Source organism: Paroedura picta, chromosome 14 (assembly GCF_049243985.1).
Source record: "Paroedura picta isolate Pp20150507F chromosome 14, Ppicta_v3.0, whole genome shotgun sequence".
NCBI classification, from domain to species: Eukaryota; Metazoa; Chordata; class Lepidosauria; order Squamata; family Gekkonidae; genus Paroedura; species Paroedura picta.
Genome location: NC_135382.1, coordinates 15242773 through 15506233, shown reverse-complemented (window position 1 = coordinate 15506233; position 263461 = coordinate 15242773). Strand labels below are relative to the sequence as shown.

Here is a 263461-nt window from a genome sequence, read left to right as displayed (position 1 = left end):
ATACCAAGTTGGAAGTCAGTATCAGCATGCCCAGACATGGGTGTGTGCGCTTAACTGTGTATCCATGTTATCTCCTTCAATAGGATGTCTCTCTTTGTCCTAACCTGGGATATGTTCTCTGACCCCTCCTCTCTTGTACACTTTGTCCTCACTCATTTCACATGGCCTTCCATGGGGACACATGTCTCTGCAGGTCTCTTCTATAGATACATATACTGGGCCCAGTGTACCTGAAGGACCGCCTCTCTGCCTACACCCTTCCAAGAGCTCTACGCTGCAGCACGTCCAACCGGCTAATGATCCCTGGCTTCAAGGAAGTCCACTTGACCTCATCCAGGGCCAGAACCTTTTCTGTCCTGGTCCTCACCTGGTAGAACAAGCTCTCAGAAGATTATGGCCCTGATGGAGATAAAACAGTTTCACGGGCCTGCAAAAGGAAGCTCTTCCACTAGGCATTTGGTTGAGGTTGACCAAAACTAACAAACAGCTACTGAGCCCTGATCCTCCCTCCATGAACCCATGTGACTGATCATACCAACCATGGGCCTGTTAGATTGTTATATACTGAAGGTTTTCTCTTGTTATTGTTACTATTCATTCATTATGATCAGTGAGTTCGATGTATTGTTCTATTATGTTCTATGTGAACTGCCCTGAGCTTTACATGAGGGGGATGGATGGATGGATGAATGAAGTTCTCCCACATACCTGATGCTGGACAAGCTGGCAATTTGTGATAGGGCAAGTACTCTATAGATTAGACTTCTTTCATTTTCCTTTTTTTTTTCTTTTTTACTGTAACCTGAATGTTAACTGGATCTACCTGAATAAATGTAAGTTTACATTTTAGCGATATACTTCTTGGGAGATTTATTTATTGTACTCCGTACCATGCTTCTATGATTGGGCAAAACTATACTTGTGTTAACCAAAATGTCCCAATAGTTTCTCTCTGCCTCGACTCCTCAGCTCCCCATAATTTCCTTATAAGTATGTATAATCATATTCCAATAAGCGTCTGAAGAGGTAAAATTACTCATAGAAGCTAATATATTAGAATAAAAGTTGTTGGTCTTTAGGAAGCCACTGGGTTTCTGTTTTGTAGAGCATAGTGCCATTTGAAGTCATTTAGAGGCCCCCAAAGAGTTGCATTCCTTAACTTTATAAAAAAACCTAGAGTTGACTGTTCACCTTTTTGCACTCCATGAAATACTGTTTGCCACTGCAGAAAGAAGCTATGTGAATAGAATAATGTATGCACAGAATTCATACAATGTTCAGAGTATCCTTGTGTTTACTTTGCTTGTAAATATGTTTCCTGACATCCACACAGTTGCATGCAGTTGATATTGTTTTGAATATCAATTATAAGATCCTGAACACTTTCTGCGGATAATTTTCTCATGTAATGAAATTCAATTAAATAAATAAATGATATTAATTCAAAATGCCAGTATACGTAGAAACTTTTAGGTAGTAATGCGGTGCTTCCTTCAACTATGAACACTTGAAATAGCAAGTTTTTCATTCCAGGTTAGCTGCAGAGTGGTTTGGAAGTACAATATGTTCTTTCATATTTCACATCCTTCCCCTTGACATTTAGAAACATTACTTATCTGATGGGATGTTACATTTTATCAAATCCACCAGTTTTATTTAGTAATAAAATCTAACTTCATCTTTGCTAACTTTCTTGGTATAGACGGGAATGTCCTGATGGATTGTGTACGTGCTTCGTCCATCACTTGCATTTGCATGCATTAATAATTCTCATTCCAAAGCATGTAATTGTACCACAAATCAAGAACTCTGAACTGCTTTGAGGAACAGTTTCAGTCAGTGATTAAATTGCACATATTCTATTCAGGGAAATTATGTACAAAGGAACTCTTTTTTACTTAAAAAAATAAGTATATGCTAAAATCTGGGAGAAAATTATATCCAAACGTAACACAAATATCAAGGCAGCATACGATACTATTAACACAGGTAAAAACCAATAGAATAAAACCCCAGGTGCCCCCTTCCTCTAGAGGTCTGTGGTTCAGACCCCTTTAAAAGCCTTGGCAAATGAAAGGGTTTCACAGCACCTCTTTCCAATTTGTAAAGATGGTGACACTCCCACTTCAGGCAACCTATTTGAAAAAGTTGGAGCTATAGTGGGAAAGGCATGTGCTATAGTAGATGCCAGGTGGAGTACCTTAAATGGGGAAACAGCCAGTAGGGAGCACCTCAAGTACCATATTTGGTGCAGGGGAACATCTTAGAGGCGATCGTTCTTTACATGCATGAATCTTGGGCCACAATGCACCTTGAGTTAGATTTGTGAACCAACTGGCAGCTAATGTAGCTATTTTAAGACAGGCAAAATATGTTCCTATCAGTTAGTCCTTGTCAATAAGTGGGCTTCTAGATTCTGAAACAGCTGCAGTTTCTGGGTTGTCTTAAAGGGCAAGCCAATAGTGTAGTGGTTAGGAGTGCAGACTTCTAATCTGGTGAGCCGCGTTTGATTCTGTGCTCCCCCACATGCAGCCAGCTGAGTGACCTTGGGCTAACCATAGCATTGATAAAGCTGTTCTGACTGAGCAGTAATATCAGGGCTCTCTCAGCCTCACCCACCTCACAGGGTGTCTGTTGTGGGGAGTGGAAAGGGAAGGATATTGTAAGCCGCTTTGAGACTCCTTCGGGTAGAGAAAAGTGGCATATAAGAACCAACTCTTTAAAAAATAATATGGGCATACCAGCATAGCCCAGAAGGGGGCAGTGGAGAGCAGTACTTTTACATAACAAATACAATAGATGGTTAAAATAGTACTTTAAATTAATAAGAATAGCAGACATTCCAGATTCCTGGAAGTCTTGATTGCATACTGGTGCATGAAACTAAGTATGAATTTGTTTGGATTTTTTTTGGGGGGGGAATAGGCTGAATATTACGTACTAACAGATCCTGTCCATTTGCTCTCTGTCTTTAGTCTAACGGGACCGAAAACATTCCATTGTTGAGATTGTGCCATATCTCTGCACAAAAGCTTCAGTGTCCTTGAGAGGCCTATACTTTGGTATTTGCTGACTGTCCTGTCGACAAGGACGGTTTCAAAATGAAAGCACGTCATGCCAATGCATTTGTAAATTTTGAATATATGAAAGGATAATCAGGCTGACTCAGACAGCTGAGCTGTGGTGTGTCTCATTTGCATCCCCTCTTTCCCTGAGGCCTTGTCTACAAGAAATATGCACACACTGCTCTGTCAAAGAAACAGGAAACATACATGAGAACAATGCCATCCCTGGTGGACTGTTGAATGCAGTGAATTTTTCATATCCTGCATGTACTTGGAGCATTAACTTTCCAATAGCCCCACTCATCAAGCAGTTGCCCTTCATGTTCATCCCCTCTTTGCATCTCAGTAAGAGTATTTTCCACAGTGCTCAACAAACTGAGCACCTGATCCTGATCTTGCAAGCTTTACTAGTTCCTTACTTCCAGTTATCCCAGCCTTTCTCAACGTTTTTACCATTGAGAAGCCCCTGAATTGAGATCCTTTCAAATCAAAGATGTTTCTCTGGGGCCGGAGAAGTGAAGGGCTTTTGGTGCAGTCCTTGGGAATGTAGAGTGACCAATCAGGGATGGGTGTTTAGACCACACGGTGGTTTACCTACATGGGTCAGAGGTAATGTTACGTTGATGTAATAGTGGTCAGCTCAATGCAAGTGTCAAACCAGCGCAGCATCAGCCACAGGGAAAAGTGAGACTTGTCCCCTACTGTGAAATGAAGGCATGTAGCACCAAATTGTGGCTTAAACAAGGTTTATTAATACCTGATCTGGTTATTATTAAGCATTTAGCTTTCATGCAGGTTGCATTAAAGGGAAAATCTGTGGGCAGCTGGCATTTCTTGGCACCAGCACCCTGGCTCCACACACAGCCTAGACTGAAAATGGTGCCTGGAAATGCCACATCTCATTTCCTCCCCCGACGTGCTATAAAGCAAATAAAAGGTTTGGCTAATACGCCAAGGGACTTCCCGGCATGCACAGCACCACTGCTCTTTGGCATCCTTCTTATTTATTTTTTTAAAGAAAAGTATAACACTAAATATTTTTATTACAAATGTTACAAAACCATATTAAGCTAAAATGCATTTAGAGAACTACCATCATGCCAACAATCAAGGATTTCCAAGTCCAAACTCTACCCCAATCCAAGAATTCCTGCTTGTACAGTTTCCACTGGAAAATTCTTAATCCAAAAGTCAACAAAAAGGCTCCAGAGATGAGCAAAAGTCTCAGTGTGCATGGTCTTTTCCCAATAATCTGGTTTCTGCATCGATATTTTGTCCATGATCTTTATTATAAAGGAAGCTGAAATTAAGGAGGGATAACTGGCATAAGCCTTCTTCAGCCCACTTTGAAATGGAATGTTGTGCATCAGGGCATATGTCGCTGTAAAGCACTTCCCAATATTACTATTCTCCCCCCTTTGTTTTAGTTTTACACCTTCCCTGTGGGGTAGGTTAGGCTGAGACAAGAGCAACACAACGACCTCCCCAAACACTTTCAGGGCAGGGTGGGGCTTCTGCCCTGGGTTTTGCAGGTCATAACGCTTTAATCTGGAGAACTGAGTTTGATTCTCCACTCCTCCACATGCAGCCAGCTGGATGACCTTGGGCTAGTCACAGTTCTTCTAGGGCTCTTTCTGCCCCACCTATTTCACAGAGTGGCTGTTCTGGGGAAAGGAAGGGAAAGGTGTTTGTAAGCCAGTTTGGAACTCCTTTTGGTAGTGAAAGCAGGGTATAAAAATCAGCTCTTCTGTCTTCTATATAAGGGAGGGACTCTACCCAAGTTCAGGTTAACAAACAACCTTGTAAATAGTTTGTTTTTCTGTTGAACCTGCGGTACTCTTGAGCCATCCAGATGCTTTCGCTAATGTTTTGAACATTTGGATGAAGGACGCTATGGGGCATTTGCACAGGTCCCCTTTTAGCGAGGACAATTCAACATGCCATGACTTTTAAAACCTGCTCCAGTTATTCTTTCCATGGAGGAAGCCCCTTGATTTTATCAAGGCATGTTAAAATGTCAAAAAGAAATTCCAACAGGTCAGGGTGCCTCAGCAAGAAAGTGTAGCCGTGGACTATCAGGGGAAAATGCACCATACAATACAATTTCTCAGCTATGACTGTGTGAAAGGGTCATTGGTTTTTGTTGCAGGCAGGTTATTATTGTTGCAAAACTTTAAAGCAATACTTAAGGTGCTTGGGAAGCATGAGAGAGGGCTCTCTGAGCTCCTGGTCAACGTGATTCTGGATTCAGGGTGGAAGAAGCTCATTTGGAGATGCTTTTAAAGTTTCACGGTGTCATAAAACTGAATGTATAATAATAAAATGCTAATATGATCATGCAAGCAAGAAAAAAAAACATGCTGACTTTTGTCGTTTTGCAAAGATCTTTGATGAGTTTTATTTTCTTCACAGAGGGATGGTTAGGCTAACTTGCATCACGGCATGAAGAAGCAAGCATTCCCTCAAAATGATGCTGGCTTGGGAGAATTTACCCTTGCAATGCCCCTTGTAGGTGCCCATGTCTTATTTAAAGTGGGCATTTAAACTGGGCTGTTGTGTTGCTTGCCCATCAGAGATACATGGCCAGGGCTGGCGTCATATGGTGTGCTCATGTCACACTTGTAACAGCATGGCAAGCATAGCAACTCAGTTTCAAAGGAAACACTGGGGGGCGGGGTGTGCACGTCCACACCTATCTGATGTCCAGGTCATGAGGAGTACAAAACTGCCCTCATGCTTTCATCTGTTCTGATAACCTTTAGAGCAGGGGTAGTCAAACTGCGGCCCTCCAGATGTCCATGGACTACAATTCCCAGGAGCCCCTGCCAGCGTTCGCTGGCAGGGGCTTCTGGGAATTGTAGTCCATGGACATCTGGAGGGCCGCAGTTTGACTACCCCTGCTTTAGAGGGCCAATGGGTGCTGGTTAAGAGTGCTGGACTAGTAACTGGGAGTCCCACATTCAAATCCTCCCTCATGGCACTGATGCCCACTGGGGGACTTTGGATCAGCCACACACGCTCAATCGAACCTACCTCGCAGAGTGGTTGTAAGAATAAAATGGAAGAGACGAGAGTGATATAAGCTGGGTGTGCTCCCTGTTGGGGAGAAAGACAGCGGTACCAATTAATAATAAAATTAAATAATGCAATATGAAAAACTTTAGCCTGGAGGACTGACCTCCTGGTTCTGAGTGTCTGTGCCAACATGTGGGTGTGGGATTCTTAAAACTACTTCAAGGGATCAATATTTTAGGGCCATTTGAATTTTTTAAAAATAATAATGGGATTGCTGGGATGCTGCCTGTGGTGACTCTGATGATAACAGCACCCTCCCTTGAAAATTCTCAGCCATGTGCAGAAAGAAATAAGCCGACTCCACAGTTGTGAATGTGCATGGGAAGGGATTACATTTAAAAAGAGCACATCCAAATGGGATCAGAACAATGCCAGTAGCATAAGGCTCTTGCCCCCCCCCCAAAAAAAAGCTGATTTCCATCACAGCAGCCATACTGGGGTGGATACTTATTTCTTATACCCAGCTGGGCCATGTATTGTATTTTCTAAATAAGTTAAATTACACTTTATTTCATTGCATATGCAAATCTTGTGATTAAAATAAATATGTTGTTGTTGTTATTGACATATTTACCTTTTTACCAGTATAACAACTATGAAAGTATGGGGGAAGGGGGACAATTTTTTGCTCTTGCCCTGGGTGCAAAATTAGCTCCTTACAGCTCTAAGGTGGAGGAGTAGCAGGAGTAGGAAAGGAGTAGAAGAGGACTAAGAGGTGATATTACAGCCATGAGCATGGAGTAGAGTTGTTTTGTGTTGCCCCAGAGGGTCATACCAGAACCAATGGGATGAAATTAATTCACAAGAATTTTCAGCTAAACATCCGGAAGAAGTTCCTGACAATTAGAGTGGTTCCTCAGTGGAACAGGCTTCCTCAGGTGGTGGTGGGTTCCCCTTCCTTGGAAGTTTTTAAGCACAGGCTAGATATTCATCTGACAGAAATGCTGATTCTGTGAACTTCCTTCAGGCCAGATTGGCCAGGGATTCTGGTTTTTTTTGCGGGGGTGGGGGCATCATCTGGGCATAGAATTTTGGTCACTTGAGGTAGGCAGGTAGTTACGAGCATCTTGCATTCTGCAGAGGGATGACCCTGGAGTCCCTTCCAACTTTATGATTCTATAATGCTTTGTAGCCCTCCTTGAGAGCATACTCTACTTTTCACTACCTGAAGGAGTCTCAAACGAGCTTACAATCACCTTCCCTTCTTCTCCCCACACCCTATGAGATAGATGTAAGTTATTTTACAAGCCTTCTGCAGCAAGTCTTTGCCAAAACTATCAGATATGCAGGGACACAGAAAGTGCTTAATGCACTAATTCTTCTATAATCCGTTCTCAAAAGTAAAGTGGCAGCATGCAATCTCTCGAGGAAAGGGTTAGGTTTTGTATTGTTTTTCTAAAAGAAAGCCGAAACAAGAAGGTTGACATGATAAATCTTGAAGACACCGTGTCTTTCATTTCTCAGTTACTTGAATCCACAATTATCTTGGGTTGGAAACAGGCATTCAATTGAACTCAAAGCTATTGTGTTACTTAAAAAAAAAGTCCTTGTGATTCAAGTCAGGAAACATTATGATTTTATCCCATCCTTTATTATTATTTTTTTGAAAATCCCGGATCATGCTGTCCTCATTTCTATAAATGCTTGAGATAATAATCCGTACTTCAGAGGGGAACAGAGCGAGCAGCAGTGAAGTTGTTACTATTTGTGAAACTAAATAAGAGACTTTGAAGTGAAGTCTCTGGGGCATTTCCCACGGCTTAAAAATAGCACAATGGTTGCCGATTGAAAACGCTACTAATTTGCCATAACGCACGACGTCGTCAACAATCTGCAACAATCCTGAAACCGATCAGCAATAAGCGCTTCGTTGTGGCGCTTTCAGGGGAATCCAGAAAACTGGATTCACCCTCCGGATAGCGATACACTCCTGCAACCAATCTGCAACAGTAGCGCTAAAGACCTGTGCGTTACCATTGTAGCTGGTTCTTCAAAGTCCCTCCCCCTGGATCTCTCCTCCAAACTTCCGGCGAAGCGATCGCCATTTTTTTTTCTCGGAGCGAGCGGGGATAAACGCACCAGCGAGCCTCTTTCTGTTTAGAGGCTTCCCTGGCTTCAGTCCTTCACCTTTAGTCACTAAGCACAAACCACATAAAAGCCCGTTTGCAGAAATAAAGTCCCTTTATTTTTTACACATAAATTCAGCCGAAAATCGAGCCCGTGAGAAGGGGGGGGGGAATTTTTTTTTATCACTCGAGCCAGCGTGCCAACGATCATACAATCAAACGATAGATCACATTAGGCAGCTGGATGGGTCTCTCCAGTGCAAGGAATCTACGTAGATTCGTTGCTATGGGTCTGTTTTTTTTTTTAAAAAAGCTTTCTTAAAGGGAAAGGGGCTGTTTGGGAGCATGCTAACGGCTGCCCATTGGCTGCTTGACGGCCAGGGGCGGGACAAGCTTGGCAATAGCGCTTCCTTTCTAGCGATTTCTGCCGAGACCGGAAGCCTGTGGGAAACGCTAAAAAACGCAACTGATTCCACTACAAAGCCAGGTGTGCAAAACGACGAATTCCACTATTTTAAATGGCGATTTTTCATTCCGCAAACAATTTGCAACAAAGATCGCCGTGGGAAATGGCCCTCTTTCTTGACAGCTGCTCTCTTTCTTTCTCACCAGGCCAGGGGTGGCCAAACTGTGGCTCTCCAGGTGTCCGTGGACTATATGCTCATGGTAATTGTAGTCCATGGACACCTGGAGAGCCAGTTTGGCCACCCCTGCGCTAGGCTGCTCTCAGCCCTGGAGGTTTCCTGACTTTCTTCCTCCTGCTGCTTACAACTCCTTCATTAACGTTGCCTATGTGGAAGAATAATTGTCTGCATGCAATTACAAATCAAGGGGTTCCCCCCTCTCTCCAGCGCTTGTACTGAATGACAGGAAACCAAAGGAAGAGTCCATCTCTTGGTGAAGAAGAGCATGTCAAATACATTCATGCCAAGAGCAGCATTGATGGCCCTTCTGAAGCATCTAATTCAGCGCTCCACAGATCACTGCCATTGCTGCAGCTAAAGTTGATAGGCCACAACAATCATCTGCATCACCTCGGAAAGGGACAATGCCAAGATTGGACTTCTCTAGAAGTATGTAGAGCCTCTTGTGGAGCAGAGTGGTAAGGCAGCCGTCTGAAAGCTTTGCCCATGAGGCTGGGAGTTCAATCCCAGCAGCCAGCTCAAGGTTGACTCAGCCTTCCATCCTTCCGAGGCTGGTAAAATGAGTACCCAGCTTGCTGGGGGGTAAACGGTAATGACTGGGGAAGGCACTGGCAAACCACCCCGTATTGAGTCTGCCATGAAAACGCTAGAGGGCGTCACCCCAAGGGTCAGACATGACTCGGTGATTGCACAGGGGATACCTTTAGAACAGGGGTAGTCAAACTGCGGCCCTCCAGATGTCCACGGACTACAATTCCCAGGAGCCCCCTGCCAGCGAATGCTGGCAGGGGGCTCCTGGGAATTGTAGTCCATGGACATCTGGAGGGCCGCAGTTTGACTACCCCTGCTTTAGAAGTATGTCAAATCCAACAGTCTGCTTTGGAAAATTCACACACTGAGTCAGTGTGGCGTACAGACTGGGATTCTAGTTCAAATCCTCACTTGCTTAAATTGGTCATTCTCTCTTACCTAAATTGCAGGGTTGTGAGGGTAAAATGGAACAATAAAAAGAAGAAGGAGAGCTGGGGGGTTGTACACTGCTTTTTCTCCCCAAAGTAGCATCAAAAGGGCTTACAATCACCTCTCCTTCCTCTTCCCACAACTGACACCCATGTGAGGTAGGGGAGGCTGAGAGAGCTCTCAGGGAACTGTGACTGGTCCAAAGTCACCCAGCAGGCCTCATATGTCTTAAAGTGGCTTGCTATCACCTTCCGTTCCTCTCTCCAGAACAGACATCCTGTGAGGTGGGTGGGGCTGAGAGAGCTCTGAAAGATCTGGGACTGGCTCAAGGTCACCCAGCTAGAGGAGGAGTGAGGAATCAAACCCGGTTCTCCAGATCAGAGATGGCCACTGCTAACCACTACACCAAGCTGGCTCTCAAAAACAATGTTTAAAGCCCCTATAAGTCCTCATTAGGGAGAACAGCAGATATCAGAACAAATAAATACTGTGTAAATCCCTTTGAATTCCAGCTTGTTTTGTGTTTTGCCTGCTGTAGAAAAATAACAAACTCCTTCATTCATGTCAAAATCTCTGTTGCCTGTTGTGGCGCTCTTTTGATGCAGGGCTTGTGGTTTCTGAAGATATCTTGCAATTTGATTCATTTAACCAAAGCAAAAATACTAAATCATTTGGCCAGAGAATGGGAAGAATGCCAGGTATGCAGCTTTTTTTGAGTGATGGAAGGGCACATAAACATGACTGATGCATTCTACGGCGGTGATCTGATTTGTTTCTATTGCGCAGCATAATTCTGTGATACCATGCATTAATATTCATGCTCAACAAAGTGTAGGAAATTGACAGCTCTTGGAAAAAAATATTACAATATTAGCTATTGTCAGTGAAGCGTGTGTGATGTTTATAGACTGGCTTGGGTTTTTTTTTTACTCTGAGCACTTGCATGGGAAGATGTGCTAAAATAATCTCTTGAGAGTAATTTGCATGGAGCCCCTGTAGCATAAGGTCAAGTACATGTGCTAATCACATCAGTACACAAAACACCTTCTTGTAAGAGCCCAGTTGTCATATGTGGAGGAATCTTTGCTTTTCGTGGCAGTTAGATTCAGGAATTTAACATCCACCGGTGAAAATGGTGTGGAGAGTTTTCTCAGTGGTCTGGTAGGGAAGGAACCAATATTTGTCCTTTTGGTTTTGAATCAGCTTGCCTATCTCCTTGTATTCTGATGGAGCCAATTAGCAGTGTGCTAGCCTTAATTCTAACCTTTCCCAAAGACTGTACAGGAGATGGCTGGGATCAAGGTTATTTGCCATCTCTTTTTGCACACACTCAGGTTTGCTTGAATCAACCCCTTGGTGTTACAGGGTTTTTTCTCTTGTTTATGCATTATACTTCAGCCTCAAAAGTGTATTTTCATACTGTGATAAAACAGAAGTCCAGCAATATTGTGGCAATACGAGCTTTCATGAGAGAGTGTTGACTTCTGCGGATACAGTAGGAAGAAAAGAACTCTTTCCCCTCATTTTTGCAGAGAATTACAGAATGCAATAAAGGAGGAAGGAGTCAAGCAGTTAGAGGCCTAGTATAATAAATCAGGTGAGATTCTCTGTGTGGGGAATTGAGTCTCTTGTGTGGTTCAATGGATGATGGGACAGGTTAGACATTTTGGGCAGCTCACCTGAATCCATTGAGGCCTTTCCCACTGGTGGTGCTGTATATGTTTTCAGCATACTGTCTTGGGTGTAAACTGTACGGAGCTTTTATTCCAGCCCCAGATCGATTCAGTCCCTGCCCTCTACACAGAATGCGATTTCCGTTTGGATTTGGGGCGATTTTAATTTTCCTTTTGCAGCAAGAAAGATTGATCCGGAGTGACCCTACCTTTAGTGTGCAATATCTTGGAGTGCTGAAAATCCTGAATAAAGAAAGCTCCGTGGTAGAGAACCTCTGATAGGCTACACCTGGTCATGTGACACACTTGCCTTAAAGGAGAAGCCCCTAACTTCTCTCAACTTCTGTCGGTCCTGTATTTTTCCTCCCTCCTCTGCCTTTTTCGATCCTCTCCCCCTCCCCTCCAAGAAAAGAAAGAAGGAGCCCCCCCCCCACCTTCTGAGCCTCCCTAACCACGTGCAGAAGACTTTCCTGTTTCAATGGGGAGGAGCGGGGAGAGGAAGACCCGAGTTCAAAGCGATCTGAATTCAACAGGATTGACAATGGAATAAAGAAAGTAAGTGCAGACTCCGCCTTGGTTATTGTGGGGAAACTGTTTTCACCATCTATCTTTTTTCTATTGCCAATTATTTTAGTTGTTTTATTTTCTTTCAATTGGAATAAATGCCTTTGGTGCCTACTGAAAGCAAATGGATCTTCCATTATAGACCAGATTTATTTTTTTTATATTCCTTATCCTGCAAATTCTTATGAATGCATAGCTCTAGTTAATAAGTACGTAGGTGTGTCCTGGTGCTGTGACAAAGCAAAGCATTACAATAAGGAGACAATAACAAAGACTCTGAATGCAGTATTTTGCTGAAGACGAGATAACATTGAAACATAAGCAGACTGATTGGTGTGAATGTTTTACGGATCTATTTACAACAGCTTTTAGAGAGGGCAGTAAACAATAAAGGGAATAGCAGTAGATTTTCTCTGAAATTTACAGTGTCATCCAGAGAAGAGTTGTTGGTGAAAAGGGCTGTTGAATCACAGTTGGTTTATGGTGGCCCCTAGTAGGGATTTCAAGGGCCAAGACATTCAGAGGTGGTTTGCCCCTGCCTGCCTCTGTGTCATGACCCTGGTGTTCCTTGGAGATCTCCCATCCAAATGTTTGCCAGGACTGGCCCTGCTTAGCTTCTGAAATCCAAAGAGATCCAGCTAGCTTGGGCTATGCAGGTCAGGGCAAAGAAGAGCTATTCCTATCCTATTCCATTCAAGTCCCAAATTATGAATTAAAGTAGACACACTCCCATTGAACAAATACCTCCCTCAGTTCATTCACACTGGTGTGGTTCAGTCTACCAACAAAATGCAACCAGTCATAGTAGGGTAGGTTTTCCAAGGCAAGAGACATGTGGAGAGGGTCTGCCATTACCTGCCTGCACGTCACAACCCTGGCATTCCTTGGAGGTCTCCCATCTAAATACTAGCTTGGGCTGACCCTGCTTAGCAGGGGGTAGACTTTTCAATTGGGGGAGGGGGCTGGGGCCAGGCCAGAGGCTCAGTGGCATCATAGGGAGGAGCCAGTGACATCACAGGGAGGGGCCTATGGAGGTAGTGCCATGGGGAATCTAGGGAGGGAAAACAAACAGATTTCTGAGTACTAGTAGCTATCATCTCACTCATATCCCGTGAGTGCAAGCATATTTTGGGGCAATTCAGAACAGTGCCCATGGTCATGACTCCAAATGAAGCATCCAGTTATGCCACTTAGGATTTGGTGTACCTTGCTTCCTTAGCACACTGTTCTAAAAGTCCACCTTAACACAGACATTTAGAACAAATTATTAAAATCAGTTTATGGGAAACGATTGCATTCCTGTGCATAGTTAAGATCTGCTTTCTGGGTTCGACTTATAAAACACATTTGGCTTCAGCACATTGTCTTCAGAGAGCTGAAATATAACTTTCACTGTTAATTAACAACACAAATTATTTATTTACATTTTTTTTAATTGCAATGCAATCAGATATTCTCCCAATCCCCTACTAGATCTTCTCGTGTTCCCAGAAGCATCCTTCCTGCCATATCCCACCTATCTGTCCCAGTTCCCCTATACAGACTGTCCTCTCTAAGTACAACTCACTTGTCATTATGTTACCATTTTTTAAAAACCCTGTACTTAAATTATACTGAATGTATTGGGTCTAATTGATGTTCTTCGAACTAATTAGCTATAACATTAAGATCAATTTCCTGAGAGATCTATTTACTGAGGAACCACTCTAACTGTCAAGAACTTCTTCCAGATGTTAAGCCAAAAATTCGTTTGAATTAATTTCACCCCATTGGTTCTGGTCTGACCCTCTGGAGCAACTGAAAGTAACTCTGCTTCATCCACTATGCGACAGCCCTTCAAGTACATGAAGATGGCTAGCATATCATCTCTGAGTCATCTTATCTCCAGGCCAAACAGACCAAGCTCTCTCAACCTTTCCTCATATGTCTTGGTCTCCAAACCCCTCACCAGTTTCATTGCCCTCCTCTGAACTTGCTCCACTTTGTCTACATCCTTCTTCAATTGTGTGGCCCAAAACTGAACACAGTACTCTAAGTAAGGTCTAACCAGAGCAGAGTAAAGTGGTACCATCACCTTGCATGATCTGGACACTATACTTCTTTTGATACAGGCCAAAATCCCATTGGCTTTTTTAGCCACTGAGTCACATTGCTGACTCATGTTCAGTGTATGGTCTACTAAGCCCCCTAGATTCTTTTCACACATACTACTGCCAAGACAAGTCTCCCCCGTCCTATAATGATGCATTTAATTTTTTCCTACCTAAATGCAGAACTTTACATTTTTCATTATTGAAATTCATTTTCCTTTTAGTCCAGTTTCCCACGCTGTATCCTGAGTCTGTCTTGCTACCCCTCCCAGTTTAGTATCATCTGCAAATTTAATAAGCACCCATTGTATTCTTTCATCCAAATCATTTATGAATATGTTGAACAACACAGGGCCCAGGACACATTCCTGAGGCACTGCACTTGTCACTCCTCTCCAAGATGATGATGAACCATTAACAAGCACCCTTTGGGGTGTGATCTGACAAACAGTTATCGATCCACCTAACAGTAATAGCATACATACTGCATTTTACCAACTCGTCAACAAGAGTATAATGTAGAACCTTATCAGAAGCTGTACTGAAATCCAGATAAACTATATCTACAGCATCCCCCTGATCCAGCAAGGTAGTAAGTTCCTTTAAAAAGAGATATAAGGTTAGTCTGATATGACTTGTATTCACAGCCATCTGCTCTAGCTGTTCAAGGACTGACTGCTAATTTGGTCTAAAATTTTGCCAGCTCAAGCTGATGGGTCAGTAGTTACTTGGGTTCTCTTTTTTCCCGTTCTTGAAACTTATTCTGACAAGTTTAGCTAATTCTGGTAGTAGTAGATTCAGTGAAGATTAGATTTAGTTGCCCTGGCCTCTCATCATGAGCATCACCAAGTACCTCTGAGCAAGTCAGTGTAGATGCTTGCGCTTCACAAGTTTGGATGAAATCTTCGTAAAGATTCTTGACGGGCCAAAAATGGGTGCATAGGTTTGTAAGCATCTTTCTGTTTTCCTGGACTTTTGTCCAGCAAAGCACGTAACACAAAACAAAAGGACAGTGACATACATGTCCTTACAGGTCAATAATCTCCATGCAGGGAAACCCATGATATGTGAAGCAATCCTATTAAGAAGCTAATTCTTTGCCTTGCGCCCTATTAGCACTGAGCAGATTCGGCAGTTGTTGTTTCCAGTAGCGGCCACTAGATGGCCACATTGAAGCCACCACCCCCCACCCCCCCTGCACCATTGACTTATAAATGGCTGCTATCTAAGCTGTGCTTTTATGGCCACCTGTTCATTTCAACTAATTAGGACAGCCTCAGATAACCTGAAGTGCATAATGAACCAAAATGGAATTTATCACGCTCTCTTTATGGCTTGAAGCACACTCTGTGTCTTTCTACAGTACGGTGACAAAGATGAGGTGTCACTCAGGAGTGTATCTCCCTTTTTTCCTGGACTAAGAAACAAATTGCATGGGAAAAGAGACAAAAAGTGCTGATCTTAACTGAGCGTTAATTCAAAACCCAAAGAGCCAAACGGTGGATGCCGGAACATAGTTACTTGGGCGGGGGGATTCTTGCAGAAAAAAACATTGACTTACAGGGAAAATTAAAAGTTTCCCTGAGGGAAGCTTGCTTCTGAGGAGCAAAGGATAAGAACATGATCCAGCTATTTTATTCTGTAAAAAATATCGATCTATACATTTTCTTGGCTTTGGTCTGATGAATCAAAAGCTGTAGTTGGTGACTGCAGAGACCATGTCTAGTTTTCTATGATTCATGGTGTCTAAAAATGCTCTCTGTTCACATGTTTACTACTGTAGATGCCAAGAACTAAAGCAAGCACCGTCTGTGGGTCCTACTGCAAAGCAGTGGCCCCCAAAAGTGCACTCCTGGGCAGCATTACATCCTTCTGTTAACTTCGATGTATATTGTTGTTGTTAGTTGCGAAGTTGTGTCCGACCCACCACGACCCCATGGACATTGATCCTCCAGGCCTTCCTGTCTTCTACCATTCCCCGGAGTCCATTTAAGCTCGCACCGACTGCTTCAGTGACTCCATCCAGCCACCCCATTCTCTGTCGTCCCCTTCTTCTTTTGCCCTCAATCGCTCCCAGCATTAGGCTCTTCTCCAGGGAGTCCTTCCTTCTCGATGCATATAGAAGAGTCTAATGATTTAGCCTTGATTTTTCTGAACTCTAGTGCTGGACAAGGCTTCTGTGGATTCCATGGACTGCAAAAGTCACAAACAAGGAAAGACTAGAGTACATAAAGCCAAATGCATCACTGGAAGGTAAAATCACGAAACTCCGGCTCACTTACATTGGCCGCATCCTGTGATCCAACTCAGTGGAGAGAGCAATGATGCCAGGACTGGCCAGTGGTCAAAGGAAACCAGACCAATGAGGAACATGATGGTCAGTGACCTCACCACCCACTTTGACAGGCAGGCCCAAGGACAGGGGGAGGGAACAGGATGCAGTTTAAAGAGGAAGTCAAAGAAACCATGGCCTATTATGCACGGCTGCTGAAACAGCGGCATGGAGAACGCGGAGGAGGAAGAAGTAAAGCAAACCGCTTATGCATGGGACAGAACGCAATGGCGGCAAAACCCAGAGTATCTGATTATGCATGCGGCTACTCTGGAGCCGCTTCTGGTTGCGCCCTGGTCCTGGGAAGCTCCACTTCCGCATCTCGCTAAAGTGGCTTTTTCGGCGGCATACGTTGACTCTGCGCCCGGTTGCCACCTGCAGCGTGCATAATTGGTGATTTTAGCCGCCGCCATTCCACCCCGAATGCGGATCTTCCACTCCATGCATAATGGGCCCATGAAAGACCTCATGCTTCAGAGGAGGAAGGGGGAACCACGGAAGTGACTGCTTGCACAGCTTGTGGCTGAAACTGTTAAGGCAAGAGGGGAAATGCCACGGACCCTTGGTTGGGAATCCCTGGTCTAGAGAAATAACACAATTATAGCCAAAGAGTGTGGGGGTGTTCTAAGGTTTCTGATTCTGAACTGGAGAGATCACATGCCCATAGTGCCCACATGAGAAACAAATGTTTTAATAGCACAAATAACTACAAATTCAGGCTCAGAAAACCTTTCTTGGCATACACAGACACAATCCAAGGAAACAAAATAGATTAAACAATATTATGTTCCCACTCTTACAAACATAAGTTATTTATTTGGAAGATGGTTCCAAGGGCATCAGGTACCCTGGCAAGTTTAATGGGATCCTTTTCTGAAAGCTTTAATTTGATGGTGAGGGATTTAGAATTGGCTTTACAATTTAAATCCCTCAAATATGACTGGACTGAACCTCTTTGGGAGAGAAGACTGGACATTCCAAGACAATATGTGGTAGTGTGTCTGGGACTTTACAGCCATGTAGACAGAGTCTTTTATTGGGGGGGGGGAAGGTGATGGAATCTTCCCCAGGACACACTTGAGTGAATAACTACACTAAACACATTTTTACTAATGAGGTTACCATAATTTATTTGGTAACCTCATTAGTAAAAATGTGTTTAGTGTAGTTATTCTTGCTATTATAACATTTGTTTCTCCATAACTACTCAGGTGATCAAACCAGAAATAGACTGTTAGCAATAGGAAACTGATTTCAGAAAAAGGCAGAAAGCCATCTTGGGGTTCCACAGTCACATGACTGACTGAAATTGGTTTGCCCCCTTTTCTTCAGGGTTCTGCACCTGCCCTGATGTGTGTACATGTGACGGGAATATTGGATTACTCTTGGTGCCAGTGTGGTGTTGTGGTTAAGAGCAGTGGCCTCTAATCGGGAACCAGTTTTGACTCCCTGCTCCTCATCCTCCACATGCAGCCAGCTGGGTAACCTTGGGCCAGCTGCTGTTCTCACAGAGTAGTTCTCTTAGAGCTTTTCCAGCCTCACTAGATATCTGTTATGAGGAGAGGAAGGGCAGCAACTGTAAGCTTCCTTGAGACTCCTTCAAATAATGAAAATCAGGATACAAATAAAACAGCTCTTCTTCTTGTTTCAGGTACATTAGAATACGAATAATCTCCCGCATAAGAACAATGAAGCTGCTCCCTGTGTGATAGCCATGAGTAAAGTCAACAGAGGGCATAGACAGCCATTCAGGAGATGGGTCTTTTGTTGCAGGAGTCCACATGTTCAGCCAATGTACCCTTCTGCTGTGCATTTCTAACTTCTTTTGTTGCTCCCGAGAATACGGCTGGACGTTCATGTGGTTGCATGGCCTATGTGGTGATCTTAATGCTGCTGATGCACTCTGTGAAACAATTCCAGAGCAGCATATGGCTAAGTAGATTAAGAACTTGTTATGCAGGTGGTCCTTAGATGGACGTGAGTGAACAATGGATCGGAAGCAGCATGCACTCATGGAGGTGACATTCTGGGAAGTTTGGCTGGTTTATTCAGAAGGCTTTTGTTCTCAGGGACAGGCCCGCCATCTGAGCAGAATGAAGAATGGAAGGAACAGAATTATTTCTGTGTGTGTGTGTGTGTGTGTGTTTGGGGGGGGGGGGTTGGTCCCTTTTCAGTATTTCACATCAGAATTGTTTTTAAAGAATACCATGTGGTTCTTAGTTCTCATACTACTCACAGTCTGTGTTGATAAACCTGCTGGTCAAAATGACAGATTACCTGGCTTATTGTTCTTGTTTCAAATGACATTCTTCCTAGGATCCTACCAATCATATAGACCCAATGAATACAAACATCATGCAAACACTACACAAATGCCATTGCAATGAAAAGAGATTTTTATTTTGAGGCTCTGTTAGTCGGTGGTAAGTAACTCTGATAGCTCTTGGAACGATGTCTTTATCACTAACAATTGTATTATGTCTATGAAGTTTTTCAAGTTGTAACAGCAAGATGTTCTGTGTTAGGTTACAGATCCTTTAGGAAACTGAATTGTTAGGTGCTTTCATGTTGAAGCAGGGTTAGTTCTCTTTTAATTGCAATGGTGTTTGCAGGATGTTTGCATTCTGTGGGTGTTTTTTGATTGATAGAATCTGAAGAATGACATTCAAAACAAGAACAATAACCCAGGTGACTTGTCATTGATCTAAGAATGTGGGGATAAAGACATGGCAACTGAGTCTGCTTTTGCCTCTGAGCTTCACTCAAAATAATTGCTTGAATTACACCATTCACCTACACTGCCTATTTGTCCTTTGGTTTGTATTTTTGTATATTTCTGTGTATCCTCTGATTGTTGGATACACCTGCTGGGACTTGCATGGGCAGGACCTTGGACAGCAGCTTGAGTCTTCCCTTCATGCAACATACCCTTCTCCTGTCCATGATTGGGATGGCAAGACAGAAGTGACATTGCTAACTAACGTGAGAGTCAAATATTAGCAGTGAAGTCCTCCTGAATGTTGTATGCTGGAGGACCACTAATGGCTATTTTTTCTTTATGGAATTGTGGAGAAAGGCACAATAATATGGCATGAAAGGAGAGGTCAAGTAAGCTTTGAACTGGGGAAAGAGCATTCTTGGCATACAACTGGACTACCCAAAGGGTATTCCAGATTGGAGAGGCTGTGCATTGCGACTTTTCCTTCTGTTGCAGATCTCAGGAAGAATTGATTTTCCATTAAAAGTATCGAGCCGCTGTTCACTTGTAATTTAATGTACTGTTTTTACACTCTGGTCTTACCTTAATGGGGCTCCCCCTCTGTTCCACAACACGGTCGGAAAAGATGCCAATGGTTTGTAAGAAACAGTCGTATGCAGTGTTTATAGATGTTCATTTCACTGTCATTGTTATGGGCTCCCACTAGGGTAGACCACCTTGCAAAGGAGGGTGTCTGCAGATTCCGGACTCTTGTTCGTAGTGAGGGGTTTCCCGCTGTGTAGAGGGGCCAGCTACATGGAGGGTCTTTGTACTTTGGGGGAACCAGAACTCATTAATATTTTGCTCCACTCCCACTGCTTTTGGAGACTTGCTCACCTTTACAATGTAAACCCTTCACAACTCTGTAGGCATAAAGTGCTGGTAAGCTAAGATGGTAAAAGCTTGGTGTAGTGGTTAGGAGTGCTGACTGCTAACCTGATGAACCGGGTTTCATTCCCTGCTCCCCCACATGCAGCCAGCTGGGTGACCTTGGGCTTGCCACAGCACTGATAAAGCTGTTCTGACCAAGGAGTAATATCAAGGCTCTCTCAGCCTCATCCACCTCACAGGGTGTCTGTTGTGGAGAGAGGAAAGGGAAGGCGACTATAAGCCGCTTTGAGATTCCTTTGGGTAGAGAAAAGCGGCAAATAAGAACCAACTCTTCTTCTTCAATAATATCAGGGCTCTCTCGGCATTATTCAGTAATATTGACCACTGAGGAAGACCCAGTAGGGTCGAAACGTGTTTGGTCTATTCGTGTGCAGTTAGATCTGTATAGTTTTTGAATATATTTTTTACTTTTTTAAACCTAATATTGGTGCACTTTAATAAAAAAAAATTGTTTAAATGTTATATTTAAATAGGACCAAGCCCTATGAAGATAGGTTGAGGGACTTGGGAATGTTCAGCCTGGAGAAAAGGAGGTTGAGAGGGGACATGATAGCCCTCTTTAAGTATTTGAAAGGTTGTCACTTGGAGGAGGGCAGGATGCTGTTTCCGTTGGCTGCAGAGGAAAGGATGCACAGTAATGGGCTTAAACTACAAGTATAACAATATAGGCTAGATATCAGGAAAAAATTTTTCACACAGTAGTTCAGCAGTGGAATAGGCTGCCTAAGGAGGTAGTGAGCTCCCCCTCACTGGCAGTCTTCAAGCAAAGGTTGGATACACACTTTTCTTGGATGCTTTAGGATGCTTTGGGCTGATCCTGCATTGAGCAGGGGGTTGGACTAGATAGCCTGTAGGGCCCCTTCCAACTCTATGATTCTGTGATTGTTTTATAGCTCAATTTTTGCGTTCCTGAATTTGTGAAGGTTTAGTTTTCGTTCCCTTTTTGGCTTAGTATTCCTTCGTATAAACAGTCAGTGCAAGACTGTGCTTTAAACTGGTTGAGTCATAATCCCACCTTGCAAGAGAATCCTGCCCAACGCAGCTGTGCATGAAAGGCAGGGAACAGCTCACCAAGAATTCAGAGAACCAGACGACAGTTTTGTGGAGTCTTTGGCAGAAGCAGCGGTATTTAAACCGTTTCAGAGTGCAGCAGCAGGCTTCCAGGCTCTTCCCTGGCGCTCACATCTTGTAAATGGAACTTTGGCCTTGTGGTTTTTAATTCCAAAATGGCAAAGCAAGCCATACTTGGGGTTTTTTTGTTTGTTTGTTTTTTTGCATGCTCTGTCGCGAAGCAGCCAAAAGAGAGGATCTATCACTTTCTTTGCTGCTATTTCCCCAAAATAGCAGTCCAGGAAAGAAAAACAAGTGTTTCTATAAGGGGAGGAAAGATTTTCTTCACAAGCAATACACGCGTACTTGCTCGGTCCCCCCGCCTTCCCTATGCAGCAGGCAAGAGTATTTTGGGTTGTTATTATAGATTCGTTCAAAAAGCAGATGGTCAGGCTATGCTGAAAATGATAGAACACAAATGTAAAATGCCGGCGTGACATAGAACCTTGAATATTTCCAACCTGTTTATACAGATATGGTTCCTTTGCTCCTTTTCTGCTCTGGGTGGCCAACACTGACTTGTATGGACCAAGGGTCTGCTTCTGTGTAAGGCAGCTTCATGTGGTCCTGTGTCTTGTTTGGCTCTGATGACTTCAGTTCTGTCCCTGGCATCTGCAGATAACAGGGTTCCTAGAAACAGCTGACCTGCCACGGTGGGCATAGGCCTGTGCTCTCTTCCTGTAAGGCTCTTCTTATGGTCTACAGCTCAGCTGTTAATTCAAACCAGCAGCCTCCCACCACAGCCACAGCGCAAGTTGGAGCCATAATGCACCTATCCCCAAGGGATTGCCCCTTGGCAATCCATGGAGAAGTACCAACTAGCCCTTTTGCTATGTCTTAGGAGCACAATGAAGAAAGGGTGACTATAAAGCCTCTTTACTGTATTTTCTTAAGCAAAGATGAAAGTTGAGAGTGCCAGTTGGAGTTCAGGATTGGAAGCACTTTGGCTGGGCCTATATGAAGACAAGGAAGGCATGAAGTCACTGTAACCCTGACACCAGAACAAAGTTTGACCCCAGAGACACCTTTAAGGCCAACAAAGTTTTTATTCAAGGTATAAGCTGTTATGTGCATGTACACTTTGTTACAGACAGTGAAACAGAATGTACTCAACCATTACCTCTTCGTAGAGGGGATGTCTTCATTGCCAGGAAGGTCTCGTTAGAGTCAAGATGCAAAAGAAACTGGGTGATGATAGCTGAGAATGGATCAAGATCTGTGAATGGCCATTAATAAGCTCACAAGCCAACATGGCCGTATACTCTGTCTTGCCATGATTTAGAATATTTCCTTGCTGTTCAAACTCCAGGTCCTGCAGGGAGCCTTGGACTTCATCCTTCAGTCCTGCCCATGAATTGCAGTAACACCCCAGTTTGCATTTGGAGCTTCTTACTGTTGCTTCTCTGGGATTCCTGTCCTTGACAACCATCTAGAAGACCCAGGGCCGGGGAACCTCATGGGCTGCTATGGAAACCTCTTTTCCACAAGCTAATTATGTCCTTTGTAAATGTTGCGCAAAAAACACTAAAATAGATGAAATTCCATTTTGACAGGGCTAATTCTTTCCGCACAGTTGACAGGGCTGCAATTGAAATTTACAAAGCCTCATTTCCCACTTTCAAAATGTTCCACTGAAATGACATGACTCTTTTAAACTAGCTGGACCCGGCCAGAGTCCTGGATTTATATTTTTGTTGGCTAATAAATTCTGAGGGAGGGAAAGCAGCGTGGGATGGGCTAACCTCATCAGGAAGATAAGCGGGGTTGGTAGGACTCTGTACTTGGATGGGAGACCACCAAGGCAAACTGCAGGGGAAGGTGACAGAAAACTGCCTCAGTTCATCTCTTGCCCTGTGAAAACCCTCCGCTGGGATTGCTAGAAGTCAGCTGTGACTTGATGGCATTTTACACACAATGCCTCGTGGGCTTTTGAAAGTCCACACTCTCTGTGAAGTCAAGATGTCCAAGAGATTGCTGCAATTGAGTGTTCCAGACCATAAGAGTGACTAATCCACAAGAAGGTCAAAGACCAAGCGGGGTCAGACATGGGAGCCAGAGGTCATGTACACTGCTGATCATCGGGAGGCAGATAAACGTAGCGTTTCATGAATAATATATATTCGAAACCTGTTACAATCACACTTAAACAGTCCCATGAAAAGGAGATGAAGCAAGCAGCAAAAGCAAGATAAGTGCTCACATGGGGTCCAGTTTACAAAATGAAAGATGTTAAAAAATAGAATGAAGACTAAAAATGTATTGTGGCTCGACTGAGGCTGATTCCACTTGAGCTGATGCAGGAATATTGCTCTCTATTCTTGGAATCAAATAGAAATGGTTAAGGAAGGAGTTACCATCATCCACATGACTCTGGGAGTTGAGAAGGGGAGGTGTTCTGTACATGTTCAGAAGTACTCCCCCAGAGTGTGAGTAGGCACCAGCATTGTCAGCTCTGGGTGGGGAAATACCTAGCTGCAATTCTGCCCCCGCAGTGGGACTGGGCAGGACAAGATAGATTATGGACCCTCTAGGATTGCAGCTCTCCCACTCTTGCTTCTAGTTCAGGGGTAGTCAAACTGCAGCCCTCCAGATGTCCATGGACTACAATTCCCAGGAGCCCCTGCCAGCATTCGCTGGCAAGGGCTCCTGGGAATTGTAGTCCATGGACATCTGGAGGGCCGCAGTTTGACTACCCCTGTTCTAGCTGATCGTGATGCGGGTTCTGAAGCTAACATGGTAAGACGATGCCGCATCATTCATTTGGAAGTTGCCATCCATGTAACCATTGCTCAAATACCTGGAGTGGATGAGTAATTAGCTCGTGGGATTCTCTGTCGCAGAAAGTTAATAAGTTAGTAAGTTGGCAGTTAGTAAGTTTCATGTTAACATTTGTTCTAAGTTACTTTTATATTACAGACAGACTACACTGAGATTGAATACACTTAATTTATTAATACCACTTTGTGGAGGTATGGACATTTTTGTACATTTCCAATTATTATTTGTTACATTATGTTATACTAATAAGGATAGTTTGTGATTTAGGACTCATTATTGCCACTGACGAAATAATTGAAAACGAATAAAATCATCTAGACACCATTTTGGCTGAGTCCAGGTGGAAATTATAATAAAGAGAAACCAGAGACTCTTATATTTCGAATATTATTTGATTAAGCCATTGGACAGATTCTTTTTTTCCCTCTTGTTGTGTTATTGGGATCGTCCACTTTCTTCTTGCAACAGAAAGTGGTAGCAGCTACTATCATAGATGGCTTCAAGAGGAGATTGGATCGACATATGGAGCACAGGTCCTTCGGTGGTTATTAGCCCCAAGATTTAGATAGAACACTATATGCTCTGTATTCTTGGTGCTTGAAGGGCAACAGTGGGGGGGGGCATCTGGCTCTCTGGCCCTGTTCTTGGACCTCCTGATGGCACCTGGGTTTTGGCCACTGTGTAACAGTGTTGGACTGGATGGGTCATTGGCCTGATACAACATGGCTTCTCTTAAGTCTGGGGCAGTGATGCTATCTTCTTGATAGTGGGAGGATATCTGGAGTTCTGGCTTGCTAGTGGATCTCCTGTTGGCACCTGGGGGATTTTTTTGGCCATTGTATGACACAGTGTTGGACTGGATGGACCATTGGCCTGATCCAACGTGTCTTATCTCTTGTTCTTAATGCACAGCACAGTGCCCAAGAACAACAAGAGATAAGTAATTCTGCACTAGAAAGGGCTTTGCTTCAGATGGCACCCAAAACTTCCATTGGTTGGCTTGTAACTCCTTTCAGGTGGGTTAGTGGTGGGTTAATTATTTCAGTTTTGTGCTTTGCACTTTTATTCCCATGTACTCATTTTTATTATTTGGAAGGAAAGAGACTAGAAAGAGTCAAGGAGCGCTCCAAGATCTGTCTCCATTTGTTGCCTTAACAATGACTCAGTGTCAAATTAGCACTGCAAATATACTTGACACAACCCAGTGGAACAGTTTTGGAATTACTCAGATGCGCTGTTTCCACCTAGGAGATTGCTTTGAAGGTATGCTTCCACAGTGAGGCCTCAGTGGTAGCTACAGGGGCTCTCTGGTATGCTGCATGTGATTCAGAAGCCTCATCATGATATCGTTACCAACAGATGGGTAAGTCAGATGTGAGCAAGATTCAACAAAACCAATAATCCAAAGAATCAGATGAGAGTCCAAGATGAAGCAAAAGATTAAAATGCATTTTGTGCAAAATAGGACAATCAACAGCAAAAGGGCTGAAATACAGACCTCCCTCCCAGCAAGGCTGGCATGGGTCTTTTATAACTTTCCAAATTTGATGTTTTATAGTTCACATATTTATGTTGGCCCACGCATTATTGTTAAGTTGGCCAGGGTCTCAGGGCAATTGTTTTGACCTATTCTGATAGGTTGGGTAACACCTCACAGAAGAGGTATTTTTACAGGGTGCTTGAATTCTATGTTTGAGCAATCTCTTTGAGAATGGCCCTCCTCCACGTATGCACATTCCTAGATCTACAACACTTACAGCCTTAAAGATAACTGTAGACCTCTTGAAGACAGCAATACATCCTCCCTATTCTGTGGGCATTTCCGCACCCGTTAAAAGCACTGAAATGCCTACCTTATGTAATTGTTATATTCCGGCCCCTCCATATGATGTCACCAACATCCAGCATCTGGGCACTAACCAGCTGGCTACATCCTCCATTTTAAAGCGCTAGATGGAGAATCGCATAAGGGCACCTCCCATGCCTGGACTGGGTGCAATTAACACCTGTACCTGTTGCCAGGAATTTGGGAGTGACCGTTGATGCCTCTCTTTCTATGGAGGCTCAGGTCATGAAAGTAGCCCAAATGGCATTTTTCCATGTCTGCCAAGTGTGGCTACTAGTGCCCTACCTGTCCTTAGAACACTTGGCTACAGTGATCCATGCAATGGTCACTTCCAGACTAGACTTTTGTAACTTGCTCTATGCGGGCCTTTCCTTGACCATGATCCAGAAATTGCAGCTGTTACAAAATATGGCTACAAGGGTCCTAACATCCTGGAGGGCCCATATTCAGCCAGTGCTGTGACAACTGCACTGGTTACCAGTTTTCTTCTGGATCAAGTTTAAAGTTCTGGTTTTAACCTTTAAGGCTACACATGGCCAGGGTTCTCCTTATCTGTGGGACTACTTGTCTGTTTATGCCCCCCACATGGCTCTTTGCTCTGTGGGTATGAATCTACTGGTTGTCTCAGGCCCCTGGGACATATACCTGGCCTCAACCAGGGGCAAGGCTTTTTTGGCCCTGGCTCCAACCTTGTGGGATGATCTCCCAGAAGAGCTAAGGACCCTGTTGGAGTTGTCAGCTTTCCACAGGGCCTGTAAGACAGAGCTCTTCCAGGCGTATGGTTGAGGCCAGGTCAGAGTCTTGGTATTACCATCAGAGGATCTCCTAATGTTTGTTAAACCCTTGCTCCTAGTGAGAGAGAGCTTTTGACCCGTGTGCTGAAGGGTGGCAATTGTTTTTTTAATCGCCATCTTGTTAATGTTTTAGGGGTATTTTAGGGGTTTTATTGTGTTTTTATTGACTTATTATGAACCACCACGAGACAATTGAGAGTGGCAGTATACAAATCTAAGAATAAACAAACAAACACATAAATAAAGTGGATTCCCCCACCTATTTAGTGTGAGCTACTGGAGAGCAACTAGCAGGCAACTAGCAGAGGAAAGGTATGGAGACTTAAACATGCTAAAGGCACCTGCCTCGTCCCACCCTTGCACCTGCCTCCCTCTCCCTTGTTCCCGGGGACGGGAATGTCTTTTTAAAAGTGGCTAATTTACTGGAGCAATAAATAGGCAGAGAAGCGTGCAGTCGATGCCAGAAATAAAAGAATTTTTTTCAGAGTTGTAACACAAAGAATGCCTCTCGAAAGTTTTCTCCCCCCCCCCCAAAAAAAATCAGGTCCTTTTGCTGAATGGTGCCTAGGTTTGTGCGGTTATGAAACACATAGTCAGTTAACTCAGCTGAAAAGGAAGGAGTTCATTCCAGGTTGTAGAACATGGGGGTTCTGCAGAAAAACGTGGCTTCGAAGAAAAGGCGATTATTATGCAAGTTATGCTAAAAGTCAGACAGATCACAAATAAACAAGGTTTCCAAGTCGGCTTAGAATTAGTGACTCCTGTGCCACCGTGGTCTGTCTCTGTCCTTTTGCCCCCATGCTGGAGCTGCCCATGACAGTCAAGATAACATGACGGATGACTTAAGGCTAATGCCATTTTAAGAGTGCATAGCTTGAGTTTATAAAGTAACTTCAATTTGATTGATTTCAGCCACTGTGTAAAAGGTCACTGTAGTCAAGTGGGTAAGGGGACATGATGTCTGGGCCGATCTAGCAAAATGTATCAGAATTTAGCTGAATAAATTAAATGATATTGGAAGATAAGGGAACTATTTCTGTGAAGTTTTACAGAGTTTTTGCTAAGACCATAGACAACCGTAAGTATGCCACATAAGAACAAAACATATTCATCCTTAACTTTAATCAAAATGTTCTTATACAGATAAGACAATATGCAGTAATCAAAAGATATCTGCGCATGTCTAAAAAGTTGTTTGTCACATTGTGTAAAAGCTTATTGCTAACGGAATTACTAATGGAATTCATTGCTGCCGATTTCCACATTGCTGCCGATTTCCAATAAAGTTCTGTCTTCTGGAAACTCCTTGTTGTATCCTTCCTTGGGCACGCCAGGCAAACAGGCCCATTTGAGTGACACCTGCATTTCAGCACCACCTCCCACCAGAATGGAGAGGAAGGAAGAAGAAAGATGAAACCAGAGTGAAGACAAGAGGCTGCTCTTGAATGATATACTGATTTTGAATGTTCAGGACTTTGCAAGTAGACTGCATTTCTTGCCCGTGACTTCTCCTGGAAAAGAATGATAGAATCCTAGAGATGGAAGGGTCCGTACAGACCATCTGGTCAAACTCAACTGCTCAATGCAGGATCAACCTAAAGCATCCAGGATAAGGATCAGTTCAGCTGCTGCTTGATGACTGTCAATGAGGGGGAGCTCACCACTTTCTTAGGCAGTCTATTCCACTTCTAAATCACTCTGATTGTGAATTCTCACCACCCCCACCCCTCTGCCAATATCTGGCTGGTACCGTTTTACACATAGTTTAAACCCATAACTGCAGGTCCTGTCCTCTGCCCCCTGTTGAGGCCAGTCACAATTCTTTGGGGCCAGGGACTACCAGACAGTTAGCTGGAGTTGACCATAATGTTCTCCAGGAGACATATTTAAACAGTAATTCTTAAACAGGCAGACCCTTAGGTATGCAGGTCTCAGAAAATGAATCCCCTTAAAAGTTAACACTAAGCCCTTGAATCAAACCTGGAATTTGACTGGGAGCCAAAGCAGCTGCTGCAGGACTGGTCTTATATGTATTTAGCATAGTTGGAATAGGAGCTTCTTGGAATTTTCCAGAAACTCTCCCCCAGTGTCCTGATTGGCTCTTTGGTGGCTTTCTGCTTCTTTGAACACACTTCCTTTCTGCTTGCCTCCTCAACGTCCTGAATGAACAACAGGACAGTTAGTTAGGATGCTCTCCTCTCTTCTTTTTATACATAGCTGTTTCTGTTTGCTGGAATTGCAATCAGCCAGTAGTTTGGTGAAATCACCTTTGGAGGGCTGCTCTTAAGCTGTTTAAGTGGCTAATCCACACCCATGTGCTTAGTAGTGGTGCCAGGTGGTCAGAGCTGGGATTGCAGCCACAAGTAGTGGGAAAATCCAACATGTGCCTGGGAGATCTCTTTGCTTAAGCTGGGCTCCTGCCCACTTTCTGTTTCTCCAGGAAGAACAGATCACTGTGTGCTTTGCAGAAGCAAGCAAGCAAGCAGCCATTAGGCTTAACTCTCTGCTTTTGCTGATATGTGGAATATAGTCTGCCTGCAGCCTAGCCCCAAGAGCCTTACAATATGCCGCTTTTGTAACTACTCTTTAAACGTTTATACTCTGTTTCATTAAGGAGACTGAAACAGATGAATATGATATATATTCTGTATAATATATCCTCTCCCTCACATTATTCAACATCTTTATGCGCCCTCTGGCCCAACTGGTATGGAGTTTTGGGCTGGGCACCAGTACGCTGATGACACCCAGCACTATCTCCTCATGGACGGCCGCCCGGACTCCCCCCCAGAACCATTCGCCAGATGTTTGGAAGCAGTGACTGAATGGTTTGAGCAGATTCGCCTGAAACTCAACCCCTCCAAGACGGAGGTCCTGTGGCTGGGAGGCAGAGGGCAGGACCAGGCAGCGCGCTTACCCACCCTGGCAGGAGCGCAACTTACCATCGCGCCCCAGGCCAGGAATCTGGGGGTGCCCATCGATGCCTCCCTGACTATGGAGGCTCAGGTCAAGAGAGTAGCGTGTCAGGCGTTCTTCTATCTTCGCCAGGCTCAACTACTAGCGCCCTACCTGTCCCCTGACCACTTGGCTACAGTGATCCATGCGACAGTCACCTCCAGAATAGATTTCTGTAACTCGCTCTGTGCTGGCCTGCCCTTGTTTCTGATCCGGAAACTCCAGCTAGTGCAAAACGCAGCTGCTTGGGTCCTCACTGGTACACCTTGGAGGGCCCATATCCAGCCTGTGCTGAGGCAGCTGCATTGGTTGCCAATTGCTGCCTGGATCCAGCTCAAGGTTCTGGTTTTGACCTTTAAGGCTATACGCGGGTTGGGACCCACATACCTGAGGGACTGCCTACCGCCCTATATCCCCCGCAGGGCTTTACGCTGACCGGGGGAGAATCTCCTGATCATTCCTGGCCCTGACCAGGGCCAGGGCCTTTTTGGTCCTGGCCTCTACCTGGTGGAATGAGCTCCCGGATGAGCTGATCTAAATAATAATAATAATAATAATAATAATAATAATAATAATTTTCCTAGTAAACATTCAGTCTTTTAAACCTCAAAAGCGCTGTGAATCTGGATATGTGCCTCATCCACAAATGTAACTAATAGCTGCATACTATCAAAACACTGTGACTGTACAGCTCCGTTCTTCTGGAGGGACACAGGACCAAGTCTAGCCCCAAAGTCCCAACAGTCATCTTAATAAAACTATTTTATTCTGCTTAGCTGCCTGGTGCTGTGCACCTCTAGGCAAATTTAAGCCTGCCAACAGATTGCCCTGGACTCTGGGCTTTCATTGGGAGCACTGGTGAGAGACCCACTTCAGCCTCCATGACAGGAAGACACAGGGAAGCTTCAGGAGTGAAGTGACCTCTTGTTGCTTATTTATCAGCTTTGTAATCTGCTTTCGTACCAAGAAGGCCACTGAGTTGTTGACAACATTTAAAAAATGCAGCATGGGTTGCTTCTTCCCCCTTGCGCTGTCTCAGATGGCCTGAAGGCTTTGCCTTTGGCTCTCATGTGCCACAGTTCACTCTCCTGCTCTCCACAGCTTCTGAAAGGTACCACTGGAGAGGTCCTGAAAGAGGCAGCGGAAGCGATTCCCGACTCCCAGCAGCTGTGTTCATCTATGCAGGCCTTTTGTGAGCAGGGCTTGTGTGCCCAAGCATCAAGAGATGCTCTTCATTATCCTGTTTGCATAGCACTTGATGAAAGAGCAATTTGCAAAAGGGTATTTAGTCACAAAGAAGGCAGCAATCAATAACCAGCACTTAAAAAAAGAGAACTAGGCTGTATATAGGTGCACATTTAACCTTTAGCCCATCCCAGATGTCCTTTCAAAAATAAGAACCCAACAAGTCTATAACCACACACAGGTTGGTTTCAACGGCTGTAAGGAATAATGAAACTTGCTAATGAACTCAGCTTCCCCCCCCCCCATTGACTGGACACAATCCAAGTTCTGCTATGATGCCTTGTGTTACAGTTGGGTTAAGAGGTGTTGGCCCCATGACATCCAGGCTCTAGCAGAAGTTCAGATGAATTTGCCATTTGATTTGGCCCTTCTTTTATGTATAACTTGTTTTGAGATTGTTGGGACTTTTTAACTTGGCTTAGTCCTGAGTCTCTCCAGAGAAACAGAGCTGTAGAGTAACATAGCATTTTAAAGTATGCAGTTATTAGTTCCCTTTGTGGATGAGGCACAAATCCAGACTCACAGTGCTTCGATTTTTAAAGGAGAGTAATCTTTACTGGAAATGTTATTTACAAATATATATCATATCCACCTGAAGCAGAGTTCAAAAGCTTAAAGAATAGTTACAAAAACAACACATTGCAAGCCTCAATGCCTAGGCTGCTTGCAGGACTACATTCCACACATCAACAGATGGAAAGAGCTGAGCCTAAAGGTGGTTGTTCCTTGTTTCAGCAAAGCCATATAGAGCTTCTATTTCTGAAGAAGCAGGAAGTGGGCAGGAGCCCAACTTAAACAAAGGAATCCCCAGGACAAGTTCTTGGGTTTTTTTCCAGTGCAGACTCACCAGTAACCAGTTGATGCCACTAGTGAGCACATAGGTACAATTTAACTGCTTTAACAGCTTAACAACGGCCCTTCAAGTCTGACTTCATCAAATTAATTGCTGACTGCAATTCCAACAGCGGTCCAAGGAGTCCTCAACATTGCTCTTGGCGTCAAATCCTACAGACCTTGATTAAGGATATATTAATTTAGTAGGGAGAATTTTCCACCAAATGTGGAGCTATTTTTACCTGTTCAGGCCCTCCACTCTAGCTTCTCAAATATTTAGGGAGAATTGATGTCTGATGCTGTTAGTTGATAACTGATTGACTGTTTGTATTCTGTTGGGCTTCTTTGTATTTGTTAGCCACCTTGCATGTTCTTTCTGATCAGAACAGTGGCATATTAATGATTAATTAATTAATTAGTCAAAATATCAATTTTACCCACAAAGCCAGTACCAAGGAAAAGCAGTCATCATGTTCTCTTGCCTTTATCCACAAATGGCCAGCAAAATCAAGTCATAGTTGGCAGCATTTCAATTTGCAAAGAGGAATGAAACACCAGACTGCTTAAAAGAATAAAATAGTTTTATTATGAAGAGAAATAATTTTGTATAGAAAAAGAGAGGAGTGAGAATCTTACAGTCTGACTAATATTCTGTCTATTTTGTTCTGGAGGCAAGCAGAGAGGAAAGGAGCCAATCTCCATCGAGCCAATCAGGACACAGGAGGAGATTATTTGTTAAATTCTAGAAAGTTCCTGATCTAAATATGCTAACTATATCTCTCCTCCAATGCCACCTGTAGGATATTCATCATATCCTCTTGAATCATATGCACCACAATTCTTCCATATTCCACAGCCAGGTTACCATCTGAAAATGAAAATGCATAGAGTCAAATGGGTCTTACAAGTGAATCCATTCTGTAGCACAGGAGCCATTGCAAAAAAGGCCCTGTTCTTATCAGAAATAGTTTTACTGTGTACAGAGTTGGGAATCATGTGTAACAGGTATCATCTCTTGAGTTGCCTTCATAAATGTCCTTGAGAACATCACACTAAAGGCTGCATAGGAGTGCAAAAACACATTAGCCAGAAGGCGATGGAACGCTGCATTTTTAAAATATCACCTTTTCCATGTTTCTTTGGTGGCTTTACTCCTTAACGTTACTCATAAACAGGGATCACTTAAAATAAATAAGATCAGAGCAGCAGAGAGCTGTTTCCTTGCTTACTTGGCATGTTTTTTGCCCTGATTATTATGATCTATTTGCCCTACATCTAATCAGCAAGCCAAAGGTTTCCCAGCATTTAGCTTATCTGCTCCTTTTCCAGTTATTGCTTTAACAAGCAGATGGATTTTGCTTAATACATAAAAGGAGTTAAACCACAAAGACACTTAAAGGAATAGAATGTCAAGTCTTTAACTAATGGGATTAGGTAGCAAAGGGCCCCTTTAAAGATGGCTTGGCTAGAGTGATCCAGCTTCTAGAAAGATCTTATAATAACAATAATAATAAAACCAGAAGTTTAGAACTCTGTCTAATAGCCCTTTTTAGAATAACGCATAAAACAATAAAATGTGTCCACCATAAAGAGCTTCATTTTACAGAATTTGTCTAATATAACTTTGCGAGCTTTGCTAAGCCAGCTGTGAGAGATGCATTTCTGGCGCGGGTCCAGTCCTTTTTATAGATAGGTTGATTTAGATACAGATACAGTTATACATTTTTAAAAGCTGCCTGCTTACTCTATATTTAATTAGAACGTGCAGGAGTTTTCGCCAGCATGACTGAACGGCTTTTATAATCACCACATCTCTAATGAGTTGCAATGGGGGAAATATAGCCAGCTAGATCTTTCTACTCATTATTTGAAAGTGCTTGGAAGAGCAGAGGCAAAGGGAGCCAACTTCTTTTTGCTGTGTCTTGCCCTGTCTACCTCCTTATTTACAGTCCCTGACTCATGGATTTTGTCTAGGGATGCCAGCCTCCCAGAATTGCACCTCCTCTCCACACTACAGAGGTCAGCTCCTCTGGAGAAAATGGATGGTTTGGAGGCCGGATTTCTGTGGCACTGTACCCACTGAGGTCCCTGTTGTCCCCAGGCTCTATCCTCTAATCTCCCGGAGTTTCCCGACCTCCAGGAGTTTCCCTATTCTGCACACAATAGATGATGCACTTTCACTGCACTTTAGAAGCAGATTTTCCTGTTCCGCACAGGAAAATCCAGCTGCCAAAGCACATTGAAAGTGCATTATCCTATGTGTGCGGAATGGGCCCCAGATCCGGCAATCCGACCTCCTGTCCCTCACTGGTGGCCATGGAAGATCTGGCAACCTTAATTTTGTCCATGCAGGTCCAGTGATCACCAGCATAGTTTTTGTGTTAAAGACACTGCATTGTTTTGTCAATGAAAGTGTCCTTCCTTTCCTGTCTCCCCAATCCTGGGATACATTTCAGGCATTATGATCTTGGAAAAGTGAAATCTGGATCCAGTCCAGTGCAATCCTAAACAGGTTTACTCAGAATCCTATTTGGGCCTATTCAGTGAGGCTTAGAGCGAGGGAAGTCTACTTAGGATTGCATGGTGAGTTACACTTAAATTACTTATGACTCACTTAATAGGATTTGAGTTCCTCCATAAGAATTAAGGTCAGTCAGCTTCCTGGAGACCATTAGTCTTCAACTAGCAGATAAGAATTTAAGATCAAACATGCTGGATCAGACCAGTGGTACAGCTTGCTTCACATGGAGGCCATCCAGGTACCCTGGAGGGCCAGCAGACAGGGCATAGAGGCCAAGACCTTCCCCTGATGTTGCCTCAGAGTTTCAGAGACTTACTGCTTCTGAATATGAAGGGGCCTTTTGTGTACCCTGGCCATTGACGGACCTCTTTTGTAAAACTAAAGAGTAAGCAGCCAGTCTGTGAATAGAGACAGTATAATACAACTGATGTTTTTGATGAAAGCTCAAAGGCTGAAGTAGCTTCAGTTCTTTATTTCCAGTTCTCCAAATTATGATTAATGGAGGCCTGGTTCAGATTGGGAGATAATGCTTAGGCCTCCTACCTGTGGCATCTTCCTGACCTGAAATGGCCCTGGGGGAGGTGCTATTTGTTCCAGGGGTTGCCAACCCCCAGGTGGTGGCAGGACCTCTCCTGGAATTATAACAGAATTATAACTGGAGAAAATAGCTCCATTGGAGGGTGGACTCTGTGACATTATACCCCAATGAAGCCTTGCCCCTCCCTAAACGCCACCCTTCTCAGGCTCCATCCTCCAAATATCCAGGTATTTCCCAAACCAGACCCGGCAACTCATTTTCCCCCTCTGGAGGGGTCCTCCATAGACAGGCAACTGGAATTCAGGATACTCCAGGGCAGGAGGGGCTGTAGGACTTGGGGGCATTACCAGGCCTACAGAATTCCTTTTTGCTTAGGCTTCTGGAGCAAATCCGGCAGTTGGATACTTTCCTTTGGCCTGCTTAATGCTTGCCTACCATTTTTTTCTTCTTTTTTTGCGTTACAAAAAAACAAAAACCCTCCTTGCTCAGAAATATTGTCCTTGAGCGAGTGGATGGTCAGACAGATGAACATGTGCTTTTGTGCTGCCCCATTTATGATGCCATCAGATGCAACTTTATCCAGCCAATTCTGAACACCGAGCCTCTTGTGGCGCAGAGTGGTAAGGCAGCAGAAATGCTGTCTGAAGCTGTCTGCCCATGAGGTTGGAAGTTCAATCTCAGCAGCCGGCTCAAGGTTGACTCAGCCTTCCATCCTTCCGAGGTCGGTAAAATGAGTACCCAGCTTGCTGGGGGGTAAATGGTAATGATTGGGGAAGGCACTGGCACATCACCCCGTATTGAGTCTGCCATGAAAACGCTGGAGGGCGTCACCCCAAGGGTCAGACATGACTCGGTGTTTGCACGGGGGATACCTTTACCCAAGAACTTTCCCTAAGACAGTGGTTCTCAACCTTGGGGTCCCGACCCCAAGTGGGGTCGCCTGGCCCCTTCCATGGGGTTGCCCAGATTGGTGGCTGCTGCCGCCGCTGGTGGCAAGCGGTGGCAGGCAGGCTGTGGGGGTGGGGGGGGTGGCGGCCGCAAGCAGCAGAGCCATGGCAATGGCTGCCTCCACACTGCCTAAATTGTTCTGCGCCTGCATGCTCTGCCCCCATGTGCCTGTGTGCGCGTTCGCACTCATGTCCACCCTTGTGTGCCTGTACACTCCACCCCCGCCACAGTTGGGGTTGCAGCGGTAAGAAGGTTGAGAACCGCTGTCCTAAGGAGAAAATCAAGATGCTGCTTCAAGATGAAAACAGGCAAATAATTCTGCACAGCTGAATTCTGCCATGAAATTGCATACTATGTAAGTGAATCAGAAAGTTTCTGTTTGATCTAAAGTTAAAATGTATAAAGAGCCAATAGTCATTGGTATTTTAAAGTATGTTTGAAATATTGATTTTAACACCTTAAATTTCCTGTGATGTCAGACCTGTGATGTCAGATGCAACTTAAGATCGCGCCCCAAGCCAGGAATTTGGGGGTGACCATTGATGCCTTCTTAACACTCAAGGCTCAGGTCAAACAGGTAGCCAGCCAGGCTTTTTCCCATCTGCGCCAAGCTCTTCTAGTAGTGCCCTACCTGTCCTCCGAACACCTGGCCACAGTGATCCATGTGACGGTCACTTCCAAAATAGATTTCTGTAACTTGCTCTATGTCCTTGTGCTTGATAGAAGCTTCAATTGGTACAGAATGCAGCTGCTAGGCTGCTCATAGGTACACCTTAGAGGACCCATATCCAGCCTGTGCTGAGGCAGCTGCACTGGTTGTCGGTTATTTTCCGGATCCGATTCAAGGTTTTGGTTCTGATCTTTAAGGCCTTATGCGGTCTGGGCCCAGCGTACCTGAGGGACGGCCTGTCACCCTATGCCCCCCACAGGGCTTTATGCTCTGCAGCTATGAATTTATTGTTCATTCCTGGCCCCAGAGAAGCACTCCTGGCCCCGACCAGGGCCAGGGCCTTTTCGGTCCTGGCCTCATCCTAGTGAAATTAGTTCCCGGAGGAGCTGCGGGCCTTGCGGGAGCTTTGAGTGTTCTGCAGGGCCTGTAAAACGGAACTGTTCCACCAGGTCGTCGGATGATCTGGCCCCCCTTATAGCAGCAGTAGGGAAGTGCAATCAGTACCCTCTGTCTCCCATCCCCCTCTAGAACGGGTTATCTTGGGGATAGTATAGATAAGGCTGGAGTTTTTTTGCCGCATCTGTTATACTGTTGTATTGTGTTTAGTCTATTGTATATTCTTGTTTTTATGTATTTTATTGTCTGGTTTTATTGGGGTTTTATATGCTGTAACTCATCTCGAGTCTCCGGGGAGAGGCGAGTAACAAATCTATTTTAATAATAATAATAATAATAATAATAATAATAATAATAATAATAATAATAATAATAATAATAATAATAATAATAATAATAATATTTTTTCTCTCTTTTTGAATTGCTTCAGTTTTTAATTACAGGTGTTTGAATTTTGGTCTGAATGACTGTAAAATAAAGATTGATTGATTCCCCACTGCTTCACATGCAGCCACCTTGGGGAGTCACAGTTCTTCCAGAGTTCTAGAATTCTCTCAGCCTCTCCTGCCTCACAAGGGACCTGATGTGGGGAGAGGAAGGGAAGGCAATTAGAAGCAGCTCTGAGACACATGAGGCCTGTTGGGTGACCCTGAGCCCGTTACAGTTCTCTCAGAGCTCTCTCAACCCTACCTTCCTCAGAAGGTGACTTCCTCAGAAGGTGCTTTGGAAGGGAGAGCAAGTGAAGGCGACTGTAAGCTGTTTTGAACCACATGAGGCCTGTTGGATGACCTTGGGCCAGTCACAGTTCTCTCAGGACTCTCTCAGCCCCATCTGCCTCACTGGGTGTCTGTTGCCCCGGAGAGGAAGGGAAGGAGATTGTAAATTCCTTCAATCAGTAATTGTTGTAACTGATTGTTTGTTAAATTTCCTTATGCTGGTCTATGACTATAATAAAGATCTGACTGGCAGGATTACTTTTCCTTAGGACTGGGTTACGCCAGCTTTTAAATTGCAGCTCATTAAAGGTAACTATGGAGGAAATACTTGTGATCCATCAGATACACAGCTCTTCTGTTTTCCCTGTAGAGACATCTCAATGGTATTAATTTTGATTCAATAATCCTTGGACATGGACTTTTGCCTTTGCAGAGACTACATGATCAAGGCCTAGCAAATATGCGCAAATATTTAAATGGGGGGAAAGACCTCTAGGATGGAAGAATTCAAATTTGCATTTAGGAGAGGTTGCATTTTATATGACTGATCTTATATATGTAATGGAAGGGAATGGTATTTTTCTGTCAACAGGAGCCAAATCGTGCCCTGGAATTTTCTGTGTGCTCTAACCCTGTGCTTCTCTGTTGTCAGAGCATAGTTTGTGAAAGCTGAAAAGTTGTATCAGCTCTGGTCTAAAATGTGGGTAGAGCCTGAGAAGGGCAGGGTTAGGGGAGGGACCATAGAGTCCACCTTCCAAAGCAGCCATTTTGTCCAGGTTGAACTGATATCTGGAGATCACTGGTAATAGCAGGAGATATCCAGCCACCACCTGGAGGTTAGTGATTCTAGGGTATAGTCAGAAGCCGATTTACGTTTGATCTGGAAAGTAGAGATGATTCAGGGCCTATTCTGCACACAATAGATAATGCACTTTCAGTGCACTTTAGAAGTAGATTTTCCTGTTCAGCTGCCAAAGTGCATTATCCTGTATGTGCAGAATGGGCCCTGTGCAATACCTGTTAATTTGGATTTCAACATTCCCCTGAGGAGCTCAGGAACTCATATAGAGTTCCACTAGCTTATCATGACAGCAGTCCAATGAGGTAGTTTACACTAAGAGAAAGAAACAGGCATAAGGTCACTCAGTTTAATGACAAGTGGAGATTTGAACTTGGAGTTTCAGAGGGTCAAAGCTCTTTGTAGCTTTATTTGGTATAACTATATTATTCTCTAGGGCGTACAATGGGGGTTAGGAACGATAAAGGGTGCGGGTGAGTTTGAAGTACTGAAATGGGAAACTCCTGAGTTACACCAACCTGCAAACTGCCCCATCTAACCTAGAAATTACCTCCTAGTATCAGGTAGGTGGATTGTGTCTAGTAAGAGTAAAGGACTTTACACCATTTCAGCATTTGGAGAAGGGTTTGTTCATGTCACAGGTTTATTTTAACACTACCAAAGATCTTGGCCTGGATCTATCCCCAGGAGTTTCCCAACATGGATTTGGCAAACCTGCCCCCCATCCTCCACGGGTGGGCGGGGGGACCCTGCTTAGCTTCTAAGATCAGATCAGATCAGACTAGCCAGGGCCATCCTGGTTAGGGTATGTTTAGTTTGGCCTATACAAAAGGTTTTGCAATTCCTACCACGCTGCCACGGACACACAAACCACGTGTTGGGGTTTTCCCTGTTCAGTTTCAGAAAACATTGAGGAAGGAGAGGCTGCAAGCCCCAGGTGGCCCCAGTAAGATTCACAGCTGAGCAGGGACCTGAACTCAGAACTCCAGTGCATGACATGTGTAGGCTGTTTCTCTTCAGCAGGCTTTCTTTCCCCTCTTAATGGCCTTGGAACAGTTTTCTGAATGGTTGGGAGTTAATTAATTTTTATAGTTTTTTTTTTAATTGTTAAACATTAAAAAAAAAAATGAAATTGGTATACCGCCAACTCTCAGACCAGCTGGCTCATGGCGGTTTGCAACAGAATAAAAACAAAAACACAGGACAGCAAGATTACCATCTTGCCGATAAATACATACAAAATCCACAGTTTAAAATCTGGCAGAGATGGCAGGCATAAAAATTCCTACAAGACCCAAATTCCTTGCTCATCCATTTATCAGGTGATACAGCCATATGTGGTCATGTTGACTCCCACCTCATGGCTAATGATGGTCCTGGAGGGGTGGGAAGAGGAGGGGTCCTGGTGGGCGTGTACACAGCCATGCTTCCCAACCACGTTCTTCATGATCCCGCCACTTCTGGGGTTTCTCGAAGCCTGAAGAATGTTCCAGGGGTTTCTCAGTGGTAAAAAAGTTGAGAAAAGCTGCTCTAGAGTTTTCTTGATAACTTTTAGAAGTTTCTTTCCAGCCCTGGAAACCAAGCATTTCAGGTAAAAAGCTAACACAACTTCTCTCCAAAATGTAATCCCTTTGTGATAAAAGTGCTGAAAACCAGCATTCAGAGAAGGTCTTTGTAACCAGGATTATAAAATCTTCCTATTTGGCCTTTTTTAATATTTCCACAAATGATTCTTTTTTATTTGATTGGCAGGTCCTATCACATAGCTGTTATGAATGAGGCAGTGGCAGGACAGAAAAATGGACGTTCTGCCCAAAGCAAGCAGTTCTGGACTTTGCCACAACACACTTGGGGAATCAATTAGCAAAGAATCAACTGTTTTAAGAAGCAAAAATGAAACTAAAGCAAAACACATTTATAATTGATCCACAAGCTCTTGTTATACTTAAAAGGCCGCTGTGTTTGGTAAAATCTGCCCAGTGAACTGTGGAGCAGACTTTACACACAACTGAATTAAGGCAACTGATTTAATAACATTGTTGTAATTTAATACTATTTGATCTTCACATAAAGACTAATTCTTTGAAATCTCGTAAGCATAATTAAATAACACTGCAAAAAATGAATGCTTATTTTTCCAGAATGCAAAACGGTGGAAATAGAATTGATTTATTTAAAACATTCATAGTTCATGTTCTCTCCTTAGACTCAAGGTGGGTAACAACACAGGGACAATTGGCAAGTTGACAAAAATATAAATTAGTTAAGGAGATAATTCATAAGATAAAACCAAATATTGCAAGGTAAACATTAAAACACTGTGCAGATTTTTAAGTCATTCAAATAAAAAACACAGCAATATCTGCCTGTCCATCAAATATCCTCTGAAATTAAATGGTTTTACATGCCTTCCAAAATGTAACCCACTCTGGAAGGCCATTGGAGTATACTGGACATACCACTGAGAAAGCCCATCATGACTGTCATAAGAACAGCCAACACAAGGAAAAGGCTATCTAAAGAGCATAACTGGTGCTGGAATAAGCTTCATGACCATGGCTGAGCCATGGCGCAGAAGGTCCTCAAGTCTTTCTCAACTCATCAAGTGGTCATAACTAGCTACTCTGCTTCAACATGCACACATCTCTTAAGTTATATGAAGAAGAGTTGGTTTTTATACTCCGCTTTTCAGTACCCAAAGGAATCTCAAAACGGTTTACAACTGCCTTCCCTTCCTCTCTCCACAACAGACACCCTGTGAGGTAGGTGAGGCTCTGTGAGAACTGCTCTGTGAGAACAGCTCTAATAGGACTATAACTAGCTCAAGGTCACCCACCTGGCTGCATTTGGAGGAGCGGGGAATCAAATTTGGCTCTCCAGATTAGAAGCCTTCTGTACCACTACACCAAGCCGGCTCTCCTGTTGGATTTGGGGTGAAGAAGAAAAGATATGGCAAATTTCATAAAGTTGACACTTAAAGTTGACACAGGTGACAAACACACCTGAACAACATTTGCCATGATTATTTTCTATCCATTTTAAATCTCATAATATCATTTTACTATTTATGGTAGCTGGATTTGTGGCATAGAGGAACAAACATTCACTGACCATATTAGCTGAAATATGAGTAGCCCTTCCCTTCTTTGAACTTGCCTAAGGTGACCTACACTTTGCTTGTGACAATTTCTGCTAATCTGAACAGAACAAACCAAGGTGAAGGGAGCAACTGTGATTTCTATAATCTTAAAACCTGTTTTCAGTTAGATTCCCTGCTCCTCTACATGCAGCCAGCTGGGTGACCTTGGGCTAGTCACAGTCCTGTTACAAGCTGTTCTGGGCATCACAGGTCAGGGCAAAGCATCTATCTATCTATCTATCTATCTATCTATCTATCTATCTATCTATCTATCTGTTTCTCCTCAGTGGGCACCCAACGTAGTTTACGACATTCTTCTGTTTTATCCTCACAACAACCCTGTGAGGTAGGTCAGACTGAGAGTGTGTGACAGGCCCAAGGTCACCTATTCAGCTTCCCTAACATAGTGGGGATTTGAATCTGGATCCTCCAGATCATAGTCTGATACTCTAACCCAGCCTTTCTCAACTTTTTTACTGTTGAGAAACCCCTGAAACATTCTTCAGGCTTCAAAACCCCAGAAGTAGCATGACCATGCAGAATAAGGTTGGGAAGCATAGCTGTGTACATGCCCACTCAGGACCCCTCCCTTCCCACCCCCACCAGCCCCATAATTGGCCATTTGGCGGGGGGAGGCGGGTTTGACGTGACCACATATGGCCACATCATTGAATAAATGTTTTAAAAATTAAAAATATATATTAAACATTCAGGAAACCCTTCCAGGGGCGTCAAGGAACCGTGATGAGAAAACTTGCTCTAACCACTGCACCACACTGTGGCTCTTATTAGTTATTACTGTACCACTCCTCAACACCCCCAGGTCAAAGCTCAGCTTTGTTGACGCTCATTGCTCCCTCCTTTGTTCTGGCCATAATGAAGCCTGCTGTTTCCGGAATTTTGCCTGTCCATTTTCACTGAGGATTTGACTGGAAAAGGAGGTCACTTATCAGCGGGCGACCTTTCCCCCCCAAAAGGGGGAGATCCTCCTGACACAGAAAACAATCTGGGCTCCCTCCCCGCCCCCCCTCCATACAATTACCCAAAGTGATATAAATATCATATGACAATCTGGCATTGTGAAACAAGATGTAATTTTCATTAGCTTTCTTCCTGAAGGTTTGTTAGGCTCCCCATTCAAACCATTTCATTTTGTGTGGAACAAAGATGGAACGGAGGGAAAGAAAGCAAAGAGTGACTTTTAAGTGACCTGTACGACAATGCTAACAATAATATTCATCCGACAGAACTATACAAAGGTAACAAAAGGGTTTGCGGAGTGAGTGCATGACAAAGACTCTTTTACGACCAGACAATAGTGGTGTCCTATAAGGGAGGAAAGGAGAACAGGATGGTCCAGAGGCCTTGTAAAAATAGCCAACATTTATTTCATGCTCAGCTTCTTGGTGAAGGCAAGTCTATCCCAGCAGTTCTCTCTTGCTATACTTCCCTGCCTTGAATCATTTTCTAAATCTCCTGGTACTTTAGCCTTAGATGAAAGTAGGAAAGTGACCTAGAATCTTCACTACATGACTTCTCTCCTGCTGTCTGGAGGGGGGGGGGACCCCACTGCATTTATATCACCTTCATCCTCCACTTGAGAACTAGTGCTGCATGGAGTCTGAATAGAAGGATATTGCAGCTTAAAACCTTCTTTCTCCCATACACTTACTAAAGGACAGTTCAGTGGGACTAGTGCAATTTTCTACAAAGCTCAATGAACACCGAGTCAAACATCCCTAAAGGACAGAGAGGGACCTAATATCTGTTAAGCTCTAAATGGAACATTTAAATGGGGGGAAAGCAGACTTCAAGTACTCTTCTCGGCCACAACGTTTTGAATTGAAATCATCAATTCAGATCAACATCCCATGTGTTCTGTATTCGGAGTCAGATATATGCCAAGATATTTAACTAGGTTCTGGGGAGGGGTGGTGGTAGTATTGTTTTGATGTCTAATTCTGTTGTGATTTGATAAATACATATTTAATAAATCTCGTATTTCCATGAATGTGTTCTCCCATTAATTTTATCCTCCGCCACTGTAGGAACTTTGCTACTACACAACTTACCCTGAGTTGCAAATCATTTATGGATTAAATAGCACGTGCCCCAATAATGATTCTTGTGGGAACTCATAGAATCATAGAGTTTGAAGGGGCCATACAGGCCATCTGGTCCATCCCTTGCTCAATGCAAGATCGTGTTCGACTCACTTCAGGGTTGTTGTGAAGATACAACAGAACAAAGGAGAATGCAGTTGTTGGCTTAAAATGTTTTTTTCCCCAATTTATTTGAATATTTTATTTATTTATTTACATTCCCAGATCCTAGTCTGGCACTTGAGCCACTATAACATGCTAGCTTTGTGTTTTTGTTGTTTTTCTGGGAGGGTTTGTTGTTTTGAAATGTGATTTTATTATGCAAGCCTTAACTTGTTATATCTCTTGGTGGCCCCTGTGAGAGCAGAAAGACGGGATGCAATTTTTGTTAAATAAAAATAATCATAAAATGTTGCCTAGGTGTCCCCAACCCCCACCCCTTGCACTTGTTGGCTGGCACCTGCAGTCAGCTCCTCCCCATTCTGTTCATGCTCTGGCATCATGTTTCCCTTTTAAAAACATTTACATTTGTTCCTGCAAAGAGGGAAGCTGTCACGGTGCCAACAGGAACTGTCTCTCCGTGCCAATGTCATTGAGGGCAAGCACAGCTCACGCCAAGCAAGGGACTCCTGCTCTCATCTGCGCTGCCTCCATTTGTGCCCAGTGATGCCAGCCCATTGGCGCTAACAACATCACTCTTTGCAGAAACAGAAGAGACTCACATATTGAAAAGTGGGGCGATAGAATGTCACCCACCACCACTACTTGATCCAGCTTTCCCCCACATGGCTTTGACATTTCAAACAACCAAACAGGACGTCCCACTGATGGAGCACTCACCCCTGGTCTGTTTTTGGTTCTTGGATATAAAATAAAATGTGCCTCCCATTTTGATTTTAAAAACAAGTGTGCATTGCAAAATTTCTCCATGGGATTTTCTGCAAGTGATCTGGGATTTGAATTGCTTTGTCTTTTATATACATGTTTTGCTATTATGCCAATAAGGGTATTTGACTTGACTTGACCTGACTTGAAAAACAAGTGTGATGGCTAATACATGTTTCAGCAACACTGCATTAGACTATGATTCAGCCTTTCTCAAATTTTTACCATTGAGAAACCCCTGGGACATTCTCCAGGCTTTGAGAAACACCAGAAGTGGTGCAATCATGCAGAATATGGCTAGGAAGCAGAGCTGTGTCCATACCCACCTAGGGCCCCTCCCCTTCCCACCCCCTCCAGACCCATCATTGCTATTTTGAGTGTTTGTGTGTGCGTGTGTGTGTGTGTGGGGGGGGGAGACTGATATGTCCATATATGGTTTTATTACCTGATAAATGTTTAACAAATTTTTAAAATATATTAAAAATAATTAACTCACATCCTTCCAGGAAACCCTTCCAGGGCTGTCAAGAAACCTCAGAGTTTCATAAAACCCTGGTTGAGAAAGCCTGGATTGCATGCTATGGTAACAGAGTCAAGTTTGAGTCCAGTGGCACCTTTAAGAGCCACAAATTCTGGGTGTAAGAAGTAAACTTTATTGGTCTTAAAGTCACTGCTGGACTCAAACTTCACACAGGGGAAGACTGAGAGATCTAACATACCAGGTAGACATCATTACTTTGCAAAGGGACTGTATCTGGCATGTTAGATCTCTCTGTCCTCCCCTGTGTGTGTTAGAGAGACGGAACAAATTGTGAGTCCAATAGCACCTTTTAAGACCAGCAAAATTTTACTCAAGGTATGAATTTTCATATGCACACGAGAGAGAGAGAGAGAGAGAGAGAGAGAGAGCTTCCTTTTTTTCACTGATAGTTACAGTTCACAGAATTGTTGCTTGTTTTTCAGGAATGGGCAATAAAACTTCAATCACTTGCTCCACAGCCACTTTTGACAGGAGAGATATACATTGTTTATTCTGTTAGTGCCACACTTCTTACCATTGTGGCTTCTTTTATTAAATGTAACTGATAGTGCTGCTGCTGCTGAGACTTGCCAATGCATTAAAAATAAATGCAACTCCCCCCCCCCCGCAATGCACATAGAGAAGCCCTCTGGCTGTCCGAAGTCTTTTTAGCTTCAGGCACTGTGAGCAAAAACCCTTGAGCACCATTCCATTAAAAACATTAAAAACTGAGGACTAAACATACAATTTAGAAAACACTCTGGGCTCTGTTTAGTGGCCCTTCTTTTCCTTCAGTGGGCAGCATTGCTTTGACCAGGGGTAGTCAAACTGCGGCCCTCCAGATGTCCATGGACTACAATTCCCATGAGCCCCTGCCAGCGTTCGCGGGCAGGGGCTCACGGGAATTGTAGTCCATGGACATCTGGAGGGCCGTAGTTTGACAACCCCTGGCTTTGACTATCATCTTGTCCTTAGATGTACCTGCAGAGTTCTCTTCTTCTTCCCAGGGACGGATTTTAACGGCAGCTTACAAGTTAATCAGTGGCCTGAAGTTCTGTGGTCTTGATGCATTTAGCAAAGGGTCTGCTGGAGGAGGAAAAAAAAGAGTTGGAGACAAGATAAAAAGACTGGTTGGTAGATTGGGGAAGCTCCAGAGCACAATGAGAGCATATTGTAGTACAGTAGAAGGCAGGCTTTGATTTCGCAAAAGCAGTGCTGCAACTGGAACTTTGTGTCAGCTGCAATCACCCTCCAGTTCCACTGACGTTCTCAACTCTGAACACATGCATTTCAAACTTGACAGTGTAGCCTGTAAGCCAGCAGAGGCTCTGGCATTTGAATTCTTTTTGAGCACAACTGGTGGATTGTGGAGAACCACTAAAAAAAAAGAAAGAAGAACCCTCTCAGCATGTTTGATAGAAAAGAACAGGGGACTTTGAAAAAAAGAAAAGTTGGCGGTTTGCCTGTATGTTGGGCTGCAGGAGAACCTAGCAGAGATGCTACTGTCATCAAGAGGTGAACCTGGCACACGTGAATATGGTCTAGGGGTTAAATACCATAATGTATCTGAGGAGGGGATGTTGCTCAATGGTTGAGTATCTGCTTGGCATACAAAAGATCCCAGGTTCTATCTCAAGTAGCTCCAGTTAAAAAGACCTGGATATAGGTCAGGGGTAGCCAAACTGGCTCTCCAGATATCCATGGACTACAATTCCCATGAGCCTCCTAGTTTAGCCATCCCTGCTATAGGCGATGTGAGACTTTGGAGAGCAACTGTCAGTTTGACCTTGATACTGACCTTGATGGATGGATCGATGCCCTGATTTAGTCTAAGAACCGAAAATACAAAATGGGGCACACAGCGTATTGTACAAAAGATGAAAAACCACTGTGCAATGACAACACAACTAAATTAAAATTTACACAGTGTGGAAAAAGTTTATTCAGTGCTTAAAAGCATAAACATAACACAGCAATTCTACAAAAATTTTATGTGACTGTAGGAATGCCACTGGAGAGTTCAAATCTAAACAAGGAAATGGTAAAGCTTGCACTTCACTTGCGACTGCTTCCTCAATGGAACCCAACTGATAATGTTTTACCACAGAAGAGGCCAGAGGTTTCTAGATAACTTTTCTGTCCTTATGATTATCTTCATGGTTTCATTGCAAAGTAACAACTCCTAAATAATGTAAAGGACTTCAGCATGCTCTGTTATGCTCTTCCCACTGAGCTGATATAAAAAATGTTTTAAGATTTTGTTTGTTAGCCACTGTGAGAATAAAACCCAACTTGCCAGATTAGAAGTCCGCGCTCCTAACCACTACACCAAGCTGGCTCTCTAATGTTAAGAGCAGCACCTTCTAATCTGGCGAGCTGGGTTTGATTGGCTGCTCCTCCACATGCAGCCAGCTGGGTGGCCTTGGGCCAGTCACAGTCATGATCATGCTGTTCTCACAGAGTAGTAACATCAGGGCTCCCAGCCCCACCTACCTCACAGGATGCCTGTTGTGGGAAGTGGCGGGGAAGCCATTTTGATAATCCTTCTCGTAGAGAAAAGTAGAGTATAAAAACCAACTCTTCTTCTAACTTTAAAACCATTCTGTAACAACATACAAGTTGCCAACATACATATCCTGAATCTGATCCCGCGCTCCCCCACATGCAGCCAGCTGGGTGACCTTGGGCTAGTCACAGCAGCACTGATAAAGCTGTTCTGTCTGAGCAGTAATACCAGGGTGCTCTCAGCTTCTCTTATCTCACAGCGTGTCTGTTGTGGGGAGAGTAAAGGGAAGGTAACTGTAAGCCACTTTGAGACTTCTTTGGGTAGAGAAAAGCAGCACCGAAGAATCAAGTTTCCTTTTTCTTTTTCTACACCAACCTGGAACCTTGGAATTTATTAAGGAACCTTGGAATTTGACCCTAGAGGCCAAGCAAATGTCAGTAACAAGTGCTTGTGTACAGCATGATCATTGCTGTGGTTGTCTATAAATAAAGCCCTTGAACGTTTCCAACCTCTGAGAGAGACTGGGCTGGTTCATACTTTTGGCTTACACTGACATTCTTAGCTCAAGAAGAAGTGGATCCACTGATGGAGGGTTCACGGTTAATCTATTTCAATATGGAAAATGGCGGAAGTGTGTGCCATAGGCTACACAATGAAGTCACCAAACCCTGTGTTTTCTCTTAATTTACAAAGGCACGTACCTGTATTATCAGGTCATCATGCTATACATTTCCCCACTTTCAGCTTCACATCATTAGCTAGCAGTAATGGAGGGGAGTAGTGCCAGGAAATAGCATCAAGAGGCAGCTAAGTGTTCCTGTATTGGATGGGGGTGCACTGTCCTTTAAGATGCAGGTTGCTAGCTTGATATCATGTAGATCCTGGCCACTCAGGGGGCATCAATGGCCAAAAGTGCTTTTGACCAGTTTAATCCTCTTCACCACCTGTACCCTATCCTGGATTGTAAGAATCTAATCACGAAAGTCCATGGCATACGGATCTAACCATACCCTAAAACAAGGGTGGCCAAACTGTAGCTCTCCAGATGTCCATGGATGACAGTTACCATGACCCCCTGCCTACAGTGCTGACAAACAGTGCTGGCAGAGGCTCATGGTAAGTGTAACCTGTGAACATCTGGGGAGTCACAGTTTGGCCACCCCTGCCCTAGTGATATCTAGAGCTACATCAGCATGTGGGATTCACTGCCACAGGAAGCAGGGGTGGTTACAAGCATAGACAGCTTCAAGAGGGGATTGGATGTACTTCTGGACAGGACTGGATATACTCCTCCTTGAAATCTGAATTTTGTAATGTTGGGGTTTTAAAATGGGGGTTTAATTGGTTTTATCTGGGAGCGGAGGGCTAAAAAGCAAACAAACAAACAAATAAACAAAATGATGCTATGTCAATCATCTGTAAAAGCCCCGCCTCTCCTTGGCCCATTATGCACGGCCGCCGAAACGGTGATTTCGGGTCACATGGAAAGCACGGAGGGGGAAGACATGATGCACACCGGTTATGCACGGGGTGGGGCGTGACGGCAGCAAAACCCAGGGTAACCGATTATGCACGCGACGATCCCGGCGCCACTTCTGGTTGCGCCCCGGTCACCCGGAAGCTGCGCTTCCTTCTGCGTTTCGCTAACGCGGCTTTTTCGGCGACATGCACCGAAGCTGCGGCCGGTTGCAGCCGGCACCGTGCGTTATCGGTGATTTTAGTCGCCGCCATTCCACCACTAAAACCCCTGTGCATAATGGGTCCTTCAGAGGCCTCATGCAAATTCAAGGGATTGTGTCAGCCAATTGGAGCCTGTGGAGCCCCACTGGGCAGGAGGGGGTTAATCAGCCTCAGCTTAAGAAGGGGGGAAAACCCCCTCTGACTTTGGGACAGGAGTTTGGTGGCTCTGGAAAAGAGTGTCTGCTTCACCAGGGTTCGGGAAGAAAGCTTCTTTCAATGGTGCCAATAAGCATCTTGTTAAGGGCCCATCATTCCCAATTGGCAGGTGCAGGCTCTGTGCTAAGGTGCTCTGTGAGAGGAAAGAGCAACCTCGAACCTGCTGAGGTGCCCCGTCCAGAGAAAGGTGTATCAAATCTCCCCTCAGAGTTTATTTTCTACTACACTAGAAAAGCTTTACTCGATATATTTAACTTCTTCACACATCATACTTACCTTATTAAATACTTCACTTTCTGCTAAGGAAACCTTTGTTGTCTCCAGTGTCTTGCCTCTGAAGTAAAAAAAGAAAAGAAAAGAAGAGAAGTGTGTGTGTGGGGTGTGTGTAAGTGTGTGTCTATTTACCTCACATATAAGTACAGCATTGGTCTAAGGTTTCCAAATAAGCAGCCGTTTGGGAGCACACAGCTCACCATGCTGCCAATCTTTAAGTTTGTTATCCCTCTCTTTATTTTATTGTGGGAGGTTGGTTAAAGAGGCCAGAGTGTGGACTGGCTATTCTTAGAATCATGGAGTTGGAAGGGACCTCCAGGGTCATCTAGCCCAACCCCCTGCACCATGCAGGACACTCACAACTACCTGCCTACGCACAGTGACCCCAGTTTCATGCTCAGATGATGCCCTGCCAAGAAAGTCAGAATTCCTGGCCAGTCCAGCCTGGAGGAAATTTGCCTCCCAACCTCAAAGTGTCGATCGGCATTTCCCTGGGCATGCAAGAAAGGGCGACAAGAGCCAAGCAATGACACAACCCAGTCAATTGCCTCAAAGCCTTCTGCTCCATCTCACCCCATAGCTACAACAATGTTATTGTGGCATTTGGGAGTATTGAGAAACTCTTTAAGGAAAAATTTCTCTCAGAAGTGAAAAGGAGGGAAATTCTGAGGTAAGAAGGCCGGACAGCATGGCTGCAAAGAAGACTAAAGGCGGAAAGGAATCTGAGGGGGAAGCAGTTCTAATCTGTTTCTCAGGATATACCTACAGAAAATATAAAGAGCTGGAAATTTTGAGAAAGAAAGAAAGAAGTGAACAAAAATGAACTAGAGTGGGCTACAATCCAACAAGAGCCAGTTAAAATACAAGAAGCTGGCTAGAATACAGCAAGAGCAATAGCTGACAGAAATGAAAATATAGGTTCAGGGAGACAGTGAGATTCAGACACAGAAATTAATAATTAGAACAAATAAAGTTATATTCTGAGCTAAGGGTGAAGTACACTGTGACAATCCCAGAATAGTTATGAGCAGAATCCCTAAATATCATAAAGGCAGTGAGATAGGAGCATTTAAAATTATTTTTGAGAAAACGTGTGAGGACTTGGAAGTTGATGATGGAGATCACATTAAGTACCTCAAATCTCAAATTTCTGGAGGACTTGAGGAGGTATATTACTAGATGAGAAAACATAAAGCAAATAATGGTGATCTCTTCAGAGACAGGGTTAGACAGAAACTGGGTTTATCATCAGACCTTAGCAGCAAAGAAAAAGAAAATGGATGAAACATACTCTCAATTTGCCCGTTAACTATATAGAGTTTTGCACAGGGAGAGTAAAGCAAGTGGGGCTGACACAATAAAAAAACTAACTACTCTTATTCTGGAGCAGTTTTACAAGGCAGTACCACGATAATCAAGAGGGTTTATAAAACAAAGCAGACCTGAGAGTGTTGCTCAAGCTGCTAGCAATAGGACATAGTTGTTGTTGTTAGGTGCGAAGTCGTGTCCGACCCATCGCGACCCCATGGACAATGACCCTCCAGGCCTTCCTGTCCTCTACCATTCCCCGGAGTCCATTTAAGTTTGCACCGTCTGCTTCAGTGACTCCATCCAGCCACCTCATTCTCTGTCGTCCCCTTCTTCTTTTGCCCTCGATCGCTCCCAGCATTAGGCTCTTCTCCAGGGAGTCCTTCCTTCTCATGAGGTGGCCAAAGTATTTGAGTTTCATCTTCAGGATCTGGCCTTCTAAAGAGCAGTCAGGGTTGATCTCCTCTACTATAGGACATAGAGGAGGGTGTTTTTATCCAAGACATATAAGAAAAAGAATTGGGCTCCACAGAAAACAATGTTCCTCAAAACTCCAACCTTGCAGAGAAGGCACTTCTGTCCTGAGGGGTGTCAAAGAAATCTGTCTCTACTGCAGGAAAACAGGGTTACCCTAAATTAAAATCTACCTCAGTCTCTATTACAACTGAAGGTTGTTAAGAAACTGGAATCTGAAAAGCAGCAGGAGACACAGTCAACACCAGCTCCTAAGGAAAACTGCCTTACTATTTCATCTATATGGATAGAGGGAATATTTAGAAATCATTAAGGTCAATGACCAAACGTCCTATATGTGGCCTGACACAGGCTCAGAGGCTTCACCAATTCACCCTGACTTGGTTAGACTTGAACAAATGGTGGAAATAATCAAATTAAAAGCCGTTGGTGGTCCCTTTTTTTCAGACTTCTCAAGTCCTAATGCCGTATAGGATGGGATGGCTCATGGAAGTTTTCAGTTGTCTCTGATATTCCTGTTAATATCAGTTGTCTCTGATATTCCTGTTAATTTGATGGAGACAACCTGGCTGAAAAAGTGAAGTACAGACCAGTAATCACTCACACGCAGGCCTAGAAGCCAGTAGCCGAGGAGGAGAGAGCTAGCTCTATAGCTGGAGAACCACATGCGACTATTACTACTCAGAACTGAGAGTCTAGGCCAGGGGTAGTCAAACTGCGGCCCTCCAGATGTCCATGGACTACAATTCCCAGGAGCCCCTCCCAGCGAATGCCTAGGCTGGTCTAGGCTGCAAAAGACGATATGTTACAAACTGCAGACTATACAGAGACACAGAGAACTAATAATTCTTTGAAACCTTTGATGAAGCAGCAGAGAAATATCAGCTCATAATCACCTGTACAGATTACCTATGAGAAGACATTTTTCTTCTATGTGGGTCCTATGAAGTATGGACTCCAACTGCTGGAATTAGCACATGATAGTCCTTGTGGAAGACATCTGGGTATAGGAAGAATCAGACAGTGTTTGGCCTAGAACTTCTCCTGGCTTGGATTTGCCATAATTTTGCCAGAGTGGCCATAAGTGTTGAACTGTGGGAAGACCCGGAAACAAAAGTAAAGCACAACGTTGCCCATTGGCAATTCTGTCAACACGTTTAAAGTGGGAATAGCTTTAATGGGTCCTATACCCAGAACCACTTGGAGAAGACATTTTAATATATTTTGATTGTACTGGATTTCACTGTTAAATTTCCTGAGGCAATGCCTTTAAATAATATTAAAGCCAAGGCAGAAGCTTTAATGGATTTTTTTTTTTTGGTCACCTGGGCTTACCAAAAGAGCTAGTCCCTGCCTTAGGCACTTCTTTCATGGCAGAAGTGATGCGACAAGTTTAGAAGTTGTAGCCTCAAACATCTGAAGACTACACCATAACATGCTGAGACCAATGGCCTTACTGAACTTTTTAATGGCGCACATACAGAAATGATTCAAGGCTGTGTAACAGATTACCCCAATGACTGGGACAACAAATTATAGCAGCTACTGCTTGCTTTTCATGAGATCCCAGGAGAAAGTCTCTTGGAATTACTCTTCAGATGCCAGTTATGAGGCCCACTAGACCTTGTGTCAAATGTGTCATCGGAACTAGAAGATGTCATGAGCTGTGTGACTGAGCCACACACTACTTTGAGAAGTGGTTTAGCTAGAGCGGGAGAAGATCAGCAATATGCCCAAGGAAAGCGGAAGACCTGGTAAGACTCCGAAACTTGAGCTCAAACCTAGGCAGGGTTCTAGTGCTGAGGTTCTAGTGACAAGGTTCTAGTGCTGAGACCCACAAAACAAAATAAATAACAAGCAGTTTGTTTGGGAAGGCCCTTTCAAAGTGGTGGCCAAAGTAACTGATGTTAATGACCTACTTGAACTGTTTCCTGAAATTAACAAACATAAACTATTGCATGTAAGTGCAAACTTAAATGGCCTCTGGAGAATGGTAGAGGACAGGAAGGCCCAGAGGATCATGCTAATCCAAGGGATTGACAGCCAATCAGAGTTTGTTGAACCCCACTGTATGCAGGAGATGAGCCAGCCTCAGCTTAAGGCAGGGACTCTCAATGTGGGGTCTGTGGATTCTCAGCCTTTCCCCTCCTACCTTAATGGACTTGGCCTTGAGCTGCTTCCATTTCTCCCCTCCTGCCTCCCAAGTGTGAGGGAGCTGTCTTGTGGTTTCTGTGCTCGGGAGGGGGCAGAGCTTGCACATCTACCCCTGCTTCAAATTGCCTCCCGTCTCTCCCCCCTCAGTCCTCCTTGAACATGTTGGTGTACACCAAGAGCCAGCTAGGCATAGTGGTTAGGAGTGCGGACTTCTAATCTGGAGAACCAGGTTTGATTCCCTGCTCCCCCACATGCAGCCAGCTGGTTGACCTTGGGCTCACCACAGCGCTGATAAAGCTGTTCTGACCGAGCAGTAATCATGGATCATGGATCACGATGTCTAAACCCAACTCCTGGACTCGGCTTCTTCCTGTTTGGAAGATTGTGAGGGGGTGAGGTGTGGCCGGCTCAGCCATGAGTACGTAATAGAAACATCGATTCCTCTAATAGTCAGAAATGAAATAAGGAATTCCACAGGCTGTGTATATATATATATATATATATATATATATATATATATATATATATATATATATATATATATATATATATATATATATAATAATATATATATAATATATATATATATATATATATATATATATATATATATATATATATATATATATATATATATATATATATATATATATTCTCAAATAAATCCAAATGGTTGTTTATTTCTGTAATCATAAACTTCTTAAGCAAATAAGAAATGATTCATATATTGGGCAACCAGAACAGGGTCCCGGGTATTGTATTCACCCGTTTTCCTGAAAACTTTTTCAATGATTGCTCCTTTGTCCTTAATTTGAAGATTAACATCTTTTTCAGCAATATAGGCAGAGAGTATCATACAGGCATCTGCTCTATTGTGACGAGGTTGTTCTGGTTGCCCAAGATATCAATCATTTATTATTTGCTTAAGAAGTTTATGATTACAGAAATAAACATTTGGATTTATTTGAGAAAATATATATATATACACAGCCTGCGGAATTCCTTATTTCGGTTCTGCTCAGCCAAGGCTGCCATGGGCACTGCCAGAGAGTGGACCTTAGGTTGCCAACTCTGGCTTGGGCAATTCCTGGAGATTTGGGGACAGTTGCAGAGCGAGCGAAAGAGTGAGCTGGGCAAAGATGCCATGCTCTAGAGCTGCCATTTCGTCCAAGAGAACTGTTCTCTGTGGTCTGCGGAGCAGTCGATCTGGAGGCTGGCAATGCCAGGCGGAGCCCTTCTTCCCCATCCGGCCCACCAGACTGGCGACTGGTCCCATCACCATACATCTGAATAGGCCTGCTCTGGTTTTGGGGCCGGCGCTTTCGCCCTTGCTGCCCCGGCACTTCTCAAGTTCTCCGGCTGCGCGCCCTTGTTCTCCCCGGTTCGCCGCTGCCTCCGAGCGCGCATGCTCCCGAGGAGGAACCTTTCCCTCCCCCCCTCCCGCCCTTGCTGCATCCGGGCAACTCCGAATTAGCATTGACAGCCGTGGCACAACTTTTCCCGAGGCAAAGTGAAATCAAGGCGCGCACTCGGAGAAAATATAGTCCCTCCCGTTTTTAAGTCTCTTTGGTCCCCGCCGGAGGGGCGACCGGGCTCCCCGAGGCGATTAATCGGGTCCTGGGAGGGGCAGGGGGCCGCCTAGGGGCCCGTGGGGGCGGTGGGCTGGGGGTCGGCGGGGGGGAGCCTTCCCCCCCTAGTTTGGCGGAAAGTGAGTGATTTGTCTGTGTCCCTAGCAAAGAGGCAAAGAACTTGCTTTGCAGCCTGAGTAGTTGTTTCTTTCGATTGTTGTTATCGCTTCTTTTATTTATTTTTTTTGGGGAAAAAAAAGAAAATCTTTTCTCGTGGATGTTCCGTTTCGTTTTGCAAGGGTTGTTGTTCTGGAGGTGGTGGTGGTTGCCAAGGGCGGGGAGAAGCCCCTAAACTTCCCCGGGATTCGCAAGTGGGAGCAAAGTGTCTGGCAAGTTGAAAGGATGGAGCTGCACAGCTTGCAGGAGGCGTTAAAAGTGGAAATCCAAAGTCATCAGGTAAAGCAGAGGCAGCGCCACAGAGAAACCCTCGGGCAGCAGCAGCAGCAGGAGCCGAAAGAATCCGGCCCGACATGCTGGCCGAGTGGCTTCGGGTTCTTGTCGCAGGGTCTATCGATCGGGGGGGGGGGGAGGGGAGAGGGCTGGGGGGGGGCTCGCCGGGGAGAGGCGCAGGGGGGTGGCGGGGTGCCTCCCCGGCCTCCCCGAGGCTCTGGCTAACAGCGGGCATCACTTTGCCAAAGTAGTTTTCGAGCTTGTTTGGCTGAGTTTTGGTGTGGCTGTCTCTGTTCTCGAGATCCGGAGTTAACATTGCGGTTGGTGCCGGGTGTGTGTGTGTGTGTGTGTGTGTGAGTGAGTGAGTGTGTTGGAGAGATTAGGACGAGACCTGAATATTTATGAGCTTTGCTTGAAACTGACTCGCTGTGTTTACTTGCCTCTTTGTTCCATACCCCTCCCTCCCCCTTCCACACACACACACACACACACACTCACACACATACAGACATACACGCACATTTTTAAAAATCCATTACACGTGAAACACTTTCTAATTCCCTCCTTCTCTGGGAGATTTAAAAAAAATTAGAAACTAGTTGCACAGATGAAGCAAGATCTACAGGTAAATGCAGATTTTTTTTAAAAAATTCCTCTTTTGCAGCATTTTAGTACAGTTTCATTGGGACAGCAGGATAAGAAACTTTATCACTAGGAGATCGCGATTCGAAGGCTGAGCTGAGCTTTGTTGCTGAAAGGGGGTTGTGAGATACTATATTCCCCCCCTCTCTTCTTCTGCATGCTTTTCCCTGGGTTTTTGCCTCTGAGCAATTCCTAGACCGCAAGTTTACTCTGAACTGCCTTTAGTTTACGCCGGGTCTTTAATCTGCGTTTTATTACCATTTTTACAGAACGGTGATCTTAAGAAACAAATCCATGAGAGGCAATCGAGAATAGCAGCTCTTAATGACAAACAAGTAAGAACGAATCGATTCAGTTTTGTGTCTGTGGATTGGGTTTTTTCTTTCTTTCTCTTTTGCAATGCACTTTCTAAACATCCGAGAAGAGTCTGCCTTAGCTGAAAAATAGCAACGTAAGTGAATAAAACACTCATGTTTACAGAAGGTACCCCAAAGGGAGGAAAGCTATTAAATGATGAAAGATTCAGCGCTGTCTTGCCTTGCTCAGAAGGGTGTTTATAATAACAATCAGAAACCCCCCTCCCACAAAAAGAGATAGTAGTTTGAAGATTTTTTTTTTTAATGAGGCGTCCATTTTGAGTTGGTCGACATGTTTTAGGAATACGGGAAATTCTTTGGTTTGGCACTAGTTTGTTTTCACTGCCTTACAACATGGGAGAGCAAAGAGTTGGGGTTGAGGGGACTAGAGACACTTTGCAAGCCAGGATTTCTGCTTTCGGTTGGAAAACTGATTGTGTTTGCATATGTAGATAGATATATAGATATATATATATATAAACCCCCCTCTCCCAACAAACACAGCTGGCATCTTCTCTTTCTTTGGGCTTGCCTGAGGTGCTGGGTTTGGAGTCCAGTTCATTCATGCACACAAACACACACACACACACATACACATACACACCCTGCATGCAAATCTGAGAGGAGCCCCCCTTCCCCCACCAAGAAAACAACTTTCTCTTTGGTGTGATCTGCGCGAGGGGGTCTCTGAGGTTGCCGTGAGTGACCCTGGTCCCCCCAGCCCCCTCCCTTCCCCCTCCTTCCCCCTCTCCCGGCGGAAAGAAAGTTGTCTTGCATTGTGGAGTCTTCCTAAGCTGCCGCGATCAGCTGACGGGACCAGGTTGCTTCGCTTTCAGCACCACGAACAGATGCCACCGAACGCTCAGCAGCTCCGCGTGCATCTCGGGAGCTTTAAAGCGGGGGTGCAGGCGGGCGGGGGTGCGGGCGCGAGCGAGAGACGGGGCCGCGCACACGCGCGTGCACACACACACACACACACACACACAGACACGCCAGCACGCACCAGCCCCTTCCTTTCTCTCCCCATCCCCTTCCAAGCCCTCCGAGTGCACGGATCGCGCAGCTGCTCAGAGAGCGAATCTGCGATCAGCCGGGTCGCTCCTCCCCCCTCCCCCAACATAAAAGCGAACTTTCCCCACGGCTCCCCCCTCCCCCCGCACCTTCCCGCATCTCCCTCCCTCCCCCCCCCGCCTTCCAGAAGCCCCTTCGGCGGACAGAGCGAGCCCTCGAGTCGCCCCTGCCTCTCTCCTCGCGCTTCCTTCGGAATGCCGCCGCTGCCGCCGCCGCCGCTGCTCTTTCAGCACCCAAACTTGGGACAGCGCCCCGGAGCCCGCGGCCCGCCCCCGCGGCCACAAAGCCGCCCCTCGGCGCCGAGTCTTCGCGCTACGCCGCCTTTCGGAGCGGGGGGAGGGGAGGATTAAGGGAGGGGGGGCGGGATGGATAGCTCCCCCCACCCCCACCCCCACCCCCACCCCCACCCCCACCCCCACCCCCACGCCCAGCTCCCTCGACGTAGTTGTGCTTAAAGTTGCCAAGTCAGCCGTGCAGAGATTGCTCGCCCTGCCCGCGAGGACCGGGCTTTTCTGCCTCGCTCTTTAAATGTCCGCAAGCATTTCCACCGCCCGTTTCTCCACGGCTCCTTCCCAGCCCGCTTGAGCGTAGCCCACAATCGGCCGGCGGTCTCCCTTTGGCCATGGACGCTTCCATTTTGTGAGGAAGGGGGGGGGTATGCCGCTTTCTTCCCAACATGGAGAAAAGTCCGCAGAGTTTGGCGGTGGGGGGATGGGGCCCCGCTCCCGTCGAGCATTACCATTTTGATTGCTTTGATGCCGCCTTTGGAGGGGCGAGGGGACAGCGCGCCCTATTCAGCAGAGCACAAAGATGTGGAAGGAAAGCGCTGCATGGAATCCAATCGCGGAGTTTCTTTCCTTGGGGGGGGGCGGGAAAGGAGGCAGGAGGACACGGTAGCCTCGAGTGCTTCGCCCTTTTTCATGCCGTGCCTTCTCCTGATTCTGCTGGTACGCCGAGCAGAGAATTTATTTAAAGCACCGTAGCAGCCTCACCCTGCCAGCAACGCAATTTTCACGTTTTCTTGTCCTCGACAGGGAAACAGTTTTCCTGCATTCCAAAAGGTATATTGATTGGATCGTCCACCACCCCCCCCAGCCCGGTATGATAGCCGCGACTTGAAGGATGCTTAAATGTTTATCATGCTAGTAAATGAGAAGCTGTTTATTATGCGGAGCTGGAATTTAGAGCGGCCAAAGAGAAATAGGAGTCTGGATCTTGCCGCGCAGCTGCTGAATGCACAATGTCCTTCCCAGTCTTAACCAACATTTCTGCAGACTAAATGACAGGGAATGCTTGCATGTGATTCGCTTGCATGAACTGAAAACAATTACTTACAGATCATGTACTGAAACAAACAAACAAACAAACTAGTCCTTGGACCCAAGTGTGACTTTTATTCAGTATTCAGCTTTGATCTCTGTCATGTGTGGTGTGCAGCCACAGGGTGGATACACAAAAGTGAAACGAGTGTTAAGGTCTCTGCTTAAATCACATCACATCATGAAGTTATATTTTGGAACAATTATTCTTTTCAAGCAGAGGGTCCAAATTAACCTTTTCTTGTCCCGCACGGCATGGAAGAGTGTTGTGGAGTATAAGATAAATGGTGGACTTGTTGAATTAATTAATTAATTAATTATAAACAAACAATTCATCCTTGCCCTGTCAGCAAAACTAATATCTGTTGGGAAACACTTGAATGCATCCTCAGGAAGGCAGAATGACAAACCATGGGTTAAAGTTCCCTTCCACACTTTTAGAGACTTTGTTAATTTTTTAAGATCATGCTAATTTGCAACCCATTAACACATATCTTTGACTGGGGTGTGAAAATCTTGTAGCAACCAACTCCAAAGCTGAGAGGACCACTGTTTAATCATATGCACATATATATTTAATTGAAAAAAAGACAAGAAAATATGTCTTAACTAAATACACCTGGGGATAATCGACTCAAAATTAAGCACACTTAACCACATTGAAAGCCACTGGTTTTAAGATCATTTGACCCTTGGCTAGATTGTAAGAGATGACTTTCTTCATTATATTAATTATTATTTTTTATTTTGACTATGAATCTTTACACAAAATAAAAAATGAAGGTTTTTCAAGGCAAAGTTGTAAATTGTATTAATTTAAAACCTCAGGCCACGATTACGTAACCACATGAATGTTTGCAACTGTATAGGACAGTAATCAAATGTATCCTCTTATCTGTGGACTAAACTACTTTCTGCAGTAGTTTTAGGGTTTCATTATGAAGTATGTGTTTTTAAATGCATCTTGAATCAATACTTCCTTTTGTTACAAAAGGCTAAGTCATTTTAGAAATATGAGTGTACTTGCATGTTTTTCCCTTGTAGAGCTTTGAGGAATAATACTTACCTCTTCTGTAACAAGATGTGATGTGTGAAGATCCTATTCATTGGTCCAGTGGTTTTACACCTTGCATCCCCGTCACCTGCAGAGCAACTGTAACATTTTTATCTATGCTGACAAGCGACAAGCATGGATATGTAAATAAAAGGCCTTCTTTCCAGAATAGCTCTTCAAAAAAAACCAGCTGACGTGCTCTGCTGCATTTTCATTTGTGCTTTCGAGGTGTCCCTTAACACTTTTCACTGCTTTCTGAAACTTCCTGCTTAACAATTGCAGGTAAAATCTAAGTATTGGCTGCTAACCATATTTTGAAAACCAACAGAAAGCTTCCTGTGTGCTTTCAGTGCTGATGAATTTGGGATTCAGACAAGCCTGTCCTGAAGCAGAGCAATAAAAATATGTCTTCCTGAAAGACATGGTGTGTATGTCATTCAGTTCTGCATTGCTTCATTTCCTTGCCATAATTTACTATCTACATAGCAATCTATGTTATTCTCTGACAGACTGTTCCAAGATGGTGTCATGGCTGGGTTTGTCTTTTGGGGGTAGCATATCTGGAATGAAATTGTTGACTTGTGCCTGAAGTAGGTTCTTAGGAGACAGTAGATTTCATTGAATAAAGCTGCTCTTCTTGCACAGATGATATACATGGGCAAATTATAAACTATGCTATCCCTTTTCTTTTATGGGGCTGTTATCGTTGGGCTGCTCAAGCCAAAACTGGCAATGCCTTGCAGAGTCAATTTTCTTATACGTTTTGAAGGAGAAACCAAAAGGATTAATAACTCATAATTAAGCTTGATATGATTTCAATGACATTTGAGGGAAGGATCATGATATAGGTCTTTACTTACTTCTTTAAGTAAAGGAATAGTCCATGTATGGAGACAGGTATTTGAGATGATGGCTACCTAATTTTCAAAGGGGGTATAACCAAGGCATTTGGCTATTAAAGCTGCTATAAATCCCCTTGATTTTGGTGGGAACTGAATGCCTGTATTTCAAGACAATATTGGGACATATAAGCCCAATTTTAAATATTAAAAACTATGAGAATAAATGGGGACACTTCTTGTGTTGTTAAATCCTAGGTAGCACAAGAAAACTGTGAAGTTCCTACCACAAATTGTAGTCCTGCCGTGGTCCCACTAGGAGAACTTCAGCACACCAGTGCCTTCCAGCCTCTCTCAGCAATAGTGCTGATCAACCTTACAAGACTGTTGTGTGAAATATTTGGGTAGTGCATCTCATGCCCTTTAACATACTAAGCGAATGGTCAGCATTATTATTAACAAATCTTCTAAGAATGTTTTGCCACTGTTGACATTCTTTCAGTTTTTAAATGTATACTTGACAAATATGTTAATAATGCCAATTTTGGCTGTGACTACAAAGGAGGTATTCAGCACTGGAGTTGTACTATGTGCTTGCCTTTGGTGCAGTCCTTTTGCTAAAGGCAGAGGCTCCGGTGACATTTGGGGGGCCTCTGTGGATTGTGCAACCAAAGAATTAGAGGAGAATGTTTTAGGCCTTAGCAGAAAAGGAATTATTGGTGTGCAGTTAGTATTCTTCAGTTCTTCTGACCTTTGCTTGGTGCCTTATGGGTTGCATTGCTTTCTAGCTCAGTTGAGTGTTCACACCTTGGAGAATTGCTCCTGAGTGCAATTTTGTATCAGTAGCCTTAGCATTTTCTTTGTTTCAGTTTGGGCATGAAAGGTTCAGGATCTCATCAGAGCCAGCTGGTTTTGTAAAATGAAAATGCTAAATGAAGCTAAAAGTAGTCTATTACACTTAGGAGACTGACTAATGATAACAAAATTGCCCTTCTACAAAGTATTGCAGTACATCAACCTCCAGCCATCCATGGCACTGAAAGATATTGTGTGGCCAGGTTTTGTCCCTAGAAATATAAACAGTGGGAGAAAGATTGCTTAAAAAAATATCTGTAAATGTAATGTCTCAATTGGAAGTGCTAGAGGCTGAAAAGTGAATGTAACATTGTTGTAACTGTTTTAATGAGTTCACTTTGATATTTTAGCCACTTAAAACACCTGCTGTCAGAACAGTACAATTGATTTCAATTAACTTTGAATTTCTTCAATAAGATGACTCTTATAATAACTCTAGTAATCCCATGATGCCTCATTAGAGGAGCTGACTATGATGATTATCTCTGTGATTTAGTAATGTTTTCTTTGCAGGGTCTTTGTCTGCTCAGAAAAAAGAAATACTTGTAACAGTGCCATTTTGAATTGGCTCTTCTTTCATGCTCAAGATATTGAAAGCCAGCATGGTGTAGTGGTTAAAGAGCAACTGACTCTAATCTGTAGCCAGCTGGGTGACCTTGGGCCAGTCACAATTCTCTGAGAGCTGTTTTCCAAGAACAGTTCTCCCAGAGCTCTCTCACCCCCACCTACCTCGCAGGGTGTCTGTTATGGGGAGAAGAAGGGAAAGGTGTTTGTAAGCCACTTTGGGATTCCTTCGGGTAATGAAAAGCGAGGTATAAAAAACGATTTTCTTTCTTATTACCTGTTGTGAAGGCACCCAATCTAGGCAGCGGAGATCAGAAACAGATTCTTAAACAAACTAATGCTCTGATAGTATGGGCACTAATGAAACTTGTGTCATGGGTACTGGATCATTTGCATTTTATAATAATTATTTTCCATAAGAATGTAAGATGTCTACTGATGGATCACATGCAGTGACTAACCAGTTGCCCGAAAAGGAATAGGCCTTCTTAACACTGGTTTTCAGAGGCTGACACAGAAGTTCCCTTTAGTCACCATGGCTAGGAGCCACTGCCAGACCTGTTTTCCTTGAGTCTATAAAATCCGACTTTCAAAGCCATGCCATTACGACATTCATTGGCAGCGAATGCCACATTTGAATTGCTCACTGAGCAAAAAAAGGACTTGCTTTTCTCTGTCCTGAATTGATTGCTCATCAACCTCATTGGGTGTACCAAACTTCTATCATTATGGGAAAGGGAGAAAAAAAAGTTCCCCGTTATCTTGTTTTCCCACCCTGTACATAATTTACATAATCTGTCCGTTTTACATAATCTGTACATAATCTGACAATTCCAGGCCTTTCCTGGCTACTTTGTTTTATCCAGAGTTAATTTCAATATTCTTTGGATAGAAGTCTTGCTTAAGTGGTCAGATTTTGAACATGACATCCACAAATAATTTCAAGGTTGCTGTTTTTTTAAAGGCTTATCCCCTTTGGATATCATATTGGTCCATCATTATTTCAGGCCTGTCATAATGTTCTGTGGAAGAGACAAGCCTTTATTTCAAGATGCTACATTTCTGCTGGAGAGGAAAACTTCTGAATTCTTCATTTTCCTCTGGCAGCTCTAGCCAAAAGTACTGTGACCTTACTATTGCAAGAGGCCTTTGGAGGAAGGCACCAGGGTAGAGTCTATATAGACCAGGGGTAGTCAAACTGCGGCCCTCCAGATGTCCATGGACTACAATTCCCAGGAGTCCCTGCCAGCGAAAAGCTGGCAGGGACTCCTGGGAATTGTAGTCCATGGACATCTGGAGGGCCGCAGTTTGACTACCCCTGATATAGACTCTATATAGATTTTAAAAATAAAATATTTATCTGTGAAATAGCCAAAGGTATTCAGTTATAGCCAGAATGCCAAAGAGCTTAATTTCAATAAGTGATTTAACTACGTACGTGCTTAACTGTCTCCAACTTAAGTTAATGGGACTTTGTTTAACTTCAGCTAGGTTGTGTTCATGTTTATTAGTTCTACCATCCCCACAGGTAAATGAGAATCTGTCTCTCCTTTGCCTTCAGATTTACCCCATGCAAGGTCAGTGTAGCTCTGGTTGGATGAGAAGATGGTGATATGCCCAAAGCCTCAAAATGGAACCACAGCTCCTTCTCCTTGGTCCAGCCCTTTCCCTGTTGGACTTCAAGTCCAACATCACTACTCCATAAAAGTTCTGCCCCCTATTTTGCCCTCTCTTCCATGGTAAATCTGTAGAGTTTTGCAAGTATTTATTTCTGTTTCCTTTGTGACTGTGGTAGTCAGGGATGGCTACCGTTGTTTTCTTAGATCAGGTAATCAGCACAGCACTATATCATGGTAAATACTTCTGAGGGTAGTTCAGGACTGCAAAACTTGTGAACCACTTATGCAACATCTGACTGGCCCCTGTTAAAATGATACCAGTTCCAGGTTGAGAAATTCCTGGAGATTTAGGGGTAGAATCTGCGGAGGTCGGGGTTCAGGGACGGGAGAATCTTCAGTGGAATTTAATGCCATAGAATCCACCCTCCCAAGCAGCCATTTTCTCCAGGGGAGGAGATCTATGTGGCATCAGTTGTAATTTTGGGAGATATCCAGGCCTTATCTGGAGATTGTCAGCCCTAACCGAGAGAGATTTGTTCTCATCCAGCAGGACTGTTATGTTCATGGAGCTGAACATATACCACCAGCCATGCGTTGTGACTTGCCAGATGTCAAATTCCTGCTTTGCAGTCCCATGCAATCAACAAGAGCAAAACTTTTCTCAGTACTATCACATGACTGGTAGCATTTTGTCTGGATACATTTACGTAGGCCTGAAAGAAGGAAACCTTATCCAATTGGATTTCAAAGGGGGAAAGGTATATGAAGGCACATTAGTGCCCAAATTGGTGCTAAAGGACCACTTTTAAATATGACTATGAGCTTTACTCAAGGCTAACCAATGTTACTAACTCTGAATGATAGAAAACTGTATTTGTGCTAGAAATTAACAGCATCTTCTTATGGCCATAGCAAAATATTTTTAAATCCTATTTATTACAGAGGAGAGTTAACATGTGTTGCGCTGTGCCCACATTTGTATAGTGACGACTAATAATTTCTGTAACCCTAGGAAATGGAGCTATTACATGAAATAAAGGCATGCGGAAACAGGCTGCAATCTAAGGCACAACAGGACTGAACTGAATAGAATTTACTTCCAAGTCACCATACACAGGATCAAGCTGTGCAGGCTCAGAAAAATATTAGGAATATATTGCCAATTTAAGTTATGGACAAAAAAAGGATGAGAACAGAATCAGCCTGAAGGGCTTTATTTTAAATCAAAGGAGGTAGTTATTTTAACCTGATTGCATGTAGTCTGCTCATACTTTGCTACAACACTGTACTATTTCCACTACATGTTGAAGATGTAAAGAGTACTTTTTGCTTAAAGTAGTACCAATTTACGGCTGGTTCCAATATAAACCCTTCTTCCTTAAGCATGATCTTCTTTCTTGAATCGCTGACTGATTACGCAGCAGCAGTTTCCAGAGGGTTACATGAAATTGCTGATGCGGCTTACTTTCTAACGACAATCCCTGTCTGCCAATACTAAGCAGCTATTGAAATCTTGTATATATGGTGCTTTCACGCAGCCCCTTATGGGTGATATAACATAGGCGACCCTGTATAAAATAATGTAAGTTAACTCCTGAAAGGGAAATCAGCAGCCCAAGGTCAAGACTGGAAAGAATTCCTTGGCATGAAGTAAAATAGAACAGAAGCTCTGCGTAAGGGCTGCTGTCAGGTGGGGGAGATCTTGTCCCTGTTCAGGAGTCATCTGCTGGGTTGATTTGAGTGTTGGAGAAATGGCGTGTGTTTCCCCCCCCCCTCTCCCAGGAGTACACATTTGCTCCAAGGAGACTGAACACAGTGATTGTGGAAAGAGCCTGTTTGCTGTGAAATCTGCCTGATTGCTTATGTCTAATCAAGGAGCGCATAATTGGTCTTGAAACAGAAACTTTGAATCCAAAGGCTATGATTTTCTTCCCAGAGCTGCTTATAGCTACATAACAGCTTTTTACCCTTTGTGGGAAATCCAGTCCCTCTTGCAATGCAGGTTATCATCCAGCTAAGAGTGATTTGCTGCTTCTGTCAAAATAACCTTAATGGACCCTAAAGTAGGTGGGAAATCAAAAGTGGGTTTAAAAAAAAACCAAAATAAGTACATTTCATCTTGAGTTACAGGAATCAAAGGAGAATATTGTTAGACATTCCATGCATCTTTATCTGCATTTGTGGTAATTTCCAGTTCCTGAAGCAATTTGAATAATCAGAGATTGCTTAAAGAGTTATTGGTGAATGGAAGTTTTTCTTCATCAAAAAAAAAAGAGAAAGAAACAAGAAGGGATATCTGACCTAGGAATGGGACAGATTCAAGACTATCTCTGTGCTCGTTTTCTTGTAGAGCAATCCTGTGCTGAGTTATGCCTGTCTAAGACCAGTGAAGCCAATAGGTTTAAACTAGTATAACTCTGCATAGGTTACTTTCCACTGTTAGTAGCATTCAGGCAGAAAGACAAACAAGTCAGAAAATGTAATTCAAAATGTGTGTGCATTGTGCTGTCAGTTACAGCAACTCTTCTTCAAGCTGTTACGTTCAAGGCTTTATGTAAAATAAAAACTCTGACCCTAGCAATCAGTATTCTGTTCTGAGAAAGCCGTCTTGTGCAATTTCTGTTTAAAAGATGCAAAACTATTTCCTTTCCTTTTTCATAATTTATTTTGCGCTGTTGCTACTTTACTTAATAAAAAGCCTGCAAAAAAAAAATCCGTAATGCCCAGCAACCCATCCACAAGGTCTTCCTCTCTAGATTTTGTAATCCAACCCCTCTAAGTCATCCTCAGCTTCTTTCAGCATCCCATGTTCCTGTAGCATATTCAGTTCATATCAGGCCATGAGGTATGGATGTTGTTTTTTCTTTGGTTTATTTAAAAGTCCCGTTTCTTTTTGTATTTGGGCGGTTTCCCAAGTCTGTGGAGATGCCTGCCTTGTATGTGGGGGTAGTTTGAGGCTTTGTGATTAGGAAGGGGGATGCCCAGTGTACCTTTCAACATAGTGATGATTCTGGCTTTGCTAATCATGGTACTGAACAAGTACTTTTGGGAACTGAAAACCCTCCCCAACCATCTTGCTGGCTTCTGAAAATCATGTAGGCACAGCACACTTACTCTCAAGGATAACTTCGTAGCCATAAGAGCTAGAAACTCGATGAAACGCAAGCCAGCAAGCAGAGACTTGGCATTTGAATTCAGTTACATACTACATATCTGCCTTTTCAGTGGACTCACTAAACACACAAATCCCTATTTATACATTTCATGGACAATTAAGGCTCCTTTTACAAACAGGGAAATGTGTATAAACAGTTCTCTTTCTCCCCCCGCAAAGTATATGCCACTGAAATACATCCTGTCCCTCTTACCTTCCAGTATCTCAGATACTTTGTTGGAAGCCAGCTAAAAGGTTCTGTGATGACATGTCTTTAGTTAAAAGAAAATGTGCTGATGCAGATTTTGTAACATTAATCGTTAAGAGGAAAGAAGTCCTGTGGCGTAATGATTTATATGCAGAAGTCCAACCAAAGCAACAAAAAAAGTGCTAAGAAAATGTATAAATAATCTTGACCCTTATTTTAATTCCGAAATATTAATTTCCTCTCGCTCTAGGCCCCGGCAGTTGACAGATACAAACCTTGTCAAAAGAGTATCCTATTTATTTATTTGTATCCTAAGATTTATTTGTTTGCCCTAAATGTTAAGCCACAGTGCCATGAAAGGAAGATGCTGTTAACAGAAATCAAAAGTAAAAGAAGAATTCCAAAAAGGTACATTTCTTCTTATTTAAAAAAAATGGAACCCAGCCACACATCCCAAGGATTTACTGACATGGGTTTTTAAAGAAATGTTTTTTTTGCTGACTGGGCTTAAATGGAGTACAATCCTCATATCTATGATCTAATTATAATCACGAGGGACAGGGCAAAATAAGCAGTCTTTAAAGGGAAAAAGAGTCTGGCAGCTTTGTTTAAAGTGTCCTTTAATGAACTTCTTTAGTCGCTTGTATCTTAGCAACACATTTTATTGCATACCAGTGCGGGAGAAGCAGTTTGCAGATGGACTGGCATGCAGTAATTTATTCTCTCCCCCTCCCCTTCTTTCTTCTCTGTGGTGGTGACTCAACTGGAATATCCAGACTAGCTTCCCAACACTGATAGCTCAATCGAAATCCCTGATTGGTTCATTTGTATGTGCTCTGTCTTGTTAGTTGGGGGAAATAGTATTTACTATCTTAAGGGCTTTGCTGGCTCTGCTAGGCGGAGCAGAGGCGAGGCTGAGGTTCAGAATGGAAGCAAGCCTGCTTGCATTCATTCCACTTTTGAATACCCCTCCCCCTTCTCCTCCTCCATCCCCACAGTCATGGGGCATGTCCCTTTCTGGGGTCCTTGATTATTTATTATCTATTCTGAGCGGGTTTATATTTTAATCCCTTTCTTCTGTGCTAAAATTGATTTGAATACAACATCTGGGACATTTATAATCCCTTTCTCCATTTCGAAGTGCTCTCTGATTTAAAATGTATAAAAGTATCTCCTAGTTGAAGATTCTGCTTTGCGTGCATGTAAAGCTGACACTCTTCAGCTTCTTCGGAAACGCAGTTGATTTGCCTTTATTTATGGTTCACGTGTCTCCTTCCTGCCTTCAAACCATTAACTGTGTGATTTTTAGTGGGACTAATCAAGTAGGCAAAGTGTTACTCAGCATGACTAAGGGCAGCGAAATCTTGTCTCTTGAAATGAGCTTTTGTTCAGAAATGAAAAGAGGCAAAATTCATTTGATTACATCAGGCTAACGCAGAACATGAACACTAGGTCATATTTCCAGGCCTGACGCAAGTATAGCAATGATCAGATGATAACCCTAAAAAATTAAACATTAAACATTAATTTTATTGCAAACTGCCATGAGCCAGCTGGGTCTCGGAGTGCTGGTTAATAAATACAATTATAAATAAATAACTAAAACAAGAGCACAAAAATGAGGCCAACAAGGGCATATAGGATAGTGATCAAAAACATCTGGAGAAGCTTTCATTGGGGTCTTTAGGGACAGGACACAAGACTGATATGTGTTAAAACTATTAAGTGGATTCCTTGTTTTTGTTTGAGGGACAGGAAGCCATGGATGCTCTTTCCTTAGTATTTGCTTATGGGAAAATGCCTTTTAAACTACATGATGGCAGTTCTGTGCTGGGAACTCATTATTTTATGAATTATTTTAATTCCAGTTGTTTTATGTTCTTTTCTCATGGGCTTGGGAAAGAGACCAGTCAGGACATTCATGGCAGTATTGACAACACTGGAGTAACAAACACATCTTGACCATTTATGCACTGGAGGTTTCATGCCAGGCTGCAGGCTGGAGTTTTAGTCATGGCGGGTTGCCCCACCTCTTCCTGCACCCACAGGGGGGAGCATTTGGCCTGGTGCGCCTCATCCACCCCCAATTTGTACTCCTGCATGAGAGCTGGGGCAGTGAAGTTCCCAGTGCGTAAACGGTCCCTGACAGTAATACAGAAGGCATGAAATGCTGTTCTGTCACAAAAGAGTGATCCCTTGTTTTATTTCCCACTCGTTGTTCCCTTGGATCTTTATTCCCCCCCCCCCCCCAATAGTTAGTAGGATGCTTCTTGGAGCTCAATGTGATTAAGTTACCATGTGAGTCACTTAATTTATCTTCTTCAATTCATTCTACTGTTTATTAACTTACAATTGGATTCCCAAAATAATTTCAGATGTGGAATGTATTGATATTTTGCCCAGGAGCCAGGATATGCGGTGACAACCTGAATTGGAGCCCCCTCCACTTAAATTACAACCTGAACTGTTGTAAAGAAAACTCATTGGAAAATTCTCAGTATGGCTAATCAAACTGCTGACTTTAAGTGAGTGAGCCATCGAACAGCAGTGTCCCAAAATGAAATGCTGTAGTAGGCCCAAATTTAGGATAGGCATGCTATTCTCTAAGGCAGGGGTAGTCAAACTGCGGTCCTCCAGATGTCCATGGACTACAATTCCCATGAGCCCCCTGCCAGCGAATGCAGTTTGACTACCCCTGCTCTAAGGGGTTTGAAGATCTCTCAGGATTATGACTGATCTATAGACTACAGAAGCTTTTCTCCCTTGTAAGTGTTGGCAGAATGTGAATGTGCAGACACAGCAAAGCACTAGGCTGCTTAAAGAATAAAATAATTTTATTTATGAAGAGTAAGAACTATGTATAGAAAGAGAGAGATAAAGACCTAACTATCTAACGTGGTAGTCAAACTGTAGCCCTCCAGATGTCCATGGACTACAGTTCCCATGAGCCTCTGCCAGCGAATGAGTCCCGAATGAGCATTTGCTGGCAGGGGCTCATGGAAATGGTAGTCCATGGATATCTGGAGGGCCGCAGTTTGACTACCCCTGTCAGCTGTTGTCTATAGTCAGTCTTCTGATTAACAACTGCTGTTATCAAGGCAAGCGGGGTAGAAAGAGTACTTAAAAAAGCAGGAAGCATTCAAAACGTCAGTCAGAACACTGAAGGAAATCATTTGAAAATAATTAGGAAACTCCTATCCTATCTACACTAAATACATATAATCTCCAATGCCCACTGCAGGATACCCTTGATATTCTGCTCAGATATGCATGATGCAGATCTTGCATATTCCAACGGTAAGTTCCTGTTGCTTGGTGGGGTAGAGGTGGAGTTCTGTTCTGCATATGTTTTGCTCCCTCTTATGGTCGATTCAAAGAGCCTCTTGTGGTGCAAAGTGGTAAGGCAGCAGACATGCAGTCTGAAAGCTCTGCCCATGAGGCTGGGAGTTCAATCCCAGCAGCCAGCTCAAGGTTGACTCAGCCTTCCATCCTTCTGAGGTCAGTAAAATGAGTACCCAGCTTGCTGCTGGGGGATAAAACAGTAATGACTGGGGAAGACACTGGCAAACCACCCCGTATTGAGTCTGCCATGAAAACGCTAGAGGGCGTCACCCCAAGGGTCAGACATGACCCGGTGCTTGAACAGGGGATACCTTTACCTTTACCTTTTTATGGTCGATTCAATATTATATCCATTTATGACTGACATATCTCATTGCGGATTTAAACTACAGGTTTTTATGTCAGACATAAACCAGTGTAATATCAAATAGACTACTAGAAGGAGCAAAACACGTGTAAAACAGATAGGAATTAATGAGCAAGGAAAATGAGAATGTAGAAAAGCCCCAGTTCTATGGCAGCTTTGAAGACTTTATGGTATACTATAGAGTTTGCCCTCAGAAGTGAAAGTATATCATATAGTGGGGAAAACACAAGTCTTGTTTTGTGCTATATCTCTACTAAGCCCCCTCTCATCTCCAAAGCCCACTCTGCCCAGCCCCCTCAAAATCTCTATTGTACTGTTTTGGTTCTGATGTTAATTGAGAAAGGTAGGATACACAAATAATTTTTTCTAGTTCATTGGATGGACCAGATTAACAATTCTTAAAAATCAGTCTACCTTGTGCGATATAAGATTTTCTGTGAGATTCATATCTGGATTATACAGAGATATCTGTAAAACCCAGTACTTTGTGGGTATCATTTAAGGAGGGCAAATATGTGGCTTTTAAAAGTAAACATAATTAATGTTCTCAACATACCTAATACGATTACAATTTTGTCATGAATATTGCCAACAGACAGCTTTTAAACCCTGCTTTGATTCATGCTCTTCTCACTTTGTGAGAAATGGGGAAATCTGTGTAGACCCCCTCCGAAAAACTCAGGTTTATAATTCTGAGCGGATGGAGGTATAGAAAGGGCACAATTTCCGGACGCACAAATATTTCTAGGCATGGATGTAACTGTTGGGAGTTGCAGTAAAAAAAATATGGACAGTGTCAGGCTGCTAGAAGAGTCTTGAAGAAAGTTCCACTCCCGGATAAAACAAGGACTCATTTATAAACAATGAGAGCGGGAATAATGGGAAGCTAAGTGCAGCCTGCATGAATAATATAAGCAAGGCTGGTAAAAAGCTTACAATTCTAGTATGTCAAACTAAGTGTAAGAATGGAGCATTTCATTTAAAAGAAGAGACCCTCAGATTCATTAATGTCCTGGTCCCTCATATATGTACAAACAAATACCTATGTACATACTGAGACTTCGATGAATTCTCAATGTCATAAACAACTACCACACAATGGTGTTAAGGAGCGCATTTGAAATAAATGTGAAATTCCTCCAGAATCACTGGCTAAGGTTTATCTAAACTCAAGTAAACAGGAAGTACAAGAAGGCTTATTTGCCAATGTCAGAAATCAATGGAGCACTCATATTCCTGCATAAAAACACTATCGAGAGCCAGCTTCGTGTAGTGGTTAGGTGTGTGAACTTCTGATCTTGCGAGCCGGGTTCAGTTCTGCACTCCTTGGGCTCACCACGGCACTGATAAAACTGTTCTGACCGAGCAGTGATATCAAGGCTCTCTCAGCCTCACCTCCCTCACAGAGTGTCTGTTGTGGGGAGAGGAAGGGGAAGGCGACTGTAAGCTACTTTGAGCCTCCTTTGGGTAGAGAAAAGAGGCATATAAGAACTCTTCTTCTTCTTCAGTAATATCAGGGCTCTCTCAGCCTCACCTCCCTCACAGGGTGTCTGTTGTGGGGAGAGGAAAGTCTGCCCTGCAGCACAGCAAAGCACTGTGAAGCCAACCGGGGCATTCCTTGCCCCCTCTCGGCCACCATAAACCAGGGAGGAGCATGACCTGAGTCTTCCCTATCCACACGGGCCTGCTGTGGGACAGGCTCCATTGGCCCCGCAGCAGCTAAGAGAATGTGGATTTTCCTGAATTCCCGTAGCCCAGGGCAACTGAGGGCCTGATCTGGGGCAGGCCCATAAGGGAGCCTGCCCAGTGGTTGCATCTTGTGGAGCGAGGATTTGCCCGATTCCATATGACTGCCCTCTTGGCCTTTTCCACCTGTGCAAATGTGGGAATGGCAGATGGGTGGCTCATGACCAGTAGAAACTTTGGACGGCTACAGATGTCCACAGATGTCCAGCCAGAGTGAGACTGCTCAGTATCGTTTCAGCAAGGCATTTGACAAGGTCCTCCATCACTTCCCATTCCTTTAACAAAGGCTTAATACTAGAAGAAGAAGAAGAGTATAGGCTGCTTTTCTCTACCAGGTGTCTCAAAGCGCCTTCCCTTTCCTCTCCCCACAACAGATACCCTGTGAGAACGAGCCCTGATATTACTGCTCGGTCAGAACAGCTTTATCAGTGTTGTGGTGATCCCAAGATCACCCAGCTGGCTGCAAGTGGAGGAGCAGGGAATCAAACCTGGCTGGCCAGATTAGAAATCGGCACTCCTAACCACTACACCAAGCTGCCTCTCTACTATTAGGTGAATTTTTTTACCTCCATGCCTTGAAAAGCTCCATCTGACTTTTACTTCTCCATCTGACTATTACTTCACGTTAAGATTGTTTTGAAGGACAGGACATTTCTCCTGGCCTGTTGGCAACCACAGTGAAAGCATTACAGTCTGCAGGTCTGTTTATTTGTCTCCAGTCTTTTAAAAGTATTTTCTGGATTAGTGACTATGCTACGTGTTCCTATGGTATAATCTCATAATGTGTAGACGCAGGATATACGTGATGTGGAGAGAGGTGTGCACATGTTATGAGAACACTCCAGATACTTGCATTATGCCTTTATTGTTCTTTATAAAAGCAGACTGTGCACAAAGCATATTGAACAATTACTCAAGTTTCTACCCACCTTTCCAGTAATGACCTTGAAGCACCCTACAAGGTTTGAAATCCAACACAAAATGCATGGCTCTCAATTTAAACCATTTAGAATTATTCCAAATATCATAGAAATTATGAAGCCACAGTAAAACACATCTCCCCCCAACATGAAATGGCCACTGACCATCAATACCTCTACATCAGACTAGCAGCATCTCCTTAGCGTGTCAGGAAAAGGTCTTTCATACAACTTACTAACTCATTTTAACTGGAGATGCTGAACTAAACTTGGAACCTTCTACATGCTAAGCAGATATTGTACTGTTACCTTGAGAATGCAGTAAGACACTTGAAATCCCCATAGGGTGAAAAGTGGGGAATAAAAATTTAGGTCAATAACTAAAACGAGTACCTAGACATACAGGTACCATTGGCGCAGATAGCAGTTCTTTGGGGCCATTTCATATTAGGAAAGTTGTGAGTGTAGAGGGAGGCCCTCCCCTTATGCCGTGGTTCATATCTGAATCCTCTGCGTACCCTACAAAAATTACTGGGCACTGTAGTCACAGACCAACCAGGGCATGTCTGATTTGGCCCTTAAACCAAGGATCCAGCAAATCCAGCATCCTGGTGGTTGACCACCACTTTTGAAAAGTCTACAACAGGGGTAGTTAAACTGCGGCCCTCCAGATGTCCATGGACCACAAATCCCAGAAGCCCCTGCCAGCATTCGCTGGCAGGGGCTTCTGGGAATTGTAGTCCATGGACATCTGGAGGGCCACAGTTTGACTACCCCTGGTCTCCAAATGGGCATAAAGCAGTAGTCTTCCCACACTCCTTGCCCCTACAGCAACTTGTTTGCAGAGGTGTACTATATTGTATTAGCTTTCACAGCCAACGGCTATTGATGGGGTCCTTCTTCTTGCCAACTAAACCAGTGCATTCAATCAAAAATCACTTCCCATCACTGAGCATGGTCAGACAGAATAATTGGAATATGAAAGAGTTGTAACACATTTTATGGTACCCGAAGTGTGAAAAAGGGAGGCAAACCCTGTGGATAATAGTTTGTACATCATTGGTCCTTACCACTATTAGGGAACCCAAAATGCTGTTCTTTCTTCTCTGCACTACTTCAGGATTGCTACCCACACACAGTCTTGATGACTGTCTTGACTATTTGTGCAGTGCCATTCTAAACAACGTGCAGTCCTAGGCATTACTTTCATGGATTTTGAGTGGTCTAACTCTTCTTTAAGGTTGTCCTGTTCGACCCCTATTGAAATCAGTAAAATTGCAAAAATAAGCTCTGAACTAGAAGTTAAGAAGGTGACTCTTCAGTTTTTCTGGGCATCTTTCGAAACAAGACAGACTTTAAATTTCACAAGCATGACAGATGCCTTTGTAAATTTTTCACGATGGAGGGCACATATGGACTGCTCCAAGCGAAGACCGAGAAAAATTACTTTTGCCTGTTGAGAGCCAGCATGAGAGAAGGAAAATTCCAATTCTTAAAATACAAACTTTGTCTTGTGTTAATTGTCCTGCGGCTCTGTGAGTTTAGGTTGCAGAGTTTTGGATCATGGTTGAACAGCGGAGCTTTGATTTTTTGTTTTGTTTTCTTTGTAATGAGAGACAAATTCGCTGGCACATGCTATTCCTGAAATGGGCAGCTTGTCTGACACAGGGGCCAACTTGGAAGCAAAAGCTGCAGCTAATTTGCATGTTTTATGCTCACGTAACATTCACAAATGTGCTGCACACCAGGCTACGGCTGATGGACATGTGTTTTATCTGTGATGCCTCCTGGATGTGGCATCTTTGCTTCAGTGCTTGTATAGCATTGTGAAAGAACTGGTCCCAAAACATAAAGTCTCCGTTGCTACAGCAGAAATTCTGAAACATTGACGTTGAGTATATTGGGCTGCTGCGAATAAACTTTGTGCAGCAAGAAATAATTCAATAATTGAAAGCTCCCACAAGCCCACCTATGGGGTGTGTGTGTGTGTGTGTGTGTGTGTGACTGCTATATTCTACACCAGCCCATCATATTGAGCAGGCCTCCTTCTAAGGCAGATAATTCTGCATTGGTAATGCTGAAAAAGGGTAGTTGTGTTAATTTGTTGTAGCAAAATTAAACAGTAGTCTAGTTGCATAAATCTTTCTTGAGCTTTGACTCACAAAATGTTATGCTAGGATACATTTTGTTAAGTCTTTAAGGTGCCACTGGACTCTGGTTGGCTCATCCTATCATTCCCAGAGCAAAAGATGGCTATCGGCTGCATCTGTGTATGTTTTGCATTTATCTCCTTCCATTCAGGAATCGTGACTCACACAGAAGCACAGGTCATACGTTCCATTATGGATTTAGCATTCTTTTTCTCTTACATGCTAAGGCAAACCTCCAGTTTTAATGCATTCAAAGTGTGCCACAGAGGCCAAAAGAAAACACTTGCCAGAACCTGCAAAGTAAATTGGGGTATCTGTGATACCAGACTCAACATGAAAGGAGTCAGCCCCTTACAACCAGCTTCTGTGCACTGTTGATCAATTTTGCAGCCCAGTGGTTCGATCCCACTAAACAATGACAAGGCCAACAGAGAAACGGTAGGAGGAGCAGCTTTGCTTCCACTCCTGCCACCTTTGAACAAATAAAGCTGATCTGAAAGCACATTATGCAGAAAACAGTTCTTTTGAGTTCTGTAGGACTTTCTCAAAAGTAAGACCTCCCCACTATGACCTCTTTACTTGGCTCCTGGGTCCCAGTTACTAAAAAGTAAGTAGGCATAGACCAGGGTAGTCAACCTGTGGTCCTTCAGATGTCAATGGACTACAATTCCCATGAGCCCCTGCCAGCATTTTCAGGCAAGGGTTCATGGGAATTGTAGTCCATGAACATCTGGAGGACCACAGGTTGACTACCCCTGCCTTAAAGGACCAGGAAAGATTTTTTCAGGATGCGATCTGGCAACCGTAACTGGAACTTTCAAAGTAATCAATATTTGTCAGCAATATGCCAAATGCTGCTTTAGTTGCTGTGGGGCAACCTATAATCTAACCTGACCCGGATGGCTGAGGATAGCCTGATCTCATCAGATCTAAGAAGCTAAACTGGATTGACCCTGGCTAACATGTGGATGGGAGACCACTCAAGGAACTCTTGAGTCACAACTAGAGTTGTGCAAGGGGAGAAAAATCATCCCCCTCCCTCCCCCCAGAACTGGGTATATTGGACCTGAAAAATGTCAGCATTTCCTGATATTCCTGAATCTCAATACCAGTATTGTATCTGGATTTGGGAATATTTGAGAATTTGAATTTGCAGCCAAAAACAAGGTCATCAGAGTGAATCCTGGATACCTGCTAGTACTTAAAGTCTGAGATAGTGGGAAGATCTGCAGCAGTTTTGCCTTGCTATTGGAAGCCTTAATGGGAATCCAAGCCACCCCCCCCCCCGACAGGCCCACTCTGCAAGGTTGCGAGTGTAATATTAATTATGAAAATTATTTGCTGGTCTACCCAACTGGGTCGTTGTTCTGTTGATGATATTGCATTGTTAATATACAGTTATATTTCACTGTTAATATATAATTACAAAATGTACACTGTACTATTATAGAATTCACATTCCCTGTAAACCGCTCTGAGCTGCAAGGGAGAGCGATATATAAATGCAACAAACAAACAAATAAAGGCAAATCTGTTCTGGAATATAGACAGTGGTCTGGAGGGCTGGTTTGAGGTAAAAGCACCCAACTTGCAGTGTAGCTGCTGAGCCTCTCCTCAAAAGAACCTCCTAGTTACAAAAAGATTGAACCAGCATGCAAAAAAGGTGCCCCCATCCTCCATTGTTTCCAATGGGGGGGGGGGAATAGCAAGGGAATACAAGCCCAGCAGAATGTCCCAAAGAATCTCTGTAGTAGAAAGTGAAGCATGTGCTTGTGGGGAACAGTTTTGCAAGGCCAAAACCCAACAAGACTGAGGTCAAATTTGAGAATCTCTGAAGTAGAAACTTAAGGGGGCATTTCTGCAAGGACAGCAGAACCCAGGGCCAGCCCATTTGTACCCAGCAGCAGAATCAGTGCCATTGTGGCAAATGTCAGCTCAACAGAACTGATGTCCAGAACAGAATCACAATCTGAGTGAGTGGAAGGACAGCAGAAGCAGTGAGGAGGTGCCCAGCAGCACAACCCAGTGCCAGCCTAGTAATGCCCAGCAGCAGAATCCAGAGCCAGAGTGGCAAACAGCAACTCAACAGGACTGATGTCAAGCACAGAATCACAATCCAAGCGAGGGGGAGGAGGGTCACAAGGACAGCAAAACCAGTGCAAAAGTACCAGCAGCACATCCCACTGCCAATGTGGCAGCAGTGCAAATCCAAGAGAACTAATCAGTATCACACCAGAGAATCCCAGAGGGTTTTTTGGGGGGAGGGGCAGAAGCAAGGGCAGTAGTACACACAAAAGGGCAAGGTGGGCAGGCACTTTTGCTAGCTCACCTGAACCAAGGTAAACCCAATGTATAGAAGCCCAGTAAAATTTTGTTTTCTTCCAAGACCAAACTCAAATCTTATATACCATTTCCCCAAGTAAGACCTCAGAAAGTAAGAGGGAGGGAGTTGGGTCCACCCTGGTCCTCCTCTCTCATGCCCACCATCACTGCCTCAGTGGAGGAGGGTTAACCCAGGTGCTGCAGCTGTCCCTCATCACAGCCTCTCCCTTTCCCACCTCCCAGCCCTGCAAAGTAGAATGTTTCACCGCAAATTAGCATCATTATTTATGATGCTTCTGTGGGTTCTGTTTGTTTGTGTTTGGCACACAGGTCTCACTATTCTACTTTATCCCTTTCATCTCCACCAAGATGAAGAACAGTTATTGTGCTGTTTCAATATGTGTAGCCAGCTTGATGTTGTGGTTAAGAGTGGCAGCTTCTAATCTGGCAGGCCGGGTTTGATTCCCCACTTCTCCACATGCAGCCAGCCAGCTGACCTTGAACTCACCACAGCCCTGATAGTGCTGTTCTGACCAAGCAGTAATATCAGGGCTCTCTCAGCCCCACCTACCTCACAGGGTGTCTGTTGTGGGGAGAAGAAAGAGAAGGCGATTGTAAGGTGCTTTGATAGTGAAAAATAGGGTATAAATACAAACTTTTCTTCTTCATTCTACAATGTAGTTTTGGTTGGGGGTAGCTGGTGACTCGGTGAGAGAACTTGTGAGCACATCACTCTGTGCTGCACACCTTCCAAGGTTCTGTAGAGGTATTTTGGTACAGGTGGATTCAGAATGCAAGTGGGGCGATTGGTGGGGCATTTCTGTGCTAATTGCTGGTTAATGGCCCTGGCATGCATTGGTACATCAGTCTGAACTCCTTCTAAGTAATACTTGTGGGGAAGGTATTATGCATCTACCTACCTAACCTGCAATCTGAACCTATACTGAAAGTTGACTGTGGTTTAATAAACTATCCTTGTTACAGAATAGCAAACCTTTAAAAAAGTTTAAGGCTCTTTATTAAACTTCTCCTGGCTAGATTCTATTGGACTAAGCCTGATTTCCTTATGGAAATACAGGAGCTCCCTCTTGAAAACTGAAAAACTATAGGACAATCTAAAGGGAAATTTATTTAAAAGAGCCTGATTTCACTGAAATGCAGAGCATTGTATGCTGCTTAAGTATCTAGGCTTGATTAACTATCTAGGCTATTATGCCACTGTTTTTAATACACATGCAGCCTTGCCTCTTTCAATATTCTCCAGCTCTTTGCTGGAATTTAATTAAAAGTGTTTAAAAGTTAAACAATTCCTAAAACAAGCCCTTATTACAAAAAGCCTATTTAGCAGCACCCAAGGATTGTACTAAATAGCCCTTGAAACTAAAAGAAAACTTTTGGAATAATGACAGAACAATGAACCTCAACTCCCCTCTCCCCCAAGAAATACAGATGGGGGAATATTTGGGGGAAAGGCAGGAAAAAGCCGAGGCACCTAATTTTACCACAAAATCTGGGCAAACGTATTGACTCGCATATAAGCCGAGGGTGAGAAATGCTTCATCATCACAGGCTCTCCCATCGAGCATTGCCATTCCTTTTGCCATAGAAGACAAAAGGAAAAAAAGATCACAGCCTCTCAGTCAAACTGTTGATGTCCTGCAAGCTACCAGAGCAAGCTCAGCCTGCAGTACACATTTGCAAAAGGCAATGCAACAATTGGCTGGCTGGACCAGGCTTTTATTTCAATTACCATATATACCCGCGTATAAGCCGAGGAGGGCTTTTTTGGTGTGAAACGAGGTGCTGAAAAACTAGGCTTATATGCGAGTATGTAGGGTAAGTTAGAAGTGAAAGCAAGACGAATACCAGAGAACAACCCATTACCCTCTTGCATAAGATGGCCTTTCAGATATTTGAAGATCACCTGTCCTCAGTTTTCTCTGGACTAACTGTACCCAGTTCCTTCAACTTTCCTTTGTAAGCTTGAGTTCAAAACTCAGGACCCCCCCCCCCCCGGCAGACTTTCTTTGTTGCTCTCCCCTGAACCAATTTCAGTTTGCCTACACATTTTTTTCAAGTTTTGTGGCCAGAACTGAAACAGGAATCCAGATGACATCTGACCAAAGTGGAGAGGAGAAGAACTATTACTTTTGAATTGTACATTATGCTTAATGTAGCGTTGTAGGCAATTTTATGAGATACCCTGCTGAAATCAAGATATAACATGTAACATACCCATGTTCCATGATAATATCAGTTGGGAAGATGTACTCTTATTTATTTACATCATTAATAGTCCACATTTCTCAATGGGATTCAAGATGGATATAAGTGAATACAATCCAGAGTTGAAATCCAATAGCCAATGCAATAAGATTTGATGGTGTAGATCAGGGGTAGTCAAACTGTGGCCCTCCAGATGTCCATGGACTACAATTCCCAGGAGCCCTTGCCAGCATTCGCTGGTGAATGCTGGCAAGGGTTCCTGGGAATTGTAGTCCATGGACATCTGGAGGGCTGCAGTTTGATTACTCCCCCAGTTCCTCCTGTAACACATAAATGGGATCTTTGGCACTTCCTTTTGTATTCATCTTTGGCCTTAATTCCCACAAGACTCCATTTGAAATCGTCTCGATCAGGCTTGCTGGGTTTCTTCCTTATCAGTCCTCAAGAGTTGCATCCCTTCTCTTGTCAGTAGTCCTCCATTAAGGAGTCTTGGGGCAAGTCTACTTGAGTCCATTGCCCTTCATCTTCCATTCTAGCCTCACAGTCAGTTTTGATATGCTTGTAGTTTTGCCTGGCAGTGTCATTCATTCCCACATGGATCAACAGGAACATACGTGGGCTGGATGAATTTGGCCAGCTTGGCTGTATTATCCTCCATCTGTGCACTGGAGGCAACACAGTTCACAGGCTAACAGGTTTGTACTGCACACATCTCCCTCCAGACCTCTCAGTGGGGAGTTGCCAACCACTGCAAGCCTTGACTTTCTGTTTTTTGGTGCTGTTTTTGGTGCTTTGAGAAGTCCAGCCAGCCAAGCACTTTCCTTGAGAAGGTGAGAGTTGTCTTTCCTGTGTGGTGTAGCATCTATAGCTGCTGTAGCATTACAATACCCAAAGAGACACACGTTGAAAAGCTCCTGAAAATAGATTTCTTAGTTCAAGTGGATCAGAATGCCTTCTGATGCGCCTGTTCCTGGCCATTGTTCCCTTCCATGTGATTTCTTCCCTCACACGGAACTTCCCTCTTTATCCCTGTTCAGCAGCCCCTGCTGTTATCCTGACTGCAGTGCACCTGTCATGTCCTCATCTTCTCTAAACTGTGGAAATTTTGCTGCTGTGCTTATCTCACCTCCTCTTCCAACAGAGCTACCAGTTAATATTTGCTGCAGCGTTATTTATTTATCGTATGGCAAGAGTTACACGCAGGAAGCATATAATAATGCAACCAAGTTAACACAGCCGATGCATCAGAGACCGATTGGGCAATTCTTCTAAATACTAATTCTTCAATTTTCAGTCTATTCAGTCGCCTCTTCATGGTGCACCCTGGATAACGCTAAAGATAAAATAAATAACCAAGTGGATACAACACTGTTCTGGCTCCCAGACATTCATAGGATCTCTCTTGGCTACACTGTGCACCCAGAAACAATTTGCTGCAGTTAAAAATCTGTGACGCCTTTAGACAAGTCATTAAACGCAGCAGACAGACTTGTTCATATGTGAACTTCTGATTTTAATGATGGCGTACTGCACACCTTTATCTTTCTGTTGTTGCTTTTGAAAGTACTCTTCGATTTGCATCAGAGCCAGTGACAATTTCCTTGTTTCTAACTGCTGTGTGTGTTCTTTTACAACTGTAGTGAAATTGTTTTAGAAAAGTCCCAGGTTTTCCCACATATGGGTTAAGTTTTGTTCATGAATGATTAACAATGCACACTGGGCAACAGTTTGGGCTCTGGCATTTATGTTCCTTTTTTCACTGCCAGGAAGCACCAGAAGATGGCATGGTTTATACAGATGCATGCTTGATTGAGAGAGAAAGCCATAAAGAGCTTTTGTAGATACTGTTAATAATGCTGAAGTGGTGTTTAAACAGCTCACAATAGGGAATAAAAGCGACACACAATATTTTAGGTCTTATCTCTCCATTATACTGCCAAAGCACAGCAAAAGAGTCCTTTCTGTCCCCTCCCTCCCTTGAATTTGGATGTCATGACATTTAAAAAAAAAATCAAAGTCCATCTTGAATGTAAAAGCGAAGCTGATGGAAAGGGTAAAGCAAGGTAATGAGAAGAGATGGCACTTCTTAAGCATTTTGAAAGAAGAACTCGGGTGTTACTTTAGACATTTTGACACATATCTTAAAAGACACAGATTTCTCTCTCTTTTTCTCTTTCTCTCTCACTCATTCCCACACACCTCCAAGAAAACAAGTTTTTGAAAATGATGTGAAATATTTAATTAAAAATATTTTTGAAGTGAAAAATATTGTCTCAATGGCCTTTGAGCCACAAGAGAACATTTTGGCACATACTTTTCAGGCCAGAGGTTTATTGAGCTTCCCCCCCCCCCTGTATGTTTTAGGGCTGAAGGAAAGCATGTTATGTTTTCATCCTGGAATGGCATATATCTGTATTATTTATATATCTATTCGTGACATATGACTCCCATCTGTGGATACCTAAATCTGCAGGTTGGGGCCACACTAATGCTAAACAAATTTTTTCCTGCAAATTTGAAAGACTCCCCAGGTTTGCAGGAATATCTGAAATGTTTTTATAAAATGCATTGTGGGATGTGTGTGATGATTCCCCTCCAAAGAGGAGGGTTGCCTTACAGATTAGGGGAGAGAAACCTTGGGGGTCCAAGAGCTGTGTGGGGCTTCCTTGTCAGAGGGGAGAAACCTCCATGTAAATGGCAGCTAGGAACTGTGCAAGGCTTGGTGCCATTGGCAGAAGGGATGTCTTGTGAACCTGGTAGCCAGGAGCCACATGGGGCTGGCCAGATTGAGGGTGAAGAGAAGCCTTAGCAGGCTCAGTGGCCTGGAGCAGGGCAGGTTTCCATATTCCACACTCTGTTCCCTACATTATGGGTCTTCAGCTGATAGATCAGGATGTACAAGTAGACATCCAGGTTAAACTGAAGATGGATTTCAAGTGGCACAGCTTCCTCACACCTGCATAACCAGCAGAACCTGTACAGCCAAAACAGCATGACCAAGTGACATGCACAATCCCCCAACAACACACGAATATTACAAGATGGCCATACCGCGATGCGTGGTCCACAATGGGCTCACAGAGGTCCGCTCTTAGCTGGTATAGGGTTCAGATATAAGCAATTCACCCTTTGTATTGTTAACAATTCCTTGGCTACTTCTCGGATAATCTCCGGATCCCTTCAGTTGGCGTTGCCTTTGCTTTGCCTCACTATATACTACTGGGGAAACATACATCATTTTTTTTTAAATGGGTAGTTTTGTGACTCCTGTGGAAAGCACCAGCATTAAAGGGGTCATGGCACTTCGCCCACAATACCACATAAGGTAAGTATGTCATTACAAATGTTTACATATGCTTCTGGGTATTCCTGTCCAATTCCACTCAACCATGAAAGGTTTCAGACCTTGAACCTGTCACGCTAATTCAGCATATTCTACCACACAGGATTGTTGTAAGGGTAAAGTGGAGGAAAAGAGACTCACTCTCAGTTCCTTAGAATAAGGACAGAGTTAAAATGTGGTAGCCAGATGATAGATACATATATGATCTCTGATAGAATGTAGATAAAGTCTGGCTGTCTTTGTTGTTTCTACTGGATTTATGAGCAGCCTTTGATATTGTGCCTTTTTGTTGAGATGTCTGGAGACAAAAATAGGGATTAAGAGAAGTGCTTTGGATTGGTTTATGTAATTCCTTATGGGCAGGACTCGGAGGGTTGCTGTTGGAAACCAGTTCTCATCCATACTAGATTTTGTTTCCCTCCTGTCTGCCTTGTGCTATGAAATCTCTGCATAAAGACATGATGGCTTTGGAACAGACTGTCATCAATATGCTGATGATACCTGGATCTATATTTCTTTATCCAAATCACCTAGTAATAGGGATGTCCGGGGACCCCCTGGAATTGTAGTTTACCACCAGGCAGCAGAGATCAGTTCCCCTGGAGAAAATGGCTGCTTTGGAGGGTGGATTCCATAGCATTATAATCTATCGAGGTCACTCCCTGCCCCAAATCCCGCCTATTTTTGGCTCTACCTCCAAAGTCTCCAGGTATTTCCCAACCCAGAAATGGCAGCCTTTCTTGGTAATAAGTTAGGGGTCAAGAACTGGTACCTTATAGCTGTAGATAAATGGCTGATGAACAAGTTGGAGATGAATTCTGCTAATTTTGATTTTATGTTGATCGAGAAGGCTATGTGGTTACTGTTTACACCAGCCTTTCCTGCAGGACTAGTATTATATAGAGCTGCCCTAAATGGCTTCCCTCCTGGGGGCTTGAATTAAATCCTAGCCCCTGGTTTGAAACAGTTAAAGAAGCTGGCACCCAAAGGCTGTCTTGGCCAATGATCAACTGGGCAGCTACCCCAAGACTGGTCTAGGACTTGGTCAGCCAGCTTCCAGCAGTGGTGTTAGTTCCTATCTACCTCACACAGAGTGAGGGATGCCTTTTTCTTGGCCCCAGGGGCAGGGGGCATCCTGGACTTTTGCCCAGCCCCCAGAATTACCAAGACCCTGCTGCTTTTGCACAACATTGTTAGCCCACCTCCCTCCTTTCATCCCTCAAAAAGATTAGAATATAATTTGTAGTTTTCTGAATTCTTGTGTACGCTACGTATTAGTGGAATTAGTATTGCTCCTTTAGTGAAATGAAACAAAAACTAAAACAATACATTTTAAGTAAAACATGGTACATCGATATAGTAGTGTGTGCTCCCCCGCCCACACCAAGAGGAATATTTTGTTAAATTTTCATAAGCAGGGTCAACTATGCTGTTTTGATAACCTATGAAATTTTACAGTCATCTTCTACAGATCAAAAAACACTCCAGTAATCAATGGTCCAGTATTCTCCAATGAATAAATGGCTCTTGTTTTTGCTTGAACATGTTAAATTGTTGCCCTCGGTGATAATTTCAGATGAACACCGCTTTTTATTAGCAGACTCTGATTTTCGTGTGACAAAAATTACGTGCTTCAAAATGGCAGATTGTCATTAGAGAGAATGACAGGATTTCATTAGTTTCTATTAAAATTAAAACGAAAGCCACTTAAAAGTATTGGAACTGTCCTGCATAGAGCATATTACAGTAGTCCAGTCTTGAGGTGACTGTTGAGTGAATGACTGTGGTAAGGTCCTCCTGAGACAGGTAGGGAGCCAGTTGGCAAGCCTGGTGTAGATGGTAAAACACGGCCTTTGTCAATGCAGAGCAAAGAATCTAACCATACACCCAAATTCCTGACTGAGTAGACTCACCTTTCTCAACTTTTTTACCATTGAGAAACCCCTGAAACAGTCTTCAGCCTTCAAGAAACCCCAGAAAGAGATACAATCATGCAGAATATGGTTGGGAAGCATAGTTGTGTACATGCTCACCTATGTACATGCCCACCTTGCCTTCCCACCCCCTCCAGCCCTATCATTGGTCATGGGGAGGGCAGGTTGACATTACCATATATGGTCATATCACCCAATAAATGTTTAATACATTAAAATATATTAAAATTAATTAACTCCCACCCTTTTGAGAAACCCTTCCAGGGCCATCAAGAAACTCCAGGATTTCATGAAACTCTGGTTGAGAAAGCCTGTAGTAGACTGTAGAAGGACAGTCTCCATCAAGGGTCAGTAGAAGTGGCCACCCCACTGGTCTCGGCTTCCCCAATCACATAATCTCTGTTTTAGATGGATTTAGCTTCCACCAAATCTCATCTAGCCATTTAAACACTGCATCCAGGCAGGAGCTCAAGACCAGAATTCTGGCTATAGGTCACTCCTTGAATAAGAAATAGAGCTGGGTGTCATCTGCATATTGATGGTACCCCACTCCAAACCTTCTGACAATCGCTACCAATGGCTGCATACAGATGTTAAATAACATTAGGGAATTGACCCCTGTGGAACTTTACAGGTTAGAGCCCATGGTGACAGCCACTCTCCACCCATGTTTACCCTCTGGGTCTGACTCTGGAGAAATGAGGAGAACCAGCTCAAAGCCATACCCTAAGCAGATGTTATTATATGGACAGAGTTTCTTAGCTGGTGGGGTTGTAGACATTTTGCCAGTACAAGAAGAGGCAGGGCAAAGAGAAATGGAAGAAGAGAACAGGGAGGGGGAGGAACTGAGAAGTTCAGAGGAGAGCTCAGTAGGAAGACCCCAAGATAAGGAGTCACACAGGATGGGGCAAGGAAACGACCATGCATAAATTGAGGCTCAGCCTCCTAGATGGATTGTATGAACTCTAATAAACCAGTGGTGTCTGAAGTTTTACTGGCTCAGAGAGGTTCTCTGTGAGCATGGAGCAGGGTACAAAAGATTACCATTCCTTAACCCCACTACCATATTCATAGATTTATTTGACTCTCCTGATGATGAACAGAACTGAATGTCATCTGCATATTGATGATACTTTACTCCAGACCTCTTGATGACCTATGCAAATAGCTTTATATTTACTCCTCTAATGGCTCAGAGGATAACATGAAACCTCATGAGATTCCACCGCACAGATGCCATGGAACCCAGCAGTAGCCCCTTAGTACTTAGTATCCCCTTCTGGTGCTGATCATTTAGATCAGGGGTAGTCAAACTGCTCCATGGACATCTGGAGGGCCGCAGTTTGACTACCCCTGATTTAGATAGTACTACAACTAGCAGAACTGGTACCATCTCAGGCAGCTGGTCCAGAAGGATACCACAGACAAAAATATCAAAAGCCACCAAGAAGTCCAGGAAAATCACCAAGGTTGCTTCTCTCAACCTGTGAACAGCATCTATGAGGGCGACCAATGTAGTTAAAATGGATCCAGTTGATTCATCCAAGAAAATGTGGAATTGCTCAAACACCCACCCCCCAAAAGGATCAAAATAAGGAAAATGCACGCAAGCCTCTGTAGGGTAAAAGGTGTTGTAAAATTAATGATTAATATTTATTAAAATTAAATACCCAAGGCTTAAAATACAGCCTCATTCTAATCTAAGTGTACATTCATACTAATACCAGCACTGACCAGATGCGTTTCAGCATCGCTGCATTTATCAATGGTCAGGCATCATTAAATAAAGCAGCATACATAAAACACAGGAACAGATACGTTAGATATACAGTTGGCTCCTTTACATCTAGTGATATATGTTAACTGTGAAGGACACTAAGGACCTTAATCGATTCTATGGATCAGAAGGCCAGATAAAATTCTTATGTTTCTCTTATGTTTCTAAAGCAGGCCCTGGTCCAAATGGGCACTTCCAGTGTCCAGTGAATGTCCTATAGGAGCCAGCCTTTCTCCAAAGTATGCTGAGAAGCCCCTGAAACATTCTTCAGGCTTTGAGAACCCCCAGAAGCTGCGTGATCATGAAGAATATGGTTGGGAAGCAGAGCTGTGGACACGCCCACCTGGGGCAACTCCCCTTTCTTCCCTCCCTAGGCCCATCATTGGCTATTCTGAGAAAGGTGGGGGAGTCGACATGACCATATATGGTCATATCACCCAATAAATCTTTAAGAAAAATTTTTAAGTAGATTAAAATTAATAAACTGCCACCCATTCAGGAAACCCAGAGACATCAAGAAACCACGGAGTTTCTTGAAACCCTGGCTGAGATAGGCCGATCAGGAGAAAATGGCTGCTTTGGAGGGTGGACTCTATGGAATTATGTCAGAGGCCTCTCTCCACCCCACCCCAAATCCTGCCCTCTTTAGGCTCCACCCTCAAAATGTCCAAACATTTCCAAACCCAGAGCTGGAAACCATACCACCAAACCAAACTATTTGTTTTATTTATAAATTCAATTTTTATAGGCCACCCATCTTGCAATGGGCTTGCAATGGTGTTGTGTTCCATAGCCTTACATTGAGACAGATAACTACACAGGATATCTCTGATGCTAATTAAGGCTTTTATATTCATGCCTCTCAATACGAACCTTGGAAAGGTAGCATATCAGGGGGAGAAGTTGTAGCCTCGTGTTTTCCACCATGGGCCGATTATATAGGCGCAGGAAATGTTTGAGATGGACATTTAATCTGTGGTCTGAAGTGGAAGAAGTGCCCCATGTGATATTTCGAAGTGTATAGCTAAAGTACTGGTATGGAGTCTGGAATCCTGGAACACCTGAACATGAGAAGGGCATTGTTATTTCGGATCAAAAGTCCATCTCGACAAGAGTCCCAGCAGTGTTTCCAATAGCAACCAGCATCTGATAAGCTTGTAAGCTGGCCATGAAGACCTTGATCCTGCTGTCTTCAGAAAGATACTTCTGAGGATGGAAGTTCCAGTCAGTCATCAAAGCAAATACTCTATTGCTTTTACTAACCCTTTAAAAACCATTTGTGACAATGGCCACAATCATATCTTGTGCCAACTAAGTCCGTAAGTTGATTAAGCAAGCATCATGAGGGCAAGCACTTTCTTTTGTCTGACTTGGCCCAGACCAAATGTCAATCAATGTCACTGGGCAGCCCAGCATCCTAGGTTTATAAGGGAGGATGAAAGAAATTATTCCCGCACAGTCTCACCACACCACTCATAATGTTAGGAATTTGTGCAGTTGTATGCTCTACTTCTTCAATTAATACATTTGAGTGCTGGAGGACATTTTTTTTTACATCTTCTCTCATTCTGTGAAATAAACAGGAAAAGCCTGTGGCATTTCTCCAACATCATACTGAAAAATGAGAACAAAGCATTTTTGTTTTTTTTTAAAGAAAGCATCTTGAAAAGTTTTCTGGAAAGCAGTGTAATAAGGTGAGACTGTTGATTTGATTAGCAAATCTAAATATATTAGCAGCAAGACAGAACCTTTATTAAAATTATTAGGTAATTAGCTGCTCTGATTAGCATTTGGCAGATGGTTTATCTGAGGCCCACTATTAAAATAAGAAGGCACTTTACCTTTTACACCAGGGTAAACAGCTATGGGCTGTACGTGTTTTGCTACGTTTTGCTGTTTGATTGCTCACAAGATGTAAAAATAAGAATTGTTTCTTATATGCCACTTTTCTCTACCCGAAGGAGTCTCAAAGCGGCTTACATTCGCCTTCCCTTTCCTCTCCCCACAACAGACACTCTGTGAGGTGGGTGAGGCTGAGAGAGTCCTGATATTACTGAAGCAAAAGAAGAGTTGGTTCTTATATGCCACTTTTCTCTACCCGAAGTAGTGTCAAAGTAGCTTACATTCGCCTTCCCCTTCCTTTTCCCATAACAGACAACCTGTGAGGGAGGTGAGGCTGAGAGAGCCCTGTGATTACTGCTCAGTTAGAACAGATTTATCAGTGCTGTAGCGAACCCAAGGTAATCCAGATGGCTGCATGTGGGGGAGTGCAGAATCAAACCCAGCTTGTCAGATTAGAAGTCCACACTCCTAACCACTACAGCAAGCAATGAACAACTACTCAACAGTGACCAAGGGGCAGAGCCCCCCAGTCCTTACCTGCCAGCATTGCTGAGAGGCAGGGGGAGCCTGGGGCAATGTGACCAAGAGCAGGCAAGTGTGATACTGGTTTTGTAGTGTGATACTGGTAAACGTTCAACTGGCCTTGATGTGACCAGTGAAGCTGTTGTCCAGTGTCTGGATCCAGGAGATCACAGCACAGCACCCTTCCATAGGTTCAAACTATCTTATCAGTGACAGATTCAGGTTTTTTTCCTACTTGACCCGAGCTCACCACAGCAACTGAGTTCTTCTGTAGCAAGAAGGAGCTCAATGGCCACCCCATCTAGTGGATAAATAGAGAGTGTTAGGTCACATGAAATGCTGTTTCCTGCCTAGCCACAGAGTTGACCATATTGGAGGGCATGATATTAATTTTTTTTATACCAGCATAGTCCCCTAGAAATCAAGAGGACTACTCTAGAGCCAGTCTACTGGAACCTTGCAGCCTTAGTATCTTTCTGATGTAACACCTAGACATACATAGCCCATGATGCCGCCATCATCATCATCATCATCATCATTAGATTTATTACCTGTCACACCCAAGTAGGCTCGTGGTGGGTTACAGATGCCCAGTTAAAACCCCCATTAAAACCCTATTAAAATGGACAAAAATACAAATACAGTAGACCAACAACCCAACAACATGGCGGAAACCCCCCCTCTACCCCTAATCCCTACCCCTACCTCTATAGGGAGGAGGTGGGAGAGGCGCAGTAATCAAGTTGCAGCTTAACATCGGGAGGGGCATTGATGTTCCCCCACTGCCCCAGCCTCAACTGTATACCTGGTGGAAGAGCTCCATTTTGCAGTCCCTGCGGGGATGGAAGGGCCCACAGGGCCCACAGCTCACCCGGGAGCTCATTCCACCAGGTCGGGGCCAGGACTGAAAAGGCCCTGGCCCTAGTTGAGGCCAAGCATGCTTTTTTGGGGCCGGGAACGACCAATAATTTCTCACCCGCAGAGCGTGTGCAAAGGCAAATTCCCACTGGCTTACTCCGCAATGATAAACACAACCGAGTGAGAAATTGATGTACTTCATGAATAAAATGATTTTTGTCTGTTGAGGTTTGGTTTATGAACAATAATCTTATTATCAGTCATTCAGAATAAACAGAATTAATCTAGACCTGTCTGCTGTCTGAAATGTCTGGGGAAAGATATGGCAGAGATATTTGGAACATTTTTGAAATGTATGGTTTATGATTTGACTTTCACATTTTGCTCATTTGTTCGCAGATGTTCCGAACTATTCAAAATATAGTGCACAGTAACAAGGAGCCTGGACTATTAAATGCATTCATTTGGAAGTGTGTGTGTGTATAAAGTGTGTGTACTGTCAAGTTACAGCTGATTTATGGTGACCCTGTAGGTTTCGTAAAACCCTGATGGCCCTATAGGGCTTTCCTAAATGGGTGGGATTTAATTAATTTTTAAATTTCTTAAATATTTATTGGATGATACCATCATATATAATTTGCCTCCCCTCTTAAAATATCCAATGATGGGATGGGAAAGAGAGCAGCACCCTCATATACCATCATATATAATTTGCCTCCCCTCTTAAAATATCCAATGATGGGGTGGGAAAGAGAGCAGCACCAGGTGGGTGTACACAGCTCTGCTTCCCAACTGTATTCAGCACAATCACACTACTTCTGGGACTTCTCGAAGCCTGAAGAATGTTTCAGGGGTTTCTCAATGGTAAAAAAGTTGAGAAAGGCTGCTGTAGGGTATTCAAGGCATGAGATGAGCAGAGATAGTTTGCCATTTATTTATTTATGATTGGATTTCTTGACAACAGCCTCCCCACAAGCAGGCTTGGGTAGCTTACAACAATACTCTATCATTTAAAAATCAGTTCTCAGTACAATATAATAAAATGCAGTAATGTGTTAAAAATGTCTGAGTTCTAAAATGTTCCCTCCTTCGACCATTTCATTCATTCTTTCTGGTGGTTTTCTACTCTTTTGTGGTAGTGGGCGGTGGCGGGGGGTGGGGGTGGTGTCTGCCTATAATGGGAGGGGGTGAGAGTGCCTTCCTCTGCATAGCTGTTTGTCAGGGTTCGAGGGGTCCGCTCCTCTTCTTTGCTCCGCCACGGTGTCGGCAGACGGGAAGGCAGGTCGGAATAGCACTTGAGGCAGATAGTCGACGTCTCAGAATGGAGTCCACCGGGAAACCCAGGCTGAAACTCCCGGGTTCGTGATAGTTTCTTGCACTATCTCGAACCCCACCTCCTCACTGACGCCGACCTCTCCCATTAAGTAGCTTTCCTCCCTCGCATCCCCCGCCCACCGAACCCTTAAAGGAGAAGCTCCGGCGTCTTGCATCCGTCGTTTCAATCTTGGGCGGCTCCTTGCCCGGCCAAGACCGCTTCTCGCTCCTCCCCGGTCCTCCAGGCGCAAACACTGCTCCTCGTTGAGGACTCCCCCCGCCGAGGACTCCCCCAGACCCGACTCTGCAGGGTTGGATAAAGGTCCAGGTGATATGCCTCTCGTTGGTGAGTCCCCGGGTAGGAGCGGCGAAGTCGGAGAAACCCCGACACTGTTGGAATATGCAAGATCTGTAATGTGCATGATTCAACAGCATATGAAGAATATCTTACAGGAGGTCTCTGAGGTGACATATAGTTAGCATATTTAGCTTAGGAACTTCCTGGTATTTTCAAATAATCTCCTCCTAGGTTCTGATTAGCTCAATTGAGATGAGGCATGGGAGATCTGCTTTGCTGGATCCAGTGGTCCACTAGGCACAAGCCTTATGTCTCTAGGTCCCCAAAGCTTGAATAGCCTCAGGGTCAAGGATCCAGTCTTGGGGTATCCCTGCAATGGCCACCTGATTTTTATATGCAGAAGATGGGCTGGTGATTTCCACTCATTTCCTCTTTCCACAGTGGACTTCTCCCCCATCACAGGAACCCACTGAGTCAATTGGAAGAGAGGGTTCTGAGGGCTTCACCAGGAAAAGGAAATTGGAAAAGTCCTGCTTTATTAAGTTAGATGGTTGGATATATGCAAGTGGGACTTGCTTACAAATGAACATGCATAGGTCTGAGCTACATGCCCTAAGGCTTCATGGGAAAGGGTGGATTTACATTTTAAAGAGCAGGTAGGTCTAGGGCAGGGCTCTCCAGATTTCCATGGACTGCAATTACCATGAGCCCTTGCCAACTGGCCATGCTGGCAATGGCTCATGGTAACTGTAGTCCATGGATATCTAGAGAGCCACAATTTGGCCACCCCTGGTCTAGGGGGTCCAAGATTCATGGCAGGGGAGGCCACAAAGGTTTTATTGATGGCTTCAGTGGCTATACTGAGGATATTTCTGACATAGATTTGTGGGTTATAGACACCATGGTATGTTTTCATGATTTTTAAAGAGAAGTGTAAATTTAGACCTGTTTTCTTTAAAGGAACATGAGAAGTTACACTGGACATCTGGACACTGATGGGATCAATTGTAGGAATGGATCAGCCATTTGAGTATGGGTTCAAGGCATCACATGTTCTGGCTTTACGTGCACTAGAGATGTCAGGCTCCAGCTGGGACATGGGAATACCCTGGAATTACAGCTCATCTCCAGACTACAGAGATCAGTTCCCCTGGAGAAAATGGCAGCTTTGAAGGGTGACTTATAGGGCATTATAGCTCACTGAGGTCCCTATCCTCCCCAGGCTCCCTCCCTAAATATTCAGGAGTTCTTCAACCTGAATCTGGCAACCCTATTTCTCTATCCCCTGCCAGTGGCCAGGAGGGACTTGGAAACCCTATTACAGTGTAGGACTGAGGAGCCCCAAGACTGAATCCAAACATCTATCCCCACTCTCACAATAAGCACTGAATTAATTGACAAACCAGTTGCCTTCTTAAAATAACAGGCAGCATCTACCACTCAAGGTAGCTGGCCCACTCAGTTCAACATTAAGGGCACCTCAGCTTCAGTTGTTTTCCATAGGAGCAGTTCTTTTCTTGTTCAATTCCTTGGCTGTTATTATTTCAAGAGTAAAGGGCCATTAAGCCTTACAAATCTGGATTAATTCCTTTGTTGCTTCCTGCTCACTTGTTTATTAGCGGAGAATAGTGGAGTGGTTTGAGAAGGCACTTGCTTTAAAAAGATCAATTACTTCTGATACTGAGGGACCTCACCTTTTAACATAAACATCCCCTAATTAAAATACAGGATAATGAAGGAGAAAAGAAATACGGGATGTGATTCTAAATTGACTATTTTATTCATGACCATTTCTGCTACTTGACCCTCTCCCCAACATCAAACATAGGAATATAACATTCACTAATACTTAAGACACATTTATTTATTTATTTGTTTGGGTATTTTTACTTTACTTTTCTCCCATTGGGAACCCTAAACAACTTACAAAACTATAATTTAAATAAACAAAAGAAGGAAGTGCACAATAAATTACATCCTGGCCTGGGCTGAATCTGCATGGAGCTTTTATTCCAATCCCAGGTTGATTCAATCCCTGCCATCTACACTGAATACAATTTCCATTTTGATTTTGGGAGATTTAAATTTTTCCTCTCCAACAAGCAGGATTGATCTGGAGTAACCCTACCTTTCCCCCGTGATATCCCGGAGTGGATATAACCCTTGATATTTGAAAAATCAGCATGAGTAAAGGTGTAGCCCTCTGCTTGTCCCAAAGTAACTAGCTGCCTTGAGCCTTCAACGTTGTAGAAAAGCCCTTCCTTCCTAGGTTGCAAAGATTCCATTAAAGGGGAAGCCTTAACTTCTCTCAGCAGAGACTCCAGAAGCCTTAACTTCTATTGGCAGAGATTTTCCTCTTGTATTTATTCACCCTCCTCTGCTGTCTCCAATCCTCTCCCCACCCCCCACTTTCAAGAAAAGAAATAAAGAGGGTCCTGCTGCGCTTGGTCCCCCCCCCACTGTTCTGAGCTTCTCTAATCATGTGCAGAACACTTTTATGTTTCAATGGGGAGGGAGGGATAGAGGATGACCCGAGTTCAAATTGATCTGAATTCAGCAGGATCTACACTGGAATTAACAAAGTAAGTGCAGAATCAGTCCTGGTTGTAGATCCACTGGACTTCTGCACCGATAAGATCAATTGTAAGTGTGGAATCAGTCATTTGAGCATGGATGCAGGGCATCACAGATTCTATTTTTATCTGCCCCAACACAGGGGTGCCAGCCTTCTGGTGGTACCTGGGAATCCCCCAGAATTACAGCTCATCTCCAGACCACAGAGATTAGTTCCCCTGGACAAAACAACAGCTTTGGATGGTCTCTCTCTCTCTCTCTCTCTCTCTCTCTCTCTCTCTCTCTCTCTCTCTCTCTCTCTCTCTCTTTTCTCTACCTACCTACCTACCTATTAAACTTATAGAATGCCTTCCTAACCTCCATACCCCCCAATCCTTAAAACAAGTAAAAAATCTCACAATTATTACAAGTATCAGATGGCTGAAAGAACCCTCCTAATTCCTCACAGTCATCTACCAGGGGGTTCACATGTAGGCACAGCTGGGGGGGGGGGGTTGATCTTAAGAACCAGGCCTCAACCAAAGACCTGGCAGAAGTGTTACATTTTACAAGCCCTGTGGAACTTTGACAGCTCTGTTAGGTTCCTCAGCTCTCCAAGGAACTCATTCTACCAGATTGGGGCCATGACCGAAAAGGCCCTGGCTTGGGTTGAGGTGAGGCATATCTCTCTGGGGCTAGGGATCACCAAGAGTGAAGGCCCCTTTGGGGGGCATGAGCAGACAAGCAGTCTCTCAGATAAGCTCTTACTCTTCAGCTGCTGCAAAAAGGTTCATTCCTCTGGAATGCAAGTGACAGAGAAATTTTAAAGATTTCCCTCTCCCCCCCCCACCTTAGTATTTGTAAATAAATAATTTGGCAATTGTTATTTCATGGCCATTTCACATATTATGCACACTGTCGGGACTTCCAGAAATGTCTCCCCCATTTCAGCTGGTCTTCCTTCTCCATCCTGGCCTTGCAGCCTACCTGTGAGAGAGTCATGGCCACTCTGGGATGCCAGTGAACGATCTGAGAACTAGTGGACTACAGACTTTGCAATCAAGCAAAAAGGACTGTCGAGATTGTTTAGAGCAGGGGTAGTCAAACTGCGGCCCTCCAGATGTCCATGGACTACAATTCCCAGGAGCCCCTGCCAGCGAATTCCCAATCCTGTCCATGGACATCTAGAGGGCCGCAGTTTGACTACCCCTGGTTTAGAGGCATGAAAACGAGCTGAGCACACATTCCCTGCGTGTGCCTTCTGCGCCACACCTTCTTAGGATGTATTTCTGTCCTGAGTCATCTTAGAAAGTAGCACAGGAGGAAATACCTCAGGGGCTAGGCCTCCAGTTGGCCAAATGAGTATTAGGCACCATAAAAAGGAGCTGCTTTCATCCTGCACGCTCAAGCAATATGCCAATCTTTCTCCATGTCAGCATTATGCAAATCCCAGCCTTGATGTTAATGCCAGTTTGGTTTTTATAGCTCGGTGACAGCAACAGTCTGCAATATTAAACACAAATATATGTATGCAGTTACAGTCGTGATTACTGTACGTTCAGCTAGTCATAATATTTGCCCGTGGAGTGATAAGGCACTCTGAATGATAATAGCGCAGTAGCAGGAGCTTGTTAAAGAGGCCATTATTTGCGTCGTGCACTCTGAGTTGTACACTGTCTTCTGCCGTGCTCTCTCACTCTTACTCAGCTCGGTTTGGGTGGAAGGAGCATTTGCGCCGGCAAAATAAAGTCCACCTGACAAGTATAGAAGCATCTATGTTTTGCAGCCTCATCGGGTTGCTTGTTGTGTAGCCTTCTTATTAGACTTGATCCTGTTTAAGAACGAAAGCGTGTTGCACTGTTCCATGCCTGTCAGAAGAACCAAAGTATGGCCCCTTTGCAGGAGGCAAGGAGCCGGATTCTTACACTAGCAGCTGTGGTGTTCCAGCCACAGAGACTTGGCTTCTGTTCAGCCCTGAAGTAATAGCTGAAGGAGAACGGGACAGTGAAATGATTACTTCCCACTCAGGCATCGTTGGAATTTACTAGCCAATAAGTCCGGTCTGGGAAATAATGATATTTTTGCTATTACACATCCTGCTTATTTTCCAGCTTTTCATTGCAAATCGAGCACACAATTGCTGTCATTTTCAGAATTTCAAATCTCGGGAAGGAGAAAGTGCACAGACAGGTAATTCTGTGGCGATCGAAGTGCTGTTAATTTAACTGCCTGTCTGACTCACACAAGCATGTTTTTTACTTAGAACTCTTCTTCTTCTTCTTCTTCTTCTTCTTCTTCTTCTTCTTCTTCTTCTTCTTCTTCTTCTTCTTCTTCTTCTTCTTCTTCTTCTTCTCCTTCTCCTCCTCCTCCTCCTCCTCCTCTCAAGAAACTGACCTCCTGGCCAGTATAGTAAAACCATATTTTTTTTTTAAAAAAATGTACATATATCAATATTGAAATAAATTATACATATCAATTTTAGGATTATTAAACAGTATATAATATCATGCAAAAGGATAAATGAACAAGCAAGAAATTCGTCCCCATCGTCTCCTTATCTGAATCCTGACATAATTCTCCCTGTTACCTCATCACCTTAACAATAATGAATGCTTAACAAAAGGTTTGCACTATATTTACTACTATATTGCTAAGTTCTTAAAACTTATTCCATTGTACATCATATTGCCTCTGCATATCCACATTTTCAGCGAATCCTAGAATTCTTCATTGAGTCCTAGATAAGATGGACGTTTCCAGGGAATACTTACCTGTTTGGACCAGTTCCTAGAATGATGTGATGTGACCTGGAGGTTTTCCCAGAAGTAACATTGCACTGATGACCCCACCCCACCCCATATGCTTGCAAGCTCAATATCCTACCATTAATCCATACCCATTTTAAAAACTATATATTTTTTCAAGCTGGGGAGTAAGAGCTAGGGCAGGGGTAGTCAACCTGTGGTCCACCAGATGTTCATGGACTACAATTACCATGAGCCCCTGCATTTGCTGGCAGGGGCTCATGGGAATTGTAGTCCGTGGACATCTGGAGGACCACAGGTTGACTACCCCTGAGCTAGGGGATCCTGTGTCACTCTGGAGCAATTGACAACCCTAATCACTCTGTTGCTGCAACACTGAGGATAACTTATTAGGGATATATATATCTAAAACAAGAGCCTCTTGTGATGCAGAGTGGTAAGGCAGCCGTCTGAAAGCTTTGCCCATGAGGCTGGGAGTTTGATCCCAGCAGCCGGCTCAAGGTTGACTCAGCCCTCCATCCTTCCGAGGTCGGTAAAATGAGGACCCAGCTTGCTGGGGGGTAAACGGTGATGACTGGGGAAGGCACTGGCAAACCACCCCGTATTGAGTCTGACAAGAAAACGCTGGAGGGCGTCACCCCAAGGGTCAGACATGACCCAGTGCTTGCACAGGGGATACCTTTACCTTTACCTTTATATCTAAAACATTTGTTGTCCACATTTTCTCACCAAAAGGATTTCTCACTGAAGTAGATTAAAACAATGACATGACTTAACAAGGTCATGCACCATGGATCAGTGGCTAGGCCTGCTGATTTCAATTGGGATTTATAGTGTGAAACCAAGATTTTTTTGACAAATGTAAGTTATATCTTGAAACTTAGTCATGCTAAGTTGTGAATGCTAAATCATGAGCTGTCGGGAACCCGCTTGCTAACTGAAAAACAGGGTGCCCCTTTGAAGAAAACGTCACGCCAGGCCTGGTGAACGGTACAACAGGAACAAGCTTTATTTCAGCAACGTGGAGTCCGCTGGTATGGAGTAAGAGCTTCCACCGAACTCCAGGTGGAAGCTCCCTTTTATACAAAACCCACCTCCTTTGGCTGTATTGCCCCACCCAGTACTTGCGGAGGGAACATGCTGATACAATCATGACTCATGCACATATGCGAGGTTTTCCGGGGTTCCTGATGGCCCATTTTCCTGGAACAAAGGGCCATCTCCGGGCCCTTGTCAAAAAGTGGAGGGGGACATTGAGGTTCTTTAGCGGCCATTGCCACCTCAACGATCGGGTGGGGCGCCCAGCTGCCGGCTTGCCTATGATCACCATGCCCTACCTCCGTGATCGCGGCCGCCTCTGATGGCGGGGTTCGGTCCCGTTCCCAAGCCACCAAGGACCGAACCACGACATTCTGCCCCCCCAAAGGTCCATTCTCCAACCCCCCGGGGCGGCCAGGATACCGCTTGTGGAAACGTTCAGTGAGTCGGGGCGCAAGGACGTCCGCTGCCCAGACCCATTCCTGGTCCCCCAAAGCGAAGTCCTTCCATTCCACGAGGTACTGCAACTTCCCCCTGTGGAGTCTAGAGTCCAGGATATCCGCCACCTCGTGGTGCTCCCCCCCCGGCAGGACCTCGGGCGCTGGCGGGGAAAACACGGGGTGCCAAACATCACCGTCTGGAGTTTTTTTTAGAAGGCTCACGTGAAAAACGGGATGGATGTGCCGGAGGTTCTTGGGGAGCTTGAGCTTGACTGAAACTTCGTTGATCGGGGCCAAGACCTCGAAAGGCCCCAAAAACCGAGGGCCTAGCTTCTTGCTGGGCAAATTCAACCGTAGGTTCCGGGTGGAAAGGTAAACTCGATCCCCCGGTCGGATCTCCTCAGCTGGTCGTCTCTTCCGGTCGGCGTCCTCTTTCTGCGCTGCCTTGACTTTGTGGAGCTGCTCCTGCAGCGACTTCCAGCAGCTCCCGGCACGCTTCCCCCACTCGCGAAGGTCGGCCGATTCCCGGGCGGGGACCTCTCCAAGCTCCGGGAAGTGTCTCAGGTCTGTCCCGTAGACGACGGCAAAAGGCGACATCTCCGTGCTGCTGTGGTCTGCGTTGTTGTACGCGAACTCGGCCAGGGGGAGCAGGGGCACCCAGGTGTCTTGATGATAGGAACCGAAACACCGCAAGTACTGCTCCAGTACTTGATTAATCCGCTCGGTCTGGCCGTCCGTCTGGGGGTGGTAAGCGGAGCTCAGCCCTTGCTCGATGTCTAACAGGCGCAGGAAAGCTTGCCAAAACCGGGACACGAATTGTGAGCCCCGATCGGAAATCACCTTGTCCGGCAGCCCGTGCAGTCGGAACACGTGATCCAGGAACATCCGAGCCAACTGTGAAGCACTGGGGACACTGGCGCAAGGAATGAAATGGGCCTGTTTGGAAAATAGATCTACCACCACCCAGATCACCGTTTTCCCCTTGCTGGGAGGCAAGTCTGTTATAAAGTCCATGGAGATCACTGACCACGGCCGGGTCGGGACCTCGAGCGGGTGCAGCAGACCTTTCGGCTTGCCAACCCCCGGCTTGCAGGTCAGGCAGACAGGACAACCACTGACGTAAGCTTTTGTGTCCCGCCGCAGACTGGGCCACCAAAACCGCCGCCGGGCCAACTTCCAGGATTTTACGAAACCGAAGTGCCCGGCGGTCTTAGCATCGTGGCAGAGGCTGAGGGCTTCCCGTCGTAGCCCTTCCGGGACGTAGACAGCCTCCCCCCTCCGCCAGAGACCGGAGTCCAAAATCAAAGAGTCCCGGAGCTCAGCCAGCTCCTCGTCTGTCCCATAGGCTGCCACTAGGCGTTCTCGGAGCGGGGCGGTCGCCGGGTCGGGCTCCCATTCCTCCCTGGCCCGCCGCCTAGTGACGACCCCCCGTCCCAGGTGCTCCTCACCAAACACGGACCTGGTGCAGGGAGCGTACCCCTCCCCATAATGCGGCAGACGGGAGAGGGCGTCCGCGAGGAAATTCTCTTTGCCGGGGATGTGACCAAGCTTGAAATTGTACCGCGAAAAGAACTCCGCCCACCTCATCTGCTTGGCGTTCAGGGATCGCGGTTGCCGGAGCGCCTCCAGATTCTTGTGATCTGTCCAGACCTCGAACGGCTCCTCTGTTTCCTCCAGCCAATGCCGCCATTCGGTGAGGGCGAACTTAATCGCAAACGCCTCCTTCTCCCAGGTAGACCAGTTCCGCTCCGTTTCGGCGAATTTTCGTGAGAGGTAGGCCGCCGGCCTCAGCTGTCCCGCCTTGTCTCGCTGCAGGAGAACCGCCCCGGCTGCTGCGTCGCTGGCGTCGACTTGTACCACCATCGGCTGGGTTGGGTCGACGTGCAGTAGCGTGGGCTCAGACGCGAAAGCTTGCTTGAGGGCCAGGAACGCTGCCTCCGATTTCTCATTCCAGCCGAGCGCTGCGCTGGGCCGCGTGGCGCGAGGACCTCTCCCCTTGGTACCTAGCAAGTCCGTGAGGGGAGCCACTACGGAGGAGTATCTGGGGATGAAGCCTCTAAAAAAGTTAGCAAACCCCAGGAAGCTTTGTAGCTGTTTCCGGGTGCGGGGCCTTTCCCAGGCCAGCACCGCCTGCACCTTCTCGGGGTCCATAGCTATGCCCTGGGCTGAGATGCGGTAGCCCAAATAGTCCAGGGAGGGACGGTGGAATTCGCACTTAGCCAGCTTCACGTATAGGTGGTTTGCCAGCAGGCGCTTTAACACCTCCCTCACCAGGGTCACGTGCTCTTGGGGATCTTGGCTGTAGATCAGGACGTCATCCAAATAAACCACCACCCCCTGAAACAGAAGGTCCTGCAACACCTCATTAATTAGACTCATGAAAACCCCAGGTGCCCCGCTTAAGCCGAACGGCATCACTTTAAATTCGAATTGTCCCAATTGACAGTTAAACGCTGTTTTCCACTCATCCCCCTCCCGGACGCGTACCCGGTAGTACGCCTCCCTTAGGTCCAGTTTAGTGAACAGAGTCCCTTTGCCCAGCCGGGCCAGCAAATCCGGGATCAGCGGGAGGGGGTAAGCGTTCCCCGCTGCGATGGCGTTGAGGCCCCGGTAGTCCTGGCACAGCCGTCGGGACCCATCCTTTTTCCGGACGAACAAGACTGGAGCTCCCATGGGACTGGAGGCGGGCCGGATGAAACCTCGGGCCAGATTTTTATCCAAAAACTCCCGGAGGTCCTTGAGCTCACCCTCACTCATCTTGTAGATGCGCCCTTTGGGTAGTACCGCCCCCTCTGGGATGTTGATAGCGCAGTCCGTGCGGCGGTGTGGGGGTAGCTCGTCCGCTTCCCGCTCGCTGAAGACGGCTGCGAGGTCTCGGTACTCTGGCGGGACCTCGGGCTCTGGTTTCTCCTGCTGCGCCGCCGCCGCTCCCCTGGGACGCGCCGCCGTCCTCTTGTGGCTGGAATTCTCGTGGGGGACCCGATGCCGTGCACCCACCGTCAAGTCGAACTTCAGGGTCCCCGCCCGCCAGTCCACCACGGGGTTGTGTTCCTTCAGCCAATCCAGGCCCAACACCGCCCGATATCCCGCTACGGGGACCTGGATCAGCCACCGCAGCTCTTGGTGGTCCCCTATGTGGATGGCGATAGGACCCACCTCCTCCCCGAAAGGTCCCCCCTGAATCGGGCTGCCGTCCATCTGGACGAAAACCAGGGGAACCTTCCGAATGCGCTTCGGTAGCCCCAAAGCCCGGGCTATCTGGGGGTGGACCATGCTGTGGTCGCATCCAGAGTCCAAAAGAGCCTCCCCCACCCAACTTAGTCCGTTCTCCGGGTTCCGGAGCTCTAAAATTACCACGTTCGGAGGTCGCGCCTCATGCTGCAGGGGTTTTCCCTCGCACCGCGGGACCTGCTGCCCGGCGCCGTCTACAGCAGGTCCTGGCCGTTTCCCGTCGCCTGGGCGCTTCCCGGTTCGTTGCGGAGGTCCTCCGCCCGGCGTGCCTGCTGGGGGCGTGTCGCACCTCCCCCCTGGGAGAGCCCGCGGTCCTCCCCCCCTTGCCGTTGGCACGCTGCTGCGAAATGTCCTGACCCCCCGCATTTCAGGCACAGACCTTCCCGGCGTCTCCTTTCCCGCTCGGGGTTCGGGGGTCGTTTGGGGCGAGAGTTGTCGGGGCCCGGTCTCGGCGCCTCGGCTGACCCGCCTTTGGCCTCCCGGGGGGGTGCGGCGGCCCAACCCAGGCTGGCTTCCAGCTTGGCGACCACAAAACACCACCCCTCCAGTGTAGACAGATCTTCTTCCGTCCCCTTGATCACGGCCCATTCCCTGAGCTTCGGGTTAAGGCCCTCCCGGAAGTACTCGATTTGGGTCTCCTCGTTCCAGGAGAACACCTTGCCTGCTTCCCTCCGGAAAATGTCTATATAGTCCATAACCCCCCTAGTACCCTGTCGAAGTCCCTTGATCCGACTCTTTGCCTTGTCCTCAGCCTGGGGGTCCTGGAATCGTCGGCGGAGCGCGACCACGAAGTCCTGCAGGTCCCGAGTTGCCGGGTCGCCGCGCTCGGCCAACCCTAGGTACCACTGACCCGCCTTGCCCTGGAGACACGATGCCACCCCCCAGACCAAGTCCTCGGAGTCCTCATACCGGTCTCCATACCTCCGGGCATGCGTCAGCGCGTGGAGGAGGAACTGCGGGAGGTCGTCCGGCGTCCCGTCGAAACGCGCCTTAAGCTCTGGGGGGGAACGTTTTGGAGAGTAGTCCGACCCCCTCCGGATCCGGGATTCTCGGCGTCCGCCGTCTCGTCCTGCTCCGCTCCACCGGCTACCAACTTGCCCAACGACGCCGTGCCGCTCCCTGCCTTGCACGTCGCTCCTGCGTTGGTCCGGCTCTCGCCGCCCCGTCGGCTCACCCGCTCCCCCGAGATCCTCTGCTATCTCGCCTCTCCGCTGGCCGTCTCACCTACTCGGGACTGAAAACTGCTCCGGGTCGGGGTCCGGGGCCCGCTCACCAGTACCGGGCTCGTCCTCGTCGCTGGAGACGTCCTCACTCGACACGATCCCCTCCGCCGTTGTATTACCAGTCCCCCCGGGCCCGGCCCGAGCTTGCTCACGGGCTTCAGCTGCCTGCAAGCGCCTGGCCAAGTCCGCCATGGCCCGCCGCAGGTCCTCTAGGGATTCCTCAGGTCCTACCGGGCGAAGCGCCTGCCTCAGCTGGGTGTCCCAGGTTGGGGCCAACCCCCCAGACCTCGGCGCGCTCCCCGCCGTGCTTGGGAAACCCATGGCCCGGCGCCTTCCCTTGGCCGCCGCTGCCGAGGGTCTCGGGGTCCCGGACAGCTGCTCCTGGCCCCCCGATTTTCGGAGGAAATCTCCCGGGGACATTAAACTCATGTTCCCGGGGTTCGTGGGGGTCGAGACCGCCCCGTTGCTTGAAAACGCCATCTCTGGATCCGTCCCGATAAGCGCTCGGATGCGATGCCGACCCTGGAGTTCGGTGGAAGCTCTTACGATGTCGGGAACCCGCTTGCTAACTGAAAAACAGGGTGCCCCTTTGAAGAAAACGTCACGCCAGGCCTGGTGAACGGTACAACAGGAACAAGCTTTATTTCAGCAACGTGGAGTCCGCTGGTATGGAGTAAGAGCTTCCACCGAACTCCAGGTGGAAGCTCCCTTTTATACAAAACCCACCTCCTTTGGCTGTATTGCCCCACCCAGTACTTGCGGAGGGAACATGCTGATACAATCATGACTCATGCACATATGCGAGGTTTTCCGGGGTTCCTGATGGCCCATTTTCCTGGAACAAAGGGCCATCTCCGGGCCCTTGTCAAAAAGTGGAGGGGGACATTGAGGTTCTTTAGCGGCCATTGCCACCTCAACGATCGGGTGGGGCGCCCAGCTGCCGGCTTGCCTATGATCACCATGCCCTACCTCCGTGATCGCGGCCGCCTCTGATGGCGGGGTTCGGTCCCGTTCCCAAGCCACCAAGGACCGAACCACGACATGAGCCTAAGTTATTCTCTAACTGGATGAGACAAATTATGTGCTTTAGTGTGGGAATTTCCATCCAAAAACACCAGCAATAAGAATAACAGAAGCATTGTAGTTACTTTTTATTGCCGAATTGATCATATTATTAAATTAATTTTTTAAAGAACAGCAGCAGCGACTCTGGAGCTTTGTTGAACATTCTTATCTCTGTTTTTAAGGCAGGAAAGAAACCAGTTGTGGGAATGAATTTCCCCCCTGGATGATTAATATCCTTCAAGTGCCTCCTTTAATACCTTTTAGTTGGAAATATTCTGTGTACCCAAGCATTTAGTGCGATTTGATTGCTGCATTTTACTATTTTATAACGCTTTTATCTGCTGCTGTCTGGGTAGAAATTTTATTGGAATTGTTTTATGGCAATGTTGTTTTAACTTATTGAGAGTCGCCATAGGTGTTTCCTGCTGATAATTTCAGAGGGGGAGCCAATCTAGTCTGCAGGAACAGAATTATTCTGGGATCAATGTTGTTAGTCTTACAGAGTCAGCTTTATTTAGTGCTTCCAAGTTTGTTCTTTCTGAATTCATAAAAAGACACGCTCTATCTTTGGACAGACTTACAACTTTATTTGAATGAATTACTTTCGGAGCTTGCTTACTCTGTTCTGGTGTGATGTTTCTGTATAAAGCTTTGATATAGCTGTGATAAGCACAATAACTATACACTCCACCAACACTGCGTCATGATGCCTCACTTATGGAATACCCTTCTAGTGGGGTCAATGTTGCTTTCTTCTAGATGTCAGGCCAAAATGCTTCTGTTCATCCATGATTTGAATTGAGGGGGTTGATCTTTTAACATTATTTTAGTCTGGAGGTTTCTATTCTAGGCTGTGAGTGGTCTGCTTCTATGGACTACGTTTCTATGTTGAGCTGGGTTTTGTAATGTGGGATTTTAATTCATACCTTTTAATGTTTTGTTTTCATCATTTTTATTTTGTAAGCTGTCTTGGGCAGATTCCTAGAGAAGTGGCATTACAATCATGCTTGCTTCAGCCATCTTATATAAGAGGATACTCAAATAATGTAGCTTGGCACCCTAAGCTGTTTCGGCCTAAAGATCACATACTAGGGCTGTCAACCTCCAAGTTGTGGCTGGGGAGCTCCTGGGATTACAACATCTCCAGGCAACAGAGATCCTGGGATATAAATGGAAGGTGGACCCTTTATACCAGGGGTAGTCAACCTGTGGTCCTCCAGATGTCCATGGACTACAATTCCCATGAGCCCCTGCCAGAAAATGCATGTTGTGTAGCCTGCTTTATACCACTGAAGTCCCTTGTGGTTGACCACATCGAAAGCAGCTGACAGATCTAATAACATGACCAACCCGCCTCGATCCAGTTGGCACCAGAGATCATCCATCAGAGCAACCAGCACAGTTTCCACCCCATGGCCATGATGGAAGCCTGAATGGTATGGATCCAGGGCTGAAGTTTCCTTCAAGAATGCAAGTAGCTGGTCCACCACGGCCCACTCAACCACCTTGCCCAGAAATGCAAGATGCAAAACCGGGCAGTAACTGGTGGGGTCCCGCATATCCAGAGATGGTTTCTTCAGCAGAGGGTGGATCACCACTTCCTTAAGACGCTGAGGGAACTCCCTCAAAGAGAGGGAGACATTAACAGTACCCCTCAGCGGATCACCTATCTGCCGATCGCTCAACTTGAGCAACCATGATGGACAGGGTCCAAGGAGACAAGTGGTCACCCTCACTGACCTCAACAAGTTGTCCACTTTGGATATAGAGAGCCACCTGAAGTCATCAAACCTAACCCCCCACGATGGCCATGGAGCTTCCAGTTCACTTTCTATATCAACCATGGCAGTAAGGTTGCAGTGGAGCGACAAAACTTTATCTGCAAAATAGCCCGCTAAAGCCTCACAGCCTCAAGGGCGGTCAGAGTCCAAACAACCCTAAATAATTGGGCTGGGCAGGAGCTAGCAGATGCGATTTCTGCAACTTTGCAGCTTTCACTGCCATCTCAAACGCCCTCATAAGCGTGCGATGAGATGTTCTTGCCACTTTGTCATGAATCTTCTGCTATATTCGCATAGAGTTTAATATGGCCAAAACAACTTCCTGACATATCTAATGTTTACAGATGATAGTGCCATATTTGCTGATACAGGTGCTGAGGCTATTAATATCCTCTATGACATTTTCTGCATCACCCAATCTTACGCCTTAAAAATAAATGTGGACAAAACCAAAGTCATAACCATAGATGTATCCCCGACAAATGTATACCTCAATGGCGCCCAAATTGAGCACATAAGAGAATTCAAATACTTAAGCTCAAGAAAAGAAAGTGTCATCTACCACTGAAGCCCACAATAGGACTGGCCAAGTAACATCAGCATTTGCTACACTCAAATGGTGCCTCTGGAAGAAGACAAACATCTCTCTCAAGACCAAAGAAAACATGGCTTAAACAGATTGGGGAAGACCTTAGATACCAGTGATTGACTATCCCCATGGCCAAAACTACTGCCACCAATCACCAAGGGTGGAAACATATTATAAACAAGGCAAAATATCCAGCGGCACCTACCGCAGAGTATTGGTTGAGAGGAAAACCTGCTCCACCAGTTGCCTACTGAAGGATAAAAAGAAGAAAGAAGCATAGTTTGCTTTGCTGCAAAGCCAGATATACTTCAATTGTCATCAAGAACTCCAGTGATTAAGACAAATTCTATGGCTGGGCACAAATTACACCACCACCCCCAGTCGGAAATGTAATCTTTTCTCTACTGCCATTCAAGCATGCTTGTAGTGTTGACAGAATTCATTCAACATATACTCAGAAACCACCTTGTATATTAGAATTTCACGCATCATATAATTCTGATGGGAAGATAAACTCATGACCTGCATGCATTGTGGTCTGAGTCTCCCCCCTACCCCTCCCGTTGATATTGTAACCCTTCCTTTATTGTCATATATGCACCATGATTGTTTTGTCTGCCTTCTTTCTACATTGGCTAAACCTTGGGCTTCTCTCCCATTGTGTTAACTTAACAATTTTTGTTAAGTCCAAACACAAGCTTTGCACTTCTTTGTGTTGACTTGGAGGTTCCCGCCACGTTCTCCTGTAAATGCCGGTGATATCACTCACCTCTGATGACATAATTTGGTTTGCTCTTTTCTTTGCCTCTCTGGCTCCTCAGGGTAAAGAAGTAGGCGTGGCAATCTGTCAAAGCACCAGAGATGCCACAGAACAAGCTGGCAGGCAACCCCTCTTGATGGCTTAGTGCACTTGCTGCCCAGACTCCAGTTCACCACCTTGCTGGTCTTCAAGTTGGCCATGCTCCACAAGGGTCTTCCAGATCTATCCACCCCTGAGGCAGAGCTCCTAAGCAAAGGGAAGGCGACTGTAAGCCACTTTGAGACTCCTTCAGGTAGCGAAAAGCGGCATTAAAAAAAAGAAAAGAATCAACTCCTACCCAAATGGGGAAACCCTTCCTGGGCCCCTGAGAACACCCCCATGTTTCTCTGTTGAGAACATCTGATATATTAGCTCAGGATATTTTCCCTTACACATAGCTCTTGTTAAAGAAAATATTGGTTATCTCTGCTTTTGGGCAACATTCATTTCGCTCGCAGGAAGAGAGAATCATAGCAGTTATCTATCAGCGTATAACCAGTGCCAAAAAATGATGTTTTTCATTTGCCCTTCTCATCAATAGTAAACAAGAGAGGTAATGATTTTCAGAAAATTACAACATCCATAATAAAGGAATCACATTCAAAAAATGTGGTGAGAAATCCATAAATGTTCAGTGCTCCAAAACCATGTTGAACACGAAATTTTATATTACTACATCTGGTGTATCAAATAATGATCTTCGATTCGGATATTTTTCAAAGGGTATTGGAACTCATGGCTTGATCACCTGTGATACTGGCTCATCCATCCAGGTATAGAGAAACAGGAAAACAAAGACACATATCTTAGATTAAAGTAAGTCTTTATTTAATTCTAGGAGGATAACTGTAATTGGTAAACTCTTTACCTCTTTCTTAGTGTGGGCAACCTGAGATCCTATCCACTAGGTTTGCCAGCATTTGGGCCAGGCCCCCCGGACTCTAAACTTAGACTGATAAAATAGCTGCTCTTCATTTATACTTGCCAGCACCCTGAACTACATTGAGAGACCATTCCCAAATAGGCGTCAGCACGGGCACTCCATTATCAATAGTGATTAGGTGCGTGGACTTCTAATCTGGCAAGGCGGGTTTGATTCCTCACCTCTCCTCCACATGCAGCCAGCTGGGTGACCTTGGGCTCGCCACAGCAGTGATGGAGCTGTTCTAGCCTAGCAGTAATATCAGGGCTCTCTCAGCCTCACCTCCCTCACAGGAGTCTGTTGTGGGGAGAAGGAAGGGAAGGCGAATGTCAGCAGCTTTGAGACTCCTTCTATTAGAGAAAAACAGGGTGTAAAAACCAACTCTTCTGCTTCTTCAGTTGTCATTTAATTACCTGACATCCAGCCCATATTAATCCTGCAAGAAGAGAAAGCTAGCTCACTTCAGTCTTCCCATCTGCTGACAATAACACTATGCAGGGAAGTACACCTTTCAGCTTGATAAAGGGGGACAAATAGACTTCGTTTTCCTAATACAGATGCAAAAGGGTGGATTTTAAGTGAGGAACCCTAATTCTCCTGTCCTCCACAACTGCCCTCTGCAAGTAATTGTGGAGTGGACCTTTAATCTAGCATTGTCAGCAATGTAATGCCCCTCTTGATAGTTTCCTAAGCAACATTTAGGACCATAAAATAGTGACACCAAAACAAAACTCCCCAGTTAGCTCCAGGTTCCTTTGGGACTAGTGGCTAAGTGCCAACTCCATAATAAGGCCAAGTGATTTTTTCTTAGGTATGCAATGAGGACTTAATAGATACAGGGTACTCTCTAAATGCCAGCTGTTAAAAGGTGGACATTTTCTGCACAGCTTCTGATCCGATTCAACGGGGCCCTAGGGTAGGGTTTTTAGGTTACCCACCCGTGGTCCCTCCCCTTCCCAACCCCCACCAGGCCTATCATAGGCCAATTCAGGAGGGGGGCAGGTCAATGAGACCATATATGATCATATCACCCGATAAATGTTTAACAAATTTTAAAAAGATTTGTTAATTTTAAAAATTAGCTCCCACCCATTTGGGAAACCCTTCCAGGGCCATCAAGAATCCCCAGGGTTTGACGAATGCCTGCCATAACGTATCTTGCCTCCTATTTAATCCCACTGTATTTCAAGGCTCTTCTGTCTCTGTATAAAACCTCCTGAAATGCACTTCCACCTCCTAAAAGCCCTGCTAACACTACTGCTTTAACAAGAGTTCTTTCAGTTACCTAGTAACATACTTGATTGAATTTGCCCAACAAAGTCCCTGGGATTTCAGGAACAAAATGGATCCTTGTATCTTTTACAATTACTGAATGCCTTCAACATCTCAAATCTTCTGAGAGATCAACCCTCGAATGCACACCCAGAGCTTCTATTCCCCCAACTCCCTTATTGTTCTTCCTGAAAGAATCTTGCTTCTCAATTACATTAAATATTACATGGCTTGTTTCACGGGAAAAGACCACCCATATACCAACCCTCCCTTTGTCCTCAACCAACTAAAAAGGTGCTTGCTCCTACCAAAATAGCTCCCCCATACTGGAAGCAAATGCTTCTCCATGACCCATTATGCACGGGGGGAATAACGCACATTCAGGGTGGAATGGTGGCGACTAAAATCACCAATAACGCATGGTGCCGGCTGCAACCGGCCGCAGCTTCGGTGCATGCCGCCAAAAAAGCCGCATTAGCGAAACGCGGAAGAAAGCGCAGCTTCCGGGTGACCGGGGCGCAACCAGAAGCAGCGCCGGGATCGCCGCGTGCATAATCGGTTACTCTGGGTTTTGCCGCCGTTGCACCCCGTCCCATGCATAACTGGTGTGCTTCGCGTCTTCCCCCTCCACGTTTTCCATGTGACCCAAAATCGCCGTTTTGGCGGCCGTGCATAATGGGCCCATGACAGGCATCTTCTGTGCTTCGAGATTCAATGTAGGAGCCATCTCTTCGAAACTCAGTTCCTGAAAAAACAAGATAGGGAACCTACAATCCCATAATCCAGGCCTGTTGCATGACTAGTGATAAGCAGAATGTTCAGTTCAAGACATTGCAAAAGAAATAACCCCATGGAATTAATTACTTGCCCCATCACCATGTTATTACACTCAAACAGAACTGTGGAATCATGCAATCACTTGACCCACTGCTAACATTAAAAAGAATTGCAAGATGTTTAGGTCTCTGATCACACTGGACTGTGCCAATGGCCTTATGCCATTTCTGCATATACTCATTCCCATTCAGGTATATGGCAAAACTAGCACCCCTGTGGGTTCCGGGACTGCCTGTTGCCCCTGCAGGGCTCTTTGTTCTGTGGTTTCCAAATTACTGGTAATTCCTAGCCCCAGAGAAGCCTGCCTGGCCTCAACCAGGGCCAGAGCCTTTTTGGTCCTGGCCCCACCTGGTGGAATGAGCTCCCGGAAGAGCTGTGGGCCTTGCAGGAGCTTTTGGCATTCTGCAGGGCCTGTATGATGAAGCTCTTCTGCCAAGTCTATGGGTGAGGCCAGTGCAGGGCATAAATCAGATGGGCCCCCCACGGAAGACACGCACCACCACTCTGCACCATCATTGGTGGTGTCTAGCCAACACATCACCGATGCCTTCCAGTGGGCATACTATTATTGGATGGGGTTATTTTATCACCATGTTGATGTTATGTTGTCTATTTTAATGGGTTTTTATTAGGATTTTATGTATTGGGATCTAGTTATAACCCGCCACAAGCTAGCTTGTCGGGAGTGGCGGGCAATACATTTAATAACAAACAAACAAACAAACAAATAAATAAATGTCTGACTGGGCCTGGAAACTTGCCTCACCAACCTCTTAAATCATCCCAAACAGACCCTGCAAAAAATCCTCAACAGGTTTTCCTAAACAAACCTTCGTAGACCTTGACACTCCAACTCTGTGATTGTGAATGTGTGTCTAATCGCTCCATAGGACCCACTTTTTGGAACTATGAATTGACTGTTCTTAACTTGTTTTAGTAGATTATAACCTTGAACCAATATCTGTTAATATTCACTTAATCACATGCTTACCCATTTGAACCTCTCTTACCCTCTAATATGTGTCTGCTAATTCTGTTGATTTACGATAGGATTCACACTTAAGCTTTCTATATTAGTTGCTCTCTTTCCCCCTTACATTGTGAATGTATACTTGAAAGACGCAAGGTTCAATTCACACTGAGCCTTGACTCCTCCTCTACGGGGGTTCCTGTTACAATTTTCCCTTTGCTCACCTGTCTGAAGATGCGAGCTGTCACTCTCAAAAGCTCACATTGAAAGAAATGCCACTGGTCTTTATGGTGCTGCTGGGCTTCAGTTTTTAAAATTAAGGTGGCATGCCAAGACTTGCAACTGCCTCAGTGTTATTTTCTTAGCCTCACTTGCAATTTGAATGAGTTCATTTAATTTTGCCGTTTTGTCCTCAGGAAGACTACATAGTTCACTTTCTGTATCTGTCAAAACACACAAATAAACTAGCGCATTTTCTCGTGCCATAGGCACTCCCAAATCACCAGCCAGCTGCTGAAAGCCTGCTATTAATGTAACACATCCAGTAGTCCCTGTTCCCCCCTCCCATGAATCAAAAATCATCTAAATAATGTGTGACATTATCCGACCCTGAAGGCCCATTCAAGCAGTGAGCTAAAACTCTAGAAAGCTGAGGGGGCAACGGCACATGCCACAGGTAATATCTTATCCATATAATCATTAACATTATATACACACAAAATACTATACCTAACAACTCAGAACCTACAGGATGAATGAGCAGCGATCTAAAAAATGATTTTATATAATGCTTGCCCATTACGGACTGTGATCAACGACACCTTATCACTAACACAGTTACTGACAAAAAGGCACGATTCACTGTACATAAATAATTGGGAATACCAACAGTCCATGACTGCTTCTTAATACGTGAAAAATTATGCATGCTCCTGAACTTTTCTGGTATCATTTTAGTCACCACTGTCCAACAATAAACAGTGAGGAGATGGGAATGGTGCTTAAATGTATTGTTACCTCCCAGTCCTCTAAACTTTCCTCTCACTACATCCTCCATTCCCTTTCCTCAGGTCAAATTTCTGGTCAGCCCAAATATCTCATGACTGCTATCGTAATATGTATCCAAAACACCTCAAGATACAGCGCCTTATGGCAGACACGTGGTTGGCATGAAGAGTTTAGGTCAGATGTGGATCTGTATTTCTAATTGGGAACTCAGTTCTTGGGTGTTCAGGGGCCTAATTTGGTTTGGGAGTGGAGCACCCTGGGAAAAGGAGGAGCTCTGGTCTCCCTCTACCCCCTTTTGTGCCATTTACCAGACTTGAAACAGCTCCAGGGACCTGCCTGTTGCCCTTTTGAGGAAACTTCTAGGTAGCCATCGGTACATGGAAAGAGAATAAACTGGCCTCAGCAAGGGCCAGGCCTTTTGTGGAGAACAGGAGAACTGGGCTTTAGAAAACACTACCTCAAATATACCCAATATACTAAAATATACTCAAAATCCCACATGTAGAACCTTCCAAGCTACATTTCCTCTTTTTTATTTTTATTTTGTATGCTTCATATGCAGTGATTCTTGAAGATATTGCAAAGGAAACAGGACTGGAATGTTGAAAGTTGTTTCCTTCCTTCAAACAACCAGGGACATTTTGCTGAGGTTTGACCACAGTTCGGTTCTTCTTAATGGGTCTTTCTTTGGATCCAATAAGCTACTTCAGTCTTTTCTCTTTCTCCTAGTCATTTTCCCCATCTCTCCCCCCCCTCCCCACCTTCATTGTTTCTGTTTTGCTCTAGTTGGGAGCTTCACACTCCATGGTGGGTTTTTCATTATGTGGATGAACAAAGACCTTCTTTGACCTGGATTTGGATGCCTCTCTGATGGCCCACTTCACTGATGCCAGCTGAGCATTGTGCTTTTAATTGATGAAATAATAATGAGGAACCAGGCCTGAACTTGCTCCAACAACCACTTGAAGCAGAAGCAGTGGTAAATCACGCTGTGCTGTCTCCAAGTGTTAGCTGGCCTCCCCACATTGCTTGGAGGCGGGGGTGTCCCAGGCTTTTCCTGATCTCTGGGTTCCTAAAACATGCAGGCACAAAGATTGTTTGTGTTTCTCTTTCAAAACTCTCTGGTCCTCATGTTGTTTTACTTTTGCAAAAAGGGATGTAAGAAAAGCCTTTCACATTTTTTTTTAAAGGAAAGCCCTTCTAATGTTTAATGGAAGAATGTCTTTATTCCCAATTGCATTAATCTGATTAAATGCAGATGAACGGTGCAGAGGGAAGGCCCTAGTCAAACTGCCTAACAGAGGCAATATATCTGCTCCGTAACGATTCTTGCTGCTCGTTCAGCTCTGTTTCAGCCTTTTACAGGGGCTGTGCAGCAGCTCCTCGGTTTAGCATATTTCGTTTTTTAGACCGGATGTTCCCACCCTTCTCTTTTATTTTCCTCTGAAGAAAAGTAACGAAGGTCTTCGCTCTCCTCCCATCTGGATCCCAGGAGCATAGGAACGAAAGCCCAGTTCTGCCTCCTTGGTATCTTCTCTGTTCAGTGTGCAAGCCTGTGCTGTTACCAGCAGCTGCTGTCATTTGAGATTTGGGGAAATGTTTCAGGGTGAAATACTAAATGCAAACATTTTAGAATACCTTTAAAAGCCTCAGGGAGGTTACATTGAGACTGAGTCGGCACAGTTGGTGAGTTCACAAATAGGTCATAGATGTGGGGATGAATCTCACTAATGTAAGATTCCTCTCCACATTTGCCACTTGCATGTGTCATTATATTTGGTATTTCGGCTGGAGAGCTCATCACTGCAGTTCTGCTACTGCCTCCTTCCTTGTAAGGCTGGATGCAGCACGTTGCACACTGTCCTTACTGCACAGCAACAACAACTCTTTCCCTCCACACACACAACAAGAGCCAGCATGGTGTAGTAGTTAAGAGCAGCGGCTTCTAATCTGGCAAGCTGGGTTTGGTTCCACACTCCTCCACATGCAGCCAGATGGGTGACCTTGGGCTTGCCATGGCTATGATACAGCTGTTCTGACCGAGCAGTAATCTCAGGGCTCTCTCAGCACCACCTACCTCGAAGGGTGCCAGTTGTGGGGAGAGGAAGGGAAGGCAATTGTAAGCCACTTAGCGACTCCTAGTAGAGGAAAGTGGCCTATAAAAACCACTTCTTCTCCTTCTCCTTCTCCTTCTCCTTCTCCTTCTCCTTCTCCTTCTCCTTCTCCTTCTCCTTCTCCTTCTCCTTCTCCTTCTCCTTCTCCTTCTCCTTCTCCTTCTCCTTCTCCTTCTCCTTCTCCTTCTCCTTCTCCTTCTCCTTCTCCTTCTCCTTCTCCTTCTCCTTCTCCTTCTCCTTCTCCTTCTCCTTCTCCTTCTCCTCCTCTTCCTTTCCAGTTTGTTGTAGTTTCTGTGTCTTTCAAAGTAGCGATCCCCAACCTGTGGGCCGCGGACCACATGTAGTCCTTCGATTAACTGGAGGTGGGCCCCGAAGGACGCCTTCTCTCTCCCCCCCCGGCCCTTTACTTCATCCCCCCCAGCCCTTTACAACACACTTAATTGTTGTGGCGTGTCTGTATCTTATTTTGAAGGGATGTTTAAACATTACCATAGCGGTCAGAGAGCATTAGGGCAGTGGTTGAGAGTAGAGGAGTAAACTCCCCCCCCCCACGGGCCTCAGTAAAAGGTGTTGAGTGGTCCCCGGTGAGTGGTCCCCAGCGTTGAGTGGTCCCCGGTGATAAAAAGGTTGGGGACCACTGTTTCAAAGTAATTATTCCAGCAGGCTGCTTGGTTATCAATAGGAAAATGATGCTTCAGGTTTGCTCAGTTGGTAGCTCAACAAACTGAAACATGGCTTGGCCGCAAACATGCAGTGACTAGCCGGGTGCTTCGCAGCAGGGAGCAAACTGCAGGCAAGCTGTCCCCTGTGGCTCATGGTCTGTTTGGCTGAAAGGCTCACAAATTGGCCTTGTCCAGCAGTGAAATGTCTGGCACTGAATAACTTAAAGGGTAGTCTGTGGGACTACAGGAACGGTGCTGTGGCCAGGAGAAGGGAGTGCTGGAAGAGTCTAGGGAAGACATTGTTGTGCAGCAGAAAGGTTGTGTGGAATATGCACACACATTGAGAGCTGAAGTAAACAAGGGTTTGGGACAAGGTAATGGCTGCTGCTCTCTTTTAGCTGTAGTTCTGTTGTGTAAACTGTGTTTCTGTGGCTTCAGGGGTATTTTTTTTTGTCTATCATCGGTGCTGCTATGCGGAAATTGGTGAATCTTTGAAAACAGCCTCATGTCCTCAAAATGTGCTTTATACATGCATATTTTGTGAGATAGCTGCTTGATTTTGCGATTTTGGTTTGCCTTTTAGTAAGATAAAAGGGAGCAAAGCAGGCTCTTTGACTTTGGAAGTTTTTGGATTTCCCCCCCCATCTTTGGAAATTTTTAAACAGAGGCTAGATAGCCGTCTGACGGAGAGGCTGATTCTGTGAAGGCAAAGGGGTGGCAGGTTACAGTGGATGAGCGATTGGGATGTGAGTGTCCTGCATAGTGCAGGGGGTTGGACTAGATGACCCATGAGGTCCCTTCTAACTCTATGATTCTATGATTCTATGATTCTACAACTTACAGGGAAATTCCCTGGTGGGCCACTGTCTTGGAGAGCTGTTGGCAGGTAAGGAACAAACTAAGCCCCAGCAACTCTGTGAGCTCTTTGGGGGCCTCTAACTTGGACCCTTTAATTGCAATACTTGTTGTCAGCTGATTAACTGTCTCCTTCACTGCTGCCAACTTGCGAGAGAAAGCCATGGGTGAGCCAGTGTTCACTGGCTTGGTGTAGTGGTTAAAAGCGGCAGTCTCTACTCTGGAGCAGGGGTAGTCAACCTGTGGTCCTCCAGATGTCCATGGACTACAATTCCCATGAGCCCCTGCCAGCAAACGCTGGCAGGGGCTCATGGGAATTGTAGTCCATGGACATCTGGAGGACCACAGGTTGACTACCTCTGCTCTGGAGAATCGGATTTGATTTCCCACTCCTCCCCCTCGTGCAGCCAGCTGGGTGACCTTGGGCCAGTCACTGTTCTCTCAGAGCGTTCTCAGCCTCGCCGGGTGTCTGTTGTGGGGAGATGAAGGGTAGATGATTTTCAACTGTTTTGAGACTCCTACAAAATAAAGAAAGTACAAAACCCAGCTCTTCCTTATTTCTCAGCAAGGGCCACTCAGCTTGGTTTGTTCCACAGCCATTTTAACATCCCACCCTGAGGGCAAACAAACCTGAAAAATTAGCGTATCTGCTATCATTCAGTAGTAGAGCATGTGTTTGGCATGCTGAAAGTCCCCTCGGCATTTCCAGTTCAAAGATCCAGGTAGTAGGTGATGTTAAAAGACTGCTGCTAAAGACTGAGAATCTCTGCCAGTCAGAGCAGGGAGGGCTGGCCTCCAGAGAGCTATGGCCTGACTCAGTAAAAGGCAGCTTCATGTGGCCACAGAGCTGGAAAGATGAACAAAATATAGTGACCTAGATAAAATAAATTAAGCCAGAGATAATTGTGCTCCCCCTTCCCCATTCTGCCACTGCCAAAACTGTAATTTTCAAATGTTGATGAAATGGGGCTCATATTAAGTAACAAGAAAGCATCTAATGGGATCTTTAATGTCAAGATACAATTATGCCATTTTTAAATTGAGAGTTTTCCCCCCTAAAAGTGACAGGCTGTCTGGATAATTTTGCTGTAGCTGAACTTCCATTGTAAAATAAGCAGGGCATGTTGTGAAGGGCAAGGTGCTGTGATAGAACCAGCTCTCTTTTCTACGCAAAGAGTGTGTGTGTATGTGTGTGTGTGTGTGGGGGGGGGGGAACCATCTCCATTCTCATCAGTTCAACATGTACAAAATAAGGAGAAGCCCCACAGCGCAATCTGAAGAACAGCTTCCCGGGAGTAAGCCCTAAACTACGTTAACTTTAAGCAGCTTCATTGCATTATTGAAAATAATCATTTAGTCATGTTTACAGTTTGTTAAGGTTTAATAGCCCCCAAATCGTACACCTATAAATCCAAGAATTTAAAAACAAATGAAGCAGAAGCTTGCAACCTCAACAACACAATGTTGACACAACATTGTCTTGCGTTATCCGAAAAGGATGAATATTTCAAAATACTTTTTCTCAGAAATGTGTCTTTTCCTTCTTCATATTTTGGACACTAAAAAGGACCATGGGGTAACGAATCAAGTTCTGGCATTTGGCAGTCACAGAAGCATTGGATTTAGTCATTATAGATTCAGGTGGGTAGCTGTGTTGGTCTGAAGCAGCAGAACAGTGTTTGGAGTCCGGTGGGACCTTTATTAAGGTGACCAGATTGTCCCACTTTTGGAGGGACATCTGAGGGGAACCTGGCAAATTGTACTTATGTTGAAATTAAAAAATATATATATTACAATACTAGTTTTGCGTTCTATGTGTTCTATGAAATTTTTTGTTGCTCCATATAGACCAAATTTTAAATCAAGAACTCCCCCCGGTCAATGGTGTCCCGCTTTACCAATGTTAAAATCTGGTCACCTTACCTTTAAGTTCAACCAAGTTTTATTCAAAGTACTAGCTGAAAAGCACAATGCATCCAGGAATGCAATGGGTGCTAGCGGGGCCTGAGAGCTGCTTATACAAAGCATAAAGATGACTTAAATAGTCAAAATACATAACAACCCCTTTAAAAAAAAATCTAGGTTCCCCAGTGGGAGACCTTCTGTCCTGCACTACTGTTGCCCATGGCCATTTGATAGGGTGGCTGGGGAGAAAGGTGAGGCAGGGAGATCAGTGTCATATCAATGTGGCAACACCCCTTCTAGCTTGAACCGTAAATCATAGTATCGTAAGTAAGTAGTAAGTGAAATCATAGTATTGGTGCAATACCCCTAGGAATTATTTCTATGTTTTTTGGTGTGCTTTTGATGCAATGACATCCCTTCCAATTCATTCTGGAAGGGGCATCCCAGCATTGGTGTGACGCTGTTCAGATGGGTTCCTGCCCCTCCCAAAATTTCCCAGAGAACAATAGCTGGCAACCCTATTTTCAGCCTTAACAATTAAATACATATTTATATCCTATCCCTATATCATTAAAATAGGGAGCAATCTGTTATAACGGGTACAAGCAAAACCCTGAGCATATCTCATATACAAAAGTCATAAAAGTCGTTTATCTACAGCAGTCAAATATATGGGAGTTCATAAAATGTCCTCTTCCATTGGCCCAGGGTAATGCTAAGGAAACTATTTTCTGGCAGACTTACTTGTTATTTCTGGAAAGAAAACAGTCTGCTTTTGTAAACATGATTTTTCCCTTTAATAACCTTAAGGAATTTGATCTTCTAACTTTGTGTTATAGAACAATGGAATAAACAGGATGGGAAATTCCTGCAAATTTGGTGGTGGAGTGCCGGGAAGGCAAAGTATGGGGAGAGGAGCGAATAAGATCTCAGCAGGGATGTGATTCCATTGGGTCTGCCTTCCTTCACAGCTGCCATTTCCCCAGTGGAGATCACTTTAATTCCAAGTGAACACCTGGAGGATGGCAACCCTGTCTGCAGTACCAGTACTGATTAGTATAGAAACACCCCCCATCTAAAACTGAATTGCACTACCTGAAATCTGAGAAGGGAGCATTTCTCAGAGTGCAGTTAATTCTAGGCTGTTAAATACACTCACATTTAAGCACACCAAACCAGGGGCTGACCTTGTTCAGCTTGTTTTAAAGAATTCTGAATTAATATGTGCCTTTCAAACAATTCATCAATAAAACAACCAAGACGATTGAAATTGATCTGCAGACTGTGCAAAATCTAAGTAGGGGCACCTTTTTGAGGTAGCAGAAGTTGAAAGAATGCCTGCTTGGGTAAAAAAAAATGCTGTTTTGTGTTTATAGATAGAAGGAAAGACTATTCTTTGCTGTTCAACTCACAGACACAAATATGTATATTGCACACTCAGCCTCTAGATGGCTCCAGTTGTTCCTGAATGTATTAGTTCAGAACAATGCAAGCAGGCTAGCAAGCAGGGTTTGCCAGACAAAGAAACAGTGGAGAAGAAGGAGCAGCCAAGCTCCTATGTTGTTGGGTTTTTTTTTGGGGTTTTTTTTTTTGGAGGGGAGGACAATTCCCTGATTACAGAACCCTTTGGTCACCTCTGCTTGAACCAGCAATGGAAAATATTTTAAAGATTCAGCCTTGTGTGGAAGCGACAAAGGGTAGCTTTAGAAATCGCTAGAAACACTATGGTTTACCATAGAGTTTCCAGCAATTTCTAGAGCTACCCTTCGTCACTTTCAATAAGAACTTTTTAATAAGAACATAGGATTTTTAAAAAATCCCCATAAAATCTACCGCATAGCTTTATACCATAAACTTTACCATTGGGTTTCTGGCAATGCCTAGAGTTACTGTTTATCACTTCTGGGGTAGCTCTTTGTCATTTCCTGTAAGACCTTCTGATAAGTATATGAGGCTGTGTTTAAAAAAAAAAACCCTCTAAAGTTTCTCAGCTTAGAGAACTAGAATTGAACATGCAGAAGGAACAAATCCTAGATTCTAAGTACTACCTGAGCTGTGAGAGATCATATTTTTAATTGGAGCCCAGCCCGTTGCATTCAAGAATACAGTGGGCACTAGAGTAGGAGAGTGGGGTGGAAGAACTCTGCAGATGGCCTCCCCCTCCCCCCAGGACCTGGATAGGCTGCAGGCAGCTGTCAGGAAACACATCGGCAGAGGCAGCTTTCACGTGGCAGGGATCTGCAGCCTCCGCGCCTCAGAGGGATGTGGGAGGGGGTGATCAGGGGTGGGGGATAGAAGGCAATTGGCTGACTGCTGGACAGACAGGCAAGCCGGTTGGAGGAGAAGGCACTCAGGGGCGGGACAGTCGCCCTGAATGAGTGTTAAGCGTTGAGTGGCACTTAAGCTATGAGACACGTTCCTCCTCCAAGGCCTTACCAGAAATATATTATGTGGAATAGATAACCCTCTGTTGGACCTAATGTAATCAGGATACATAGTTATTCTGTTCACAAAAATATTCAACTCTGCCTATGCCGTACTTGGTAAATCCAGCCACAGACTGTATGGCTCTGGTAATGGGGTGTCCATTACATGTCACAGATGGACGAGAACTGGAATTGCTATCCAATGTACCTCTGGCATCTTTATCTGAAACATGTGCTGAAATAGCCTGTCCAGAACCTGAAGGATGTTAGCCTTCTCGTTTGAGGAATCCTCCTGGAAGGTTACAGCTGGAGCAGGACAGTTTCATAATTCCGATTGCTATTATTGCTATTAGGTTGAAGGTTCTTTATGTAGGGTGCTGGACTGTTACGTATATTCCATGTTAAGCTTCTAGAGCAGTGGTCCCCAACCTTTTTATCACCGGGGACCACTCAACGCTTGACAATTTTACTGAGGCCCGGTGTGTGGGGGGGTAGTTTACTCCTCTACTCTCCACCACTACCCTAACGCTCTCTGATCGCTATGGTAATGTTTAAACATCCCTTCAAAATAAGATACAGACACGCCACAACAATGAACATAAGGAACATTTTATTTTCATGGAAATTTCAACTCATGACAATGACAAATCAACGGGAATTCTGAGCATATTTCTCTGCAACGAGATGGTCCCATCTGGGAGTGATGGGAGACAATGACACCCGAAGTGTGTTGTAAAGGGCCGGGGGGGGAGTGAAGTAAAGGGCCGGGGGGGGGGGGAGAAGGCGTCCTTCGGGGCCCACTTCTGATTAGTCGAAGGACCACTGGTGGTCCACGGCCCACAGGTTGGGGATCGCTATTCTAGAGCATTCAAGTTGTTCCTGTGTGTAATTATTCTGAACAGGATAAGTAGGCAAGTGAGCAGCAGGCCTGCCTAATGAAGACAGTGAGCTGTACATATTTCAGAGCTTTAACAAGAGTTTCAGACATAACCACGAGAATTAACGTCTCCTCAGAAAATGGATTCTCATCTCCACCCATTAAAATTTGGCCTCACTGATTAAAATTAATCAAGTAAACCTTTGTTGATTAACCTTCTGATTGAATAAATTTAAACTAGAAACCCTAGATATCCTCTTGAATCTTGTTCAGACGTAGTGGAACCAAGCCATGTCCCATGGTGGGATGTCAGGTCTTGTAGAAGCCGACGGAAGTGATCCAGAATGAACTTCCACTGCTCTGGATGGCTAAGAAATGTGGGGCAGTAATCTGTGCCCATATGTCAGCCGTAAGCATGACTATTGGAAGAATAAAAACTGTGGAATAGTGGCTTACTTAAACTGATTTGCAGTCCTGGTCCTACTGATTTTTTCATGAAGGTTTCTCATTCAAGTGCCTTTCGCCTGGTGGGAGCCATTTAGATGCCATCTGACTGGGGGCAAGTGCATAGAGAAGGGCTTTGTTTTACACCTTGCTCTCATGTTTGAACATGTGGCTCCATCACAGGAAAGCAGCTCCCAGAAGTGCTGTCATGCCGTTGTCAACAGTGCCCCCGTGCCCCCCCCTCTAGACTCCTGCTGCTTGTCAGGCTGTGCTTGCAACCCTAGCTAAACTCAGTTCTATTAAATGTCTGATCTACATCATCAAAATTCCCATTTTAAATGTGGGTTGCAACTCAGGCAGCATACAGAGGCATCCCCCCCCAAAAAAAACCATTATGGACCATGCTGTCCACCATGAAAACGGAGTATATTCACGGTAGCTTGCATATTAGTGTAATGAAAGTGTGTCTGTACCAAGAGTTGCAGAGGGATCAAGTATGATGCAATGAAAGAGATAGTCCTTGGAAATAACTGAGTTGCATTGATGTCTTGAATTAAAGGTACATTTAGACTTTTCATCTGTAGAGGACTTTTTGCTGAGAAAAAAGCAAGCAATGCAAAACTTACAGGTTAACGCAAGGTTTTCCAGCCATGGTACCACAGTACTGTACGGTACCACGAAGGTCCCTCAATGGTACTACAGCATAGGTGTTATCAAAATGGCAGCTGGGGAGAGCCGTCCCACCCCGTGTTTGCCATTTCTGGCTCCGAGCAAAGTGGAAAGAAAAAGGTTTTTAAAATTAAAAAGAATTCTACCCTTATTTGGGCAAATTGACCTGGCCCTTCCCAAAGTGGCCAATGATGGGCCAGGATGGGTAGAAAGGGGTAGAAAGGGGAGGAGCCTCAGTCATTTAATCCTTTGTCACTCAAGGTTCCTCTCACAACTCTTACATGGGAGGGAGGCGTGGCCAGCTGACATCACTTCCTGGTCCCACAAAGTTTGAAAAATAATTCATGGTCGAAAATATTTCATGGTCAAAAGGTTTAAAAAGGCTGGGTTAACATGATACATTAAGTGTCATCATTTTCTACAAAAAAGGGAATTTTTACAGAATTAAAATCGTTGTCTTTATTTTAGTCTCTATACTAACAGGTATAACAAGTCTCATAACTATACATTTCACAGCTTACAAAACACCATAATGGCACTTTTCTCACTGGAAGGTGCCTTTTCTTTTGTAGTTTGGGAGACAAGGAAACTCAAGAGAGTATCTGCAAACATATGGTTAACTAGGCATATTGTTTCCTGCATTCCTCCTTAAGCAGATTGTTAAAAGAGTTATTTAAAGGGGGTGGGGGGTGGGGGGAACAAGTGTATTTACTGAGACTAACTCTGCTAAACAGTTGGATGCTGTGGTAATGCAGCACTTTTATAGTGCTTAATTGCTTTGGATCTATGCTATTGTTCTGGAGAAGGAGAATCCATTTTTCGCAGGAGGGAGTCAAATGATGATTGTTTCAACGCCAAGAGAGTTTTCTGTTGGAAGACAGATTACTTGGCCCTGCACGCCACAGTAGATATAGACTATATGTTATGTTATTATTAATTTAGGCTGAGAACCTAGGGTTTCAAGCTCAAGCTTGGGAAACTTGGATATTTTAGGAATAGAGCTTGAGGGGGGCATGTTTTGGAGAGGAAAAGGATTTCAACGGAGTATGATTCCATAGTGCTCTCCTTCCAACACAGCCGTTTTCTCCAGGGAAACTGATCACTGTCACCTGGGGATCAATTGTACTAGTGGGAGACCTCCAGCCATCATCAGGAGGCTGGCACCCTTTTGAGGGCCCACAAGGAGTCATTGGGAGGGAGACATTTGGGATGTTCAGTCCCGCCAAGGTTGCCAGAAGGTAGGTCAGTAGGCATGTTCTGCCAGCATGATGTAGTAGTTAAGAGCGGCAGACTCTAAGCTGGAGAACTGGGTTTGATTCCCCACTCCTTCACATGCAGCCAAGTTGGGTGACCTTGGGCTAGTCACAGTTCTCTTAGAGCTGTTCTCACAGAGCAGTTCTGTTAGAGCGCTCTCAGCTGCACCTACCTCAAAGGGTGTCTGTTGTGGGGAGAAGAGGGGAAAGGTGTTTGTAAGCGGCTTTGGGACTCCTTCAGGTAGTGAAAAGCAGGGCATAAAAATTGGTTCTTCCCTCTTAATGTCTTTCTGTCTGTCTGTCTGTCTGTCCTGCCGCAATTGCATTCTGCTAGGGCCCCACAATTAGCCTCTTGTGGTGCAGGGTGGTAAGGCAGCCGACATGCTGTCTGAAGCTCTGACCATGAGGCTGGGAGTTCGACCCGAGCAGCTGGCTCAAGGTTGACTCAGCCTTCCATCCTTCCGAGGTCGGTAAAATGAATACCCAGCTTGCTTGCTGGGGGGTAAATGGTAATGACTGGGGAAGGCACTGGCAAACCACCCCGTATGGAGTCTGCCATGAAAATGCTAGAGGGCATCACCCCAAGGGTCAGACATGACATGGTGCTTGCACAGGGGATACCTTTACCTTTACCTTTAGGGCCCCACAAAACTGGCTCTGATGCTACGGGCCCTGCAAATCTTTAAACCACTCCTGCTCCCAAAGCATCCCATTTTCTCCAGAGAAATTGATCCCTAGTGTCTGGAGAGGAGTTGTATTTCTGGGGGATCCCCAGGTTCCATCTGGAGCTTGGCATCCCTAGGAATAAAGCTCTCGATGCCAAACAGTAAGGACAAATCAGAAGGAGGCCCTTGCCCCTGTGCCCTGTTTTTGAATGTCCAGAGGCATCTGCTACTGGAAACTGAGTGCAGCATGACATACATTTTTGTCTGATTCAGCAAGGCGGTTCCTAAGTATTTATTGTCAGTCACCAATCCCTAAAAACAATGCAAGCATTGATTTACTCCCATGCCTACTGACTCATAGAATCATAGAATCATGAATCATAGAATCATAGAGTTGGAGGGGGCCATACAGGCCATCTAGTCCAACCCCCTGCTCAACGCAGGATCAGCCCAAAGCATCCTAAAGCATCCAAGAAAAGTGTGTATCCAACCTTTGCTTGAAGACTGCCAGTGAGGGGGAGCTCACCACCTACTTAGGCAGCCTATTCCACTTATCTTTTGGAAAGTGTGTCCAGCCAGAAAGAGGAGATGCGGAGTGTGACCAAAGCAAGCAATTGCCATGGGTGTTAAATCAACTGGAGGATATCCGAGAAGAAGTTTGAATGTTCCCCATCCTTATCAGTTTATTGAAAGGCTGAAGAGGCTGCCTCGAGATATGCTTCTACATGAACTTGATGATGTTCCAGCCCTCCTGGCATATAAAGTCAACTGCAGTAGTCAGTCAAGTGTATCCATGTCTCATTATCCAACACTTTAATGGGGATGACAGCCAAGATGAACTAGTCAGCCATCTTCTGTGCTGTTATGATTCTTGCATGATTGCTTCAAATTAAATCTAACAGTCAATGGAAGAGTCAATATTTAATTTACTCATTAAATGGCAGGTGGTAATTTCAGTTGCAGTTATTACGTTGTTTAACAGCAGAAATATTGTTTTTTTATAACTTTTTATGGGCTGAGAGAAGAAACGGCATTCCTGGGCTTCGCAGGTTATGTGTGCAACTTATGGCTATTAACAGATTTGTCACAAGATTAAGAGTGCAATCCTCATAGCTAGGCAGTATAATTCCCATTGGCCCCGATTCTAGAGCATGCGCATGAACTGATCAGTCGTTTGGTAGGAAGAAATAGGGGAATCTCACTTTGGTCTGTGGCTTGTTACCTAAATAAGTGATTTCCTAATTAATTTGGAATTAATTAAATGGACTCCGGGGAATGGTAGAGGACAAGAAGGGCTGGAGGATCTTTGTCCATGGGGTCGCAATGGGTCGGACATGACTTCGCACCTAACAACAACAACAACAATTAATTTGGAGAAATTAGCTTTTAGTGGAGACATTGTGACAAGGGGTAACTCAGGATCTCCCTCAGCATATATGGGGATTGTTCCCTTTGAGAAATTCAAAGTAGCCAGTCAGTTGTGAAATTGGAAATTATTTGTATTATGAAGAATTATAGGGGTGCATCAAACACACACCAACAGACTGGAACACACACACACACAAGACTGGTTAAGAAAATCAGTGAGGGAAAGGGGTAGAGTATTTCTGTGGAAGGTGATATTACCAGTCACTACATGGAGAGGTCCACAGAGACAGCAACAAAATAATTAGCTTTTCAGGGAAGAAGGAAGGGGGGACCTGCTTGCAAGTAGGGGTGTATGTATGGGTCTAAGAATGCACAGAGAGAGATTGGAGACCTCTTGATATATGGTAAAATGCTACCCCAGGCTATGCTGGTGTGTTGACTTAAAAAATAATGACTTGATGGGATCAGAATTTGACAATGATCTGGGAGAAACTTAGATCGGTTCCCAGATAATGGTTCTGATTAGTTTGCAGAAAGTGAACTATAGGTGGTAAATGGTTCTTGATGACCACTTGAGTAGGAGAACGCTAATAAGTTTGGGAAAGGAGTTAATTCAGCTGGATGGTTGCAAGGGAAGTGAGACTGGGAAATTGATGAAATTACTTGCCAGTCCCTGGGAAACCTATTAAATTAAGCATCTCCTTGGGGTGGTGGGAGGTCATCAGCAGGTCAGCCGTTCCTTCTAACACATTCTAAGCTATATGTCCGGTCTTGTCCTAGAATCTGGCATCCGTGTCTGCGTCCTGTTGTGCCAGATGGCATGTTTGCACTTATGATCCGGCTGACATCTATTTTAATAACATTTTCGGCCAGACAAAGTAGTGCGATTGATATTTCACATGATATTAAAGGAAGGGTGTTTATGTCTTTCTGGCTTTAAATTGCTCCCAATGAGAGGAGGGTTCTAACATTCTTTCCTTCCTAGAGAGCCCACTGGCCCTGCAGTTATCTGTCTCAGGACTACATGAGCCTGACCTTCTGCATAGCAGGGATCATCACATGTGAAATATGGATTTTTGCTTAATTTTTAATCTAGTTAGCAATCCGTATGCCAAAACATATTTTTGTGTGTATGAGACTGGGATGAATGACCCCAATGGAATGTGAGCAGCCCATGAGTGGGCAGGATTGCTGGCATGAAAAAATGAAAAGAAGAACCTTACCAGCATGTGTTACAGAACCCCCATGCATTAGATTTCCAAGTTCATATTTAAACTCATCTAAAAAAACATTTAAATGTAAAGAGACCTCACATTCCAGGGAGAGAGCTTAAGGTTTCCAGCCTTAGATTTGCTCTTCTGACCTCCTTGGCTTATTTAAGCAAAAAACCTGTTACATCCAGTAGACAGAGAGTTCTGCCAGAAAGGACCTCCGTGACTTTCACTAATGAACTGTTGGCCACCTTAGAGCTCAAGAAGAGGCAGACAATTTTAACATCATAAAAAAACCAATTCGCTTTCTTTTAATGATGGTGCTGAACATCTTTCCTGGATGTTTCTAAAGCTTCGAGTAAATGAGTAAGTCACTACCTACATCAATGGATCTGAAGATTAGATTTGAATGAGAATTTTTTAAAAAATGTTATTTTACTAGCATTTTTCACTCCTGGCCCAAAGTTTTACAGGATCTTCTAAAAAGTTGCTATCTCGGAAAATTCCTCCTTCCTGTTTACAAAGTATGAATATTGCATCCAGGGCACTGCATTACAGGTAAAATGAAAGAGTTGTGGGTGGTGGGCTTGGCCCCCGTGCTGGGCACCGTATGGGTCATGTCAGTGCTGGATGAGCCCCCTGTGGGTGCCAAGGCAGCGGTGCGGCCAGCCAGTGGAGGGCACAGTGAGGGAGGCAGGGGTGGCGGTGTCTTGGGCATCGAGGTGTCGGGGGGTGAGGAGGAAGATGTGGGGGGTTTGAAGAGCTTGGCAAAGGTGGTGCCCAGTTCCAGCATGGCCACTTTCATGGTGCTACCCACTGGCCACTGTGAGAGGCTGCCTGCTTGCCCAGCACCTTCCCCTGCTGCCGTGCAGCGAGAGTGTGCTCAGGCTGCCTGGGCCTGCCCTTCAGGTGCCTGCTGAAGACGAGAGGGAGGAGGCAGCGCCTGTTTCCATGCTTAACAAAAATGAAGCCAGGCGCACGCAGTGGTGGGCACTTAGCAGCAGCGGCAGCTGCCAGGGCCATTGGGAAGGAGGCAGGGCAGGGGTGCATGCTGGAGGGCCCGGGTCAAGATGCTTCCTTGGAATCAGAAGGCAGGAAATGGAGAAGGGAGGATACGTGCGAGGGTGGGACAATGCTAAGGACACAATTGGGCAATTCCCCCTCCATATGGTCTTATCCCTGGTTGCTGACTTGTTGCTCATAGATGGGACATGCGATAGAGGGTGGTAAAACCACTTTCCTGGATTCACTGCATTGTACTTTAAAAATGGCTGGATCTTGACACAACTACTGGACAGCTTTGGGATGTTGGCGACGTCATGATGAAGGGGGTCTAAAAGCCGCCAACATTCGGAGGCTGTCCAGGCAAATATTCTTCATGTGTAAATGGTCTCATTTTCCTTGCTTGTGTGTTCCTGTTGCTTTTGTTGGGGGGGGGGTGTCTGCTCTGCATGTGTTTCACTCCCTATAGTGGTCAATTTGATATGTCAGTGTTTTATGGCTGGCATATCTCCTTGCAGGTTTAAAATGCATATTTTAATACTAGATGTAAAGCAACGTAATATCGAATCGACCACTAGAGGAAGCAAAACAATTGCAGATCAGACCAACCCCCAGCAACCAGAATACATAATCAAGGAAAATGAGAATACTGAGGAACCAGCTGTCTTTCTTGCAGTGCCCAGGCTGAAATCCATAAACATCTTCCTTTTCTTCCACTAAATGAAATCCCAAGTTCTTCATGAACTATGCCGAGCAAGTCTTGCCCAGGCAGGTGAAATCATGAAACCGAAGCTGAGCATTTTTTTTGAAAAAGAATTGAGATGGCTTTCATTTTACCTAACCTGTAGTAGAACGGCATTAAGGTAAAGGTATCCCCTGTGCAAGCACCAGGTCATGTCTGACCCTTGGGGTGACGCCCTCCAGCGTTTTCATGGCAGACTCAATATGGGGTGGTTTGCCAGTGCCTTCCCCAGTCATTAGCGTTTACCCCCCAGCAAGCTGGGTACTCATTTTACCGACCTCGGAAGAATGGAAGGCTGAATCAACCTTGAGCCGGCTGCTGGGATTGAACTCCCAGCCTCATGGGCAAAGTTTTCAGACGGCTGCCTTACCACTCTGCGCCACAAGAGGCTCTTTACAAAACACCAAATAATACTTTGCAGAGAAGATTGTTAGATTATCTACTCCTTAGGAATGGAAATTGTCTGCTTGATTTTTGTTCTGTAAAAAGCTATGCTGATGGTTTTGCTGCTATATCTAATAGCCTAGGTCTGGGCTCCATAAGTATAGGTAAATCCACACAATGAGGACAGCCTCAGCTATGACAAAGAATTCTGCAAAGCTGGTGGAAATGCCAGGTGTTCAGAAGAAGAAAACTAATTAGGGGCTTCGGGACCCCTGTGCATCTGCAAACATGACACACACAAAAGATAATAGTTTGGGTGATATTTTGGGATGCCACCAGATATGTGGGGCAGAAAAATTTCTATTTCCAAAGATTCATTGCTTCATAAAAGTAGTAGCAATGAAAGAGACCATTGCCAATATAATGTCAGCCAAGCTTGGCTGTTTCTAACTTGTGATTTTCTGGTGATTACCCCTAGGAATTCTGCGAGAGTATACAAGAATGTTTTATTGATTTGTAAATGGGGGAGGGGAAATAAAACCATAAATTATAATGTTCCCTCCAAAGTCAAGTTATGAATTCACTTAAATCAAAGCTAATATTCTAACTTATATGTCTCCTCTAATATTGAGAAAGACATATTGTCATCTCCAGTCTACTATGGAATTAACAAACTATGTAGGTGCGATGCTGGTCCCTCACAGTGCAATCCTAAGCATAGCTACATCCATCAAAGTCAGTGGGAGCTAATGTGCTTAGAAGGGTACATCTCTGTTTAGGACTGCACTGCTACTGAACTCCACGGGTGAAAATTAAATTCTGTTGCAATAGATGAGGGGACAATCATGGCCACAGCGTATCATGCAGTGTTGTTCGGGTTTGCTAAAATTCAGTGTGTCAGTTTTCAGTGCTTCCTCCCCTCTTTAAACATAATCAAGGCAAGGGAAGCACATGCTACATTGTTTTTAATTTTCACAAGTATTATTTCAATAAAATAATTTCCACCCAAGACTTCGAATTTGCTTTGGTAGAGCAATTAAACTACACTTGATTTGTGTATTTTTTTTCCTAATAGAATATTTCAGTTCAATGCTGCTGTTTTGGCTGTTGGAACACAACATTGATGTGGAGTATTTCAAAATATTTTGCGTAAGTCAAAACAAACATGCTAAACCAGTTCATTTGTTATTTAGGGCATGAAGATTTTTGCTCAAAAGATGTTCTGATTGATTTTTCCAAAAACTAAACCAAAAACAAACATCAGCCACCATGTCACTGATCGTCATAGCAACTCCAAATACTTTGCAAAGTCTTCTGGTCGAGGCCACTTGGAGCAGGTGGGGAGGGGAGGTGGGCCCTTGCTAGCTTTCCCCTACCTGCTTCCCTACCCACCCACCCCACCACTGCCATGCTAGCAGGGGTAGAGAAGTGTGAAAATGGGGGGAAGCCAAAATGAACGTGTGGGTGAGTAGGTGGGAAAAGGGCAGGGAGGAAGTAGGGGAGGGATGGACGGATGTGGCCATGAGGAGAGAGAAGCCACAGCAAGCAAATGAACAGTGACAAGCAAAGACATCTCCTGACAGTTCATCGCTATGTTTCTTTCTCTTTCCCATTTCCCCAAATTTTAACGTCCAGTGCTACTATTGCAACCAACCATTATGGATGAGAACAGAGGTGTCTAATAGAGATAGCAGTCCCCAGGTGAGAACTAGGAATCCCCTGAAATTTCTCTCTCTAGGCGAAAGAGATCAGTTCTCCCTGAGAAAATGGCTGATTTGGGGAGTGGACTCCATAGCATTAGACCCCACTGAGGTCCCTCCCCACCCCAGACCCCGGCCACTCCTGGCTCCATCCCCAACCCAGAGCTGACAACTTTACTGATCAGTTACAATTCATCTGATCAACATGTTCAGCTAATTTGAGCAATTTCCATAAGTATGAAATTAAGGAAACATTGTGTATAAACAAACACAAACATACACCATCAAAGAAGAAGGTGAAACCTATTTACTTGCCAGCATGAAAGAGTCAATGAAAATGCAATATGAATAGGATTACAGAACTAGAAAACAATGCACATGCAAAACTGTCTAAGGCACCTTTTCTCACCTTTTTTTTACTGTTGAAAAACCCATGAAACATTCTCTAGGCTTTGAGAGAAGTGGCACGATCATTCAGAATATGGTTGGGAAGCATAGTTGTATACATGCCCACCCAGGGCCCCTCCCCATCCCGCCCCCTCTAGGCCCATCATTGGCCATTTGGGGGGGGGCTCAGGTTGACATGCCCATTTATGGTCATATCTCATGATATATATTAAAAAATATATTAAAATTACTTAACTCCCACCCGTTTGGGAGACCCTTCCAGGGATGTCAAGAAACCTTAGGGTTTCATGAAACCCCGGTTGAGAAACCCTGGTCTAAGGCAGGATCTATTGTAAATAAGGCAGAATTTTAGAAGTAGTTCAGCAAATATTAGAAAATTGCTGTAAAACATGACTATAGGTGGGAGGCAGGGGGGAACCTTCCAGTTCCCTTCATGTTAAGGCCAGTGACATACAGCTGCGTAGGGAAAGCCTGAGGGTTGTGTTCAAAACATTCCTCAAACACACTGTAGAAATGATAAGAACTTTGCGGTCATGATATACCCTGTACAATACATTGAAGGTGATGGAGCATTAGTGTTGCCCACAGAACTATAAGAAAAGGTGAGAGGCAGTGAAAAGTGAAGGAGTGAGATCATCCAAGATATGTATTTGTACACCCTAACAAAAAAAAAAACAAAAACCTTGAGGAGCTCCATAAAAGAATGCAGCCATATTACAGGAAATAGAACAACAAGTAGCAAGGCTAAAATTGTACTTTCATCATGTGCAAATAAGAAACAAAAGCACAGAAGATGGCAGGGTGACATAGTTGGTTCTTGGTGCTTCTGCAGCACACATTAACACTGTGATAATCCACTGATTCTCTTTGATGGTCTCATTTCTTGGCCAAAGCCGTTTTCTATCCTTCGCTGTCTTGAATCCAGTCTTTCCTGGTGGGAGAAGCATCACCTTTACCGTGTGATATGAAAATCCATTCGCAATTGTTACATGTTTGTAAAGCAATCACACACACTCAGAACGTTTGAGTGCCATTAAAATGGCTCAGGTGGAGTTGCCAATTTATTTATTCCCCACGAGGGGCTCAGCCAGTTATGAAGAAGAAGAAGAAGAAGAAGAAGAAGAAGAAGAAGAAGAAGAAGAAGAAGAAGAAGAAGAAGAAGAAGAGTTGGTTCTTATATGCCACTTTTCCCTACCTGAAAGAGGCTCAAAGTGGCTTACAGTCGCCTTCCCATTCCTGTCCCCACAACAGACACCCTGTGGGGTGGGTGAGATTGAGAGAGCCCTGATATCACTGCCCGGTCAGAATAGTTTTCTCAATGCCACGGCGAGCCCAAGGTCACCCAGCTGGCTGCATGTGGGGGAGCTCAGAATCGAACCCAGCATGCCACATTAGAAGTCTGCACTCCTAACCACTACACCAAACTGGCTCTCAGCCAGCATATCCCTCCCTAGCAGAGGAATACCATGACTGGGACAGCTGTCTGTCACTTTGTCGTCTGTCAGTGGTGTTTGTAAAGGTCTAAGAGCTGTACTGGAATGAGGGGGCAGTGGGAGGCAGTGGCAGGAGAGAAAAGAAGAACATCAGGATGTCAATTTAGGAAGAGTTTAAATATGCAGAAAAGGCGAAATATCAGGCTGCTTAGGAGCCTACGTGATGTGGTGGTTAAAAGTGGTGGCTTCTAATCTGGCGAATTATCTGGAGCTGGCAGCTGGGGAAAAATTCTGCTTACATTTATGGAAATTTCTGCAAAGCACATCCCTTCTTGCCAGGTTCCTACTTGGTGTGGTTCAAAAAGGCCAGAATGGTTTACGTCGAAGGAAAAATATGATAGTAAATGGCCAGGGGTAGTCAAACTGCGCCCCTCCAGATGTCCATGGACTACAATTCCCAGGAGCCCCCCTGCCAGCATTCGCTGGCAGGGGGCTCCTGGGAATTGTAGTCCATGGACATCTGGAGGGCCGCAGTTTGACTACCCCTGGCAAATGGCTATTTGATGTAGAATTGCAATTCGTTAATAGGAAAACTTTTCAAGACTTGGCAGTCGCATACCTTTTAATGCAAAGACTTCCAAATAAGGGAAAAACTAACAAAGGGGGAACATGATAAACATTTATACAATTATGAATGGAACGAGGAAAGAAATAATCGCCCTTCTCTCCTAATACTAGAAAGGAGATTATTGGCAGTTTGAGGGCAGAAAGTGTTCCTTCACACTATAGATGATTAACTGATCGTTCACTTCTGTATCCTGACCTGGGACCATTCTGGATAGTGCCCTTTCAATGCACTTTAGAAGTAGATTTTCCTGTTCTGCACAAGAAAATCCAGCTACAAAAGCACATTGAAAGTGCATTATCCAATGTGTGTGGAATGGTCCCAGGATAGCCCAGGATCTCAGCAGTTCTTGCAAGCAAAAAGGGTTAGCCCTTTTTTGTATTTGGGTGGGATGCCTGCTATGCCAAGGCAGGCGATGGCAAACCATCTCTACATCTCTCTTGCCTTGAAAACCCTAACAGGGGTAGCCAAACTGTGCATCTCCACATCTCTAAGGACTACGATTCCCATGAGCCCCCAGCAGCATAGCCAATTGGCAGGGGCTCATGGGAATTCTAGCCCATGGACATCTGAAGAGCCACAGTTTGGCCACCCTTGCGGGGTCACTAACAGCTGGCTGCGACTTGGTGGAACTTTCCACCACGATCCTAAAATAATAGTTTCAGGTAGTTAGCCACGTTGACCTGAACCAGCAGGACAAAGTTTTTGTCCAGGGGTATCTTTGAGGCCAACAAAGTTTTATTCAAAGGATAAGCTTCCGTGTGGATGCACTTCTTCAGATGCTATTATAGTGTGCTACTGATGCTTTGTGTTCCTGGGTATTGTTATAAATGTGAGCATTCTCCTCTCATTTCCCCTCATTAAAACACCAACGTCCACTGTTGAGGAGGGTGCATGGTTAAAGACTGCCATGAAAAATGGATGTGGCATATTTAAACAGAAACAACTACTTTGGAATAAAGATTGTACTAAATTTATGCAAGAGGTACATCATGCTCTCAGAGAAGCTGGAATCCAGAATCTTATGAACCGTCCTCCTTCTCCTCTTGGAGGTGTGTAGCTTGAAGCTGCTTATTAGCTGCCTAGGAATCTAAATGGCTTGGCAAGGCTTTAAGCTAATGTTAGATTTTGGCCCTGGCGGTCTATTAGGCTTAGCACTCGGGATGTGCTTTGCCCCTGGGGTTGGCTAGAAACTCAGATTTAAACAGTTCAAATTAGAGTGTAGATTTTTACTTTGAAGTGGTTAAGCAGAAGTGCTTTTCTTGTCAATCCCTGCTGTAAAATACTAGACAAAGTCACGGGATGTTGTAGTGTGAACATATCAATGAGATAAACATCAGACTCCAAATTCTTACTGCTAGGTGCAGGAATGTCCCATTTATATTTACCTGTGTATCTTTGGCTACATGAGCACCACATTTCAGATTGATTGGTGGCTTGACAATACTGTAACCACTGGGAAATGCTGATTTTATGGTCCATCTGCCCTTAAGGCTTTGAAGGAATCACTCGCCTTGAACGAGATAGGTATGGTTTCTGCTTCTAGTGTGGGATGAGTTTAATGATTAATATTTATTCTGTGACGGATTCCACACAGCAATTTGCCCCCAGGAAGCCTCTTGTTGGTTCCACATGACGTCGGCAGCAACCCGGAGCTCTCAAGTGGCTGTTTAAGTCAAATTTGCTCCACAATGATGGAAATCACCAAAACTTGATTTGCCATTTCTTGCTGCACAGGGTTCCAGGAAGCAAACAGGTGCAAACTTGTGTCGAGAGAGAAACATGCAACAGTCTCAGAAGCGTTTTGCCTGCCCTCACACCTGCCCTTCCCTCTCCATTTCCTGATCGTGATTTTTAAAAAAAAATGGTGCAGTCAGCGTCGCTGAAGGACCGTAAAGCTACGTTCCCCATGTAAAAATAAAATGTTTTCATCGCTGTACATGGTCATTTTGGGATCAGGCAGCCAAAACACATTCTGGTGGTGGGGTATGAACAGGGAAAGAGGTGGGGGGCATGTGATGAAGAAGCCTCTAATCTATATCTTCATAATACTATAACAATATATGTTAATGGGTTCTCTGAATTCTCAACTTTCATTTTTTTCTTAAAGGAAAACCTCTAGTCAAGCCTTTCTCAACTTTTTGAGAACTTCCTGAAACACTATTTAGGCTTCAAGAAACTACAGCAGTGGTGCAATGATACAGAATATGGTTGGGAAGCATAGCTGTGTACACACTCACTTGGGGCCCCTCCCTTCCCACCCCCTCCAGGCCCCTCATTGGCTGTTTTGGGAGAGGGAGGCGGGTCAACATGATAATATATGATCATATCACCTGATAAACATTTAACTAAATATATATTAACTCCCACCCATTCAAGAAACCCTTCCTGGGCTGTCACGAAATCCCAGGGTTTCATGAAACCCTGGTTGAGAAAGTCTGTGCTAGACTATTTTATTGTGGTGATAGCACTCTTCTTGGTGATACTAAGTGAAGGGGAAAGCTACAGTTCTATAATAAGATAATAGTGCTCTGCACATGCTCACAGGCACAATATAGAATTACTGAATAGTTTTTCCTGTTGTTTAGCTCCAGCTTCAGGATTACTTAAGTTGGGCAATGTGGGATTTATCATTTAATGCCTCTGAGCTGCCCAGAACTGTTTTTAGCTCTCCGCGTATGCATAGGTGTGATCCTGTTGGAAGGAACGGAAATGAAAGATAAGGCCAGGGGGGGGGGGCTGAGAAGGGAAGGAGAAATAGAACGGAAGGAGCGTGGAGAGGATATGTACATGTCACCTAGAACCGCAGGCATGAAGAACCATGGGGGCGTGTGGATAAATTAAAAAGAAAAATGTCTGAAGGCCTCCAGTGGAATATAAAAACCTGGATGAAGATCTAGAAACACAAATAGCTTCCAAGTGCCTTGAAAGTGTACACATGCACAAAATGCCTTGCAACGCACAGCTGTGATAAATATCTGTGTACTTTTAATTTGCATAAGTACATCCCCTATAAACTCTTTACGTTTTTAAAGTGCTGTAATTGATGCCATTAGAAACATTGATCTGCACCTTCCAGTGAAACACGTTAATTGTACAAGTGCCTACCGGCCAAGGAAATAATCGATCCACAATTGGCTTGCATGGCTGGATACCGATGCAAAGAAATTGACTTGTCTGGCTTCCTCTGATACTGTTTGCTTTGCATTTCATCGGCGGAATGACCATCGCAGGAACATGAGAGAGATCTAGACTAAAATGATGAACAGAGGGCTGTGGGATAAGCCTCTTCACCCTCCCTCGTAGCCTTTCGAGGGGCGCTGTGCAAACTTGCACAGGAGCAACCTCATTTAGAAGCAGCTCCTGCATACTGAACACATGAAGCTGCCATGTACTAGCCCTGTTCGCATATTACAGTGAATGCATGTACATGCACACATCACGTTGTAATGAAGAGCCACTGTGTGTGTGTTTGCTTTATAGATGAAACTGGGGATCCGGACCTGGATAAATGTGGGATTTAAATCATGCGATTTATGTGCATTGAATGTAAAATGATAATAGAAAGATAAAGAAAACTCTAGTGTACCTTGTCCAAAGATTGCATCTATTTTCACAGCAACTTGTGGTCTGGGTTACAGAGCCAGACTATTAGTGTATGCAAGGTCAGTATGATCTGCTGTGACTGGCAGCAGCTTTCCAGGGCCTCAGGTAGAGAGTTATTCACATCATCTATTCCCTGATTCTTTGGACAGTAGATGCCGGGAATTGAGCCAGGAACCTTCCTTATTCTAAGCAGATGTTCCCCCTTACCGTTTCCACACGGGGGATTTGGTGTGGCTCAGCTCTTGTCTGTTACCGCGATAAACTATCATTTCCTCATGTCATCAGTACTTATCAATGGTGGTTCCAGGGCTGTCATGATTATGGCCCTCAGTTGCCCCGCAACAAGGAAAACCAGAGAAATGTGTAGTCCCTTTTTTGTCGCGGGGGTCATTGTGCAGCAATTCGCTGCAGGGATGTCTGGAATTGCAAATCTGGCTTGCCTACGGTCGTGCTTTTCCTGCCCACACTTGTCACTTCCTGTTCCTCCCCCCCCCCCCCAATATTGCGTATTGTAGAATCAATTTTTGGACTAAGAGCTGAGAGCTCCAGGCCCTTAGGCTTTTCAAAAGCATTTATTTTCCATCTTGCATATGGTTAACTTGTGACTTTTTTCTCGCCTGTATTGGATCTTGAGCTGTATTGATCTGTACATATCTTATATTGATTCACAGTTTCATGATTTTTTTTTAAAAGCCTGCTTTGATTTTTGAGGGAAACACTATATACTTTTAAATATGATTAAATCCCCTACATACTGTCTTATTAGTCATGGAAGACAGCCCCCACCTTTTAAAGTGGCCTACATTGTAATGCTGATGATAAAAGTCCAATAGAGACCTAGAACATTTTTAGAGACCAAGAACATTTTTGGGGGCGGGGGGGGGGATGAGTTTTGACTCTCAAAAACCCGTATCTTGAAAACCTCTTTGCTCTTTGAGGTGCCACAGGACATGAGTCTAGCTGTTCTATCGCAGGGCTACCCTCTGAAATTATGCTGATGATAGTGGACTTGCTGCCTAGACCTGGCATCAGGGGCCCTTCGTGCATGGGTCTTTCTCAGTATACTAGAACAGGCTTTCTCAACCAGGGTTTCTTGACAGCCCTGGAAGGGTTTCCCAAATGAGTGGGAGTTAAATAATTTATATATTTTTTTAAAAATTTGTTAAACATTTATCAGGTGATATAACCAAATATGGTCGTGTTGACCTCCCCCACCATGGCCAATGATGGGACTGGAAGGAGTAGGAAGAAGAAGAAGAAGAAGAAGAAGAAGAAGAAGAAGAAGAAGAAGAAGAAGAAGAAGAAGAAGAAGAAGAAGGAGTTGGTTCTTATATGCTGCTTTTCTCCACCCAAAGGAGTCTCAAAGCATCTTACATTCACCTTCCTTTTCCTCTACCCACAACAGACACCCTTTGAGGGAAGTGAGGCTGAGAGAGCCCTGATATTCCTGCTCAGTCAGAACAGCTTTATCAGTGCTGTGGCAAGCCCAAGGTCACCCAGCTGGCTGCATGTGGAGGAGGAGCAGGGAATCAAATCCAGCTTGCTAGATTAGAAGTCCATACTCCTAACAACTACACCAAGTTGGCTCTCCTGGGTGGAGGGAACGTGGGTGGGCATGCGCACAGCTGTGCCTCCCAACCATGTTCTGCATGATCATGCCGTTTGAGGGGTTTCTCAAAGCCTGAAAAATGTTTCGGGGGTTTCTCAATAGTAAACACGTTGAGAAAGTCTGTACTAGAATGTTGAGTCATCTTGTCGTATTGAAAGGCAAGATACACCAGAGTAGCTTCCCCTGCATTGTGCAATAAACTGACAGTACTCACTGCTATAAGACTTATTGATGGTTACCGGCTGACCTTGCTTTTAAAAGGGAATGAACAAATTCATGGTCTATGTATAGTTGTTAGTTATGATAGCTAAATGGAACTTCAATGTTCAGAGGTCATAGTACCAGAGCAGTGTTAGTGCTCTCACGACTTGCTGACAGATTTCCGGGAAACATCTGATTGGCTGCTGTTGCAGTACAATTCTATGTCTATTCACTAGGTCCAGTTCTCGCAGGTAAGTATACACAGGATTGTAGCCTTTGATACAGAATGCAGGAGTATAAACTTGACTATCTGATGGGTGCAGGCAAATCCTTTTGTGTTCTTAAATATGGCTTTGGCTTTATATGAGTGTGGGAACATTTGTTGCTAGGAATATTTTTTTTCGAGATAGAAGCATTTTAGTACAAGATTACTTTCTGCTTGGAGGATCTGTGGGGGTAACTGAACGACAGGGCAGTGTGACCTTAGTGCTTGAAAGAGAAGTAAAAAAGATGCTGCTTTATGCTGGAAAAGAGACTCTGAGACCTAATAACAAACTCCATGAACCTCCTTTTATTAAAAACAGCTGAAATCACAGTTTGCAAGGGATGTATTTCACGGCTTTTGCTTCTAGATTTTCCATGTGGCTACTGACTTTTTAAAGAAGTGTGACAGTGCTAGCTCGAAATTATCAGGGCTATGTAAGGAAGTGGGATGTACTGGGATAGCACAGCAGTTCTTGATCCGAAGAAAAATACTGCAGGTCTGCAGAGCACACCTTTCAAAGCAGTGGATTTAGATGAGAGTTATTATGGTGTTGGAGACTAATGCTGTGAATACCATGGAGAGCCAAACTTACCAACAAGACAGTTTTAGAGAGGAGCAAACCAACTAGCACACTAAATGCTGCTTCTAGAGCTGTAGCACAACCATTCCTTAGGGTTGCCAACCTCCAGGTGGGGACTGAAGGTAGGGTTACTGGGTATCCCCAGCCAGCAGCAGGGCATGAGAAGGTAGGGTTGCCAGAACCAGATTGGAAAATTCCTGGATATTTCTTGGAGAAGACAGTGGAGTATAATGTCATAGAGTCTACCCTCCAAAGCAGGGGTAGTCAAACTGCGGCCCTCCAGATGTCCATGGACTACAATTCCCAGGAGCCCCTGCTAGAGAATGCTGGCAGGGGCTCCTGGGAATTGTAGTCCATGGACATCTGGAGGGCCGCAGTTTGACTACCCCTGCTCCAAAGTGACCATTTTTTCCAGGGAAACTGATCTCTGCAGTCTGGAGATGAGCTGTAATTCCAGGGGATACCCAGACCCCACATGGAGGCTGGCATCCCTAGCTGGAGATCTCCTGGAATTGCTATTGATCTCCAGACTACATAAATCACTTATTTACTTATTTACACCATTTATTCCACTTTTCCTGGAGAAAAAGACTGCCTGGCATTATACCTTACCAAATTCCTTCCTCTCCTTAGCCCCCAGTCTTCCAGACTCCACCCTCCAGGTCTTTCCAAATCTGGTGTTGGCAACCATAACCCCCTTCCTTCACATAGTGCCTTTGAAAAGTTCATTCTTTGGCCATTCCATTATATTCCATTGAGGTCCCTCTCTGCCCCAAATCCTGCCCATTTCTAGTTCCACCCCCAAAGTCTCAGGGTATTTCCCAGCCCAGAGCTGGAAACCCCCTTCTAAACCCCTTGACTTTGCTAAGCCTAGAAGGATGTATCTCTTATTAGGATTGCCCTACAAATGTGTGTTTTAGTGATTTGTAAAGGGTGAATAAAACTACAAATATACACAATAACCCACAAAAAAAATCAAGATATGGATTATCCTGATGGGTTTTGCAGGCTAAATCATTATTTTATGTCAGACTGCAAGAGAAAGCAAAACCAAAGCTTTGATTGATTTTTGCTAACTCTTTCAGCAGACCTGTAGTGCAATGTCATTTTTTTCTTGAGCTGGGGAAGGGCTTGCATAAGATCTGCTAGCTATGTAGTATTTTGGTTATAATGCAGGAGCTGTAATAATGCCCAAGCCAACAAGAAATACTGCATGACAATGTAGGAAGGAACCTGGTAGATGTAAATATTGTGGGCAGGCCTATGTTAACCATGTGACTGACCAGAATAAAGTACTATTTCACCTGTAGAAGCCATATAAGGTAAAGGAAAAGGTATCCCCTGTGCAAGCACCGAGTCATGTCTGACCCTTTGGGTGACGCCCTCTAGCGTTTTCATGGCAGACTCAATACAGGGTGGTTTGCCAGTGCCTTCCCCAGTCATTACCGTTTTACCCCCCAGCAAGCTGGATACTCATTTTACCGACCTCGGAAGAATGGAAGACTGAGTCAACCTTGAGCCAGCTGCTGGAATCAAACTCCCAGCCTCCTGGTCAGAGCTTCAGACAGCGTGTCAGCTGCTTTACCACTCTGCGCCACAAGAGGCCCTTGAAGCCATATATTGACTTTAAATTGAATTAAATCATGAAAAGTGTGTCAGTCGTTCTGCCCAGGACCCAGCATGAGGTTCGAGGCAGGATTGTAAATCTGCACTGTAATTGACCAATGAGTGGCTGGATCCCATCCAGTCAGTTGAAAGTGAAACTGACCAATAGCATAACCTGATAGGAAGATTTATTGTGGAGCTTTTGTATATAAATTGGGGTTGGTTGCCGGCTTCTTGGTTCAGTCTTGGTTCAGTTCTGCTTTCTTGTCATACTGTGCTGGGGGCCTAATAAAGAGCTCAAATCACTTCCATGGTCGAGGTCACCCTGAACTCATGGATTTAACAAAAAGAGTAGCTCCAATAAAAATATTTTCTGCTTTGAATGTGTTTAAATATAACTTTTAAACCACATTTTTTCTTAAATATTTTTAATTCAAAGTATTTTCTATTGGAATATAAAATGATCACCGGATATTGTTTACGTTTTCTTTACTAAATATGTCAAAATAAATATGTCAGATAAATCAGATCACGCTCTGTTAAGGTATGGGAAATTTGCCAGTGAACCCTGTCGGACTGGACCAGTGGTCCATTTAGTCAAGCATCCTGTTTCACACAGCTCCTGGAGGACCAACGAACAGTATAGAGGCCAAGGCTAACCAATGTGGCCTTATAACACCGGTATCCTGAGTGTGAAATATGTAGGTTTGTAGGAAGAATGCCAGGCTCCTGGGCAAACAAACAGCTCTTTATTGGTGATCTCAGCAGTGAGTGTATGTTGTAGTAGGCAACAACAAGACACACCCCTCCGAGAAAATCCCAATTTATAAACATTATCCAGGCAAAAGAAATTCCTGAGGCTGCATGCGATTGGTTAGGTCAAACATGATGGATTTAAACTGACTGGATCCCACAGCGGCGATCCTTACATCACATTGGCTGGTTCCACGTCTGCTTGGTCCTCAGCAGACCCACATACAACATTGAGGTTTACTGTCTCTAGATGTGGAAGTTCCCTTAAGCCATCATGAGTAGAAGCGACTGATGCTATAGGGTTGCCAGCCTTCAGGTGGGGTCTGGAGATCTCCTGGTTTTACAACTGATCTCCAGATGATGGAGGGCAGTCCCCTTGGAGAAACAGGATGCTTTGGAGGATGGACTCTATGGCATTGTACCATGCTAAAGTCCTTCCCCTCTCCAAACCCCATCTCCAGGGTCCACCCTCAATATCTCCAAGTATTTCCTAACCCAAAGCTCGAAACCCAGTCCTTTCTATCCCCCATGAATCTGTCTGCTCCTTTTTTAAAGCCCTCTGTACTCATGGCCATCACTACAGTCAGTGAATTACACAATTTAATTACTCATTGAGTTAAAAAGAAATCTTCTCCGTCTTAAATCTGTTTCCCAACCATTTGTTGGGTGCTGCATGATTTCTAGTATTATTAGAAAGCGAGAAAAATCTTTTCTCCATTTTTTTCCACCTCACGTACAACTCTATTAATCAGGAAACATTTTTTAATATCTAGTTTAAAGGGGCATGCAGAAAGAACAGGCTGTTTATGATTAGTGTAGGAATAGAGGCCCCTGTCTTGTTGAAAGGAGAAAAGGTGCACCCAATCAGGTGGCTGAATTGGGGAAAATCCTTTATATGGAATCAGCTCTGGATAATCACACAGTTTATGGAACACAGAATAAAAAGCCTCAAACATCTAAAAGTCCCCAATTCTGCTGCAATTAGTAGCAAAAATGGGCTGAAGAATTTATGGAGGTCAGTATTCTGTCCCGGTAGATAATGTGAAGCTGTCAGAAGGCTGGGATCAACTTTAGCAGCAGTGCTTGGCAGAAGGCCAGCAGTTCAATTTTTTCCTTCAAAAGATTTTAATTTCTCTAAGTAGTAAGGAGAATATTAGCTTTTTGACTATCAGTTTTTACATTTTACCAGAGTTAATGGCATGTAGATAAATTGCGGGGGGATAGTCACAGTGGCGGGAAATATTGCCGTTATAGGAAAAGTAAGGTAAAGGTAAAGGTATCCTCTGTGCAAGCACCGGGTCATGTCTGACCCTTGGGGTGACGCCCTCTAGCGATTTCATGGCAGACTCAGTACAGGGTGGTTTGCCAGTACCTTCCCCAGTCATTACCGTTTACCCCCCAGCAAGCTGGGTACTCATTTTACCGACCTCGGAAGGATGGAAGGCTGAGTCAACCTGGAGCCGGCTGCTGGGATTGAACTCCCAGCCTTATGGGCAAAGCTTTCAGACGGCTGCCTTACCACTCTGCGCCACAAGAGGCTCTTAGTGTGTAATAGATCGTTTAAAAAAAAAAACCCTTACTGGTCATTGCTGGGATTGAACTCCCAGCCTCATGGGCAGACAGCTTCAGACAGCATGTTGCTGCCTTACCTTAAAATTATGTTCTTTATACCATGATTTGGTTAAGTGAAGACAACTTTTTTTTGTCGGTTGAGACTAGCCAACTCAGTGCATGGAAATTCCAAGATAATTCAGGTAAAGTAAGGGCCATTACGCACGGCTTCAAAGTAGCAGGATGGTTGCCAATTGGAAACGCTACAAATTTGCCATAACCCACGACGTCGTACACAATCTGCAACAGTCCTGCAACCGACCCGCAAAAAGCGCTTCGTTGTAGCGCTTCTAGGGGAATCCAGAAAACTGGATTCACCCTCCGGATAGCGATACACTCCTGCAACCAATCTGCAACAGTAGCGCCACAGACTTGTGCGTTACCATTGTTGCGGTTTCTTCAAAGTCCCTCCTCCCGAGCCTTTCCTCCTAACTTCCGGCGAACTGTCCGCCATTTTTTTTCTCCGAGCGAGCGGGGATCTACGAGGCAACGAGACAGCGACTGGCTTTCAAGCATGATCACTTTCTGAAATTCTGCCCGGACACCACAATAGTTTTCCAAAAGCACAGTGGCACACAGCGTCACGTTCCAAACATTTGCCCAAAGCTTAAAACCCCGTCTACCTTCGGCCAGTACTAGCGGAGTCAACGTACGGGGATCATTTTTAAAAACTTTCCTCTGAGCGTGCCAACGAACGTTCGCCGCTCGCAGTCTCCTGTTTAGATTACTGGGGTTAGATAGATATGATTCGAGGTGATTACATGAGGGGCGGTTTATGTGTAGTGGGTCTTTGTGTGGTTCCGGGTGCGTGGTTGTGCTTGGGTGCGGACAACCCCTTCCATCGGCGGCTGGACCTCCGGCAAGCGGAGTCGCCGTCCGCCGTTCATTTTAAAAAACCTTCCGCTGAGCGTGCCAACGAACGTTCGCCAGTTACATGTCATTCATTTATGCTTTGGTTGGTGAATATTATTGGGGAACTGTCGCGTACCGCTGCAATTGCTCTCGGTTTTACACCGGCATGCGTTTTTGTAATGGCGGACATTTCACTAAAATGGCTCCCGCTGCATGTTCAAACTGCTCTTCCCGCGTGTGGACGAATCAGCGCATGCGAGAAGTCAAACAAAAGGCACTAATCTGGCCATTAGGAGCAGATCCTGTTCCCGCGCGAGGAGTTTTGAACGTGACATGTGACCTGATGTGGCCAATGTGCGTGTCCCCTACTGCCCTCTACCAATCAGGAGCCGGCTAGTCCCTTTGTCTTTGTGTGCGGGAAGGTATATGATCCGTTGCACCCTGCACCTCGCACCACCATTTTGCTCAGCTACTAGCGAAAGCAACATGGAATCCTCTTCGCAAGCCTCGTCCGTCCCTGCAACCGGCCGTGGCCCAACTTGGAGGGACGCGGAGATCAGGGACCTGATCGCGATTTTCTCGGAGGAGAAAATCCAGGACGCGTTCCAGTCCTCCCACAGGAATAGGGAGGTCTTCGAGCAAGTGGCCATAAAGATGCGTGCCCTGGGCCACAACAGGACCGGCCTGGAATGCCGGTCGAAAACCAAAACTATGAGGGCCGAGTACATGAGAGCCGTGAACCATAACAAGGGTTCCGGCAACGAAAAGGTGACCTGCCCCTACTTCGAGGAGCAGCGCCCGCTGTACGGAGACGGGGAAGGAGCCGGCAGGCCGAAGCGCGTCGGGAGGAGCCTTAGGGTGGTTCGGAAGCCGGCTGCCCCGGTCGAGGAACCACCCGCTGAGGAGGATCCCGGCGAGGGCACCTCGTCCAGCTTTCGGCCTCCACCCCCCGTCCAGCAACGACCAGCGGAATTGGTCACGGTGGACCTGATGGCCATCGCTCCTGGGGAGCTGGAGGAGGCTCCTGAGCAAACGCCCCTTGCCTCCGGTAAGTAATTTTCTTTTTATTTTATATTTTATTGTTTTTATATTGAGCAAATGTGTGTTCTGACGTTTGGGGATCGTTTTCTCGTGTGTTCGTTGCAACGCATAATATGATAGGATGTTTGTGGATTGCTTTGGGTGGATTTTTAAAACGGTTGTGTTTAACCAACAACCCAAACAGTTTTGCAGCATGCCTCAGCCATAGGCCTTCTGCAGCGCTCTAGCCACTACTTTGGGACCTTGATGTGTGGTTCAGGTTGTGTGCTTGCTCCTTTTTCACTATTGTATGCCTTGTGTTCGTTGCAACGCATGCTATGCTTGGATGCTTGTGGATTGCTTTGGGTGGCTTTTTAAAACGGTTGTGTTTAACCAACAACCCAAATGGTTTTGCAGCATGCCTCAGCCATAGGCCTTCTGCAGCGCTCTAGCCACTTCTTTGGCAGCTTGCTGTGTGGTTCAGGTTGTGTGCTTGCTCCTTTTTCACTATTTTCTGCTCTTGTCCACAGAGACACAGATGCCTGGGACGGTGGTCCTCGAGTCCCCTGCAGCAGTAGCAGAGGACAGTGATTCTGGGGCGTCCACAAATGTTGGTAAGTATCAGTTGCAATAAGGGGGGGGGGGGTTTAACTGCTTTGTGCTTTTCTGTTTGTGCAGGGCAGCAGCACTGCCAAGAGACAGAAGATAGTCCCTCAACGTTGCTGCTTTAGGGTGTGAAGCTAGCTTTGCCACACTTTGGTCCTAAATCATGTTCTTTTTTCCCTTTTTTCAGATTTTATACCCGGGACACAGGAGGAGGAGGAGCGTGGGGTGGCTGGACCTCCTGCCCTGCGCAGGCGGATACAGATACAAGATGGTGAGCGTGCATGAACTGTTCCTTTCGAGCCATGGCTGCAGGGCAATGTCTGTGTGCAATAACTGTGTGCTTTCTTTTCATTTTTGTGCTCCCCTGGCATTGTTCTGAGTCTTGGTTTAACATGTAACCAAGAAAGGCCACCATGGGCAAACAAACAATAACCATGTGCTCCCCTGGCATTGTTCTGAGTCTTGGTTTAACAATATGTAACCAAGAAAGGCCACCATGTGCACCAGGGTGGGTTTTGACTGTCTCGTTGTTACTAACAGTTCTCTTTCTCTTTTTTTGCCAACAGAGGTCCTTTCTGAAGACGACGAGCCAGCTGGCTCACCACCCAGGGGCGCTCTCCCGGCTGAGGAGAGGCTGGCCAGGGAACGCGGCAGGCTGCGGCGCGTCTCCGTCCTGACTACTGTGGGAGAAAGGATCCTGGAGCACTGCCAGGAGGAGTCCAGGCGTGCAGCTGCTGCAGACCAGGCGATGCTCTCCCTCGTGGCCCAGGAGGGCAAAAAATTCCGTGCCATCCTTAGAGATTCGAACAACTCACTACGCGAAAGCGTGGAGGAAGTTCGAATGATAAGGAGGCTGATGGAGAGGGCGGTCGCGGTTATGGAGGCGGCCCCCCCTCCTCAGATTATAGTGAACGTCCCCCCCACCCAACCCACACACCCCCCACCACCTCCAGCACCCACCCCCCCCCCACCACCTCCAGCACCCACCCCACCCACCCCCTCTCAGAATGCCGCGACCCAAACGAGAAGGAGGACTGTTCTCGGGAAGAGAGTCGTTAAACCCGCGGACAAGTTCTCCCCCTCCTAGTTTGGGCCATTTTGTCTGTTTATCTGTGTTTGCTGTTGTCTGTTCAATAAAGTTTATGTTTTTGACTCTGTCTCTGTGTACCCTCTCTAGTGATTGTGCCTATTCTGGCACCGTTGTGTGGGTTGTAGGTTGGAGGGTGTTTTAAAGGTTAAAGGTGTTTTAGGAGTTTGGGGTGAAAGGTGTGCGAGTGCAAGGAGTCACACTGGAGTCTTTTTCAGGAAATTTACAACAACATTTTATTTTCAGAAACAGTTCAACAGGGGGAAAAAACAAGGGAATGTAACTTGGACCCCCCCCACCACCACCCCCACCCTCCAAGAAAGCCAACTTTTTAAAAACAAATTCAAATATTTAACAGGGATAGAAAAATGGGCAAAGTAACTGGGAACCCCCCCAACACCCCCCACCCCAAAACACAAAAAGAAAACAAAACTTAGGTCCCACCGCTCCCCTCCCCAGCCCCTTCCATCGCCCTCACTCTCCTGCACAGCCGTCCCACGGTCCCCCTAACTTTGCGCCGGAAGAGCTCTTCGTCCTCCTTCTTCTTAACTGTGTGGGGAGGGAGAAAAAGTACACATTAGTGCCACACATATTTTCCAATTTTTGTAGTTTACATGCATACACTTTTTGGTGGCCTTAGCCACAGTGTGAGAAGAGTTGGGCAGTGGGGAACATAACCTACGTTCTTCCGCCTCCCTCTGCTGCCTTTGCTGCTCTAACTCCCCTTTCAGCTCTGCCACTTCGGCCTCTAAGGCAGTCACCCTGGCCTCCATGGCACGCAGCCTTGCCTCCATAGTTTCTGCTATAGAAATCAAACAAAGAATTTAATAACACTTCAAATGGGAGCATCACAGCAGGCTCCCATATGGCTCCATGGGGGTACACACACATGGGTCTCCCGCACAGGCATAAAACTCTCACCTGCAGCCTGTCCTGAGGTGGAAGGCCCCTCTTCCTCCTCCTCACGCTCAGGTGCTTTTCCCATCTTGGATGGTGATTGTGTGGCTGGGCAAAGAAAAAGAGAAATCATAATTAAAAGCACACAAACCAGAGATGAAACACAGCTGGTAGACACACCACAGTTAGAGTATAAGCGCATAACCAAAGTGGTTCTACACAGTACTGGCGGGCTAAGTCAGAGGGGGTTGACAGCATATAAATACTATTTCGAATTTCATTGGGGACAGTAGGGGAAAGAGCCAGCTAGTCATGCCATGCATGTTTAAGGGCAAAACACAACGAGGGCAGCACTCACCCATATGCCTCCTCATTTCCAGGGGGGGCTTCCCAGCCTTCTCCCATATTAGCACCATCTGGTCGTGGAAGACCGTCCTCCCACTTGGCTGCGGGACCCCCCCCCCCACTGTTCCAGACTGTTGAGGAAGTCCAGCTTCAGGCGCTTAAATTTTGTCCGGACCTGCTCCCAGGTCCGGACATAGCCCCTCTCCCTCAGCTTGGATGCCAACACCAGGTAGGCACCCTTGGTGTGGCAGTGGGTGCTGGCCATAAGGCGGCCAACACTTTTCGATTGGAGCACCAGCTCCAGAAGTGCCTCAGCCTCGGCGCGCTGCCAGAAGGAGCCCTTCCGTGGCTTCGGCATCTTCGGAATGACGGTTAGGGAACGAACGTGCGTTGCTCCGATCGACCACCCCTATTTTAAATGTATCAAAGCTGCCCACCAATAAAATTATTCCTTGGAACATAAGTGGATTGATCCTCCGGTTTGACAGGGGTCGCCAATACTTCCTGGCTACCCGCCTCCCCGAACTTTCCCCGCTCAGCGCTTCCGTGTTGTGTGTGTCAATTTCAGTGGGAGTTAGCGTTTAGGGCTGTCAAAGTGCTTTTGGACCAGAGAATCCCCGTTTTTTTGCTGGCAAAGTACACAAACCGCACAAGACAAGGTTAAACAAAGAACACAAAACTTTATTCAACAACAAGAGAGTGGGAAAAACAATTAAACACGCCTCCTGTTTCTGTAGATGTGGGTGGCTATGGCGTCCCGAACCTTGCACCCCTCTGCATAGATTCTTCTTCTCCTTGCTTCAGGGATGTCTTGTGTGTCCTCAAGGACAACAGGATCAGGTTCATCCACAGGGAAGGGGATGTTATGTCCCTTGTCCTCGCATATGTTGTGCAAAATGACACACGCGATGATCAGCGGAGTCACATTGTCTATATGCACGTGGAGTCGGGACATCAGGCAACGGAACCGGGACTTCAAACGTCCAAAGGCACGCTCCACTACATTCCTTGCCCGGGAGTGAGTGAGGTTGTAGTGGCTATGCACGTCTGTCCTTGGCCGCTTGTAGGGAGTCATGAGCCAGCGTCGTATTGGGTAGGCTCCGTCCCCGAGCACCAACGGCGGCACACGCACGCCCTCAATGGTGGCGGTGGGGTTTCCTGGAACAAAGACCCCTTCGTCCATGGCTTTCCTGAGGTTGGATTCCCTGAAAACAAGGGCATCATGCCTCCTGCCACTCCACCCCACCTCGGCATCGATAAACCGACCTGAGAAGTCCACAGTTCCTTGCAGGAGAACAGAACAAAAGTCCTTCCTGTTACCGTACTCCTTTATGCTTCCCCCGGGGGCACGGATAGGGATGTGGCTTCCATCGACGGCAGCAAAACAATGCGGGAATCCGAGCCTGGCAAACCCGTCCATACTCTGGAATAAGGGAAAGAAAAGAATATAAGCCATGGCATGTCAGCGTGGGGTGTATCGCGTCTTCGTTGCTGACCTGTCAAACAAGAAAAAAAATTTAAAGGGCAAAGGGGATCGAATGATACTCACCGCTCCAAGCCGGTCTCCGAGGCACACGACTTTGCTGAACAATTCCGCCTCCATGGCGAGGCAGAACTCCTTAAGGATATCGCCAACCGTAGTGACTCCGAGTCCGAATTGCTGGGCTACTGTCCGGAAGTACTGAGGGGTTGCCAAGTACCACAATGCGACCGCCACCCTTTTTTCCACTGGCACGGGGCGCCGCATGCCAGTGACTTGCCTCTCCATGCGTCCACGTAGAGCCTCCACGAGTTCAAAAAATGTCCCCCTAGACATTCTAAAGTTGGCAATCCAGTGGTCATCATCCCAGCGAGCCCACACAAAATTTTCCCACCAGTCAGAGGATCTTTCGTCCGCCCAGAACCGGGGGGGGGACCGGACCTCTGCCAGAGCTTGCCAGTGCCTCTTTGCCGCCATGGTTGCCCGTTGAGAACGTCTTGTGCTGCTGGTCATCGCTCTGGCAATACGTTCTCGGTATTCCTCTGAAGCAGCCCTCCTATGCTGCACAGTGGTGCGGATACGCTGGACCAACGCAATCACCCGAGCCAACAATTGAACAATAATCCTCTCCATTTCAACGTTAACCTGTGCTGCGGGCAGTAGGCTACGCAAACAAAGAGAGGCCGACCGCGTGTCTGCCCAGGTGCATATAAGCAGGTAACCTGTGGGCGTGTACTGTGGGCGGGGATTAACCTTTCAAACATATCAATGCATCAACCTCTGGTTCATAGAAAACAATAGAAAACACGTTCAAAGGGCGCCAATGATTTGACGATAACGCGTTGCTACGGGTTTCCCAAGGTTTTTAAAAAAAAAGGGGACCCCGACAAGTCCGTCTTTAGGGTCGAGGTCAAAGGTGTGCCCGCAGTTTGATTGACGGGCACGGGAGGCCAGAAGCGCTAAAAAGGGACCTCCTTTGTAGCGAAAAGACGGAGAACCGGAAGCCTGTGGGTTACGAAAGTGACGAGAAGTGAAAGTGCTAAATTCCGCAAAAACCGCAGCTGTGCGTTACGGGCACAGCTAGTTACATTTCGCTAGTTGAAGTAGCGCTTTCGCTAACAGCAACCAAATAGCAACTTTGAGCTCTGTGCGAAATGGCCCTAAGTCGTGACTAGGCACATTTGCACCCTTCCAAATCAATTGAAGTCACAGGATTTAAATGGGTGTAACTCTGCTGAGTTTTGTATTGTGCATTCCACTAAAATGTGGGCCATGGCTTACTTAAGTCATATTGATTTCAGTGGGTTGTGGTCACAAATATTTCCAGTTGGATTGGCACCCAGATCTTAACACTCTCTGGATCCTGGTGACCTAGTGTCCGTCAAGAGTTATCTGACTATCAAAAGAAAACTGGTATAAAATGGTTTTTAGATGGTATCTTGCCCCACAAGATATTGCAAGAATCATTAAGAGTTTTAGTGGCAAATGTTGAAGATTTCAGATTATAAATGCATCTCTCATATGCAGCAGACCTGCGAGAAAGCTAGGAAATACTGGATGATGATTCACGATGACCGTTTATGCACTGGGAACTTCACTGCCCCAGCTCTTGTGCAGGAGCAAGAATCGGGGGCAGATGAGGCGCACTGGGCCAAATGCTCCCCCGTGTGGATGCAGGAAGAGGTGGGGCAACCTGCCATGACTAAAACTCCAGCCTGCAGCCCGGCATGAAACCTCCAGTGCATAAATGGTCGATGAGATGCAAAAGATATTGAAAGTTACATTTGTGCTGGATCCAACAAGTATGTTATTAAATATGGTCCCAAATAATATTAACATGTATAGAAAGCTTGTTAAATATATGGTAACAGCTACTAGGATTCTATATGCATCCAGATGGAAAAAAAGGATCATTACCAGACATTATAGATTGGTGAAATAAAATGATGGAATGTAAGACAACAGCAAGACTTACATCTCTGATGCTGGAATTCAGAAGAAAATTGAGTCTAATACTAGACAATATTGAACAGTAGAAATTCAGATGAAAAGAAATAAAGGATCTCCAAACTGCATATACTAACTGTGGGGAAAATGCAGTTTGTAGCCCGTAACATTAAGAGGAGAATAAGATATCTCTTGTTAAATGGAAGCTTTATGTTTATACTTAAAAAATTTTTTTTAATGTATTTTAAATGTTGCATGTAAACTGCCATGAGTCGGTCAGGCAGTCAACAAATACAATAATAAATAAATAAATGAAATAGCAGTTTTGTAGTATATAATATATAAGGTCCCCCCCCCTGTTTACCTTTAAGTAAAAATTTTACTTTAAAAAAGTGACTTTGGGGTTTCTCTGATTTTTTTCAGAAACATGCACCATGATATTGCTAGACCATGTAAAATACTGGCATTTTCTAGCTCTGCTTTCATAACCCTTAAAGGCATTGTAGATGTCAATCCTTTAAGACTCTGCTTCATGGGGAGAGTAAAGCATCCCTCTGCCATGATTCCTTATTTAAGATGGCTTCAGATCAGGTCTTCTCAATTTTTTGTTGTTGTTGCAAAGAGAAGCTGGGTGTGGAAAGTAAAGTGGAATATTCTTTTTCTCCTCTCATTAACTATTTGTAGACTAACAAAATTTGAGTCCAATAGGACCTTTAAGACCAAGTTTTATTTAATGTGTGAGCTTTAAAGTTGCCATTGGACTCAAATCTTGTTCTGCTACTTCAGACCAACATGGCTACTCACCCAAATCTATGTAGACTAGTAACTCTTCTGGATTTACCTAGCAGGCTGTTATCCTTCTGCATGTTACTTTTGAAAACTTGTTCCCTGCACCAGTGTTCTAAATGTGGAAATCATGTAAAGCCAGCTTGGTGTAGTGGTTAAGCGTGGTGGCTTCTAATCTGGTAAGCTGGGACTGATTCCCTGCCCCCTGACATGCAGCCAGCTGGGTGACCTTGGGCTAATCACAGAGCAGTAATATCAAGGCTCTGACCAATTCCACATGCGGAATTTGGCCCAGGCTGGTGCTCGTCTGGTTGCGAGGCTAATGCCCGCTTTTAGATGATGTCAAAGCTGGCCTGGGCCTGTCCCGACTACGGTGTCCCAAAAGGCACAAAAAATTCCCCAGCTGGCTCTGTCTGAGGCATTTTTTTCATTTTTAAGAAGGTACGTTACAACACAATCCCACCTTCTTAAAACTGAACAAAAATACTCCACGCCACCCCGGGGTGTGGTGGAATCTCTCTGGCCTGGCTGCCTCATCTACAGGCATAAATATGGGATGGACTGGATCTGGTGGGGAAAATGCTCCCCTGTCTGGACTCGGACAACGCAGGGCAAAGTGTCCTGTTGCAAACACCCAGCAGCAGCCCAGTGTGGTGCCACTGGTGCGGAAAAGGTACCTGCCCCACCTCCCTCACAGGGTGCCTGTTGTGGGGAGAGGAAGGGAAGGGGATTGTAAGCTGCCTTGAGATTCCTTCTGGTCGAGAAAAGTGGGGTGTACAAAGCAACTCTTCCTCTTCTAAATGTTGATGTTATATTGAAATATTTGCAAATAATCAGGTTTTAAATGTTAAATTTAAGCAGGTGGAGGGGGAATAATGTTTTATCAAATAGACTTCTTATTAAATGTGATAAATAGTTCCAGTACATTTAAAACACAGTCATTTCCGAATGAAAAGGTCCCACATCCCCCCAATTCTTCTTGTCGTTACCCACTCCAGTAATCAATCACTGGGTGGATCAATAAGTTGCCTCACACCCATCAAGGACCAACAGTGATGTGGAATGCAGGCAGGGATCATGTCACACCGCATGTGTGTCTGATTAGTACTGCTGGGAAACGAGGTGTGGAGATTTGTTACGGGAATGCGAATTCCTGCAGAACACATAACATGTGGTTCGGATCTTAGTTCCTTGTGATGTGTTGTCACCTAGCAACAATGTGAAAATGAACATTAGCCCAGTATATAAACAGCCTAAGGAGCATAAATATAGCTCACAAATTCCAGGTATTTTATGAAAGACAGTGCAATAGGATAGCCTCAGATTATGGTTTTAAGAGTCAATGAATGGATTCTTATATGGCTGCTGAGGTTCAAGGCCTTCAGTTCCGCTTCTGGAAAGGTGTGGGAGCTCTGGCCCTCCGTGTCCTTTTTTAAATGATTGCTTAGATAATGACAGTTTTCATAAAGATGCCACCCTTCTGCCATGGTAGCATTCAAAACCACTTATAGCCATTGGCTATGAGCAGAGGACCACCATACATAAATTCCAGGTGATGGCTGGAAATCTTCTGAGTTGACAACTGACCTCCTCATGAAAGAGTTCATCGGGAGAAAATGGCTGTCTTGGAATGTGGCCTCTATAGTAGTGGTCCCCAACCTTTTTATCACCAGGGACTGGTCAACGCTTGAGGCTCGAGGGGGTAGACTTTTGCCAAGGGACATCGCCGCTGCCTGAGCCCCTGCTCCACTTGCTTTCCCGCTGGCGCCCCTGACTTCCTGCCGCCCGCTGGGGGGCGCTGCCAGCAGCAGCTGCGCAGTGCCACACCAAGAGGGAGCCCCAGCCATGGCAACTGCCGGCGGAAGAATGGCAGGGCAGCCCCCGGGGCAGCAGCTGTGGAGGAGGATGAGGAGGACCTGCGGACCGGTACCGACTGATCCATGGACCAGTACCGGTCCCCGGACTGGGTGTTGGGGACAGCTGCTCTATAACATTATCCCCCATTGAAGTCCCTTCTCTCCCAAACTTTTGTCCTCCTCTGGCTTCACTACCCTAAAGTTTTTAGGTATTTCCCAAACCAGATCTGGCAGCCCTACCTCCACACAACCACCATACCCATCATTTATGTGGTCACAGCATAATTTCTAAAATCTACCATTTATAGCAGCAGGCTAAAATGGATATACGAACAGTTTGTAGGACGAAAGGAACCAGTAACTTGAAACATTCAATGTTCCTGGTAGTGTTTCCTTGGAAGGGAGGTCTCTATTGTGAGTTTCACTACAAGCAGCCTTGTACTGGTCTTTCTGTACTGTATATTACAGAGGTTTGCAACCAAATGTGCCCCCGGAAAGGAGATACAACTGCCCTGGGATTTCTGGTGAGCGAGGATCTAACCAGCTCGTTAGAATTTGGATGGAAGGCTTGCTAATATTTGGATGGGAGACCACCAAGGAATATGAGGTGCACTGTGTAGAGACAGGCAATCACAAACACCTCTCAATGTCTCCTGCCTTGAAAACCCTATGAAGTCACTATAAGTTGACCAGAACTTAACAGCAATATATATAATTAAAATGTAATGTGTTGGTCCTTTATAATATCTAGTATTCTTTCTAAAGAGGAGTGAGTGCCATGTCATCTTGAACAATGTATCCCATTTCATACTGAAAGATAAAGCCCTAATATTTACAGGCTTTCTCAACTAGGGTTTTGTGAAACCCTGGGGTATCTTGACGGCTCTGGGTTTCCTGTATGAGTGGGAATTAATTAATTTTTTATATGTTAAACATTTATCGGGTCATTTCTGGTCTGCCACTAATGACCAAAACTTCCTAGTATTTTTACTCTTTGTTGCAGGGAGAAGTTGAGACCTCCTTTTAATAGAAGAGGTGTGTTTCTTTCCGGTTAATAAAGTATGGCACTCTTTTCATTTCCCATAATAGGAAATGACAACACTTGGGAAGTGAGTATAGTGTAATTCATGACACAATTGACGCAGTTGTTTTTTTGTTTTTTGGAGGAAAGACATTCAGCATCAAACAAGGATTGTTTAACAATAGCAGTGCATGGCGGTTGCCCGAAATTCCTGAAGATATTAACAGTAACATTATAGACCGTGAGTGCCTCAGATAGAGATTTAGCACGGGATAGATGGATAGATGGCTTACTCAGGCTGGGAATCGGAGGGACCAATCGGCAGGTGCTTCGCACCTGCCGATTGGTCCCTCCGATTGTCTGTCATGAGGAAGGGTCCAACCCGGACCCTTCCTCATCACGGACAAAGCCCACCTCAAGGGGGCTTAACGAATTATTTAGTCCGTGGCGCCCGTGGCGCCACGGGCTGTTTAAAGATTAAAGATAATTTTATAACTCACGATTTCGTATTTCTGTGCTGTGGTTTTCCACATCTGCCTGTGAGACGTAGTTGGTGATGAGAGGGTCCTCCAGGTTCTGATTGATGACATGGTTTCATTGGCCTTGACCAAAGGCCTGGGGGAAGTGCTCCATTTTGTGGGCCCTGCAGGACAACAACTGCCTGGTAACACAAAGAGTGATGTCACTCTTGATGACATGTCACTTCTAGGAGGGTGTGGCAGGGAGATGTGGTCAGCTGACATCACTTCTGGTGCTCCACAAAGCCTGAAAAATCATTTCAGGGGCTCCTCCATGGTCCAAAGGTTGAAAAAGGCTATTCTAAGCAAACTTCCTGGTGAAGTTATTCAAATGCACCGAGAACTGGGGAGGGGAGCTGGGATAGAAAACTGTAGACTAGATTCTTTCTACATCACAGCCTCCTGTTATTTCTTTTCTGTAATCAATATCACTCCCCCAAATCGATATATCTTCTTTTTAATTTGCCTCCAGGTTTAATTTGTTCCATCAAACAGTGCAAAGATGAATTTAGTGATAAAAAGGAAAGGGTTTTGCCTAGCTAGGCTATCAATGAGCAAGTTTTTTTTTTTACTGAATGCCTATTTTTAGTGCTGCAGGCAAATTTTCCCTCTGATTGAGTTCTTTGTTATATCTAACTGCTGGTTGGATATAGATTTTTGTATCATTGGAGAGGTGTCTGTGTACACACCATTAGTTAATGTAATGAGTTAATTTTATGTCAGGCACAGAAAAAACCCCAGGAGCATAAATCCAAGTGGACAGCTAATACATTAGGAATACCCCTGCTTGGACTCATGTGGAGTTGCGTAACCAGAAAAAGAGTGAAGACACAATTTACATGGGGGGGAGGGAGGTATTGATGATCTCCAATGCAAAGTATGCATGCACATTCAAATTATATATTTTGTACGTTTCATATCATACCTACAGGAACACTGCTTCTCTGGGCAGTATTAGCCTGTAAGAGCGGGCACTATTCTAGAGATTGCTTTACAATAGAGATTGCCTTGTGATGTATCTATTGGGCATATCTCGTGTATGTGTGTTGTGGGGGGTTCTGGGGACCCTTGTAGATCTAATTGTACCTTCCTTTTGAAACTGCTGATATGGGGTCACACTGCTATTATATAACAGGGTGAGTGTATTTTTGTAGATTAAATAAATTCTGCTTAGCTCTCTAATTACAAGTTAATAATATATCCACCAACACTAATGAATTTATATGAATAAATCAGTGGAGAGTAGGACCAGCTATACAAACCAGATTAGAGACTGCTTGAAAAAACAAGGTTCAGAAATTCTCAAGTCCTAGGCAAAGTCTCATGGACTGGAATCCTTCAGAGATTGGGAAAAAATGAACTTCACAAACATAGGCCTTAGTAACCCTGGTGCATACACAAAATGGGAGACTCACCGTGGCAAGTGTGCGCGGCAGGGCAATGGCTGGTAGCGGGCGGCAACGGCTCGTTTCTCCGCGGCCATGTCAGTGGCTTGCTGGCGGTCTCAGGGTGGCGGCGGCCATGTTGGCACTGGCCGGCGAGGGCTGGGCGGCCCGCTGGCGGCAGAACGGCTCAGCAGCGGCGTCCTTGTCTCGGCGTGGATCCAGAGCCCGCCCTAACTCCTCCCCACCAGCCCTTACTGTTTTATTTAGTCCGCAGCACCCTGCGCCGCGGGACATTTAAAGATGTGAGGGACTAAGCAACTATTATAAAAGTAGCAAAGTTTTTACTGGCAATTTTAAATGAAAATCTTTCACAATAGATTTTATATCTGGAACTGTTTGAAATTTTCGTTTTATGCTTTGCAATTTTCTGCCAATAAAGGTACTCTGAATCTGAATCATATGAACAAATAAAAAGCAAGTTGGTTCAGAAGTCTAGGATGAAGAAGAAAACCAACACAGGTGGCATTACTGAAGAATGAACTTGTTTAAGCAAAAACTATTTGATATTCTTTATTCTTCAAAAATTCCAGTGGATACAGTAAAGCAAAACCAAAGTTAGGGTGAAGCCAGAATGGAATCTAGATCGTGTACCGTTTTCAAGGTCAACGCCTCAGTGGCTTTCTCTCTCTTTCTGCTATTATCTTCAAAATTCTCAACCAGATGCTTTCAAGAGTACAAAGTCATTCTATGAGCCTGATTATTACCAAGTATACTTCGGCCATAGGCTCTTGAAAGGTATTGGGGACCTGGAGAATTGTCGCTAAGATCCCCATAAGAATTCGTAAGTTTAATGAATGTGGCACATGTATTTCCCAGGAGGAAAGAAAGAAAATACAACACATTCCAGGTGGGACTGAAATTTATGTTTCTTATCGGAATAATACTACAACGACCTCACACAACACAAAGATTTCTTTATGGTGGACATGATTCTTGCTTGTAGCCAGGCTTCTGTTCTCCCTGCCTTCACCTTCCTCTGCGGCAGGAGGAAAATTCTCTCTCTCTCTCTCTCTCTCTCTCCATCCATCCATCCATTGGCAGATTTCTATACTGCCCCTATCGACCCTGCCACCTCAGGGCGGTTTGCAACATTGTTAAAACACAAAGACAATTAAAATCATTACAACACTTAACTTAGAAGAAGAAGAAGTTAGAAGAAGAAGAAGAGCTGGTTCTTATGTGTTGCTTTTCTCTACCCGAAGGAGGCTCAAAGAAGATTACAGTCGCCTTCCCTACCCTCTCCTCACAACAGACACCCTGTGAGGTGGGTGAGGCTGAGAGAGCTCTGATATTCCTGCTCAGTCAGAACAGCTTTATCAGTGCTGTGTTGAGCCCAAGGTCACCCAGCCGACTGCATGTGAGGGACTGCAGAATCGAACTCGGCTCGCCAGATTAGAAGTCCGCACTCCTAACCACTACACCAAACTGGCTCACCGAAGTTAAATAGTTAAATCCATCATACAAGCAGTTGGTAATATTTCCATATGGTTCCTCTTGTTGGGGGCAGGCAAAAAAGCTATTGGATTGCAGCATCAGAGGCCCACTATGGCTGGTATATTGTTTGTCCGAACTGGCCTCAACCATAAGCTCAGCAGAAGAACTCCGTCTTCTAGGCCCTGCAGAACTGTGTGAGTCCCGTCAGGGCCCTGATGTTCTCAGGGAGCTCATTCCACCAGGCAGGGGCCAGGGCTGGAACAGTCAAAAACAAAACGGAAGGGGATGCTTTGTGGAATTCTTACGCTGACATACTTTATAAGTAAATTTTAGGGGCCCTTCAGTTTCAATTGGAGGAGAAGCCCTGCCTTGGCTCTCACAAGCTAGGGAAACATGGTCCTTATAAAAAAAAAAAAAACCCTTATAACCCTGGTTATGGCTTGGTGCTAATGGTCCTGCACCATTCTTTCCTGGGCATTTCTCTGTGACTGTTTTCAGATTTATAGCTAGATATTCGCAGAGCCCCCAACATAGCCACACACAGTGGTTTTCTGGTAGAAGAAATGGATCATGGAATAACAATAATTGAAAAAGCAGACTCTCCAGCAAAGCTCCATACCCCACTTCTGCCTGCTGTAGTATGCTAAAAGCTCATTGAGATACACACAAACAACATCTCCTTCTGAGTCCCAGGGCCTTCCAGAATGATTTTATCCATTTTCAGAATGCTGCATCACATTCCTGCCTTTAGAAGGAGAGTCGCTTGGTGTCCTTGCACCCAGCCTAGCCTTTGTCTCCCCTTCCCTATTGTTGTCTTGAAGTGGACCATTCTTTTCTTCCTCTGCCTTCTGAATTCCACATTTATTTACTGCTGTTGACATATCCTGTATTATTTACTGCTCTTCCCCTGCAGTGTTTGGGTCTTAGGAACAATGGTCTTTTAGTCCTTCGATTCTACATGGAACGCCTTTGTTCACCCAAAAGGTCTCCTGCCCCCCCCCCCTCTTTCATTCCTGATAGGGTTTTTCTGCTCTTGATTTTACTCGACTATATTTTCCCAAAGTTTTCATTTATTGCTTCCTACCACTAAGAATAAGTATTTAATGAAGAATCTCATTTTCATAGAATTGCATCTCTGATTAAAAAAAAAAATCATGACCACAAAAATATTTACTCATTTCGTTGGGAAGCTGATAAGCCCATAAATCCGCACCCAATTTGTTGCAATTATTATTTGATCTTTTGAGAGTGTTTTACATTTAAACTCATTTAATCTCTCAACTCTTATTTGCTGACAAGTTCAATCTAAACAAAATCAGAGTCCAGTAGCACCTTTAAGACCAACAAAGATTTATTCAAGGCATGAGCTTTCGAGTGCAAGCACTCTTTCTCAGACTAAAAGTTAGTTTGAGCTCCAGTAATAAGTATTTGTGAATATGTTGTAACTTTCCCCCATAATTTTCCCCTGCTGTTTTTCAACATATTCTCATCACTTGTGACACAACCCATTCATTTTATCTGAGGCCAAATACCATTAATAATTTGATTTCTTGTGTCCTAAAACAGTGGTCCCCAACATTTTTATCCCTGGGGACCGATCAATGCTTGACAATGTTACTGAGGTCCGGGGGGGGGGGGAGGGTAGTCTTTTGCCAAGGGACGTCACTGCCGCCTGAGCCCCTGCTCCACTTGCTTTCCCGCCGGCACCCCTGATTTCCCACCACCTGCTGGGGGGCGCTGCCAGCAGCAGCTGCGCAGTGCCACGCCGAGGGGGAGCCCCAGCCATGGCAGCTACTGGAGAGCACCAAAGGTGAGCCAGAGGCAGAGTGGCAGGGCAGCCCCCAAGGCAGCAGCCAGGGAGGAGGACGAGGAGGAGCCGCGGCCCGTTACCAACTGAACCACGGACTGGTAATGGTCTTCGGACTGGGGGTTGGGGACAGCTATCCTAAAAGATAGCCTAGACTTTTTGAATACTTGTTAATCTTATTGCACAAGGAATGAATATTCCATGGCTGTGAATAATCACAGGCATGTGTGAATCAGCCACCAGAAGCAGAACTGAATTGCTGTTTCCCCTGAACTGAATCATTTCTCTCTGAGAACCCACCCACCTGGCAACCAGGAGCGGAGATAGAACGGTTGAATTCTGATTTACTTGACACAAACTGGACGGAAGCCTACTCAGTCATATCTCACTGCTGTGATTTGACTTTTGCTTTAATTGTACCAATCTCAATTTTGGTCCAGGAATACTGGTTGATTCAATCTTTGTTATGATTGCTGTGTTTGCCCCCAATTTGGCCATCCAGTATGTATATGGCTATAGTATTCCATGTGCACATTTATTGATGATCCTTGAGGGACACTATTTTTGTTCAAGCTGTTACCTTCCAAAAAGGAACGATACCTCCCTTCTACAGCCACAATATATTACATCAAATGAATCTTTGCCGCATCAGGATCCCATGATAACATGCAGCATCTTTTTGGCCTCTAGCTAAGAAGCGGTTGGTTTTTATACCCTGCTTTTGACTACCAGAAGAAGTCTCAAAGCAGCTTAGTTGCCTTCTCTTCCTCTCCCCACAACAGACACTCTGTGAGGTAGGTGAGGCTGAGAGAGCTCTGACAGATCTGCTCAGTGAGAACAACTCTAACAGCACTGTGACTAGCCCAAGGTCGCCCAGCTGGCTGCATGTGGAAGAGTGGGGAATAAAAACTGGCTCTCCAGATTAAAGGTCACTGCTCTTAACCACTATACCAAGCTGGCTCTCATACACCTTCTGATCTGAGGTTGCAGTGATGGAGAGTTTCCCCATCATCAGTATGAAGTTCCTCTTGGGGAGACATACCTTATGGGCCTCTGTGACCATCTCAGCCAGAAGTAGGCCCTGAGACAGCCCCTAGAGTGCATATGGACTTGCTCAGACCTAACGGAGGAGAGAGTTGAAAGAGGAGGGCTAAGGGACAGCCTATCTGAACACCTCCCTATATAACTGGAAGAATTAGGACATTGGAAGAAGAGAAGGAACTTCACACATTGCGAAGGAAAGAAGCTGTCAGGGAAGATGAGTGGGCAGGGATCTGGTGCCCAGAGAGCAACAGCTGGATCAGCATGGTGTCCACTGAGGCTCAATTAGTACATCTGCCATCTATTCTGGTTCCCTTTGCTATCCTACAGGCCAATGAAACTCGGTCTATTTTAATACATGAAAGCAGGTGTGCCGTCTTTTTCCTTACACCAACACATTACATTAAAGAAAGCCATCATTTGTGAAAGAAACCTCAGTGTGAATGTGACTCTGGGAGCCAAAAAAGTCTCACTTCTGATTTTAATGCATCGTAATTTTTATTACATCTGAAAAGGAAATGCTGCATTGCCAAGGGCTTTGATCTGACTTCTTTTAAAGCCAGGGTTGGACATACAAAGCTCCCATTACAGTCTCTGTGGGGGGAAAAAAACGTGAGAGCTATTTTATCCTAGATTTGTTCAGCTAAGCCCTCAGATGTGTGGGCCAAACTCCTTCCATCCTTCACAATCCCCAAATTCGAAGTCTTCCTGTTCACAGGCAGAAACATAGGAGGGAGAAGGAGAGAAGACACGAGATGAGTGCGAGGCAACTTGGGCAGGTGACATGTGACCCTGGAAGTCTATGCTAAATGCCTCTCAAAACACAGGTTCAAGGTTAACCCAACTGCACTGCAACTCAGCTCAAGATCAAAGCCTGCATCCCAAGCTGCGTGTTCAAGAGTTCATCTCATTTTTTTAAACATGGGCTTTGTTTTTAAAACATCGAGATGACTGTGGACTTGCAGGAGGCCATTTTTGGCTGGAGTAAGACGCGACATACCAGTGTTGGGTATAAACAAGGCCACAGCTTTAGTACCTCCCCATGAGAGGGTTGGCACAGCATGGGAGAAGGAGCCTGACCTAGCAGTCAGCGGACTGCACGGAAACCCGCAGACTCCAGAGGCGCCCTGGGGACCCGCTCCATTCTAAGCTGGGATAGCAGATCCCCTTGGCTACTAAAGTCCACCCCATGGGAAGCGACCTATGTGGGGGAGCCAACAGGCGTCCACCTCATTTGGCTGCCCCCAGGCCACCTGGCAAACGAGCCCCTGGCCGCCCAGCAGGGTCAGCCGCGCTCGTTTACGTGCCACCTCTTGGCGAGGCCCCGAATCAATCACCCACTGGACTCCCTGCCAACAGGCTCCATCCCATGCAAACCCGCAGCCGTGACAAATTTATTAACCATGAAACATCCACCTCATACACTAAACAAGGCTGTTTTCACAAACACAGGGTGGGTGGGAGGGAAGCTGCAGTCCGTGTGATCCTGGGCAAATAGGTCTGGGACCTGCACACATGGGGCCTTTATAGGTGCCATAGGTCCTGCCTTGTGCTGACGCCAAGCATGCTGCATGCATGCAGCGCATGTGGTCGCGTTCCCTTCAGCCAGCCCTCCGCGAGCATCAACAAGTGGCCAAGGTAAGATAAATACAAATAAATTAAAAAAAATAAAATGGTAAGTCTCAGCCACGTTTTCTCATCATTTGCAGTGCTGCCACAGATGGTGGGCCTGCCCCATGCCCCTTTTATCTCCTTGCTTCTCAGGAATAGAAATCCAGGTTCTCCCCCTCCTGTGTGCTCCCAATGACTGCCACCAGAGATGGCACTCAGAGTCTCTTCTCCTTAGTCAGCTGTGCTCCCACCCTTCTGTAGATGGTGGGTGGCAAACCATAGATCCTCTCAATAACTCCCTGACCTCTTGCAAGACCATTGCCTTTAGCAGGAGGATGACCAACATACCATCACAAACTGCATTTAAAATTCTTTTCTGTTTCAGAAAGTGTTTACAATGTCATACAGTGAAGGCCATAATGTAAGAACCACAGTTCCCTTCTGTGCAAAGGGCCTGTTGCATTATTCCTTGATGTTAAATGGCCAGTACGATCTATTACACACTGTCTGATTTGAACAAGCAAATGACCTGCAAGGTGGCTTTTGATTTTAGAAGCTAAAGAGCTAAATGTGTGCAATTTTTTGCTTTTCTTTACTGTGATCCCCTAACCTTAAATTCATTACAGTAAGCTTGATATTTGTAAAGGCTCTTGCATAATTCTAGCCTACTAAGGTATGATTGATGGGTGTGGGTGGTGTTGCTGTGGATTCCAGTACAGTTGTTGTGCTCTCGGTTCCCTTTCTGGCATTACTTGTCTCTGCTTAGAGAACATCGCACTAGCATAACTAAGGTGCCAGTCTTGGAGGGTTTACTACTGGGCTGATCCTTTTGCAGCGGCCCAGCCTTAGGACGTCCAGGTTGGCTCTGCCCTTTCCCCTCTGCTTATGTTCTCAGAGGAAACCTCTTGGTGACTTGTTCTTGCTAAGAAACCCTGGATACCCATAGAGCGGGATGCAGGAGGCCAACCATCTGCCTCACAAAGGTCATGTGCAGTTTTGTATAATTCATGCCAGCTGGCAAGAATCCCTAAAGGCTCAGCTTTAGATGTCCTGATGCAAGTCAAGAAGCTGCCCTTAGCAGAGTTACAGCCTTCTACATCCATTGATGGTGGTGGGCTTAGAAGAGAGTAACGGCTCATGATGACACTGTTGGATGTCCAGGCATGGTGTCATTTTGTTTCTTTCACCTGTGCTAGAATGGGACAGTGTATTGTGTTGTCTCAGAGGGAGGGGGGAGGGAAGGACTTTTCTAAGTGCCTAACGCTGGAAATGCTAATGTTTGCTTTCTGTTACTCTGCTATATTTCAGTGATCAGGATCAAGGTTGCGTGGGAGATTCTCCACCTGTTTATGTGAGATGGAAAATATCAGCATAGGTCTGCTTTTCCTGTGAGAAACTGGACTGAGATAAAACTCCTTGGCATTCATTTTAAACAAGGCTGAGAAAGACCTCCCTTTTGGATGATTTTATAGCACTCCTTGCAAAAAAAAATATATTGTTCATGTAATTGACTATTTATTTATTCAAAGTGTTTATATCTTGGCTATCTTCTTACGCACAGTGTGGCAAATAATGGAATAATAAATTGAAAGAATAAAAAACAGCATAACGGGTCATTAAGAAGAGAAACCGATACACAAATTAAAACATAGCCAAATCTACCAGAATTGCATATCATCCACCCGACGCCCTCTAAAATAAAACTGTTATATTTATCTTTCTAAAAATAAAATTAGCCATCAGTTTTCAATGCCATTGTTTTCTCTGGCTTTGTTTATTGGTATGGAACACATCTTCTGGTGTGCCCCCTAAAACGGAAATGACTATGGATGTGACATGCTTAGTCCCACCCAGGGAGCCCACCAGAAGAGGCAGGGAAGCAGCTGGTGGAGGAGGCCAAGGCAGAGGCTGTGCTGACCTGATCACAGGAGCCCAGACAGTGGCTGTGCCATCACTACCTGTCTTCTGAGGCCAGTCCTGCCCTCAGAGGAGTGGAGACAGCCTCAGAAGACAGCTGGGCAGTGAGGCCCAGCACTGAGGCCCACTTGGTGCTCGGCTACTGCCAATCTGGTCCTGCCCTCAGGAAGTGAAACCAGCCCCACTTGGTGCTCTGCCGCAACCACTGCCCATCTTCCGAGGCCAGTCCCACCCTCAGGAGAGTGGGGACAGCCTTGGAAGATGGGTGGCAGTGGCAGCACAGCCAGTGGGGCTCAGCACTGGTCCTCACCAGCCATCACCTTGGCCATTATGTGGAATGTGTTCCACATAATGGCCAAGAAGCTGCTTGTCAGAAAAAAAGTATTTGTTAAAATATTTATACCTTGGCTTTTTCATTGTGGCCCAAGGCAGCTTAGAATTCCAGATACAACTAAACCCCATTAACTCCCCCCCCCATAATGTCAACAGCTCAAACTCCATTAAAATCCCTAGCAAAAAGAAAAATAAACATAGAAATATAGACCCAAAAGAGATACTGCACAATGCAGGAAATCCATAGCTACCTCCCTCTCGATTCTCTCAGTGATCCCAGCTCTATGCTCAGAGTAAGGTAAAAAAACATGCAGGATTTCTGGGCCAATCTGGCCTGGAGGAAAATTCCTTCTTGAACCCAAAATGGCAATCAGCATTATCCTGGGGGTATAAGAAAGGGCCACGAGAGTCAAACAGTGGCTCATCTCTTTCTGTCCTCCCTCTCAAGAGTACAGATGGGAAACAAACTTGGAAAATGTTATTGGGTTGTGGTTTGATATGTGCTCCATTCACAAACCCTGGACCATCACTGCTTCAATTTTCAAGGTTTGTGAGGCAGTAGAACACCCCCCCCCCACCCCAGCATACTAGAGACCTGCACATTCAGCCAGTTGGGTGACCTTGGACTAGTCACAGTGCTGTTAGAGTTGTTCTCACTGAGCAGATCTGTCAGAGCTCTATCAGCCTCACCTACCTCACAGGGTGTCTATTGTGGGGAGAGGAAGGAAAGGTGATTGTAAGCTGCTTTGAGACTCCTTCAGGTAGTGAAAAGCGGGGTATAAAAACGAACCTTCTTAAAACTTCTTAGGGCCATTCTTTCTTCAGGGAGAAGAGATCACAGTAGGAACCATGACTGATAATGATTGGGCTATGGTAGATAACAGGTGGGCAGTTTTAAGTTGGGACACAAGCAGAAGGTGTTTTTATTCCAGTTCCATGTAAACTGTCCTGAGCCTTGGGGGAGGGTGGTATATAAATTAAATAAATAAATAATTGATGCATAGGGACATACAAGGAGACAAGGTCCTTCAGATATGCAAGTCCTAAGCTAGGCGGGGCTTCAAATTAGCACCTTGAAGGACTCAGAAACAAACTAACCTCCATTGCAGCTGTTCTAAAATAGGAAAGATGTGTTCCCATCAGCTAGTGCCAATCATAATCAGGTTGCTGCATGATGAAATAGTTGGTCCTTATAGATTGCTTTCAAGTGCAGCCCAGTACAGAAAACATTAGCATTATCAAAGTATGAGATGGATTAACATAGCCAGGTCAGCCAAGTCTAAGAAATGGGAGAGATGTCAAACCAGATGTGGCTTGCCAAATTTCTTTTCAGATGCCAAGGCTGGGTCTGGGAGCGCCCCATGCCCTTAACTTGCTCTGCAAATGTCAGCTCCACTCCCTTCGAAAGAAATGTGTCTAAGGCATCAGCCTTCCTAACCAACATTACTCCCATCTTGTCTGAATTCAACCATGTTCTGACACAGCCACATGAGCATGGTTTCATAGTTCAGAACTGAACCAAGCTTATCAGGAGGCTGAGAAAACGGCCTACAGCAGGGGTAGTCAACCTGTGGTCCTCCAGATGTCCATGGACTACAATTCCCACGAGCCCCTGCCAGCAAATGCTGGCAGGGGCTCATGGGAATTGTAGTCCATGAACATCTGGAGGACCACAGGTTGACTACCCCTGGCCTACAGGGCTGGGTGTCACCCTCATAGGGGTGGCAGGCCACACCAAAGGTCCATATGATCTGTCAGCATCCTTATTAAAGAACAGAGTTGACAGTATGGCAGATCATAAACACCCTGCCTTGTTACTCTCATACAAATTTTCTGTACTAGAGTGGACAAGAAAGACCCGACTCACTAAAGGCTATCCCTCCACTGATACTGAATTTGTATTCCAGCCAGTGAGCAAGAGTGGAAAAATGAACTGTGTCAAAAGCCATTGACAGATCTCAGTATCTGACCAGCTTCAAACAAATATTGTACTCTAGTCTAGCGCAACCAAAGCCCTCATTTGCCCTCAGTGATGCCCTCCAATATCCAAAAGTAGGTATTATTTTGTGGAGTGGACATCACCAAACCGAACATAGTTCAAACATCCCATTCACTATGTGATCCTGCCTTGAACAGGATCCCTTACGTAGCTGATTAAAGGAAAGATTCAACCACTGAAGGGGGAAAAGATGTGATAAGAACATAAGAGAAGTCATGTTCAATCAGGCCAATGGCCCATCTAGCCCACGCAGTGGCCAAAACCCAGGTGCCATCAGGAGGTCCGCCAGTAGGGCCAGAACTCTAGAAGACCTCCCACTGTTGTATGGGCACCCAAGTGTCAAAAATGAGAGACATGGGAAAGTTCTTAGAGGAATTCCTCACACCTCTTTCCATTGAGAACAACACAGCCAGACTCTGAACTTTCTTCTTTGAAAATAAACAAGGGAGCTTGTGGTTGACTCCTTTGGGATCCTAGAATCCATTCGGCACTACTGGGATCCATTTCAGAAAGATTCCCCCTTGGCTGAAAAGTGTGTTTACTTTATTGTTCTGTCAAATTGCTGCAGTCTCTATCAGTGAACAGTGAATATACACATTTGCCAATTTAGTCAGGGGGACGGTGAAAGGGTGATCTAGTCTGGAAGGAGGAGAAGAATCAGCAGAAAACATTTTGATTTTTTTTTTTTTACCATTTCAGTTTATTTTTAAAAGGTCCCAGGGTGTTAGAGGACATTGGTCATGACAAAGAGTATTTGGAATTAGATTTCATAAATTACAGTGATATTTTCAGAAATTGCATGCAGCATTCCATTTCTCCCTTTAGCTCCTGAGGGCGGAGGAGAAAATACATAAGCCCCCAAGTTCAGGTTTGGGATGGGAAGACTTTAAAATGAAAACTTGAATGGACTTTCTGCAGGGGAGGAAGCAAAATGCAGTGGGGAAATGTGTGCCCTCAGAAAAACAACAAAAACAAAAAGAAGCATAGATATTGAGAAACATGGGCTTTGGGGGCCCTTAGACGAGTTCCTGTGATTTATGAGCCCTTGATGAGATGCATCTCTGAAAAAATGCAAATGGCAGGGCTGGCTCCGGGTGGCGAAGGAGTGTTTGCACAATCAGCCACTGAACTTGTTGGGGCGCAGTCTCAGAGGTGCCATATGCTCTGCTTCATACTGCCTGCTCCTGCCTCACCGTGCCCCTTTTGTCTTCCTAAACGTAAATGGAAACGGTGTTGATGTTTTGGATGGCGTGTGGACTTTATTTCATTTTTAAAGCCTATGATTAAATAAAAACGAATAATCGAATCACCTCAGGAGCGTGCAAGGACATGACAAAGCGCAGAAAGCCACGAAGTGGGAAAGAGTAAATGGGCACAACGTCCTGGGCTGTTAATCATGGGTTAATCAAGGCTCCAGCTGTAGGTTTGGGGAGGCCCCGTGGGGAGGCTTAGAAACCCCATGCAGACTGCCAAGGAAGAACAGCTGCGCACCCTGCCGGTTGGATTAAAGTTGGCTTTCTCCTCTTTTTAATACACTGGAAAGAAGTTACTTTTCTGTTGGTAGGCCACCTCTTCATCCCTCCTCATGGAGGGGGCTCACGAGGCCTTTGATGTTGTACAGAAGGAAGGAGGATCTGAAGACTTCAGAGCCCCCCCCCCACCCATTACAATGTTTTTCTTTCCCATCAGCCCCACCTAGTTTTACAATTACAAGCAGCTCTTCCTCAAATGAAGGCTGATCAGATTTTTGTCATGTTATTTTTTTAGTTTTCCAACTAAATTTTTTAGTTTTGCACTAAAACAAATGTAAAGAAATGTATTACATCACGGAATAGCAATTACAAAAATCAATAGTTTATCTAATGCCAGTAACTAAAAAAATGACGACCAGCATTTTAAGGGAAAGGGTTTTTTTTTTTGTTTTTTTTGCTGTCTTTCATCTCTAAACGTGTACAGGTACAAGTAATCAGGAAAATGTGAACAAGTATCAAACTGTTTGAATCCAAGAGTTAACAGTGAAAGTTTTAACATTTTCCCAGTTCTTTGTAATTAGTAATTATGCAGCTAATAAATCTTGTATCATATTTCTGTGTTTGCATGATGTGTAATCTTCAGTTAAACCAAACAGTGTAATTTATGGATTAACAGGTAATTAACACTATGAGACAAATATCTGTACCATTTAAGCTATAATAATTGTTATTAACTAGGTATATTCCTAACCTTCCAAGTAAAAAAAGAGTACATTTTCATCTGTTTTTTAAAAGAGCTAAGACACCAACAGGGCATCTGATAACTCTGCCTTATAAGGGACATAATGTGACAAATACAATATTTTAGAGTAATTGCAACCATATTAATACTTATTATATTCAGTACTTATTGAGGACCTGTTTTAAAACTATATTCCATTCTTGTTCTGAAATAACCTAATTCTTAAAAAAAGATTAATCAGTTGGTATATATTTCTATAAACATTTCTATTTAAAACTTGCTCTTTTCCCTATCCAAGATATATATAATGGACCTTATTTTTTAAGTTTTTAAAAAAATGTCTGACTGTAGTTTTATTTTTAAATTAATCTCTTGAATTTGAGGATAACCACGTCCCCAAATAAACTGGAGCAGTTGAACATTTTATTTCAGTGGCTTCAAATATCCGTGTATTAATAATTGTCTTCAATTTAACCCCAACCTTTCTGCTTGAGACTTATTTAAACAATATCCCGCTATAGAGCCATTGATGTCCCAAGTAGTCAGGATTTGTTTAAAAGAATATCTTGTATCAGTCATCAACAGAGAAGCTGATTTTATACTTCTACTAAAATCCCTCTTATTTGTTTTCTTGCTTGTATCATCGGAGCATAAATGCACAGCCTGCTAATCAAATGTTATTTTCTCACATATAGATTTTGTATGTGTATGTACACACACACACATACACACACGCCCTCCAAGCAAAACCGGTGCTTATTTAGTGAGCCAGCTCTGGAGCTTATAAAAGATGTCGCTTTTTGACAGAAGAAGCCAGCTAATGAGGAAGAGGAACAGATGAAATGCTGGCGTGTAGAATTCGTTATCCCCACAGAACAGGCACCTCCCATCTCTGCTTTTTCTTGATCTGATGTACCGAGAACAGAGTCATCAGAGAATCAAGCCCCGTTCTCATTTCCTTGATCACTGACATGGTTTTCGGAGGAGAGGGGGAAGGGGATGCTCAGGGAGGGGGGATGCTGTTTATTGAGGAAACAGCCTCCTCCCTCCCTTCTTGGTGCTCTGCACAGATGCGTCTTACATGTGTTTGAGTTTCCCCATTAAATTCCATCCTCTTTTCCCCTGGCCTCCTTATTTGTTCAGTTGCTGATTACAAGTCAGTAAGCACATAATTCTTCCCTTTGACGAATGCATCGCCAGCTACGAATACAGTGGGAAATGCTAATTTTTAAAAACCCAGCAAGCTGCCTAATGGCTTCAGAAATTAAAGGATAATTGCACATGAGATTTTCTCTCTCTCTTTTTTTACTTTTACAAGACTACTGGTACCATCGTAAAAGTACTTGCAATTTTTTTTAAAAAGTTACATTTCATGCCAATTTGTTAATTAATTCCGTGTTACTGTTTTAGTCTGAGAAATGGGATTTCTTTTGCGGTCTGACCTTAACCCATGCGCTTGGGAACAATTTCTAGGGTTTTCAACGGAATGCTCCTCTGCAGAAAAGAACCATCCAATTGTAGCAGTTAAAATGTCACTTTAGGGCAGCCTTTTTCAACCTTTTGATGGTGGAGGAACCCCCTGAAATATCTTTCAGGCTTCGAGGAACCCCAGAATTGGGGCCATGCCCCTCAAAGAAGTGGGCATAGAAGTAAGATGCAGGAGCCAACCAACCAACCAATTGATAATTTGCGATTTCCATTGTGGAGAAAGAGACTAGGTCTGTAGAGCAATAGGGCAGGGGTAGTCAACCTGTGGTCCTCCAGATGTTCATGGACTACAATTCCCATGAGCCCCTGCCAGCGTTTGCTGGCAGGGGCTCATGGGAATTGTAGTCCATGGACATCTGGAGGACCACAGGTTGACTACCCCTGCAATAGGGGAAGTGGGCACCAGTGACGTCTAGTAATGTTACTGGCCATCCAAATTTCTGGGAAAGGCTCCGTTGCCTCTGGGGAGCTCTTATGAAGGAATCCCTGGTCTAGAATGTGGGAAGGTTCAAATCCTCACTCTTAACAGGGTTCAAATCCTCACTCTACTATGGAAGCTTGCTGGATGAGCTTGGGGCAGTCATCCCAACCTGCCTCATAAGGTTGATGTGTCAGCTAATTCTTCTTCTAATTTTGCGGACATGTGGTATGTTTTTCACTTGATGTTGCAGTCCTGAAGCAGTTAAGCATGCAGGCATGAATCAGCCCTAGGAATTCTGAGGGTCATAGTACTTACACGCAATGCGATTTATCACAGGATGAAAGGTGAGTTATAAATGCCGTAAATAAATAAATCAGGACTGGTTCTATTGCCGATTGCAGGTACTGCTCATAATGTGTTTTTTTTTTACATTCTAAACCTCCGAATATGACATCCATTTTACTTTGGTAACAATGAGAAGCATTTTTCTCCATCCACATCCATGCTATTTTTCACGCGTGGCAGGTGTTGAAGAAGAGCTCCATAAAGCTGCTCTCTTGATCATTATGGCTGAGAAATGGCAAAGTTCTGCTAACATTAGTGGGGCATCCGCATAAGAGCTAAAATCCAAATGTTCTGTTTATGCTGCATAGAGCACAGAGCCTATGGTGTGCAACCTCATGCTAGGTTTATGGAGACATACCACACAATAGACTTAGGCAGTCCATCCCCTACTGGTGCTTTAATGTTTCTCTGGATCACACCACCATGGTCCAGTCCAGTAAGGCCTTTCCCTGTACAGTGTGCTTCCTCATTCCAGGAATGCAATAACTTCTCATGTATGGCCAACCATAGGAGCCTCTTGTGGCGCAGAGTGGTAAGGCAGCCGTCTGAAAGCTTTGCCCATGAGACTGGGAGTTCGATCCCAGCAGCCGGCTCAAGGTTGACTCAGCCTTCCATCCTTCCGAGGTCGGTAAAATGAGTACCCAGCTTGCTGGGGGGTAAACGGTAATGACTGGGGAAGGCACTGGCAAACCACCCCGTATTGAGTCTGCCATGAAAACGCTGGAGGGCGTCACCCCAAGGGTCAGACATGACTCGGTGCTTGCACAGGGGATACCTTTACCTTTACCTTTTATGGCCAACCATGGCTGCAATCCATTGGCTGAAACATAATATATGGTGCCAGAATTTCCTATCTCTTCTACAATCAATCGTGCATTGGATTTTCCCATCCACTTAGGGGAGGTATGGCAGCGGGAGAACAAACCATTCCAGAAAACCTGGGTGTGTACATACTGCATGCGTCTGTGACTGATACTAAGGGTGTCAATCAAACTGTAGTTGTGGCAGTATTCGGTTATACATCAGCATTAACCGAACTATGCTTAGATATGTCATTTCAGGCCATTCATGGAACAGAACTGGAATAACCTTACTAATGCAAATCAGGGAACGACTCAGCCAGAAACAAATCTTTAAAAAAACCCTTTTTAGGCTACTTTCTCTCCCTCCTGAAGATACTTTGGGAAATGTTTATTAGCTTTAACAGGAGCAAAGAACACAGAGGGAACCTACTCTCCTTGATCTCATTTAATTAGCATAGAGTTCGCTAGTCAAATCAACTAAGCTATTTGCAATAAGAAATTCAGAGGTGGTCGTGGCCACAAAGCTTTTAATAATAATTGGCTGGACTGCCTTAGCATTTTCTAGAATCTGTTCTAAGTACTTCATGCTCACTACTACTGATCTTGCCCCTTACTCCTCATGGTTTCCAGCCAGGTCAGACTGGGTGTGAAACTTCCACATGGGGAGTTTCTGCACAAATTCCTCCATTCCTTTTCTCAGCTTTCCCCTTCCACGTGTGCTCCATAGTGAATCTTCACAGACATGGTTGTTATGACCACCATCAGGACTCATCACCCCTTTTTGCTTGTGCTCTTCCTTCATGCATGCCTTATACCGGGGGTAGTCAACTTGTGGTCCTCCAGATGTTCATGGACTACAATTCCCATGAGCGTTTGCTGGCAGGGGTTCATGGGAATTGCAGTCCAATTCTGGAGGACCACAGATTGACTACCCCTACCTTATACCACGAGCCTCTTGTGGCGCAGAGTGGTAAGGCAGCCGTCTGACAGCTTTGCCCATGAGGCTGGGAGTTCAATCCCAGCAGCCGGCTCAAGGTTGACTCAGCCTTCCATCCTTCCGAGGTCGGTAAAATGAGTACCCAGCTTGCTGGGGGGTAAACGGTAATGACTGGGGAAGGCACTGGCAAACCACCCCGTATTGAGTCTGCCAAGAAAACGCTAGAGGGCGTCACCCCAAGGGTCAGACATGACTCGGTGCTTGCACAGGGGATACCTTTACCTTTACCTTTTTTACCTTATACCACAATATCAATGAATCAATCTCACCAGCCATTGTAACGTGATGGATCTCACCAGCCATCGTGCACCTTTCTCAGTGTTTTCCAGCAACTGGGGCAAAACCTGTCCCTTTATATCCCTGCAATGGAAAGGGTTGGGGCCTTAATTTATTAAATGAAAACTAAGAATTCAGAACAACTAAAACTTGAAATGGAAATCGATAAAATGACAACTGATAGTTATAGTGCTATAGCAGTCCCTACAGTGGCATAGCAGGGAACAAGAATATGGGAGACATGGCACCTGTGAGGGGCAGGCAGTGGGGAAATTGCCCTAAAATGCGTGTGTGTATGTGTGGGGGGGTATTTGCAGGAGGATTTGTCCACTATTCCTTCCACAAGGTATTCTAAACATTTCAATTGCATTCAGCATAAAGCAGTTTTTTGTAAAGAGCATACCGAGTATGGAGAAGACATGGAAGGAGGTCTAGAACACAAGGTAGTGTGGATGATCCAAAGAAATATGTTCCTATAGTAGAAGCTATAGTAGAAAAAGGAGCCACTTGGAAAAACTCCTGATTTCTCAGGCCAGGGTACTGCCTGTTCCCACAGGGCTCCTCTGGCCATCTGTGAAGACCATGCTGTGGTGCTTCTTCTTTTGTAAATTAGGTGGGTGGACATCAGCTGTTGAATGCTGTCTCCTCTCCCGCTTGTCGTGTGTCCGATAAAGACCCTTCTTTGCTCCCGGGTGTTTGGCGGATTTTTATAAACCGGCCTTTTCAGCCCTTGGCCTGACTAAAGTAGCCAGCTCTGGATTGAGAAATACCTGGATATTTTGTAGGTAGAGTCTGAGGAGGGTAGGAATGGTGAAAGAGAGGGACTCTAGTGGGGTGATGATCATGTCATCTGTTCAGTCGTGTCTGGTCCTCAGTGATTCTATAGGAAAGTCTCCACCATGCACCCCTGTCTCTGACTGCTTGTTTTAATTGGTTCATGGTCATCCCTGTATCGGCTTTGATCGTGTCGAGCCTTTGGCGACCACGTTTCCTTTTGCCGCTGACCATGCCGAGCATTAATGATTTTTCTAATGAGTCTGATCGCATGATGTGTCCAAAGTAAGTGAGCTTTAGCCATATCTTGCCTTCCAATGACATAGTTGGTTTGCTCCTCTCTCAAATTGTCTTGTTGGTAACTTTGGCTGTCCATGGTATTCACAGCATTCGTCTCTAACACCATAATTCGAAAGCATAGAATCCACAGAATGCCATAGAATCCGTCTTCCAAAGTGGCTGTTTTCTCCAGGTGAACTGATCTTTTTCGCCTGGAGGTCCGTTGGAATAGCAGGAGATCTCCAGCTGCCAGCATAAGGATGGCAACTTGAGGCATGCCTGTTTTCCGCCTGAGGCTGATTCCGTTCTGCTGATCATTCCGTTTACTTACTGTGTGCTGCTGCTGGTTGCGCCAATGGTCTATCAGGTGTGTTATTGCTTGTGTTGTTATTTAGATGAATGACGGACTCCCCCCCCCCCCAGTTTACAGTGCACGGAATACACCTCTCCCTTCTCCTCCACAATCTCCCAACATTCTCAAAACCAATTTTCTTTCATCTTGACTGTACAAGACGAGTTGTTATCCACTGAACAATATTCGTAGGACATAAACGTTTTCCTCAGCTAAAGATAATTGCAGTCTTTCTTTTCCACCGGCCTGAAAACTATCACTTCTAGAACAACCGCTGATAGCGGTGGAGAACCTCTCCCCCCCTCCTTTTTTTTTTTTTAATGTACACAATCAGCAACAAACTGTTATGGCAAACAAGAAGAAATTTGCTGGCTTCACTTGGTGTCGCTTTAAATTTAAGGACAGCAGAATGCTGAGCGTTGCAACCAGCACCTGATTTCCCCTGCACATTGAAGTGTGTTTGCATGTGACTGGCATACATATTTCTGGCTCCAGTTTGCCTTCGGCCTCCTGCGGTGAAAATGAAAGTTGTGTTGCTATTGAAAAGGGCTCCTTTAAAAATTGGTGCATTGTGAAGATTGTTACACCATACACAAGAAACAGTGGGCTGCTTTCCAGCATTTAAAGCGCAGAATGTGTCCTGGTTGCCTCTTACGTTTTTAACAACAGTGCCCAAAACAAGCTTAAGAGATACTTATTATCCCTTGTACCAAGAGGAGTTAGAGAATGTTCCATGGACACATTCCCCAAATGGAGATTTCTTTTCTTTTGCAAATGAGAATATGGGTTTTAATTAAATTTGGCAGAAATAGAACATGACAGATGTACCCTTTTTTTTTCTCGTTTGAGGATTTTTGTAAACATCTCGTAACGTCATCTTTGTAGTTGCTGCCAAGACCCCTTTGTCAGACCCTCTGTAAAGTCATAAAGAAAGAAGCCCATCAAAGAAGAAAACCAAATGATTTCTTCTGGCAACTGAATGTAATTATGGAAGACATTCTGCTATGTCTGATGTGTGCATTTTTCATGGGATTGCTCATATCGGCCATACTGGGGACTGGGATTGTTAATATCTTTTGTAATCGATAAATCTAGATACTCACAGGAGCTGCAGAACACAACTTCTTTATTTGCAACCCAGCTCCAACTAACTTAGGAAAAATGAAAAGAAGGAAAAAGAATAAATTGAGGGGTGGAGTTTACCTCCACACCTAATAAGGCTTCAGTTAACTCTTTACTCTCTAGTTTACTACATCCCTCCCCCTTAAAGTTTTGTTGTTGTTTATTTAAGTCATCCTCTGATTATAGTCTTTCAAATACTCTGGAGGTCTTCTTGCATGCCTGGCATAATGGTGTTCTTCCACAGCCTCATTTCCCTCCTTTTCTGAATCAAGCCCCTCAATTTTGCCATATGCACCTTCATCACCAATTTTGTAATCAATAAATCTAGATACTCACAGGAGCTGCGGAACACAACTTCTTTATTTGCAATCTAGCTCCAACTAACTTAGTAGGGAAAATGAAAGCAAGGGAAAAGAACAAATTGAGGGGTAGAGTTTACCTCCACTCCTAATAAGGCTTCAGTTAATTCTTTACTATCTAGTTTAACACAATATCCTCCGTTGGCACTGGCAGGGAATGCAGGGATGCCATTGCCAGATACAGGTTACCGTCTTCTGTAGTGATACAGCCCTGAAATGGACATCCCCTCTCCATGAGAACTAGAAGAAGAGCTGGAGGTTTTTATACCCTCCTTTTCACCACCTGAAGGAGTCCCAAAGCAGCTTACCAACGCCTTGCCCTTCATCTACCTACAATGGACATCCTGTGAGGTAGATGGGGTTGAGAGAGTTCTAAAAGAACTACTATGTGAGAACAGTTCTAAGAGAACTATGACTGGCCCAAGGTCACCCAGCTGGGCGCATGGGGAAGAGTGGGGAATCAAACTTGGTTCTCTAGAACCACTCTTCAGTCACCACGTAATGCTGCAGACCTGTAATGTGCCTATTTTCCTTGAAAGTTATGAACCTAGGTTTGCCAGCTCTGGGCTGGGGAATACCTGGAGACTTTGGGGGTGGAGCTGGGAGTGGGTGGGATTTGGGGAGGGACCTCAGTGGAGAACACTGCCCCAGAGTCCATCCTCCAGAGCAGTCATTTTCTCCTGGGGAACTGATCTCAGAAGAAGAAGAAGAAGAAGAAGAAGAAGAAGAAGAAGAAGAAGAAGAAGAAGAAGAAGAAGAAGAGTTGGTTCTTGTATGTCACTTTTCTCTACCCGAAGGAGGCTAGATCTGGCTTACAATCGCCTTCCCTTTCCTCTCCCCACAACAGACACCCTGTGAGGTGGGTGAGGCTGAGAGAGCCCTGATATTACTGCTCAGTCAGAACAGCTTTATCAGTGCTGTGCTGAGCCCAAGTTCACCCAGCTGGCTGCATGTGGGGGAGTGCAGAATCGAACCCGGCTCGCCAGATTAGAAGTCCATACTCCTAACCACTACACCAATCTTTAGTGTGGAGATGAGCTATAATTCCTGGGGATCTCCAGGTCCCACCTGGGGACTGGCATCCCTATATGATCCGGAGCTGTTAGTGACCTCATGCAAACATTTAAGTATCAACACATTTTTTTTCCAGAAAATAAGTAGAGTGGCAAGGCCATCCTAAGCAGAATGACACACTTCTGCGGCTTTGGGAAATGCACGACTGTATCCAGGATTGCAAAGTAATGCTGCCCTGGAACTCACCTCTGAAGAAACATTTAATGGGCACAAAGGAGACTGAGCATCATCGGTTTAACTAGTGTTGTTGCTGTCACCCTGCTGAAATATAGCAGTTGTGAAAGAGTAGTGGGTTAAAACTAGGGGGCTCTCAGAGTATTGTTGGGAAAGCACCACTTAATTTGCCTCTTACAGCAGGGGTAGTCAAGCTGTGGTCCTCCAGATGTTCATGGACTACAATTCCCATGAGCCCCTGCCAGCAAACGGAATTGTAGTCCATGGACATCTGGAGGACCACAGGTTGACTACTTCTGTCTTACAGAATGCAGCAGGGTTACAATTTTCAAATGGTAGGATTCCCCCATCTTCATAGTGTCTCTTTGGAGAGTAAGAAGTAACACAATGAGGATAATTTATTCAACTTCATTTTTATATTTCTCAAAAAAGTTATATCCTCGAAGCCATTTATAAAATGCTCACCGTAAATATGTATAATGATAAGTTTAAATACATTTTAGGCCTTAAATTTATGCGCAGTGGGTCTACCAGATCTCACAAAGAACCGTAAGAGAGGGAAAGTGAGGGAACTTCTTATCTTATAAACAATACGACTCAGCTCATTGTAAATCTGTTCCACAATATAATTTGGGTAAGAGCTTGGAGAAGGAGCGCGTCTCATGGCATTCAGTGCTTAACACTCACAAAGGGTGGCTGTCCCGCCCCTGAGTGCCTCCTCCTCCAACCGGTTTGCTTGTCTGTCCAGCGGCCAGCCAATCGCCTTCTGTCCCCCATCTCTGACCACCTCCTCCTCCTTCTACTTCTCTCTGAGGCTTGGAGGCTGCAGAACCCTGTCACATGAGAGCTGCCCCTGCTGGTGAATTCCATAACAGCTGCTTGCAGCCTTTCCAGGTCCTGGGGGGAGGGGGAGGCTGTCTGCAGAGTTCTTCCACACCACCCCCCTAATCTAGCACCGGTTGTATTCCTGAATACACTGGGCTTAATCCTTAGTGCAGTGGTCCCCAACCTTTTTATCACCAGGGATCACTCAATGATTGACAATTTTACTGAGGCCCGGTGTGTGGGGGCCTCCTCTACTCTCAACCACTGCCCTAACTCTCTCTAATATGGTAATGTTTAAACATCCCTTCAAAATAAGATACAGACACGCCACAACAATGAACATAAGGAACATTTTATTTTCATGGAAATTTTAACTCATGACAATGACAAATCAATGGGAACCCTGAGCTTGTTTCTCTGCAACGAGAGTCCCATCTGGGAGTGATGGGAGACAATGACATCCAAAGTGTGTTGTAAAGCAGTGGTCCCCAACCATTTTCAGGCTAGGGACCAGCGGCAGCAGGGAGGGTGATTGCGAAAGTGCAGTGCATGCGCATTTTCAGCCGTGCATGGCGCATGCACGGCCGTACTTTCCTCTCCCCCCTCCCACAGTAAGAAGCTTGCCAGGCCGCAAGCTTGCAGCCTGGGAAGTTTCTTAATGCGGGTGGGGCGGGGAGAGGGAGCTGCGGCCCAGTGCCAGGGCCTTCGCAGCCCGGCACCGGGCTGCAGCCCGGCGGTCAGGGACCACCATTGTAAAGGGCCAGGGGGGACGAAGTAAAGGGCCGGGGGGGGGGAGAAGGCATCCTTTGCGGCCCACCTCCAATTAGTCGACAGACCACATGTGGTCCATGGTCCACAGGTTGGAGATCGCTACCTTAGTGCATTATATGTTTCACATATACTATCTCAGTAATCCTCCAAGTTAGGCTTTGGTGGTTTTAAAAGTTCCTAAGAAATTGGATGACGGGTTCCTGATGTCTCTTGCAAAAGTATTTAATTATTTTGGGGAACAATCACTTTATATATCTTTTTATGCCTTAAATTGATTAATAAGCATAGGGAGTATGTGTCACTGCTATTTGAGTATTCTGACATGTTACTGGAGCTATTTGGTTTATATGAAAGGTTCACACATTTTATCAAGGTAATGCGTAGTTTCCATGTTCAAATGGAAAATCTGGCACCTGGCACAGAAGTGGGTGTTTTGAGAATCTCACTTCTGTTTTTAAAAGAGGCTTCATAGTTTCAGGAAAAGTAACATCCCATCTGTTTGTCCTTCCCTTCCCTCACAGTATTTGTGTCAAAACAAAAAATTAAAAACATCCAAATGCATCCCCTAAAATCCTGAACTGTAGAAATAGAATACATTAGATGTAGCAAGTAATTAATGATGCAGAATCATTTATGCAAATTACTTGTGGCAAAGGTGGTGACAATTTGTATTTCCGGTTTTGGAATCTTTGCCTAGAGCTTGGGCATGTCTGTGTGATTAGAAACAGACTCTTTCCAGATATTATTATTGGTTGTTGTTAGGTGCAAAGTCTTGTCCGACCCATCGCGACCCCATGGACAATGATCCTCCAGGCCTTCCTTTCCTCTACCATTCCCCGGAGTCCATTTAAGTATGCACCTACTGCTTCAGGGACTCCATCCAGCCACCTCATTCTCTGTCGTCCCCTTCTTCTTTTGCCCTCGAACGCTCCCAGCATTAGGCTCTTCTCCAGGGAGTCCTTCCTTCTCATGAGGTGGCCAAAGTATTTGAGTTTCATCTTCAGGATCTGGCCTTCTAAGGAGCAGTCAGGGCTGATCTCCTCTAGGACTGACCGGTTTGCTTGCCTTGCAGTGAAAGGGACTCGCAAGAGTCTTCTCCAGCACCAGAGTTCAAAAGCCTCAATTCTTTGACGCTCGGCCTTCCTTATGGTCCAACTTTCACATTGCAACTGGGAATACCATAGCCTTGACTAAACGCACTTTTGTTGGCAGGGTGATGTCTTTGCTTTTTAGGATGATGATGATGATGATGATGATGATGATGATGATGATAGAAATAAGCCGGCATTTTCCTATGCTTCACTTGGAGCCCAAGAGCACGGGGAGAGCAAATTGCCAGGACAGTAGGATGGACTTTTTGGAATTCCTGATCGAGGAGCCTTTGTTTAATTTGGCGCATAATGGATTCATTCAGAGATAAGATGTAATTGTAGTCAATGCCAATATGTTGGAGTATAGTCAGGATGGTAGAGTATTTAAATTTAAAAGACTCTCTCAATAAACAGGCCAATAGACTACCTGATCGAACCCTAAAATGCAGTTTTAGACAATATCTGACGGTAGAAATCCCGGCCTTAGTTTCAAGAAGGTTAGGGCCGATTTCGAGACATAAGGAGGAGTAAGGACACAATTTGGAGTTCCCAAAATCTGCCGGAAAAAGGCAGAATGTAACCTTTTCAAGTTTTTGTTAAAAGCTGAGATCCACAGAGGGATGCCGTATAAAATTTGGGGAAGAATTTTTGAGTCAAACACACAAATTATTATTATAATTTAGGTTTATATAACACCATTCCTGACAATGGGCTCAAGGCAGTTCACAAAATCACCAAATTGAAACATACACAGTTCAATTTACATTTTAAAATATTCATGGTCAATAAGTAGTTAAAATAAGAAAACCCCTAAAAGCTTATGATTTAGCTTGACCAGGCCTGGTGTAAATACTAAGACACAGTATGTATAGAATATGCATTTTCTTTATCCATAGCCGGATTATTTGTTTATTTATTTAGTTATTCAGTTTATATACCGCCCCTGGCTGTGCCGTCTCAGGGCAGTGTACATAAAACAAGTGAGGGAATGGGAACATAGAAGATTGGAACAACTGGAAAAATATAAACAAGAAAGAATGTGGTTAACAATACAACATATGGGTAATCGCAAATAACTGAAGGGTTACAGCAGTAGTCAGGGTCAATTTGTTGTCAAGGTTGCCTGGTAGAGGGTCCAGTTGTAGGAAAGACATCTGAAAGCCTTCTGTTAAATATTAGCACTAGACCATTTCTGCACGTGGAATCTGCCTCTAGACAGCCCCTGGTTGCTGGCAGATTTTAGAGCCCCCTCCACATGATGTCTGCACCCTGAGGCTGTCCAGGGGCTGGCTCGAGTTTAGGCCAGATTTGTATCAGGATGAGGGAAATCACCAAAACTGGATTTGTTACCTCCTATTCTGTTTTCTGGTGGTGGGGAATGAATGGAGAAGGGGGGCATGCGAGATGAAGCAGCCCTCTTCCAATCAGCCAGGCATCTGTGCACTTTGTTTTTAAGCTCAATCAATCAATCAATCAATCAATTTTTTATTGTATGGTCATTCAGGCCAAAATTCAAATACACTTGATTGCTTTTAAGCAAAATCACTTTTCAGGGTCCAGTTACCATTTCCAGCCTCTCACAAACCTACCCAGACATAAATAGAGTCCAAATGTGAATCCAAAAGGGAGGAAAATGCTGTGTCATTTTGGCATTTCTCCATAGCATTTGGCATTTGGCATTTCTCCATAGCAACACAGAAGTGCTGTTTTATTAAAAATGTTTCTGTGTTATGGCATTACCACACAGCAACATGGAAGTGCCTTTTGAAAAAAAATTCAGGGCTTGGAGAGGGGGAGAGAACATTTCAGTCCATGGGAGGACTGCTGTGCTGTGATTGGTGGCTTGCTGTGATTGACAAGCTGAGGGCCGGGGGAAAAGTTTGGCTTCTTGTCCCTTGCAGCCTCCTTGGAAAGCAAAAACAAAAAGCTGTGATGAGGCAGAGGGAAAATGCAAGAGGGGTCACCCATGAGGAGACATGCAAACACGTGGCTTTCAATGTACATTTGCAAACAGAAGGCAGTGCAAGGTTTGTGCCTCCGTGCAAAAATGGTCCTAGTGTTGAGGGAGAAGAGGTATCTACTATTTTGTCTGTAAAGATTTGATCTTCGTATCCTTGTATGCTTTGCTGGCCAATTTTCAATTCACTATGTATAGTGAACAGTGAATTCTGTCCACTCCTGAATGTATGAGGCGATGATGGTTATATTGAATATGCCACTGCTTTTCCAGCTTTGTTCTAGGAACCCCCTGGGGTTATATGTAAGATATTATCTATAGGGAGCCTAACATTAATGTCTACAGGGGTATTGTTTACTCTTTGATCCTGAATCTAAGTTTTTCATTAAAAATCTGTAAGTTTGCAGCTGGGTGTCTTATATAGACTTAGAAGCAAGCTCTTGCTCTCAACAGAGGTTCTTCTAGTAAACATTCGGAATATACCTAAGATGTTTCACTGGTTGCCGCTTGTGTAATATTGAGTTGGTGCGAAGGGCAAGATGCAGTCTGGGAAGGCTTAGGGTAAGAAAATAAGAAGACCAGTGGCCCATCTAATCTAGCCTCCTGTCTCACACCCCAGATAACCAGTTACTCTTCCAGGCCAACAAGAGGACAAGCTCTTCTCCTGGTGTTGTCTCTGAGCAGTGGAATTCAGAGGTATATTGCCTCCAGATGCAGAAGCTTCCTTCAGTCGAGCTCTTAGCTGAAGATAAGCAGTATAAACATTAAATGAATGAATAAATAAAAGAGTTACTATGACTAATAGCCGCTGATAGACCTATGCATCTGACTTATTCCCTTCTAAAGTAGTCAATGCTTGTGGCCATCACTACGCTTCAGAGAGTTCTCTTCATAGCTGACCTTTGTTTTCATCGTCCTGAATAGTTATGTGTCACCTCTAAACCATTATATCAATGAGCACAAATAGTCATTGTTGAAAATAGTGAGCATTGGACCTTCATTAGAAGGTCCAGTACTTTTTAACTTGTTCACATAGCAGTGAAGTGGCTAAGTCTGTAGATGACACTACGTTGTTTGAGGCACTGAGAACCAGGGAGGACTCTGAGACCTTTTCCGCACCAGGAACCCAGCCTGGTGCAGCACTTGTCTGGTTGCGGAGCTAATTTCCACTTCCGGGCAACGTCAGTGCCGGTCCAGGTTGGGTGGGGGAGTCTTTAAGCTTTCCTATGTTCAAAGGGCTCCTTTCGTCTACTTTACCTTGTCCTATATGTGTGTGTGTAAGGTGAGGCAGAACTTCTGATATGTGCGCTCGCTGCACTGGAAGTTGCAAAAAAAATGGTTGCTCTGCCAGAAGTTTTAATTCCTTCAATTAACTGGATGGACAGAAAATTAGCCTTCAATCCCCCCCCCCCCCTTTCACAGGCTTGTAGGACAAAAATTTGCGGAGGGTCTCTCTGGCATCACACATCCAGTGTAAAACCGGATGTCACTGCACCAAAGAGATGTTTAACCATAAAGTCTGGGGTGAATCCTAGAGCGTTTCTCCAGTGCAATGACATCACTTCTGGTTTTGTACCAGAAGAGACATTTTGTGCCAGCATGACACCAGCACAACTGTGACCTGCCCCAGCATCTAACAATTTACAGTAACAAAACACACCGTAAGGGGGAAAATAATTTGTTTTTGTTTTCCTGCGGAAGTATCTGAAGCTTTATTTAAAAAAAAAAAACAAGAACAATGATCCAAGCCTGAAAGAGAATTCCATAAACAAATAGTGAGGACCGTTATTCTGTTCAAGTGATTCACATGAATAACTTTTTTATTGTTTGGACACTAATCAAACAAACCCCCATGGAGAGATTTGATTCACTTCAGAAAGCTGAAGAACGCTGTTTAAAATGGAACTGTTTTGTTTTGCTCGGAGGTTGTCTTGTACCTCATCTAAATTAGCCAGCTGGCATTCTTGAAAATGTCAATATTTTTCAAGTTAGCTCTGTTTACAGTTCTGAGGGCAACAGTGGAAAAGTGGATAGATAAACGACGTGGAGATTGGTTCTGGGTGGCTGCAGTTTGTAGAAATGTTAAGGTGATCAGTTATGAGGGCAAAGAAATCTTTTGGGCGTGCTCCAGTCTTAAGTACGCATTGTTAGCCCTGGTGATTACAAGGGGAGAAGTAAGTTTGTCTAAATCTTGCAGGCTGGAATCAGGATTCCGTAAAACTGAATCATACCCCAAGCGTGTGTGCGTTTTGAATGGGGACAATTACAATATATGATTATTCTTCACTCACTATTTTGACAAAAAGCTCCACTTTCGGGAATGAAAGGCTTTGGAAGCCGGCCAGATGCCTGCCTTCTCCTTATTGTCAAAAAGTGCTATTTCATTATTGGAGCATTTGAATTATTCATAATTGGGATGTTTGACCCCAGGCAGGTATTGCTGGTCTGCAAGCTGTTCTGTTCACTTCCATTCTAGGTAGAGTTATACTCAAAATAGACATTTGGGTAAGAAAATCCGGTTGATCCTAAAGATGCAGGTATGTTAGATGTAGGAGAAAAAATGTCTCTGAAACGATAAACTATGAGACTTGGCAGATATAATTAAATGAAATTCAAAACTGTTCTGGGAAAAATCTTGGGTTTAAATTACTTTGAACACAAATGGCTGTTTTAAAGTCAAGACTACAGGCTACATTACATTCCTCCATTTTTCCTGTTACTGACAATGTCCCATTGATGAGTTCAGTGGATCCGATATTATATAATGTAACTTAATATCCTAATCAGGCTTTCTCAACCAGGGTTTTGGGAAACCCTGGGGTTCCTTGACGGCCTTGGAAGGGTTTCCCAAATGGGTGGGGTGGGAGTGAATTAGTTTTAGTTTTAAAAAATTAAAAATTGTTAAAACATTTATCAGGTGATACAGCCATATATGGTCATGTTGATCGACCTCCCTTCCCAAAATGACTAATGATGGACCTGGAGGGGGTGGGAAGGGGAGGGGCCCCAGGTGGACGTGTCCACAGCTCTGCTTTCCAATCATATTCTGCATGATCACACCACTTCTGGGGTTTCTTGAAGCCTGAAGGATGTTTCAGGGGTTTCTTAGTGGTAAAAAAAAGAGATGGGCTGATCTAATTGCTAGCCCTGCTATGAGTGTATAGGCTCTTGCTGTCCAAATAACATCTCACTTGCTTTTGTTTACTATAGAATGTGTGTTTTCTGTTTTCAAGGTTTCAGGAGTATTTGCAGTTTGGCTCATTAAAAAATACTCTTACATTTCATAAATATACCAAATTCCCTGTTTTCACAAAATGAAGATGATCCGAAAGGTGAGATGATCCCCTAAAACAGGTTATATGCAAATGATTATATGGGAACAGGTTATACTGTATATAACTGTAACTTGTATGAATATTTATTTACTTCCTCCCCAGTGAGCACCCAAGATGGCCTACATCATTCTCATCTTCAGCATTTTATCCCCACAACAACCCTGTGATGTGGGTTAGGCTGAGAATGTGTGACTTACTAATGCTCACCCAGCATGCTTTCATGGCAGAGTAGACTCAAACCTGGGCCAGTTAATCTAGCTACTTAGTATCAGTTCTCTTGTGTTCTGCAATTTTTAAATATTTTATATTTAAGGTGTTTGCTCTGGGTAACTCAGCAATGACGAGCTTGAACCGAACATGGAAATGCAAGGACATAAGACTGACTATCAAATATAGATTAGTTTATCCTATTTCCAATAATCACTTATGGTTGTGAAAATTGGACAATGAAAAAAATCGGACAAGAGAAGAATCGATTCGTTTGAATTCTGGTGTTGGAGAAGGCTTCTGCGGATTCCATGGATGGAAAAAAGATACAAACAAGGAAATACTGCAGCGCATAAAGCCTGTTCTATCACTGCTGGGCAAAATCATGAAACTCCGGCTCATTTAATCTGGCCATATCATGCAATCCAACTCATTGGAGAAAGCAATTGTGCTAGGATTGGCCAGTGGAAAAAGGAAACCAGTCCGACAAAGAATGTGATGGTTAGATATGATCAAAATGGACACCTGTCGGAACATTACACAATAACAGAAGCAGTGCAAGACTGGAAATCTTGTCAGCAGTTGTGCCATAGGATCACCAAGAGTTGGATAACAACATCATCATCATATTTAAGTTGCACATGTGATGTTTAACCCAAAATGCATGCACATTTTGTACAGTGACTATTCCTGGAAAAGAGCTCCTAAACACGGATTTCTGGAGGAAACATTAAACTGCAGCCCGTTGTCTGCTAACACATTCTGGGGACTGAAATTCAGGAGCATTTTGGATAGTCAACCAGGACTATAAAGAAGGAGGAGGAGGAAGAGGAGGAGGAGGGGTTGGCTCTTATATGCCGCTTTTCTCTACCCAAAGGAGTCTCAAAGCAGCTTACATTTTCCTTCCCTTTCCTCTCCCCACCACAGACACCCTGTGAGGTGGGTGAGGCTGAGAGATCCCTGATATCACTGCTCAATCAGAACAGCTTTATCAGTGCAGTGGCGAGCCCAAGGTCACCTAGCTGGTTGCATGTGGAGGAGCGCAGAATCGAACCGGGATTAGAAATCTGCGCTCCTAACCACTATCCCAAGCTGGGAGATTTGTGCTGGAGTAGAGAATCCAAGGGAGCCAAGTGTCACATAAAAGCCTCTGGAAATGCAGGTATCCCTCGGTGACTCCTATATGGAATGGGAAGGCAACTGTAAGCCGCTTTGAGCCTCCTTTGGGTAGGGAAAAGCGGCATATAAGAACCAACTCTCCTTCTTCTTCTTCTTCTTCTTCTTCTTCTTCTTCTTCTTTACTCCTTTATCCTTGCATCTCTGCTGTGTAGTAGATTAGGCTAAGGCAAAGTAACTGTCCTAAGGTCTGTTGCATGGCTGAGCGGGGAAATACAGACCAAGGCAGATACTGTAATTGCTACGCCACACTACTCCCCTACTTTTCATAACACTCATATTGTACAACGCACAATCTCTAAACCCTCCAAAAAGTATCCAGGTATGTTGGCCAGCTGATATAACTTGGGTAAATGCTACCTTGGAACAGAAGAAAAAACATAGTAAAGGAAATAAAAATGTCAAGATTAAAGATAAACGGACAGGTACATTCCCAATTGTTGAACTCTCAGGTTTTATTTCCTTTACTATGTCCCCTCCACCACCACCACCACCAATGATGAAACGAAATGATCGATGAGCTTATAAACTGGAGAAAATGACCACTTTGAAAGGTGGACTCTATGGCATGATACTCTGCTGAAGTCCCTCCCCTATCCAAACTCCACCCTCCTCAGACTCCTCCCCCAGAATCTGATTTCCCAAATATCTGATTTCCCAAATCAGAGCAGGCAACCCTATGTGTTCCTGTTGGCTTCCATGGTGCCTTCAAAGACAGCGCTCCTTAAAATAGCTACTAAACTCTCCCAGTACTAATGACTTTCAACCACACATATCTGGATGGTCTCATTCAGCCCTCTCATATGGATATTGAAGAGTGTGGGTGGAAAAATAATACAACTCTGGGGTGCTGACAACTTTCCTTCTTCTGTGCCATCTCTCTGTGTTTGATCAGACAAAAAAGACTGGAGCCACCAAAGGCCTAATCCTTCTTTATAAAGGTAAAGGTAAAGGTATCCCCTGTGCAAGCACCAGGTCATGTCTGACCCTTGGGGTGACGCACTCTAGCGTTTTCATGGCAGACTCAATACGGGGTGGTTTGCCAGTGCCTTCCCCAGTCATTACCGTTTACCCCCCAGCAAGCTGGGTACTCATTTTACCGACCTTGGAAGGATGGAAGGCTGAGTCAGCCTTGAGCCAGCTGCTGGGATTGAACTCCCAGCCTCATGGGCAGAGCTTCAGACAACATTTCTGCTGCCTTACCACTCCCTTTTCTTACTGTTAGATAAGAAGGGAGTGGTCAGCTGTCGCTAAAGCTGCAGATATATTTAGCAGAATCAACAGAGATGACTTATCTGCTGCCAAAATGTTCATCCTACACACTTTGAGTAGCATCTTGTCTTAAAAGTATACCTCCTTCCAAAAGGAACATATTATTTAAGGGTTTTATCCATCAGCACTCCACCCAAATTTCCAAAAGAAAATCCGGGGGGGGGGGGGGAATTCCCTGGATTTTCTCCTGGTTTTTGTTCCTCTCTGAGCCTGGATGCCAAAGAACCATTGCCACAAGCCAAACAAGGAAGGTGCTCAGTGGGAAAATACCAAACACAAAAGCAGAATGCAACGCTTTGTAGGCAGATACAAAATCATTTATGTTAGGAGCTGTAACGTGCCACAAAATACATTGAGTAGAGATGTGTAACATTCCCCAAACTGCACTCTACATGGGTAATATAAGACAACAGACTCCTCAGAGTTCCTATTACAAAAATAGGTGCTGCAATTGTAGATAATTGTAGCCAGAACCTTTGCCAGCATGAAAGAGCTGTTTCCCACTCTGCTTAAACTTCCTCCCTGCAGTGGGCTGGTTATGTTAAAGTTATGGTTATCTATGTTAAAGACTTGACTTTGAGTCAACCAAATACAGCAACTCCCCCCAAGTGATGGGACACCACAGCCAGTGTGGTGTAGTAGTTAAGAGCAGCGAACTCTAATCCAGAAAAGTGGGTTTGTTTCCTCACTCTTCCTCCACATGCAGCCAGTTGAATAACCTTGGGCCAGTCACAGTTTGCTCAGAGCTCCCTCAGGCCAATTCTTAGAATCACAGAATCACAGAATCAAAGAGTTGGAAGGGACCTCATGAGTCATGTAGTCCAACCCCCTGCACTATGCAGGACACTCACAACCCTATCACTCATCCACTGTAACCTGCCACTCCCTTAAGCCTTCACAGAATCAGCCTCTCCATCAGATGGCTATCCAGCTTCTGTTTAAAAATCTCCAAGAGAATCCACCACCTCCCGAGGAAGCCTGTTCCACTGACAAACCGCTCTAGCTGTCAGGAACTTCTTCCGGATGTTTAGACGGAATTTCTTTTGAATTAATTTCATCCCATTGGTTCTGGTCCATCCCTCCGGAGCAAGAGAGAACAACTCAGCTCCATCCTCCATATGGCACCCTTTTAAATACTTGAAGATGGCTATCAGATCCCCTCTCAGTACCACGTAACAAAAGGCAATGCAGTAATAGGTTTTTTTTTTAAAGTTACACTGCTGACTTTTCTGTGAAATCCCTCAACCTAGTTCTGCATGCGCTTGTTTTGTTGTCTTGTAGTAAGGTTCCAATGGTGACTACCGAGGTAGTATTTTAAAAAGAAGAAAAAACGCAGTCTTGCACTCTAAACTGAATATTTGTGTTGACAAATTCATTTATAGTATGGAAATCATATTTAGAAATGTCTTGCAAAAATGTATTTACAATGAATGTAGGAATTGTGGAGTCTGTGCTTTGTGGACGAATACACTCCCACACCCCCTCCTGTGCTACACAAAAATAGTTAAGATGTTTGTAGAGAATAAAGGTTTCGAACAAAGGGTGATTGCTGAGTTCAGGTTCCTCAAGTATTTTAAGTCAGATTGCATTTAAAGGTTGCATTTAGCACTTGGCCTTTATATAGGCAAGCTCAAGGTTGAATGCTGCATTTGTAAAACGAATGTAGAATGAATTGTTGTTGTTGTTTTTTTTTTTTTAAAAAAGAAACACCCTGCAATTACTTCAGTGAATATCCATTCAGGTTAAGAATTTTCATCTTTACTGTTGCCATAGTAATCTGTTCCCTTGTTACTACCGGATTAAAAATCCATTCCGTTGCCAATATTCAACATGTAACAGACAAAACATTTCCTTAAAATAGCTTTAGGTATCTTATTTGCAATACGAAGCAGTGTTTACTTTCAGAGAGGTATACATTTTTAAAAAGAAACTGTTAGTGGTTTCTGTAATAGAACAACGCATTTTTGCACAGGGGTAGTCATCCTAAAGTAGTAGATTTACTAAATGTCAGGGTTTTTTTTTTTTACTGGAAAATAACATACTCTGAAAAGGCAGATTTAAGTACATGCTGTATAAAAAGACTGTAATGAAAAATTTTTGGTAAGTACTACCCATTATCCCTTTAGCAGTAAAAGCTACAGAATGTTTTTTTTTACATCAGTTGTTGATCAGGGTGGATTGATTTAGATCAAGGGGATTTTAAAGCCACAATCGATGTGAGAAACATCTTTAAATTAGATTTATTTTTTTTAATCATTCTTTTGATAAATGAAATATGAACTGGTTGTTATTCCCATGAAGCATAGTTATGTTAAAACTGTAGCCTTCAGGCTGTACATTAGTAAGTTTTTAAAATATTTAAAGGAATATTTTTAGTGTTTTGTTTAAAAGGCACTTGATTCATGATATGGTTTTAGATAAACAAAATGTTCATGATTTCAGATCATGGGATTTTTGTATCCCCAGACCGAATGGGGTTTTGTTGACAGATAGGGGATTCAGCAGTAGAAAGGGCTGGTTGTTTCTAGGGCTTCTTTCTCTTTTACTTGGCCTCCCTTATATAACTTCTGTGCCCGCACCCACCTCACCTCACCTCACCAAACAGCAAAAGCAAGGACCAGTTTGGTGTCGTGGTTAGGAGTGCGGACTTCTAATCTGGTGAGCTGGGTTTGATTCGGCCCTCCTTCACATGCATCCAGCTGGGTGACCTTGGGCTCGCCATGGCACTAATAAAACTGTTCTGACTGAGCATTAATATCAGGGCTCTCTCAGTCTCACTTCCCTCACAGGGTGTCTGTTGTGGGGAGAGGAAAGGGAAGGCGATTGTAAGCTGCTTTGAGACTCCTTTGGATAGAGAAAAGTGGCATATAAGAACCAACTCTTCTTCTTCTTCTTCTTCTTCTTCTTCTTCTTCTTCTTCTTCTTCTTCTTCTTCTTCACATCAGTGGTCCTCATAAGATGAAAGGTAAATAACTATTTTTAAATTATTTATTAGATCGTTTTTTATACTGCCCTTCCATACAGTTTATTTATTTATTTATTAAATGTATATCTTGCCACCCATGGGAAGCCATCTCGTTGCGGGTCACAGTGCTAAAACCCACATAAAAACACAGTATCTCATGAAAAACCCCTAACAATACAACAAATACTTGGTAGTAGAAAATCTCATCCCTGTCCCCAAATCAAACGACTACATCATTGTGCGCCAGAAGGTATACATTTGCCGGCAGCCACGAGTGTGATGGTCTACAGATGAGGCAGCAGTATCTTCCAGGGGGGCCCCAGAGAACTTACCATGTCCCAACCTCAACCATAGACCTGGCAAAAGAGTTGCGTCTTACAGGGCCTGTGGAATGCTAGTTTTACTTCTGTTTGCATTAAATTCAGATTTATTGTTAAGTCAAATTAGTTTTATTAAGTTACTAGCCAAAAAGCCCATTGCATGCAGGAATGCAATGGGCACTAGCGGCCCCCAGCAGTCAGAGCGGGCATGGAGGAGCAACATACCCGAGACGATGGCAGTGTCCGGGGCATTGTGGCGGTGATGGGACACCTGTGCTGTTGGCTGAGTTAGCGCACAGGGTCGGCGGCTGCCGGGACACGGCCGTGCAGGGCGACAGCCTCTGCGCCGCATGGGATGGGATGGGTGCTGCTGCGTGGCTGAATGGGAGGTGCAGGCTTGGAGGCAGCAGCCGCATAGGTTGGCTGGGCGACGGACTCAGTGGCGCGTTCACGGTGGCCAGCAAGCCTCTGGTGGCAAGGCTGAGCAAACACCTCACTGGCAGGCAGGCTTCCAGCAAGCCACAGAGTCTTGCTGGCCACCGTGGATGTGGCACCGAGGCCATCGCCCGGCCAACCTGAGCTGCCGCTGCCTCTGAGGCCGCACCGCCTGTCCAGCCATGCAGCAGCAGCCAGCAGCAGCCAAGCCACCCTATGGTGGCCGGGTCCAGCGTGGAGGAAGGGCGCAAGCCGTCCAGGAACTGTCTGGCGGCGAGGCTGGATGAGCAGCTTGTGCGCGGCATGCGGAGGCGGGTGCTCTAGAGGCCGGCCCAATCTGGCGAGTCCGGATTGGCCCACTGGAGTGGTGGAAGCCCAGGCCAGACCATGGGTTCCTGTCTTAGACAGCACTGCCCAGATGGCCCTTTCCAAAATATTAGGAGGGCCTATGGTAAGTATTGCTTAGACCTAACTTTAAAAAAAATATATATTGCTGAAATTTCTTTCAAATGAATGAGGCTTCAGTAGCACCTTGAGTACCATCTCTGACACAATTAAGGATTTCACTTCTGAAGCTCAGAAGCACAGATACCCATGCCTAATGAACTATTCCGTAACATTTGCATCTGATCCTACATGAAGACATTTTTTTACTCATGATTCTGTTGATGTGAACAGCGCTGTTGCCTGTTGCTTTTCCAATAGTGTTATGAAAAATAGATGGTCGAGATGTTCAATAGATTTTAAACAAGTGATTTGCTGTTCTGTTAATGGAAATTCCACTTTTGCTGAGATACTGCATGTTCACTTTCTGGGGAATATAGCAGTATCCCTATCCTGCACAGTGCATCAGTTGTGATAGTTTCTGCTCTGTGGAGCAGGATTGGGCAGATGCTGCAGGCATCTGTTGAATATATATCTATGGGAGGCCCATTTGGTTCTCTGGTCAAAGTGGAGATTTAAATGTTTTGCATACTACAATGGCTCCAGAGTATGCCAACATTTTCATGGCAGATCTAGAATAGCTCATGGCACCTCTCCTTTCCTTGAGATTGATTGATAACGTTTGTGGTGTCTGGACCCATGGCAAACAAGGCCTTGCCCCAATTTTCACCCCATCATCAATCTAACTCTGAATTACTCTACGCAAGAAATAAACATCCTGTACACCACAGTATGAATACTCGAGGGACACATAAGTCCCATGTTATATCGGAAACCGACAGATTGGCAAACATATCTACTACATGCCTCCAGCTACCACCCCATCCACATTACAAAAAATTGTGTAGAGCTATAGTCTCATCTGCTCCAACCTTTCAGACAGTGATCCTCGAAAGATCTACAGCAGGGATTTTTGCAACTACAGTATCCTCCTGCTATGTTGAGAAAGATTATTGGAAAGGACAGAAGGATACCCAGGGACAGCTTTCTACAAGGCAAGCTCAAGGAAAATGACAACATAACACCACAACTCAAGCCAGTCCAGGGTATTATTAATGACTCCCAACATATGCTAGATAGTTACACTTTCCTCACAATGACCCATTATGCACGGCGGCAGCTATGCTGGGCTGCCGCTGTTCCATTGCGGCGAGGCAAAAAGCCCTGCTGTTCCCCCTGTATGCACAGGGGAGGGGCTCCCCTAGCACACACTGGCTGTGCCAGTGCAGTTGCATTACTAGCATCCCTACACTGCAGAGCCAAAGGCCGGGGTATACTTTAAACAATTTCATTTCATAGAGGTATTGAAGTACCAATTAATTTACAAGTGAGAGGAACAACCACTGAGGAAAAGGGAGTTTCAAAGTTTCTCCTTCTAATATTCCTTTACTACCCTGGAGGGGACACAGCTGGTAAAAGGCACTCCCATTCACTGCTGCCCAGGAGCAGCAACACCCTTAAGCTATGAACCTGCTCTTTTAGGGGGAGTTCAATCCCATGCAGAAGACAAAATATCCTAGTTCTGGACTCAAACTTTCCCCCCACCCATTGCACTGTAATACATGTGCCTGGAGCTAGTTAAGAAGCCCTTTAAACAAGTAATTTCAGTTCAGCTTTTAAAGATGACACGGTGAACATGAATGAGGGCCCTCCCTTTCTTTGTAGCCGTTTCATTTTCCCCAAAGTTTCTTCTCCCCCTTTTCTAGTTCTTTAATGAATGTGTTCCTTCTCTACAACCTAATGTGTACATCTTCCCTGAATTCATTATGCATTTTTATGCATCTATGACATATTTTGCAGCCATTTAAATGGAGTCTAGGTCTTTAAAAATTAAGTCATCTGCTTAAAACTAATAAGAAGCAGTATGAAATAGATAGATAGATAGATAGATAGATAGATAGATAGATAGATAGATAGATAGATAGATAGATAGATAGATAGATAGATAGATAGATAGATAGATAGATAGATAGATAGATAGATAGATAGATAGATAGATAGATAGATGATGGATGGGTGGGTGGTAACTGGCACAGGATTGGTACAGATGAAAATCCTGGGCTTATTCTGCACATATTGGATAATGCACTTTCAATGTGCTTTTGCAGCTGGATTTTCCTCTGCAAAACAGGAAAATCTGCTTCTATAGTACATTGAGAGTGCATTATCCAATGGGTGCGGAATGAGCCCTGGAAGTACATTAAAAAAACAACAACAATAGAAAGGCCCTAGATTTCCATTTTACTCTATAAAGTTGGTTTGGTCAGAAAGACTTTTGTGTGCTTCTCAAAACTGGGTTTAAGCATATACCAGTTTTTGAGAAGTTATGCTTCAGTCCTATGAACACTGTCCTGGGAACCAATCCCATTGAATAAGATGGGACTTCTGAGTTGAACTGCTTAGGATGGATCAATTTGACATTCACAATTTCCCCAAAAATTTCTGCTTGGGGCTCTATTGAGATGTTCTGCCTGTCCTCTATTACCAGTCCCGCATTTAATGCACATAGTAATGTAGACATTTCAGGGAGTTCTCATTGGCTGCATGTAGGCTGTAGACAGAGAAGAGATTTGAAGTTATCTTTTGACTTTTATAGTCCTTTTTTTATTAAAATGCTTAGCACCATAAATGTAGTAATAAGAAACTCATTTATCTTGACAAAAGTGCTGCTATAAACTATAGCGTGGTCATAAAATAACCTTTTAAATTATTGTTTCTGCTGGTATCAATAAATTCATACAAAGTGCTTAAAGGTCAGGCATTGCCAGAAAAATGTCTTTTCAGCTTGTTAATTAAAGGTTCATAATAATGCTCACCAGCTTGCTCTTTTGACAAGTGGAGGGTGGGGGGGAAATAGCTATTCTCAGAAATAGAAGGCAGAATGGCAGCGAGGAATAAGAGAAGGGTAGAGCCAAATTCTCTGTCATCAATGAATGTCACGCAGGAATTCTCTGCACCATTCAGAGGAAAGGCAAGTCTTTTGTCAATGGCAACAAGACAATGAGTCATACTGTCTTTTCCCATCTCTGGCCTCAAACATGACCAGTCAGCCTGTTAATCCCAGGCAAATGCCAAAAAACAAAAGCCCTGCAAAACCGCCTCCTCCCAGACATCCCCCAGAGAGATTTAAGAACTAGCAAGCAAAACTTGCTCGGGATCCTTGGCCCCATAGGGAGGTCAGTCCCCAAGTGGGATCTGGGGATCCCCCAGCTTTACCACTCATCTTCAGGAGACAAAGCTCAGTTCCCCTGGAGAAAATAGCTACTTTGGGGGGTTAACTCCATAGCATTATACTCCACTGAAGTCCCTCTTCACCCCAAATCCCACTGGCTCCCTCATGCAGCCTGAAAGTCTCCAATCATTTCCCAACCCAGAGCTGGCAGCCCTAGGCCCCAAAGACTGACTTCAACCATGGCTTTTTCAGCCATGGCTCCAGCCTGGTGGAATGCTCTTCCAAATGAGATGAGAGCCCTGCGGGACCTTGAACGATTCCGCAAGGCTTGCAAAACAGAACTGTTTTGCCAGGCCTATGGTGGAGGCCCCAAGTAAGTATCATATAAATTAGTGGTCCCCAACCACCGGGCCATGAAGGCCCTGGCACCGGGCCACGGCTCCCTCTCCCCGCCCCCCCGCAGTAAAAAACTTCCCAGGCCGCAAGCTTGCGGCCCGGAAAGCTTCTTACTGTGGGAGGGGGGGAGAGGGAAGCAGGGCCACGCACGCGCATTGTGCGTGCACGGCCGAAATCGTGTATGTGTGAAAGTGCTGCACATGCGCAATTTCAGCCGCGCATGCACGGAGTGCGCAGCCAGGCAATCACCCTCCCTGCTGCTGCCGGTCCCCAGCCTGAAAAAGGTTGGGGACCACTGATTTAAATTATGCTGGTCTCCCAACCAAGACCTCAATATACATCAGTTAGGGCTGGAAAGATCCTCCTAACTCCTCTCTCCTTCATTCCCGGTATGGTAATAACTACTAGATGCACAGAGTTTTATATTTTAATGTATTTAATCTAATAGTTTCTACTGTTATATTTTACTTTGATGTGATTTGGAATCCTCCATGAGCCACTTAAGATGGGTGGAAAATAAGTAGTAGTAGTAGTAGTAGTAGTAGTAGTAGTAGTAGGAGGAGGAGGAGGAGGAGGAGGAGGAGGAGGAGGAGGAGGAGGAGGATAGTCTTGTAGTAGCATACTAGTATTAATTAATAATAAAATGTTTGGAAGTCACAAATTCCATAAAGCTTCTGAACCTCCACTTTATTCACTCCACTTAATCAAACCCAGCTCTCCAAATTAGTAGCTGCCTCTCTTAACCACTACAGTGAGTATTGTTGAGGTTCCATAGAGCCATGGGTGACTGTGAAGTTGAAAAGGATCCATTTCAGGTTGAAATGTCTTCTTTAATGAACTCTACACTTCTTTTCTGATTACTTTGAGGATTTCTCTACAAATATTAAATTTCTTTGTTGTCTGCAAATCATTTTTTATTATAAGCATTACTAATTTTTCTGTTTGGAGTCTCACCTGGAGGCTGGCAACTCTAATCATAGTAGTGTCTCATTTCAGAATTTAAGGGTTTGAGGGTGGGGCATTGCAGGACTGGAAAAGGATGTGATGGTCAATCAGGAGTCCTTTAATCTCTTTCAGCATCTAGCCTCCCCCTGATAACAGAAAGTGCGTCAAGCTAACCCATCACAGCAAAGTTCTCTGAAATTCTTAAGGGAAAGGAACTGCTTCTTCGCTTGCTGTTCTACATGTCAATAATTTATTTAGTGCTGCCAGTATGCTGACAAATGAGATTTTGAAAGGGATATGAAAACTAAATTCTAGCACACCAACGAAGCCCAGCTGGTTCATGAAGTGGCACAACAGCTTTGGTCTGGTCATAGACTGAGGGGGCCCTTCGCATTAAGAGCGCCATAGCTTGCCAGTTGACATATCCAATTATTTTTGATGCCAGGTTTAATCTTTAAAATCTAAATAGCAGGGTCCTGGATACCTTAGGAAATACCTGGGCAAAGTTTGAGTCTAGTAGCACCTTCAAGACCAACAAAGTTTTATTCAAGATACAAGTTTTCATGTACATGCACACTTCTTCAGAGACCTGTTCCTCTGTGTGTATGAATCAAAATCTATAAATACCTCCTCATCAAAGTTGTAGGTTCTAGAAGTACAGTTCTGTGCATGTCTGGGCAGGCTTTCTCAACTAAGGTTTTGTTAAGCCCTGTGGTTTATTGGATGATATGACCATATAAGGTCATGCTGACCCTCCTCCCTAAATGGTCAGTGATGGACCTGGAGGGGGTGGGAAGGGAAGGGTGTGTACACAGCAATGCTTCCCAACCATGTTCTGCAAGAACGCATGATATCTGGGGTTTCTTGAAACCTGAAGATTGTTTCAGGGGTTTCTTAATGGTAAAAAAGTTGAGAAAGGCCAGTCTAGAGGAGCAAAACAATCAATTTCTGGCACAGGCTGCATTGGGGAACTCTCCATTAGTTTCCACTGATGATTTTGTCCGATAAAATGTCTAGTAGGACTCTATTGTGGTTTTGCTTTTATGATTTTAACAGCTTTGAGAGACCCCCATGACAACAAGAAAAGGACATCAGGTTTTTTGTTAAAAAAAAGGATTGCCTAACTTTGTACTGACGGTGTGCCCTAGATATATATTATGTCTTTTGATGTTGTTGTGTTGTTTTTTGATAAATATTTTTATTTTTTAAAAACCCCAAGATAATAGTACATAAGAAACACAAAGACAAAATGAGGGGCTACATAGCAAATCATATATATCAAAATCATTATTAACTATCAAATATAACACAGGAAGAGAGTTTTCTTTACAGCATCCCCCTTTCATATAATCCTGAAAACATTCACAGCTACAGTTTGTTGTGTTTTTTGATGAATAATTTTTGTTTACTAGGCTAGTAACGTATCCTCCTCATGTGCTTGCTCTGTTTTTGTATTGTCCTAAATTGGTTGGATTTTTGCTGTTCCATCTTTAAGAACTTGCTAGTTACAAAACACACATGCTTCTCTCTGAACTTATCCTCAATCTCCCAAACCTAAAACTAGGCAGTTGAACGAACAACGCTGTGCAAACATGACTCTGTGCAGAATCCAATGGATATTTCTCTGTACCCAGGGGAGATGCTGGAATCCAATGCAAGCAGATAACAACCCCAAAATTTAACCAACCGATGGGGGAAAAAATTCCTGACATATTCCCCCTTTTTAGCATGTACTTTTAAAAAAACCTGAGCCTGCTTCCCATTTTAAATATTTAAACAACAGAGCTTTATTATTCAGAGGCTTGTAAACATTATCCATGTGCTGTTTGGTGGTAAAAATCTCATAACTGGAGAACACCATAATTTGTTTTCATTCTCCTGAGAGGCAGCTGCGGTACTCCGAACTTCTTCGGGGAAATAAATTGACAGCATTTTTCCAAGAGTGTAGGTGACAGGACTAATGATAGCTTCATTGGAAAACACAACCCGAACTCCTCGCCTACAGACACCCAGAAGAATGAACTTAGCAGTACAAAGCCGTTGTCTGCCTTCCCTTGCCCCCTTTACCTCCCCTTTATATTGTTGGTTACTTTTTAAAAAAAGAAGCCTTTGTGTATGTGTGCTTTCATAGGACAAACCAATCTCTACCACTGATACTACACTTTCCTAGGCTGGGAGTTCTCTTTTGTCAGTTGTGATATTGGAAAAGGGGGCCAAAGAAGAATGGGAATTGCGTTTTTGATGCTTTCCCTCCTGTTGTTAACCTTGATTTTTACGACGGAATACTTGGGTTTGATTCTGATCTGAAATGAAACTGAAGGAAAAGGCAGTGTCTCTTTCTCAAGTCTATGGCCCGGGCTAAACTTGCTGGGTGGACACGATGTTAATAAATGTGGGTTGTTGTACATGTGCCGTTGGGCATGACCAATCCCCATGAAACGGTTTTAGTTTGTGCCTACAGCAGTCCAGATTTCCTACCCCTATGTACTTGCAACAAAACGGACATCCGGATTCCTTCAAGGAAGTGTTGCCCATGCAGAAAATGCATCCTGTATGAAGCAGCTCTGAAGGAGAGGAAAGACGCAAAGAAAGGTTTTTCCAACTTGACTGCTTTTTAAACTTATGCTGCTCTCCTTTCTCCCTTTCTCTCACAGGGTTTGGGAACCATTACTGCAGTGCCCATTAAAGTTCCTCAGGTCAGCTCCTTGCAGAGGTTGGCCGGACAAAGACCAGCAGTGCTACCTCAGGTGAGAATCTGGCTTCTGCTTACAATATACTTTGATTGGCTGTTTTTTCAGTGTTGATGTTCAGCTCACGAGCCATGGGACAACGCAAAGGGCTGTGGAGCTGTAGAGAAAACCATCCCTGATTCTCCACAGAGAGGCTCTTGCCCAAAGAACAGTCTTTACTATGCAGATCCCTAGCTGGACAGGGAAGGGTACTTACGAATGGGTGCTGTCCAGGTAACCTTTCCCTGTTGGGTCCTGTGTGTTAGTTACGGGTAGCCCTGATCAGGTGTTCAAAAAAACAAACAAACTAGGAATTGGATGTACTTGGGTGTCTAACACAGCTGAATGGGGAGGGGGTGGCAATGGCCTCTATTGGCAGCCAGTCTCTCTTGGAGCAGAACATGGCGTGAAACCAGGCTGTTGACTGCTGAAGATTTCTTTCCTTGCTTCATGTCTGCCTCTGCTGCATGACTTGTGGCGAGGTTGCCTCATAGGGTCGTCCCCCTCCCCATTTTTGATTCCGTGGTGGATTTACACGTCCATAAGTTTTGAATTCACTTTTACTGTTTTTGCAATTTTATTGGAATTAGCTGCTTCTCTAGTAAGCAAATAAGTTCATTGTTGCAGACTCTCATGAATTGTTGCCTATTATTTTGGCTTTATCGGAACTTTAAAAATCAAAGACAAAAATACAGAATGACTTTGAATGCTCTTTGTGTTGTCTGAATGAATTCTCTAAAAAAAGAAATCCCCAATTCTTTTTGTTGTTGTTAGTGGTAGCTGTTAACTGTTTACACCTGTGAGTAAATGAGCAAGATATACCGTTATTCAAGTGACTGATCTTGGAGTTACTTGCCATTGGAATTGTGGTCGATAGACACCACTAGATTTTTACTTGCTCAGAGAAATTAGGGCTCAGCCTGACACCAAAGGTACCAACGTACCTCTGCTTGCCCATCAGCATATAGACATTCAAGCATTATCTACTGCAGGGGTAGTCAACCTGTGGTCCTCCAGATGTCCATGGACTACAATTCCCATGAGCTCCTGCCAGCATTTGCTGGCAGGGGCTCATGGGAATTGTAGTCCATGGACATCTGGAGGACCACAGGTTGACTACCCCTGATCTATTGTATAAAGCCATCATCATACTAAGGAAGGTTAGATATTTATTGTACATCCTTTAAAAAGGTGAAGGTATTCCCTGTGCAAGCACCGTGTCATGTCTGACCCTAGGGGTGATGCCCTCTAGCGTTTTCATGGCAGACTCAATATGGGGTGGTTTGCCAGTACCTTCCCCAGTCATTACCGTTTACCCCCCAGCAAGCTGGGTACTCATTTTACCCACCTCGGAAGGATGGAAGGCTGAGTCAACCTTGAGCCGGCTGTTGGGATCGAACTCCCAACCTCATGGGCAAAGCTTTCAGGCGGCTGCCTTACCACTCTGCGCCACAAGAGGCTCTTGTACATCCTTAGGATTTATTAATATGTGCAAATCGTAAAACCATATGTTATCATCCATAGGAAGTAATCCCCGAGGAAGGTTTCCTGTTGAAAACAGGAACTTTACCTGGGACTATGTTTGGATTACTTCTCCTATACTTTGGAGAAGTATAAACTACACAAAGAACGTTTTGACTTGTGAAAGACATTTATTAACCAGCTGACAGATTACCTTTTTTGCTTTGTTGGGACACTTTGAGGAATCGACGGTTCTGTTATCTTTTGGATATTGATTTCAGACAAACATAGTCGGAAACAACTTCTATCTTGAAATACTCAGGGAATGCAATCTTAAACACAACCATCAATGAAACTGACACTTTATAGAGTAAAGTAATCCGAGACAGGTTTCCGCTCATAGGAGCTTTGGTTCTTAAATTCTGATTACAATCAATAAAACAGAGTATATATTTGTTTAAGGATTTGTATCCCACCTTTTCCTGTGAGTTCAAAGTAGCCTACTGTGTAATAAAAAACACATTCCGATAAAACATCAACAATTTACAACGAAGTGAAAACTCAGTATCGTTATTTACGAAGCCAGCTCAAGAGCCTGGAAATATTTGCCACAAACCTGACTGTTACTTCCTTATTTGCGCTCTGCGGGTGAAAGCCTGTTGGTCGTTCCCGGCCCTAGGGAAGCACGCCTGGCCTCGACCAGGGCCAGGGCCGTTTCGGTCCTGGCCCCGACCTGGTGGAATGAGCTCCCGGGAGAGCTGCGGGCCCTGCGGGATCTTTCAACGTTCCGCAGGGCCTGCAAGACGGAGCTCTTCCGCCAGGTTTATGGTTGAGGCCGGGGCTGATAATAGATCTATGCCTCCCCCGGGGACTCGGGTTCTGGACCCGAAGCAAAACATCATCAGGACCTCCTCTCCACCCGCTAGTAGTGGGAGGGAGGGGGGGGAGTTGAGCTGCCATTCTTGCCATGCCGGCAATATTGGCAATGTTATTATTGTTTTATGGGGTTTTAATGGGGATTTGCGATATTGTTACCCGCCACGAGCCGCAAGGGAGTGGCGGGCTATAAATCTAATAATAATAATAATAATAATAATAATAATAATAATAATAATAATAATAATATAGAAACGGAATTGAGATTTGACATAAAGTTGGAGCCTGTGGGGAAAATCCCAAGTTAATCAGTGGGGCTCACTCCTTGGAAGGTGCACCCCTCTGCAAGGCCCAGATCACATGGTGAGGGAGGCCCAGTTATACGTTCCAACTGTGTTTCTGCTGGCCTCAACCACAAGCTTGGCAGAAGAGCTCTGTCTTGCAGGCCCTGCCAAACTCTACAAGTTCCAACAGGACCCTGATCTCCACCAGTAGCTCATTCTACTAAGCAGGAGCCAGAACCAAAATGGCTCTGGTTGAGCCAAGTCTTCTTCTCTGGAGCCAGGGACCTTCAGCCAGTTAGCACTGACTGATTGCTCTCCAAGGGATGTATTCATATAGTGGGTTCCTTCAGCACCTTTGGCTTTGGGACACAGGATGATACTCTTTCTTGCTGACGAGGCTTTGATAAGAGAATTCGTCTGAAGCTTTTTAAAAGTCCAATTGTATAATGTCTAACAGATCTCCTTTATACAAATAGTGGAGGAGAGGCTGGAGGCTGTTCAGGTGGGTGTGCAAGCTGGCAGGGAAAGGGGTTGCTCGGGGAGAACAAGCCAGTGGGCCTGTTTCCCCCCCACACACACACACCCTTTCCCTAAAGCCTGTCCCGACTGCCCTCCCCCCCATACACACCTTTTTCTAGAGCCCATTGTATTATTTCCCACAATGTATTTTATTACTAGTTTTTTATATAAACTGCTTGGTGAGGTGATCGGCTTATTTATTAATTATTCATTCATCGAATCCCACTTTATTCCCTATGAGAACCCAAAGTGGTGTGCAGTTTTAAAAGATGTAATATAAGAGTAATATCATAAAAATACGATAAAAATCAATACAAATCCAACAGATGAACAAACAAACAGGAACTGAAAGCTCTATGACCCTCTCCAGCCTAAAGGCAAGAGCCCTCTGGCCTTAAGTATCTGTGAGAAAGGAGAATCAAACCCAGCAAGAGCATTTCCGCTGTTGCCAGTAAGCAGATTATACTGTAGTTCTTAATTGTAAGTCAACTTGAGCAGGGCTCTGAAGTGGAGGTCAAGAAATATTCTAAATAAATAAACAGATTTAGCCATCTATGGACATCCTCTGCTTACCTCTTTCCCCCGAAAGTCCTGGCCTGCAGTCCTAAGCATACATACAAAGGAATAACTCATTGAACACAGTGAGGTTTGCCTCTGAGAATACATAATTGGGATTGCACTGGTGGTTACTGTGGAGGAATTACATTTCATTTCCTATACCACACAGATTTGTAGTTGGTTCCAGAAATGCAATCTAACACAAATACACACACTCCAAAAAATCCAGGCAGTCCCAGGGCTAATAAAACTGCTTTATTTCCTGCTGAATGTCAAGGCAGGAGTCGCCAGGCTTCTGAATTCTTAAAGCTTCCATGCCACTACGGCAAACTCAGCATCAGCACACAGCGTTTGAAATCCTCCTGCACAACCGCACAAGGGAGAGGTTTGACATCTGTCCCATGCTTAGGAAATCATGCTTTTGTATTTCGCAGGAAAGGGGGAAATCAACACTAATTGTGTTATGCTCACCAGTTGCAAGGATACTTGTCATACTGCCAGTTCTTCCTTTCTGCTTTCCTACGGTGTGTGCAGGAACTACCTAATTTGTGTTACCTGCAGGCTGTGTTTATACAGGCCAGGAACCAGAGGTGGCTGTTATCTTCGTGTTAGGCCTGTCTCTTTTACTCATGAAAGTCTGCCAAGTGCCAAGTACTCTGATCTAATTCTACAGGGGTAGCCATGTTAGTCTGTTGTAGCAATATCCTGGAGGCACCTTAGATGTGAACCAGTTCCTATTCTTGCATAAGACTTCATGGACCTACACAAACCAGGGGCATTTCCACATGCAATAAATATAGTGGAATATTTCCTGAATGCAGGCGGCATATTCCGGCCGCTCTGCATGGCGTCGCCTACATCCAGCGTCTGGGCAGCAATTGGCTTGCTACATTCTCCATTTTAAAGCACGAGTTCAGGAATCCCAAAAAGTGGATTCACCAACCTAAAAAGCGCGATCCACCAGCGGACAACCCACAGGCAACCAGCAGAAGGAACATGTAGAGAATGAAACACGCAATAGTCAGTTCAGCAATGTCCCGCCCTCGCTCCTGCCCTTAGATGACTAAGGTAGAGGGAGCTGATAGAGGTTTATAAAATAATGCATGTAGTGTAGAAAGTTGACAAGGGTCAATTCCACAATGGCGGCACCACTCCGGGCATGCTCCACAGCTTTCTGTGTCCACACAGGGCACATATTTCAGCACCGGAAGTGCTCTGGCACCGAAATTTGTCTTCGTGGTGCACCTGGCCCCACACTGAAATGTGTCCCCGTGGGAAACACAGCCATGGTTAGAGGTTCCACCTTGTGCGTGGGGGGGGGGCACAGGGATTTTCATTTTACAAGAAGTTGGGAATGCGATCCCACCTTCCTGCAATTTTTTTTAAGCCCTGGTCTGCCCTGAACTGCTGCAAAACACCGTGAAATGGACCAGGGCATTCTTTGCCACCTTCCAACCTCTGTGTGTGTGTGGGGGGGGGGAGCCAGGTCTAGCTCTTCCCGTCCACATGCCGTAGTATCCTCCGGTGTTTCCTTGGCCTGGGGCAAATGAGGACCTGATCTGCGGTAGGCCCTGGAGGGGGCCAGAATGGTGGCAACATCATGCCCACACAGGGATAGCTCCGCATCCATGCTGATGCCACCCGAGCCTTTTCTGCCCATGTGGAATTGACCAAAGAGAAGCTTTTCTCTCTCTCCTAAAATATTAGAATTTGAAGGTATCTCATAAAGCTGATGGACTGTAGGTTCAGGGCAGACCTCCTTTCCAGAGAGAATGATTCAAGTATCTAATTTGCTGCCAAAGGTGGTAGCGATGGCCACAGGGATAAACTGCTTTAAAAGAGGATTAGTAGTTCATGGGGGGATATCTCTATCAATGGTTGCTAACTGTATGGACTTAGGAGAATCTCAATCTTCAGAAGCACTAATCTTCTGAATACCAAAAGCAGAAGGCAACATCTGAGGAAGGCTCTGACTTCTATGCCCTGTTGTGGGCCCTCCAAAGAAACTAGTTGGCCACTGTGTGAGACAGGATGCTGGACGAGATGGATCACTGGTCTGATCCAGCAGGGCTCTTCTGTGAAGGCTCAAGGGGGTGGCAGGTTACAGTGGATGAGTGATAGGGTTGTGAGTGTCCTGCATAGTGCATGGGGCTGGACTAGATGACCCACGAGGTCCCTTCCAACTCTATGATTCTATGGTGTTCTTAGGAAGGCTTCAGCCTCTCTGCCCTGTTGTTGGCTTTCCAGAGGAACTGGTTGGCCACTGTGTGAGATAGGATGCTGAACTAGATGGACCACTGGTCAGATCCTCTAGTCTTCTTATATTTTCAGTCTACTTTCTCAGCAGTGATGATACTGTTTGAGTCATGATAGGAATAACAGCCCCCTCCCCCTCTTGTGCTGATACAGGCTGCGTTTGCCTTCTCCTTTGTGAATAAGCTCTCTTGAGCTGTACACAAGCAGCTCTCCATTCAGCTCTGCATACTGGCCTTTTGTGTGATCATTCACTTTTATCGTCAGTCAGTCTTCTGGCAACGTGAAAGGTGAACTGAGAGCCCTGGATTCTGGCCGGATTGTTTCATCTCGGTGTAAACTTTTAAGCAACTCGGGGTGTTCCTATCAGGTGCTCCTTAACTGGCCAGAAAACCTGGTTCTTATATGCCACTTTTCTCTACCCGAAGGAGCCTCAAAGTGGCTTACATTTGCGTTCCCTTTCTTCTCCCCACAACAGACACACTGTGAGGTAGGAGAGGCTGAGGGAGCCCTGATATTACTGCTCAGAACAGCTTTATCAGTGCTGTGGTGAGCCCAAGGTCACCCAGATGGTTGCATGTGGAGGAAGAGTGGGGAATCAAACCTGGCTCAATAGATTATAAGTCCGCACTCCTAACCACTACACCAAACTGGCTCTCTTTGATTCCCTGCTTTGGTTCCCTGCTCCTCCATATGCGAGTATGATGTTGATGGTATGCCTCTTCTTGGCATGGCACCTCCACTTTCTGTAGTCTGTTCTGTGCTGCCTAATGTGTAGTGCTGTTGGTGGACTCTGAACTTTGGGTTCCTTTGTATGTCAAGGGACTCCTGATGCACCCTGCGAACATCGCCGCTGATTCATCTTGGGCAGAGCAACAATTGCGCTGTGCTTTCACCATAAGTCGATGCCTCATCTAATGCACTTTTGAAGTGTGTGCGACTGAAGCTTGTCTTCTGAGTCTTAAAAAAAACACAACAACACCCTAATCCTTTAATTGACTGTTTCAATGCTATGGCTTAATGTTTTTCTGCAGAATGCAGAGAACAGGGATTAAAGCAGGATAGGGGAGAGCTGTTTCTTGTTCTCCGTTCTGTAGGGAGTTCCTCCCTCTTGGCCCTGGAGATAGGCAACTGTTTAATTGTTTCTGTAACTAGTGTTAAGGGTGTGGTTGGAAAAGGAGTATTGTTGATTAAGTTTGACAACAGGCAAGGGGCCAGACAGGGGTAGTCAAACTGCGGCCCTCCAGATGTCTGTGGACTACAATTCCCAGGAGCCCCTGCCAGCATTTGCTGGCAGGGGTTCCTGCGAATTGTAGTCCACGGACATCTGGAGGGCCGCAGTTTGACTACCCCTGGGCCAGAGCATACAAAATGCACGTACTTCCACATCGTGGCCACAGGAGGGCACAAAAAACCCAGCCTAATGTTTTATATGGCAAGAAAAGTCAGGGTTCTTGCAAGAGAATAGTGCTGCTGTGCTTGCTGCGTAACAGAGTGTTAAGCATTAAAAATTCTAGAACAAAAGCAGTCTTAAATCCAGCTTAACCGCTCTCACTGTGTCTCTCCATATGAAGAATGCATTGGTTTGGTGAGATTTGATGAGATGTGCACTGGCCGTCAAGAAGACGAGGAAGCCCATGGTTCAACCTGTGCTGATCTCTGAGGTTTCGTGCGGGTTGTTTTGTACTCCCTTGATCTGTCACTTCGGAACTGTATTTCCCTTTGACCTTTGCTCTGGGCTCACTGAGCTTCTTGTCTGCCAGTACGATTATATTGTTTTCTTCATTATACATTACAAAAGTTTTCGAGTGAAAAAAAGAGGGCTTTTCTTTATAATGTAAATTTTGCCAAGGAGACAGGGAAAAGGGACCAGGACAGTCCAAAAGGAATGGGAGGATGTGCCATGTATTTATTTGGGCTAGGTTGCAGTTTCGGTTACAATTAGGGCAAAGGTGTCAGGGAAAACGATGAGCATTTAGAAGCGGGATGAAGAAGGAAAGAGAGGTGGACTCACAACAACTGAGAGAGAGGATATGGAGTGGGGAGTTCAGGGGCTTAAAAATTGGAAGAATAATTTTAGAGGGCCATAGGAGGGAAGCCAGCCTCTGCAGAGTTCCGGCTCATCTTTCCTCTCCCCACAACATGGGTTTATGGCTGAGGCTGGGGTCTGTGAGGTAGAGTGTTGCCCCCCCCTGGGGGGTCTGAAGTATACATCATCTCCCCCCATTCTCTATCACCTTGGTAGGTGGGAGTAGATTAAAGCCATGTTATAATTTTTAATGTCTTTTAATGGGGTTTTAATTGGGGTTTTTAAGACAACTGTTACCCACCCCGAGCCTACCCAGGGAGTGGAGGGAAATAAATCAAATAATAATAATAATAATAATAATAATAATAATAATAATAATAATAATAATAATAATAATAATAATAATAATAAATATTACGCCAAATCGGCTTTGCAAACTTAAACTGGCTTTAAAGCGGCATTCCCAGAGGAAATGGAGTTTTGTGTGGAGCTTACATCGATTTCCTATGTGCTTATCTATGGAATTCATTCCCCTGGATCTCTCCTTTGCTATGGCTTTCATTGTCGAGGCACCTGAGCTAAGTCACCTTAGCCAGTTTGGTGTGAGAGTCAGTTTGGTGAGAGCCAGTTTGATGTAGTGGTTAGGAGTGCAGACTTCTAATCTGGCGAGCTGGGTTCGATTCTGCGCTCCCCCACATGCAACCAGCTGGGTGACCTTGGGCTCACCACAGCCCTGATAAAACTGTTCTGACCGAGCAGTGATATCAGGGCTCTCTCAGCCTCACCCACCTGTTCTGGGGAGAGGAAAGGGAAAGTGAATGTAAGCCGCTTTGAGCCTCCTTCGGGTAGAGAAAAGCGGCATGTAAGAACCAACTCTTCTTCTTCTTCTAGTGGATAAGATTAATTAGAGCAGTGGATCTCAATCTTCCTAATGCTGCGACCCTTTAATACAGTTCTTCATGTTGCGGTGACCCCCAACCATAAAATTATGCAAGTGTTCTTTCACAGAAATTAAACCAAAACTGACCAATGGCTTGAAGATGCATTGTTCAGGATTGTATATACATTTTTTCCCCCAGGGTTTCTCAGTTCAGTTCTGCCTCTTGTCCCACCATGCTGATCTCGCTCTTTTCTGCTGCTCCAGACAGACAAACGCTCTATCTTGATCTACCCTGCAAGGCTGTTGCGTGGATAGCGCCCCCCCTGTCAAGCTGCTTGCCCTGCCGCGACCCCTGTGAAAGGGTCGTTCAACCCCCAAAGGGGTCTCGACCCCCAGGTTGAGAACCACTGCATTAGAGAAAATAACCTCCAGTTAGCTGGGGACCTGATTACCCTTTCCAGCAAATAAACATGCTATTTTAGCACCATCCCATTTACCCACTATAAATGCCCAGTAGAAAGGCATGCAGGTTGTCTGTACCATTAGGCCCTTTTTTTCACTGCGTCCCTGTTTAGTTGGATTTCTGATCCTCTATAGATAAGTGGTGGTTAAAATAAACTAGTGCTCATTGTGTATTCCAGGGATGTTCAAGCACATGGCGCTTTGTCCACTTCACGAGCATTGTAATGTTATGCAGAATAACTTTGCGTAAGACTGCAAGGTAAATTTGCAAGCAGCAAATTAGAAAATTCCCTTAAGAAAGCCACGGTCTTCTCATGGGAGTAAAATTTCCCTTTATTCCCATTTAAAACTGCAGTGCTTCTGCATCTGTTGTTTGAAGGTCAGCTTTGAATATGGATATAATGCCAGGACAAAATAATGGTACTTAACCATTGTAGGCAATGCTGTTAGGATTAACTTCACTAGCTTATTTATTGTTGGGACATGGAACAGCACAGCTTTCAAGTTTCCCTAGGAAGTCCGTATGTTGCACATACAGTCTGTGTGCAGAAATGCCTTTCACTCTTGAAATCACATCCGTATTTGAAAAACTGGGATTACACCCTTTCCACAAAGGGGTGCTTGGCTCCAAATCTGTAGCTCAGGGATAGTCAAACTGCGGCCCTCCAGATGTTCATGGACTACAATTCCCATGAGCCCCTGCCAGCATTCGCTGGCAGGGGCTCATGGGAATTGTAGTCCATGGACATTTGGAGGGCCGCAGTTTGACTACCACTGCTGGTCAAAAGCAAACGTGCTTGATGGATGAGTCATCATCAATCCTCAAGCTCAGAGCACTTAAGTGCTTACTGTTGCAAATGACTCTGAGCAGATTAAGACAAAATGTTTACCATCTAACATCTCCGCTAGAATCTCACATCTAAAGGGACAAAAAACAAAAGCCAAAAGGATAGATAATATTTCTTCCTCTTGAAGGTCAGGACTGACCCCATTAAGGATAGATTCTAAGAAAGTGTCCTGCTCTTAGTCTTGACACTCTGATAACTGTGGCAATAATGGAGTTTTAAATGCTGCAACTTCAGGAAATACTAGCTTATCCTAGAAACATTGTTAGGATGAACATAGAAGAAGAAGAGTTGGTTCTCATATACTGCTTTTCTCTACCTGAAGGAGTCTCGAAGCGGCTTCCAATCGCCTGCCCTTCCCTTTCCCCACCACAGATACCCGGTGAGGTAGGTGAGGCTGAGAGAGCCCTGATATTACTGAAGAAAAAGAAGAGTTGGTTCTTAGATGTCGCTTTTTTCTACCCAAAGGAGTCTCAAAGTGGCTTCCAATCCCCTTCTCTTTCCTTTCCCCACAACAGACACCCTGCGAGTCCAAGGTCTCCCAGCTGACTGCATGTGGGGAAGTGCAGAACCAAACTTGGCTCACCAGATTAGAAGTCCGCACTCCTAACCACTGCACCAAGCTGGCTCTCATAGAGTTTAGGACCCAGTGTGTTTTCATCATTTCTTGATCAGCCTGCTGCTTGTACAGACTATGTGTACTCTTTTTAATTATTACACTTTTTAATGTTTTGCATACTCAAAACCTGATTTCTACAAACATACTACATCTAATCAGTCCTGCTTTCCAAAGAGTGATAAAAGGGAGAGTTGAGCTTGCCCTCCCTACAGCACAGAATTACAAAAGTTCACTAGCTATTTGCCTTGCTAGCTCGTACGAGAGAAGCAAGAGTCATGGCTATTTGGTGCAACCTATAAACAGCAAGGTAGATTAGTTAGATCTATCGTATTCCCAATAGCCTGTTATGGTTGTGAAAGTTGGACAATGAAAAAATCAGACAAGAAAAGAATCGATTTGTTTGAACTCTGGTGTTGGTGAAGTTCCCTGAATGGCAAAAGTCACGAACAAGGACATACTATAGCACATGAAGGCTGGTAGGCAAAACCACACTCTGGGTCATTTATTTTGGCCATATCATGCGACCCAACTCAATGGAGAAAGCAATTATGCTAGGATTGGTCAGTGGCAAAAGGAAACCTGGCTGATAAAGAACACAGTGGTTAGATACAATTGAAATGGACACTAGTCAGAACATTACACAACTAGAAGAAGTGGTGCATGATCGGAAATTGTGGCGCCAGTTGTGCCATAGGATTGCCAAGAGTTGGACGCGACTGAATGGCTAACGTTAACATCCTAAACGGCAATGCAAAGACAGATTTTTCAGTGTAGTAGGAGGTAAACTTTCAGTTTTGTCTTTAGTCTGACAAAGAGTGCTTGCACTCAAAAGTTCACGCCTTGAATAAATCTTTGTTGGTCTTAAAGGTGCTACTGGACTCAAATCAAACAGCTCTTTATTCGAGCCAACACCAGCTCCAAGCACCAAACAAGGAGCATAGACACAACCTGAACTTATATCCACTTTGGAATGCCCACCAAAGAACCTGATTGGTCGGGAGCATCTCATAGGTCCATTCTAAGAGTTAATGTACATTCCTGGATTGGTTGTGATTGTTCAGCTTGCAAGCCCTTGTTTGCATAATGCCTTGCAGCTTAGCCGGCCTATGTACATAACAGTGTTTGTTGCTGTTCTTTCCCATTTATGTCTAACAGCATACCTTTTCTGCAGGTTAGGCCAAAGACCCTGATTCCAGACAGCCTCCCTGTTTCTCCGTGCAGAGACCAACTTTTGAAACAACCTCCTACATTCCAAAAGGCAACGGTTGTCAGCATCAAGAACCCCACCCCTGCCCTCCCGACTGCCAATAACACTGTTAGCCATGTACAGACTTTCAACAGCCAGCTGCAAAGTGTTGCTGAGACGACATCTATCTCATCCCCCCTGAGTAGCACCGGGGTGGCCTACGCCATCATCTCTACGTCCCCCAACAGCGTCACTCCCATCAGCACCACCAGTGCAGCCGTCTCCGTGGTGAAAGACAGCATCAAAGTGCAACCGCTCCTCATCAGTGCCGACAGCAAGGTAGGCCGACTGTGAGGTTGAACGACTGTAGGAATCTTGGACTCAGTAAGTGTGTTTGTGTGTGTGGGGGGGGGTAGGTCTTGTGCCCTTGGCCATATTTCAGAAAAGGTCTGTGGAATTTAGAATCCTGTTTGTTTGTTCGAAGGGTTTCCAGTGGGCGGTTGGGGGGAAAGGGATCCGGGCCCCTGACGCCTGTGCCGCCCCCTCCCCCTAGCAGCCCCTACATATCTTCCCGGGGACGTCTGTTCACATTTATAAACATGCATAGGATAGCTTTGGACTTGGCGGCTGTGAAATGTGCATTTGTCAAGTAAAATGTTTGAAACTCGTTTGTGTGTGTGTGTGTGTGTGTGTGTGTAAGAATCCTGTTTGTTTGTTTCATATTTCCAGTAAAACTTAGAAAGGGAAGGTATCTATTAAGGAAACAGAAAATATCTGATGTTTATCGGTGTGCCAAAGGTAGTTTATAGAGCCTCTTGTGGCGCAGAGTGGTAAGGCAGCTGTCTGAAAGCTTTGCCCATGAGGCTGGGAGTTCAATCCCAGCAGCCGGCTCAAGGTTGACTCAGCCTTCCATCCTTCCGAGGTCGGTAAAATGAGTACCCAGCTTGCTGGGGGGTAAACGGTCATGACTGGGGAAGGCACTGGCAAACCACCCCGTATTGAGTCTGCCATGAAAACGCTAGAGGGCGTCACCCCAAGGGTCAGACATGACTCGGTGCTTACACAGGGGATACCTTTACCTTTTTAAAGGTAGTTTAGGGGAGTCTCCCATTATGTTCTTGATGTACTGGGAGGAGGGATAGGATAGCAATATCACAGGCAGACTAAAAGCCTGGAACCCAAACGCTGGCTGGTTAATTGTGATATAAAGTCACATAGCAATGTAATTGGACTCTCTGAAAATGTTTCAGTTTAGGGATGCCCAAACTCTTGCTAGTTTAACTCACTTCCTCTTCTCTAGTGCAGATGAGGCAGCCAGCTAGCTGATGGGTTGTGTCTGTTTGCACGTGTGTCCTTCATGAATACATACAGAAGCCAGCTCCCTGCTGATGATGGATCAGAAGCCTAGCTGATTGCCCTTTTCTTCGCCTCATGCCGAACTGTCAGCCTGGGCTGCAGAGAAAAGGAGAGAAACAAGCTCTTTCTCTTCTGCAATGCAGGGATTAAAAGCGCTGCATCTGACTGACCAAACTGGAGAGGGGAAGAAAAACAAGCTCTTTCTATTCCTTTTGCAATGCAAGGGTCAAAAGCATTGCTTCTGGCCCTGCTCACTTGTACAGGAAGGAGGAGCTCCCTTTTACAACTTGACTATGCAGCTGTTTTGCTGAAGGGACAGGATGGATAAGAATCTGATTTCCCCATCAGCTGTGAGTTGGGTCTTGTTTGTTCATCAGAGGCTCCAGGTTTTCAATGCAACCCAGAGATCTCCCTAATCAGCTTGCAGTCTGACCATCTAACAAGGTAACCTGCTGAACAGGATGGCAAAGAAACTTGCAGCATCCATACTCCTGTTTACAGTCTCTCTGAAGAAGAGTCTAACATGAGGACACACAGATCATGCCATATTCGTTGTGGTTTTGTTGCTTAGCTGCCCTTGATTTGAAGATCTGATTTGAACTCCTACATTGGAAAGAGATTTTTACCTCTTTTTGAACACCTCTTTTCTTTCCTTCTTTCCTTCCTTCCTCCTTTTTCTCTGCAGGTCATCATCATTCAACCTCAAGTTCAAGCCCAAACAGAAGTTAAAGTGGAGACAAAGAAGCCTCCTGAAGAGTCAGCTCAGGGACCACCTGCTACCAAAAAGAAAAAGGAGGAGAATCCAGAGGTTGTCAGAAATACTCTTTCTTTCTTCCTTAAACGACTAAATTCTTGAGTACAGAGGGAGATGTACCAAAAGGGTGCTTTGGGTGCAGAAATTAAGAACATAAGAAAAGCCCTGCTGGATCAGACCAGTGGTTCATCAAGTCCAGCATTTTGTGGTCAGCCAGTTCCTCTGGACAGCCAACAAGAGGGCATAGAGGCCAAGGCCTTCCCCTGATGCTGCCTCCTAGCCCTGGGGTTCAGAGGATAAGTGCCTCTGACTGTGGAGGTTCCCCTAAATCATCATGGCTAGTAGCTATTGATAGACTTCTCCATGAATCTATCAAATCCTCTTTTAGAGCTGTTTGTTCCTGTGGCCGTCGCTACATCATCTGTCAGTGAATTCCACATTTTAATCACTCTTTGTGTAAAGCAGTATATGCTGAACCTGCCCATCAGTCTCATTGGATGCCCTTGAGTTCTAGTATGTTGGAAGACAGAGAAAAATGTCTCTTTATTAACTCTCTCCACCCCATGCATAATTTTATAGACATCTATCGTATCCACACATACACCCCAAGTCTTCTATTTTCAAAACTGAAAAGACCCTCAAAGGATCAAGCTTCCCTCAAATCATCTTGGTTGTCCTCCTCTGCACTTTTTTCCAACTCTGCAATGCCATTTTTGAGATACAGGGACCAGAATGGTACACGGTATTCTAAAGGAAGCTGCACCATATATCTGTGCAGGGGCACTGCAATGTCAACCATCTTATTCTCAATTCCTTTCCTAATAATCCCTAATTTAGAGTTTGCCCTTTTCACTGCCGCAGTACACTGGGTAGACACATTACATCATTGTGCTTTCCATCATGTCTTTTGGGGCAGGGGTGGGTGAGGAAAACTTGGTCCAAAGAGTTGTTCCTTCATGCATTTTTCCAATAGTGCTGGGTTTGTTTATGTGTTCTCTTAGTTGTGGCACTGCAATGCCATAAAGAGATCCTCCGTAATAATCAATGCACAGCCTGTATGGCCATAGGGCCAAACGGAGGCTCTGGCAGGGGCTCATGGGAATTGTAGTCCATGGACATCTGGAGAGTCACAGTTTGGCCTCCCCTGCCATAGGGTCATGTACTTTTCATCTCTGCTCAGAAGCCCACCTTTCTCCTGTCTTGATCAGCTAAGCATTACTGTTGGCACCAGAGTGCTAGTAGTAATGCTGATGCCCATTTCAACTTACCTTTTCTGCCATCTGAAGGTGTGCAGCTCCAGGGAGAGATAGCAACAAAGTCCATGAATAACCTAGCCAGCTCATCCCTGTGAGAATAAAGAGGAATGGAAGACCAAGGATAAGTTTTCCCACCTTTTTCTACTGTTCACAAAGGACTGGCTTTAGTATTGATAAGCACTTATTTGCAGACCACTAACCTAAATAACCTACACAAAATAGCAATAACAAAGATTAAAAATAAGTTGATAACAATTTCAATCAGATAGATAGGTTGCATTTAATATGTGTCTTTATGCCTTAAGTACCATCAAGTTGGTTCAGATTTATGGCTACTGTACGAATTAATGTCTTTCAAAACATCTTAACCATTAACAGCCTTGCTGTGGCTTTGCAAACTGAGGGCCGTGACTTCCTTGATTGAGTCAATCCATCTCATGTTAGGTCTTCTTCTTTTCCTGCTGCCTTTAACTTTTCCTAGTGTTATTGTCTTTGCCAATGAGTTTGGTCTTCTCATAATGTCATCAAAGTACGATAGCCTTAGTTTAGTCATTTTAGCTTCTAGGGAAAGTTCGAGCTTGTTTTGGGCTTGAACCCACTTATTTATATTTTTGTCTTTAGAAATGAAGGTAATTGGTATGATGATCTTTTGATTAACGCTACAGAATGAGTTATGTGTCTGTTACATATTTATGGGAATCATATTTGGCTCTGAAATGGGACCGCAGTACACCCTGGTTTGGCTATTAATGCTGCTTTAGTTTCTCTTCAAGAAATTCTTTCAGCCTGAATTTTAGTGCAAAGAAATCTCACAGCAGAAGAATTCCAAAATTTATACAGCCAATAAACCTATACCATGACACAATTCCTGGAGCAATAAGTTTTAATAACTATTCTTAAGCAACATGCCTATGAATCTTCTTGGAAATGCTTGTTTTTTAAATGAAAATGCACCCATTAAAGTGGAATCTAATATTATAGGATACTAAAGAATATTTTAGAGTGGGAGTTGATGGAATCTCACATGCATCATTACTCAAGTTGAATAAGATTTATTATCGCTTCTGAGATGGGGCCTAGGCAGAATAGACTTGCACTCATTCTGCGTCTTTGTCAGCAAAAAATGTAAGACACGTTCATCAGATTGAAGATCACACATTTGTTATCCAGGACCAACAGCTCACCTTGAGCTTGTTTCCACTGGAAAATAACTACTTCCATGTCTACAATACACTCTCTATTGCTTGGATCACTCTGTAGCCTAGCCATTCTCAATCTTTTTGGGACTATGGCCCTTTTAGGAGCTCTTTTCAGGTTCCAACATGAACAGATAGACAGGAAATCATTTATTATTGAACACCAAGAAAACCTCAATATTCCAACATACTGGCAAAACTTTTTAATAAAACTGTATGAAATTAAACTTTAATTTAATCAATCAGGCCTAATCGATCCTTGAGCTTGGTTCTTCTCTGCAATTTTCATGATAGAAGAAATTATTTGGGCTTTCCACCCATAGTGTTGGAGATTTATTCAGCAGATTACTCTTGATCTTAGACTAAAAAAGGCCTAAGAGTGAAAAGACTCAAGTACTCAAAGTACCTTGCTTTATATATACACAAGACAGATTTCTAGAACTTCCGACCAAAAGAAGCCAAGTGCATTCATTTTTTTTCTTGGATTGGATTACATTATTTCTTTTTTTCACTTGATGAAGGTTGAACTTTTGAGCAGTTAATAGCCCAGGTCAGTCTGATCTCATCAGAGTTTGGAAGCAGGGTGGGCTATGGTTAGTACTTGTGTGGCTGACCACCCATTCCTGCGATGCAGAGGAAGGCAACGGCACCCCACTTATGCTCATATCTTTCCTTGAAAACCCTCCATTCCAGGGATCACTGAGTCAATTGCAGTTTCACAAGAATTATTATTATTAAAAGGTAAAGGTAAAGGTATCCCCTGTGCAAGCACCGGGTCATGTCTGACCCTTGGGGTGATGCCCTCCAGCGTTTTCATGGCAGACTCAATATGGGGTGGTTTGCCAGTGCCTTCCCCAGTCATTACCGTTTACCCCCCAGCAAGCTGGGTACTCATTTTACCGACCTCGAAAGGATGGAAGGCTGAGTCAACCTTGAGCCGGCTGCTGGGATTGAACTCCCAGCCTCATGTGCAAACAGCTTCAGACAGCATTTCTGCTGCCTTACCACCCTGCGCCACAAGATGCTCTATTATTATTAGATTAGCTATAAAAGTAAATAAGAATACATCCTCTTCATTTGCCTGTGAAGAGTTAGGTACCAGCAGAAAGTTATCCTATTTTCTATTTATTAGACTGGAATTGGTGCTTTGACCAGAGCTCTTCAGTGACTCTCTTGCTGTACTGATTTGCGGGGTGGGGGTTGGGTCTTGCAGCTCTCTTTATGTATTAAAGAAACCAGCAAATCAGAGAGCTGTTCTTTTCAGTACTGAGGCTTTGGGTTAATTTATTTTGTTCTTTGAGTAAGCTTTAGTTGATGAACATGCATTTATACAATTAGTGTAATTAGAACTAACTGTGTAATTCCTGTAAATGCATGTAACGACAACTAGAACATATAATTATGACATGAAATGGTTTTGCAAAAGAAAAAGAAATCCTTGTTGAACTATGCAAAGAGAGATGTACTGAAGATTTCTTCATTTATTGACACCTAACAGGAAAACGTAGGGAAATGCACCACTGTACATGTGCCTGGATGCGTTTTTAAAAGAGGCAAACTGATTCCTGTTATTTTGATAACAAAGAGTAGATATTTTGTAGGCTGGAAGAGTCTGTGATGAAAATACTGGCAAGTGTCCAATCGTGATAGAATTGTTTCCTGAAAATTGAACCATGTGTACCAATCAGATTTATAGTTTTCTTGTTTATTGAACTGGTATTCCCCAAACAAACCAAAGCAGCAACAAGGCAACTTTCCCCCCAAAATATCTGTGAAGGCACAAAGAGCCTTTACAAATGAAATCCATCTTCATTGTGTAAAACTTCGGTTTGGACCAATTTAAAAAGACATCATCTGAGTGCAGATATTTATTGTATCTCTCATCAAATAATGCTGAAATTAGTTGTTCAGATACTGAAGAATTTCTGACAGGTTTTTAATCAAATAGAAGAGTTTATAAAGTACTCTGGCAAAGCGAGAATTCTTAAGGTAATAATCAAAGCATACGGAATTAATGCAAGCTTTTTCACTATTATTTCTTCCCTAGAAAATTGCCTTCATGGTAGCATTAGGCCTGGTTACAACAGAATACTTGGAAGGTAAGAATGCTTTTATCGCTGTAAAAATGTCTTCTATTTTTGGAGAATTCAACTGCACTTGCTATGAAGGTAATTTGTAGTATTAGTCCTAGGGAGAGCTTCATACTAAGTTCAGTGAACCACGAAAAGGGGATGGTTCAAAATGAATATAGTAGTGAAAGAAGGAAAGAAAGAAAGAAAGAAAGAAAGAAAGAAAGAAAGAAAGAAAGAAAGAACCTATCCTAAGCTATAACAAACAGTTATACAATTGAACAATGAATAAAGATGGAAATACAGTATATCTTCTGTCTTCTTTTTAATAGTAGTCAAACAACCCAAACGGACTCTAGATTTGTACCGTTTTCAATGTAGCATTTTCATCAGTGGCTGTTTCCTCCTATTACTCTTTTAAGTGCATAGAGAAAACAAATGCCTTTGTTCCAATAGTTATCCAACCAGTATGTGATGAGGATCAAGCCCTTCACTAATTCTATACTCCATTATTCTCTATTTCAGTTTTAACAATATATATATTGGCCTTTGGCTCAAAGGTATGGAGAAGTTTAGTCAAAAGACTAAAGAAGAGATAAGATATACTGCATTTCCATCTACTGGCAATAGCACCAAAGTCATAATTGACAGTGAGAACACTGAATGTATTTATGATTTCATCTTTCTTGGCTCTATGATCAATCAAAGTAGTGGATGCAGCCATGAAATCAAACGGCGAATACCACTGGGCCGGAATGCAATGTTAGGCATGAACCAAATATGGAAGAATAAGGATATCAGTCTTAATACAAAGTGCTAGCTAGTCGCCATTGTATTCCCCATAACAATCTATGGATGTGAAAGCTGGACCCTGGAGAAGGAAGACAGGAGGAGAACAGATGCTTTCCAATTAAGGTGTTGGAGACGAATGCTGCAAATACCATGGACAGCCAAAGTTACCACCAAGATAGTTTTAGAAAGGAGCAAACCAACTATGTCATTAGAAGGGAAGATATTATGGCTGAAGCTCACTTACTTTGGACACATCATGCAATCAAACTCGCTAGAAAAAGCATTAATGCTCGGCATGGTCAGTGGCAAAAGGAAACGTGGTCGCCAAAGGATCTGCTGGCTCGACACGATCATAGCTGATACAGGGATGACCATGAAACAACTAAAAGAAGCAGTCAGAGCCAGGGGCACTTGGCGAAGACTTTCCTATAGAATTCGTTGTTAAATTGTATAACTGTTTGTTCTAGCCTAGGATAGGTTTTTCTTTTTTGTTTTTCCTGCTCTAATTCCAGTGAAGGCAACTCTCCTGGGGTTGGAATGAACTGTGCATGTTTTCTGTGAGCGCAGCATTTTCTACCACTTCTGCATAATCTCAGGCTTGAAAAAGCTTAACGTGCTCTAAAACAGGGGTAGTCAACCTGTGGTCCTCCAGATGTCCATGGACGACAATTCCCATGAGCCCCTGCCAGCAACTGCTGGCAGGGGCTCATGGGAATTGTAGTCCATGGACATCTGGAGGACCACAGGTTGACTACCCCTGCTCTAAAACACATAGAAGCAAAACCCCCAATCCCCAGTTTCTCTCCCAGGCACTTCCCAATGGACTTGCCAAGTGGCAAAATGCAAGGACAGCCACACAACTTGCTTATTTTGAGTTTGATTATTTGATGTTTGGAGATAATACAGCAAGAACCTTCTCTCTCTTGTTGTCGGGAGTTGGAGTTGAAGAACGACTTGGAGCCAAGTTACATGAGAAATAAATTGGTGAAATACGGTGAAAAATAAATCCAGCAAACTCAGTTAAGGGTGAAATTACACATTTCGAGGACAATACAAGTTTCCCTCCTCCCCCTTTAGTAAAAAACAGGAGAGTATTAGCAGGCAGGTCAGGTCTGCTCAGTCCTTCTGCCAGCACTTTTCTCCAGCAAATGCCTTCCTCCGTAATTTCTAATGTGTATTCCCCCCTCCCGAGTCTCTGAGACAGGAAGAACAGTCCCAGCTGAGCGGGAAATAGTGGGGAGAGATTTGCAGGAGAGAACTGGTATCTGCAATGGAGATCAAGTACCTGCCCCCTGCACGGATTTTCCTCTACAGTCGCCCCTAAAATGCCTGATTTCACACTGACTTGCATGGGGAGCTCTCTGCTTAATAAGACGCGGACAAGAGTTGTTGGCATAACAGGCCACAGTTCTTTAATAACCAACATGGGGTAGGTTGGCTTGGCAGGGGGTTAAGACCCACTCCGTAGTCATCCGGCTTTAGTCTGGAGATGAGCTATAATTCCAGGGGATCCCCAGGTCCCACCTGGGGACTGTCATCTCTCCTGCCGCCAGAGGGCCTGGAGGGGAAGCTGTGAGCCTCGCCAAGCTGTGGGCAGGGATGGGTATCTCCATCTATCCCCTCCCTTTCCCCACAACCTCTCTACTGTCCTCCCAGCACCTAGAAGGCTGTCCTGAGGAGAGCAGGCTGGGCAGAGAGAAGAAAGAGTTGAAACCACTCCAGCTGCCACAGCCACCCAGGGAAAAAGGCAAGCTGGCCGCAGTGGAGGTGCTTCCCCTTCCTCTTTCTCCACGAGCTGCCGGCTCTTCTTCAGGCCCTTTGGCCATCTCACTCTCTCGCCTGAGCTGCTGTGCCTCATGCCGAGGAGAGAATGAGAAGGCAAAGAGGGACGCTCTTCCCCTCACCAGACGCACAAGGGCTGCCTGTAGTTTTGATGCTGGCGGGGAGAGATTAATGGTGCACTTTGATGGATGGATGCTGGAGGTGCGAATCTGCATTTCCTTCCCGCTTTCAAAGTAATGCTTCGGCTCCAAACGCCCATAATGCCAGCTTTGACGTCCACAGCCTTTCTTCTCCTTCTTCTCCACTACCGGCAACAAAGCAAACTGCGGTGAATTTCACGACGGCCTAAAAGCAAAAGCGGGACTCCGAGCAGAAATGACGCAGCTTGTGGTGTTATTGTAACTATTCACTCCGGCATCTGCTGACCAGACCGCCCCCTCCCCCAAATAAGTTTAGCGTAGAGCAGAACTCTTTTCTGTATAAAGTAAGAAGAAGAAAGTAAAGGTCCATGGCGGATGGCCGTCCTCAGAGTCTGCCGTTCTGTTTCCAGCAAGGGCAGCTCATGGGGCACCCCCTTGCAGAGCAGCCTCATTGCTTAAATAAGGGTGCATCACAGAATGTCCTCAGTGGCAGGAGTTGTAGCGCTCAGAAGTGTACATTACTAGGCTGTCTGCATTCTTTCAAAGGAACAGGAGCAAAACAAGACAAAGAGGACCCTTGGTGCTAACACCATGGGAACCATGAGCTGGGTTGGAAAATGACATAGAAGTGCATTCAGTTAAGCAAGCAAATAGAGAAATGGCTGGCCAGGAAGGTGCTCAGATAGCATTGTGAGACTCCATCTGGCCACCAGTGGGAGATGGGAAGGTAGGGCTGCCGGATCCAGGTTAGGAAACTCCTGGAGATTTGGGGATGGAGTCTGTGGACAATAGGGACATCAGTAGGATAGAGCACCATGGAGTCCACCTTCCAAAACATTCATGTGCTGGAGATGAGCTATAATTATAGGAGATCTCCATGTCCCACCTGGAGGCAGGTATCCCTACGCTCAGGTGGCCTCTAAACGTGGATACTTAATTGAGTTACCTAACCATTTATTTGTTTGTTTGTTTAGAATCATAGATTAATAGAGTGGGAAGGGACCTCCTGGGTCATCTAGTCTAACCCCCTGCACTATGTAGGAGACACACATCCCAATCGCTCATCTACTGTCACCTGCCACCCCTTTATTTGACTTATATCCCCGTTACCCATAGGTAGCTGTCTCGTGGTGGGTTACATAATAATAACAACCTATTCTTTGTGATTTTTTTCTATCCTTTCAAAAGCCTTGCTGACTTTTGGCCACCGCTGCATCTTGTACACTAAAAACACAACCCAAGTAACAAAAGGCCCATCTTTTAAAATATTTTAATATTTTTAAATGTAAGAAATGTTCTGAGCTGATGCAGCCTCTTAACCGATGGGGTGGCAGATCAGGCTGTCCTGGTTGCAAATGAAGGTGGGGAGAGGGTCAGGTTTTGAATGCTCTCTCAGGTAAAAGAAGTACCCAGTATGTAGAGGGTAAAGATTCTAGAGCACACCTCACAACAGTGAGGAAATTAGGGATGCCAACGCAAAGCTGGCAACCCTAAGGGAAATGCAAAAAAATTACTGTTGGCTAGAAGTCCTGCCTGCCATCTCATTCTGGTGTGTCTGGATCAGGCTGAAGAGGAAACAGCTTTGGCTGTTGATATTTTTCTTTTTGAATGTTCATAATGATGCAAAGATGCATTGATTGGGTTGGTTGCAGAAATCCAGAGTAAACGTCAAGAGAGAAAGAGAAGAAGCACAGCCAACCCAGCCTACAGTGGACTTTTGGAAACAGAGGTATGTTTGATGCTTGACAGACTTGGGTCGCTGCTTTGCTCGCAACTCTTGCAAGTCTAAAGGAAATAAATGTAGGAGGACCCTCTTTGCAAGTGGAAGCCAGGCCCATGCAGATTAGAAACTGAAAGCAGGTTGGATGTGAAGCATTTTTGCCAGAAATCTTTCACAGGATAGCTTCCAGGTGTCCTTTATGGCAGGGGTAGTCAACCTGTGGTCCTCCTGATGTCCATGGACTACAATTCCCATGAGCCCCTGCCATCATTTGCTGGCAGGGGATCATGGGAATTGTAGTCCATGGACATCTGGAGGACCTCAGGTTGACTACCCCTGTTTTATGGGAAGCCATGGCAGCTTGACCGAATTCTCAGTGCTGATATGAATGGACTCACCAAAGATCATCGTAATAATACGTTCACAGAGACAGTAAGTATCGACAATGGTGAAAGAGCATTTTAGAAATAAGAGAGGCCATCTATTCCAATGTCTTCTATTTTGTAAAGGTGTAATTTTCGTACAAAATGTTTATCGCTTGTATAAAATAAATAACACAACCCAGGAGATAGATTAGGGTTGCCATCAGTGGGTTGGGAAATTTCTGGAGACTTTGGGGGTGGAGCTGGAAGTGGGTGAGATTTGGGGTGGGGAGGGACCCCAGTGGAGAAGATGCTATGGACTCCACCCTGGGTCATCCTTGTCGCTCTCCTCTTCACCCTCTCCGTTTTGTCCACGTCCTGTTTGAAGGGAGGCCTACAGAACTGCACACAGGACTCCAGAGGGGGTCTGACCAATACGGTAAACAGTGGGACTATAACATCTTGTGATTTTGTGATTTTGATGTGATGCCTCTCTTTGTTTGTTTGTTTATTTATTTAGATTTCTATACTGCCCATTTTTTTTGCAGCTCTGGGAGGTTTACACTGAACATTATATAATTTACATGGAACATTATACAGAAACATCTTATACTCTTGGCCAATCCCAGCACTCATGGCGACTTGTACCAATTTTGCCTTTTGGTCTGTGTGGTCGGAAGGTACAAAGTCCAAGCATTTGGGTTACTTGTGGGAACAAAGAAGGCCAAACTAATATTTCTTTATCAATGTTACTCTCCTTAAAGGTAAAGGTGAAGGTATCCCCTGTGCAAGCACCGAGTCATGTCTGACCCTTGGGGTGACGCCCTCTATCGTTTTCATGGCAAACTCAATACGGGGTGGTTTGCCAGTGCCTTCCCCAGTCATTACCGTTTACCCCCCAGCAAGCTGGGTACTCATTTTACCGACCTCGGAAGGATGGAATGCTGAGTCAACCTTGAGCCAGCTGTCGGGATCGAACTCCCAGCCTCATGGTCAGAGCTTCAGACAGCTTGTCAGCTGCCTTACCACCCTGTGCCACAAGAGGCTCTCCTTATCCTCCCTCAAATATCATTGTTCCAGTTTCATTCACCTCCTGGTCTCAGACCATGAATTGCTATATTAAGGAAAGGGCCCAGTCGCAAACGATGGACCGACATAAAATTGCACAAAATATACGTGCTCCTGTTATTTTAGTAAACGTTTATCATTCTTGTTTCTACTCATTGACCCATTATGCACGGGACTGATAATCCGGGGTGGCAGCAGCAGGGTAGCCCCGACTATGCACCCTGCTGCCAACATCCCTGCCCTGGTCCGGCGCAGCGTCCCGATAGAACTGTGACAAGTGAATCTTCCCTGGGATGCCATGGGTGCCAGTGGGAACTGGGTCGGGCCAGTTCCGTGCATAAGCGGAAGACCCGGGCCTTTTGGCCCAGCCCTTCCCTCAATCTACGGTGTCCTTGAAGGGACACTGCACACCTCTGTCGGCTCTGCGGAGCCGACCGGAGAGTCCCCTCACCCGCACCTTGGTGGGAGAGTGACATGCTGCTCCCCACCATTGTGTGGTGGGGGCCCCATTCCCCCCACTCCCCCCCACTTACCTCCTTGCCGTTGCTGCCTCCAGGCAGCGTGTTGGACTTTCCAGCCCCGGTGTTTTGTGCATGCGGGAGCGCGTGCCTGTGCTACACCGGGGCAGCCCGCATACTCTGGGGGATTCCTCCCCTGTGAGTACACAGGAAGTATCGGGGCATCCTACCCCGGCACAATGCCCAGCAGCATCCTGGCCTGGCTGCTGCCATGCATAAAGGGTCATTAAGACCTTATCAAATACATAAAGTGGGTTTTTACCCCTGAAGGCTCATTTCACTCTACGTCTGATATAAGCACAAACAATTATGGCTGCTATTTGGGGTGGGGTTCATGGCTAAGCGTTGAGCATCTGAGTTCCCAACATTTCTTGTTAAAGGGGTCAGGGAGCAAGTTACAAGAAGGGCTTCTGCCAGTAATAATTGTCATCACTCAGAGGAAGAAGAGTTGGTTTTAATACCTCACCCCCTTTCTCTACCAGAAGGAGTCTCAAAGCAGCTTACAATCACTTTCCCTTCCCCTCCCCACAACAGGCACCCCGTGAGGTTGGTGAGGCGGAGAGAGCTCTGATAGGACTGCTCTGTGAGAACTATGACAGGCCCAAGGTCACCTACCTGGAGGAGTGGGGCATCAAACCTGGTGCACCAAATTAGAAGCTGCCACTCTTAAGCATTACACCACACTAGATAGACCAATGTCTCACTATAAGGCAGGGGTAGTCAACCTGTGGTCCTCCAGATGTTCATGGACTACAATTCCCATGAGCCCTGTGTTTGCTGGCAGGGGCTCATGGGAATTGTAGCTCATGGACATCTAGAGGACCACAGGTTGACTACCCCTGCTATAAGGCGTCTTCATGTGTTCTTGTGGCTACCACTGTACTGTGTGTTTCTAAACTGCAAGATGGGGCAGGAAGGGGGTATATTATTATTATTATTATTATTATTATTATTATTATTATTATTATTATTATTATTATTATTATTATTATTATTATTATTATTATTATTCAATTTATTTCCCTCCACTCCCTTGCGGCTCGTGGTGGGTCACAATGTCTTAAAACCCCATTAAAAGACATAAAAACATTACCAACATGGCGGAAGATCAATAAAAACCCGACTCCCCCCCCACACACACACACACACACTACTAGCGGGGTGGAGAAGGAGGTCCCGATGATGTTCCCTTCGGATCCCAGAAATTACCGTTCAGGGTGTCAATTTTGCTGCTGATTGTATCTCTCCTCATTACGAAATGCTACTCCTAATGACCCCAAGAGACGCTGTTCAAATAAAATGGAGGCAGACCGCATTTATATTCTAATCAGTTAGCTTGTTTGATTGATTTACTAATCAGCAGTTTGAGAGAGATGCCGACATTTCAGGCATTTTGATACTTTCCAGCTTACAATGGAACATGTGGATGATCTTTAATTCATGATCCCTTGTGCCGAAGTTGCATGTAAAGTATTTTTCACTTTTCTCCCTAACTGCAAAATACTACATCACTGATATATTTGCCTTTTGAAATTGAGTTTCTACTGCCTCTGCTAAATAGCCTGCTTTGAAGCAGGTTTTTACTTTTTTCTATTCTGAAGTTATTCTGTTAACTGCTGGGACATTAAAGGATCACAGGATTCTGCATCAGTAAAACAAATAGAAGTAATGTTGTTGTTGTTGTTAGGTGCGAAGTCGTGTCCGACCCATCGCAACCCCATGGACAATGATCCTCCAGGCCTTCCTGTCCTCTACCATTCCCCGGAGTCCATTTAAGTTTGCACCGACTGCTTCAGTGACATCATCCAGCCACCTCATTCTCTGTCTTCCCCTTCTTCTTTTGCCCTCGATCGCTCCCAGCATTAGGCTCTTCTCCAGGGAGTCCTTCCTTCTCATGAGGTGGCCAAAGTATTTGACTTTCATCTTTAGGATCTGGCCTTCTAAAGAGCAGTCAGGGCTGATCTCCTCTAGGACTGACCGGTTTGTTCGCCTTGCAGTCCAAGGGACTCGCAAGAGTCATCTCCAGCACCAGAGTTCAAAAGCCTCAATTCTTTGACGCTCGGCCTTCCTTAGGGTCCAACCTTCGCAGCCATACATTGCAACTGGGAAGACCATAGACCATAGTAGGAATAGTGGGTATGAATAAAATTCTTCGTGTATAGGAAAGAACGGTCAATATTCATTTTGATCCATGTAAAAATTGAAAGGTATCCTTGACCTTTTCATCTGTTGCAATTGATTAACTCCTTGCGTGTCACATGGACAGCCTAAGAGTCGCTACAAGGGGTGATGTGAAAAGCCGTGTAGGTGTTTGTTCCTCAGGTAACCATCTGGTATTTCTACCTTTTGCAGCGGAAACGCCTTGCATCAAACTATTTGAACAATCCCTTGTTCCTATCCACAAGAGGTAAGCTTTTAGAGTTTTTATGTTTACTCGTATACACATTAATCACACTCAACAAATCCAATTAATAGAAAATCTGGCAGATGTAATATTATCCAAGAAGAGAGAAACAAAGAAAGCCAAAATATTGTGTATTTTATGTTGGTTTTAAGGGATGTTTGGGGGGTTTTATATATGCTGTAACCCGCTTTGAGCCTTTGGGGGGAGGCAGGTAAGAAATTACATCATCATCATCATCATCATCATCATCTATAAATAAATTCTAGTACTCCTTCTTTACCATATTCAAAGGATTTCAAAAGATACCAAGCCTTTATCAATTTGTCATATGCCCATGATTTCTGTGGCCACATATAAATTGTGATTTTATCCATAGGAATTACATACCGCATGCTACTTAACGAATATGTATTTTTCTAGAGATGTTTCCTGCTTCCATACCTGAGCAAATGCCATCCTAGCTACTATAATTATGTCCCAGATAAATGCACCATGTTCTTTTTGCATCCCAAAGGATATGTCTCCTAAGGCAGGGGTAGTCAACCTATGGTCCTCCAGATGTTCATGGACTACAATTCCCATGACCCCATGCAAGCAAACGCTGGCAGGGGCTCATGGGAATTGTAGTCCATGGACATCTGGAGGACCACAGGTTGACTACCCCTGTCCTAAGGGATATGTCGCAAGGGATAAATTAAAAAAAAACATTGTCTGTGATACGTTATTTCTTTATGAACTACCAGACTTCAGACCCTTTGAACCAGTTCACACTCCCAGCACACACATGCCAGGTTTCCTCTTGCCTTACTACCCTTCAGAATTCTGATTTTGCAAAGACTTCTGCCAATCTGGCCAAGGAGAAGTACAGTTCCAGAAAATTTGCTCTAATGCTAACATTATGAGAAGATTTGGGGAATGGCACACATTTGGTATAAACCAAGAACCAACTTGGTAGCAAAAGGCAAGCAGGATGAGAGGGTGCATGAATATCTGACAATAGAAGTCAAATTAAAATGGGGCATGCATTCAAGCTGGACGTACCGTAGCTGCTTGCATTCTTCGCCTTGTACAAAATATTATATCCCAGCTTGACTAAAAGCTCTCTAGCCGGGGACCTCTACTCACTGCTACTAACCTATGTTCCGCCCTTCTTTCAAAATGCTAGCCCATGAGGATCCATGTTGGAAGGTATGTCCATGGAACATTGTCTGCTTCTAGGGCCTGTTCTAATCATGGCTTACTCCAATGTGCTTTTCTTGTAAGTCTAGTTGCCATAAGGTCCTTCTCCTTATTGTCTGTCAAAGGCTGTTTCAGGAAGAGGACACAGGAATGGTGAAAGCCCATCTTGGGGTTATGTGTGCTCTCCTCCCATGAAGGAGACTTGGGCCTAGTCACTCTCTGGCTCATCATGGAAAACCACGGTTTGATAAACTAACCTTGGTTAGTTGGAGTCCCTCAAACCAGGATCAGAGGTTGGTTTATTAATCACAGATCGCTTTACTGTAGTTTGGCAGGATGTCTGAATGTAGTCATCCAGGCTCAGTTCGGGTTTAATCCTGGCAACTCTCCTCCAGTCAACAAAGGGAAGGAAATGAAAACAATATTTTCCAAGGGGAGCCAAGATTTAAGACTGTCTCTGTGAACTAAAATCCTGGCTTCAGGAACAAACCGTAATGAAAAATATACCAGGGATTTACATTGAGTCTGAATTGAACCTAAGTCTCTCAGATTGACTTGCCTCAGAGGGTGGTGGCTAGGACAGAATGCAGGAGAGTACAATAATATCTTGGTGTGGTAACAGGCAGAATAGTTGGATAAAACTCTGACATTAAATAGTGAACTGGACAGGGTAACAGCAAAAGGAACAGGCAAATTTTGATGTGGGAGAGAGAAGAGAAGAAGAGCTGGGGCTTTGTACACTGCTTTTTACTACCTGACGGAGTCTCAAAGTGGCTTACAATTGCCTACCCTTCCTCTCCCCACAACAGACACCCTGTGAGGTAGGTGAGGCTGAGAGAGCCCTGAGAGAACTGTGACTGGCTCACAGTCACCCAGCTGGCGTCATGTGGAGGAGTGGGGGATCGAACCCGGCCCTTCAAATTTGAGGCTGCTTCTCTTAACCACTTCATCAAGCTGAGGTCATGCGCTGCTGGCTGTCCTGACAGCACCATCTGTACTTTTGCACATGCCTAAGAGGGGCCAGAGCTGCAAGGAAGAGAAACCAGAGCTGCAAGGGAGCAGCGTGGTAATAACTGTGGTTTCTGCAGCACAGCAGAATGAGTTAGCCGAGTGCCAAGGTTATAGAACAGACTGTACCGCGGCTGGACGGTTGTGTTTTTGCATGCTCTCCTACTTTGAAAGCTCCTGCAAGCAGAAAACCAGGAAGGAAGCATTCTACCTCAAGTCCTGCTTTGTTGCCTGCCATGCAAGTTTGCGTCTGCAGGGAGGGTTTTTACGTTGAGGAGCTTGCAAAACTCGGAACTGCCTCTCCTCTCCTCAAAAAAGTGGTGCCATTATTTCCAAAGCATAATTCCTCCTGTCCTTTTACCGAGCACATGACAATAACCCAGCCCGAATGTAATCAGACCATGGATCACATGGCACTATCAACAGTTTTCACTGCCTGTAATCAGTGTAACCAGCTGAAGCTGATAAAAGCCATTATGGGGCACAGTGGAGAACTGAGCCTCCAGCCATAGACCAGCAGCACCCCCAATTTACAAATAAGCTTTACCTAGAGGCTGAATGCTGGAGAATGAACAGCAGTCTTCTGCCTACAAGGCAGGTGGTCTCCTAGTGAGCCAATGCCCCTTCTTTACATGCAATAGAAAAGAACAAGAGTTCTGTAGTACCTTAAAGACTAACCATTTGTGATAGAATATCAGCTTTCCTGAGTCACTGGCTGGAGACAGCTAGAATGCTGTCCTATATTTTGTCCTATATGAGAGCCAGCTTGGTGTAGTGGTTAGGAGCATAGACTTCTAACTGGTGAGCTGGGTTTGATTCCTTGCTCCCCCAAATGCAGCCAGCTGGGTGATCTTGGGCTCGCCACAGCACTGATAAAGCTGTTCTGACCAAGCAGTGATATCAGGGCTCTCTCAGCCTCACCTCCCTCACAGGGCTTCTGTTGTGAGGAGATGAAAGGGAAGGTGATTGTAAGCTGCTTTGAGACTCCCTCAGGGAGAGAAAAGCGGCATATTAGAACCAACTCTTCTTCTTTTTCTGATTCTTAGAGATGTTCTCATAGGCCTATTATGCACGGCCGCTGAAACGGTGGCATGGAGAACGAGGAGGAGGAAGAAGCGAAGCAAACCAATTATGCACGGGACGGAACACAACAGCGGCAAAACCCAGAGTATCCGATTATGCACAGGGCTACTCCGGAGCCGCTTCTGGTTGCGCCCTGGTCCCAGGAAGCTCCACTTTCTTCCGCATCTCGCTAATGAGGCTTTTTCGGCAGCATAAGTTGACTCTGCACCCGGTTGCCGCCTGCAGCGTGCATAATTGGTGATTTTAGCCGCCACCATTCCACCCCGAATGCAGACTTTCCACTCTGTGCATAATGGGCCTTAGAGATGTTCTTGCAGAGCAATTCTCTTAGAGCTTCCTCATCCCCATCTTCCCCATAGGAAGTCTGTTGCAGGGAGAAGAAGGGCAAAGTATTTGTAAGCCACTTGGGGACTCCTTTGGGTAGTAAAAACTGGGGTATTAAAAAAAAAACCAGTTCTTCTTCTAGCTTTCTCCAAAATATGGGCCAGATGGACTGACATTCTAGCTATATTTGAAGAAGTGATCACAAAAGCTCACACCCTGCCACAATTTTTTAGTCTTTAAGGAGCTGCTGTCCTTGTGTACTGCTACAGAGTTGAAGAGCTTGGTGTGTTTAGTTATGTTTGTCTGGCAAAGTTCTCGTGTCAAGGTTTGCTCTTGGAGAGCTCCTTTGATGGATCATCCGGACTATAAGCATCTGAGTGCTTTTCTCTTTTCCCAGAATGAAATCAACCATGACGAACACTGTTCGGCATGCAGGCGTGGTGCCAACTTGCAGCTCTGCGGAATGTGCCCTAGAGCTTACCACGTCAACTGCTTGGACCCTCCCTTAAAGACAGCCCCCAAGGGGGTCTGGATCTGCCCCAAGTGCCAAGAAAAGGTAAGCAATTTTATATCTGTGAGCACTTCAAGAGATATCGGGAGGCAGGCGCACGCTTGGTAAGGCACAGAACGATAACAGATGTGTCTGATCCACTTTTCCGTATAAATAAAAGTTGTTAATGTTACCCTGATAAAATGGTAATCTGTCTCAATAAGCCAGGAGTGCCCAGGTACAGATGGAATCCATCTGGAAGTAGATGAAAAACTGGGAACAATGTTGCGTGTGCTGCCATGCAAATCCATGCCGTTCATAGGGTAAAATCAGAGATCGGACTATTAAACACAGGAACGCTTCCAGAAGAATTATGGTAACATGTAAAACATTCGGAGTCAGAGGAAATTTGAGCAGTACAAGAACTGTGAACATCATGTGGGATCAGCAGCTTCTGCTGGGGAAAGCACAAATGTGAGTAATTGTTGAACTAGCACCTTCTGCAGTCTGCTACAGTTTCTGGAAATGTATGACTCCAGTCCATCAGGTCATAAGAAGAGGTTACTGGATCAGGCCGGTGATCTAGTCCAGGAACATGTTTTATGCAGTAGCCAACCAGCTGCCCTGCAGGGCCAACAGAAGGGGCATGGAGGCTGAGGACCGCCTCTCATGTTGTCTCCTGGCATTGGGTTTCAGAGCCTCACTGAAAGCAAACTGGACTTTGCTGTCCAGGGCCTAGCCTGCACACAATAGATAATGCACTTTCAATGCACTTTAGAAGTAGATTTTCCTGTTCTGCACCGGAAAAGCCAGCTGCCAAAGCACATTGAAAGTGCATTATCCTTTGTGTGCAGACTAGGCCCAGCACTCACCTTGGTCCAGGGAACTTTGCTGGGACTCCGTGATGGCCAGTGTACACCCATTGAAGCCGTTTCATGCAAGGTTACCTGATTCGCCTCTTTATCTCATTCAGTGCGCTAAGAGTCCTATGAAGCAAGTCGTTAATATTCCCATTGACAGATGGGATTGGGAAACAGAGAGTTCATTCCTTTTTAACAAGCTGAATGCTACGAGAACACCTCGCACAACTTCGCCTCCTACGATGCTGTTTGATTGTGGAGGGCCCACATCCGGCCCGTGCTGAGGCAGCTGCATTGGTTGCCGGTTGCGGCCCGGATCAAGTTCAAGGTTTTGGTATTGACCTTCATGGCCATTCATGGCCTGGGCACCACGTATTTGCGGGACCACCTATTTCACTGGGTCCCCCAGAGGACTTTTTGCTCTGTAGGTATGAACCTGTTGGTGATCCCTTGCTCACAAGAAGCACACCTGGCCTCAACCAGGGCCAGGGCCTTTTCGGTCCTGGCCTTGACCTGGTGGAATGAGTTCCTTGGAGACCTGAGGGCCCTGTTGGAACTTTCCCAGTTCCACAGGGTCTGCAAGACGGACCTCTTTCACCAGGTCTTTGGGTGAGACCAGGGTGATTACGATCGAGGGCCCCTCCCTGAAATGGCCAGAACAGCAGCCTACTCTCTGACCATCTATACTTCAAGGCACATGGTGTTGATGTCCATTGAGCCGGGGTGGGGGAAAGGGGAGGTTAGTTTTTCGCTGCCAGGGAGGGATCATTTTCTTATTCAGTTTCATTGGGGTTTGCCTGGGAGTGGTGGGTTACACATTGAATGAATGAATGAATGAATGAATGAATGAATGAATGAATGAATGAATGATAAAGCCAGAAGTAAATGGTGCTGGGCAAGAAGGATTGCAGTACTATGGTGAGTTGGACAGCATCCATTCACCTGCCCAGCTGGCCCAGAGAGGAGTTGTGAAGGGGGTCCCTACTGGGGGGGGGGGGACCAGATCCAAAAGGTGGCAAATCAGTAAGGCTAACCATACTGCACTCTTTACCCTGGGGGAGTAGGGTACTTGCTCTTGGGAAGAAGCTGCCACAGGTCCCGTTCCAGCATCTCCCGAAGAACAATCTCAGGCCATCCCCTGAATGGTCTATAATAGAGAGGGGAGAGGATTCTGCCTGGCCCCCTGCTCTTCAGCATTGCTGCTTCTCATGGGCCCCATCTTTTAAAAAGAAAGCTGATATACAGCTGAAAGCTGTATATATTTTTTTTGTCCCTGAATCCCTCAAGTCTGTTACTTCCTGCATTTATAGGTGTTCAAGAAAGAGGAAAGCGCGCCATGGTCTGGAACGCTGGCTATTGTCCAGTCCTACGTCACTCATAAAACAGGTATGACAAAATCAACGACAGCACAATTACATGGGCAGCTATAGGCTATGTAAGATGCAAGCGTTAAAGCCGAACACAGTAGTTATTAAAATGTTATTAACAGAGGTGTTTTACCATTTGGGACTGTATCTCAGTGGCTGCATGAGATCTTTTTAAAGTTATGTATGTTCTCCCCAGAAAGAGGAAGAGTAACTAGCTGTTCTGCTGAATAGCTTTGCCAGGGGTAGTCAAACTGCGGCCAGATGTCCATGAACTACAATTCGCTGGCAGGGGGCTCCTGGGCATTGTAGTCCATGGACATCTGGAGGGCCGCAGTTTGACTACCCCTGAGCTATGCCTTCTACCATAGCCCAAAATGGAGCAGGTACATCCCCTCTCCCTTTTAAGAGCACCATGTGGAGTACAGTCTCTGTAATCCTTCTGCCACATGACATAATGCATTGTTAAGGGAACATAGTTATAGCAACCCTCAAGAATTGCTGGTGCCAAATCCTTATAGCATGCTAGGGTGAAACCTGTCCTATATTTTGGGATATTTAAGGTATTTGAATAATTTTTGCATTTCTGAAGTTTTGGAAAATTCAGCGCTAAGTTTAAAGGGGAGCAAGGTCTACAACTAAGGTTCACATGTTCTACAACAGCCTTGCTCAAATTTTTACTGCTGAGAAATCCCTGAAACATTCTTCAGGCTTTGAGAAACCACAGAAGTGGTGCAACCATGGTTGGGAAACATAGCTATGTACACACCCATGTGGGGCTACCTGTTAATCCTTCCACTAATTGTATGTATGTATGTTTGTATGTATGTATGTATTTATTTATTTATTTATTTGTTATTGCATTTTTATACCACCGCCCCCAGAACCAGTGGCCATTTACTTCTATGGGAGAATATCAGTTCACATGAATGGTAGCCATTTACTTCTGTGGGAGAATATCAGTTCACATGAATAGTAGCCCTTTACTTCTATAGGAGAATATCAGTTCACATGAATAGTAGTTCACATGAATAGTAACCATTTACTTCTGTGGGAGAATATCAGTTCACATGAATAGTAGCCATTTACTTCTATGGGAGAATATCAATTCACATGAATAGTAACCATTTACTTCTATGGGAAAATATCAATTCACATGAATAGTGGCCATTTACTTCTATGGGAGAATATCAGTTCACATGAAGAGTAGCCATTTACTTCTATGGGAGAATATCAGTTCACATGAATAGTAGCCATTTACTTCTATTTACTTCTATGGGAGAATATCAATAACATATTAGGAGGTAAGTGTAAGCCCCCCCCACACACACACACGTCTTGAATTTGGGATTGTGGCATTGGGTACAAGTTTGGGTACAGGTTAATTTTCCTCATTAGAACTTGATGGAAACTATTGAATGTTATGTGACAAACTGAATGGGCAGCAATTAGAAAATACTGTTCATTCTGAGATAAAAAGTGCTTTTCCACTTCTTGCTCTGCACCATTGGGATAGTTCTGAGCACAGACTGGACCCACATACTACATCACACACACAACCTATAATGGTAGATATTTCACTGGTGGTCTTTTAGTGTCTTTATAATACCTTCTTCAGCTTCTGTTGGTGGCATCTCTTAGATCAGGGGTGGCCAAGTTGTGGCTTTCCAGGTGTCCATGGACTACAATTCCCATGAGCCCAGGGTATCATAGGAATTGTAGTCCATGGACATCTGGAGAGCCACAGTTTGGCCACCCCTGTGACTTAGCTGCTTATACAGTTATGTCCAGTCATACAAAATACTATTTCTCTTGATGGGTCAGGAGGTGCTCCTTTCATCTGGTACTTATATTCTTGCCTTTTGTTTGACAGTCAAAGAAGAGGAAAAAAGGAAGCTATTAAAAAGAAGCAGCGAATTGAGGGAAGAATATAGGCAGCTAGAAGAAAAAGAAAATCTTCTCAACAATGCAACAAAGGTATATAATTTCTCACTTTTGGATTATCCTGCAAAACTGGCTATAAACAAATCACAATTGAACACCTGAGGTTACAGCACAATTGCTTACTACAGGATTTAGTAAATGGATGCTTCTCTCAGTTCTAGAATGACACCAGGATGGTGCTCCTTATATTGACTCTTACTTTGGGCTACTTACAAGAAAATAAAAGAAATGCTTTAAAGCCCAGCAAACACTTAGAAGCATATAAAGTCAATCATTTCAGTGGGCATAGAAATGCTTTGCTGGATTCTATCCATCATTCATGATCCAGAGATATGTGAATTCCCGTGTTTCCCATTTTCATCAAAGTAGAAACTTCTGTTTCTATAACCCAAACAATTTTTTTTTTAGGATCAAGGCAATTTTTATAACTGTGTTCGCAAAGAAAACAGCACTGTGACCAAATAATTTCATGTGGATAATCACATCAGTCTGGGGCAGGGGTGACCAAACTGTGGCTCTCCAGATGCCCGTGGACTACAATTCCCATGAGCCCCTTCTTGCAGGCCATGGACATCTAGAGAGCTACAGTTTGTCCAACCCTGATCAAGTGACTTGGTTACTTTCTTTTAGGAGTTCAGTGGGTCACAAGTGCCTCCGTCTCACTGTGCTGGCTAACAGAAGCAAGACTGTAAAGGCAAGAGCACTGCTAGATGGGTCAGGCGGATCAGGTCCAGCGTTCTCTCGGCCACATTGGCTAGCCAAATGCCCCCCCTCCCCCGCCTCAGCCTTCCTACGTTGCTGCCACCACCCAACCATTGGTATTCATAAGTATACTAGTTCTAATCATGGCTGTTTCATTCACCTATCCTGGCTAATAGTTACTGATGAATTTCTCCTCCAAGAATTTGTCTAATCCCATTTCTAAAGCCGTCTGCATTACAAGCCATCACTATGTCCTATGTCAGTCCATTAATTGATTCATTTGTACTTTTTGCATCCTATTTAACAAGCTGCTTTCCCACAACAACAGACCCAGCCTCTAGCTAGCCCTGTGGCTGCTAAGTCGGCTCAGGAGATTTTGGCAGTGGACTTGGCCACAAGCTTTTTGGAAATCCAAGTAGATAATACCTAGCACAGGGGTAGTCAACCTGTGGTCCTCCAGATGTTCATGGACTACAATTCCCATGAGTCCCTGCCAGCATTTCCTGGCAGGGTCTGATGGGAATTGTAGTCCATGAACATCTGGAGGACCACAGGTTGACTACCCCTGACCTAGCAGATTACCTTTACCTGCATACTTGCTAACACACCCAAAGAACCCGGAGAAAAGTTGGCGGGGCTTCTCTCCACGCTGATTATTTGTCGGTCTTAGAGGTGCCCTTGAACTCAAACCTTGTTCTAATCCAGGGGTGGGCAAACTGTGGCCCTCCAGATGTCCACAGACTATAATTCCCATCAGCCCCTGCCAGCATTTGCTTCCCTCAATTCTACAATTTCCATGAGCAGGGGCTCAGGGGAATTGTAGTCTGTGGACATCTGGAGGGCCACAGTTTGCCCACCCCTGTCCTAATCCTTCCTCAGTAAGGCTTATTTTTCTTGTTTCCAGACAATAATTCTGATTTAATAGCTTCTGCCAATTGATCTAAAGCAGATGTTACCCTAACTGGCTTGTAATTTCATTATTTATTCATTCATTCATTCATTCATTTAATTTCTATGCACCCCCCCCCCCGACCATAACGTCTCGAGGCGGTACTAGAAATACTAGGAACGAGAGAGTACATTGAAAAACATTTTTAACAATCCAAATGAATCCTAAGAGTCATAAACAGTCAACGTCAGTCACAACTTAGGAGCGTTGTACATTGAGCCTCTTGTGGCGCAGGGTGGTAAGGCAGCAGAAATGCTGTCTGAAGCTCTGCCCATGAGGCTGGGAGTTCAATCCCAGCAGCCGGCTCAAGGTTGACTCAGCCTTCCATCCTTCTGAGGTCGGAAAAATGAGTACCCAACTTGCTGGGGGTAAAATGGTAATGACTGAGGAAGGGAATGGCAAACCACCCCGTATTGAGTCTGCCATGAAAACGCTAGAGGGCCTCACCCCAAGGGTCAGACATGACTTGGTGCTTGCACAGGGGATACCTTTACCTTTACCTTTACCTTTACATTGAAGCAATTGCAGCAATTCAGAGAGGGGAAGAGGAGCTGTCAACCGTGATCATAAGCTTGGGGACATGTGGAACATCGCAGTTGGCTGGCAAGGACGGGTCCAGGTTGCTGGAAGGCCCCCCATCACTGGCCTTAACCCAAAGCCTGGCGGAAGTGCTCTGTTTTGCAGGTCCTATGGAACTGTTTGAGTTCCAATAGGGCCTTGATTTCATTGGGGAGCTAGTTCCACCAGGTTGGGGCCACGGTTGAAAAGGCCCTAGCTCTGGTCATGGCCAGGTGTTTCTTTGGGGCCGGGGATCACCAGTCTGATGGAATGAATGGAGTATGTTGCTCTTCGGGCAAGCAGACCCTCCTTAATTATTACATATAGCAGATTTGGACAATGTAATACCCAATGTGTTTCCGAGGGAGCAGGAATGTGTGGAAGATGGGCGGTGGATGGGTTTGTTGATATATCCCACATCCTCCCACCAAAACTTAGATGATTGGATGGTGTTAAATGACTTCACCCATTTCTAAAGTGCTCAGAAACTAGCCCCTCTTCCTATGGCTAGCATACTTTCCTATGGCTAGCATAAACTATGCTCCCTTGAAACATGCCAGTGCACAACTACATGAGGGTAAGAAGGAAAGAGCGAGAGATTGACACTGGGGGGCTTTCCGCACCGGGATCCTTGTAGCAAATTGTTTGCTGAACGAAAAATCGCCATTTAAAATAGTGGAATTTGTCATTATGCATACCTGACTTTGTAGTGGAATCCAGTTGCGTTTCCATCGTTTCCCACAAGCTTCTGGTCTCAGCAAAAATCGCTAGAAAGGAAGCGCCATTGCCGAGCTCGTCCCGCCCCTGGCCGTCAAGCAGCCAATGGGCAGCCGTTAGCATGCTCCCAAACAGCCCCTTTCCCTTTAAGAAAGTTTTTTTTTTTTTAAACACACCCATTGCAATGAATCTGTGTTGATTCGTTGCAACGGAGAGACCCATCCAGCTGGCAGGTGTGTTTGAGCTGTCGTTTCATCGTTGCCACGCTCCCCCCGAGTGAAACCCCCCCCCTCACGGGCCCGATTTTCGGCCGAAAACAGTGTAAAAAATAAAGGGAAAATACATCAGCAAACGGGCTTCTCTGTTGTTTGTGCTTAGTGACCAAACAGCTCTGGGGAGGGACTGAAGCCAGGGAAGCCTCTAAACAGAGGCTCGCTGGTGGGTTGAACTCCGCTCGCTCGGAGAAAAAAAAAATGGCGATCGCTTCGCCGGAAGATCAGAGGAGAGAGCCAGGGGGAGGGACTTTGTAGAAACCACAACAATGGTAACGCACAGAACTTTCCCGCTAGTGTTGCAGATTGGTTGCAGGAGTGTAGCGCTTTCCGGAGGGTGAATCCACTTTTGGGGATTTCCCTGAAAGCGCTACAAGGAAGCGCTTTTTGCGGATCGGTTTCAGGTGTGTGGCAGATTGTCAACGACGTTGTGCATAATGGCAAATCAGTAGCGTTTTCAATTGGCAACCATTGTGCGATTTTGAAGGCGTGCGAAAAGCCCCTGGGTATGCACTTCCATGTGAAGTCCATGGGAATTGCCTGTAGACACGAGTGGAGAGGGCAGATTTAGGAAATGAATAGAATGCATTTTTCGCCGTTGAAACAGTGACTGCAGAAATACAGTTCTACATAAAGGCCTAATGTGATGAAAGCAATCAAAAATATTATGCTGCAAAATGACTTGGTTCTTGAGGTTTTCATTAAATTAAAATGGAGCAATTGAATGGCCAGATTCAATAAAAGGGGAGAATTAAATTTAAAAGCAATTGAATTAAGAGGAACACATAAAAACCAAGGGGTAATGGACCCTGCACTTTGAAATATGAAAATTAATTTGTGAAATGTTGTAACATTAAAGTGTAAAATGAAATGTAACTTATTCAAGGCAGCTTTTGGAAGGTCATGCCATCGTATTATCATTCATGTTGGAGGGAAGGCCTATTTTATATTAATGGGTGAACACATTCAAATAAATCTTTTATCTTAAAGTTTGGCATGAACGCTTGTTGGCCTTAACTGGGAGAGATCTACAAAGTGATTGGGGACATATATTTCTAGCTCCCATCAGCATACTCGAATGTCTCCCATTCCCATGAGGATCCCCATCTAAATATCCTTTGTTAACTTAGTTTAATATTGGTAGTGGTAATCTGAATATTCCCTGTAATATTTGACATGCACCTGAAAGAACAGAACGGTGAACAGAACGGGAGCTGATTCTGTGTTGGATGACCTCACATGGTCAGAGAATCTGCAACTTAAACCAAAAGGGGGCAGGAACACTCCTAAGTATTATAGGACCGCTCCAGAGGGGAGGGGCTGCTACTTATTGGAAGCCTGTGAACAAGGGACTTTTAGTCCCTCCCTTTTGCATTCCTGGGGGAGAGATATCCAAAAGGGAAAGCCATGTTAGCATGCACAGTAGCAGTTGCTGGACCAAGTCAACTAGGTGGCCAATATTTTAGACTGTATGGCGTTTGCTGTTTTATTCTGGTTTTAACTGGAACTTTTAAAAGTATTATTGTAAGCCACCTTGAACCATTAGGAAAGATGGGGGCATATATGTTTTAATAAAGAAATTGATAGTTGGACCATTGGAAGTGCCGCATAAACACCATCTCCATACGTCATTCCATCCTTAATTGCCGGTGTGATGTCATGGTTAAAGAGCACTTGGATAGCCGGGTTTGATTTCCCGCTCCTCCATATGCAGCCAGCTGGGTGACCTTGGGCTAGCCACAGTTCTCTTAGAGCTAATCTCACAGAGCAACCCTCTTAGTGCTCTCTCAGCCTCACCTACTCCGCAGGATGTCTGTTGTGGGGAGAGGAAGGGAAAGGGGTTTGTAAGGTACCGTGGGATTTCTTTGGATCGTGAAAAGCAGGGTATAAAAAACAGCCATCTCTTCCTCCTGTTCCTCTTCTTCTTCATCTTCTCCTTTCTCCTTTCCATTTATCCATCCATTCATGCACTTTTCCACTCTACACAGTGCTATTTTAGGCTGCTTCAAGGGCTCAGCCAGGTCCTTTTTGACTTCTGAAGAGTAGATTTTCCATTCACAACTTGTTTTTTAAAAGCACCTTCAACATCCTGATTTGCCCTTCAGAGGAAATACCGTCCCACGAACCTCTTGAGCTGGTAGAATGTCTTGTGCAGCTCTTTGGATTCCAGGCCCTGGAAGTAAACAAACAAACAAACTACTAAGCTTTTGTTTCTTGTGGATTAGTCCATTTAGAGAGAGGCTTTGACCAGAGTATACCCCTACCCCTTCCCCACCCCTGCTGCAGTCTGCATCCGCATACATACCAGGTGGTGACCTGTATTCTCTGTGTCCATTGTGACCTCTGTCCACTCTTCAACGGCCCTGCATTGATTCTAACAGGACGCTTACAAAGTGTTTAAAGTGTAACTAACTGAAGTTGAACCATCACCCAGAATAAAAAGATGTCTGCATCGGATGCCAACTTACCCTTCCTTTGCTTCCTTTCTTTTTCTTTTTGTCTTGTTCTGTGTGACAGAAACGCATAGAGCTCAAGAGCAGCCTCTTGGCCCAGCAGAAAGGGGTCCAGTTATCGCTGGAACGCCTCAAAACTCTCATTAGATTGATTCAGAACGAGCCGATGATTCAGGTTACTATGACAACCACCACCACCTCCTCCCTGCTGACTGTCCCCTGGATCAAGCCTTCTTCTGCCTCAGCGGCTGCGGTGCACAAAGCCCTGCAGCCAACACAGGGTAACAATTGACAGAGGAGGCCGGAGAACCCTTTTTTCTTCCACGAGAAAGGGAACCGCCTCCCCTGCAGGAAACACTCTAGGCACACGCAAGACCGAGGGACACACGACCACTGCAGTGAGGAAACGGAAGGGAAAAGGCTAGGTCGGCCGGATTGTTGGTAAATCTGTCCCGATCCACCGGGTGGGCGTGACAGCCGTTTCCCCGAGAGCAGGTCCCGCTGCGGTCCTGGACTGCTGAGATCTTTGGTGCTTGCGAGATGTTGGTCTTCTTTCGTTACGTTGGCCTTAATGTGTCTCAGAAGGAATATGGAAAACTGAGCAGCCTTTGTTGGCCACCAGGGCTGGGGAGGGGGAGGGGGGATGGAGTATCGTTTTGGGTAGGACAGTTGGGGAGGAGTTTGCCTTTTAAAAGAAAAAAAATAGTTTTAAATGCAAAGATTTAGTGAGCTAGTGTGCAGGTAGATGGTAAGGGGGAGCAAGAATGAGACGCTGATGACATTGCAGGTCGAGGGGGGGACGACGACAAATGGCTTAGAATTCCACGTGGATTCCTGGTTTTGAAATTCACACCGTCTGTCCCATTGATCCAGGTTGAACCAAGCATGAACTGTTTGAGAAGAATTATGTTTGTGAGACACTCACGGAGCCTTTGGAATCAAAATCTTTTCCCTCCCCCCAGTATTATAGTTGAGAATCGCAGATATTTAAATTAAAAAATGTATGAAATTAGCATTTCTAGTGAAATATTGAAGTATTTTCATGCTGATGCTTCTGTATATGCGTTCTGAAGTATTTAAAGAGGTATGCCTGTAAAACATGTTAAATTTTGCAGGGCCTTTTGACTTATTTTGCTATCAATGTATTTTTCTCATGGAGTTTTTTGTGCAAGGTTTGAGCATAAACCATAAAAGTGACAAATATCTTCAGCAGGTTGGACCTTTATTTTGATTTTTTGGGTATGTTTTGTTAAAGCAAGCAAGCAAGCAAGCAAGCAAATAAGCTTCTTTTTTTTGCTTTTTGCTTTTTTCTTTTGCTTTTTTCTGTCTCAACAGTACAAATTATATGCCAAATAACTTTACACTTTTGTACTGCATTTTTACTGTGAAGTATGGAATGTGAAAAAAAATATATATTTTTTCTTTTTTAATTTCTTTTCTTCCTCTTTTTCATTTTTTGCTTGCAGAACTATCTGCTGAATACTACAGGAAATAAGCTGCCTCAAAGGGTTATTTCTTTTATCCAATAGATGAAGAGCTTTGGGAGTGAAATGGGATGTCAGATTCTAAAGCACTGGTTCCTCTTTCTTTGTTTTGAAAAGGGAACTGTTTTTTTCTATTTTTAATCACATATGAAACATTCAGTATTAGCCTCAGATAATGCTAGCGAATCTGCTTTTTTTTCTTCTTCTCACTAGCTAGTCTTCCTGATGCCGTGAGGGTCCTCATAGATCAAGAGGCATCTATGCTGGAAACAAAGGGTTGCCAACCTCCAGGTAGGGGCTGGAGATCTCCTGCAATTACAATAGATCTCCAAGAGACAGAGATCGGCTCACCTGGAGAAAGTGGCTGCTTTGGAAGGTGGACGCGATGGCTTTATACTCCATTGAAGTCCTTCCCCTCCCCAAAACCCACCCTCCTCAGGCTCCATCCCCAAAATCTCCAGGTATTTCCCAACCCGGAGCTGGAAACCTGAGGAGGCCTACCTCAGAAGTCAGAATCTCTTCAGCCTGGATGATCTAGTCTACGGATTTCTATTGTATTCCCTGGCACAAGAGGTCTTGAATCAGCACCACTTTGGTTCCCTAGGAGGTGGAAGGAAGGGAGTATGATTCACCCAAAGCTTGGAAGTTTACTTTGGGGGTATTTTGAAGGTTAAACAGCAGTGTATCTTAAGAGCATATGTTATGGGCACTTATAAATATTTCATAAGATATCAATTTTGTCAACACTAACCTAGGTCTTTTCAAGCAAAGGGCATTGCCTTCGGCATGCATGCATGCCTAGAGCACAGGCCTATTTTTATCATGCTAGTCAATGTCTAGAGCTAGTCAGTGCTCCTCAGAAATAACCGTCACCCATGGCCCATAGCCCAAGGGGGACACGGACTGGGCACATCCCCTTAATAGTGCCCTGGTATGGAAGGAGGACAAAAGCAAGAAGATCCGGCATTCCCTAGGCTAAGCCCCTCCCCTCAGCCCCTCCTATTGTGCCAAGAGAAGATGTCAAGGGAAGGATTTGGCTTTTTCATTCGCTGTTTGTTTGTTTGTTTGTTTGTTTGGAGTCGCCCGTCGCTAGGTGGCACACGGTCCCTTCCACCATTTCCAAATCTCCGGGAGAAACTGTGCAGTATTATACAAATCTATTTTAATACACTGAACACTCTGTCAAAATTTTATATTCTTTTACTGACGAACAAAAGCGAACTAAGTAAAACACATTGTGATACATTGGTTATGGTATGCCAATTAACGCATTGGAACATGGCTTGAAATGTAAATGTTTTCAGGTTTAACCATTCTTTTTCTCCTACTCAGATGAACTTTAAAAAAGGGGTGGGTGGGGAATGCAGAAAGTTGATTCAGCGTGGAGGCTTTCTGAAGAAGTGGTTTTTTTCCCCCCTGGGACTGTTAAAAAGTAGTTATTTTGGAAAAGGGACTGTCCAGTGGATAGTGTGCATAGAAAACAAAGTGTTTGTCTTAAATATACCAATGTAGTTTACTTCTTTACGATGAATTAAACTTGACTGACAGATTTAACCTCGGTGTGGTGTGGTCATTGAAGGATACATGTTGTCTCCAGAAGAAGTAAAGGGTTTTATACCCCACTTTTCTCTACCTGCAAGAGTCTCAAAGTGGCTTACAAACACATAGTTGGAGCTGCAAGACTTCTGAGAGAACTGTGGGCATTTCTGCACATCACTAAAAATAGCATTACGCCAGCTGTGTTGTTTTCGTCTGCCGCCTTTTCATGCGTCTCATCTTGCACATCGGCTGCCGGAAACGGCAGAAAAGAGCAATGCGCTTTATACGTAACTCTCTTCTGCCTGTCAATCAATCCAGGCAACCAATCCCCTTTCTCCATGCTTTAAAGGTCCCGCGATGCCTGCTAATTTTTTTAATTCATACTCCATTTAAACACCTCTGCATATAATCATAGATGCATGGTGTTTTTTGAATGCTACCCCTTAAAATTAATCTCATTCCTGATTTTTTTGGGGGGGAAGCTTTAGAGAGGGGAACTTTTGGGGGAAATTCTTTTATTTCTGGCATGGCCTGCACACTTGTCCCGAAAAAAAGGGAGAGGGAGGCGTGTGCGGGTGCGGGACGAGGCAGACGCCTTTAGCACTTTTGAGCCACCATACTTTCCCTCTGCTGGAGGAGTCTCAAAGTGGCTTATATTCACTTCCCTTCCTCTCCCCACAACAGACACCCTGTGAGGGATGTGGGGCTGAGAAAGCACTGAGATTACTGAAGAAGAAGAGTTGGTTCTTATATGCCGCTTTTCTCTACCCGAAGGAGTCTCAAAGCAGCTAACATTCGCCTTCCCTTTCCTCTCCCCACAACAGGCACCCTGAGAGGGAGGTGAGGCTGAGAGAGCCCTGATATTGCTGCTCGGTCAGAACAGCTCTATCAGTTCTGTGGAGAGCTTAAGGTCACCCACGTGGGGGAGGAGCAGGAAATCAAACCCGGCTCACCAGATTAGAAGTCGGTGTTCCTCACCACCACAACAAACTGGCTGACATGGGAACAAAAATCACTCGCTAAGCACAACAGAAAGAACTCCTGTACCAGCACATGTCAATGCCAACGTAACAGAAGCTCCCCATTAACTGCTATTCATGTTGTGCCAGCAAGTACAAAATAAGAGCAGCAGCAAGGCCAACACAAATGGCAGGAGTTTAATTTTTCTGTTCCGTATGCAGAAGGCTCCATTGTTATTTCAGTACTAAGAAGACACACTCCATAATTATTTCAGCACTGAGAAGACAACACACTTTGCCTTCTAGGTTTCTGCTCTTTCGGCCAATGTTCTTGCAAACTGCCTGTTTACAAAAGGAGGCCCTCTTCTGAAAGGAAGCAACAGATGGCTCAGATGGAGGAGTCTATGATACATTCAGGCTTTACCCTCTATGACTTGTGCTTCCAAACGAAGGTGCCTGAGATCGAGTGGGAGCAGGGGATTGGTCTGTAACAGGAACCACCCGTCTGCCTCTGCAAACAATTTTTAACTTAACCAGGGCGTACGTCATTCACGATTCTCACAATGATATTATCGTGTTGGAAATACAAGAAAGACTTGGAAATACCAGCAGAAATTTTTTAAAATTTTCTTGGGTTGGCTTTTTGCAAGGGCTACGGAATGTGCCGAAAAGGCTGCAGAAATAAAAGAGGCTTTGATCATCGGCAGGATAGAGAAGTTACAGCTTTTGCCAGTCTAACAATGTGATTTGTATGAAATGTTCGTCCTGTTTTCAGGCTGTTGAGATTGATCTTCAGCAAAGTGGTGAAAGGATCCATCAACTAAATGGGTTTTGTTGGTTGAACTCACTGGGACTCAGACTTCTCATCCTGGGCACAGGTATTGTGGAATTGCACTGATGTCCAACTGAAGTTCTTTTTAGCCCAAGAACATTCGCTCGTGTAGCAAAATCCTAGAATGAATGACTGTGTGAGACAGGCATTCCTTCCTAGCCTACTGTTGAGAACAGCGCCACCTTCTGGTTGTTAAGGAAATAGCCACGCTCTACACTCTGCCTTGAACTATCACATTAACAAATTGCATTAGCAAAACCACTGGGGTCGGATGGTAATGTGTTAAACCTGACGTTAATAGCCTTAATGGGCTGCAAATGGCTTGTAGAAAAACTCTTAGCAGACTAATGATGCACAAGGAGAAGAAAAGTTTGCTTTACTTTTGGAGGCCAGCACATCAATATTGTATTGTGCTTTTGGCCTTGAAGAAACAGATGCCGTTCGCATCAGCGGTCCAGCTGCTTAGGGAATCTGCAACAGGAGGGAAGTAAAGAGCAGCCTGGGTTGCCTTTGGTGAACAATGCAGCTTTCCTCCAGCAGAGAAGAGACCCTGAGGCTGGCAAAAATACTTCTAACAGAGCGAGGCTCCTTTGGCAAAATCTGGTACAGAGAGCTTTGAGATGCAAGATGTTGTTGTCGTTATCTGTTCTGTCATGTCCAACCCTTGGCGATTCTATGGGAAAGTCTCTGCCATGTGCCCCTGTCTCTGACTGCTTCTTTTAGTTGGTTCATGGTCATCCCTGTATCAGCTTTGATCGTGTTGAGCCAGCAGATCCTTTGGCGACCACGTTTCCTTTTGCCGCTGACCATGCCGAACATTAATGATTTTTCTAGCGAGTTTGATCGCATGGTATGTCCAAAGTAAGTGAGCTTTAGCCGTAATATCTTCCCTTCTAATGACATGGTTGGTTTGCTCCTCTCTAAAACTATCTTGTTGGTAACTTTGGCTCTCCATGGTATTCGCAGCATTCGTCTCCAACACCATAATTGGAAAGCATCTATTCTCCTCCTGTCTTCCTTCTTCAGCATCCAGCTTTCGCATCCATAGGTTGTTATGGGGGAGACAATGGCGTTGACTAGCCGGCACTTTGTATTAAGGCTGATATCCTTACTCTTCCATATTCGGTTCATGCCTAACATTGCATTCCGGCCCAGTGGTATTCGCCGTTTGAGTTCATGGCCTCATCCACCACTTTGATTGACCATAGAGCCAAGAAAGATGAAATCATCAATACATTCATTGTTCTCATTGTTGCAAAAACGTCTACCCAAAATAGTCTTCCCACTTTCTAAGGTGCTAACCCAGCCTTTCTGTTGCAGACCAGCACAGCAACCCTCTGAAGCTTGACCAGCAAAAGTTTCCTTGCATTTGAGGAACTTTCTGCCATTAGCAGAATGGAAAGTATTGGATTTAAACTCTTGCCCCTTTGGGTGGGATTGCATCTATTTACTGTATCAGGCTAAACAATGGAAGAAGTCCTGAGAGTCTCTCTTCCAGCGTCCAAGCTGTGCTTCCTTTTGACACGAATACAAATCTGTCCACTCTCTTCAGTCTGGGGGAACCATATCCCCAAGCCCTGGCACAGGGAGCTTAAGCAGCACATTTCCTACCACATTAATATGTGAAACAGGAAAATCTACTTCGAAAGTGCACTGAAAGCGCATTATCCAACGTGTGCGGAATGGGAAATGCGCTCAGGGAGCTGGAGGTCCCAGTTAACAGCTCTGCTGAGGCAAAGAAGGGGGAAATGGGGTGGGAAATGCCGGGAAGCCTTCAACGTGCCTTGATTGTCTTATGCTGCTTGTGCCACTTTATATCCTGTAAAAACCACCTTGAGTTTCAGCAAGAAAGGTGGACTATAAGCAAAGTGCATTATAAAATAAATAAGTACAATTACTTCAATTGTTTTGTCATGATTTCTCCCAGATGACTTTAAGCAATCCGTTGCATTCTGCTGGATGCTTAAATGAATACTGGGACATATCATTCATGACAAACCGTAAATCAATATGTTTCTGTTTAGTAATTTTAAAAGTTTGGACAGGTAAAATGTGGTCTAGAGGTCTAAAGCCAGTGTGAAAAAGAGTGTATTGACAGACAGCTTTCCATTTAAGTGGACATAATGCTGATCCGCATATAGAAGGTTTTTATACCCTTCATTACCAGAAGGAGTCTCAAAGCAGCTTACATTCACCTTCCCTTCCTCTCCCCACAACAGACCCCCTGTGAGGGAGGTGAGGCTGAGAGAGCCCTGAGATTACTGAAGAAGAAGAGTTGGTTCTCATATGCCACTTTTCTCTACCAGGAGTCTCAAAGCAGCTTACAATCCCCCTTTGCTTTCTCTCCCCACAACAGACACCCTGTGATGTAGGAGGGGCTGAGAGCGCTCTGAAAGAAAACTCTGTGAGAACAGCTCTATCAGGACTGTGACTAGCCCAAGGTCACCCAGCTGGCTGCATGTGGGGAAGTGGGGAATCAAAGGCAGCTTGCCAGATCAGAAGCCGCTGCTCTCAACCACTACGTCAAGCAGGCTGACTTTAATCACCAATCGGTTTAATCAACAGCAGAAGCTTTGAACTATAAATGTTATTTGTAGTCCAAGATGCCAAACAAGGTGAACAACAAGGGACACAAACTCGGAAACTGTGGAGAAAGAAGCAATGCAAACACCTGTTTCAGCACAACGAGAACGGGGGCATTCCTCAGCCAAATAGGCCTCCAGACCCCCCAGTATGACTTCCTTCCCTCCACTCCCCCACTTCTTGCTCAGGGTATCTCTGCCACCATCAAACCAGTTCCAGGCGGCTTGCATTACCCTCAGAGTTTACATTTCGGCTGTCTCTTCAGAAGGATTGCCAACCTCCAGGTGGCTACTGGAGATCTTCTGCTAAATGTTATAGTATCCACTCCCCAAAACAGCCAGTTTCTCCAGGGGATCTGCTCTCTGCCGCCTGGAGATGACCTGTAATTCTGGGGGATCCCCCGGTCCCACCTGGAGACTGGCACCCCTAAGTCAGGCATTCCTCTTCAAATGGTTATTAATTCTTAAATTGATCCTGGTTATTAATTCTGAAATGAAGGGAAAGCCGGAACTGGCCTCTCTGCCTGGAGCATGAGCAGAAATTGTATGGTGCAAATCATACAGTATGAAGCGTGTAAGACAATGACTCGTCTGCACAGTGATATTGTTTACTGTAAACTTTACAGAGCTTCTAGGGGAAAGCGCAGTTAAAATCCTTGGCTTAGCAGAGCAGCCATTTCTGAACAGCTAAGTATTTATCGCACTACTCAATCCGTTTTACGGCTACCTCGTGCAATCCTTTTCTTTACTGCATAAAAATGATATTCCTAGCGCAGGTTCTGTCTTGGCGAAAAGACGGATAAGTGCAATCAAAGCTTGCCTGCAGTCTTCCGTTGGGGCAGAAATGCCCATACAGGCCAAAGTGATACATTTGCAAGGGGCGGATTTCTCGACAGTCTACAACAGGGGTAGTCAAACTGCGGCCCTCCAGATGTCTGTGGACTACAATTCCCAGGAGCCCCTGCCAGCATTCACTGGCAGGGGGCTCCTGGGAATTGTAGTCCATGGACATCTGGAGGGCTGTAGTTTGACTAACCCTGGTCTACAAAATGCACCCGCTGCCATTCCACATTTCACACTCATCATAAAGGTTCTGTGGTGCAATGCTGTCGCAGTGCACAGTGCCTATTTCCCAGACTCATAGCCGCTACCTTTCCCAGGAAGGGTGGAAATGAGTTTGGGGGGCATTTTCATTCCCCCTTGAGCACCGCAACAGAGATAGAAAGCAATGCTGCAAAAGAGGCTGATTCTGTGAAGGCTCAAGGGGGTGGCCGGTTACAGTGGATGAGCGAGAGGGTTGTGAGTGTCCTGCATAGTGCAGGGGGTTGGACTAGATGACCCATGAGGTCCCTTCCAACTCTGTTATTCTATGATTCTAGGACACTCTCAGGCGAAAGGGGAAGGCCAAGCTTGGACCACAAGGAGTACTCCTCAGACACACAAGACCGTTCTGCACTGCAAAAGGGAGGCTTCATGTGCACATGCTGCAACGCATGCACACGGATGGGACAGGATTGACTTTATTACTTATCAGCACTTGGGGAAAAGGGGTTTTTTTTGGTCCCCACTTTTCACGACCTGAAGGAGTCCCGAACTCCCCTCCCGCCATCTTCTCGAAATAGACACCTTGTGAAGTAGGCAAGGCTGAGAGAGCTCTGAGAGAATCATCACTGGCCCAAGGTCACCCAGCAAGCTCCATGTATCTCAGCGGGGCTTCCTTCCCTTCGCCTCCCCACAACAGGCACCTTGTGAGGTCGATGGGGTTGAGAGAGCTCAGAGAGAACTGTGACTGGCCCAGCAGGCCTCATGTATCTCAGAGAGGCTCACGTATGAGGCGCATGCCTTCTCAATGACAGAGAAGAAACATGATGGGACTTCCCTCTCTGGGGGCAGAGCTGGTGGACAGGCAGCAGCATGCGTCATCATAGCCATCCAGGAGATTTGTTACAGATCCTGTGATCCTGGCCATTATTCATCCCTCCTCCGCCCAGCCTGTTCCTCTAAAGGTGGGTTGTTTGTCCCTTTAACAAGAGCCTGCAGTACGGCTTGTAAGTACCAGCCAAGGGCATGCAAAAGAAGTGCGTTCATTTTTGCATGTTGCAGAAGTCTTCATGGGAAGAGAAGTTAAAAACACAGAGCATTGGTCGGATCCCAAAAGTCACCGTTTGAGAAACCCCTGAAACATTCTTTAGACTTGGAGAAACCCCAGAAGTGGCGCGATCATGGTTGGGAAGCAGAGCTGAGCACACACCCACCCAAGGCCCTTCCCCTTCCCAGCCCCTCCAGGCCCATCACTGACCACTTTGGGAGGGGTTGCGAGCTAACACAACCAAGTATGGTCATATCACTCCATAAATGTTTAACAAATATTCTATATACTAGCTTCAAGGCCCGTACCTAAGAACAGGCTTTGAAAGGCCCCCCCCCAGCCCCCCGCCAATGCTGCTTAAGGTGCCTTTGGGCTGCTCAGTCTCAGGAGCTGCTCGCAGCCGGATCAAGCGGTATGGGCGGGAGCTGGCCAGCTCGTTAGCAGGCCTGGGACAGAGCTCATTAGCAGAGCGGGACGGAGCTCGTTAGCACAGGGCAGGACAGAGGTCATTAGGAGGCCTGGACAGAGGTCGTTAGCAGCCCTGGATAGAGGTCATTAGCAGTCCAGGACAGAGCTTGTTAGCAGCCCCGGAGGTCATTAGCAGCCTGGGATGGAGTTCATTGGCAGCCTGGAGGGCTCGCCCCCTCCACCACCACCCTTTGCCCAGGGCCCTCTCCCCTGACCTGCTGCTGGCTCCTGCAGTGAGGCATGTCTGAGAGCAAAGTGACTAGTGTTCAGGGCCGGAGGGCCGGAGGCTGTAGGGGCGGGGCTTTGCTGGCCACACCCTGATTGGCCCTATTCCAACTTGGACACCCCGGACACGTTCCACCCCTAGACTGTTGTTTCACAAAACCCTGGTTGAGAAAACCTGATCCAGCAAAACCCCACCAGCAAAACTCCACCAGTGGTCAGGGGGACCTGGCTACCCTAGCCTGAGACCCTTTTTGCAGGTGTGCAATGGCCTAGCACTGTATTCATAGGAACTGCAGTTCACTAGTGCAGTTCACCACACAGGCTCGGGGACCCCAGCCCCAGGCCATGGAAACCACAACAGAGGCACCAGCCCTGACATGCAGTTTCCATCCCCCTCCAAGGACAGGCAGTTTTGCCATAGCTCTACCCTGGGAGCACTTGAACGATTTGACCTGTATGTATTTCTCGGGATACACTAGCAAGGACGATGCCATGTGGCAATGTTTACCGCTTCTATTTACTGTCTCATCAATTAAGACGATAATGCTTGCAGGAGAGAAACAAAGAGGCAATAGACTGTGTTTGCGCATGATTAAACATCCAAACAAAACAAAGGTATTTGACAGCACAGAAAGCTGTTTCCACCAAGAGCTGGCATCCATGGGGAGGGATGGGGGCAGGTGATTCCCCATTGTGCCAGAGATTATTTTCATCCTGATTTCCTACTGCTCAGGCAGCTTTACCACTCCCTCCCCACCCCTGAACTCGCTGAAGCTGGAGAGGCAGCACAATGTAGTGGTTAGAAGTGGTGGTGGTGGGGGGGAAGGATTGGAAACAGAACCCTTATAGATAACAAGGAGGGGGAAATAAATCCAAGAGGCAAATCTCTGCTGAGAAAAGCATGGTCTTCTGGAGATCCCAAAATGAGGGCAAAAATAAGCCTTGGGAAGGAAGTCTTGCAACTGGGAACCAGGAAGTCTTTCAACTGACACCCTGGCCAATCAGGGAAAACTGCTTTGCTACATCAGCATTGCAGACACAGGCAGAAAGTTAATCCACAAAATGCAGAACATCTACATTTATACTGGGGGCTTTAAAAGCCAGTTCTTCAACTATAGTGACTTACAACCGCTGCTCGATATCACAGATCAATCATGGATGTTGCAGAGGGAAAATTTAAAGCGCCCAAAATCAAAAAGGAAATTGAATACAGTGCAGAGGGAAGGGGTTTATTCGGGCTGGGAGATAATAAAAAGCAAAGTGCAGACTCGACCCTGGTTTATCAGTGCTGTGGCGAGCCCAAGGTCACCCAGCTAGTTGCAAGTGAAGGAAGAGCGGGGAATCAAACCCGGCTCACCATATTAGAAGTCGGCACTCCTAACCACTACACCAAGCTGGACTGTATGGCAGTACACCCTATCGAGATCCCTCCATGCCAGCCGTGTTCACCATGGAGGAGGCTGGCTCTGTGGGCAGCTCAGCTGGTATGGCTGCTCTTCTCTGGTATTAGCTGGCCCTTCAGCAGGCTGCACACCCTGGCCAGGCTGAGCAGGACACAGCCTTAAGGAAGACAGTTAACCCAGGGTTGGAGGAGAGGTAGTCTCTCCTGGTGCCCACATCTGGGCTTGGGCAGCCTGTTTCAGGCAGTAGCTTCTACCCAGCTCACCCAGGATGAGGGCAGCCCTTGGAGGGGAAAGAGTGTGCCAAACAGCTCATGATCAGCAGCTTTGTGTACCCTTTAAATGCCTCTTTCTGCTTTCTTAGGTGGGGGGAGGCCCTTAAAGAGTGCACCCTACCCTTCCTCTCCCCAAACCTTTGGGAGCAGGCTGTCAGCAGGAATTGGGGAAGAAGAAGAAGAAGAAGAAGAAGAAGAAGAAGAAGAAGAAGAAGAAGAAGAAGAAGAAGAAGAAGAAGAAGAGTTGGTTCTTATAAGCCACTTTTCTAAAGGAGTCTCAATCACCTTCCCTTTCTTCTCCCCACAACACCTGTGAGGGAGGTGAGGCTGAGAGAGCCCTGATATTACTGAACAAGAAGAAGAGTTGGTTCTTATATGCTGCTTTTATCTAACCGAAGAAATCTCAAAGCGGTTTACATTTGTCTTCCCTTCCTCTCCCCACAACAGACACCCTGTGAGGGAGGGGAGGCTGAGAGAGCCCTGATATCACTGCTCGGTCAGAACAGCTTTATCAGGGCTGTGGCAAGCCCAAGGTCACCCAGCTGGCTGCATGTGGGGAAGTGCAGAATCAAACCCGGTGTACATGTCTACCCAGCTGCTGCTTTCCCAAGGCTTCGGTACTCCCTTTAAACATTAAAGGGGCTCAGTCTCTGAAGTGCCAAATTGCTGCCGAATCACAATTTGCCCGTTTGGACTTTTAAACTTTAGGGACATGACAATTCATACTAGATTCGGCTGAAAAGTATCTGAATCAACATTCATTTGGTACTTTTCGTATTATACTGTATAGTTATGCTACCCAAAGGAATCTCAAAGCAGCTTACGACCGCTTTTCCTTCCTCTCCCCACAGTAGATGTAAGGCAGGTGAGTCTAAGAGCACTCGAAGAGAACTCTGACCGGCCCATGTGGAGAAATGGAGAATTAAACCCAGTTCTCCAGATTAGAGTCTGCCACTCTTAGCAACAACACCACCCTAGCTCTCCAAGGTGGAACAAACCCTACTACAGGTCTGGTTTCCATTCCTTTCTAAAGGAACATGCAGTAAGAAGTATCTGCAGCCTTTCCTTTTCCTTTGTGGAGGCACAGCAGTAAAGGTTTACCATTTCATTGCTGTAATTATCTGATGCTCAGTCTGATTTTACAATCTGAAAGCCCAGCGAGGCTTTTACCCATTTCATTTTCTGTCCAACACCAACACTACTCCAAAAGCTTCGATTCCATCTTCTCCTCACTCATTGTTTTAAGCTGAATCACAGTATATGTGTTTCTACTATATTATCTCTGGTAATCACTTTCTTTATGATTGGAAACAAGCTGAAAATTACTCTTTGATAACCAGGGACAGGCTGGTTGAGGCCACACTACACAAAACTGCAATTGTGCAATTATCAATTGTAAAGAGAGGCTGTTATCGCAGTAATTGCACAGAACATCTCCGGGACTCCTCTTGGAGCCAGGGAAAATTGGAACTTATTTCTCATGCAGGAATTTCCCCTCTGAATAATTCACAAGACTCAATTTAATGTTTCAGTTAATGTTTAGATTTCGTGGCCAGAAAACTGCACTCGGCGTATGTCCTTTTGGGAAGAGGAGAGGGTGTAGCAATGAAACTGCATAATCAGTAAATATAATTATATGGGAATATCAGACCCCTTGATGACTAGGCTCCTTCTTGCACAAGAGGAATCTGAAGTACAATGAAGTCCCATGTAGGAGGCAGCAGGGAAGTGTGCTGTATGCAAACCTGAAGGTATTCAAAGCATCCTCAACAGCGATTTACAGCCTACCACAGTCCTGCAGTTCCTTCTTGGTGAGTGTAGCTATGCTGCATGCGTTTGGTGCAATCACAGTTTGATTTTTAAAGTGGAGCATTTTGGGCATGTAAAGCAGCAAAACGGGAAAGAATTCCCCTGACCAGTGTTACTTCCACCTGAGAAAATGATAAGAACCCTTCCTCCGCCCCACAGCCTTCTGATCCAAACTGGGCTGGGCTCTCCTTTATTTTAAAAAAGCCATTCCCTGCAATTGCTGTGGGAAACCTGAGGTGGAGCTTGAATGAGTAGCTTAGCCTGACCTTGGGACATACTGAAACGGATCTGGAGTTATGGACAAGATTCAGTCACGTAAAAACAGAAGAAGAGCCCTGCTGGATCATACCAGTGGTCTGTCTGGTCCAGCCTCTTGTCTCACACAGTGGCCAACCTGTTACTCTGGAGGGCCAAAAATAGGGCACAGAGGCCAAGGCCTGCCCCTGATGCTGCCTCTAAATCTGGAGGGTCACCACGGCTAGAAGCCACTAATAGATATATCCTCTATGAATCTACCTAACCCCCCTTTAAAGCTGCTTATTTCTGGTTTTATTCCTGTGCTACAGGCAAAGCCCATAGCACCCGGGAAGGAATCGAGCGCTGGTATGCATGCCGGCACCCTTCCTGGGTGCTGGCCCTCCTCCCCCTGCTCCCTGCTCAGTCTTGAGAGCCAGTGTGGTGTAGTGGTTAAAAAGTGGCAGACTCTAATTTTGAGAGCCAGGTTTGATTCCCCACTTCTCCTCCATGTGCAGCCATCTGTGATGCCTGCCTCCAGGTGGGGACCTGGAGATCTTCAGGAATTACAATTGATTTCCAGGCATAAGTTCTCCTGGAGAAAACAGCTTCTTTGGAGGGCAACCGGCCCACCACCCTCTGCTCCCCAGAAGGCAGGAAGCCTGGGAGACTGTGGCAGTCCAGCCAGGTGAGCCAGGGTCAGCACTGCACCCAAAGTGCTGCAGAGCAGGGGTAGCCAACCTGTGGTCCTCCAGATGTCCATGGACTACAATTCCCATGAGCCCCTGCCAGCGTTTGCTCATGGGAATTGTAGTCCATGGACATCTGGAGGACCACAGGTTGACTACCCCTGCTGTAGAGCATGGCTGGCCCTGCCTCCTCCCACTCTCTGATGGGCAAGGGGCCTGCTCCAGAGTGTGGCGACCCATCCAGGTGAGCCGGGATGCCAGGGCTGGCACTGCACCTGCAAGCACCACAGAGCGAGATCGGCCCACTTCCCGTTGCTCCCTGGCAGGCAGAAGGCCTGGGAGTGTGCTGCAGGCCAGCCAGGCGAGCATGTTTATTGACTTTTAGTCTGAAAACTTTTCAGCAAGGACAACAGAAATGTACATAACACCGTCTCCTGACTGTATTCATGCCCCACAATCTTCAATTGTCAAATAAGCGCCATCGTTTCATCCGAACGATCTTTTAATGATCCCATTCTCAGACAGCCTTATTGAGAACAGTCTCTTGATCATAAAATACTCTTTCCCAGAAGAGTATTCTCCGGAGCATTTATCCCTTTTCTCCCAGATTTCTTTAGCACTGGCTCAGTTCAGAAAATTCCCAACTTCTGATTTGGGCAATGAATGTAACAGGAGCCAGATTGTTTGAAGCAAGAGACCTCTGATGACTTACCGGCAAACTATTCCAGGACTGCCTTTCAGCATTTAACTGCAGCTATCAGATCCCCAAGTGCATAAAACAGTATGCAAGTCCCAAACCTCCAGTAAGAGAAAAGCTTGCATGATTGGGCGGTGGCAGCATAAATACTGAACAAACAGGAATTACGAGAGTAAAGGAGCAACAGCCATCTCCAGGTGGTGACACAGGATGGACAGGGAACTTTCAAACACAGGGAGAGAAGCAGAGCCTTGAGGGAATTGTTTCTCCACCATAAATATAGAAGTAGTTAGGCACATGGTCACCAGATTAACCTAGATGATCCCTGTTAATTCTATATCAGCTGAAGCATTATAAAGTTATGACGCTCCATGGATATTAAAGTTCGCATACAAGGGAAAGGGGAAAAGTAGGGGCTGGATCAACTTTCAAGGCCGTTTTTTCTGCAAATACGGTGACTGCATCCTCTAATAATTTTTTTTTTGGGGGGGGGAGGGTTATTTGAATGATTAGAGACAGTTGCTGCCAAGCAGCTTCCTGTCCTCTGTTTATCTATCAGTGGTCAGAGGAGGACATAAAGCAATTTGGTAACAAGAGAGTTATAAATCCTTAGCAGTAAGCCTATTAATCACATAACACTGAAACCTAAAAACTAAATCAATATCCAGATACAGATAATGCCAAGTATGAGGCAATGCAGATGTGTTACAACTAGGAATGGGCATGAACCGGAAAATTCTAGTTGGGTTCAGGGTGTTCTCAAACTGAACACTCAAACTGAACCTGCCCAAAGCCCCAAAACGAACCAGACAATTTGGGCTGGTCCATTTCTTTAGGATGCTTAGGGCTGATCCTGCGTTGAGCAGCGGGTTGGACTAGATGGCCTGTATGGCCCCTTCCAACTCTAGGATTCTGTGATTCTATGATTTCACTCCTCCCTTCCAGGCAAGAGGAAGCAAAAGCCACTAAAAGGGCTGCCAGCAGGGGGAGTTCTCACTCTGCCATCAAGCTAAAATGGCTGCAAGTCATTTCAGCGACTGATTTTGACCCCTCACTCTTAGAAGCAGGGGAAGCTAAACAAACTGCTAAAATGGCTGCTAGCAGATAGAGGTTTTAAAGGGCTGCTAACTGACAGGCATGCCCATCTGCTTTCAATCTGAAATGGCTGGCAGCCATTTTAGCAATCTGTTTCACTTTCCTGCACTTTTGAGCGTGAGGGAGCAAAACTGATTGCTGAAATGGCTTACAGCCATTTTAGCCTGGCAGCGGGATGGGCACACACATTTACTATCAGCCTGAAATGGCTGCCAGCCAACCCCTTTCCCCCCAACAATGGTCTGGGAAATGTTCTGAGAAGGCACCGTCACAGAAATGTTCGGGGGAGATGAATTTTTGTGGAAAAAATTGATTTGTGCTCTGGGTTCATGCCCTTCCCTACTTACAACTGCCCTGAGCAACTGAGAAAGAGGGATCTGTTCTTACAACTACTTGAGAAGTCTCCTGTGGCTAAGTTAAATCACATATTAACTGTGATCTATTTTGATTTGATTAAAAATAGTCCATTCCATTATCCATTGAAAGAGATGCAGAGTCCTTATAGAACTGATGGCCTAATGGAACTTAATAAACCGCTAAACATAAGGGGACCAGATTTTAACATTGGTATAGTGGGACACCATTGACCGGCGGGGTTCTTGATTAAAATTTCGTCTATATGGAGCAACAAAAATTTTCATAGAATGCATAAAATGCAAAAATAGTATTGTAATATATATATTTTTAATTTCAACATAAGTACAATTTGCCAGGTGCCCCCAGATGTCCCTCCAAAAGTGGGACAATCTGGTCACCTTAGCTAAGCACCTAACACAGGGGTAGTCAAACTGCGGCCCTCCAGATGTCCGTGGACTACAATTCCCAGGAGCCCATGCCAGCATTTGCTGGCAGGGGCTCCTGGGAATTGTAGTCCACGGACATCTGGAGGGCCGCAGTTTGACTACCCCTGACCTAACAGTTGCATTGCTGGTTCTTCCTGTCCAGCAGCCAAACCAATTATGCCAGAAATTCCAAGCGGGACATGAATGGCTGGCTACCCACCATCATCTGCTCCAACCATCCTGTCTTCAAAGTTAGATTATCCCAGAATATAGAGGTTTAGTGTCACATGGAATGATCTGTATGTATACAGTTTGTACATTTCCTCTTGTGCAAAGTACATGATGCATTTGTATTGTGTATGTCGTGTTTTTAAAGTAAGATTTCTGTACTATTTGTATCAGGTGCACAAATGGATGTTTCAAAATAGTGGGTGGCTTAATGTGACAGCCATGTTCCTTGGAACGACTGCAAAAGATAATACACCCACAGTCAGCCTCCAGCCTCATTCAAGACTTGTCTCTTTAAAATAAGGACTCCCATTTGTGCCACAATATGTTATGATAGCACTATTCTAATAGCCTAGAATTTCACTGGGAGCACATACCAATAATTCATATAAACTGCGCGTATTAAACTAACCGTCAGCCTTAATAGTTTTTGATAACAAGGTACATACCAGCGAAGTGGTTATAACTGAAAAATATTGCACCGTGCACACAAATTCCTCACATAAGGCGGAATCTCTTAAATCACCCGGATATTTACAGATGCTACCGCTCGATAAGCTGTAATAGATGTGATAATGATTTTTTAAAACTTCTTTCAGCTAACTTTTCAAAATCAGCCTGCTTCCAGTGTTCCAGGATACGTATTTACAGGTGAGGATGTTTGTGAGTAAGGTTTGACTGAATTGTTGTACTATACCTGTTGGATTTCCGTTTGGACTTTTGTTTTTTGAACCACACCACTTGAATTTTTGTATACCGATTTAGAAATTTATGTTTTCTGTTTACGGTTGCTTAATTATACTCTATAACAAAGTTTTTGTACTTTTGGAGGTGTTATTATTAGATCTTTAGAGACACCATTACACCACCTCCTGTTGGGACCTGGGGATCCCCCAAAATCACAGCTATGATACAGGAGTGTTTGCCTAATTATACTCAAATATTAACAAGGACGGACTCACTGCCACTGATGAAAGATTGAAAACGGAAAACAAATCTAGAGACCGTTCTGGCAGAGTCGAAGCAAGAATAAATAACATAAGAGACTCTTTATCTTTTCAAGCTTTATTAAGCCACTGGATAGATTCTGTTTCTCTCTTGTCACTAATTTGGAATCGTCCATTTTTTTCACACAAAGAAAATAAGAGCATACACCTAGCTCGCATTCAAAAAGCTGACTTAAAAATAAAAAATAAATATTTTTACTTGATTATTTGCAGTCAGATGGCAAATCCCAAGCTGTGTGCTTATACCTCCCGGATTGTCTGTTGTGGGGAGAGGAAGGGAAAGATGGGTTGTAAGCTGTTTTGAGGTTCCATCGGATAGTTAAAACCAGGGTATGGAAAAACAGCTCTTCTGCTGCCTTCCGTGAGTCATATTCCGTTGTGTTGTTTTCCGTATTTTCTTAGCAATGTAAAGTTGCCACTTCCACCCCATAAACCTGTCCCAGAACGGAATTAAAAGAAGACAGGAGACAGGATCACAAAAAGAAAACATCTGTTCAGTTTTAGTATCTCGGTCTTATGGTCCTCCAGTCAGAAAGTTTCCAAGAACAAGAAACATTTACGAACAGCATCCCAGGAAATTAATTTACCCCTGACCACAGCATCTTCTGTTCCTTAGAGATAACCTAATCTCCTTAATTGCATTTGATACTAAGTATTACCTTTTACAGAGAATTGCCAGAATTAATTCTCTTCTTCACTAGCTAGCTGAGGGAGCAGGGAGATATGTTTTATGAAATAAATTTGGAAGCCTGGCACAAGAAAGCCCAATTTGTATCATTCATATGCACAACTTCCTGGCAGCCTGGAAAGGCGATACCTTACACACATTAAAAAGGAAACGAAATCACAAATATAACAGTTCTTCTTTTAAAACAAGGAACCACCATCATTGGCTAGAGGAAACGAAGCCAAAGTAATTGGTTGCTAGCTTTCTGATGCTTTCTGTCCATCCAGCTTGCTGCTAGCTTCGCTTCTCATTAAAAACAGAACGCAGTTTATCTGAATCTTCAAAATCAAACATGCAAATTCCTTCCACTAGTTAGGGTCTCCTACAGTAGCGATCCCCAACCTGTGGGCCACGGACCACATGTGGTCCTTCAACTAATTGGAGATGGGCCCCGAAGGACGCCTTCTCCCCCCATCCCCGTCCCTTTACTTCATCCCCCCTGGCCTTTTACAACACACTTTGGGTGTCATTGTCTCCCATCACTCCCAGATGGGACTATCTCGTTGCAGAGAAACAAGCTCAGGGTTCCCATTGATTTGTCATTGTCATGAGTTAAAATTTCCATGAAAATAAAACGTTCCTTATGTTCATTGTTGTGGCGTGTCTGTATCTTATTTTGAAGGGATGTTTAAACATTACCATAGCGATCAGAGAGTGTTAGGGCAGTGGTTGAGAGTAGAGGAGTAAACTACCCCCCCACACCGGGCCTCAGTAAAATGCGTTGAGTGGTCCCCGGTGAGTGGTCCCCAGCGTTGAGTGGTCCCCGGTGATAAAAAGGTTGGGGACCACTGACCTACAGCATCTAAAATATGGCAGAATCGGGTTCATTTTATCTGAGGTACATATTTTGCATTTGTTCACTTCCTGGGAGATATTATCAGTGTAGTATCCAAATTTTATGGATGCCAGGGGCGCCAAAAAGACAATTGTCAATTCTGGATCAAATAAAGCCTGAACTCTCCCTAGAATAGGCTTTCTCAGCCAGGGATCCCAGCGGTTTCTTGATGGCCCTGGACGGGTTTCCCAACTGGATGGGATTTATTTGTAATATATTTTTTAAATTTGTTAAACATTTATCAGGGGATAAGTCCATATATGGTCATGTCGACCCATCCCCCCCCCGCAAAGGGCCAATGAGGGGCCTGAAAGGGGCAGGAAGAGGAGGGGCCTTGGGTGGGTGTGTACAAAGCTAGGCTTCCCAACTATATTCTGCCCAATCGCAACAGTGATTCCTCAGTGGTAACAAAGTTGAGAAAGGCTGCCCCAGAAGCTAAGCTAACTAAACTGAGGTGACATTATGCGAAGACGAGAGTCACTGGGAAAGTCAATCATGTTAGAAGAAGTTTAAGGGAGCAGGAAAAGAGGAAGAACCAACCTGGGATGGATTGTCTCAATCAAGGAAGCCACAGCTCTCAGGTGGCAGGATTAAAAATTACAATATGGAGGCTCCATTAACGAAGCACTGGAAAACACCAGGACATTCACTGGAGGACCTGACATTTTTGGCATTGAACAAATCATATCTCAGTCACATCAAAGGATTGATACGACTCAGAGACTTTTACATTTTCTCCTTGGACTGCATTGTACTGAAGAGGCTGAACACTACATGGGATCTGTCATGGTTTTTGAAGCTGGAGGTGTATGGCCCTTTAAGCGCTGCTTGATTGCTTGCACCTGAGATGTACCTATAATTCAGGTGTGTCTTTTTTATACTGGCAATCTTTGCTGTTTCCTTTGAGATCTTGCTCTATGGATGGGATTCCCCATAGATTTTTGAGCTGGTGACCCCATTGATATTTTTGTGGTATGTACGAGGACAGGAAGGCCTGGAGGATCATTGTCCATGGGGTCGCGATGGGTCGGACACGACTTCGCACCTAACAACAACAACAACAACAACATTTTCTAATATATATTATGCTGTGAATACCGTTATGCATGATCTATATACTATTAAGATTGCTATAATATTTTATGTTATTAGGATTTATTCTGAGAGAGGCATTTTCAATATAGAGAGAAATGGAATAACATTTATTGAGGTATGTGGGGGCTATCCTTTTAAATTACAATGTTTTGGTGTAATATGAACATACTATAATATTGATATTAATAATTTATGCATGTAGGAGCAAGCAAGATTTGGATTTTGAAAACAATATGTGAATTCTGGGCCTAGCTCCAGAATTAATACAATAAATAACTGTGTTTGAGATTTCACCCATTAAAAGGCCATTGTACAGCTGTGTTGTGGAACCTGTTCTTCGTCTTCACCTTCCAGGTGGCGGCAGGAGATCTCATGGGATTACAACTGATCTTCAGGCAAAAGAGATCACCTGGACAAACTGGCCTCCTTGGAAGCTAGACTCTGTGGCATTATACGCCATTGAAGTCCCTCCTTTCCCAAACCATGCCCCCCTCAGCCTCCATTCCCAAAAGTCCAGGTACCCCCTAGCCTGGAGCTGGCCACCCTATTCAAGATTCATGATTCCATAAGGGGTTACCTTCAAAAAGCACTATGCATCTATGATTAGATGCATAGACATTTAATCATAGAATTTAAAAAATTGGCGGGCATCGCAGGACCTTTTAAAAACGGAAAAAGCAGATTGGCTACCTGGCTTGATTGACAAGTGGAAGAGAGTTGCATATAAAGTGCATTGTTCTCTTCTGC

The 263461-nt window shown here is 44.8% G+C and overlaps 2 protein-coding genes across 4 annotated transcripts; one reads left to right on the top strand and one right to left on the bottom strand.

Annotated features, from left to right (window-relative positions):
• Positions 1 to 55169: 55169 nt before the first annotated feature.
• PHF21B (PHD finger protein 21B) lies at positions 55170 to 244701 on the top strand. 3 transcript variants are annotated; one of them, XM_077309936.1, is made up of 14 exons: positions 55170 to 55549; positions 56136 to 56168; positions 56455 to 56520; positions 200297 to 200389; positions 212329 to 212682; positions 214385 to 214507; positions 218953 to 219004; positions 223341 to 223417; positions 227709 to 227763; positions 228926 to 228948; positions 231752 to 231910; positions 234015 to 234090; positions 235942 to 236045; positions 241728 to 244701. In XM_077309936.1, exons 1-14 carry the CDS (start codon positions 55496 to 55498, stop codon positions 241953 to 241955), a joined length of 1497 nt encoding a protein of 498 aa, XP_077166051.1. In that variant the 5' UTR covers positions 55170 to 55495; the 3' UTR covers positions 241956 to 244701. The 3 variants fall into 3 exon arrangements, with proteins under 3 accessions (XP_077166051.1, XP_077166049.1, XP_077166050.1); XM_077309934.1 differs by lacking the exon at positions 56136 to 56168 and having other exon boundaries at positions 55171 to 55549; XM_077309935.1 differs by lacking the exon at positions 55170 to 55549 and having other exon boundaries at positions 55780 to 56168.
• LOC143823982 (uncharacterized) lies at positions 149679 to 150740 on the bottom strand. Its single transcript, XM_077310763.1, has 3 exons — positions 150008 to 150740; positions 149738 to 149881; positions 149679 to 149687 (listed from the first exon to the last, which is right to left on the bottom strand). Exons 1-3 carry the CDS (start codon positions 150569 to 150571, stop codon positions 149679 to 149681), a joined length of 717 nt encoding a protein of 238 aa, XP_077166878.1. The 5' UTR covers positions 150572 to 150740.
• Positions 244702 to 263461: the final 18760 nt, after the last annotated feature.

What these genes read in the sequence shown, in the direction of transcription:
- PHF21B (XM_077309936.1), top strand. Translation starts at nt 55,496, where the DNA reads ATGGAGCTGCACAGCTTGCAGGAGGCGTTAAAAGTGGAAATCCAAAGT. An exon ending in AGATGAAGCAAGATCTACAG is followed by an intron (nt 56,169 to 56,454) that starts GTAAATGCAGAT and finishes CCATTTTTACAG; the next exon opens with AACGGTGATCTTAAGAAACA. An exon ending in TCATCAGTGCCGACAGCAAG is followed by an intron (nt 212,683 to 214,384) that starts GTAGGCCGACTG and finishes TTTTCTCTGCAG; the next exon opens with GTCATCATCATTCAACCTCA.
- LOC143823982 (XM_077310763.1), bottom strand. Translation starts at nt 150,571, where the DNA reads ATGGAGAGGATTATTGTTCAATTGTTGGCTCGGGTGATTGCGTTGGTC. An exon ending in TCGGAGACCGGCTTGGAGCG is followed by an intron (nt 149,882 to 150,007) that starts GTGAGTATCATT and finishes CCCTTATTCCAG; the next exon opens with AGTATGGACGGGTTTGCCAG.